At 39.6% G+C, this 288,358-nt stretch overlaps 1 protein-coding gene across 2 annotated transcripts; it reads left to right on the forward strand.

Annotated features, from left to right (window-relative positions):
* The first annotated feature begins 2,981 nt into the window (after positions 1 to 2,981).
* Positions 2,982 to 215,127, forward strand: ANO6 (anoctamin 6). Of its 2 annotated transcripts, XM_082634721.1 has the most exons (21): positions 2,982 to 3,464; positions 51,346 to 51,405; positions 89,285 to 89,364; positions 122,951 to 123,079; positions 139,298 to 139,363; positions 140,147 to 140,434; positions 140,653 to 140,766; positions 143,691 to 143,806; positions 149,851 to 149,985; positions 160,459 to 160,564; positions 164,851 to 164,911; positions 173,769 to 173,911; positions 176,108 to 176,185; positions 180,503 to 180,728; positions 181,775 to 181,944; positions 182,146 to 182,243; positions 188,693 to 188,823; positions 196,408 to 196,613; positions 200,586 to 200,788; positions 202,258 to 202,363; positions 211,901 to 215,127. In XM_082634721.1, exons 1-21 carry the CDS (start codon positions 3,392 to 3,394, stop codon positions 212,105 to 212,107), a joined length of 2,796 nt encoding a protein of 931 aa, XP_082490847.1. In that variant the 5' UTR covers positions 2,982 to 3,391; the 3' UTR covers positions 212,108 to 215,127. The 2 variants fall into 2 exon arrangements, with proteins under 2 accessions (XP_082490847.1, XP_082490848.1); XM_082634722.1 differs by lacking the exon at positions 51,346 to 51,405 and having other exon boundaries at positions 2,984 to 3,464.
* Positions 215,128 to 288,358: the final 73,231 nt, after the last annotated feature.

The following is a 288,358-nucleotide window of genomic DNA, read 5'->3' on the forward strand; positions in this document are numbered from 1 at the left end:
TAATGTTATTAAGAATTTCAATCTGGCAACCACAGAGTACTGAGACCTCAAGCATTAAGCCCTTCTGAGTGCAGGGCCCTGTGTGAATGAACTGTTAGTATGCCCATGAAACTAGCCCTGCTTGGAAAAGATAATAAAGTTATAAGAATGAATGAGTTAAGTAGGGAAAGATGAGAAGAAAAGAGGCCTATGGGGACTTCCCTGTTGGCGCAGTTGTTAAGAATCCGCCTGCCAGTGCAGGGGAACACGGGTTCGATCCCTGGGCCGGGAAGATCCCACATTCTGCAGAGCAACTAAGCCCATGTGCCACAACTACTGAAGCCCGGGCACCTACAGCCTGTGCTCCTCAACAAGAGAGCCACTGCAAGGAGAAGCCTGTGCACCACAACGCACAGTAGCCCCCACTCGCTGCAACTAGAGAACGCCTGCGCACAGCAACGAAGACCCAACACAGCCAAAAATAAATTAAAAAAAAAAAAAAGACTTCCTCTAAAAAAAAAAAAAAGAAAGAAAAAAAGGAAAGAGGCCTGAGGACGGAAGCCAGAGAAGCACCAACATTTAAGAGATGGGCAGATAAAGATGGGCCATCCTGTGGCCAGACAAGGGTTGCAATTAATCAGAAGACCAATGAAGGAGAAGATACTTTGTCTCTGACCCCTGACTTGGTAAAGCCTTGCAAGCTATCACCTGGCCATAGATTGTTAGGCACATTTTGTTTCATAAACTATTCATGATATAGTTGATAATTTTTCAGAGGCAAGGGTTGGTTCTTACCTAGGCCTATTACCTCAATTATTATTATTATTATTTTTTTTTTTTGGTTCGCCGGCCTCTCACTGTTGTGGCCTCTCCCGCTGTGGAGCACAGGTTCCGGACGCGCAGGCTCAGCGGCCATGGCTCACGGGCCCAGGTGCTCCGCGGCATGTGGGATCTTCCCAGATCGGGGCACGAACCCGTGTCCCCTGCATCGGCAGGCAGACTCTCAACCACTGTGCCACCAGGGAAGCCCATCTCAATTATTTTTGAAGCATATGTTACTCAGTTGAAAAAAAAAAAATAATGCATGAAAGAAGCTGCAGGAAATAAAATAGATTAAATGAAAGAATGGAATTTACTAATAATAGACTTACAGCTAACCAAAGTAAATAATTCATTTCCCTTCTAGCAACAGTCACTTTACATATAAGGCCAGCAATGTTTCTCTGCAACATTTATCAAGCAAGAAAAATGTAAACTCTAAAATCTGTGAAGAATTTCAAATGAGCATTGAAACCTGTTGCAAAATCAATCACAAGAGTTTTCTAACTACTAATTAACCTTGAGCAAAGCCTTAGGCCCTAAGAACCAGACTATTTGATGAAAGAACTGTGGCAGGGAGTTGGTAAGAATTTTAGAGCTTAGAATTGGTGGGGAGAAAAAAAGTGATTTTTAAAAAATGGATTGAGAAATATCTCTGGAAGTGGTTTATAAAGTGGCTAAGAACACAAATTCTGGAATAAGCTGCTTGGGTTTGAATCCCAGCTCAGTCACTTACTCCCTGTGTGATTTTGGACAAGTTATTTAATTGCTCTGCACCTGAAAGAGTGGTAACAACTCGTAGGGTCATTATGAGGATTAAAGGACTGAATGTAAAACATTTAGAACTGTGCCTAGCACATAAAAAGTACCATATGCATTTGTTAAATGAAAATTGTGAATATTAATCATGTAACCAAAATACCTCTGGAATTTCTATTTTAGTAGGTCCCATAAGCATTGGGGAAAGAGTACACTGAAAGAAAACAATCTTTTTTCTCCTTCTCATTTTTTTTTCTTCTTCATCCTCCCATCCTTTTTTCCTACCCTCCTATCTTTAGAGTACTGTATTGGTTTCTCTTTATGTTAGAAATAATTTTTTCCCAAAAGTTTCCTTAAGAAGTAAGTATAATGTTTCCCCAATATTTTCTTAAAAGTAATTTCCTCACGTCTTATCATGCATATTCATAGTTGTTTTCCCACTCCCACTTACAGTTGATCTCAATGTTTTATTTCTTTCATATGAAAACATCAGAAGTAAGCATATAGAATAAAATGCGCAGTAGATTTAGTGTTATCTGAATATTCTAATTATCATAACAATTCTGGATTAAGTGGAAAAAATATAAAAAGTTTCAGTAAGTGTTAGGGGAACAATGAATATAACAAGGATTACAAATACACCTTTTAGCCCTTTTGAGAAGTCAAAATGGACCCATCTGAATTCACCGGCTTCTTTGAAAAAAGTTCTGCGGATGCACAATCCCAGGAAGCCGCAGTTCAAACTACCCCATGTATCTTAAAAGCAGAAATCCCTTTGTATTTGTCTTACTGTTCCCTCTGGCCTCCAGCATTGCGTTCTTATACTCTCTTTATTTCAGTACTTTGTTTCTTCTGGTTCTGATGTTTTTTTCACAGTGCTTTATAAGAGTTTACACCTAACCCATAGTGGAGGTCTTCACTTCTTTTGCCTTTGTGACACCGAGGATGAAGTTTTCAAGGTCCCCATACGCTGCACGCTCGGTGATCATCTTCCGACCAATCCCTGTGCGCGCTCCTGCGGGCGGGGGTAGGTGGCGCTTCTCCAGCCTCCTAACCTCACTTGAGGCGGAAATCCTCCTGCCTTTTGTGAACGTGTTTCTTTAGATCTCGCTCTCTTGGTCTTTTTTCTGTTGTTTCTCATCTACGAGTTTCACCTCCTCTGTAATTGTCCCCTCCCCATTCCCCTACAGAATACACGTTCCCCCACTTGGAGTCAGAGTAATTGATACTCTAACATCCTCCATTGGCCCCCACTTCGTCTTTAAACACCATGCAAACGCGCTCTCCTTCAGGGTCCTGCCTGGGAGCTCCAGCAGCCTTTCCCCCGTCTCTCGTAACAGATGTCAAAGAGAGCGAGGCCCCGGGCGTGCCCATATATGACCTTGGAACAGAAAGCTGCCTCGTTTGGAGGCGACGTTCGGGGGAACCCTGTCCACTCCCACCCTCGCGTGCTCTCGCCTCCCCCTTCGGCGCGTTCAGTCGCGTGCACAACGCGGGCGCCGGCTACTCCCTCTCTTCTCCCGACTTCCTTCTGAGAGCCTCATAAACTGGGGGAAGTTCAATCATTCCTCAGCGAGTCTCGGCGCTCACTGGGCATGCTCAGTGGCCGGGCCCGGCTCCGGTGGCCAGAGGCTGCCCTGGGCGCAGGGCTCGGGTCGGCAGCCGCTTGGGCTCGGCTTCCCCGAGCGCGGGCTGAGCACGGCGGCCCCTGAGCCAGGAGCGAGACGCGCCCCGCTGTTCCCGTCCGGGCGCCGGCCCCGCCCGAGCGCCGTCGTTCCGGACCCCGAAAGCCCCCAACTTCGCGCCAAGTTACGAGCCGCCTCCGGGGGTAGCCATGCAAATGATGACCAGGGACGTTCTGCTAGAAGTGGAGCTGGAGGAGGACGACGACGACGATGGGGATATCGGTGAGCCGCGGGTTCCGGGGGTGGGCCGGCGCGGGGCCCCGCGTCCGCTCCCGAAAGCCCGAGCCAAAGCGGGAGAAGTCGGGGACTGCGCGTGGGCGCCGCGCCCTCGGGAATGGAAGTTGGCGGGGACCCTCGGCCGCTCGGAGGAGCTCGGGTGCGGGGGACCGTGGGGGTGGGGGGGAAGCCCGCGCCGCCCTCCGCGGGCCGCAGTGCGGCTGCCTCGCGCCTCTGACCGGCGGGCGAGCGGGCGGCCCTAGGGAAAGCCGGGGAGGCGCGGGGTACGCGCCGGTCCCCAGGTCAGTTTCCGGACGGGCGAGGGACGCGGCCACTGAATAGTCACGGTAGATACGGGGACGCCCCCGAGCGCGGAAGTCTTGACTCAGAACAACAACTTTTGGGTCATTTTCTCCAGCTCGAACAGGCGTGGGTGGCGAGCCCGTGGGCGGGGTTCGGGGAGCGGGCCGGGGTTGAGAGAGCAGGGGTGTGACCCCCGCCTGAATCCTCCTTAAGGTGAAAGCAGACGCATGGCTCTGGGACGGAGGGTTGGGCCTGGGTGGGGCGGCCCGGGAACTGATTTGTGGCCGCCGGGCGCGGGCCGGGATCCTTTTTCCTTCCGCAGCGCCCGCGGGGGAAGGGATGGGAGGAGGAAACCCTTAGGCTGGGTGGACCGCAAGGCATTTCCTACCCGTCCAGAGGGCCCTGGTGCCCCATTTCTGGTTAAAAGTGCTTAGAAAGAGTGGACAGACGGAGAGCTGTTTAAGAGTTAAACAAACGGAGTGGGAGGAGGTGAGGAAGGCGAAAGCAACTGGAGCAGTGGGGAGAAAATCTGGTCCCTAAAGAGAACACTGCCAGGGAATGATGGCATATTGGGTCCGTCTGGAAGACGGGCAGTTAAATTACCAGGCAGACTCCGACTCAGTTTCCTGGACGCCAAATCAGTTTAAAAAACTTAACAGTTCCTGCTTTTTTCTCTAATATATGCTTCTCTAATACATTCTTCTCTAATAACTTTAGAAGTAATTTTAGGAGATAGATGCGGTCTTTCGTTCACGTTTTAGGTTCTGCTCATTTATTTATTTTTCTGGTTTTTCCAGCTCTATTGAGATATAATTGACATATAACAATGTGTAAGTTTAAGGTGTACAACGTCTTGATTTGATACATTTATAAGTTGCAAAATGATTACCACTATAGAGTTAGCCAACACCTCCGCAACGTCACTTAATCACTATTTGTTTTTTTGTGGCGAGAACATTTAAGATCTTCTCTCAAAGTATAAGCTACAGTATTATGAACTCTAATCACTATGTTGTAAATAGATCCCTGGAACTTATTCATCTTCTAACTGGAAGTGTACCCTTTGACTAGTATCTCCTCACCTCCCCCCCCCTCCCCAGTTCTACTGTTTCTGTGAGTTCACCTTTTTTATATTTCACATATAAGTGATATTATACAGTATTTGTCTTTCTCTGCCTTATTTCACTTAACGTAATGCCCTCAAGTTCCATTTGTGTTGTTGCAAATGACAGGATTTCCTTCTTTCTCATGGCTGAATAATATTCCATTACATACATATATTATATATATATATATATATATATATATATATATATATGACACATCACCTCTGTCCATTCATCTGTAGACAGACAATTAACGTCTTTCCATATCTTGGCTATTGTAGGTACTGCTCATTTAAATCCAAAAACAAATTTAATAGAAGGGATTATACTCCATGGTTTAGCATTACCTTTCATTCACTTGAGAACAGTTTATTAGGTGTCCATTCTTATGGAGGGAGCAAATAGTAGTATTCTTTTTTATAGGAGAGAAAACTGAAGCTCACAGGTTCGTCTGCCTAGCTTCTAACACAGCTTATTAAGATTCAAACCCAGGTTTTCTGACTTGCAAGACCTGTGCATACTGATGCCCTTTTCAGCGGGTCACTCCAGCAGTCAGATAATATATAATGCTACTATTTAGCAGGCTGTGGTAGTAAATCATGATTGCATACAGTATAAATCATAGGAACAAACTTTAAAAAGTTATAATAAAATTAGCACAGTCTGTTTCATAGGAAAACACTCATCTGTTATGGTGAGGTGTCACTGTTTACACTGACAGTTGTAAATAAATAAGGGTAAAACCCCAAATGGAAATTGAAGTAAGCAAGAGTCTCTGAGCTTTGTTCCAACCTGCCATCAGTAGATCTCAATTTAGAAAGAAAACTAACTTGGGCTAGTTTGTATTGACCTGATAGTTGTGTCAATTCAAACAGTGTAGATATATTTCAGAAAAAGTTAAATATCTCTACTCTTTTTGCATCCCACCCTCCATAGTCTACAGAAATTAATACTTTAGTGTATATAGGGGTCAAGTCAGCATACTTTATGTCAACAAATATCATCAGTTCTCAGCAATTTGGGGTTGTTATACAAATTTAATGTGGGTTGCAGTGATTTATATCAAGAGATGTTTACCATGCCAATGGAAAGTTTATGTCATTGAAAAATAATAAGGCTTTTTGGTTGTCACCAGAAGTAGGCTGATGGTATACAGACTTTTATCAAAGAATTATAAAACTATGGAAGGGGAGACTCTGGTGAAATGAAGATTATAATTTTAACCTCTGCCTCTAGTTTTGTAATGCAGGGCTGTGTTCTTGATTGTTACAACTAACAGTTGTATAATAATACAACTAGTACTTGATTGGCACAACTAATAGTTGTATAATAATTTAAAACCCACTCAGGTACTGAAGATTTCTATGAAATATCTCTATAGTTATTAACTTTATAATTCAGAGCAGGAGAGTTATTTTGACATAAGTTCTTGGGTAAGACATCTATGATCAATTAATTTGCAAGAGGCAAAAAGAAAAACTATTTAAGCTAGATGTGGTCCCTGGTTACATCATAGAAATATTTTACATATATAAATGGAAGTGTGCTCTCTAGTAGGCTGGGATTTGGGCTGCTTTTTGTTTTTTGTTTTTTAAACCTGTGGGTTTCTGCTTACTTTTGAAGCACGTTTAGTGCTTTAAGTGTGAGGATTGCTTCCTTGTTTGGCATTAACTAATCTAGAGAATCAAAGATGGTAAATCTCACTATGGTGTCCTTTCCATATTTGCTTTACTCATGACCACTAGAAATTGTGCCCAAAGGTTTGTGAAAGAGGCAGCCTATTGGCATGAGAGCATTTGCGCAAAAGGCCACTTATTTTCTAAATCAGCTCCAGCAACCAACCACAGGTGTTATCTTTTTTTTTTTTTTTTTGCGGTACGCGGGCCTCTCACTGTTGTGGCCTCTCCTGTTGCGGAGCACAGGCTCCGGACGTGCAGGCTCAGCAGCCATGGCTCACGGGCCCAGCCGCCCCGTGGCATGTGGGATCCTCCCAGACTGGAGCACGAACCCATGTCCCCTGCATCGGCAGGCGGACTCTCAACCACTGCGCCACCAGGGAAGCCCCACAGGTGTTACCTTGAGGCAGTGATGGCAGGAAGTATTTGGCTCATGGCCTTTATTGCACTGGTGCTGGTGGAGATCACATGTTGAGGCAGGTTCTGTGCGCCTGGTGTGCAGAAGAGTGTCTTCAGCTGCCTTGCTTCCAGAAACACCTCCCCCCCACACACCCCGCCACCCCATTAATCAGTAAATTGAATTTAATATCTCTTCTTGACGTAGAAATAATTTTTATAGCCAGAATGTAGATATTTAGTATGCTGTTTTGTTTCTTGCATTTCCGTTGTTCAAACTTCACTGAGGGAAGAAAAGTGTTCTCAAAAAAGAAGGGACTTATCAGGAACACTTCCGATAGTTCAGGCAAAAGGTTTTTTGTTTAGATGGTTGGTTGTGTCAACTGAAAAAAAAAAGTACAACCTAAGAGTTGAGGATTATGTTTAGTTTGGGGACCCTACTGAGGCCGATAGCCTGGGATAACAGCCTCTCAGGTAGCTTCGAGGAACCGTCTCAAAGAGGTAAGGGAGAGGCCAGGATATATAGGAGTTTTTTGCTGGGGGAAAAAAAACAAACAAAAACAAAAAACACGTAGTTGAACATCAGAAGATTACTGCTAATCAAAAAACCAGACATCTCAAGTTAAAGATTTTAGTGCTTTTCTATGTGTGGGAAAATGCAAGAGTCTGGGCTTATTGAAGTCATTCCTTTAATATTCATCTTAACTATCTAGGGCCAGTATCCTGTTTTTCTCCATCGCGAATTCCCTTCAGGGGACATCATGGGGTAGCTGCAGTGGTTGATGGGTTTATGGCAGCAACATCTTCATTTACTGAAATGGCCGGTGGCATTTTTTGACCACTTTGGATTCCCCGTCTGTTTATGGTAGAGTTTACTCTATGATCCCCACAGCTAATGGTCCTGTCCTTGGGGTGGGGGATGGGTGGGAAGAGGCCCATTATCTCTAAGGGATAATGATCCAGCTCTACCTCCCAAGTGTCTTTGTTGCTTCCCTTTTCACTGTCACATTCTTATATAGACTTATCTTCCTGCACTATCTGTATCCCCTCACTACAAACTTTATGTTTAATCACTTGCAAATCTGATCCTAGCGTCAGTTTTGCTTTGTCACCATTAATTGAGCAGGCCTGTGCTAGTTGTAGGATTAGGGTGTTGGGAGGCAAAAATTGAGTAAGATACATGCTTTGGCTGTGGAGAGGTGGGTTCCATGGAACCAGCCATTTGCAGTGAGTGCTATTATTGAGGTACATACACAGCCGTGGAGGAGGATGGGAGACCGCTGCGCAGAAGAGATTGTTGGGCCAGGTGCTGAAGAAGCAGGCAGGCATAAAGGGCAGGAGGAGAGTCTGGAGTTTCAAGTATTGCCCGTGGTGGAAGGGAGCGGTCACGAGGCTGGGACGGCAGGGGGGCATGGCACTGTGAAGAATCCTCCAAACGTTTTAAAGGTTTGGGATTTTACCCTGTAGGTGATTTGGAGCTCCAGAAAGGTTATAAGGAAAGGAGTGATAGAATCAAATTTGCTTTTGGAAAGGTCTCCCTGGCAGTGCATTGGGAAATGGGTTGGAGAGGGGAGATGCTTGAGGTAAGCCTTTCTGGTAGTCAGGTTCAGAAATGGCCTGCAGTGGCCATGAGAATAGAGAGGAGTGGGTCTGAGAGCTTTTGGAAGACGCAGCATCTCTAAGGTCTTGGAGACCGAATGTGTCCAGCAAGCAGAGAGGAGCCTGGGATGACTCCTGGACTTGAGAGCAGTAGCAGGTGGAGGAGAACAAATGTGCAGCAAGGGAGAATTTTGTATTTTTCTAACAAGCCTTACATTCTTCTCCGCTTTAGCTCAGACCATTCCCCTTCCCAGTAATACTAGACTCTCCATCTCTTTCTCAGCAGCTCTCTCTCCTTCTAAACCCGTCACAATCCCAGGAAGCTATTGTTGTTCCCTCTAGCCCAAAGCACCCACCAATGAATGCTCACACCCCTTATTTTTCTGTTCCATGCAGTTAGCATTCACCTTGTATTTTTGCTATTCATTATCTTTGCATTAATTAATCCCCCCAACTACAATGTAAATTTCTTGGGGACTGAGACTAGGTCATGCGAAATATCCCAAATGTTGTAGACATTCCATTACTATAATTTAAGAAATTCTCACTTCCTCACCCTCTAAAATGAAAGCTTCTCAAAGGCAGCTGTTTTGTGTACTTTCTGTTCTAAGCTATGTCCCTAGTGTTTGGAATGGTGCTTGATATTCCGTGGAAGCCAAGCAAATCATTGTTGAAAGAAAGAATAAATGAATTACTTTGAATAATTAAACAAATTAATCAATCAATTAATTAAGTAAATTTAATTAATTAAATAAATAAATGAATAATAAACATAATGCTTAGTGGTTTTTATGGCCCTCATGGAGTTCTCTTCTTTGGCACCTGGAGATGCCCACAGTCATCTGCTATAAAAACATTGATTGTACATACTCTTCCAGGAACTCTTCTAGGTTCTGTGGTCCCTGACCTCTGGTACCTCACTATCTAGGAAGGAGGCAGATATATGAATAGATAATTGCAGTCATCTGTGATTAATGCTGTGCTGTACTCAAGATGTGTACCAGGGTCAGTGGTGGTACCAAGGATAAAACGTAACCTTGCTTAGGGGAATCCAGGATGGCTCTACAGAGGCGGTGCCTATGCCAGCCCTGGAGGAATAACCAGATAGGTGAGGGAAGGAGCTAGAACAGTAGAGTGTCCTGAGCATTCCTAAATGTTCCCTGATTTCTCAACAAATCACCCTTGATGCTGCCCTTGCCTTATTTGCTATGACAAGTGGCTCATAGGTATATGGTGTGTGTGTGTGTGTGTGTATGTATATGTATGTATTCTTTACCAGGGTATGACAGCTAAAAAGCAAAACAAAGCAAAGTATTCTTAAAGTCATTCTCTTTGAACATAGTCAGTCTTACCCTGTTGCATAAACCTGTTGTTATTTTCAGTTTCAAGTCCACAGTCACAATTTATCTGCCATGTTCTAACTCTCAAGTCAAATAATTGCTTTCCAGAAGGTTCCCCAGTCTCGTCTTACAAGTCTCATTGTTCTTTGGATCTGACACAAACAGAGCTCTAAAAGAGGAAAAGAGTTCTACACACACGCCCCCCCCACCCCTTTTTTTTTCTCAAGGGGTTGTAACAGTCACGTATGTTGATTGCTGTATATTTGGTTTTTTTCCTCTTAGAAACCAAGAAATTTAGATTGAAAGCTCCTGTGAAGATTTCCTCCAGAGATATTATTTAAATTCTGACATTCTTGGGGGAAGATTACATTATACTGTTAAGAATTCCACAGTCAGACTTTAAGTTAAAGGATGGTCTTGAACTCTCAAAGCGTTATTTGTAGCAAGTTAGATTAAAATCATTGTATTTTATAGAAGTTTCCACTCTAGCTAATACTTTAGGTTTTCTTATGTTATCATACATATCAGTTTGTGTTTTGTATTCCAGTCAATTCAGTAAATCTTAACAAAACATGTAGTCTTAGAGGGAGAAGTGCTATCTTATTTCCCTTTGTATGCTACAGCCTACGTATAGTAACGCTTTTCACATAGTACCAAACATTTGTTAAGGGATTGTTTTTTAGATTGTAACAGGAAGCTTTGTTTGCTATAAGATTTAAGCTGCTTGATCTGCTTTTGATACAAATCATTCAGGGCTGGGTCTGTGCAAAAATCACGATTTTTAGAACAGAAAAACATCATTTCCAACCACCTTCAACCAAGGAAACGTACTTCTTGACTGATTGGTAACTCATATGTAAATGTAGAGGTGAGAATTCAATACAGTCAAGTGATTGTCTTATGCCATTATTGCTTTTCCTTTAGTTTTGTCTTGCTTTTTTAAAGGCAGCTAAAATTATTTAGCAGCCATCCCAAGGAGCAGCCAGTTTAAAGAATACTAGATGAAAATGTCAACAATAGAATATTTGGGACATGTACCAAAGAGCAATCCAAATACTGTTCAGCCCCAAATCAGATAGAACGTTTGCACAGAAGACAAGTTGAAGGGTTAATAGGCAACTTTCTCTGCTGTGGTATTATTACTGCCCTGGCTACATGTCTGAATACTAATTGAAAGAACTTGCTGCAGTAAGTTATTCAGCAGCCAAAAATACAAATGAAAGAAAATATATTCTTTTGTGAAGTCCAGATGTTGCTTTTATATTTAATGCTTTCAATCTAAGACATTGAAACTCTACTATTTCCTACATTATTTAAAAATACAAATACTTGAAATTGGGGGAAGAAAGGATATTAGTCATTAAAATTCTCTTTTCTATAATTTTTATTTTAACTTTGGCAGAACTTTAGCCAAAGGTCAAAGTCATGTAAATAGATGTTCTTTCACAAAGTACAATTATGCAAATTACAGGCTTGTTTATAAAGCTTGTTTTATATAAACTAAGATTGTGTTTGTTTACATAATTGATTTTTTTATGATTCTTCAGACATTCTATCTAGACGTTTGAAAAATAGTCTTTGGCTTTGCACAGACAGGATGATGGTTAGATTTTTCTTGTGGCATCCCATAGACACAGACTTAAGCATTTAAAATTTTTTTTTCTGATTTGTGCCAAGTTTTTAAGAGAAATTATTCCCCACTAAATTTTAAACAAAAATAATACACCCTCCCCACCTATAAAACTCAGACCCTTAACATTATTTTCAGTGTTTTATTATAATTTATATTATGATTTTAAACAAGCATTCATTTGTTGTATCATTTTATTTCCTTCTACTGTTACTTATTAAACAATTCCTGAATGCTCAATCTGTGTAAAACATAAAATACTTTTTTCTAAACAAACAAAAGAAAAACCAACAAATAAAACCCACCTTTGTTTCTAAGTAATACAAATAGTGAAGAAACAGTGTAAACTCACTGATCTTAGATGCTACTTAGGGAAAGTAGATTTTAAAGACTGAGCTTCTTGGTTTCTTTGGGGAAAGTTAATTCCTAAAGAGGACATTAAAAAAAAAAAAAAAGGAAGAAAGAGCCTGTGAAGGCTGTGCTGATGGAGAACCGACAGGAGGGAAGGAGACAGGCCTGCAATCAGAAGACCTCAATTAGTGGTTGGCTTTGGCACCTAGAATCTATCACCTGGGGCAAGTTTCTTGGCTTCTCAGCCTGTCTTTTCAGCCCTGTGGGGTTGCTAGGAGGATGCAAGGAGGCACGTACAATGGGGGCTGTGGGGCCTTTTCACTCACACTACCTGAGTGGCAGTTACAATATCACCATCATAATGAATTTTTTTATTTAAAAGCAGTCATGGGAACTGCTACTCTTTTTTTTTTAACATCTTTATTGGAGTATAATTGCTTTACAATAGTGTGTTAGCTTCTGCTGTATAACAAAGTGAATCAGCTATACATATGGAACTGTTACTCTTAACCTCGGAGAGCTCTAAGTCCTTGCCTGGTTTTGTGTTGCTCTGTGTCATATTATGCATGCAGGAACTGTCCACTAAGTGTCAGGTTAAGGGTGATCATGACTGTGGCTGTGCTGCAGACACATGTACTTAAAGATAAAAGAGTTGAAGAATAGCATGTGGTTTCTGCAAAGAGATAATTACTGAGTGTGCTTTCCTATACTCTTACTGATCTTCTGACAGAATGACAGTGTTATTCAGATTCCAGGAAACCTATTTCAGGGGGAATCTCTTTCAGGGAATCTTAGCAAAAGGTTCCAACAGCTGACACTTGGCTCCCAATAAATGGCTCATAAATGTAGGGATTGTATTTCCATTGGTAGCACATGTGGCTTATCCCATCCTCCCAATTGCTGTCAGGCAGTTCTTACCAAGTATGTATGCCCCCATGTGTCACCATGTAATTGAATGCATAAGAAGTGAGGAAGCAGACTTTTTTTAAGTAAGAAGTGAATAGCTTTTATTACAAATTGAGCCTTTAGAATATCACAGGAGAACTGGGGAGAGAACGGCTGATGATGAGATTCTTCATTGTCACTACTGAATTGTGGAAACATGGAGGATCATTCATTGTGTTCGCCATTCAGTGGAGAGAGGGAAGTCACAAGGCAGTGAAGGGAGATTGTTGACCTGATGTTAAAAACCTTTGACTTGACTTTGACATCCTTCCCACCACCCCTTTCCCCATTTCTGATCATTGTATATATGCAGGCACTGTCAGTCTTGGCCGCTCATCCTCTTAATGTCTTCTAGAATTGGAGATTATCCTGCCTCTCTCAGAGGGGACCTTCTCAGCCCCTTGTTGCCTCGGCATACTCAAACCCCGCTCTCAGAGGGCTGGGGGATGGATGCCTTGGGAATCGACATCCGCTTGGATCTGGAGGGAAGAAGGAGAGGCGAGGCCCCGGGGATCCCCACCCCCACAACAAAGCCCTGGATAAGTGTAGGTATTAGGGATCAGGTGAAAATGATCTTTTCTTGAGGTTTGGATTTGCGGATGAAAACCTGAATTTCATTAGAGGTACTTATACTTGAGGCAAAAGAAAAGGATGACTCTTCCCTATGTTGGAAGATCATTTCCACCGTCTGTTACAGACAGCCTCACCTTGGCCAAGGATGTGGACCTGCGTCCTGTTGGACTACGAATATCTGTGGTGAGGGAGAAAGGGGCCACTCTGCTGGCCTGTGGTCCTTTTTATTTATCCACATCAGCTCCTTCTCCTCAGTTGAGTCTCTTATCTTGCCTCTGTCTCAGTACTTTTGTCAGACACTTAGCCTGGGTCTGCAGAGGTGGAGGGCACCACTACTTAAACTTACGTTTTAGACAGGTATAAGTTCAAATTCTAGTCCAGACATTCACTAATTGTGTGACCTTGAGTGATTAACATAACTTTCTCCTCCTCTGTAAAATGGAGCTAATATTAGAACCTACTTCAAGGGTGATTGTGTTAAAAATGATGATTTTAAAAAGCTTACTTTGCAGGATTGTGGTGCCTGATACACTAAAAGCCCTCCATAATTATGAGCTAATGTTAGTATTATAGATAGCTGCTTTTACCTATATTTTAACTCAGACGTATCTCTTTTGCTTTTTATTAGCGATTTTACCGTTCTTCCACTTATATAGCTGTCATTTTTTGTCCTTTTCATTAAACAGTGAGCATCTTGAGGCTATCATCTCAGTGAGCAGCTTAATGCCTGGCACAGCATAGGTGATCAATACAGTTTTGTTGAATGAATGAGTAGATGAATGAAAGATATTGACTATTGAAGAGCTATGTGGTATGATTGGAAAGGTAGGCCTTTGGATACAGATCAACCCTTGGACAGGTTCATAAAACTTTGGAGCCTTGGTTTCCATATTAGAAAAGTGTAGTAGAGATAATAATACAGAAAGGGTAATGATACTTTACGGAATTGTTATAAAGTTTAAAATTAACATATAAAAGGATGAGGGACAGTTCCAGGCACATAATAGGCCAATAAATAATAGTGACAGTCATGATAAAGCAACTAAAAATGGAGAAATGTAAGTGACTGGCAAAACCTAAGTTGGATTTTCCAGTAGATGGATTTCACAATAGAATTGTATCATCCCTTTGAATATATATAATTTTAGTAAGAAAGGTAAGAGAATATAGGATAAAGATTCATAATGAAATTTAAATGATACTTTGATAGCCTTTACACTAAAGAAAATGTGTGAGAAATAGGAGCATTTCTTAATCTAGCAAATTTAAGATTTTGAAAGTATCTTTTATCAAAGTCTAAAGGGTAAGGTTGATATTGATCATGTGAACTTTTAATGAAATAAACTTTTAATAAAATATGTAGTTTTATATAAATATGAAATTTTGCTTATCATGTGAATGGTCAGTTCTTTTAAATGGGAAAATTCTAAAATATTTAATTTGCCTACAAGACTAAAATGTCTGTTCATTGAGTTTTATTGAAAAGTTTGAAGTCAAGTAAAACCTGTTAAAAGAGACGGATGTGATATGGATCAAAATGATAAAACAGAAGACATGAACACAGAGAAATTGCTACCCTTATGGTTTGAATTATTTTGAATTTAGTGATATAAAAAAATAATCCATACCTAATTTGCAAAATAGGTATATGAAATAATGTTTCTCATTTTGTAAGCTGGAAGTTTGGGAATGATTCAGCCTACATCAGTTTGTTAGAAATTAAACACTGCCAGGCCCCCTCAGACCTAAGAAAAGTTAGACATTCCATTCCATTTGGGTAGGTGAGAGCAAAAGAAAAGGAGGAAGGCTCTTTTTAATCCCCCAGTACAGTAGAGTTTAAGGTTATTTGCTTTATAAGTAAGGCTTTCCTAGAAGTGACTTTTCAATAGAAGGCAGAGTTACATCCTTCAGTTAACTGCACTTAGAGCTGCAGTTCTTGTTGTCCACTGGGTTTCAGCCTATCCTCCATCCACAAGGTGCCAGATTGTCTCATATCTCCTGCCTCCCTTTAAATTTAGGTAGTATTTAGTACTCACTGGGTACATGCTTCTATAACAGGCATATTGCAGCTTACAAATCACAGAGGAGACGTGAACATTTCTAACAGGCCTTGCCATCCACTCTAAGGGTAAGCAACACAGCAAATGGCTTTTGAGCAATGGGGTAATCATGGTTTTCCTGAGGGTTACAGTTGCCTAAACTGTGGCTAGTGGCTTGTTTTATACTCCAAAATACTTACTTTGAAGAGTTCAGTCACCATACTGACTGACTTATTTGGCACACACACAAAAATCCCTTTGCAAGCTGATCATGGAATTGCTAGCAGTGGCCTTCATAAATCAGGTCTATTGCTTTTTTAAAAAGTCATGTACATAGAGATTTCATTTAGCTCAGAACACTGGCTTGGTCTCATCTCACAATCTTTATTAATTCAGTAAATATTTTCTGAAGACCTCCTATAGGTCACGTGCTATTTAAGGTCTGAGGATACAGAACCAAGGGAGAGAAGATCGCATCTTCGGTGGAGCTTGTATTCTAATAAGTGATCAAATAAAACCCAAAAATGCATGTGGAAATCCATTCATTTACCTAATGTCTGTTTAGCACCTTCTCTGTGCCAGGCATTGTGCTGGGCACTAGGAATTCAATACACAAGACAGAAGAAACGGCCTCTGCCCTCGATGAGTAGCCATGCTGGCAGGGAAGACAAACATGCCAACCGATCACCAGCAAATTATATTTAAAGATTGCGAAAAAAGAGACAGAACCAGGATAACACAGCCGAGGACAGGAGTGGGGTGTATCCAAAGCCGGTACAGGGGCTGGGCCCTCCCTGGGGGATGGCTGACAAGTACAGCTGTTTTTCTCATAATTCTAAAAATAGCATGGACTTAGACTGTAATCTTTAAAAAGCAGGTCTACAAGAAGGCTCAAGACGTACATTAGATTAACCTGTAAAACACCACACGTGTTTTCAGGCTCACAACTTCAGCTGTACTGGGGGAATCCTCCCCGCAGGAACTTTGTTTGTATTGATTTCAGTAGCTGTTAACGCACCTTGCAAAGGTGAGCGAGTAGCATTATTGCTTTACTGTCGGTTCTGTCCCTCTTTATTCCTTGGTAGATGGGCTAAAATGTCAGCACTGCATTGGAAAGCAGCAAAACTTAGTGGGTCACTCCCAGTTCCTTTCTGTCTTTCTTTGTAGCTCAGTGTAGCATAATCTTCTAACTGAAGTTGAAGGAGAAGGTGAGGTTGGGTGCAAGCGATTCTGTGCGTTTTCCCTGAGCTGTCCGAGGAGGAGGACGGGGAGATGGGGTAGGTACCTCTTGTTCCTGTGCTCCACCCTTTCCTCTCCTGACTTGAAAGGGGCGGGGAACTCACAAGAATGCCTTTTCTAGATTCTCAGCCAGGAACTGGTTCTCTGGTCTTCCTGCCCAGGTCGCTGTGGGGTGTGACTCATTCCTGTTTGGAAGTGACTGACTTTGGCTGAGAGTCATAACCAAGCCCCTGAAGCATGAATCAGAATTTGTGTGATGGTGGAAAAGCCCCACAGAGACTCTGAGGTGCTCCCTCAGGAATTTCTCCCCTTGGGAAATCCTAATACTAGAGAAACACTCTCTAAACAATAAGGTCCTACTGTATAGCACAGAGAACTGTATTCAGTATCCTATGATAAACCATGGAAAGGAATATAAAAAAAGACTATATACATGTGTAACTGAATCACTTTGCTGTACAGCAGAAATTAATACAACAGGATAAATCGACTACATTTCAATAAAAAATATTGAAAAGAAAATAAATTAAAAAATAGAGAAACACTCTCTAGAATTCCTTCACTGTGAATAGCCAGTACCCTGGTATTAGAGTAATATGGAAGATGCAAATTAAAACTTCTTTTGTTTTCAGTTGATAGGGCAGAAAGAAGCAGATGCAAATTGTTTCCATTTACTCTTAAAAAATCCTGTTAATTTTTCTGTGTTAGGATCTTTTCATACACGACTGAAATCTAGCAGGCAATATGACTGTATTGTTAAACTTATTGTTATATCCATTACACCAATTCCTTTCAAATGGAGCCTGTTTTCCTTATAAATGCCATTGAGATCAAGTATAAGAGAGCCTATCATTAACCCTTTGCCTTGCTTTTATCTGAACCCTCCATTCTAGTAATGTTTATTTAGTCCAGTGGTATTTTTTTTAACATGTAAAAGGCATATTTTACATACTATAAAATGCACAGTTCAATGTTCAGTTTAGTAAATTTTGACAATTCTATAACCGCCCACCCAAAATAAGACAGAGGACATTTTCATAGTCCTTTCATTTCAGTCTGTCACCACCCCCCAATCCAGGCAAACACTTAATGACATCTACTACCATAAATTGGTTTCACCTGTTCTTAAACTTCATATAAATGGAATCATAGAGCGTATAGTCTTTTGTGTAGCTGGCTTCTTTCACTTGGCATAATATTTTTGGAGATTCATCCATGTTGTGGGTATCAATAGCAGTCTAGTATATTTTAACTATAAGAATATCTGGAAAAATACTTTGAATTATGTCTTAACATTACATCTTGGATAAGGAGCAAACTAACAATACTTAACCTTTTAATTCTATTTTTACTCTAAAGTCAAGTACTTTTTGGTCTTAGTTATTTTCGTGCTTTGTAATCTTTTTAGAAGCTCATACAGTGCCTTGCCTGTAATAGGAAATTGGCAAATGTTTTCTTTAAGTTGGAAGGGAATGTATGAGGAAAATTAACTCGTATCTCATTTTATAGAAATTCAGATTTTAATTGCCCTGCTGTGATGTGAAACCAAACAGCGCTTTCATTCTGGGCACTGGTCTGCTGATGATTTTATTGATGAGTATACTCGTCCAGAGCGGACCGTTTGTGGGCTCTTTCCTCCAGTGTAAGGAGTTCAAGTGTAATAATAATTCATTTTTCCAAAAGGTCAGTTCTTACTGATTTTTGTTTTTGTTTTACTGGTAAAAATATCCTAAACAGATATTATTAGCCTCATTTGGTCATTGAAGAGCTCTGGGAACAAAAACAGTAACAGTGACCTATCCAAAATGAAGGAGCGATTCAATGTTGGTGCAAGATACTCGATTCCAAAATATTTGTTCTAGCACATGTGTTGCAAGCTCCCAGAGAAGTTATTGACACTGACATTGGTTTCCGTTAAGAGTGACTCATGATTTCTTGAGTCTGGTTTCCACCATTAATCATCCCCACTGCTTGGGTTAAAGCAGGCTGTTAGACTCTGCCTGGATTCCAGCCTTCACAGTCCCCCCACCTGGCCCCCACCCCCTTGATTTCCACCTCCTGGCTCAGCCACTCAGCAGTCTCTGGAACCAATTCTGACTCCAGGCAAACAGGATTTTATAATTCAGCATTTAGTATCAGTGCAACATCAACCTTGTGTTTGTGTTTCAGTTCAGGTAAGTTGGCTTGTCCTTTCATTCCCAGTTGCCTGAACTCTTTTCTCAGAAACATGCCTAGAACATCAGTATCCCTAGTTCTTCAGGTCCTGTCTTAGTCTCATCAGTGTCTCCTAATAGCTCTCATGCCTGGGAAGTGAAGTCCTTCGTCCCCCTATGTGTTTCCCCCTGTCCCTTGCCAGGAGCAGACCCTAATCATGGCCTGCCTGTGTCCCCAGATTTACTAACATGAGCTGTACCTCTGTTCCCTTCTTTAGCTGTGCTTACCAGTGGTACCTTAAATCTTGGACCCTAAATTGCCATCAAGCTGTATTTCTTTTCACTCCATTTCATTAGTCATGCCGTGCTGGCTGCTATAAGTGGGACTGTGAGTAAGAGTGGGATACAGTTTCCTGCAGTAAGAGATAGGAGACTTAACTTCAGCCCGGCACCTAAGAAAGATCAAGTGTTTACTGGAATGTGGGCAAACCACCTCTTGGCAAAGGAGGAAATCTGTGCCTGGCAGTAAACAGTTCTATTCAAAAGCAGTTCCCCAGTGCTGGGGAGGGACCTAGTTGAGCATCGGGGTAACTGAACCAAGCTGGTACTCAGCTGGGAGTGCTGATGGCTGTGGCTGGAAACCTTCCTTCCCCGTTCTTCAATACGGAAAAAAGATATTTTCCCAATCTTGTGCACATACAGCTTTAAGAAAAGTACCCTGGTCAAAATTTCCAGTATTTGAAAATGTGCTGAGAATCCAAAAAGTAGAGAACCACTCTGAGCTTTTTCCTTCCCTTCCTGATGCCAGTGGCGTTTCTGAATGAGCATGCTGGTCTGCTTCCACATATGCCTTGATTACCACATCCTCTGGCAGGTGGCCTGCTTCTTGGTTCCTGCACTGGGCTTAGTCCAGGCATTTGCTTCCAGGCCTCCTTCCTCCCAGGCCGCCTCTACAGCCCCATCCTGGATCTCCCCTGGGTCAGGCTGACTGTCTTTGGAAATGGCAGAGACTGTATATGATGGGGAGAGGGATCTCAACTGCCTTAGGAGAGGGAAATTAGCTAAGGTGAACGCACAGGCAAGACACGCCTAACCCAGCTGTGACAGAACCTAGAAGACATCAGGTTCACGTTTTAATTATTTCAAAAAAGCAATAAATGGGGCTTTCCTGGTGGCGCAGTGGTTGAGAGTCCGCCTGCCGATGCAGGGGACGTGGGTTCGTGCCCCGGTCCGGGAGGATCCCACGTGCCGCAGAGTGGCTGGGCCTGTGAGCCATGGCCGCTGAGCCTGCGCGTCCGGAGCCTGTGCTCCGCAACGGTAGAGGCCACAACAGTGAGAGGCCCGCGTACTGCCAAAAAAAAAAAAAAAAAAAGCGATAAATGGCGTGAATAGGCAGACTACATAAGGTTCATTGTCAGACTTCTTTTTTTTTGTTGTTGTTCTTTTCGGTACGCGGGCCTCTCACTGTTGTGGCCTCTCCCGTTGCGGAGCACAGGCTCCGGACGCGCAGGCACAGCGGCCATGGCTCACGGGCCCAGCCGCTCCGCGGCACGTGGGATCTTCCCGGACCAGGGCACGAACCCGTGTGCCCTGCATCGGCAGGCGGACTCTTAACCACTGCGCCACCAGGGAAGCCCCAGACTTCTAATAGAGCTAGTGTGTGTCCCTGCCATTTGTTTTATTAAGCTGTATGAGCTTTCACATGTGAAGCTGAAAGGAGATTGAGAAAGGTTTTCTTCAGAATTTTAAATTTTATACAATAAGTAAGGTTACAGTATTTCACAAACCTTTGGAAAAAGCTGATTGTGACTACTGACATTTAATCTGCAACTAGAATAGAAATGTATATATTAATCAATATTTTGCAAACATATGTAGAAAATCCATCATCTGTGACTTCTGTATACTGTGTTAATTTATGTTACTTTATTTGTCCACAAGTAGTAAGAGATTATTTGGATAATAAAATAATTATGGTGACAAATTGCTTTGTAGCTTTCTGAAGTGTAAATGAATTTATTGTACATAGGAGTCACCTTGACCATGCATTCTGAACTTTTAAAAGCACCACTTTCTTAGTATTAATCCAGTCATGACAATCTGGAATAAAGCATTTTATTTTTCTATGTATCTCTCCTCAAATATAAAGCAGTGAATGAATTTACCCGCTTTTTGGTCTTATTAGAGATGTTTATAGATACATATTTTAGTGTAATTCATTACTGCAGATTAAATGGGAGAGATTCAGACGTAGTACAGATTGTCTCTCATTTAATCTCCTGGAAATGTGCAGTGTAGAGAAATACTTAAATAACTTAAATGGAAACTCATTTTCTTGTAGGAGTGGTATATAAAGAAAGAGTAGACTAAGGGTCTTTTGTCCTGTGTTTTTTTTTTTGTTTTTTGTTTTTTTTGTGTGTGGTACGCGGGCCTCTCACTGTTGTGGCCTCTCCTGTTGCGGAGCACAGGCTCTGGACGCGCAGGCTCAGCGGCCATGGCTCACGGGCCCAGCTGCTCCGCGGCATGTGGGATCCTCCCCGACCGGGGCACGAACCCGTGTCCCCTGAATTGGTAGGCAGACTCTCAACCACTGCACCACCAGGGAAGCCCCCTGCTTTTCTTAATATAAAAATTGGAGTCATATTTTCTATTGATCTGTCTTAAACAAAAACTTAAAACTGATTTTTTGGGGGGGCCCTCATTAGAGCCCTCCTCTCTCTCCTTGGGATGGTGGTGTTAGCAGCTCTTCATTGAAAAGATATTTCCGTGGCTTAATCTGCTTTTTCACTGTGTTACTACAAATGTTTTTCGAATATCTCTTCAGTGTAAAGCAGTAGAAAAGGCTTGTTGGGAAGGGTTTTCTGATGTTAGGATGACTGAATTAAAATCTTTAATAATACTTATTGGTTGTGCAAACTTAAGTAAGTTGTTGAATCCCTGAGCCGTTTTCTCTCTTTGTAAAGATAAAATGAGAAAATGTACTGAAAGGACTTTGTACAGTGCCTAGGACTAGTAGCATTTATGTACAGTGCCTGGGACTAGTAGCTGTTTATATTAGCCAAATTATGCCAATTTCATGATTCCAAGTAAAATTATTACAGTGTGTACAAGAACTTAATTATAGGTATTCATGAATGGGCCCATGGCTAATTAGTATGTCTATAGAAAGAATATGTTCATTGTAATTTGCATAGATTCTCTTGGGTAGGACTCCAGAAGTTAGATTGACATTTTAGTCAAAAACACCCAAGAAGATTATTAAGTTGACAGAGATAGCATATGGTACATTAATATTACTAATAAGCATTATTTGTGTTACTGAATTAAGTCTGAAAATATCAAGAGGGAAATTAGCTTAAAGCACTGAATTTCCAAGTCTGTCTGAGTGTGAGTACACAGTACATCTGTAATTGATTTTATTCCTCAGGTGACTTTATTCAGTTTATACTGGGGATCACTTTTCATAATATTATAAAAGGGATGAATAAAAATGAATATATTCATTTACCTTCTATGATAAATAGTTTCGATCAGAATTGTTGAATCAGCGACATTCTTTGCAGCCAATGAGTACAAGACTGAAACCTGTTGAAAGTTTACTTTGTGGCTTTTGGGTTTCTTGCACTTTCCAGTGTAATCCTCTTTGAGTTCTTCAGGATTTTTTTAACCTGGGTCAGTATAGTGCCTGAAGTATTTCTACATTTGGAAATTCAAATAAAAATAAACATTGCTAACCCTGAGGCAAGAGTAATGGGGCTGAGGTTGCTGGGCTTTGAAAAAGTAAGCTGCCCAGTAGCCTATAATAATGTAGAGAGGCCAGCTGCGGAAATGGATATAGAGGGAATCCTAACAGATTTAGGGAATTCATTCCTGTAATTAACCTAATGGTATAGATTGTTAAACATTTACATGGTCCAAATACAGACTTTTCCCTAAGACTGTTTAAAAGTAGACAAAGCAGGGACTGGTCTGATTGTTTTGATATAGCCTTGCTGCCTATGAGGGTAGACCAGATGACTTCACATGGGTTAGTTCCATCCCATTTTCTAATGAAATCTATCAACCCAAGATTTGTTAAGTGTCTGCTCTATGCCTATCAGTGTTAAAAACTAAGAAGGTACATAAAAAGAGTAACATATGTGAAGTGCCATGTATAATTTTTGTTTTGTTTTTTATTGTGCTTTTTGTTTTAAACATCTTTATTGAGAGTATAATTGCTTTACAATGGTGTGTTAGTTTCTGCTGTATAACAAAGTGAATCAGCTGTACCTAAGCATATATCCCCATATCTCCTCCCTCTTGTGTCTCCCTCCCACCCTCCCTATCCCATCCCTCTAGGTGGACATAAAGCGCTGAGCTGATCTCCCTGTGCTATGTGGCTGCTTCCCACTAGCTATCTGTTTTACATTTGATAGTGTATATATGTTCAAAGTGCCATGTATAATTGTAAATACTCTGTATGTAGTACATTTAATGGTTATAATAATGCTATTGTTACCAAATCGGGTCCGGCTGCTCGCTGATTGAAAATCAATATGAGAGAGAGAGAGAAAGAGAAAGAGAGGCAAATGTTGGTAGAAAGGAAAGTCGCTTTTAATCAGAATGCTAGCAATCCAGGGAGACAGTGGACTCAGTGTCACCCCAAAACTACCTCTGAAGCTTGGCCATGAAAGCATTTAAAGGGAAAAAGGGAAGTAATCTCAGTTAATCATTGAGATGGGGGGCAGAGTCATCGCCATTCCCCACTGTGTGCAGGCTTGTGTGCAAATTTGTTGACTCCTTGTGATTTTTCTTTAGATGCTGTCTTGTTCATACAGTTTGTTCTCGAGATTACTGAAGGGGAAGCTAGGGAAGAGATTTGGTCATCTCTTAATTACTTATTCTTCATTTCTACTTCTTTGATCTATGGAAAGAACCAACAAGTTAGGTAAAGTATTGTGTTATCAAAAGATTTGAAAGGTGTGCTAGGGCCAGAGGTGAATAGAGCATGGGGGTGCCTGGTTTAAGGTTAGTGACAAGACAGAGGGGCCTCCTGCAGAGAGCTCTTTCCAGCCAGAAGTTGCTTACAAATCCCCACTTGTCAGAACATCATTCCATTTCTGTGGGATAATGGGTGAAGGTGTGTCTTCTGTAACTTCTTCCTGCTGACATAGGGTGCCATATTCTTAGAGTGGGAGATGTCAACATGGGTCTGTAGCATCTCTTTGCTGACAGTTGTACCTGCCCGTTTAAATATACAGGTAGAACAAGCTACAATGATTTTGATGCCCACAAAGATATAGATTATTTTGAGCAATAGTGTTAATCCCATTCTCTTAAGGCCAGTTCTTGGAATTGTGCTAGTCATAGACTCAATATTGCTCAAGGTGGAGCAGCTTCTGTCATGGCTGCAGTCTGGTCATCATGCAGTCAGCCTTCTTCCTCTGGTGACAGTTACAGTATTTGTAAAACAGCTCAGCAATGTGCATTAGACACTGAATGTGTTATTCTATTGTCTTAATCATTAGCTGCTTGAGCCTGCTCCTTTGTGACTCAGGGAAGCCTGGGAGACTTCAGCTTCTCTGCAAACGAGGCAGGAGACATGAAGGGGCCTTTGTACTTGGGGGTGGGGAACCCACAGAGTTCTGCTCGGTTCCTCTATTAGGTAGGTGCTATTATTATAATACTCTTTTTATGGATGATAAAATTGAGGGTCAAGATAGTCAAGTAATTCACTAAGGTCACACAGCAAGTAAATAGTAAAAGCAGGATTAGAATTTAGGCTCAATCATTATACCGATTCCTGGACAGTCTAGTTATGGATACAAGAATGCAAAATAAAATAAGAACAGATAAATATATGATTAGCTAATGTACTACAGGATTATGGATCTTATTTCATAAGAATCTCATTGCCATTAATTTTGTTTCATCTACACGAAAACCCTGCTTATTTCTCCCTAGGTGGAAGGTTGATCTGGATATGAGAGTGACTCCTTGGAGTTAATGAAGGAAAGAGTTTGATAAATACTGCTGTAAAGTTACTTTTTTTCCCTCTCCTGGCAAGCATATATAATGGTAATAACTTCATTTTGTGTAGCTGTGGCACTTACAGGTAACAAAGCACTTGAGTCTCACTTGATTCTTACAACAATCATGTAGAGTTGGCAGGACATCCATTTTATAGATGAGGAAACTGACCTGCTATGTCACCCTGAACTTTTGCCACTACACTGTTCTGTCATTCAGTTTAGAAACCTTTTGCCAAATGGGATGGCTGCATTTTCTTCTGTGTTTATAGAGAATATACGCGAGGTAGTAAAGAAAATGTGTTTCGTGATAAGTAAACTTTTTAGAAAAAACAAACCAAAGAATTTGGAATCAATTGACCTGAAGGAATATAGAGGAAGACACTGGCAAAAGGCATTTAAATAAAGGGTTGTGGCACTAACTAGTTAGTATGTGTGGGTGCCCACTGAGTCAGTCTTAGAATGTGTTGACTGAAAAAAAAATGCACAGCCTAAAAGTTGAGAATTATGTTTTATTTGGCAGACAAAACTTTACTTAAGCCTGGGACGCAGCCTCTCAGATAGCTCTGAGGGACTGCTCCGAAGAGGTAAGGGGAAAGCCAGGGTATAGAGGAGTTTTTGCAACAAAAACCAGGTAGTTGGAACGTCAAAAGACTACTGTTAATTAAAGAAAACCAGGTATCTCAAGTTAAGGAATTTAGCGCTTTTCTATGTGGGAACATGGAAGAGTCTGGGCTCACTGAAATCATTCCTTTGGTATGCACCTCAGCTATCTGGGGCCTGTACCCTGTGTTTGCTCATCCTGAGTCTCCTCAGGGTGCATCGTTGGGGCGGCTGTAATGTGATGGCTTAATGGCTGCAACATCCTTTGTTTACTGATATGGCAGGCAACATTCTTTCATTGACAACTACTACCCCAATTCAAGGATATCTGATCTGGGCTCATTGGGCCAGCCTTAGCCAAAAGTAACACCTGCTATTTAAATACTTCCTTTTTTGAGGATGAGTCAGCTGTGGAAATGGAAGCTGTACTCTGAGGTCAAGATTGTGAGTCCAGTGATGTAGTTCAACCTCACTGGTCTTCAGGTTGTCTTAAAACTATAATAATACTTATTGGTGGTACCACATAGGACTTTTTGTAGGAATGAAATGATAGAGTAGACGTTAACTGCTTTGAACAATTTTGAATTTCAAGCTAATAGAGAGCATTATCCCAACTGCCTTAATATCCTGGACCTAGAGCACCTTGTAAATAACTGAAGCTGCGATTTCCACATCCAAGAAGCAGAATCACAAAATGCGTGATTAAGAAACTATTATCTGATAATAGGAAAGAGTATATTACACAGGAAATTTATCTAATTTGTATCATGTTCATGAAATGTTCACAATTATTTTTTAAGTTGTGATCAGCATTTCCTCTTGAGTAATTCTTCCAAGATGTTTATTCCTTTGGATTACAGTCTGCCATTTTGAATTTGGTTTATTAAATATTCTGCAAGTTTATAAAGGTTTGCAAAATCAGAAAATTTGTGTTTTTTTTTCCCTCAGGACAAATTCATTGTCAGGTCGAGCCATTCCCATTTTAAGGCATTTTAGTGATCTCTTTTTTTGTGTTGAGGATAGGATGTGGAGGATATAGATTTGTTAAGGGAAGAATTGGCTATCCATCAGATAATAAACTTGATTTTCAAAAATCTGGATAATATTTCATGTAAATTTCTTCTGAAGGAAAATGTTAGACACTGAGGATTCTCCAAATCATTCAGCCATTTATGACCATCTGACTCTTAGATACTTACAATGTGCCAGTTACCTACACGCCAGTATCTTATCTACTTTTCCTTTTAAATGGTTGCCAGAACTTTTCTTTATCTTTGGAATTGGCTTCTTTTCTTTACTAATTAACAGTTTAATGAACACAGCATCCGAAAGACTAAAGTACTTAATGAGAAAGCTTCTGACTGAGCAGATCGTTAATCTGTACTTTCAGGTTCATATGGAGCCTGAAGAACTCATGAAAATGCTTCCTGTGAAGTGTTCACACAAAAGGCCAACCTTGGGAAGCTCAGTGTTGCCTTTTAACATATAGTTCAGCTAACTGAAAAGAAATAAGAAGTAAAGCTCAAGAACTGTTACTAGATCTAATCAAAGGTCATTGAGTTGGAGCAAAACATTGACTGTATAAATATTGAATACTAGAAGAAAGTTTCGACAAAAATAATCAGTCTGTAATAGGATAGAAAAGATTTTTTTTTTTTTTTTTTTTTGCGGTACGCGGGCCTCTCACTGTTGTGGCCTCTCCCACTGCAGAGCACAGGCTCCGGATGCGCAGGCTCAGCGGCCATGGCTCACGGGCCCAGCCGCTCCGCAGCATGTGGGATCTTCCCGGACCGGGGACGAACCCGTGTCCCCTGAATTGGCAGGCGGACTCTCAACCACTGCGCCACCAGGGAAGCCCTAGAAAAGATTTTTATTGGAGCCAAACTGAGGACTAGAGGCTGGAAGACAGCTTCACAGATAACTCTGAGGAACTGCTCTGAAGTAGCATGGTTTTCAGCACCGTTTTATATCTTGTCAGAACAAAGAACGTCAAACAAGTCAGGGATACCTTCCTTCAAGGTTTCAAAGAAAAACCAGATCAGCATGTACACAGTGCATCATTATGGCCTTGGCACCTGGGAAGGAAGTCCTACCATCGAAGGGGTACCAGCTTTGGTGTCCCAGGAAGAGGGGCATTTAATCTTTATTTTTAATGTGGACATTCTTTACTTCTGGTCAGTGCACCCTTTCCTTTAATAATTAGAGCAGATGTACAATGTGTTTGATAGGCCACAAACAGGCTGTTCTAGTTAGCATAAAATTCAAGTTTGCTCATGAATAAGCCAGAATGCCTTCCCTGTACCTCAGTATGTGAAAATTTCTTTTATCAAAAGTAACACCAAGGTCTACCTTGAAGATATTTCATGTGAAACGGGAATAAAGAGGTGAAAACTTAGGCATACTTTTCTTTTTTTTTTTTTTTGCGGTATGCGGGCCTCTCACTGTTGTGGCCTCTCCTGTTGCGGAGCAAGGCTCCGGACGCGCAGGCTCAGCAGCCATGGCTCACGGGCCCAGCCGCTCCACGGCATGTGGGATCTTCCCGGACCGGGGCATGAACCTGTGTCCCCTGCATTGGCAGGCGGACTCTCAACCACTGCGCCACCAGGGAAGCCCAGGCATACTTTTCGAAGCTAATGCTACTGTCCATATTACTGAAGCAAATTTTGGTCAGAAGTTTTATTCCATACTCTCCAAGTAGTAATTCTTCCCAGTTTCACCCAAGGAGAATGTTTAAGATAAAGGCGTGAGAAAGAAAATAGGTCAGATTGTCCTTAACTTTTAATAGAAGATACAAATTCTGAGAATATGCCCAAGTACTACTTTTTGAGTTCCCACAATAACAGAATAAAAAAGTGGAGATGGGATGTGATGAAACCAAGGTGGGTTCTTTGAAAGGACAGACCTGGGAGTCCAAAGGCCTGCTTTCTAGTTTTAACCCGATCGCTAACTAGTGACCTTGGACACTTAACTAGTCTGGATCTGTTTCCTCAAAAGCCAGCAGAATGTTTCACCTGGAGATCTTCAAAGCCCCTTGCAAATTCTGTGATGATCTACATAGTTGCTACATAACAAACTATCCTAAAGCTTAGTGACTTAGAGCAACAGACAGTTTACTACATCTTGTGATTTTACACAGAGATTCAGCCATGGCTCAGTGAGTAGTGCTCAGCTGGCAGACGGTCATGTCCAAGACAGCTTCACTCATGTTTCTCTGACCTTGGCAGGGTGTCTGGAAGGCTGGGCTCAGCTGGAGCTGTCCATCAGCATGGCAGCTTCAGGGTAGTGGGACTTATGACAGGGCAACTCAGGACTCAGAGACCAGTGTTCCTGTGGACAAGACAGGAGCTGCATGGCCTCTCACGGCCTGGCCTTTGAAGTCACAAACACCATTTCTATCAGACTCTGTTGGAGGAAGCAGTCACAAGCCTGCCCAGATTCAAGGGGAGGGGACATAGCTTCCACCATCTAATGAGAAGAGGTTCAAAGAATTAATGGCCATATTTTAAAGTTGCTATAGTCCCATTCACTGTGGATGGTAAACTGTGGTAAAACTTGCTGTTTTAAATTTAGCCTTCTCGAAATCTTGGCAAGATAGAAAATTCATCCTTATGCCCTAGGAGAGAATGCAGATGACCAAAATTAACACCCTGTTCTCCACTCCTTTTTTCTTGCCCATTCTCTCGTAGTGTTTGCTTATTCATTTAATTTTTTAAAAACTTTTATTTGTTCAGCCTACATCTCAAAGTCCCTCAACCACTGCTTAAGTTTTATTGTTATTATTATTATTGTTATACAATATAAAGAATACTAAGATCTTGGAAAGTGGAGCTTGAGAGCATATTCCAAGGGCTTGACATGGGGTGAAGAGCATGGGGTGTTTCCCAACCTTCTCATTTCTTTTCTTTTTTAAAAAAAATTATTTTGTTGAAGTATAGTTGATTTACAATATTGTGTTAATTTCTGCTGTACAGCAAAGTGATTCAGTTATACATATATACATTCTTTTTCATATTCTTTTCCATTATGGTTTATTACAAGATATTGAATATAGTTCCCTGTGCTATACGGTAGGACTTTGTTGTTTATCCAACAATCTATCTAATCCCAAACTCTCAATCCATCCCTCCCCCACCCCCTCCCCTTTGGCAACTACAGGCCTGTTCTCTGTCTGTGAGTCTGTTTCTATTTTGTAGGTAAGGTCATTTGTGTTACATTAGATTCCATATGTAAGTGATATCGTATGCTATTTGTCTTTCTCTTTCTAACTTAGTACGCTTAGCATGACAATCTCTAGATTCATCCATGTAGCTGAAAATGGCATTATTTCATTCTTTTTTATGGCTGAGTAATATTCTATTGTATATATGTACCATATCTTCTTTATCCATTCGTCTGTTGATGAACATTTAGGTTGTTTCCATGTCTTGGCTATTGTAAATAGTGCTGCTGTGAACATAAGGTTGTATGTATCTTTTGGAATTATAGTTTTGTCCGGATATATGCCCAGGAATGGGATTTCCAGATTATATGGTAACTCTATTTTTAGTTTTTTGAGGAACCTCCGTACTGTTTTCCATAGTGGCTACACTAATTTACATTCCCACCAACAGTGTAAGAGGGTTCCTTTTTCTCCACACCCTCTCCAGCATTTATTATTTGTAGACTTTTTAATGATGGCCATCTGACTTGTCTGAGGTGATACCTCACTGTAGTTTTGATTTGCATTTCTCTGATAGTTAATGATACAACCTTCTTATTTCTAATGTGCGGTTGCTTGAAGCAGAGAAGCTGGTGGGAGTGCCGGCTTCACCTGGCTGAGCACACAGTCACAAAGAGATCGTTTCAGCAGTTGCAAAACCGTATTTTATTTTATTTTATTTTATTATTTTTATTTTTTTTTGTGGTACACGGGCCTCTCAATGTTGTGGCCTCTCCCGTTGTGGAGCATGTGGGATCCTCCCAGACCGGGCATGAACCCGTGTCCCCTGCATTGGCAGGTGGACTCTCAACCACTGTGCCACCAGGGAAGCCCGCAAAACTGTATTTTATCGTTAAACAATCAAACCACCTGATCTGATGCATCATGTTTCCGTAATCTTGAAGTTAAGCGTGACACTTTGAACTCATCTCTCCTGGAGATGTGTATTCATCCTGAATATAACAGGTGGTGTTGTAAAGTTTAAAGAAATTATTAAGCAGATATTACAGGGAAGTGGTCAAAAATCTCTAAACACAAACATATCTATGTCTCCAAAGATGCTTAATCATTTTTTTTAAAAGTCTAGGTGATTTTTAAATTTTAATTTTTAATTTTTGGTCATGTCTTAAACTACTGTTTTTATTAGCTATAGTGTATAAGGAATGACATCTCTCCATTGCTTCTTAGATAGGGACACATGCTGAAATTGGGCTGACAGTCGGTGTTCTTATTAAATACTCATTTCACTGCTGTGAGGGTGTTCTGTTGCCCAGGCCCATACAACTCCCACATATTACCGAGGCTCAAAGTGAACTGTAAGGAAGTGGTGGTGGTGGGGATCAGCCTTTATTTTATTTTATTAATAAAAGTTACGTTGTGTTATTTCATTGCATCTTATAGGTGATGGTTTGGTCATTGACACACCTAAATGTAAATATAAATTTGTACTCTGAGGGGACAAATTACAGTAAAGACATGATCTTTATAAATCTTTCTCTAAGTCAGCTTTGGGGATTTGTGGAAACCTTCACACAACAGGGAATTGTCGTGATTCTTGACTCATTCAGGTGTTTATCTTTCTCTTGAGACTAGCTCAGGAAAAAGGCTACCACTGTATTGTTCTTGCTTACTCTCTGCAGATGCTGTTAAATCAACACTTTTATTAGCCTTTTATTTTTTATTTGTTTTTACAACTTTATTGGAGTATAATTGCTTCACAGTGGTGTGTTAGCTTCTGCTCTATAACAAAGTGAATCAGCCATACATATATATCTGTTCCCACATCCCCTCCCTCCTGCGTCTCCCTCCCTCCCTCCCACCCTCCCCATCCCACCCCTCCAGGTGGTCACAAAGCACTGATCTGATCTTCTTGTGCCATGCGGCTGCCTCCCACTAGCTATCTCCCTCACGTTTGGTAGTGTATATATGTCCATGCCTCTCTCTCGCTTTGTCACAGCTTACCCTTCCCCCTCCCCATATCCTCAAGTCCATACTCAAGTAGGACTGTGTCTTTATTCCTGTTTTACCCCTAGGTTCTTCATGACATTTTTTTTTCTTAAATTCCATATATACGTGTTAGCATATGGTATTTGTCTTTCTCTTTCTGTATGACAGACTCTATGTCTATCCACCTCATTACAAATAGCTCAGTTTCGTTTCTTTTTATGGCTGAGTAATATTCCATTGTATATATGTGCCACGTCTTCTTTATCCATTCATCTGATGATGGACACTTAGGTTGTTTCCATCTCCGGGCTATTGTGAATAGAGCTGCAATGAACATTTTGGTACATGTCTCTTTTTGAATTATGGTTTTCTCAGGGTATATGCCCAGTAGTGGGATTGCTGGGTCATATGGTATTTCTATTTGTAGTTTTTTAAGGAACCTCCATACTGTTCTCCATAGTGGCTGTACCAATTCACATTCCCACCAGCAGTGCAAGAGTGTTTGTTCCCTTTTCTCCACACCCTCTCCAGCATTTATAGTTTCTAGATTTTTTGATGATGGCCGTTCTGACCGGTGTGAGATGATATCTCATTGTAGTTTTGATTTGCATTTCTCTAATGATTAATGATGTTGAGCATTCTTTCATGTGTTTGTTGGCAGTCTGTATATCTTCTTTGGAGAAATGTCTATTTAAGTCTTCTGCCCATTTTTGGATTGGGTTGTTTGTTTTTTTGTTATTGAGCTGCATGAGCTGCTTGTAAATTTTGGAGATTAATCCTTTGTCAGTTGCTTCATTTGCAAATATTTTCTCCCATTCTGAGGGTTGTCTTTTGGTCTTGTTTATGGTTTCCTTTACTACCCAAAGCAATCTACAGATGCAATGCAATCCCTATCAAACCACCACTGGCATTTTTCACAGAACTAGAACAAAAAATATCACAATTTGTATGGAAACATAAAAGATCCTGAATAGCCAAAGCAATCTTGAGAACGAAAAACGGAGCTGGAGGAATCAGTCTCCCTGACTTCAGACTATACTACAAAGCTACAGTAATCAAGGCAGTATGGTACTGGCACAAAAACAGAAAGATAGATAAATGGAACAGGATAGAAAGCCCAGAGATAGACCCACGCACATATGGTCACCTTATCTTTGATAAAGGAGGCAGGAATGTACAGTGGAGAAAGGACAGCCTCTTCAGTAAGTGGTGCTGGGAAAACTGGACAGGTACATGTAAAAGTATGAGATTAGATCACTCCCTAACACCATACACAAAAATAAGCTCAAAATGTGTTAAAGACCTAAATGTAAGGCCAGAAACTATTAAACTCTTAGAGGAAAACATAGGCAGAACACTCTATGACATAAATCACAGCAAGATCCTTTTTGACTCACCTCCTAGAGAAATGGAAATAAAAACAAAAATAAACAAATGGGACCTAATGAAACTTAAAAGCTTTTGCACAGCAAAGGAAACTATTAGCCTTTTATTGATTAGCCTTTCATTAAAGACTTATTGTGTCTTTTATTAATTAGCCTTTTATTAAAGGCTTTTTGTGTCTGTTTTTAAAACTGGCCCCCTTTCCTTGTTCCGTCAAAAAAATTTCTTTGCTTTATTGATAGTGAGATGTTCTATAGACCAGCATAACGTAAGTTAAGACCCTTACAGCGAGTAGAGAACATTCTATAGTTCGGGTTATTTAATGTCACATTTGTTTAATCGTGTAAATATTACATTGTCGCTGGAAGAAAGTAAGAATATACAGAGGAAGAAACAAAACGATAGCACCTATAAATGTCCGTTAACATTTTGTTTATGTCAGGAGTTAAGTATTTATGTTTAATAAAATATAAATTAAATTAAAAATATTTAACAGCCGACACGGCGCAGGCACCAGCTAATCAGAATGGACTGGCTTTACACAATATATACTGTCTGGTTAAAATTGGTTTGGGGTTATATCCCTCTGGATATTTCCCCGTGCATATGTAGACATGCTATATATTTTAAACAGTTAGCTTTCTTACCTTGGCCCCTCAAAAGTGTCCGGATGGTTTCATAGTCTGATTGTACCAACTTCAATCTATGTATAAGAAATACAGAATTGAAAAATAAACTTCTGTCTTGTTTATTTGTCTATGAATTTACTTTTGACTTAGCTTGTCAAACATGTAATAATAAACGATTTCCATTTAGTAAATGTAAGGTGACATGTACATCTTGTTAAAGGCAGAGCGTGTCTTAGGAAAAGAAGTGTAGCCTTATAGGATGTTCTCACCCTGCTCTGTCCCACTGGATTTTCTCAGTGGAAATCGGAGGTCCAGACCATGCATCTCATTTACCTCCAAGCCCCTGCCCTGATCCAGCTGCAGAGAGGAGAAGATAGAATGCAGAAATCTTAAACATATAAAGTTATTCATTCTTTGAAAATAATTTTTGAGAAGCATGTTGATGCCATTAGTAATGGCAAAATGTGAAATGGGGTCCATGGAAGAAGCACAGGATTTAGAAAGTTTAAATATTACTCTAAATTTGCATGTGATTAGAAGTTAGAAGGTATACAGTATCATTAACCACCTGGATTTAGATGATTAATCTCTCACAACATTAAAATGTGAAAATGTGTAATTAAGTTGTTCCTTAATGAGTGCCTTAAAAGTTATATGAACACGTTAGGTTACTTTGAATGAGTTGTTATTTTGGTTATAGGTGAGCAGTGTCATGGTTTCCTTATCTGTTAGATAAGGGATTTAGACTAGATTATATCCAATTCCTCCCAGCTTGCTGACTCCATAATTGTATATTAATAACTCCTATAATGAGGCTAGTCATGTTTGGTTTACAATTTAGATTTGCGAAAGCTCTTCAGAATTCTCCATGTAACTATTCCAGTAAAACTCAACAATCTTATACATGAGGGGGTTGATGGATACTGGTTGGTACAGAAAGGAGTCAGTAGAGAAAGACTTACGAGTTACAGTTTGAAGAGCCGGGAAAGCTTCCTCCAAGATTCTGGAAACCCAAATTTGTAACACAGTTGTCCAAACCTCCTGGAGGTGGGCCAAGAAGTAGGGGGAGAGAGAGGATGGGGTGTTGCTGTTAATTGCCTGGGAGGCCCAGTGAAGAGTACTTTTCCTGTCATGTTTTCATGTGGGGAACGCCTGTGGCCAAAGAATTGAGGCCACAGAACTAAACTGTGCAATTGGATGTTTTCAGTATATCTTCTTTGCTTTTACTGTGATCTGTGGGGAAATATATAACTTGGTGGGCTATTTATTTATTTATGGCTTTATTTTTGTGCCTGTTGCTGTAGTTTACTGAAAGCCTACCAAGATTAGAAGTCACCATGAGAAGGAGGAACATCAACAAGAGTCAATACCTCGTCCAGTCCTGTATCTGCCCCTCACTAGCCTTTGACTAATAATGGTCTTAGAGTTCACCAAAAGCATGCACAGATCCTAGATTTTAACTACGCTTTGCTGAAAATACGGTATTCTATGAGAACTGATTATTAGTTAGGCCTGAGCAGTTAGACCTGAATTGATTTTTGTTTCATGGAAAGCCCACAAAATAGATAATAGTTATAATGATGGTGACAATAATTATAATAAAATGTAATAATAAGCCAGTCTTTATTGAGTATGTACTGTGTGCCAAGTGCTCTTCTAAGTTCTTTACATTAATGCATTTACTCCTCACAGCAGCCTTGGTTGGTTAGGTGCTCTTATGATTCCATTTCTACAGGTGAAGAAACTGAGGCACAGAAAGACTAGGTAACTGGTCAAGGTCGTAAAATTAGCAAGTGGCTGAGCTGGGAATTGAACCCAGGCCACCTGGCTCCAGAGTCCACATCCTTGACCACGGTGCAGCCTCTTTCCCAGAAGACAGGGCTACCCAGGACTGGACAAGTTTATTGAAGGCATCAGAATGCTAATAACTGCTTTTACTTAAAGAACCAACACTTTATTGTCACATTTTAAGTTTTTTGGGGAAAATAATGTAAGTGCAGTTTAGTTTCAATAATTTGTTTTGTTTCTTAATTTGACTAATCAAGTGTTTATCCCACTTTTGAGTGAACATAAAATGGTGACATTTAACTTTTTTTCACTAGCTATACTTATGATTAAATGCATTGTGGATATTTCCCAAAATTATAAATATAAAAGACGAGACCCAGTTATCAGTTGAAAATGAAGTAGAAACTGCATTATGGCCAAGTTCTTCTGTAAACAGATAAACTCAGTATATTTGAATGCATAAAAAAAAAGTTTCCTGGTTCTATGATTTTAGTGTATATTTTTATCTTATTGTCATGCCATGAAATAGTCATATTTTAAAATAACCCTGTCAAGATTTGAGTCATCAAATTTTTAACTCCCTTACATATTTTATAGTTTAGAACAAGCTACTTTTTAATTAAAACTTGCCATAAGTAAATATTTCTTACATTGTAGACACTAAAAATTAACTTACTATAGTTTTTGCCTGTCCAGATCATCAAACTTAATGAAACTTTATTCCTGTTTACTAGAGTATTCTTAATGGTATAGCATCTTTTTTTCTATCATTTATTAGTTTATTTCTTTCCTCTCACCTTCCTTCCCTGATATTATTACTCTGGTATTTATTGAGTGTTTTATGTATTGGAAGCCCTTAATCTTGGTCACCTTTGAACACTTAGAGACGATTAGCCGTCATTACTGTATTTTCCCTCTTCCTGGAATTCTTTCCTCCAGTAAAAGAAGAAGTGTTGCTGCAAGAAGTTGTAATGGGCATTATTCCTCAGGGAACCGTCATGGAATCATAGGATTCTGCTCAATTTAGGAAGATCATCCTAAATTATTTTTTAAATTATTTATTTATTTTTAAATTAATTTTTATTGGAGTGTAGTTGATTTATGATGTTGTGTTAGTTTCTGCTGTACAGCACAGTGAGTCAGTTATACATATACATATATCCACTCTTTTTTAGATTCTGTTCCCATATAGGTCATTACAGAGTATTGAGTAGGGTTCCCTGTGCTGTATAGGAGGTTCTTACTAGCTATCTATTTTATATACAGTCGTGTGTATATGTCAATCCCAATCTCCCAGTTTATCCCTCCTCCCCTTACCCCCTTGGTAACCATAAGTTTGTTTTCTACATCTGTGACTCTATTTCTGTTTTGTAAATCAGTTCATTTGTACAAGTCATTTTCATTTTATTGTTTTGGTCTCTACTAGTTGTGACTCCCAGTTCCAGGTGGTTATCAAGAGGGGAAATTATGACTCCATCAGTTCCTGGATGGATAGATCCTGCATCTCCTTCCGGCCCCACATCTCTCCACTATAATCTTGAAGTTATTGCCTCTCTTTTTATGATTAGGCTGCCATCAAATCAAGTGTGCATATGCTGTGTACACATACATACGCACACATACTGTTGACAAAGATGACAAAAGATGAAGAATTCACAGTATTTGGCCTTTCCTGGCTTTATCGAATACTGCCCCAGTAATCATTTCAGATTCTGGTGCCTTCCTGGCTTTCTAAGCCTTTCCAGCCTTTACCTAAGGCAGTGAATGTAATTTATTTTCATATCTGTCTGTTTGTCGTTGGATTGGTACCTTGGAAGGGCTAGTGTTTTCCATTTAATTTGAATGTTCCTACTGTTAATCATTACAAAATCATATTATTACTGTCCATATATAAATCAGAAAAAACATATTTGATTTCTAGCATTCTAATGTGGTAAAAAATTGATGAGTAGAGGAAACTTCTTATGCAAATGTAAGCGACTGACAGAGAATAAATATGGGCACAAACTCTTGCTGTTATAATCATCTTTTGACCTCAGCCACCCTTTGTATAGCCCAAGTAATGACTGTTTGATATTTATTATAAAGCATATTAAATTCCATGATTAACTGAACCTTTAATTCCTCTTTTTTCACATAGCGGTGAAAATAGATTGTTCTATTATCATTCTTGCCAGGAAATTTACAAAATGTATAAAATTATTCATAAATGTATTTTAAACAGAAGATATATTAATGTATTTATTATTGGGTGTACTGAGCAGAAAACATTTCACATTTGAATGGCAGGCACATGGTTATAAATTCACTTCCTGCTGAATATTAATCATCAACTCCATATGGCTGGTGGATAAACCTCTGAGAGATGACCAGGAGATGTAAATTCTTACCCTCGTCATGGATTTTTTATCTGATTTTGTTTAATGTTTAAGATAGACTGAATGACCTTTGAATTAAAGAAAAAAGTCATCCTTCCTGAGAAGTCCAAGGGCAGGATGGTCTCAAGATGGGTTATTATTCCTTCTGCTCCCCTCTTGGCTTGTGGGATCTGGGCTCTCTTGGCCCCTCCTGTGTCTGACTGTTTCTTCCTTCTTGGTCTCCTGCTTCCTCTGCTTGACTTAAAATCTTGGTGTTACTCAGAGCACCAACCTGGATTCACTTCTGTTCTCGCTCTGTTGTCCTTTCTTCCTCCTTCCCTCCCTCCCTCCCTCTCTCCCTCCCTCTCTTCCCTCCTTCCCTTCTCTCCCTCCCTCCCTCCCTTCCACCACACAGCTCACGGGATCTCAGTTCCCCAGCAAGGGATTGAACCTGGGCCATGGCAGTGCAAGCCCAGAATCCTAATCACTAGGCCACCAGGGAGATCCCTGTTATTGCTCGCTCTATTATATGTGTTTTCTGAGGGCGTTCTATTCACGCTTGCAGTTTATAGGGTCTGGCCTGCCTTTGGACTTCAGACCTCCCTCCAGACCATCTCCACTGGGATGTACCCACCTCTGTGCTTCCTTGTTTTCGTACTCTATTGCCCCCACTCCACCTGTCCTGTGACCTCCTCAGTCTGGTTCACCACTGACCCCAGCATTCGGCAAGGCACCTGGCGTGTCGTAGGCACTCAGAATGTGTTCAGTGATTTAGTGTGCACAGTCGAACTCCTTATTCCCCAACCCCCACCTAAAAATGCACACACTGAAAAATGCATCTCTTCCTGTGTTCCCTCTCCCAGTGAATGGCATCCCCTATCCACTTTCCCCACCTCCTCTCTCTCCCCACACCACCCTGCTGCTGCTTTTTCTCCATACCCAGTCCTTTAAATTCTGTCTCCTGTGTTTTCTGAGTCCATTCTCTCGCCTCCATCCGAAATATCACCGCCTTGGTCCTAGGCTTCTGTGTCTCTCACCGGGACTGTGGCCTTATCTCTCAGTTTGTATTGCAGCTTTCCAATCTTGTCTTCTCAAATCCACATTTTTGTACCATTGCCAGATCAATTTGTCTACAGTACATGTCTCAGCATGTCACCCTCCTAAACTTACAAGGCTTCAGTGAAGAAAACTGTAAGCCTTACCAAGATTGCAACATATTTAAGTAAATGACAGGGGGTTTTGGTGCTCCCTGTCTGGGGAGACGGTAGTACAGTCCTCATGCTTTTCAGGTCTGTTTTTTTTTAGTTTACTACAGTGCTAATCAGGATTCCAAATGGAGTTTTTTGAGAAGACTGGATATGGTGATTCACTCATCTTATAAATTAAATGAGTGAGAATAAATTTTAAAAATTGAAGTGTAAGAGAGTGGTCTTTACAGGAAGAAAATCTGGTGTTGAATCTTAGCTCTGCTACATATTAGCTGGGTGGCCTTGTACCTCTCCCTCTCCCCCTCACCACTCAGCCCTTCACTGTGTCTTCCTCTTTAAAATGGGATTACTATGGGAACTACCTCTAAGAATTTTTGTTAGCATTAAATGACATAATGACAGAATACATGTAGTATATTTAGCACAATGTCTGGTAGCTAGCAAATGCTTCATAAACGTTAGCAGGATCAAAAGTACATGAAAACCATAGTCACATATGCATACGTACGTGTTTATGTAATACATAAAGATGGTAATAGTGTTTGTCTCGATATGGTGGGGTTGTAAATGTTTATGACTTTTCTCCATTTTCTACAACTATCATCTGTCACTTTTCAGGTAGGAAAGAAAAAAATGTCTTTCAGTGACTTCTTACCTTTACGAAATAAATTTAAGCTTCCTTCCACCTCATTCAGTGCCCTCCATAATCTCATCCCCTCTGTACTGCTCTCTCCTCATCTCTGATAGCTTCCTCCTGCCTACATTTTCAGTCACCCTGAATCCTGAATTACTTTGTTCCCCGTACACACTGTTTCCTGCCCGCATGCCCCCCTGCTGTAATGTCCACTCCTAACTTTTCTCATTTACTGCTGTTGCTCCTTGAAGATTTAGCTTAAAATCACTCATCCCATCAGGTTGACCATTAGGATCCCAGTGTTAAAATTATCTGAATTTGTTTCCCCTCAATGGACTGTTTTTCTCCAGAATAAGGACTTTACTAGAAGCTGGAAATAAAAGATGATTAAGTTACAGTCCATGCCCTTAGGTTGCTTATCATCTGGCAGGAGAAGAAAGGCATGTAAATACACGAAGGTAGTAAATGTTGCAGGATCTCTGACACAGGACCTGCTGAGTATAGTCACGCAGCAATAAGGTGCGATAAGACCCTCTTGGGGGCAGTGGGGGAATTAGGGTGAAGGGCTCAGAATGTTTTCATTCAAGAGTGATGCTTAAGGGCTTCCCTGGTAGTGCAGTGGTTAAGAATCCGCCTGCCAATGCAGGGGACACGGGTTAGAGCCCTGGTCTGGGAAGGTCCCACATGCCGCGGAGCAACTAAGCCCGTGCGCCACAACTACTGAGCCTGCGACCTAGAGCCCGTGCTCCGAAACGAGAAGCCACTGCAGTGAGAAGCCCGCGCACTGCAACTAGAGAAGGCCTGCAGGCAGCAACGAAGGCCCAACGCAGACAAAAATAAATAAATAAATTTATTTTTTTTAAAAAAAGAATGATGATTAAGCAGCTGAATAGGAGTTTCCTGGGCAGATAACATGGGGCCTGTGTTCCAGGCTGGGCATGGGAAAACAGTTCGACACAGAGAATGGTGACAAATTGAGTTTGAGGTGGGGTCTCCAAAGTGCTTGGCACGTGATAGAAGCTCAAAAACATTCAAACCGAACAGTATGCCCCTCCTAGTATTCCAGGTATGGGCTTTAGGAGTTTGCGAATCCTTAGAAGTTGTATATAATATTTTATGTTTATGTGCCTCTGAGAAATTTTCTGGGGAGAGGATCCTTGAATTTCACTATTTTCCCAAAGAGTTGCATGGCCTATGAAAGGTTAAAAACCACTCTTGACAAATATTCTGCCACTAGAAATGGGTGAGGTGAGGGGCGGAGGACAGACAATGATTCGAAGATAAACTGTCCCCTGCAGCTGACAGGGATGCACCAGGGCATTCACGGGGCAGTCACTCACCTGCTAGGGCCGCTGAGGGCCTGGTCACAGTGGGCACTTCAGGCAATGGTTCCACGCACACTTTTCTGGCTCCTTTCAGCAAGCAGGCTCATTCCTGCTTTCTGTTTGCTCCATCTAAGCCATTACAGTGTTCTTTCCCTGATAGTCAAAGCAACTCTCCAGGGCAGGAAACATTATGGGGTTGAAAGACTGGGGAGAGAATGGAAGCACCATATGTTTTATTCCGAAAATAAAGTAAGGAGGTGAACGTGTTAGGGGAACAAGAAAGCAAATGCAGTAACCAAAGCAATTCAGTGGCAATGGTGTTAAAGAGACTGCATTAAAAGACTGCAACAGCATTAACCCCCCAGGGACACTGTGGGGTCAGCTCATTCATTCCTCAGTGGCTGGTAAAGAGATGTGTGAATTACCTGACTCCTAGCAAACCTAATGTCCTCCTCTGCCCCTCTGTGCAGCTATATACGTTTGTTTAGAACATATTGCACTATGGTGTCCTTGTTAGTACTCTTTTCTTCCATAAGGCAAGACTGGCTTATTTTGGAATACCCAGCATTTGCCGCTCGGCTCGGGACATGTTTATTGAAAGAACACACTCGAGCTTTCTAGCTTCAAAGTAGTGGAGTTCATAGTTCAGTCTGCACAGAGGAAACCCCAAACAGCTGAAGACTTGCATCATCCTTTGCTTGGTTCTTTTCCTCCTTTGCCCAGTGAGGCACTCAAGTAAAAGAGCTAATCAAGGAAGGGAGCATATCTTCTGCAAAGATACAGGCTGCTCTTTTGAAGGGAGACATTTGGTGCAATGTTGAATCCGATGCAATTTCAGAAGCTATAGGCTTGCTAAACAGTGTTGATGATGACAAAGCAAGGGACAAAGGTTACGGAAGCAGACGGAGGGCACTACTGGTCACACTTGGATCTGTCTTGGGCGCGCCCACACACCCCCATCAGTCGCCCCAAGTCAAGTAACCTTCAGAAGCATAATGATTAGTTGTATTTTCCAAAGCTCAACATTGGGATGCATGGATCAGTCACTTGCTTGCCTTACGCGAAGCTCAGCCCTGCTCACAGGGATTTGGAGGATCCCTTACAGTGTTGGGGGGAACTTGCAGAGGGCTCAGAGCTTGTTTAAAGGAATGAAAAATTTTAAGATGGGAACACTGAAGAAGGAAGTGAAGGGTGGCTTCATGGTCTCCGGTGTGTGAAGTACACAGAGAATAGTGATTAATATTTTCTTTCCTATTACTAAGGAGCAAAGAATAGGAATATTGATTTGAACTATATGAGAACTGAATTGATGGGATAAATTAAAATATTATTGAAAATATCTTCCTTTACTCCTATCATATTAACTTTATTACTTATAGACAGTTGGTCATTCCTAGCATTCAAGTCATTTACACTGTTGCTTTCCTGGGTTAGACACTCGATCGAAAGAAGGAAAGGAAACCAGTGATGCTGATTGAGCACCTACTGACTGCAGGCTCTGCTCTGGGTTTTCTTGCGTCTCAGATTTGCAAACATCATCCCATTTAATACCCAAGGGGCAGGTATTATTATCCCCATTTATTTGTGGGGAAACTGAGGCCAGGAGCACTCAAGATGACAATTATAGGTGGCAGTCCTAGGTCTTTTTTATATGTTACTTCAATCCTGAGTCTGTGCAACTCCAAAGGCCTTGCTTCTAATTTATCCTTAAATGTGGTGATTCTCATGTTTACTGAGTCTGTCTGGATGCCTCATTCTCTATGAGGCATTCCATACTGGCCCATCCCAGGTCCGGAAAGCCTTCACCTCTGAGAACAACTGTGCATTTGATGCAGTTTGGCACTTACATGTCCAAAACAATCATCTATTCCTATTTCTCAGCCTGGACAAAGCATACTTACAGAGCAGCAAATTTGTAATGCATGCTTTCCAGCATTGCAAAAAGAAAAAGAAGAGAAAGACATTTCAGTATAATAAAGTTAAAATTTTAACCCTAATGGCATGCCTTTGGGTTGTCTCCACAGTGTGGGCAAGCACAGATGGTATGCAGTATCAAGGCTCATAGCAAGGTGAATGATTCTCATCCAAACTAAACCTGTTGGTAACCAAACCTTCCTATCCCTGACGTCTGCTGTGCCACATATTTTTCTGATTGTAGTGTTACACAGTCAGCTCTCTGTATCCGCAGGTTCTGCATCCACAAATTCAACCAACCGTGGATCAAAAATATTCTCCCCAAAAATTTCCAGAAAGTTCCAAAAAGCAAAACTTGAATTTGCCACAAGCCAGCAACTATTTACATAGCATCTACGTTGCATTAGGTATTACAAGTAATCTAGAGATGACTTAAAGTATACAGGAGGATATGCTTAGGTTATATGCAAATACTATACCAGTTTATATAAGGGACTTGAGCATCCAGGGTTTGGGTAACTGCAGGGGTGCTGGAACCAATCACCCACAGATACCAAGTTATGACTGTAAGTGGTCCACTGTAGATATTTTGGAAAAAAACAGAAAATTGCAAATAAAACAGAAATCACCCCTAATGCTACTGCTCAAAGATAAACCAAACATGAATACCTTAGTGTGCTTCTTTCCAGCCTTCTAAAAACGCAGAATTTTATATAGTTTAGAAATACAGTATCCTGTCTTTCCACCTAACTTGCCTCATAAGCATTCCGTAATATTTATTTTTCATTGTGGTAAAATATACAGAACATAAAATTGACCATTTTACCCAATTTCAAATGTACAATTCAGTGGCATTATATACATTCACCACTTTTCGTCTCCAGGACCTTTTCATCATCAGCATTGCTTATATTTAAAAATGCTTCACAAACCACATTTAATAGCTGCATAATATTCCACCAGACAGAATTGACGTGGAAGCCTCTGCTAGCAAACATTTCACAGATATTTATTTTGTCTTCACTGTGAGGTAGACTTTGTGGCTGAGTCCATGAACAAAACATGGATTTTGCCTCCAGGATCTTAAGTCTGGTGAAGAGGTTGTTCATCAGCAGGCAATTTGATTCCCATGGAGGGTGAGCACAGGGGCTGTGGAGGAGAGTTTAAGTCGAGGTACCATTTACATAATCATCCCTTGATTGTTGCAGATCTAACGTGTAGCAGATTATTTTGCTGTTATAAATAATACTGTGAGATTGTTGTAGGTATAAATATTTTTTTCACATTTCAGATTACTTTATGAAGATTTTGAAAAGGGGACTTACTGGACTACTCATTGTAACAGGGCAATAAGTGGAACTGGTTATTGTCATTTCTCAAGGTCAGGGGCAGCCACCAAACGTTTTCATTTCCTGTTACACCTGATGAGCTCTACCAACTTTTTCATAAATGTGTGTCTTACTTGCATTTGGTAGGATTGTGTGAAGCATTGGGATTGGGTAAAGAGTGTATCCGACGAGGAAGAGCTAGGAAGGGCAGAGGCAAAGGGATTGTGGCCGAGGTCAACATTGTAGCACAGGGAACGTTCAAACTGTCCAGCTGTTTGTACTCATTTCAGAGGCCTTGGTTTGGCTCAGGCTTCAGGGCTGTGCTCCACGGGGCTCCTTTCTGTGAAATTCCAGACTTGTGCACTTGAAGCCCACTGTGCAATAAAAGTAGCCTATTAAAAAAAAAAAAGTAACTTTATCATCTAAACAGAAACTTCTGGTCTTTTATCCAAGCTGCAAGAGACTTTTGGATATCGTACAATACTTCCCTGTTCAGACAACAGATGAAGATTCTGAGGCTTAGAAAAGTTAAGAAACATTCTGAAGAAAACCAGTTGGGTGGACAAAGAAGAGAGATTCAAACTCATTTCTCTTGATTTATCTGGCGGTCACCCCATTACCTGTCCCATGTTGTCTTAGCCTTTGTTATTCTCTTTACAGGAATCCTTTTCTTCTTCCCACTTCTAAATTCCTTATTTTGTTCTCTGCTGTTTTCTTCTAAGATGTTACTCATTTTCAGTATTGAATATGTATATGTGCTGGCTAATATCTATCTACAGTTGTCATATTATGCTGGTGTGTTTGAGTTCCTTTAGTTGACTGATTTGTTTGACTGCTAACTCTCTCTTCATCTGGGCCTTGTTGTTTATTGGAAAGTTTCTCTTGGCTCTGGCAAAACTAATCAGTTATGCCTTATTTTTCTCCCTTTGTGTTATTCCCTTTGGGTAATTCTGTGGGTTCTGTTTTTTTTGTTTTGTTTTGTTTTTGAATTAACTTTAAGAAGTAATATACCCTTCAATGAGATAGTAAATGTGGAAACCTGGTTCAGGGCCAAAGAGTAAGCAGTTTTTAAATAGATCATGTATGTTGAGAATAGGAATATTAACACGGATCTCTGATGTATTAATTTCATGATGTTTGATACATAAAGGTTAGTTGGTAAACCTTCTACCATGGGTACACGTGTATGTATTTATGTAAATGTGCATGTATTTTTTTTTATGTGTAGTACCTCTTCCTTCTAAGGTCAAGTTGACAAAAAGAAATAAAGTTAGCATTGCTTCCTGTTAGACAAAATGCCATTACCTTCAGTAGAGCTTCAGATGTATCTAATGACTCTAAATATAGTGCTGTGGGCCCTCTGATAATAACCAGAAAAAGGAACTTAAAAAGCCAGAGCGCCAAATGTGGTCTGAGGCTCTCAGCCCCAATATGAGGTGATTATTATGCAGTTGGAAAATCCTGTAGCTTAGATTCTAAACAATTTCTGGTAATCAATATCTCAAAATAATTCACAGAGTTATCAGGTCCTTTCATTTATGAGAGAAAGGAACAATTCCTCATTTATCTGAAGTCTTTTACGTTGGCAATTCCATCCTTAATTAAAAAGGCATTGGCATTTGCATTATGAAAATTGTTCTTCTGGATTTATATCTGAGTCTATTAATTTAGTGTTTCAAAACTGATTAGCCTTAACCCATATAGTTACTTTTAAACAAAGGCAACTTAAAAATTGATTTTGGAGTATCTTGATTTTAAAGATCATTTCAGACATCTGATTTGCCTGTGTTGGTTCTCCTGTATTGATGTATTAAGTTCTGGAGAACTGAGGAATAAATGCAGTACATTCCACTCCAAAAAAAGCCATTATCATCCTCTCTTAATTTAAAGGACTTGAGAGCCCAAGGAGACATACCCTGCTTCTGCACCTCACACTTGTTCTCTCACTCATTTCCTTCTCTATTTTTCAGTGTGGAATAGTCATTATGATAGTAATAGCAATTATATTTTCTTAAGTGCTTACTGTCAGGCCATGTGTTACATCCAACTTTAGTATTCATAATAGCCCTATGAAGATAGGTAGTATGATGCTCATTTTATAGATTAGGAAGCTGAGACTCTTCCCAGTAGATTACATGATTAACCTCCTTTGATTAACCGTTTGATTGATTGATTCCCTGTTATTTCCCTGTCATTTCTCTGGTCCATTCTGCACGTCACTGCTGGTCCCATCTGTGTTCTATAATATTCCCTGCAGAAACACCTTTAAAGACTCCCCAGACTTCAGTCAGTCTACAGGTTGGCCCCAATTGCTTTAACTTTATATCCCACAACCTCCTTACAAGAACCTGCACCACAGACCCCAAGGTGAGCATACTGTGTACTTTCCCCCACTGTTCCCCCGACCCAGCTCTGGCAGATGCCTACTATGTGCCAGGCACTCTGTTAGGATCTTAGGTACATAGTTCTTGCCTTTAAAACTTTATACTCAGTGGCAAGGCAGACCTGGATATATTACCTCTCCTTAGCCTTTATGTGTCTAATACCAGGTTGGTTTAGAGCTCTTGCCCTTGTTGAAACTTTCCCTAACCATTCAAGGCAAAAGTGAGTCTGCCCTCCTCAGAACGTGGCCTGAACTGACTGTAGCAAATGCTTAGCTTCAAGTTTTGATCTTCTTTTCATGTGCCTGGATCTTAGCCCACTTCTGGTTATAGAATCTGTAGGTAAAGTCTGTGGCTTTAATATCTCTTTTATCACTAAACTCTTAATTTTTTTTTTGGCGGTACGCGGGCCTCTTACTGTTGTGGCCTCCCCCGTTGTGGAGCACAGGCTCCAGACGCGCAGGCTCAGCGGCCATGGCTCACGGGCCCAGCCGCTCCGCGGCATGTGGGATCTTCCCAGACCGGGGCACGAACCCGTGTCCCCTGGATCGGCAGGCGGACTCTCAACCACTGCTCCACCGGGGAAGCCCAACTCTAATTTTTAAAGGGAGGATTGATTAATTTATTAAAATCTGTATAATTTCATAAAGATATTTTAGCCTAGGAATATCATACTTTTAATATATTGCACTGTGACCTGAGACCACATGTATTAAGCTATAAAAAAAATTAGGTGGGTGCAGAAATATGGCATTTTGTTTTGTTTTTTGAATTTTTTACAAACCCCGGTACCAAATCTTTTATTTTTTAAATTGATTAATAATATTACAGTTACACCTTCTTTTTCATTAGCTATCAGCACAAGAAGAAAGCCTTTTGAATATAAGCCAAGCCTTTAAAGGACACTAATAACATATCTTGAGCTCTATTCCTTTGAGTTATGGGATTTGCTAAGTAAAAGGTAAGTGGCATAAGCAGACTGAGTCCTGACTGAGATAGGAAACCTGTTCTAGTGCTGGCCCAAGTCACTAAATTGGGTTACCCTGATCTAGTCAGAAGCATCATGTGCCCCAACTTATTCACATGCCAGATGAGGCCATCTTCATCACAGCAGACATAGCGGGGTTTTGACCCACTGAAGACTTTTGGGCACCTGTCTCCATGTTATGTTAGTTTGAATTTCACCCATCTATTTATGTATATACAGGCATCCCTGGGAGATACTGTGGGTTTGACTCCAGACCACCATGATGAAGCAAATATCGCAACAAAGCAAACACTGCAGTAAAGCGAGTCACAAATTTTTTGGTTTCCCAGTGCATATAAAAGTTAAGTTTACATTATACTGTAGTCTATTAAGTGTATAATAGCATTATGTCTAAAAAAACAAGGTACATACCTTCATTTGAAAATATTTTATTGCTAAAAAATGCTATAACCATTATCTGAGCCTTCAGCAAGTCTTCATCTTTTTGCTGATGGAAGGTCTTGATGTTGACGGCTGCTGACTGATCAGGGTGGTGGCTGCTGTGGCATTTTCTTACCATAACAGCAATGACATTTGCCACATTGCTTGACTCTTCCTTTTACTTACTAACTGGCCTAGTTTCAATATTGTGGTGTCTCAGGGAACAGGGAGGCCCGGGGAGAAGGAACAGCTGGTTGATGGAGCAGTCAGAGCACACCCAATATTTATCAGTTAGGTTTGCTGTCTTATGTGGGTGCAGTTCGTGGCACCCCAAAGCAATTACAATGATAACACTAAAGATGACTGATCACAGATCACTGTAGCAAATATAACAATAATGAAATAGTTTAAAATATTGTGAGAATTACCAAAATGTGACACAGAGACATGAAGTGACCAAATGCTGTTGGAAAAGTGGTGCCAATAGACTTGCTCGATGCAGAGTTGCCATAAGCCTTCAATTTGTAAAAAACACGGTACCCACAAAGTGCAGTAGAAGTGCAATAAAATGAGGAATGCCTGTACTGTGTTAGTGTACTAGGGCTTCCATATAAAATACCAGACTGGGAGGGTTAAACGACAGAATTTATTTTCTCACCGTTCTGCAGCCTGGAAGTCCAAGGTCAGGGTGTCAACAGATTTGGTTTCTTCTGAGGCCTCTCTCCTTGGCTTGTGGACACCACCTTCCTGCTGCATCCTCACATGGTCTTTCCTCTGTGTGTGAACATCCTGAGGTCTCTCTGTGTGTCCATACTTCCTCCTCTTCTAAGGGCTCCAATCAGATTGGATTAGGGCCCACTCTAACAGCCTCATTTTAACTCATCAGCTCTTCAGAGGCCCGTCTCCAAATATAGTCACATTCTGAGGTACCAGGAGTTAGGGCTACTCCATATGAATTTTGAGGAGACATAGTTCAGCCCATAATATCTATTTAAAATAACATTCATTTGTTTTAAATTATATGTAGAGAGACTAGTACAAAGAAGAAACCAAAAATAGCCTTCCTAGTTAATGCCTATTATTTAACAGCAGTGGGGTGGTACGTACTTGAAAAGATAATTCAGACTGTATTGAGGGTATAAAAGGAAGAATGACACTCTCCTAGTCCCCTTCTCCTACACTAAGGCAGCTTCTTTAAATACATTTACATGCATGTTTACATACTCTGTTTAGCTCTAAACAGAGTCCAGGAGCCTTTTTTCCTCCTGTCTTCATGTATTCTACGAAATACATATCTCTGGGTCTGCACATGCTCTGGATTGGCCTTCTTTTAAATGGCTACATAGTATTCCATTGTGTATGTACGAGATTTTAATTTAACTAGTCACTTATTAATGGGCATTTAGATTGTTTCCAGCCTCCTCAGCCCCCCACCAGCATTATAAACTATGGAGATGCATTTCTTTTTAATACCCATTATGGAAAGAATAGTAATGGGCCACCTAATAAAAATAACTGGCGTCCGATTTTGGTGACGACAGCCGTTGTTTTTCACCTTCCTGTCTCTTGGTTTGTGCTGGAGTTGTTGTTGTGAAAGGTGTTTGTCTTTCTTGCCCTCCAGTCCCTGACCGTATGTCAGAACCTCTCCTTCCTGCATAATGTGAAGGAAGGGCCTCCCTGGGCGGCCTTAGGTCAGTCATCTCTGTACAGCGGTCCTTCCTCCTCAGGAAGAAAGGCTCTCCAAATCAGCAGGCATAGACTATTTTTAGTTAAGCAAAATCATTTTTCTTGTAAGCATTGCTGTTTCTTTGTCCACACCGACATATGCATCATTTCTGGCTGCTTCGACCCTTCGGAGAGGGGCAAGCTTTCTAATGGCATGCGAGCATTCTTACCACTAATCAAGATTTACAGCTGAGACCAGGACGCCCAGCCGCTCATTGGATTTTCAGACCCTCTAAGCTAACAGCAGCAGCTCCAAGATTAAGTGCAGTGCAGGGGCCCCAGCCCTGTTGTCCAGGCTGTTTCTCCTTCCCCAGGCCCAGCCTCTTAGTCACAGGTATCATCTGGCGTTGTTTTATAAGCTGCGTCACCATGCAGATGTTCTTTTCTGAAGAATTACTTTCATTTCTGACTCATTTCAGGAAATGAGGCAGTCGATCAGAGGTGTTCTTTGTTTCCAGACCTCCGGAGAGTTCATTTTCTCCTGGGATTTCTAACCACATGTGGGCAGTGCTTTATTTACCCAGATGTGAGAAATAACAGTAATGAACAGCCCTCATCTTAAGGAGCCCTTACTTCCCTGAAGAATCCCATGTGAGGGCCCAGAGGTGGCTTATGCTCTTATTAACGTCAATATTTCTGAGGCTTTGGTTTCATGATGCTTGTAGACATGCTGTGTGAGACATGAGTTTGGTGCAGGCAAAATATAATTTAGCAACAGATTTAAAAGGTAGTCTGGAGTGTTTCTAATTACTGTTTGTTTAGTTCACCATTGCCTAATAGGGATTTAAGTAACCTTGGGGGTAGGGAATATAATGTTCATATTACAGTCAACCATGCAAATCATATTCTAAGTATTGCAGAGAACACACCATGGAGTCACTTTATAGATGTAGTCCTTGGAATTTTGAATTTAGAACTGAGAGCATTTTGGAGTGGACATTTTCTACCTGTCATGCATCAACATGAATTATGCACATGTCCAAAATCAACCCTACTGTGTGTTACAACTCTATATAAAATCCATTGGGGGCTTTTGGCACTCAGTTCTCTTTTTAATTTGACATAAGAATTCTCATTCTTATGGGAGAAACTGGCTTCTCTTTCCTTCCTTTTCCCATCTTTCATTGGCCATATAGGAAACTGAAGTTGTGAGAGGGCCTAGAACAGTGGTTCTCAATCTGGCCTGCACCACAGAATCAGCCTGGGAACTTTCAGAAATACCGATGCCTGGGTCCCACCTCCCCAGAGAGTCTCGCCTAATTGTTGGGAATGCAGCCTGCACTGGGAGGATGTTATTGTGACTAAGGGTTGAGAACCATAGGCTTGAGAGCTCATCTCAGCCTGTGGTTCTCAGCCTGGGCTGCAGGCTAGCATCACCTAGGAAGCTCTTGCCCAAAACACTGCTGCCCCACCAATTAAAACCACATTCTGGGGGGAAGGATCCAGGATTTTTAGAAAGATCCCAGGTGATTTCTGATGCACAGCAAGGGTTAAGGTCAACTGACATAATCTAACCATTGCATATCATAGATAAGGAAAAGGAGAACTAGAAAGGTCAAATGGCTTGCTCAAGGTCAGATCCTGGTTGTTGCAAAAGCAGGTCTGGGACTCAGGTCTGATGTCTCTGACTGGTCTTTCTGCTGCCTACCTGGCCCCCTTATATTTGTTTGTTATATTTATTGATGCCTCCTCATCCTTCAGGTGATGTTCCTGCCTCCAAGAGGCCTTTAATGGCTCCTGCCACTCTCCCATCCGGCCTGGGTAAGATGTCCTTCCTTTATATTTGAACCACCCTCCTTCCCCTTCCCCTTGGACTGTCCGCTCTAGAAGGACAAGGTCCATATTCTTTCAGTAACTTGCTGGCATGTAATGGGGACCTAGATAATGTTTGTTGAATTGAAATTCCCTAACTTTTTATTCACCAATTAGCCCACATGGATTGCTAAAAATAATCCACTCCTTTTGAAAGTAGCTTCTGAGAGCAAATGTTATTGTTACCTGTTGACCGCCCACTGTGCTGTGGGTCAAGATCTCATACACAAGGAATTCCCACCCTTGCCTTCCAGGAGAGAGAGTTGAGGGGGGGAAAAAACGTTTGTCAAGGGGATTTTGATGACAAAATAATGAAAGCAAGATTTCTGTGACTTTACACGTTGCTCAGGGTATTTATAATATCCAGGGACTTCCGAATAACATACTTACAAGTGTATGTGGCGTCAGTGAAAGGGGGCATATGGCATTATCTTAAGACAAAATGAAAATGCTCTTTCATAAAAATGTTTTAAGGACTAAATTATTTCCTTTATCATAATGCATATATAACTGAGCAACCACATCCACTAGCATAGCTGAATTAAATCCTTTGGCTTCTCAGGATTAATATGTTAACGTCTTTTCAACTGAGTAAAAAACTATTGGGGAGATCAAGATGGCAGAGTAGGAGGATGTAGAACTCACCTCCCCCTGTAAGCACATCAAAAATTACATCTACACATAGGACAACTCACAAAAAACCAGCCAGACAGTGGCAGAAGATCTCTTAAATGACCAAAGCTGAAAGAAAGATCCCATGTAACTGAGTAGGACCAAAAAAAAAAAAAAAAAAAAGGCATCAGAATGGGACCAGCACCCCTGGGGGGATCTGTAAAGGAGGGTGTGTCCACACAGGCAGGCCCTTGCTGTATGAAACTCCCCTGTCTGCTGGGAGGCCCACTGGGACAGATAGGGAGCTGGAGGGGCCTGGACTCTGCTCATGAGGCATGTGTACATGCTGGCTTGCTAGCAATCAGAGTAGAGAGAGACCAGCCCTGATGCTGACTACCACCACCTTGCTGCACTTCCAAGCCTGAAATGCACGCCGGGCAGGGCTGCTAGTATGTGCTAAAGTGCTGAAGCTGCAGCGAAGGGACCTTGGGAGAGGACTTGGTCTAGCTGCTTGGAGACAGGCTGGAGGGCCTGAAGTGTGGTCCATTGTTAGTGCATGTAGGGTGGGACGTGGGTCCACCAACGGAACCCCACTGTCAGCTTGCTAACAGCAGGGCGCGGCTCCGGTGGTGCAGGCTTTGTGAGCATGTACAGAGTTGGGGTGGGGCTGACATCTGAGCTCATTATCAGCCCTCCAACAGTGGGGCCAGATCTGGGCAGCAGTGGACTTTGTTGGCGTGCACACGTGGTGGTTGGTGGCATCACAGAGTCCCATGTCCTCAGTGGACAGCCCCTGGATAGGAGTATGCAGCAGTTCCTTTCTCAGCAGGAGTGCTGTAGTTAAGCCCACCTCACACCACAGCTTGGAGCTGGATCTGGGGTGGACAGGTCCAGGAAGAGGCTGCCACAGAGGCAGCACAGGTCCCAGGCCACAGCACAACCACAATTCCTGCAGCTACGATGCTCCAGCCTCCTCCACCAGCTTAGTACTAGGTCTGGGATGAATACAACAGAGAAAGGAATGTGGCCTTGGGCTGCTTCTGGGCAAAACCTTGGACACCTGCATGGGTAGCACGTAGGTTTGCCGTGACCACAATGGGTCTCACTTGCTTCAGGGCTCGCCTCCTTGGGGGCAGAGCATATACTTAAGTACAATGGAGCTTTATTGAACCTGACCCTCAGGACTTCTACTGCAACAAGTGGGGAGCAGGCCTCACCACTGACAGGGCTGTGACAGCCATGGAGCAAATAGGAGGCGTCACCCAACACCCAGTGCAGGATCTGGACACCAGAACAGCAGTCAACCCCCTATCAAGGGGATAATGTCCAGCACACTCTGAGGAAAGATGTGGCAGGCATTCATACCAAAAACAGCCCTAGCACCAAAAATATTGGACTCATAGCCTGCACAGGAATGCTCCCACATAAAAACAGCCCTTCAAGAACAAAGTAGATAACTATTTCTCCTAAATTCATAGAGACAGAGAAATGTATGTAATGTAAATATAAGAAGTGTAAGTAAATGAAAAAGCAAAGGAATTACTCACAATTAAAAGAACAAGAGAAATCCCCTGAAAGAACAAACTCAGTGTACTTGACCCTGAGTTCAAAAAGGAGGTAATGAAAATGCTAAAGGAATTAAGAAAGAAATGCAGGTCACTGTAACAAGAAACTAGAAACTAGAATTAGGAAGCAATCAAAATTAGACAATTCAATTGCCAAGATAAAAACTGATCTAAAAGCAATGAATAGCAGACTAAATAACACAGAAGAATGAATAAGTGATCTGGTAGATAGAATAATGGAAATCACCCAACAGAACAGCAGACAGAAAGAAAAATGAAAAAAAAAAAAAAGCAACAGGGGCTTCCCTGGTGGCGCAGTGGTTGAGAGTCCGCCTGCCGAGGCAGGGGACACGGGTTCGTGCCCCGGTCCGGGAGGATCCCACGTGCCGCGGAGCGGCTGGGCCCATGAGCCATGGCCTCTGGGCCTGCGTGTCCGGAGCCTGTGCTCTGCAACGGGAGAGGCCACAACAGTGAGAGGCGCGCGTACTGCAAAAGGGAAAAAAAAAAGCAACATACGAGATTTATAGGATAATATAAAGCACGCCAACCTATGCGTAATAGAGGTTCCAGAGATAAAGAAAGAGAGAAGGGGATTGAAAATGTATTTGAAGGGCTTCCCTGGTGGCGCAGTGGTTGGGAGTCCACCTGCTGATGCAGGGGACATGGGTTCATGCCCCAGTCCGGGAAGATCCCACATGCTGCGGAGTGGCTGGGCCTGTGAGCCACAACTACTGAGCCTGCGTGTCCGGAGCTTGTGCTCCACAACGGGAGAGGCCACAACAGTGAGAGGCCCGCACACCGCGATGAAGAGTGGCCCCCGCTCACTGCAACTGGAGAAAGCCCTCGCACAGAAACGAAGACCTAACACAGCCAAATAAATAAATAATTAATTTAATAATTAATTTAAAAAAAAACCATGAAGAAAATGATCACATGGAGACTAAATAACATGCTCCAAAAAAGCAGTGGGTCAACAAGGCAATTAAAGAGGGAATCAGAAAATACTTCAAGAGAAATGGCAATGAAAACGCAGCCTTACAAAATCTATACGATGCAGCAAAAGCAGTTCTAAGAGTGACATTCATTAGCAATACAGGCCTTCCTTAAGAAACAAGAAAAATCTCAAACAGCCTAACCTACCACCTAAAAGAACTAGAAAAAGAAGGTCAAACAAAACCCAAGGTTAGCAGAAGGAAGGAAATAATAAAGATCAGAGAGGAAATAAATAAAACAGAGATCAAGGAAACAATAGAAAAATCAATAAAACCAAGAGCTGTTTTTTTGAAAAATAAACAAAATCAACAAACCTCTAGCCAGGATCACCAAGAAGAAAAGAGAGAGGACCCAAATAAACAAAATAAGAAATGAAAGAGGAGAAGTAAAAACCAATACCACAGAAATACAAAAAATAATAAGAAAATACTATGAACAAGTTGGACAACCTAGAAGAAAGGGACAAGTTTCTAGAAATATATAGCCTGTCAAAATTGAGTCAAGAAGAAACACATAATTTGAACAGACCAATCACTAGAAGTGAAATAGAATCTGTAATTTAAAAAAACCCCCAAACTCCCTGCAAACAAAAGTATAGGACTGAAAGCCTTCACTGAGGAATTCTGCCAAACATACAAAGAAGAACTTATCCCAGTCCTTCTCAAACTATTCCAAAAGATTAAAGAGGAGAGAACACTCCCAAATTCATCTATGAAACCACTATCACCCTGATACCAAAGCCAGACAAAGACATTACAAAAAAAGAAAATTACAGGACAATATCTTTGATGAATATAGATGTAAAAATCCCCAACAAAATATTACCAAACTGAATGCAGTAATGCATAAAAAGGATCATACATCATGATCAAATTGGATTCATTCCAGGGTAGCCTGGATGGTTCAACATACACGAATCAATCAATGTGGTATACCACATTAACAAAAGAAAAGACAAAAATCATATGATCATCTCAATAGATGCAAGAAAAGCATTTGATAAAATTCAACATCGCTTCATGATAAAAACTCTTACCAAAGTGGGTACAGAGGGAACATATCTCAACATAGTAAAAGTCATTTATGACAAACCCACAGCCAACATAATACATAATAGTGAAAGCTGAAAGCCTTTCTCCCAAATTCAGGAACAAGACAAGGATGCCCACTCTCACCCTTTCTATTTAACATAGTATTGGAAGTTCTAGCCACAGCAATCAGACAAGCAAAAGAAATAAAAGGTATCCAGATTGGAAGAGAAGAGGTAAAATCGTTACTTGCAGATGACGTGATACTCTATATAGAGAAGCCTAAAGATGCCACACAAAACCTATTAGAACTGATAAATGAATTCAGCAAGGTAGCAGGATTCAAGATTAATATACAGAAGTCTGTTGCATTTCTTTACACTTACAAAATATCAGAAAGAGAAAGTGAAAAAATGATCCCATTTAAAATCACACTGGGGAAAAAAACAAAAACAACAAAAAACTATGAATAAACTTAACTAAGGAGGTGAAAGACCTATATGCTGAAAACTATGAAACGTTGATAAAGGAAGTTGAAGGTGATTTAAAGAAATAGAAAGGTATCCCATGCTCTTGGATTGGAAGATTTAACATTGTTAAAATGGCCATACTACCCTCAGCAATCTACAGATTTAATGTGATTCCTATTAAAATCCATGACATTTTTCACAGACCTAGAACAAATAATTCTAAAATTTATATGGAACCACAAATGACCCAGAATTGCCAAAGCAATACTGAAGAAAAAGAACAAAGCTGGAGGCATAACATGCTCCCCCCACCAGACTTTAGACAGTACTACAAAGCTACAGTAATCAAAACAGGGTGGTATTGGCACAGAAACACACATGAGAACCAATGGAACAGAATAGAGAGCCCATAAATAAACCCGCACGCCCACAGTCAATTAATCTACACCAAAGGTGGCAAGGATATACGTTGGAGAAAAGACAATCTCTTCAGCAAGTGGTGTTGGGAAAGCTGGACAGCTACATGCAAATTAGTAAAATTAGAGCACTCCCTCACTCCATATTACAAAAATAAACTCAAAATGGCTTAAAGACCTAAATATAAGACATGACACCACAAAACTCCTAGAAGAGAACATAGGTGAAACATTCTTGGATATAAATCATAGCAATATTTTCTTAGATCAGTCTCCCAAGACAAAAGAAGAGCAAAAATCAACAGATGTGACCTAATCAAACTTAAAAAGCTTTTGCATAGCAAAGGAAACCATCAACAAAACAAAAAGACAACCTCTGAAATGGGAGAAAATATTTGCAAAGGATGTGACCAACAAGGGATTAATATTTAAAATATACAAACAGCTCATATAACTAAATACAAAACAAACAAACAAACGCTAACCCAATCAAAAAATTGGCAGAAGACCTACATAGACATTTCTCCAAAGAAGATACACAGATGACCAACAGGCATATGAAAAGATGCTCAGCATCACTATTTATGAGAGAAGTGCAAATCAGAACCACAGTGAGGTATCACCTCACACCAGTCAGAATGGCTATCATCAAAAAGTCTACAAATGATAAATGCTGGAGAGAGGGTGGAGAAAAGAGAACCCTCTTACACTGTTAGTGGGAATGTAGATTGGTACAGCCACTATGGAGAACAGTATGGAATTTCCTTAAAAAACTAAAAATAGAGCTACCATGTGATCCAGAAATCCCACTCCTGGGCATATATCCAGAAAAGGTGAAAACTCTAATTTGAAAAGATACTTGCACCCCAATGTTCATCGCAGCACTATTTACAGTAGCCAGGACATGGAAACAATCCAAGTGCCCTCAACAGATGATTGGCTTAAGAAGATGTGGTGTATATATATATATATATATACACACACACACATATATGTATACACACACACACTGTAATATTACTCAACCATAAAAAGAATAAAATATTGCTATTTGCAGCAACATGGATAGACCTAGAGAATATCATACTAAGCAAAGTAAGTAGGCAGAGAAAGCAAATATTATATATTACTTATATGTCAATCTAAAAAATAATACAAATGAATCTATATACAAAATAGAAAAAGACTCACAGACATAGAAAACAAACTTACGGTTACCAACAGGGAAAGGGAGTGGGGAGGGATAAATTAAGAGTATGGGATTAACAGATACATACTACTATACATAAAATAGATAAGCAAGAAGGATTTCCTGTATAACACAGGGAACTATATTCAATATCTTATAATAACCCATAATGGAAAATAATCTGAAAAAAAATATGTAACTGAACAATAAAAAACAACAACAACAAAAAACTATCACTCCTCTGTCATCTCAGTTTACTTAAGGTCATGCTTGTCCCGTGTCTTCTTGTTATTTGAAATAAGTTTCCAGATTTGCAGTATTTATGTTTACTGTTGTAGCTGTTACAGAGATTTGTCTCAGAAAGCAGATTACAACCAGGATCTGTTTACCTTACAGGTAGCCAGGAGGCTGCACAAAGTGGTAACAGAAAGTAGCTGTTTTTCTCATTTGGAGAATTCAGAGTTATAAGTTTTTGGAGCCAAGACTGCAAACTGGGCTGTATTGTAGGATAGATGTTAAAATGACGTAAAGAGATTGCAGACAGTAGCCAATAATGACCCAAGTGCGTGAAATCTTTTTGAAGTCTTAGTAAGACTTCGTGGGTTCATGCTTTATAATTGGGAGTCTTCACATCCCAGGTAAGTGGCAGTGTGGCAGCGTGTAAATAAAGCCGCCATTTATCAGGGGAAATCTTCCCAAAACAAATATCCTTAAAATTTTCCAGAGAAAGCTAAGTGACTTAGCTGGAGGTAAATATACAACATTTTTATATTAAAATAATTTCATTATATCGTGAAATAAAATGCAAAGTTTGCATAACTTTTTTTTTAAGATGAGAAATTTTAAAGAACCACTTTCCAGTCTCTCCTTTGCTGCTACTTGGATGAAAAGTTAAACCAATAAAGGTTTTTGCTACGTAACCAACTTCTATCTCACTAATTTCGGAGGCTCAACAGTACATTCTGGAAGAGACGAGGAAGGAGGGAAAGGAAGGGTTTATTAAATATGTAAGACACCATGTTCAGTGTCTTCACCCATGTTGTGCTGTCGAATCTTTATGGCTGTGCTGCAAATTAGGAATTATTCACAGCAATTTTTGCTTGTGAGGAGGTCTGTACGCACCTGTCCACTAGGAAGCAGAGCTGAAATTTGAAAACAGATCTATCTGATTCCAGAGTCCTTGTATTTTTCCCCTGACATGGCCTTTCATGTCATGAGGGTGGAGACGTCTCCAAAAGAGCCTTGTTACTAACTCTGAGTATTTGCCATGCTGGTGAAAGAGGAGGGCTGACTTTAGCTTCTCCTAGAGTTTTTTTTAAAATAGATTTAATTAATTAATTAATTAATTAATTAATTTTTGGCTGCGTTGGGTCTTCGTTGCTATGCGCAGGCTTTCTCTAGTTGCGGCGAGTGGGGGCTACTCTTCGTTGTGGTGTGCAGGCTTCTCATTGTGGTGGCTTCTTGTTGCGCCGCACAGATTCTAGGCGCACGGGCTTCAGTTGTTGTGACATGTGGGCTTCAGTAGTTGTGGCTTGCGGGCTCTAGAGCGCAGGCTCAGTAGTCGTGGCACAGGGGTTTAGTTGCTCCCTGGCATGTGGTATCTTCGCGGACCAGGGCTCGAATCCGTGTCCCCTGCATTGGCAGGTGGATTCTTAACCACTGCGCCACCCGGGAAGCCCCCTAGAGTTGTTATTAAACACCAGTAAGTTAATATATACAAACTTCTGTGACACAGTTAAAAGCATTTCCCAACATTATCCTATAAAGTTCTGACTTTAAAATGACATGTTGTTATTACAGTGACCCTCAGAGTTCCAGTGTATTCATTGTCATGATTTTAAAGGGAGGAAAGGAATTGTCAGCAGTGGCTATGTTTGGCCGCAAGCCATATAGTGTCAGAATTTTGTGATCTCTCTCAGACATCATGCCTTTGACTTGAGGGAGGCAGCAAAGCAAAATAGTTGATAGTTTGTGCTTTGCCCTGCAATTCCTGAATTTGAGAATCCTGGCTCTGCTACACACTAGCTGTGTGATGGTGGGCAAGTGACCTAACCTCTTTGTGCCTTAGTTTCCTCCTAAGTAAAACAAGAACAGTAATAACTTGATTGCTGTTTTAAGAACTGTATAACTATCAGGCCTGTTAAGAGCTTAGAACTTTGCATGTTGCAAAGTAAGTGCTCAGGAAGTATTTAGCTATTCTTAGTAAAAGCTAGGTGCTACCTGGCCCAGCAATCCCACTTCTGGGTACTGACCCAAGAGAAAATGAAAACCTGTGTCCACATAAGACATTTTAACAAAAGTTTGTAGAAAGTTTTATTCATAATAGCTAAAATCTGGAAACAAATGTCCATCAACTGGTGAATGGATAAACTGTGGTACATCCACTCTGTGGAATACTATTCAGAAGCAAAAAAGAACAAATTTCTGATAGGGGCAACAACATGGCTAAGTTTCAAAAGCATTGTGCCAGGTGAAAAATCCAGACATAAAAGCCTGCATCCTTTTTGATTCCAATTATGTGACGTTCTATAAAGGCAAAACTGTAAATTACAGAAATTAGATCCTTGCTTGCTGAGGACAGATCATTGAAGAGCAGAGGAGACTGACTGCAGAAGGGCAAAAGGAAACTTTCTGAGGTGATGGAAATGGTCTATGTGTTTATTGTGGCAGAGGTTATGTGATTGTTTATGTTCGTCAAAATGCATCCAGCTTAGAAAGGGTCCATTTTTACTGTATATAAGTTACACTTCAATAAATCTGATTTTCAAAGTCAGGGACTACAACATGAGCAAAGCATAGTGGGGAAAAAAAGGGGTTAGAAACAATAAATCAGAATTGCCGAAAATGCAGCTATTCTAGTTTCAGTTAGCATGTGAGATGGGAGGAATAATTTTGTTAATTTTCCTCTTACAGGCTGTGAGTTAGAAAAATGTAGAAACCTGTAGAAGAGTTCTGTCCTGCTCTAGCATATCTGATTCTCTTGGTTCTGAGCACTGTCTGCTTCCCCATTTTTGAGCTGTTGCCATTTCACAGACACAGGGATCTCCTGGGTTGCTGGCTGGGAGAATCCTGAAGGAGGGCTTGCCATGTGATGAGGCATTCATGGAGACAGAGCCTTGGTGTTCTAGATGAACTGAAGGTTCCTATTCCAGATAACTACGTAGTCTGAGTACACTTATGGGGAAGGAATGTTATCTCAGAGCATTTTTCATTCATCATGAGTCACTGAAGCCCCTGCACTTTCTTTTGGAGCCGGCGCTTATCTCAGCAGCCCAGGACATGGTCGACCACTCCCTCCTTCCTGAAATTCTTTCTTTCCTTGGCTTCTGTGATGTTCCTGCATCTTGATTCTGTTCACAACTCGCTTGTTTTTTCTGTCTCCTCTGCTAGATCCGTCTCTCCCCATTCCTGGCCCCTAAACTTTGCAGCGCCAAGGCCTTTGTTCTCTGACCTCTTCCCCATCTTAATGTACTCCATAGGTGCTCTCCTTCATTTCCAGGGCCTTAAATACCTTAAATCTACATGTTGATGATCTCATATGCTTACCTCTAGTGCCCGGTCTCTCCCTTGCTTTCCAGCTAGCTGCCTGTTTTATCTCATTACTTGGTTGTCTAATAGACATCTCAAACTTAACAGGCCCAAAACCCAAGTCTTGATTTCTTTTCTAACCCTGCACTTCTTCCACTGTTTCTCATCTCAGCAACGACTCTACCCAGTTGCTCAGCCACGAACCTGGAGTCATCCTTGATCCCTGTCTTTCTCTCCCACCTCATATTCGAGCCGTTAGCATCCATCCTAAATCCAAGTGCTCCTCATCTCCCACCCCCATGCCTAAATCCAAGCCCAGGTCACCACCAAAGTCTTCTGGGACTTCTGCAGCTACTTCCTAAGTGAGCCTCTGTTATGTACCTCTTGCTCCAAGTTCACGCAACAGTCACAGTGATCCTCTATGTTAGACTTTTTTTTTTTTTTTTTTTTTTTTTGCGGTACATGGGCCTCTCACTGCTGCGGCCCCTCCTGCTGCGGAGCACAGGCTCCGGACGCACAGGCTCAGCGGCCATGGCTCACGGGCCCAGCCGCTCCGCGGCATGTGGGATCTTCCCGGACCGGGGCATGAACCCGCGTCCCCTGCATCGGCAGGTGGACTCCCAACCACTGCGCCACCAGGGAAGCCCTGTGTTAGACTTTTATACGACCTGCATTGGATTCCCTACAAACAGTATACAGTTTGAACTCTCAGCCCTGTTGTATTTAAGGCCCTTGCTAACTCTCTGTCCCCATCTCTTCCCACCCTGCCTGTCTCTTGAGGTGCCCCAGACATACTGTCCTCTCTCTGTGCCCTGACATGCTACCCCCCACTGCCAAGAATATTGTCCATATCTTCCTGTCCATCTCTTCTCACCTCCCCACCCCTTCCTGTCTAGGATTCCTGCTCCTGCACTTCATTTAGTTCTCCCTCAAATGCCACCCCCTCTGAGCCGGCCCCCCGACTCATCTAAAATATCACTGTTACTCTGTATCCCCTTCATGTGCTTTATTTGTTTTCAATGCATTTCTCCCCACCTGAAATTAGTATATGAGTATTTGTTTATTGCCTCTGTCCCCTGGTAGACTGTAAGCTCCCTAAGGGTGTTGTGCTGGTGTTTAATACGTATTTTCTGAACGACTGAAGGAATAAGGGAATTAATGTTCTGGTACCCCTATATTAAAAATTAAAGAGCCAAATATCTTCCTATACCCTAATATCCCTGTCTGTCTCTCACCCCATTTCTCTGCTCTGCTTTTAGGCAGAATTTCTAAATCGTCTAGATGTACTGTAGCTTTTCATTACTCATTTTCTCTTCACTCTGACAGTCTGATATCTTTTCCCATCACTCTTGTGCAGTTTCTCAGGGTCATTCAAGTCCTATGTGTTGCCGTCTCCAATGGATGCATTCCTATCCTGTCTTACTAGGTCTCTGAGTAGCTTTAGCACAGTTTTCCATTCTGCTCTTGAAATTCCCTCCTAACTTGGCTTCCGCCATCCCTACTGGCCGTTCCTTATTCCTTTGCGGGCGTCTTCTTCTTTTGGGGACCTCTGAATGTGGAGAGTTCTTCAGGATGTGGCTTAGGCCCTCTTCTTCCTCTACATGGTCATCTGTTCCCAGGGCTTTACATGCTGTCAATGAGCTGATGACTCCCCAGTGTATGTATGTGTCCAACAGTGACCTGTTCTGACCTCCAGACTCCACATCTGACTGCCTCCTTGACGTCTCTTTGGATGTCTCATGCTCAAGGAGGAAGTCTTGTTTCGCTTCTGTATCCCATCTCCCTGAATCTGCCTTTCCACATCCCATCTTGGCCATCTTAGTAAATGGCACCACCATCTTGCCAGTTTCCAAAGTCAGAAACTTGGGTGTCATCCTGTGTTTCTCCTTCATTGTCCCCCTTTGCCCCAGTACTTTTAGTTCTATCTTTAAAATATATTTTGAATTTGTCTTCTCTATCTCTACTACTACTGTCGTAGGCCAACTCTTTTTTTTTTTTTTTTTTTTGCATAGCTAAATTATATAGATTTGGGGGGAGGGGAAGTGGGGGGTGGATTCAGTGATCTGAGAAGCCTCCTGAGAAGACTTGTCCTCTTGTTTGATCGTCACAATATGATGAGGAAATGGAGGTTCAGAGAGTTTGCACATGTGCCCAAGGTCACACAGCGTGAGGGGAAGGCAGGACTTGTACCTGCTCTGCCACACTCTGAGCCCTCACAAGCATCACCTCTCAGGTCTTTGCACCAACACTGGGTTTGCCAAGTGAAAAGCCTCTTGCCCTCCATGAGACGCCACTTGAAAGGAAGCCACACGGGCCCCAAGGTGGGGTCTCAGGCAGCCCTGTGGGAGCTGTTTGGGGCACAAGCCCTTCTTGGGACCTCTGCTCACTGCCAATCCAGGGAGCAAGTGCCATCTTCAGGAAACGGGGTGGGGGGCTGCTGCTGATGACAGCATGACTCATTGTTAGTAGGTTTTCAATGAGGGATCTCAACAGTATCTAGTAACTGGTCTGTTGTTTCTGCTCTTGCCACAGCAGAGTGCTCTAAAATGCTGTGATGCCACATACTGCCTACCTGGCAGTGTGTGTGTCATATCCCCCTGCCTCCTCTTCAGCCTCATTTTATTCCCCAGCCTCTAACTTCTTCAACTCTTCAGTTACACTGATGGCCTTTAACCGTGTCCTTCAACACACCAAGGGTTCAGAACCCTTGGCCTGCTCTCCCTGCCACCCCTTCCCCCTCGCAATGTTCTTCTTTAGTCCTGCACGGCCAAGTCTGTCTCATCCTTCAGGTCTCAACTTAAATATCACCCGCCAGGGAGCCTCCTCTGACCACACTGCCCAAAATACTTCCTTCTCTTATTCTGTATCATAACCACCTTATTTCGTTATCACTAAGCAGAATCAATTATTTTAAAAGGATTTATGCTTAGTTGTTATTATAGAATATAAGTTCCCTGAAAAGAGACTTTTTCTGCTTTATTAGCTGTGTGTCTTCTGCATCTAGCACGACGCTGACACATAGTAGGTGCTGGAACAGGGATTCTTTTTTTAAATTTTATTTTATTTTAATTTAATTTAATTTTTTTAACATCCTTATTGGAGTATAATTGCTTTACAATGGTGTGAGTTTCTGCTTTATAACAAAGTGAATCAGCTATACATACACATGTGTCCCCATATCTCTTCCCTCTTGCATCTCCCTGCCTCCCACCCTCCCTATCCCACCCCTCTAAGTGGTCACAAAGCACTGAGCTGATCTCCCTGTCCTATGTGGCAGCTTCCCACTAGCTATCTATTTTACATTTGGTAGTGTATATATGTCCATGCCACTCTCTCACTTTGTCCCAGCTTACCCTTCCCCCTCCCCGTATCCTCAAGTCCATTCTCTAGTAGGTTTTGTGTCTTTATTCCTATCTTGCTCCTAGGTTCTTCGTGACCATTTTTTTTCTTATATTCCATATATATGTGTTAGCATACGGTATTTGTTTTTCTCTTTCTGACTTACTTCACTCTGTACGACAGACTCTGGGTCCATCCACCTCACTAAAAATAACTCAATTTCGTTTCTTTTTATGGCTGAGTAATATTCCATTGTATATATGTGCCACATCTTCTTTATCCATTCATCTGTTGATGGACACTTCAGTTGCTTCTATGTCCTGGCTATTGTAAATAGAGATGCAATGAACATTGTTTCGTATGACTCTTTTTTTGAGTCATGTTTCACATGTCTCTTTTTGAATTATGGTTTTCTCAGGGTATATGCCCAGTAGTGGGATTGCTGGGTTGTATGGTAGTTCTATTTGTAGTTTTTTAAGGAACCTCCATACTGTTCTCCATAGTGGCTGTATCAATTTACATTCCCACCAACAGTACAAGAGTGTTCCCTTTTCTCCACACCCTCTCCAGCATTTATTGTTTCTAGATTTTTTGATGATGGCCACTCTGACCCGTGTGAGGTGATACCTCATTGTAGTTTTTTTTTTTTTCATTGTAGTTTAGATTTGCATTTCTCTAATGATTAGTGATGTTGAGCATCCTTTCATGTGTTTGTTGGCAATCTGTATCTCTTCTTTGGAGAAATGTCTATTTAGATCTTCTGCCCATTTTTGGATTGGGTTGTTTGTTTTTTTGATATTGAGCTGCATGAGCTGCTTGTAAATTTTGGTGATTAATCCTTTGTCAGATGCTTCATTTGCAAATATTTTCTCCCATTCTGAGGGTCGTCTTTTCGTCTTGTTTATGGTTTCCTTTGCTGTGCAAAAGCTTTTAAGTTTCATTAAGTCCCATTTGTTTATTTTTGTTTATATTTCCATTTCTCTAGGAGGCGGGTCAAAAAGGATCTTGCTGTGATTTATGTCACAGTGTGTGGAACAGGGATTCTTAATGTTGATAAGTGTCATGTCATATCATGAGGGTTTTTTTTGTGTTTTTTTTTTGTGGTACGCGGGCCTCTCACTCTTTTGGCCTCTCCTGTTGCAGAGCACAGGCTCCGGACGCGCAGGCCCAGAGGCCATGGCTCACAGGCCTAGCTGCTCTGCGGCATGTGGGATCCTCCCGGACCGGGACACGAATACGTGTCCCCTGCATTGGCAGGTGGACTCTCAACAACTGTGCCACCAGGGAAGCCCATGAGATGTTTAACATGAGTTCACGCCCACATTTTTTTTAAAAAGGGAAAAAATTAAGCTTTTATTTTTGTCAGAGTTGTGTATAATTTTAGCATTTTATCTAATTAGAAAATTATTACTTCGAGATTCGTTATGAAAAACAGCAGCATCTCCCCTTTCATTTTCTGTTCTCCAGAGGCATGTGTTTTCAACTTTAGCTGATTATTTTAGTAATTACTTCTATATCTTTAATTAAGATACTGTGTTGTTACTTATCAATTTTTTTTTTTTAGTTTGAGGAGTTACCTGTTGCTGAAAAAGTGAGTATTTAGCTCCCTTTCATCTACCACTGCCCCTCTCCCCTCCTCACACAAACTCTTCCACCCACTCCGCTCTCAACTGTAATTGTATTGTAATTTTGGTGAGATCAATATGCAGTGTTTTCTTCATTATGACTGTATAATACTATCTACAGGAGAGCCCTGTAATATCGTTTGATTGCTTTTCCTCTCAAGACTACCCAGCAGATATTGATTTTTTTTTAATCTCTTAATTCTTGATGTACTTATGAATAGTCAACCTCAGACTCTACCCCAGCTGTAAATCTTCTCTCTAAATTACTCAACCATATAGAGAATCTACCAGATTCATATTTTGGGGCAAATTTCTCCAGAGCCTTCTGATCTCTCTGTCTCAGTTGCTTTTTCAGCCCCAAAACAGCTAGGGCTTCCCCTTCGCTGCCCTTCTGAGGTCTCCTTTTGCCTACCCTGTTTTGGAGCCGTCAGTCTCTGGAACTATGACTTATTCTTTGTTGGTTTACTTCTTCATTTTGGTGGAGCACATTCTCCAGTTTCTTATGAAAAATGGGTGTGAGAGGTAATTTTTTGAGACTTGCAGGTCTGACATTGCCTTTGTTCTCCACTGGCTTTTAATTGATGGCTTAACTAAGTTTATAATTCTAAGGTAGAAGTCACCTATTCTCAGAATTTTGAAACTTCTGCCATCCATAGTTGCTCTTGAGAAGTTCCTGTCATTCTGACTTAAAATTCTTCATGTGAGAAACCTTTCTCTGGAAGTTCCATATTGATGTACCTTTGTGTAAGGTCTATCTGCATTTTATATGCTGGAAACTCAGTTGGCCTTTTTACTATGGAAACCCCATTCTCCCGCATCCCCACTCCTGTCCTTTCTTTATTTTTTTTTTTTTTTTTTTTTTTTTTTTTTTTTTTTGCTGTACGCGGGCCTCTCACTGCTGTGGCCTCTCCCGTTGCGGAGCACAGGCTCCGGACACACAGGCTCCGCGGCCATGGCTCGCGGGCCCAGCCGCTCCGCGGCACGTGGGATCTTCCGGGATCGGGGCACGAACCCGTGTCCCCTGCATCGGCAGGCGGACTCTCAACCACTGCGCCACCAGGGAAGCCCCTCCTGTCCTTTCTTTAAAGGGAAAACAATGTCCTTTAGTTCTGGGGGAAAGATGTCCTTTGATTCTGGAAATTACGTCTTCCCCTCCATTTTCTTTGACCATGAACACTCTGTTATTTGATATTTGCTGTCCTGAATTGGCCCTCAATCTCTCGGTCTTTCCTGTTTTCCATCTTTGTCATCTATTCAACTTTCTTGGACATTCCTGAATTGTATCTTTCAAGCCACTTATTGAATTTTTAATCTGCCTTCATTTTAATTTCTATGAGCTCTTTTATTCTCTATTTCTCTCTCTCTTTAATAACATCTTGTCCTTATTTCATGGATGTGCTTTTCTCGGATCTCTGAAGATGCTAGATTTTTTATTTTTGTTTTTTTAAATTTCTTCCTGTGATATTTTTCTCTTCTCTAAGTTGTTTTGCTGTTTCTCTGTTAGGCGCTTACCTTAATATCTGGAAAGTCTTGCTGTTCCCTCCTGTTTTAGATTAGCTTTGATAGTGGATGGGGTTTGGCAATTCTGGGCTTCACTCTAGGGAGACCTGGCTGGGCTGTTTTTGTTTTGTTTAGGAAATCCTGTTGTTAGTATCTTTAGGTCTTTTTTTTTTTTTTTTTTTTTTTTTTTTTTTTAATCTGATTCCCCAGAGAAAATACGACTAGTCTGAAAGCTAAGTAGAAGACTGGGGGCCTCTCCATTCAGCAGTAATTTTCTGTGTAATCTCTTCAGTATGGAATCCCCTTCCCCAACTATGCCTGGACTCCTTCAGTCCAAAGATCCTTTATTGGCTCTTTTCAGTGAATACATTTCCAGTCTTCTTGTAGATGGGGCCTGGGGGTTTGGAGGCAATCACTTGTCTTCAAGGAGTGAGGGAGAGTACTGTGGGTTCTTAAACTTCTTTTTTTTTTTTTTTAAAGTTTTTTTTTTTTTTTAATGTGGACCATTTTTAAAGTCTTTATGAAATTTGTTACAATATTGCTTCTGTTTTATGTTTTGGTTTTTTGGCCGCGAGGCATGTGGCATCTTAGCTCCCCGACCAGGGATTCAGCGTGCACCCCCTGCATTGGAAGGCGAAATCTTAACCACCGGACCGCCAGGGAAGTCCCATGGGGGGTCTTAAACTTCTTAAACAGACTTTCAGCCATTTCTCCACCCCACCTTCCCCAGCATTTCCAGAGGAACCTGTTGCCACCACCCTCAGCCTCTTGGGGGTTTATAATTTAAATGGAGTTGCTTCTATGTGGTCCTAGTTTGGGATTGAGCTTTCTCCAGTCTGTTCAGCCATTTGCCATTGGTCTATTTGCTCTCCATCTTCTAAAATTGTGTTACTATCTCTAATTCTATTCTCTTTGTCTTTATCTCTTTATGTTCTTGGATTTGAGGAGGGAGCAGAACTAAATGCATGTGTCTAGTACTTCTTTAAATAATTGTTGTTTATGATGCATTTGATCACACTTGTGAAACAGATTTCTACATAAGCTCTGAATCTCCATTTTCACCAAATTCATTTCTTTCCTTATCTACAGTCAGGGTGGGGTAGAGTGTGGTAGAAAGTTCTCTGGACCCGGAGTTAGGAGACTTGGGGTCTATTCCCACATTTGCTGCAAACCACTTAATCCTGAGTATTCTCATCATGATTTCCTCATCTAGAGGGCCAGGGAAGTGAAATAGACAATTTTAAGGTCTCTTTGTATCCATAAATTGGTTTTATTTCTAAATAAATAATCATGTGTAACTGAACACCAAATTTGGAAACAAAATTTCAGCAGCCATCTGAAGAAATGCAAAATGTAAGCATCTTCTTGTATTTGTCAGTCAGTTTCTGTAACTGACACCTTTAAAGTCTCAAGTAAAATTGCAGCCCATATTCCATGAACAAGAAACTGTTAAACAGTTAAAAATTCTGATTCCCTCCCCCCCCCCCCGGGCTATTTTCATCTGTTAGCAGTTCAGCTCCAAAGCATGCTTGGATTCATGTTCTCATAACTACACAAAGTGTTCATTTTGAGCCAGAAAGACAGGAAAGATAATATAGAAAGAGGTCTATTTTTTCCCTTCTACCCTCTGGCAGGGATGGCTATCTAGGTTGTACCCCACCGGGAAATGTGTCCTTCCCATCCAAGCCATGTGTGAGTAGATAATAGCCCATCTATGTTTCCTCTCTCCTCCATGTTGCTGTTCCTCAGTTAGATGGATAGACGGAGTGGATGTTGCATGCCACTGTGGTTTTGACTGGCGGGTGTGATCACTCACCCAGTGTGCTCAGCAGTGGTCAGTACAGTGACTAAGGAGAAAATGTGATCTGTGAGGCCAGTGACTTGTGGCTCAGAGACAAAGGTGAGGTTTCTTAGAGCAATGAGAGCCACCCCTCCCCCAGTTACTAGGACAGAATGTCCTGGGGTAGGGCGTAGGAGTCATTTTGTCAAAGTTCTCTAGGTTATTGTGAAACACTTGATTCTACTACTGGCTCTGGGGAACTATTGTCTTAGAAGCAGGAGGCCAGAAAGAAAAGCAGAGTCTCAAGCATTTGCAGAGCTCAGGAAAAAAATCATCAGAACAGAAACTGAACCCCACACAGCTAGCCAGCTCTTATCAATCACAGAAATGATTTTCAACTCTCACTGCTTTCCTCATGTTCTTATTTCACACCCTTTTCCCTCATCTTAGTAGGTCATCTTCTTAAACCAGAGAGGAAATGGAAACCTTCGGGTGTTACTGCCTCAACTTCTTTTCTCTCCTTTTCTAAAAAAAAAAAAAAAAATAGGGACTTCCCTGGTGCGCAGTGGTTGAGAGTCCGCCTGCCGATGCAGGGGAGGCGGGTTCGTGCCCCGGTCCGGGAAGATCCCACATGCTGCGGAACGGCTGGGCCCGTGAGCCATGGCCGCTGAGCCTGCGCGTCCGGAGCCTGTGCTCCGCAATGGGAGAGGCCACAACAGTGAGAGGCCCGCGTACTGTAAAAAAATATGTGTGTGTGTGTGTGTGTGTGTTTATAGACACATATGTGTGTGTGTGTAATGCACATGTAAATTTTTGTTTACACTCATCTTTGCTTTTCTGTAAATTTATTTATTTGGGTGGGCTTCTCATTGCGGTGGCTTCTCTTGTTGTGGAGCACAGGCTCTAGGCGCGAGGGCTTCAGCAGTTGTGGCTCGCGGGCTCTAGAGCGCAGGCCCAGTAGGTGTGGCACACGGGCTAAGTTGTTCCACGGCATGTGGGATCTTCCTGGACCAGGGATCGAACCCGTGTCCCCTGCATTGGCAGGTGGATTCCTAACCACTGCACCACCAAGGAAGTCCCCATCTTTGCTTTTCTGATTGAGGTTAACCCCTCTACCTATGCCTCTCTCCATCAGTGATCCCTCCTCTGTATTTTTCTTTCACCCTTGTCCATCAATATGCGCATGTGTGTATGAATATGTAATATACATCATGTGAATACATATTTAATCTTACAAAAGAAAGCACAACAAACAAAAATATACCTTCCTCAACTCTATGGCCATCCTAGGTTCTGCTGTATCTAGTTCATTCATTCATTATCCAGTCGGTCAGTATTTATTAGGGTCAACTGTGTGCAGAGACCTTGGCTGGGCACTGAGGGTCTACACATCAGACTAAATAGACATAACCCCTGCTCTCATCATGCTTCAGTCTCTTTTTAACTGGACTTCTTTAAAAGTTATTGTTCTTATTTTGCGCCACTACAGAAACAACACATGCTTGTTGTCATAAATTTGAAAGTTGATTCTTAATAGAAAGCCACTAAAGGGTTTAAATCAGAAAAGTACTGGGTCAGAATTGCATTTTCAGAGGTCACTTTGGCTGCTGAAGGGAGAAAAGATTGAGGGGGGGAGGGGTGAAAGTTGCTGGCAGGTCAGGAGATGAGTGCTATGGTCCAGATAAGGGCCGCTGGGGGCTTGGCAGTGTAAGGTGAGAGAGGAGGACAGAATCAAGAAGTACAGAGCCCTGTAGGATGGTGAGTGTCGGCTGTGGGGATGAGGGGGAGACGGGAGTCCAGGAGAACACCCAGGTTTCTGGCTTGATGAGCTGAATAGACGGTGGTGCCATTTACTGAAATAGGAAATAATGGAGAAAGAATAGAGGTGTGTGTGTGTGTGTGTGTGTGTGTGTGTACACATGTGTTCATGTGTAAACATAAGCCCTATATGAACACTGCATTTGAGATGGCTGTGAGGTTTCCAAGTGGAAGCATCACATAGGCAGTTGGGTGTATAAATCTGGTGTTCAAAAAAGATATCTGAAATAGAATGATGCACTTGGAAGCTTTAGCCTAAAGGTGTTAGCAGATGCCATGGGGTAGATTACAGAGGGGTGGGCCTCGGGTAGAGCCCTGAATATTTTTAGAAGTAAAGGTTCAGTTAGGGAGGAGGAGACCAGCAAGATGGAAGAACCTCCAAGAAAGGAAAGCAAGGGAAGAGAGTCTTCACAAGAAGTCATGGTCACATGTGTCTATAATTGTTGAGATGTCAAATAAGGCAAAAAAACCCCACAGACATTAGATTTATCTGTGTGCAAGTCATGCATGACCTTAGCTGGAGCTGGGTGCTGGGTAATAGAGGCTGAATCCCTGTTGGAGGGGTGTCAGCTCACCTAGAGCCCTGGCAGTAGTAGCAAGGATTTTGGACTATGTTATAATGCAGTAGATGCAGTGGAAAAGGCTGGTAAACTTGTGTTTCCTTTTATGAAAGCTTCTTACCTATATTATTTTATTCTGATTACCAAAGCAATATGTACTCACTATACAAATTTTAAACATTAAAAAATATGACTGAGAGGGCTTCCCTGGTGGCGCAGTGGTTGAGTCCGCCTGCCGATGCAGGGGACACGGGTTCGTGCCCTGGTCCGGGAAGATCCCACATGCCGCGGAGCGGCTGGGCCCGTGAGCCGTGGCCGCTGAGCCTGTGCGTCCGGAGCCTGTGCTCCGCAATGGGAGAGGCCACAACAGTGAGAGGCCCGCGTACCGCAAAAAAAAAAAAAAAAAAAAAAAAAAGACTGAGAATAACCTCCATAATCACATTCCCTCATTTATCACCACTGTTAATAGGTTGAGGCACATCCTTCAAGGTTTTTCTGTGCATGTGCTACCACATACACACACTTTTACACATTTGCTTTTAAAAAACTGGCCTTATTGCTATATAGTCTGCTAAAGCTTGTATTCTTATCTGTATATTTTAGACATCTGGCTATATACAGCCGATGTCCAGTATTCTATTATGCTGCAGTATTCTCTGGATGTTTGAGTTTTATTTAGACATTTTTGCTCTCTCCCATAATGCTACTCTGAACATACTTGTTCATATTACTTGCATATTTCTTTCATATGTGTACAGGAATTTCTGTGGAATAAGTTCCTAAAGTGGAATTGTGGGGACAAAGGGTGTGCACATTTGACATTTTGATCCTGCTTACATTGTCCAAGGAGAGGGGCTTTTTTTTTTTTTTAAGATGGAAGAATTTTGAGCATGAAAAGTGTCAATAAGGGGCAAATAGTCGATTGAAGTTGTGGGGAAAAATGCTGAATGTTCAATCATGAGAAGGCCACTGAGAATGGAAACCAAGGCATGGGAGGGGGCTCTAGTCTGAGCAGGGTGGACAGGGTAAAGGAGTCGGGGGAGGGCAAGGTCTTCAGCGACTCTGCATCCCCAGAGCCTTGCCCTGTGCCAGCACATGGCAGGTACTGAAAAATACTTGTTGGTTGAATGAATAAATGAATGTAGTTTGGTTGATTTGGCAGTGGAACTTAGTGATTTTTCCATCTGAAAGCATCTAGTTTTCCACTTTCTCTACAAAATAGAGTGTTAAGGTTTCCTACTGAAATTGGTGAAGGAGGAGCTGGAGATTTGAAAGCCCCTTCTAGCTTAGTGACCCCAGATGCCCAGGTCAGACAGGACTCCTGGTCTAGGCATCTCTTACCTTCCTCTCCAATCAGCCTGTTGAGTCTAAGGCCTTAATATCACTGGACTTCATCTAATTCTGTTCATCCCCACTACTACCGTCATTATGTTAGTTCCAGTCTGGATTTTCCTGTCAGAGCTGCCTCTTAGATGGTCTCCTGTTTCTTCAGGGCTTGTATTAGAGGCAGCCTCCTCCAAACCCAGCCAGCCTGGCTCAGGAATCTCTTCTTCTCCCCAGCACCGTGCAGGCATCTGTTTTCACTGGACGTCACGTGTATGTTTATTTACCTAAAGCCTTTACATGCCAATGTCTTCATGGCTATTTTTATATCTCCAAGACCAGCTGTAGTGCTTAGCTCACGTTGCATGCTAAATAAATGATAGGTATTATTATTTTTTTAAAAAAATTGTTTATTTATTTATTTATTTATTTATTTATTTTAGGCTGCGCTGGGTCTTTGTTGCTGCGCGCGGGCTTTCTCTAGTTGCGGCGATCGGGGGCTCCTCTTCATTGCGGTGCATGGGCTTCTCATTGCAGTGGTTTCTTTTGTTGTGGAGCACGGGCTCTAGGCCTGCGGGCTTCAGTAGCTGTGGCACGCAGGCTTAGTAGTTGTGGCTCGCAGGCTCTAGAGCACAGGCCCAGTAGTTGTGGCACACGGGCTTAGCTGCTCCACTCATGTGGGATCTTCCCGGACCAGGGCTCGAACCCGTGGCAGGAGGATTCTTGACCACTGCGCCACCAGGGAAGTCCCAATGATAGGTGTTATTTTGTGTGAAATAATTAACTTATATAAACTTATATTTACCTAAACTTGGTACAGGGACAGGAAGGACCAGGACAAAAGCAGGCATGAGATAAACTCACAAAGGACCAGTAACCTAAGACATCTGATCCTGGAACAAGTCTCAGGATTATTATTCACTGTTTAGGGAGAGGCAGTCATTTGTACTATGATTTCTACAATTAGCACATTAAATTTTTTTAATATTTTGAGAACATTTAAATACTTTGCATCTCTAACGTGATTTCGCTAGGTTCAGATGATCTGTTTATTTTGGAAATCTCAATTTAAGAAGTACTTTGTGGTATTTTCTAGAGGAGAAATGCCTGAACTGCCTTAGCTGCCTCTGGCCAGCTGGAGGATAATCACATGACTGAAGTCCCTGATGGAATTCCAAAAGAAATGGCTTTCTAACCCATTGAAAGAGCTCCCAAATTGGGATGGGATGTTCCTGTTTGGATCTGCCTGCCTCCTCTGTCACCGTGCCCCCCCCCCCGCCCCCCGCCATCTGCTGGGGAGAGTAGTAGGAGGTCCTTACTAGCTGGCAACTGAACTAGTATTTCAAGTTACACAATCAGAGCGTAGTGAAAGATGAGACCTGAAGAGATGGTTATTTTTCTGTGGAGCGAATAACATGGGTTCAAACCTTCTAAAGCATTATATTCACAGCTAAGAAACTCTGTGCTCAGAAGACTAAGAATAATGGTTTGGAGTTATCCACATCCCTGGGACCATCTTAGAGGGACACTTGTTACGAGGGCTGCAGTCCTGTAGAAAGAGATCAGCACCCTGGGGCACAGGGCCAGATGTTTCATGCTGTGATTCCCCCCTTCACATCCAAAATCTGAGCTTCCCTCAAACAGCCACCTATTAATAGCACATGACCCTTGCCACTCTTTTAGCAGAAGGGAATGACTGGGACTGGGGACACGGTCTGGGTGCCACACTTCTGAGCAGTCCCCCAAGGCTACTGGGCTATTGAAAGGTGAAGGAGGAGGAGGAGGAGGCTTGTGTTGCTGGGATTGCCCTTTATTTTCTCATCCGGTTTTCCCATTTTCTCATCCCACAGTTGCAGCACTATGGGCTGTTGGAATGGGAATTTAAATCACTTTCACGGTGTAGGCATTCAGTTCTCTGTAGCCTAAGATAATAATATCCTGAACCATTTAAAACTGATTCATTTGGAAGGGATTTTTGTAGTCTCAGTCCGTTATTTAACTGATGGCTTGAAAAATGTATCCACACATTCAAAATTTAAGTAATGGGCATGAGTTAGAAATATCTAAATATTAATACAGTAGAGGCTGCATAAAAATGGGATTTACATTTCTTGAGTTTTCTTCATTTTCAGTATTAGACTGAATTTACATACACTTTCCTAATTTTTGATACAACGGAACATTTAATAGACTGCTGTCAGCATTTTTATTTCTTGACATACTCCAAAGGCTATACTCCTTTTTAGAAATTGAAAAGAGCTTCAGGAAGGTTCAAAAATAACATTTTTTTCCCCTCTCACTCTGTAATGCTTATGGCTAATACTTATCTTGTGTTTACTATGTTTAGGTACCATGCTGAACACTTTACATGCCACAGACCGTCTCTTCTTGCAAACAACCCTGAGAGGAAGTACAATCAGCCCCATTTTTCAGTGCAGACTCTGAGGCAGAGAAAGGTTGAATAAGCTGCCTAAGGTCACAGTTAGGAAGTGATGGGTCTGGGCTCTGAATTCAGGTCTGTCCGACTCCAGCAGCCAGCCTTTGAGAAGTCAGGCATCCGTTTGGCCATTCAGCAGAGAATTGCAGAGTGCCTGCCTTGGCCCAGGAACTATCCTAGGTGTTTGGGATTCAGCTACAAACAAGGCAAAATCTCTGCCCACATAGAACTCACATAATATATGAGTAAGTAATTATTAGTTAAATGCTAAAGGAAGGTACAGCGGGGCAAGGTGACAGAGAACAGGGGCTCTGCTCTGGGACTGTGTAAGTTAGGATTTCAGGGGCAGCATCTCCGAGGCTGGGATATTGAACAGAGACTTGAATATTGCAGGAGAGCAAGCTACCCAAGGCCAGTGTAATATAGTAGGTACACGCATAGCCTATGGGCTCCTGGGTTCAAATGAGGATTCTCCTGTTCGTGAGCTGTGTGATCTTGGGCAAAATACTTGGCTTCTCTATGTCTCTTCATCAGTGATATAAAGGCAACTACAGTACTTATCTTTACCTTATAGGGCAGTTGTGAGGATGTGATGGGTTCATATATAAAAAGAATTTAGCTATGAAACAGGCACTGGAGCATATTAAGTACTGTAATTATTATCTGTTATTATCTAGGCCCTATGGGAATGGTGAGAAGTAGCTGGTTTCTGGGTAGATTTTGAAAATTCAACTGATGGGATTTATTGAGGAACTGAATGTGGAGGTATGAGGGAAAGGGGTCAGGGACAATCCCAACAATTTTGGTCTGATTGATTTGGTGGATTTGGGGGCCACTTACCCAGATGGGGGAGACCTGGGGCATAGCAAGTCTTTTTGGAGGGGAGAACGCAGAGTGCAGGGGAGAAGTCAAGAACTTTGGTTTGAGCATGTTAAGACTGAGATGTTTCTTGACATGTTCATGTTTTGTATATGTTCACTGTAGAAAATTTTAAAAACATAGACAAGCATTAAAATAAAAACACTTGATATTCTGCCACCCATTATCTTTTGCTTAAGTTTATTTTTACCTCCACACAAATTTTCAATCATGCAGTATATATAGGGTTTTTTGGTTTGTTTTATATCCTCTTCAGTTTATTGGAAAATGGCTCATGGCAAAGGGGAGAGTTAAAATACAGGCAAGGTGATAAAAGCCCAAGTGCCACAAGAGCCCTCCACACTCACCAGCACCAACGGGGGTTATGGACTTTAGAGAGGTTTCTACTAAGGAGGGTAGAGCATGACACAGACCTTGTTTCTGCTCATCTAAGAACCCCCAGCCCCTGCTGCCTGGTACTGCCTTATCCACAATTGTTAGCAGACTTTTTTAAACTACCCTTTCTTTCTCATTGTGGTAAAAGACACATAACCTAAAGTTTACCATTTTGTAAACATTTTTAAGTGTACGGTTCAGTGGCATAAAATACACTTACATTGTTGTGCAACTATCATCCCCATCCATCTCCAGAACTTGTTCATCTTGCAAAACTGAAACTCTGCACCCATTAAACAATGACTCCCCATTCCTCCCTCCCCCAGCCTCCAGCAGCCACCATTTTACTTTCTGTCTCTCTGAATTTGACTACGCAGGGACCTCATGTAAGTGGACTCATATAGTATTTGGCCTTTTATGACTGGCTGATTTCACTTAGCCTAATGTCCTTAGGATTCACCCATGTTGTCAGGTGTCAGAATTTGCTTTCTAAGGCTAAATGATATTCCACTGTATGTTTTGTTTATCCATTCATCTGTAGATGAACACTTGTATGGCTCCTACCTCTTGGCTATTGTGAATAATGCTGCTGTGAACATAGGTGGACAAATATTTGAGTTCCTGTTTTCAATTATTTTGGGTATATACTATAATCTAGTTTTATAATCTACTTTTTCACATTAAAACACATTGTTAAAATTTTCCTTGTCATGAACATTCCCTACAAAATTAATTTAAATAATTGCATTATGTGCTATCATATAGCTGTATCCTAGTTGATTTAAGAAAGCAAGTATTGTTTCCTAGAAATAGAATTATGAATTCAAAGGGTATGACTAATATTAAAACTTTTGCTGCGTTTGTCAAATTGCTACCCAGAAACTTACACAACCTGACACTGGCAATATCTGTACGTGTTCCCTGCATCTTTGCTAATATTAGGTATTAATAACTATTTTCTGTCTATTTGATAATTAAAAATGATATATCAATTCTGGTTTTCCTTTTATGCAAATTTAGGGTTCACTTTCTAGGTTAGAGTTTATTTGTAGTTGATTACTGGTTTGCTAAACACTCAGCTTGTGAGATATTGAGAAGGGATAGAAGTCTAGGGGTCCCTCCTTCTTAGTCTTGCATTCTAAGGCAGTCTCAAGCTTTTTGCTCTGTGTATATATGACAAGCTGCTGTAATAGAGTTTTCCTGTTATTGTGTGCAAAATACATTCTTAGTAGTTAAACTTTCACGAATCCTTACAACTCAGAAATCCAAAAAGTGCTAGAAAAAAATTTTTTTGGTAATTCATGTTACAAAATGGGACAGATCTGATGAAAAAAACATGACCTCAAACATCATGAGACTACTTATATTTTTTATTCATCCCACTTAGAGTGTTCACATTTTTGGCTGCAAAACATGACCATGGTTGAGTAAGAGGTACTGTCCCAGACCCCACTGAGGATGCATAGTAATATACAATATATACAGATAAGAATTATTTTCTTTTTGAATCCTGGAAAGTTCTGAATTCTGAAACACAAACATTTTGGCATCAAAGGTTTTGGATAAGGGAATGTGGATCTATAGTGGTTTTTTCCTTGTATTTCTATGTTCCCATCCCTCCTAGGCTTTAAAAACTGATTGTGAAATCAGGCCTACTCTGGCCTTGAGTTTAAAGACAATAGAAATTTAAGTGTGGTGTCTTCTTTCATCCCCAGTACATGTATAATCACTATAATCTGGAAACTGACAGATCAGTGACTAGGACCAAGTTTCAGCTGAGCCATAGCCAACTTCAGACTCAGGGTGGTGTTCCACTAGGAACTCTGGGGGTCTTAAGAGACTTGAACCAATTGGACTGCTGAGTGATAGTGATAGCATTGCAAGATGTTGATGGAACATACTTCTATAACTAATACCATTTGTCCTTTATAGAACATCAACTCTTAGCCAAGTTTTTAAAAAACAATACCAAATTGGTAAAATTAAATAAAAATTAGACTTCAGTTTTAAGATTATTGTTCATGTTATTAAATCTAAAATTTTAAAAATATGTTTGTTAAAATGGTAAAGGTTGCAGAATTGAAAAAGCTGACTCAAATTCATGTGGAATTGCAGGGGGCCCCGAATAGCCAAAACAATTTTGAAAAAGAACAAAATTGGAGGATTTACATTTACTGATTTCCAAACTTACCAGAGAGCTACTACAGTAATCAAAAGTGTGTGATACTAGCACATGGATAAACATATAGACCAACAGAATAGAACTAAGAGTTCAGAAACTGGCCAGAAATGGCCAATTGATTTTTGAAAAAGGTGCCAAGTACACTCAATGTGGAAAGAAGAGGCTTTTTAACAAATGTTGTTTTGACGGCTGGATTTCCATATGCCAAAAGAATGCAGTTGGACCCCAACCTCACATCACATATAAAACTTAACTCAGAATGGGTCAAAACCCTAGATAATGAGAGCCAAAACGATAAAACTGTTAGGAGAACATAGAGGTAAACCTTTATGACCTTGGATTTGGCAGTGGATTCTTAGATATAACACCAAAAGTATGGACAACAAAAACAAAATAGATAAATTGGACTTTATCAAAATAAAAACTTTAGTGCAACAAAGGATATTATTAAGAAAGTGAAAAGAATAACAGTGGAAGAAACATTAGGAAATAATATATCTGATAAGGCTTTAATATCCAGAATAATAAAGAACTCCTACAACTCAACAAAAAGACAAAGGATCCAGGTAAAAAATGAGCAAAGGACTTAAGTAGACCTTTCTCCAAAGAAGATCTGCAAATGGTCAGTAGCACATGCTCAACGTCATTTGTCATTAGGGAGATGCAAATCAAAACCACAACATCATTTCACACCTACTAGGATGGCTAGAATTTTTTAAAAGCAGAAAATTACAAGCATTGGTGAAGATATGGAGAAATTGACACACTCATACATTGCCTATGGGAGTGTAAAATGGTGCAGCCACTGCGGAAAACAGTTTGGTGGTTCCTCAAAAGGCTAAACGTCAAAATCCTGCATGACTCAGCAATTCCACTACTAGGTATATACGCAGAAGCATTGAAAACAGAGACTCTAAAACAGTTACGTATACACCATTGTTCACTGCAGTATTATTCACAATAGCCGAAAGGTAGAAACAATCCAAGTGTTCATCAACAGAGGAATGGATAAACAAAATGTGGTATATCCATACAATGGAGTGTTATTCAGCCAGAAAAAGGAATGAAGTTCTGATACACAATACAACATGGCTGAACCTTGACATCATTATGCCAAGTGAAGCAAAAGGACAAATAGTATGTGACTCCATTTATATGAAATATCTAGAATAGGCAAATTCATAGTGACCAGAAGTAGATTAGAGGTTACTATGAATTAGCAGGAGGAGGAAATGAGGAGTTATTGCTTAATGGTTACAGAGTCTCTGGGGTGATTTAAAAAAAAAAATTTTGGAAACAGTGGTTATGGTTATACAACATTGTGAACAGAGTTAATGCCACCAAATTGTACACTTAAGAATGATTTAAATGGCAACTTTTATGATTTATATATGTTACTATAATAAAAACTTTTGTAGATGAAAAGGAACTAATGAATTCAGTTAGAATCTGGTAGGTTTGTGATATATATTGTGCTTTTCACAGTTCAGTGTTTGGACACCTTTCGTAGTGATATGACAGGTTTTACTAGACCTGCAAAGTGCTATAAGAATGTGAGGTTGAGGCAACTAACTTAACCTGGTACATAAATGGTGACATTGAAAAAAAAAAAATTAAAGGGTAAAATGGTGGTGAGGGGAGGTGCATTCCAGATAGAATGTACTAAGGATAAGATTGAATATAAAAAGGATAAAGCTTGGTGACTGACCAAATATCAAGAGTGGGAGAAAAGAGAAAAGTCAAAAATGGCCCCAGCTGTAGTTTAGGTGGTTGAATCAATGCTAATACATTAATCAAGAAGGCAGATACAACAGGGGGCACCTTTGAAACAAGACAGTTTTTACCATAATGTAGGGAAAATATTTATATTCTAAATTACTTGAAGGGTAGTACTGGGTCCTAGTCATGAGTCCAAAAAAAAAAAAAGAAAGAAAATGTTCTTACCCTAACAAATTTGACATATTCATGAGTGCTTTTTTCCTTCTTCCCACTTTAGCTATTTTTTTCACTTCCAGAAATATGAGAGAGAGAGCATACTTTTGTATTTCTGAAGATGAGAAAAACAGAGAACTCTAAAAGAAACCATCAAATTCAGTTTGGAATTTGCATTCCCGGAATGATTAGAGGAGAATGCCACAGTTTAGTTTATATGTCAGTAGCAAGCTGTGGTAAGAGACTGATCCATCCAGATTCAGAAAAGTGAGGAAACATTTCCTGATTCACATTTCTTTTCATTGAAAGTAGTAGCCAGCAGTGCTTAGGCCACTGAGGTCATTCAAAAATATTTGCTGAATTAATGTTATCTTTTTCTATGTTTAAGTTCATTTTCTTATAAAAGGAATGAATGGTAGGGATAGTCAAGGTAAAAAGTCAGAGGGAAAAATGGGTGCCTAACAAGGTAAAGGATGCCAAAATTTATTAAAGAATGAAGTTTAAAAAAAAGTACCCTTGGGACTTCCCTGGTGGCGCAGTGGTTGAGAGTCCGCCTGCCGATGCAGGGGACACGGGTTCGTGGCCCTGTCCGGGAGGATCCCATATGCTGCAGAGCGGCTAGGCCCATGAGCCATGGCCGCTGAGCCTGCGCGTCCGGGGCCTGTGCTCCGCAATGGGAGAGGCCACAACAGTGAGAGGCCCGCATACCGCAAAAAAAAAAAAAAAGAAAAAAGTACCCAATAGTTATACAGTACTTAACAGTCATCGAGTCACTTTTATATATGTGTCAGTTAATTTATTCTCCACTTTCTGATGTAGGTATTATAATCCACATTTTAATGATGAGGAAACTGAGGGTTTAATGATGAGGAAACTTAGGGTTGAGTGATGTTCCTGAAGCCACAGGGTTATACTACGTAGAGGTCTTATGAATCAAGTCCACTGCCCTGGGTAGTAAAACACAGCTGTCTTAACCTTGAAAGGAACTCTCCTGTCTTTGTGTTTTATATTTCATTATTAACTTTATTTTCATTAATAATGACTCTTTGGACCCATTTTAGAATCATATTTAATATTACAGGGCCTATAATCTTTAAGTTTACAGCCTTTGGATAATAGGGAAAATCGATTTTTCCCTTCCCGTCACCAAACTACAGTGGATCCTGTAAAACTGAAGCCAGAGAAAGAGACACTGGAACCTGGAGACCAAATATGATATCATAGGATGATGCGACATGTGGGGTATAGGCTTAGCCTTAGGTGGTGTGGGGAGTGAGACTGGGCAGGCCCACATGATATCTGGAAATTACGGAGTGACAGTAAATGGTGGTCCAAATGTGTGGTTGCTTTAAAAATAGTGGCTGGTGAGTGCTGATATTCAGGTTAAACATTAGATATATGCTGAGATCCAGTTTTCAGAGACTTCTAGTCCAGTGGGAGAAGAGAGGTATAGGTATAGGTATAGGATGCTTGGCAGATCACTAGACATCCTGCCCAATCTGGATATGTGAACATATCTTCATTACTAAGGCAATATGGGCCATTCTTTTAACACTTCTTTAATTGTACATTCACTAGATCATGGGATTCCCGAGGACAGTTTCTATACCCTCTTCATCTTGGTATTTGTACTCATATCACCTAGCTCCATCCTTGACATGTGAATATCTTTAGCCACTTGTCAGAATATTGTATTTGTTTGTTTATTTTGTGGAGCTTTTCCATTAATTCTTCTAACTGTGAGTACTATACCAATAAATTTCACTGCTTTTTTTTCATTATTTGTTTTTCAAGATGTGTTAGTCTATTGTTAATACTTTTCTGACTTTGCTATTTTAATTCCTTACCAAGTTATATTTAGCATCAGGGGACCCCTTGGAATTATTTAGAGCAGCTTAGGAGACATTAGTGAATTCAAAAAGATGTCCAGTTTTGGAGTTAGACAGATTCAGCTTGCCATTGTATCACTTCTAGTGGTTGACTTCAGGCAGCTGATGATATCCAATTTTTCATCATCTGTGAAAACAAGGATACAAAGAAGATTAAGTAAGATCAGACCTTTAGAAGTGCCAGGCATGTTATAACACCCTCAGGAAATTTCTGTTTACATTTCTCCATGTCACTATATGATATGATTATGTTCTATGTACGTGAACTTAATTTGTATTTAGATAGTGTTTTATTTTTTTCAACATGATTTTGAATTATCATTTGTATTCTTTGCACAACCTGTAAGATAACCAGGGAAAGTAATTTTATAACTAGTTTCAGATAAACTGAGAATAGGTCATTGCTCAGGATCATGCAACTAAGTTGCAGATCAGCCCAATCAATCCCCTTAATCCATGCACAGTGCCCTTTGCACCAGGCCATGGTCTCTTTTTACCTGCTGTCTCTCATATACTTGCTATGTCTCTGACCATTTCATTCACAGCCAGTCACCATAAAGAAGATGTCATTTGGATCCAATGACCTGCCATTACTGATGCTGTAAGTTAGATATAGTGTGGATGCCTAATTCTGATTACTTTTATTACTGGGCACTGCTTATCAGGCAGTCTTTGGGCCTTACCCATGACGTTCCCGAGAGGTCATTTTGTGTTTTCTGATGGATAATAGATTATCTAAGTTATAAAATGTAGATAATGGCTCTTTTTATTGCCCATTTTAGGTAAATCTCAATCATCTTTGCTGTAGAACTTATCTCTCCATTTTGCAGTTGGGATGATTTCCATTTCTAATTGATAGACAAGTAATCATGTGAACTGCAACTTTCTGGTGAGGTTTCTGCTGTTCTCTTATTAACCCATTAATGTGACTGGACTTCTAGACATTTCTATTGGGGCCTTCATGTATGTCAGAACTAGTACCACCAGTGACTTTATTCCTTTAATCTTACTATAGTAACTGCCTTGATAAAGTTTTAAAAATATTTTTTCTCTTTCTTTCATTTTAAACTAATTGTTATATGATTAATTACTGTTCAATTTAGGAAAAGTAAATAGTGAGTTTCTTTTGACCAAAGCCTCAATTATTTGAGTTTTGCCTGTAGTAAACCAGTTGATGTATGTGTATACAGTGTTTTCTTTGGTATTCCTACAATATACTCCATTAGTCTGTCTAGCCTAGCACTTACTAATTATCCTCAAAATAGGATTTATCATGTCTCAAATTCCTTTCCTCAAGAAGAGGGAACTTTGTCTGGTTCTTCTTGGTATTCCCAGGGCCTAAGAACACAATGACTGTGCAAAATATGTATAAACTAGGCAATGAATGTTTGTTGAACCTGACTTCCAATTGAACTTTCACATTGCATCCACAAAATTATATCAACATGTCAGGACCAAAGATTTTTCATTGAATAAACAGTTTTCAGTTCTCTCAGCAGCTTTGTGATGAACAAGATAACATAGAGGTACCCACATGCTTTTTATATTCCAAGTGCCAAAATTAAATGAGCTAATCATGGTGTCATTCAAGGTGGTACTTCTGTAGTATAAAGTGAGGTATTATGGCAATACTAAAAATGCATTTCAAAATATTACATTTTAAAATGACTTATATAAAGAAGAAAATTAAATGGACATTTTTGCCTTTTTAGAATCTTTTTCCTGATTCTGCAGCTATTTTATTAAAAAGCCCTCAAAGTGTCACCTATATTTTGACTATTTTATTTTTGCTGAGAAATGAATTTTTTCAACTGTGTTAGATTACCAGAAATGAGCATATCAAACAGTAGCTGGAGCCCCTCAGTAGGGAAGTATAATTATCATATTAGCATCATAAATCGTTTGCTTCTCAGTACTGTGTTAGGTAATGAGAGCAACAGCTGCAGCTTTGTTCTACCTGGATGATGTTTCAATTAAGCCATTTCTGTTTTATTCACTCAAATTTACAGTTTCTACTTTGTGTTGACATTAACCAGTGAATCTATTAGTTTCCATTACCAACAGAATAAGTAAAATTATAAATTGTTCTATATTTTCTCTCACAAATCCTGTCAAGCTGTATAGATGCCTTTAATTTGATAGAACATCTGGGCAATACACCTTCTTTCTCCTCTGTTTAGGCAAAATTTCTTAAGCTTATCCTTTCATTAAAAAAAAAAAAAATCAACAACAGCAGCTCTGTCCCATCTGTTGACCCCAGATACATAATAGGTAAACTGGCATCTTTTTTTTTTTTTTTTTTTTTTGCAGTACACAGGCCTCTCACTGTTGTGGCCTCTCCTGTTGCGGAGCACAGGTTCCCGACGCGCAGGCTCAGCGGCCATGGCTCACGGGCCCAGTCCCTTCGTGGCATGTGGGATCTTCCCAGACCGGGGCACGAACCCGCGTCCCCTGCATCGGCAGGCGGACTCTCAACCACTGAGCCACCAGGGAAGCCCTGGGCATCTCTTTATAAAGGAATCCAGATAAGATGCAAAAGTCAAGTCACTCCATCAGATTTACAGTACTCATTTAAAAAAATAGCTGCAGTATTATGTTTCACTGACTTGCTAGTTCTGCCAGGAAAAAAAAAGTGAATCGTAAGCACCACAGATACAACTTCTTCAATATCTATCTTACTGCTATAAAAAGGTCTTTTCTTCTTACTTGGAAACCAAGCTGCAAAACACCAATTTAAAACCCACCCTCACAGCCACTAGTATAAACACATTTTAGCAAGTTTTAAAGGTGGCTTGCAAGAATGTAATTATCTTGGACAACTTGTTCTGATGTTGGAATAAACAGTTTATTACAATTCCCTGAGTGTAACAGACTGTGCAGTACTTGCTGAATGTAACAGACTGTGTAGTACTTGCTGTCACCCCCTGGCCCCTGGAGTTCTCAGGGGCAAGCACCTTAATTTCGGCTCTGGTTGCAGCTCTGCAAGCCATGGCTCACCTCATCTCTTTCCTGTTTCTGCTTTGGTTCACATTTAGGGGTCCTCTGATGAACTCAGTTTTTCAGAAGCATTAGAATCACTTGTCTGTGTTCTTTTCTACTGCCATTTTCTTGCAGTTCATAGGCTTACAGTGATATGAGTTTAGTGGGCAAGATTCTGAGTGAACCTAAAGTCTAGTCCAGGTACTGGGATGTTTCTTAGTGATGTGCCAAACCTAAATAGCTGAGTCGTTGGCTGATCGTTTGTTTTTGTTAAACAATCACTTAGAGATCTCATAACTCTCACCTATACATACCCAGCTTTCTTTTGGGCCACTGAAGGGAATTTTTCTGTATTGATAGGAACCTAGTCTCTTCTTTCATGAAAGCCTCTAATGGATTAAAAAAATTAATATGCAATTAAAAAGTCACTACAAAGCTAACATCACACTTCATAAAATTAAAAGTAATTTACCATAACTTAATGCTTATTCCATACTCAGTCTACCTAGTTTTGATAAATACAAACAAACCTTCTATCCCTAGTTTTGATAAAAGCAAACCTTTATAGCTGGTTTGTTCAAGTTAGGATCCAGCTGAGTACCACATATAGCTAATGGTTGTTGTGATATTGTGATTTGTAATAAGAAATATATATTTGTTCTTCCTTGGTTCATGTCACAGAGCTCCTTTTTTATTTATTTATTTTATTATTATTATTATTTTTTGGCTGTACCTCGCAGCTCGTGGGGTTTTAGTTCTCCAAACAGGGATTGGAGCAGTGAGAGTGTGGAGCCTTAACCACCGGACCACCAGGGAATTCCCACAGAGCTCCTTTCTTAAAACTCTTGGGATTTCCAACATGATGAGAGGGATAAAGATGCCCTTTGTTATGTTAATGAGGTGCTTGGACAGCCCCTAGGTAACCAAAGGAGGGGGGCTGGCTGCCCAGGGAACCCACCAAGTGATTAGAGGGTAGAAATTTTCAGTCCCACCCCCCTGACCCCCGGGGTAGGGGAGAGGGGCAAGTTGAATCAATTACCAGTGGCCACTGATCATCAATCAGTCATGCCTCTGTAATGAAGCCTCCATAAAACCCCAAAAGGACAGGGTTTGGAGAGCTTCAGGTTGGTGAACGCGTGGAGTTGTGGGGAGAGCAGGGCGCCTGGAGAGGGCATGGAAGCTCTGCACCTCTCCCCACACACCTTGCCCCTGTACCTCCTCATCTGGCTGTGCATCTGTATCCTCTATAACAGAGAACCCCAACCTTTTTGGCACCGGGGACCGGTTTCGTGGAAGACAGTTTTTCCACAGATGGGGGAGGGGCGGGGGATGGTTTCAGGATGATTCAAGGGCATTACATTTATTGTGCGCTTTATTTCTATTATTATTACATTGTAATATATAATGAAATAATTATACAACTCGCCATAATGCAGAATCAGTGGGAGCCCTGAGCTTGTTTTCCTGCAACTAGATGGTCCCATCTGGGGGTGATGGGAGACAGTGACACCCAAAGTGTGTTGCTTATGTCCAGTCTACTCCGTAAGATGCAGCTTAATCGTCACTTGCCACTCACTGATAGAATTTTGATATGAGTCTGCAAGCAATTGATTATGGTCTCTGTGCAGTCAAACCTCTCTGCTAATGATAATCTGTATTGGCAGCCGCTCCCCAGTGCTAACATCACCGCCTCAGCTCCACCTCAGATCATCAGGCATTAGATTCTCATAAGGAGCGCACAACCTAGATCCCTCGCGTGCACAGTTCACGGTAGGGTTTGCACTCCTATGAGAATCTAATGCCGCCGCTGATCTGACAGGAGGCGGAGCTCAGGCGGTAATGTGAGCGATGGGGAGTGGCTGTAAATACAGATGAAGCTTGGCTTGCTCACCTGCCAGCCACTCACCTCCTGCTGTGCGGCCAGGTTCCTAACAGGCCAGGCACCGGTACCAGTCCGTGGTCCGGGGGTTGGGGACCCCTGCTTTATAACATCCTTTATACTAAACCAGTAAATGTAATAAATGTTTCTCTGAGTTCTGTGAGCCACTCTAACAAATTAATTGAGCCTGAGGAGAGGGTGGTGGGAACCTCCGATTTATAGCCAGTTGGTCAGAAGCACAGGTGACAGCATGGACTTCCAATTGGCATCTGAAATGGGGGCAGTCTTGAGCCCATAAACTGTGGAATCTGATGCTACCTTCAGGTAGATCGTGTCAGAACTGAATTAATTGTTCAGTGGTGTAGGAAAAAACACACACTGGAGTTCTGTTCCGTAGGGCTCTTTAAATCTCTAACAGTCTACCTTTTTCATGTCATTGATTTGTTGAAGAGGCTGGACCTGTTGATAAATGAGAATATTTATTTAAATTTATTTAAATGCTTAATAATATTTGACTATTTATGTAAATTTATTTAACTAAGAACATTTTTCTACATGGCCAAAATTACATGGTTATACTTATCGATATTAATATAACCCAACACTTAATCAGTATTCAAATTTTTGCAGTTTGTTTTTAAGTCTTTTACATCTGGATTGTTTAAACCAGGATCCAGCCCAGAACCACACACTGCAAATTGTTGTTTTGTTCTCTTAGTGTCTTTTAATCTGGAACAGTCCCTTTTATTCACATCAGGAACATGTTTACAAGAGGAGACTAGTGTCTTGCAGAACACCCCACCTTCTACATTTGGCTCCTTTATCCCTCTAATACTGTGCTGTCCAGTGTAGTAACCACTAGTCCCATGATGTTATTGAGCTTTTGAAATGTGGCTAGTCCAAACTGAGATGTGTTGTGAGTATAAGAGTACCCCCCAAATGTAAAATAGTTCACTAATAATTTTTTATATTTAATACACACATGTTGAAATGATAATCTGGGTATATCAGGTTAAATAAATCTTACTACTAAAAATAATTTTACCTATTTCTCTTTCTTAATGTAGCTACTAGAATATTTTGTTTGGCTCCCAGTATATTTCTGTTAGATAGTGCTAGGCAACAGATTTTAAAACAGAAGATTACTACCCTAAAATGACTCCACATCAGTTCCCTGACATGTGGAAGAAAAAAGAACATCAATAGGCTAAAGTGTTCCTGAGCTGGAATTTTATAACATTTAGTTGCCATGTCCTTCCATGTGGAAGCTAAGTGATTTTCCATGGTAGATCTAGCCTTAGAGCATTTTAGGACCTAATATCCTACAAGTGTGGCATTGTCCAGTAGATGAAATAGCTGCTGAAGATTTTGAGTGTCCTTATAGCCAAAAGCCTTACATAATGTCAACCTGTAAGTGTGCCACAGATGCTAAAAATAGTTAAGCCAATGCTGACTTAAAAGCAAAAAAATCTATGTGAGCCAACGGAAGTTCATGCTCATTTATTTATTCGTTGTTTTGTTTCTTTTCAGTCTTGGAAAACCTTGAACAGACAATTGTCTCCGGTTTTGGATCACTGGAAAGTCAGCAGGATTTCCGAACCCCGGAGTTTGTGAGTACTACCACTCTATCTTAAATTTGTATCAGTTAGCTAGAGGTTTCTCACAAAGTGGAGAAAGGGGTTTTTTGTTTTGTTTTGTTTTGTTTTTAAATGAGTTCTTGCCTTCAGTGGCTCTAGATCTGGCACAGGCCTCGCTGTTAGGACTCTCTGTGCAAAGTCTCGTCCTCTGGGGAGCAGGTTCCTGAACTACAGCGTCTTGGCATCATGCACTGTAAGCTCGCTCTTCACGCTGCTTGTAATAGCAAATGGGAACTTGTTCTGCAGTAAAATAGCACTGTGTGTCTGAAACTCCCCCTTTATTCATTGATACCCTTGCTACCTGTTTCTGCTCTCAAAAACTCTGGAAACCAGTCTTTACTGAGCACATCCAGGTACACTGACCAGTCCAATTCCTTTTTCATTTTGGAGCCTCAGTAACACAACCTATATGGATACATCTTGTAGGGCTAGGAATATTCTATTGGTTGTTTCTGCTAAGAAGGGAACTAAGTGCTCTCACTAAATTAGACTCATTAAAGATTAGCCATGATTCCTACCCTCAAGGAATCAAAAATCTTATTAGATGCTACTGTGATTTTATTAATGCCTTGTTTAAAGGAAATTAAGCACATACGATGCCTGGTGGAGAATGTCCTTACTAAATAGATTTTATATTAGGCTTATTTGAAGAGGATGATGGGAAGAAGTGTGTCTCTAATTCCTATACCATGTTATTGCACCAGATGTGTAAGGAAAGCATGCCAGGATCCACCTAGATTTACTGATTTTTGCCCCCTGCTGCAAATGGCTTGTCTACCAACTTAACAATGGAAAAATCTTTTTTTTTATTTTCAAAATATGATGTATAGTCGCCACTCCAGTAATCGGCAGAGCACAATTATATTATTGATAGCGGAAAAAAACAACAACAAAAAACCACCTCATTATGTGCTTTCCCTCTTCTCACACACTCTTTATGGATTGTCCCCTCAAGTCAGCCAAGAGTAAGGAAACTAGGCACGTCTCTGGACTGAAAAGGGATCGCACATGAGATTCTATCCACAATGCCATTTTATTTCAAAGTGTGGGACTCCTGTGGTGTACTAGCAGATTGCCTACTGTGAAAATCACTTGGATATAATGGAAAGACATAGTATTCAATGACTTCCCTATTATATTCAGTGAGATTTTCAGCGAAGCAAAATTGTGAATGCTAACCAATATTCCTGCATCTTAAAGTAACAGAGCAGCTTTGTGTTTTTTCTGACTTCTGCCGTTACAGCCCCAAAGTAGAATTGACACAGATATTTCACGTTTGAGTATGATATTGGTACAGACTCATGGAGCTGACCTTTTTCTGTTTTGTTATTTTCTAAAAAAAAAATAGCTTTATTTATTTATTTATTTTGGCTGCGTTGGGTCTTTGTTGCTGTGCGGGGGCTGCTCTTTGTTGTGGTGCACAGGCTTCTCACTGTGGTGGCTTCTCTTGTTGTGGAGCAGGGCCTCTAGCTGCGTGGGCTTCAGTAGTTGTGGCACGCGGGCTCCAGAGTGCAGGCTTAGTAGTTGTGGCGCACGGGCTTAGTTGCTCTGCGGCATGTGGGATCTTCCTGGACCAGGGCTCAAACCCGTGTCCCTTGCACTCGCAGGTGGATTCTTAACCACTGCGCCACCAGGGAAGCCCCGATGCTGAAATTGTTCATCACAGTTTCCTTATTTGTGTGGTTGATATCAGATCTCTATATCCTGGTTATTATCCTTCTCTAATTGTGTGTTCATATCAAATTCAGGGAGGAATCTGTGATTTTCTTGTGCTTTATAAATTTTCACACATCTGATGATCATTGCCTGCCACATCTTTGTGTAGCACATACATATCTGCTTGTGTTTTCTCGTCAGCATCACTGTAGCCCATGTACTCCCAGTTCCATAGTAAACATGTGTTTCCTGAGCTGTCTCCATGGTAAACAAACAGGAGGTATAGAAGCCGCCTTGAGAATAGGGTACTCAGGGAACTCAGGCCTGATATTTAAGGGAAGCCTCTTTTGTAGGCAGAAAGTTACAGCATCGGTCAGAATGGGTGGCTGCAGTTGGGGAGGAGGCGGATTGGGCACATGCCAGGACAAAGTCAGCTAAGTTGATCCAAACCAGAATCTTAAATTAGAAACAGGGACAACAGTACAAAACTGGGAGCAAAAGGAGCCCCCAAAAATAAAAAATAAAAAATAAATTAAGTATGTATATGCCCCCCACCCCCCCAAAAAAAAAGAGCCCAAAGGCAAAGCAAAATTGGAAACAGAAAAGAGAGAGAAGAATAAAAGGAACTGGATAATCAGTCTTCTGTTCTTCTCCGGGTGGCATTTCGGAAGGTCCAGCCGCAGTTTGCTGAGTTGAACTGAAATAAAGCAAGGCATAGACCATGTTTACTCAGGCCTTATCCTCAAATAGTTCAGATTTTAGAAGGATGAAGAGCCCAGTGTTTTTGTACAACAGAATGTATTTATATAGTTTGGCCAAGAGGGAGGACAAAATCCTTATCATTATTCGTTTGTTTCCTTCAGAATTTGTTTTTCTTTCGTTTGAAACAAGGCCTGAGAGCGGTGCTCGTTATGGCATGATAAGTACATTAAAGGTTTCCTTCCCAGTTCAGGTGTGTAGTATGACTAGTCAGACAAAATATTGCCGTGTAGTCTACATAAATCACGGATAAAGAAATGCTGTTGTGAATCCCTCATGTGCCTGCAGACAGCGGCCACCTTGCAGGGCAGAGTTTGTCCCGTGATCACATGTTGCCCCTCCCCACTGTCTGCTCCACTCTGTGGACTGAAGTGGGTGAGTTTAGCCAAACCATGCTGACATGTTAAAAGGTGAATGAAGACGTGAACATAGGTGCATGTGTTGTTGCCACCCCAAAGCTTGTGAGGAGCTGGGAACATGTTGAAACTAGACATAGACCCACTCCGAGGTGAGGTGCATGTGTGGGTGAGGGTCAAGGTGAAAGGGACCTGGCTAAGGGCTGACCTTACCGAGAGTCCCTTGGTTATCTCACTATGGTGGGAAACCACCTCTGTCGTGGTTCAGTTTTTTGTTTAAGCACAATGAAAATCTGTTTTATAACCTGCTTTGTTAACTTAATGCTTTACTCTGAACATTTTCCCATGCCGTTTTTTCCCCAGTTTTATTGAGATATAATTGACATATAGCACAGTGTAAGTTTAAGGTGTACAGCGCCATGCTGGTTATTTCCTCTGACATTGATATCGTCTCTGACATTTTCTGTTCCCTTGTGCCAATGAACTGTAATTCATTACATTAGAATTTTCAAAGCAGTTAGTTCAAGAGGGAACTTGTCGAGGAAATGGTGGCATGGTCGGATGCTCAGGACCATGTGATTGGTGACCATCATTTTGGGACACGGACCCTGAAAGTAGATGGGGTGTGTGAGGACAGGTATCAGACTCTGAGGAAAGGGATTGACCAAAGTGAGGCTGGGAACTGAGTACCAGAGACCCAGGTAAACTTGTAGGAGTTCAGACTAGAAGTAGAGACTGCAGTACTAGCCAAGCTGGTTAAAACCAAGGATGGGGAGCCATCCACATGGTGATGGAGCATATAGAGATGGTCCTGCAGAATGGCAGCACAGATGTAGGGCATCCCAGGCTTCCACCAGTGCTCCCAGTCCCAGATGTAGTTAAGAGCAAAGGTGATCTAGGCGTCACTGCAGGGACCCAGCCGGCGTGACTGCCCCAGCAGACCCCAGGTTGATCCAAGCCCCAGGGAGTAGAAAAAAACCTGGGGATTGAGGGGTTAGTAGGGGGAAATGTTGGGTAGTGGTCAAGGCTCTTTCTAGAAACCCTGCCTCTGTTGGCACTGACCCAGGAACTCACATGGGTCTGATTGCCTGAGTATACATAGGGTGAGGGATGGGGTATGGGGAGGAATTCTGATCTAGCAACGGTGAATCTGCTTGCAGCAAGCTGGATAGAAACCAGGCTGCAGTCAACATGAGAACACGTGGAAGGAAAGAGAAGGCTAAGGAATTACATTTTATGATCTAAGTCTCGATAATAATACCCTCTCTTTTGGCCTTTCCAGAACTTGAGGTTTATTTATGACTCCCTGGGCTTTTTAGAGACAGGAGGATTCTTATAGCCTCTTGTCTCATGCCAGTTGATGATGTTTCCCTTTGTTTACCTTCTACCAAATTTGGTGTAAGTAATAAGATAGAGTTTGGGCTGGCAAAAGAATATTAGGATTACGACAGGGTAAACCAGGGAAGATGATGAGAAACCTCAGGATTTAGAAAAGGAAAAGAGACTCGGGAAGATGAGGATTAAAGTGGAGCAAATATGTTCCCTTCGTTCAGCACTCATGGTTATGCAGAGAGAAGGAGGTCGGAAGAGTTCTTATGCCATTTGGAATTTTGTGTAACTGGCTCCCTTTTTGAGAGAAGATACTGCTTAATAGAGAATACAGTTGATTTCCTGAAATTCAAATTTGATTGTCTTTAACTAGATGAAAATATATGTGACCTTGAAGAAAGAGCTAAAATCTTAATTCAGTCAACAAATATTTATTTGATGTCTACTATTTTAAGCACTATAGTGGACAAACAGAAAACATCCCTGCACGTGTGGAGCTTACATTTTGGTAGGGGAGACATAAAACACAAAATAAATAAAACACAACATGTCAGAGGATGGTAAATCCTTCAGAGAAGAATAAAGGAAGGATTATATGTGTGTGTTGCAGAGGGAGTTGCTTACAGTTTTCAACAAGGTGTACAGGGCAAATCTCACTGAGAAGGTGATCAGTGGAAAGGCCTGAAGCAGGGATGCTGGAGCAAACTCTTTGGAAAACTAGATGAAGAGCATTCCAGGCAGAGGGAACAACAGGAACAAAGGTCTTGAGGTGGGAGTTTGTGGAAGGTTTGGGGAAAGGAGACCAATGTGACTGGAGTAGAATGAAGGGCGGTGAGAATAGTAGCTAGTGGGGACTTTATAGGCGATTGTAAACACTTTGGTTTTACTCTGAGTGAGCTGGGAAGTTATTTGAGGGTGTTGTCTGAAAAAAATGCACAACCTAAAAGTTGAGAGTTATGTTTTATTTGGTGGACTTTCTTAGGACTTCAAGCCTGGGAGACAACATCTCAAATAACTCTGAGAGACTGCTCCGAAGAAGCAAGGAGGGAGGCCAGGATATATAGAAGTTTTTGCAACAAAAGACCAAGTAGTCAGAACATCAAAGGATTACTGTTAAGAAAAGAAAACCAGACATCTCAAGTTAAGGAATTTAGTGCTTTTCTATGTATGGGAAGGTGCGAGAGTCTGGGCTCACTGAAATCACTCCTTTGAGATGCACCTTAGCTATCTGGGGGCCAGTCTCCTCAGGTGCATTGTATGGGGGTGGCTGCAGCAGCTGACTGCTAGATGAGCTTGGCAGTGGGCAGCCTGTTTGTCTCCATCCTGAGTTCCCTCAGCGCTCACCGTCCAGGCGGCTGCAATGTGAAGCAACAACCTTTGTTTACTGATATGGCAGGCAATATTTTAGTTCTCAAGGGTAACCCTTGGGAAGATAAACTGGGGGGTTTTGAGTAGAAGGGTGACTTTACCTGACCTCACCTAATTTTAGCAGGATCACTTTGGCTATTGTGAGAACAGTATGGTGGAACAGAGCAGAAGCAGGAAGGTCTATTGGGCTTTTCAGGAATCCATGCGAGAGATGGTGGTGGCTTGGTCCTGAGTGTTAACTATGGCAGCAGTGAGATATACTCAAATTCTCGGTATGTTTTGAAGGTAGAACCAACAGGATTTTTTGACAGATCAGCTGTGAGGTGTACGAGAAAGAGCAATCAAGGATGACTCCCAAGATTTTTGACCTGGAAGATTATGGAAGGAACAGCTGGAAGGGAGACTACTCAGAGGAAAACCAAAATTCTGTTCTGGGTATGTCAAGCTTGAGACATTCAGTCCAAGTTCAAGAGAAGGATCTAGCTAGAGATCTGGGAGTTGTCAGCACACGAACAGTATTTAAAGCTATGGGACTGGAGATGAGCAGCAAGGGAGAGGGTGAGATGAATCAGGAAGAAAGCCTGGCCTGAGCTCTGGGGGGTTCAAGTGTTTACAGGTCAGGGAGAGAGGAGGAAGCATCAGCAGAGGAGACTGAGAAGGAGGAACCAGTGAGGTGGTGAAAAACAAGGAGAGTACTGGAAGCCAAAGGAAGAAAGTATAAAGTAGGAAGGAATGCCCAAATGCTGCTGATGAGGATGGGAGGTTGCAGTTAGCAATATGGCAGAGACCTTGACAAGAGAGGTCTCAGCTGAGTGCTGGGACCCAAAACCTCATTAGAGAGGATTCAAAATGGAATGGGAGAAGAGGAATGGGATACTGGCATTTAGATAACACTTTCAAAAATTCTTGCCGAACAAGAATACAGAGAAGGGGGGTATTATCTGCAAGGGCGTTAGGTTGAAAAGAGTTTTAAAATTTATCTAGTTAGTTTTAAGATGGCAGGAATGGTTGTTGGTAAAGTGATGGAAATAATCCAGTAGAGAGAGAAACTTGAGAAACTTTGAAAATGCAGGAGTGTGAGGGGGAAGAATTTCTGGAGTGATGACCTTGAGAGGGCAAGAAGGGGATGGAATCTCCTCCTTATGGGAGGAGAAGTGGGCATCCACCTAGAGCTTTAGAGACAGTTCATTCTTAGAAGTAGGAGGGAAGCCAGTGTATTAGGACCCAGGTGGAATTAGATCAATAGATCTGCTAGTAGGAGCTTGTTGAAGTTTTTTCTTGGCTGCTTCTCATTTATCAATGAAATGGGAAACAAGCCATTAGCTAAGATTGAGGAAGGAAGAGAGATGAAGAGATCTGAAGAGAGAGAAGGTATGAGACAGTCATCTGAGAGTGAATGCACTGGGTAATGGAACATGATTGCCTGGCAGCCCTAAGAGCCCACTTGAGGTTAGTTGCTTTTCCCATTTAAGTCCAGCTTGGGGGAGTAGGTGTGGAGCAGGCAGAGTTTGATTTACTTGTTTTGGGGTTTCTCCAGGTCAGTTCAGCAAAGCAAGACAAGGGTAAGGGAGTTGTAGGGTGTTTGCAAGAGTAGAGGACCACAGACATGAGGAAGGTGGGGCAATAGGATCAATAGATTTCTACCCTAGTGGGGTTTGGTAATTTTGGGAGTTTGGGGTATTGAAGAGCATGAGCTGGAGAAATAGGAGGTGGTAGTGGAGAGTCAGATGTTTATAACTGAGGGAGGAGTAGTAAGTGGTACAGACCAGGTCTGGGCTATGAACACTGGAATTCTGGGCTGAGGCAGGGTGGATTTGCACAGACAGGGTGTGGGAAGGATTATATATGTGGATAAGGAAAGCCCCGAGGATTATGTCAGGAGTAGTGTGTTGGAGAAGTAACAGTGAACCAAGGCTTAAATCTCCAAGGAATAAGGGGCAATGACTCAAGAATCAATAGATGGCTGCAGAAAGAGAACACCAGAGAGGTAGGAGGAAAATCTGGAGAGTGAGAGGATAGAAGCTGAGAAACAGATGAAGTGATGAGTAGTTTCAGGTGTTGCATAGGGATCATCATCTCAGGATTTCTCAACCTCAGCACCACTGACATTTTGGCCTGGATTTCTCTTTGTTGTAGGAGGCTATCCTATGCATTGTAGGATATTTAGCAGCATCCCTGGCCTCTACCCATGAGATGCAAAGGACCCTCTCCCCAGGTGTGATCACCAAATATCTCCAGACATCACCAAAATTGTCCCCATTTGACAATCACTGAGTGAGGTGAATAAAGAAAAGGCATTGAGGTCACTGGTGTCCTCTGAGAGGGCTGCTTCTCAGGAGTGTTGAGGATGCTACTTTAATCCAGATTAGAGTGGATTATGGAATGAGAAGGAGAAAGGGAAGTAGAAAATACTGACCTCTCTATCAAGGGAGGAGATTGAAGGGCTAGTGAATGAGAGAAAACTGGAGGAGAATATGAGGGCCAGGGATGATTACCTTCTGTCAAGTGGAGAGACTTGCACACATGTACATGTTGATAGGAAGGATCCATGTGAGAGGAACAGGTGACTCTAGAGCAGCGGTCCCCAACCTTTTCGGCGCCAGGGACTGGTTTCTTGGAAGACCATTTTTCCACAGACGGGGTGGGGGGCGATGGTTCAGGTGGTAACGTGAGCAGTGGGGAGCAGTGGGGAGCGATGGGGAGCGGCAGATGAAGCTTCCCTGGCTCGCCCGCCGCTCACCTCCTGCTGTGCGGCCCCGTTCCTCATGGGCCAAGGACTGGCACTGGTCCATGGCCCGGGGGTCGGGGACCCCTGTTCTAGAGGAGAGAGCTGCCTTGCAAAAGGCCGTGGAATGGTTTGTAGATATGGAGGAGTCCTCATTAGGTAGGAGGAGCAGCGTCTCAGGCAGGCACAGGTGAGGAGGGCAGATGCTCTTGGTTTATGGACTTGATGGAGAGAAGCTGAGGGAGTTCCCAACTGACAGCTTCAATTCTCAGCGACCAGGTCAGGGACCCGGTCAGCGGGGACCAAGCTGACCTGGAGAAACCTAGAAAAAGTGCTAGGCTTTCTGGGCAGTGGTGAGGGCCCGTGTAGGGCTGAGGAGCCTGAATTTGCAATGATACCAAGCTGCCCTGCTGTGGCTTTCTCCGGCATCACTCAGACACCGAGAAAGGGCATAGCGGGCTGCAGCCAGAGGCATGGCTTTGCTCGATGGCCATGATGGAAAGAGTTCTGGCGAGAGTGTTACTGAAAGGCTGAACTGGGAAGTGTAACCTTAAAAAAGGAGGGGAGGGAAGAAAAAGAGCATCTGCAGATTGATTAGAAAAAGTCATGGGGCCTCTGAGGGCACTGTAAAATGAGAAGATGCTGGTGTTCTCAGAAAGAGGGATTCTTGAGTAAGTGACTTTGAAATGGAAGATTTTCAAGTGATAACAAGGTCCAGGACGGGACCATGGCAGTTAATGCATGAAAGGGAGACCGTTGGAGATAAGGGGTCAATTTACTGAGGGACCAAGGTGCACTGGTCATGTCTGTGGATGCAGATGTGCTTCTTGTCTGATGGAGGACTTGGAACAGAGAGGGAAATGTGAACCAGGGCTGGATTTTCAATGAACCAGGAGCAGCAGCTGGGAAATAAGAGATGCTAGGCTCTGCGAAACTCTAAGGGTATATTCTACTTGCATGGACCTACATGGAACTGTCTTTTTTCTTCCAAGAACATTGGAGAGTAATACTCTGGAAGTGGCACATAGAACCAGGAGAACGTCAATCTTACTTCTTTTCCCTGACATGGAAATGGTCTGAGAGAAAAATCAGAGCCCACTGCCTATGGGTCTGCAGATTTTTGTTTTCATGTTTTGATTCAAAGTGGTTGGTCAAGTTTTCTTTCAAAGTAGGCTCAAGGATCCATTTTCATGTTTGTTCCCCCGCCCCCCCCCCCCCCACAAATCCAGACTTCATTTTGGTTATTTCTGGTCTAAACGTCCCTGAGGCAACTGAATTGGTGCTGGGGCTATTGAGAGAGAATAAGGTTTGTTTTATGGTCAGTCCAAGGTCTTCCTTGCGAATCCCAAGAAACCCAACTTAAGTCCCAAAGTCTGCCTCAAACTCCAACGATCTTCAGGATACAGAAAACTGGGGATAAAGCAGGACTTTTCCGTTCAAGTATTTCTATACTTGGACTTACACTCTTGTGCCTTCTATAAACAGAGAAGTAGGGTGGCTTTGCCTTGTAACTTCATGGCACTAACTTCACTAAACTAAAACGGAAAAGAAACACAACTAAAAAAGGAAACATTTCTCCAAAGAAGACATAAAGATGGCCAAAAAGCACATGAAAAGATGTTCAGCATCACTAATTATTAGAGAAATGCAAATCAAAACTGCAGTGTGGTAACACCTCACACGGGTCAGAATGGCCATCGTCAGAAAGTCTACAAACAGTAAATGCTGGAGAGGGTGTGGAGAAAAGGGAACCCTCCTTACGCTGTCGGTGGGAATGTAAATTGATACAACCATTATGGAGAACAGTATGGAGGTTCCTTAAAAAACTAAACATAGAACTACCATATGATCCCGCAATCCCACTCCTGGGCATATATCCGGAGAAAACCATAATTTGAAAAGATACATGCAACCCAGTGTTCACTGCAGCACTATTTACAATAGCCAGGTCATGGAAGCAACCTAAATGTCCATTGACAGGAGAATGAATAAAGAAGATGTGGTACATATATACAGTGGACTATTATTCAGCTATAAAAAAAGAATGAAATAATGCTATTTGCAGCAACATGGATGGACCTAGAGATTATCATACTAAGTGAAGTAAGTCAGTCAGAGAAAACAAATAGCATATGATATCACTTATGTGTGGAATCTAATAAAAGTGATACAAATGAACTTATTTACAAAACAGACACAGACTCACAGATTTTGAAAACAAATTTATGGTTACCAAAGGGAAAGGGATGGGGGAGACTGACAAATTAGGAGATTGGGATTAACATATACACACTATTATACATAAAATAGATAACTAATAAGGACCTACTGTATAGCACAGGGAACTCTGCTCACTATTCTGTAATAATCTATATGAGAAAAGAAACTGAAAAATTATGTATAGCTGATTCGCTTTGCTGTACACCTGAAACTAACACAACATTGTACATCAACGATGCTCCAATAAAAATTTTTTTAAAAGGTGGTGGGGAGAACCAAACAAAAGAACATTAATTTAGCAAAAGGAGGCTCAAAAAGAGAAATGATATCAAAGATAAACTGGATAGTTAGCATTGCTAAATTGGCCCATTTTTTGTGGTAAGAATTCACAGGGCATTTCAGCGTTGAAAGCTTTTTGTGCATTCAGGAGAAAAAGGTGATGGTGCTTTTGCCTGAATATGGGAAAGGGGGACCTACTCATCTGTTTTATGTGGCTGATTCAGAAGCTACATTTGTGGATTTGTTAGGATTCGAGGGTAGGAGCGAAAATAGGCAGTCCAAGACGCAAAGATCTCAGAAATTTCTTTCCGAGTCACTTTTTTGGAATGTAGGATGTGTTTTCCCAGAGAAACAGTCATAAATGGTGAGTAGGCTTCTAGGCCCAGCCAGGCCAGACTAGCTAAAGCCAGTTGAACGCAGAGTGCTAACAAATTATCATTCTGTGCATTAGCACTAATCCTTTGGAACACTCCAATCTTATTTTTTTCCATTATTACTAAAAAAGTGTGAATAAAACTAAAGTACAGAGTGAGTGAGTGAGTTGAGGCTTGTGAACAAATGCTTAGCGTCATAAGTGAAAGAGAAAAGGACTGATTCTGAGTTATGCTAGGCCTTAAAGAAGCAGTAATGGGTCCCAAACCTGAGGAAAACAATTTAATGGTACAAGATGACAGAGAAGAAAAAGGCTTATCAGCTTCTATATTACAACTTTTGTCTTTTCTGCTAATGAAGGTGATCTTTAGATTGAAATGGTTCAAGTCCTGGTAAGGGGCTATAGAGGTCCATGCTGCACGAGACAGTTTTGGAAAGGAATAAAATTATTCCAAAGGAATTAAATTTCCTGACTAGAACAATTGTGTATCCAGTAGGGTATTAAAAGAGCATATAAATTTGCTCATGGGACCACAGTTGGTCATCTTGAGGTGATGTGGGGACCAGGACAGGTGCCAGAAGAGTAGCGGGAGGGACAAATGTGACAGTTTTCAAAAGGGGTGGTGTTAGAGTGGAAGCTGGGCATAGACTGAATTCTGATAAATGGAGACATTGAAGCTGGAGCATTAATCTCCAGGGATATTACAGCTGATATATTTTTTTAAAAAGCAGATGGACTGTGAATGTTAAAAAAAAAAAGAAAACGTCATCAGGAACCAATATAAGTTCAGTAAAAATAAGTCACGTCAAACTGAGAGCACGTTACCTTTTTTTTTTTTTAATGGGCATGATTAGGCTTGTAGAACAGGAGAAAGCCACAGATACTTTATGTTTTGAGTTTAGCAAGATGTGTGGAAAAAAATCGCATTTAAGTACAGAATGAAGAAATGTGTGCCTAGTGAGAGTGTGCTTATCTGGGTAACTGATCTTACCAAGACTCTGGAATAATGGATGGAAATGAATTTCTAGAGGAGACAAAAATCAATATGAATTAAAGTCAGCTCTTGCTCCTAATTCATAAAGATCATCCGCCTAAGGAAAGATCATAAGAGCTGAGGCTAATGACTGATCACATGAAGAGGTTAGGTATTTGGTTAATTCAACTCAGTATGAACCGAGCATGTAATAACAGTATCTGAAAGTTTATGCAAATCTGGGTTGCATTCGTACCTATGTGTTCAGAACCAAGACAGTACTGGGCTTCTCCTGTTGAATATTGGTAAAGCCACCTGCCAGTCTGGGTGCTCCATTTTAAGGGGAAGCATACTGAGAGGAGAAAGATGAGCATGGTGGTGGATCCTGACACAGGCAAGAACATGACAACAACTTTAAATATTCGACAATGGTAATAGGTGGATGAAGGTGCAAAATATGGTATTAAGACCCATGGATATGAGGTATATGTAGGCAGACAGATTTCATTTCAGTGGAAAGACGTTCTCATAATTAAACTACCTTAGTTCCTTGGAGTAGTTCACATACAGACGTACTGGATAACAACAGTCTAGGCAGGAGATGATGAATGGTTGAACAAGCCAGTGGGGGAGGAAAGGAAGAGCATGCATGTTTCATGTGCAGCAGGACCGAATGTAGTTCAGTCATAGTAGTTGATGGAAAGCGAGGAAGGAGGGAAAGAGAGGATGTTTCTGGGAACGTACTACTTCAGTCAGGTATACGTGGCTCACAGATGAAGTTGAGTTGCTTTCATTTTATTTTATATTTCCTTCATTCAACCTGTTATCATCAGCAGCCAAATTATGTAATTGATTAAAACCCTTTCCTCCATAGCAGTGTTCATTCTACCTGGTTTTATTCCCCTATTTTCAGAAACCCTTGACTGTAAAATGCTTTGTGAATTCCTGCCCCACAATGCATCCCATTTGAAATTCAGCGAGCTATCTGTTATCTGGGGAATGTCAAAGTTAATTTGACAAAAACATTCATGAGGAAAGCAGGGAGCCCTGGGCATTCTGAGGGCATTCTGAGCAAAGATGTGATATCAGTATTTACTGTGGAACTCATTTGATTATAAGTCATCTAGAAGCATATCACAGTTATGGCCAAAAAAGCCCACAGAAGCAAAAGAATTGAGTTAAAGCTGAGAGTCTGCTGGTAAATGACCTGACCATGCCATGACCTAAAAGCAGCGTTAATAAAAAGTTGAAATAAAAATTTAAAGAGAAACACAGAACTTGGTGGAAATGTTTACACAATATGAATTCACAGTATTCCTAGAAAATTGAAAAGGGGGAGCCCAGTGAGATTTCAACTGCAGCTCTTCCTCCCAACTCTTCATTAATTTGGAAGGCTTAGGGGCTTTGGAAAAATGATTTAAAATTCTTTTATTCCTGAAGTCCCAATAGTTAACTGTAGTTTTCCTTATTTCAACAATAATAATAAAAAGTGCATTTTTACTATAAGTTTCAAATGTATTAAGTCTGTCTCTGGTTAAAACAAAAACAAAAACAAAAAATTATAAATATGCTTTTACCCTGAAAACCCTAATGGCTCCTTCAAAGAGAAAGTGCATTTATGGTTCCTTCTTCCAAGTCACTTTTCGAAATGTAGATTAATGTGATCTGACAGATTGTAATAACTACCAAAGAGCATTTTCATTAATTATAATGGGCAAACCAATAATACGGATCTTTGCCATGTTAGTATGAATTAGAATATATCCAGTCAGGGCCATACTTCTAGCTGGAGCAAAATTTGACTGCAGAGTCCAAATCCCTTAGAATGAAAACACATAATGAAAATTTTGACAGATCATTTAGTGATGCTAATGGTATCACCACCCTTTCATGCACTTTCATTAGCCTTAAGTGTTTTTAAAAAGTAAACTGTCTTGTGAAAGAGGAAGAAGAGAGGCGAACGAGAGGAGGCACTTCTGTGACTTTGAAAAGCGTTTTTACTCTAAAAAAAAAAAAAATTTCTTCTTTGTGAGGGAAAGTTCTAGAAGTTCCCGCAGGAAGCTGAGCTTGGATAGAGTTCCAGGGGGTCAGAGCCCTCTGTCCCTACTCGACTCTGCTCTCAGTCCCTTGGGAAAAAAGTCGATTTTCCTTTTAAGACCTCAGTCTTCTCATGAATAAAAAGCAGAAAAATCAGCAGTAGATTTCCTCACAGGAGTGTTATTCAGTGACTACACAGAGATTGAAAAGCATTTTAGCTATCTGAAAAGCGTGTTCATAGAATAATAATACAGTGAGAATTCTTACCTAACATTTATGGATTGGCTTATAGTTGGCAAAGCACATTGCAGGCACAGGGCTAGCTAGCCATGAAATGGCCACGACCCCACATTGTGCAGCCCAGCCAAACCCTTCTTGTTCCCTTGCACATGAAATCAGACTGTGTTTGCATCAGGAATTAGTTCTGCTCTCCTTAGAAGAGCGCACAGGAGCATTTGTGACTTAGGCTCCTGAGAAAGTAGTTACAGGCACTTAGGTACCTACCAAATTATCAATGGGTTGAGAATTAATCATACCCGGCATTATTACAAAATATCAATGGTACGGTCTGTTAATAAATATGTAAAGCACTTACTAACCCTTGCTGATAGAATTTCCAATTGAACTAGAAATAAGAGCTATTTATGCACTGTTTTGAATAAACCACTATCAGCTTCACTCAATTTTTACAGTAAAATTTTTGTTTATTCCATCACATAATATTCATTTATCAGTGTGCTTCAAGGAATAATACCAAGCAGCATATCTCAGTGTTTAGCCTCAAGACCAAGAGTGGGTATTACTGATGCCTCTGTCCCCTGCACATTGTATTGTTATCTGACAGATGTTAGTCATGCAACTGATGCTGGTTGGTTGGTTGAAAGAATGTAAGACAGTGTGCTGTGTTTGATGATTTCCAGGGGCACTTACAGCAGAGATGCCAGAGGGGTTCAGTTTGGACTGTAGTTCTCAACCCGGCTGTGCATTAGAATTACCAGAGAAACTCTTTTAAAACATGAAGGCCCAAGCTCCACCTTCATGTACTAATCTGGCTCTTGCATATGTTTATATAAAGAACCTGAATATGTTTATAAAAGTTTACAGAGGTGACTCAAATGTGCAGCCAGGTCAAAAATCATTGTCTTTGAAAAATCAGGTTTGTATTTTTGAAGAAGGTGGTATATATTGCAACCTTGAAGGGTACATTTCATTAAGTACTGAAATCTGTACCAGTCGAGGTTTTACCAGAAAACAGAACCTGTAGGATCACGCACATAAACACACATGTGTACACATGTGTATATATGTATGTGTATAAATATATCTATACAGGTGTGTACACATATGTACACACATATATATCTATATTAATACACACATGCAGAGAAATATTTATTAAATAGATTTATCTCAAGGAACCTGCTTCCACAAATGTAGATTCTAATCTGTGGGGCACCGTGGCCGGAAGGGCAGGCTGGAAACTCTCGGGCAGGGGTTGACCCTGCAGTCCAGAGGGGGAATTTCTTTTTCTCAGAGAAGCCTTAGTTTTTCTCTTAAGGCCAGTCAACTGATTGGATGAGTCCCACTCAGATCATTTCTTTTATTTAAAGTCATCTGATTGCAGATGTTAACCACACCTACAGAATACGTTCATAGCAACTCTTAGATTCGTGTTTCATTGCATAACTGGGAATTAAAGCCCAGGCAAACCGCTGCATAAATCTAACCATCCCGGTGGATACACTACAGGAAGGTATCCTGATAGCATGACCTACGCCAGTAAATGAAAGTGGAAAAGAGTGAGGTGTGCCCAGTTTGTATCGAGCACAGAGTTGATCTAGGGGAGTGGGAGGAGATGAAGTTTAAAAAACAGTTTAGGGTAGAATGTAGCAGTCTCCAACTAAGGGTTTGGACCCTTGAACTGAAAAGACAAAGCAAATCTGTAGCGGTGGCACTTTCTCTGACCATGTTTTCGTCTGTTCTGTGTCTTTGCTGTCCACTTAGCTACACCTGGTTGTGGAGGCACTTGAAATGTGGCTAGTGAGACAGAAGAACTGCATTTGTAATTCTGTTTCATTTTAATTCATGTAAATTAAATAGCCCCACGCGGCTAGTAGCTACTATATTGGACAGTGCCGCCAGAGAGAGATCACTCTGGCAGGAGGGTCCAGGAGGCATCCGAAGGAGAAACAACGCAAGCTGTCTAGTTAGTAACCTACTCTGGTAGTCCTGCTGCAGGGTGGGTGGAGGCTGGGAAAGTGGGAAGGGAGAGAGAAAGACAGATGTGAGGGAGGAGATCAAAGTTTACCCTGTGCTTGGCCACTTCACCATCTTTCCAGCTACTTTTCTGTCTACCTTCCTGCCGTCCCTTCCTCTTACACCCAAGCCCCTCCTATCTGTCACATGTCCTCAGAGCTCGCCCCAGCTTCTCTCTGCTCACCAGCTCCTCTCACACTCACTTCCTCAGCTTCAATTGCAAGCTCTGTGTTAACAGCTCCCAAGTTTATACTTGTAGCCTTAGATCTCTCCTCTCAACCCCAGCCCCCTAGTGTCGACACTTGAAAATCTAACAGATTCTTAGTCTTCCCCTCCTAATCATATTTCCCTTCCAGTTTTCTGAATTTTGGTAAATATAATCTCCATCCTGTCAGCTGCTCAAGCTGGAAACCTGAGAATCCTCCCGATCCCTTATTTCCGACCTGCTGATTCCCTGGACTCTCCCATCTCCCCATTCCCACTGTGCCACCCATGATCTACTCTCTGAGCAGTTCCTTTAAAAACAGAAATCACACCAATTCGTTTCTTCTATGATGTGTAATGGAATTTCCCCTGTGTTGCTTTAGCTATCATATTACTAAATGTCATAGGATAAAGGGTTAATTAATTTCAGTTGATTTATTTAATAATATTTATCTAGCTAATATTTCTATAACCCTGTTAAGTAGGTACAATTGAGAAATTTCATTGAAATATCCCTTGGGGCATATAGTCTAGTGAGATAGACATTAATCAAATAATTACATAAATAATTAGACAGTTAAAATTGTAAGAGGTGACATTTAAAGACGAGTATAAGGTGCTCTGAGAGAATGTGAGGGGGGGACCTAAGCTACCGGGAAGGTCAGGAGATGGTAAAGAGGTCACGCCTCTTTTTTCTTTCTTTTTTTTTTTTTTTTTTTTTTTTTCGGTATGCGGGCCTCTCACTGTTGTGGCCTCTCCCATTGCGGAGCACAGGCTCCGGACGCACAGGCTCAGCGGCCATGGCTCACGGGCCCAGCCGCTCCGTGGCATGTGGGATCTTCCCGGACCCGGGCAGGAACCCGTGTCCCCTGCATTGGCAGACAGACTCCCAACCACTGTGCCACCTGGGAAGCCCAACTTTTTATATTCTTACACTTTATATCCTTAATAAAGTATTGACTCCAAAGAGCATTTTTATGTGGATATACCTATCAATATTAGATATTGATAGTATTATAACTTAAAACTGAAAAAACTATTAATTCATTTAAACATAACCAACAACAAACTCAGTATACATTAAAATAAATATTTTATGAAAAGTGACTTTTCTAAAACAAAAACATTAGTAAGAGGGTGGCATTATTTTATGTATTTTACAGATCTCTTTAAGAGAAGACAGCTGATTCTTCTATTTGCTTCTTTTAACTTCAATTAAAAGTTGCAATATTTTGTTTTGGTTGAAGTATATGAAATAGATACAGCCTTACACAGATAGGTAGGTAGAAAAGAGGGGAGTATTTTAAAGCCTTTTCAGGTAATTGTCGATATTCTTCTTTGAAACCACATTAAAACTCAACAACTGGTAGTTTCTTAAAGATTGCTTGTGACGTGGAATGCAAAACTGTTTCAGTGAACTTTTATGTATTAAAAACCTGTCTTGCATCTTTTACGTGCTGTTGGTCTTCTGCATTTCCTCTTTGGAAAAATATCTATTCAGTTCTTATGCCTACTTTTTAATTGGATTGTTTGTTTTTAGATGTTGAGTTGTATGAGCTCTATATATATGTTGGATAATAACCCCTTACTGGTCATGTCATTTGCAAAGACCTTCTCCATTCAGTAGGTTGTCCTTGCAAAAGCTTTTTTTTTTTTTTTTTTTTTTTTTTTGCGGTATGCGGGCCTCTCACTGTTGTGGCCTCTCCCGTTGCGGAGCACAGGCTCCGGATGCACAGGCCCAGCGGCCATGGCTCACGGGCCCAGCCTCTCCGCGGCATATGGGATCCTCCCAGACCGGGGCACGAACCCGTATCCCCTGCATCGGCAGGCGGACTCTCAACCACTGCGCCACCAGGGAGGCCCCTTTGCAAAAGCTTTTTAAAGTTTAACTAGGCCCCATTTGTTTATTTTTGCTTTTGTTTCCTTTGCTTTAGCAGATGGATCCAAAAAGATATTGCTGCGATTTATGTCAAAAAGTGTTCTGCCTATGTTTTCCTCTAGGAGTTTTATAGTATCCAGTCTTACATCTAGGTCTTTAATACATTTTGAGTTTATTTTTGTATGTGGTGTTAGAGAATGTTCTAAGTTCATTCTTTTACAAATAGCTGCCCAGGCACATGAAAAAATGCTCAACATTGCTAATCATCAGGGAAATGCAAATCAAAACCACAATGAGAGATCATCTCACACTTGTCAGAATGGCTGTCATCATAAAGAACACAAATAGGGCTTCCCTGGTGGCGCAGTGGTTGAGAGTCCGCCTGCCGATGCAGGGGACACGGGTTCGTGCCCCAGTCCAGGAAGATCCCACATGCCACAGAGCGGCTAGGCCCGTGAGCCGTGGCCGCTGAGCCTGTGCGTCCGGACGGGACGCACTTCCTGTGCTCCACAATGGGAGAGGCCACAACAGTGAGAGGCCCGCATACCACACACACACACACAAAAACACAAATAACAAATGTTGGCTAGGATGTGGAGAAAGGGACCCTCCTGCACTGTTGGTGGGAATATAACTTGGTGCAGCCACTGTGGAAAACAGTGTGGAGGGTCCTCAACAAACTTCCATGTAACCCAGCAATTCCACTCCTGGGTATAAATCCGAAAGAAACAAAAACAGTAATTCGGAAAGATACATGCACCCCAGTGTTCATAGCAGCGTTGTTTACAATTGCCAGGGTGTGGAAGCAACATGGATGGCATTACACTAAGTGAAATAAGTCAGACAAAAAAAGACAAATACTGTATGCTATCACTTATATGTGGAATCTAAAACATACAACAAACTAGTGAATAAAACAAAAAAGAAGCAGACTCACAGATATAGAGAACAGACTAGTGGTTACCAGTGGGGAGAGGGAAGGAGGGAGGGGCAGTATAGGGTGGCGGGGGGCAGGGAATCTGTCTTGCATTTTGATTGAATCTTTACCCAAGCATGATTTTTATCACCATGCATAGGGCAGTTGGAAAATATTGGTTCATTGAGTTAAGTAGCTCTTACAAATGTTGACCCATTTCATTACACAATATGAAAAAAATACATTTGTTAACACACCTCCAATCTCCATTTCATCAATCTCATCAGAAAAGCCACTGAATATTGGGAAGCTCTCAAGTTCCCAGGGGCAAACACAAGTTGTCTTAAATTCTGATATATACTTGCTTGAAAGCTCGAATTTTATCATTAGCAATAAATATTGTTAGTTGTTTTCCTTGAAACGACAGTTTCACTTTGTTCATTTTCGGGAAAATATCTGCCAAATACTCAAGCTTATATAACTGAATTTTGTGTCAGTTGTCTGTCAAGTAAAAGTGGTGTCTGTGAAAAAAATTGGCAACTCAAGAATTGCACGGCACTTTTCCTAAAGACCACCATCATACTTTGATGTGCAGCAGAAGTACTTTATGGATACTTCCATTTCTTCACACAGAATATTAAAAATCCAGGTACTCAAGGGTCAAGATTTAATAAAGTTAGTAATTGTTACAGCTTCATCAAGAACATTCCTAAGTGAAGTGACTTTTTTACTGTGAGTAGATGGTGGTGAACAATGCGATGATGACTCATATAGTTTGGTGCCACTACTGAGTTGTGCTAAGATGCTGGAAGTTTTTACCTACTGTGGCTTCTGTACCATCACTGCAGATGTTAACACAATGAGAAAAAGGAATAACATCTAGGTATTATTATAAAAATGTTTGTGACCTCATGGGCCCCCCCTCTGGAATCCCCAGAGGTCCACAGAACACACATCCATTAGTACAGACAGTAGTCTGGTGAGGGAAAAAGAAACACGAACCCAGTTGTTAGGAAGGCTGCATGAGAGAACTGAGCTAGACCTCGGAGGAGAATTAAGATTTGGATAGGTGGGAAAGAGAAAGGGTAGTGGTTTCAGGAGGGGAAATCACGTGAGCAAAGGAGGAGAGGCAGGAAGCAGCATGAAACAGTCAAACGCTGATGAGAAAGCATGGTGGGGTTGGAGGGTTAGGAATGGGGAGTCATAGTAAATAAAATGTGGGATATAATCAGATTATGAAACATCTGAATACCTATCTGAAAAGTTTGCACTTTCTCCAGAAGGCACTCGGAGGAACTGAAGGTTTTTGAATCCTGTGAGTTGAACATGTTGATTTAGGAACATCCAGATGTATATATGTATAAATTGAATTGGCAAACAGGACAACTGGATGCAAGGAGATGGATTGGGATATTAATTGTATTCTAATTAGTGAAGGTCAAGAGCACAGACTAGGGTGATAGCAATAGATGTAACAGTGAAATGCAGACTAATTGCTTCAAAGGTAGAAGCAATATGAGAACTAAAGACTAAAAAGTCAAAGGTTACCAGTATATTATATTTTATAACCCCAGTTCCTTGCCAAGGTCATTGTCTGTTAGGCAAATGGACAAAAACTGAGTGTTTCTGTATAAGATCTCACGTGAAACTTTTTCCTCCCCACAAAATCAGAATGCTTCCTTTTTTCTGAGAACAAGAACTGTATCATTGAACACATTTCCTTTTTGCCCTGCTGCCAGGAGGCCTTGTGCCAATGTCATGTTGAAATCACAACAATTGCAATTGTCCCAATGGTTAGTACATTTCTTCCTCCTACTTTCTCTGGCCCTGATTCTCCATCTCTATTTATTTATTTATTTTTAAATTGAGGTATAGTTGGTGTACAGCATAATATGTTACAGGTGTGCAACACAGGTGATGCACAATTTTTAAAGGCTTTACTCCATTTATAGTTATCGTAAAATATTGGCTATATTCCCTGTTTTGTACAATATACCCTTGTAGTTTATTTATTTTATACATAATAGTTTGTACCTCTTAATCCCCTACCCCTTTCTTGCCCCTCCCTCCTTCTCTCTCCCCAGTGGTAACCACTAGTTTGTTCTCTGTATCTCTGAGTCTGTTTCTTTTTTGTTATATTCACTAGTTTGTTGTATTTTTAGATTTCACATATAAGTGATACCATACAGTGTTGGTCTTTCTCTGTCTGACTTACTTCACTTAGCTTAATACCCTCCAAGTCCATCCGTGTTGTTGCAAGTGGCAAAATTTCATTCTTTTTTTATCTCTGTCTCAATTTATAATTCATTAATCTTATTATTTTCATTCTCTTTGATGCCAGATGTCATAAGACCTCTTTCGGAAGAGATTAGGGTAAGGGAGATAATGTATTCACCCTTACCATATTTTATTCATTTCTGGGATGGGACCCTTTGCTTCAATCACAGTTTACTCAGAACCTGAAGAAAGCTAAAAAGCCTCTTTCATCCAAAACCAAAGCACCAAGGCTTAATTTCAAAGGATCTCAACAGATTCAGTTAATCTGGTTGCCCAATTCAAAGCAGATATAAGCAGTAAATAAAAGGGTAGTGGAATACCTATTAAAGACTGGTAAACTGATAACAAAAGAAGTGTCTCCTCATAATCTGAGTAATGGCAGAGAGAAAAAGCAAGATGCAGGTGAAAGTTCCTAATGATTATAAGTATGTGAATGCACTTAACACAGCTAGTTATCAATGAAGAACTGTTTCATGTTAAAATAGAGAACACCAAAAGCTCACATTTATTGAGCTTTTACTATGTTCTAGGCCCTGTGCTATTCCGTTACATACATCATCTCAATCTTCACAATAATCCTGCATTTCTTTCTATGATTTCCCCCTTTTACAGGTGAATAAATTCAGTTTAAAGAGATGAAATAGATACACAAAGGCACACAGCTACTTATATGTGACAGAGTTGTGATTTGAACCTATAGCTCTGCCAGATACCGAAACCCATGTTCTTTGTTCTTATTTGGGGCTCTCTTCCTTTTTACTTTTTTAATAAGAGCAGTAGTAATACTAGTAGTAATTATGTTCAATATCCTCTCTTTAAGAAATCAAAAAATATTATGTACTATATTTGAGAAAATTTTGAGCACAAAAAGGTTGAAGTAACCTTTAATTAGCATAAAGTTCATCTGAAAACTCATTTCCTCAGAGCATTTTATTTCTTGAAAATTCCCAATAATTGATGGGAGGAGGATTTTTTAAGGCGTTATTTATTATCTGTAGTCAGTTTAACATTTTTGTGCCATTGTTTTAAATGAGTCACTTGGTTTTTTAAATTTTGTTTTGGAAACATCTCTGCATCCTCCCTTTGATACCACAAGGAACAGCCATTCTTGTAAACTGCTTCTTGAGTTTCAAGAGAAAAAATAACATCTTTATAAGGCATTAACCAACTGATAGGAGTTGTCACAATCCTTTGCTTTTCTGGGCACTAGATGCTCTAATTTGTTTTTCTTCTTCTTGCTTTGAATGAGGTTGCAAACATCAATTCCTAGAGAAGTGGTCTGAGAAGATTATGACCAAGGCACATGTGGGGATATAACAGTCCGACAGGGGAGTCACAGTTGATGACGGGACACTTGTGCTGCAAACCCTGAGCAGCTGAAAATAACTCAGGGCAGTTCTTAGATGGCAAATGGAAACCTCCTGTGAAAGATGAAGAGCTCTCTGGGAATGATGGATTGTAACTCTGAAGGAGTCTGCAGAAGAAGAATTACACAGGAACCCAGTAAGGAGCTGAACACTTGTTGCCTTAGTTACGCCCTCAGTTATACTTTATGTGTCTTCTTCAGCTCAACAGTCTGAAGAGCAATATCTTGAAACTCCGTTTTCTGTTTATTCTCAGATCATAATCACATTTTGTGAGATTGGCTTTCATTCAAAGTATGAAATCTCAGGGACTGGTAACCCAGGCCCCATGCAACTCAGGTGACTAAGAAAAAGGGGCATTTCACAGTTATGGATTTGGCGAATGGGAACTACCAGTTAATAATTTTGAGTCATAACCATTTAATTTTCCAAAAACTGAAAATAAATATGCTATTGAAATAAGATTAATTAAAAGGAACAAGAGGGTAGGTGGAGGGAAACCTATGGTTATGAAGTCAAGCTAAAATTATTGTTCCTTAAGTCTAAGGAGCTTGTGTAGATGGAATAGTGTGAAAGTCCATTAAGTCATGCAGGATTTGGTTGTAGCAATATTATTTTGGTTCTAACTGATTCCAGAATATGACATTGGGAACTATTTCTTAAAGATCGAAAAATGTCATTTAGGACAACCATCTTGCCTGCGTGGAAAACCTACTGCATATTCTTCCTCAGGAGGTGATACAAACTGAAAATGCTAATAGGTTCAAAAAAGTTTAAGGTAAATGGATTGATGTTAAATAATTCGATATTAAAACAAAGCAAGACACTTTGGGGATATCGAAACCTTAAGAGGTCAGCCTCCAGGAGGATAACCATTCTCAAACAAATGTCCTCTTGCACCACTTGTCTTGTTTCATCACATCCATCACTTTATCATTCCTGACTTTATTGGGAATGTCTTACAGCTTAATCTCACCCACATTTCTTTCACCAGTGTTACCACTGCCAGATGAGAACAGTGCAAGCAGGTGATGGCTTCTTCTAGAAAAGGGAAAGTAAGAAAACAGCCACTATAGGCCTTTTCACATTTTTCCTTTTCTTTTCCTTTACTTGTTCATCTTCTTTTCTGCAGACCACCTTTAAGGAAAGCTAAACAAAAGTTTTAAAAATAGTGTACCACCTGTGGGAAAACAGGAAAGCAAAACAAGTTTGAAGTCATGCTAATGCAAATCCCAATCCCAGCTAAGTGGATTTAAGGAGAAGTTCACTCGGAGTCCATCCTCTCTGAGAAGGCTCCAAGCTAAGAATCTTCCCGCAATAGAAAGCTTATTATCTTCCCTGGTTACTTAACTCCTTTTAAGGAAGCTTTATTTTAAAGGTCATTTCAAAGTTCTATTTTCATATTTCCTCTAGCCTCGTTCATAAATTTTAAGAATATAATATTTAAAAACATATGAGAACTCTGTTTGCTAAAACTACTGCTTCCTTGGCACAGGCTAGAGGGAAATATTTAACAATAATTATGCCTGAGGCATTATGCCTCCACCCTCACCCTGTGTTTGAAACGTGATGTTCTAATGATAGAACTCTAGAGTTTATTTAACACAGGCAAAGGGAAACAAAGGCAAAATGCATATACCAAATCAGGAAGCCGTTGGTATGTGAACATTCCCTCATTAGTATTAAAAAAAAAAAAAGAAAAAAAGAAAGACGAAGAAGCAGCAGCAACATTTTCATGGCACAATCTAATACTATTTATAAATGAACTACATCTATTTTTGATGGGAAATGACTGAAAATAGCCAGTTCCACGACTTGGAAACTACTTATAGCCATTTACAAATATAAATTAGCAAGATGATTTTTTTTTCAGTTTTAATTTCTTTTTCTTTAACATCTTTATTGAGTATAATTGCTTTACAATGGTGTGTTAGTTTCTGCTTTATAACAAAGTGAATCAGCTATACACATACATATATCCCCATATCTTCTCCCTCAGCAAGACGATTTTTTTAGGAATTGTACATCATGGCTTCCCTGGTGGCACAGTGGTTAAGAATCCGTCTGCCAATGTAGGGAACACAGGTTTGAGCCCTGGTCCAGGAAAATCCCACATGCCACAGAGCAACTAAGCCTGTGCACCATAACTACTGAGCCCATGCGCCTAGAGCCCGTGCTCTGCAACAAGAGAAGCCACCAAACCACAATGAGAGGCCCGAGCACTGCTAGAGAAAGCCTGTGCAACAATGAAGACTCAATGCAGCCAAAAATAAATTAAAAAAAAAAAAAAGAATTTGTACATCAGTTTTAAACTTGCAACAGAAATCATTTATAAACTAAATCAGCAGTAAGTTCTATATTCTAAAAAATTATGAGTCAAAATATATACTGATACTTGGTAGTTACACAGGAAGCATGTAAACTGTATTGGAAAGTCTGTCCAGGGGGCAGTGACCTTCTCAAACTAGTATCACACATTCCAGTTAAATGTCTACATTTCCAAAAACACGTCAGCACTGTTGAGCCTAGGGCTGGTAGACAGTGCCCTAGAGTATTTCTCTCTTTTCCTTTTGGGAAGTAACCGTATGGGCTGCTTCTGTATCATCATTCACCCACTTGCTCCTTTGCCAGCGTGGTCTTTAGAACCTCATGAGTAAAACCCAGGAGAATCTACTGAGGAGGGATTAAATAATAAGATAGTTCAGTTAGGTCAAGAATAGTAATTGGGATTTCAGAGAAGCATTAATTCAGTTGGGCAGTACCCATAAAAATGTTAGTGCTCTCTAATTAAAAGGTGCAAATGAAAAAAAAAAAAGGTATTTTAACTCTCATGGGAAAAGTAAAAAGAGTGAAATCCAGTGAGGGAAAGGCACTTTCATACTCTGCTGTTGGAAGCGTTCATTTTTATAAATATTTTGGATGACAGTTTAGCAACATATATATCAAAAAACCTCTAAAAGGCTGGGGTCCCTTAAAATCTGCTTCTAGAAGTCAGCCTAAGAAAATAGTAATTGAACATGTGCGCAGATACATATGTGTAAAGATGCTCCTTGCAGCAGTGTTTATAAAAGCAACAAATTGGAAAGAACTTATATGTTCATGAGTGGAGGAGCTGTTTAACTAAATGGTATTGCAACTACTAAACATGATGGTGCAGAGCTTTTTTTCAAGCTAGAAAAATGGCCGTGATGGGTGTTTTTAGAACAGTACGTATAGTATGGTATCATTTTAGTGAATGTGCATGTGTGTTTGTGTGTGCGTGAGAGAGAGAGATCCAAAATATTAAGAAGCTCGGCTTATCTCTGGGAGATGGGGTTACATATGACTTTTATTCATTCCTTTATACTTCCCTGTATCTTCAGAATTTTTTTTTTGTATTGAGTATATATTACTTTTATCATCAGAAAAAAAAAAAAGGTATATTTTCCTAAGAAAAAAGCAAACCAAGCTCCTGCTAAATGCAAAGGCTCAGCAGAGAACTCAGGGTGAACAAGACCCGGCCATTGGCCTTCAGAAGCTGGTAGTGTGTTTAACAGAGTGGGGAAGGAGACAGTGTAATTTGTACAAATATTATTCTGGGTCACTCCTAAGTTTACCCTGATTGCCACAGAGTCACCAACAGGGATGTTCTTGGACTCTCTAACAGACTTGGAATCCTCACTTCTAGATACACCTCCTCCTTGAATGAGCAGCTTTTCCACTGCACTTCTTTCCTGCCAACACATTCTTGAATGCCCCGTCCAAAACATTCTCACACATATCCCCCAACACGCGACTGACTGAGCTGACTTCCTGTGTGGCTCCCTTGTGCATCCAGGTACTTCTCCTTATCCCTGGTACTAACGTGTTACTTCCTTTTCTCCCACCCCTGCTTCTCATAATACTAATCTTTCTACCTTCAGCATTCAGCCTTCCATGCCTGCAGTTCTTGGCATTTTTCTTTGTACTTTGCATCTTCTCACTATCAAGTGTTCTTACAGGCCGAGGAGGTGATCTGAATAAAAGGAATAAAAATTGATGTAGTCTCTGCTATCCCTTGCAGTAATTTTGCACACTTTATAAAGAAAAAAGTGTTCCACTATCTCTTACGCCTTGAACCTGCCTGGACTCTGCCACAGTTAGGGAAAACACCAGAATATATCTCATTTATAACTGCATGGCATATAAATAAGTTTTCATTATGTTCTATATTTCATGGGATCTAAATATTTACATAAAGGCTCTTGCTTCTAAACTTTTGTTTCCCTAAAACTTGCCATATACAGGGATTCAAGGTTTACTGAAAAATAGAAAATCCTATATTTTCACTTTAGTTTTTTGCTATAATTAAAGTTTTTTTTTTCCCTGTTGTGTTCTTCCTGAAATTAACTACTTTTTTTTGCTAGTCTTAAAGACCGCAGAGAGCCACATGTGTTTTCCACATTCACATATCAGTTGCTCTTAATTATGTGAGTGTTTTTTTTTTTTTTTTTTTTTTTTTTTTTCTGTACGCGGGCCTCTCACTGTTGTGGCCTCTCCCGTTGCGGAGCACAGGCTCCGGACGCACAGGCTCAGCGGCCATGGCTCACGGGCCCAGCCGCTCCGCGGCATATGGGATCCTCCCAGACCAGGGCACGAACCCGTATCCCCTGCATCGGCAGGCGGACTCTCAACCACTGCGCCACCAGGGAGGCCCTATGTGAGTGTTTTAATATTGTTTATTTTTCATAGTGTAATTCCTCAACTATCATTGTTAGACAATAAGACTTTTTGTGTCCTGCTTTCTGTAGAGGTTGAGACCATTAATCCAAATAAGCCTGGAATACTCTCTAATCTCATAGTAAATGAGAGCCCTAACAGGGCAGGAATAAACTGTTTGGAAATTCTCTAGAATTTTTTAATCTGATACAATCAGATAATATCACTTGCTGTCCAAGGCAAGTTTCCAACATCCTTACACATAAATGAGAGTTTGAGCAGAGATCCCAAGCTGATTGCTTTGTATCCAGATCTTGGACAAATCATTTAAAATTTGCATTTTAAACTCTAGGAGTTTAAACTCTATTGTGAAATGGGACTTCCAGTCTTGATTTTGCAGGGTTTATTTGAGGACACATTTTGTTTATTTGAGGACACTTGAGAAGTGTGAGTTTGGACACATGTTGAGCAGCAAGTTCTTTCCTGGACTCACCAAGTGCTGACGCCAGGGATTCCAGGAGGGAGCTTAGTGAGATGGGCTACTCATCTCTAACTGACCTAAATGCCATGGAGCAGTTACACCCAGGCAGCTGTTTCCCCAGATCCTCTCCTTCCCTAGCCCTTCTTTCTCCACCCGGAAGACAAGCCTCACCATTATGTAATCATCATGTGACCCTTCATGTACCCAAAGCTCCTGTTCAAGGAAAATCCAGATAACTTATGAGAAGTTTTCCTACCAAGTAATTTCAGTCATCCCTTGGTATTCACAGGGCGGTTACCAAAATCTTTGGATGCTCAAGTCCCTTATATAAGATGGTGTAGTATTTGCATATAATGTATACACATCCTCCCATGTCCTTTGATCATCTCTAGTTTACTTATACTACCTAGTACAATGTAAAGGCTATGTAAATTGTTGTGAATACAATGTAAATGTCATGTGAATAGTTGTCGGCACATGGCAGATTCAAGCTTTGCTTTTTGGAACTTTCTGTAATATTTTTTTTTTTTTTTTTTTTTTTTTTTAGTCTGACGTTGGTTGAATCCACAAATTCTGGCAGCGTAATTTTGCTGCTTGCATTTTTATCCTGATTTGGTTAAAAGAGCCCTTTGGGCTGTTTTGTTGAAGGAGATGCCCTACAAATAGAAGGAGGAAAGAAGCCAGCTGAGAGCAGGGAGACCTGGAAAACATCACTTGGGTACATTACACCCAACCTTTCTCATTCCTTCTCTCCTACACCACTCTGCCAGGAGCTTATTTCTCAGACCTCCCCTTGCTCAGACCAAGCATGTCTGTCTTCCCAAGTGTGAAATGTCAAAGCCAACAGTTAAAGACAGAGGTGGTCAAGTCACTCTTCTGCAATGGTTGGCAGCATTGTTTTTGTTTATTTTGATATAATGACAAATGAACATGGATAGTCTTTTTAACCACTGCAGTCTTTAAGTACAGCTTTGGGTCAGATTGCTGCAAATGAGTAAAATGGATGCTAAATTGGTGGAATCTAGTGTCCTCGGAACCAGAGAGGGCAATGGCTATGAACAAATAAAACATATTATAGACTCTAAACTGTAATTAGAAATTTACTTGATATTTTTTTCAGGAAGAAAGAAGTATTAACAGCTAGAGACTCTGCTTACTTCCTTGGCATTAAAGACATTTGCCTAAGACCCTCAGGGTAACAATAAGTTACTCTGATGAGTATAAGAGTTAGTAAGTTTCCTAGTGGGGAAGTCAGTAACCATACGTAAGCTCCAATCCCTAAAATGATTTGACCTGATAAATTTTAAACCATCTCTTAAAGTGTTTTTAAACTTAAGCTGCTGAACAGGAAAGATTGGGTTTCAGGTGTTTTTTGTATTTCATCTTGGTGCCGTTTGACTTGGTAGAAAAGACTAAAGATGAAATTTTGAGTAGATTTTGAGAGGTCAGAACTATAATAATCCATCTCTGAATAATCAGTCATTTTGAAGAAGATTATCAATATTTATCCTAGGTAACTATTAAAACTTTACTTCAAAACTTTAGAAGAGGATTTAAAAAAATTTTTTTTAAGTTTTTTTGTCATTTCAATACCTGTTGGATGAATCAGGCCTATAGTGGAACTTATAACTGAAAAATCCAGCCTTTTTTTTTTTTTTTCCAAGCAGTACTGTTTTGTTCATAGTTGAGTCTTTTCTATTTGGGCTAGTTCCCTTGTTTGTTAGATATTCTTTCTAGCCCAGTGTTTTGTTTCTCCCTTCTCTTCCCGGTCACCTAGTGGAATGTTTTCTGCCAAGAGATGGGAAACGTGGATTTCACAGCCGTACGAAGTTGGCACTCTTTCCCCCGGCACTGCATTCTAATAATACCATATGAGAGTCTGACCTAGTTATTTCATACAAACAGCTCTTGCCAAGCCAGTGGCGTTTTCCTCCAACAAAGGGCCATGGTCTTCTATCATACAGGAGAGACATGCATACAGACCAGATTATTTTGGAGCTTGCTGCCAACTCGTGTGGCTGAGCAAGGACTGTGTGGGGAGGAATGTCTGGATGTATGTGCAGATGTGGTTCTCATTCCAGGCCTCATTCTTCAGAACGTGACTTCAGTGAGCTCCTGTCGGACGCCACCAAAGAAAGGCAGCAGAATGTGGGCTCCAGAGAGCAAGCTGCTTTGTACACGTTTCAGACGTCTGTAACAATGACCAGGTTTTCGTGACTATATTCCACCTTACTCCACTTCCCCTCAGCATCATAGTTTTTTCCTCTACATACGGTTTTCCTCTAGCAACTGCCCAGGTTGTCACCAATAGTAACACCTTCACTGAAAGGAAGAGAAATTGAAGAGAGGGGCCTCAAGAACTCCATGGCTGAAATGAAAACGACAGGCCTTAGCATTTTTGTATAGCTTTTTAAAAAAATGTATTTTAAAATTAATTAATTATTATTATTATTATTTTTTTACATCTTTATTGGAGTACATTTGCTTTACAATGGTGTGTTAGTTTCTGCTTTATAACAAAGTGAATCAGTTATACATATACATATGTTCCCATATCTCTTCCCTCTTGCATCTCCCTCCCTCCCACCCTCCCTGTCCCACCCCTCCAGGCGGTCACAAAGCACCGAGCTGATCTCCCTGTGCTATGCGGCTGCTTCCCACTAGCTATCTATTTTACGTTTGGTAGTGTATATATGTCCATGCCTCTCTCTCGCTTTGTCACAGCTTACCCTTCCCCCTCCCCATATCCTCAAGTCCATTCTCTAGTAGGAGAATTCTAGGAGGATTCTCTGTGTCTTTATTCCTGTCTTACCCCTAGGTTCTTCATGACATTTTTTTCCTTAAATTCCATATATATGTGTTAGCATACGGTATTTGTCTTTCTCTTTCTGACTTACTTCACTCTGTATGACAGACTCTAGGTCCATCCACCTCATTACAAATAGCTCAATTTCGTTTCTTTTTATGGCTGAGTAATATTCCATTGTATATATGTGCCACATCTTCTTTATCCATTCATCCGATGATGGACACTTAGGTTGTTTCCATCTCCGGGCTATTGTAAATAGAGCTGCAATGAACTCACAGGCGAATTCTATCAAACATTTAGAGAAGAGCTAACACCTATCCTTCTCAAACTCTTCCAAAATATAGCAGAGGGAGGAACACTCCCAAACTCATTCCACGAGGCCACCATCACCCTGATACCAAAACCAGACAAGGATGTCACAAAGAAAGAAAACTACAGGCCAATATCACTAATGAACATAGATGAAAAAATCCTCAACAAAATACTAGCAAACAAAATCCAACAGCACATTAAAAGGATCATACACCATGATCAAGTGGGGTTTATTCCAGGAATGCAAGGATTCTTCAATATACGCAAGTCAATCAGTGTGATAAACCATATTAGCAAATTGAAGGAGAAAAACCATATGATCATCTCAGTAGATGCAGAGAAAGCTTTTGACAAAATTCAACACCCATTTATGATAAAAACCCTGCAGAAAATAGGCATAGAGGGAACTTTACTCAACATAATTAATTATTTTTAATTGAAATATAGTTGACTTACCGTGTTGTGTTATTTTCAGATGTACAGCACAGTGATTCAGTGATATATCTATATATATGTTCTTTTTCAGATTCTTTTCCTTTATAGGTTGTTATAAAATACTGAGTAGAGTTCCCTGTGCTGTACAGTAGGTCCTTGTTGGTTATCTATTTTATACATAGTAGTGTGTATATGTTACTCCCAAAGTCCAAATTTATCGCCCCCACCCTTTCTCCTCTGGTAACCATAAGCCTGTTTTCTGTGTCTTATATAGCTTTAAATACTCTTAAAGTTTACTGTTTGTTTGTTTTTTTTAATTTTATTTATTTTTATTTATGGCTGTGTTGGCTCTTCGTTTTTGTGTGAGGGCTTTCTCTAGTTGCGGCAAGTGGGGGCCACTCCTCATCGCAGTGCGCAGGCCTCTCACTATCGCGGCCTCTCGTTGCGGAGCACAGGCTCCAGATGTGCAGGCTCAGTAATTGTGGCTCACGGGGCTAGTTGCTCCACGGCATGTGGGATCTTCCCGGACCGGGGCACGAACCCGTGTCCCCTGCATTGGCAGGCAGATTCTCAACCACTGCGCCACCAGGGAAGCCCAGTTAACTGGTTTTAAAGAGCTGAAATTGGAAATAAAAGAATTAGGTGGTAGCCTCAGTCTGGGACACTGATGTGTCTGTTTTTCTGGCCCCTCAGCGTCCTGTCTGGGGAAGGTCTCAGGACAAGTCACACTGTTTAGCTGCTCTGTGGTAGAAAAGAGGAAAGGAGGGACAAGTATCAGTTTGTATATGTTTAGCAAAAAAAAATACATCTTCTCCAAAGTGTGAAGAAAAGGGGAAACTGGTGGCAGTAAAATAAGGTGATGTGTGTAGTACTAACTGATGCTGAATGAAGAGAAGAATTAATCACATTTAATGATTAAGGGGTTCCACCAAATGCCTGCAAAATGCAACCTCCCCATGACTTTTAATGGAAAAAAAATGAAAAATTGAAAAGTATTACTTGTCAGTTAAAAAAATATTCTGATTCTTAAACAACATTCACATAAGCAGTCTGACCAGCTGTTTGAGAAACACAAACTCAAGCCTTTCCTTAGAGCAAATTAAAACAATTCTATCCAAATCCATAAGGTAATAGAGATCGTTTTAAACTGTATTAGGTCTGTGTTCTGCCGTTATGACTTTGTTTTTACACCATAAGGCTTTTAAGCTCTAAATTAAAGGCTCATTTATTTGTTCTTGTTGCTAGGATTTTTGTTTGTTTGCTTGTTTTTTGCTTGGAGTGAGGGGGTATCTTGTGTGGATTTGGGGACAAATACCAATGACCAGTGTATCTTTTGTGTGTATCAAAGCATTTTCTGGCATTTGTTTAAGGTTATAAAATGATACTTTCTATAAAGTGATGAGATTCAGAGAGAAGTCATGAAAATTGATGAAAAGGTTAGAAAATATGGCAAAGGTAGGATGAGATTTTCATAAACAGTGCTTTGTCTTAGATTTTTTTTCTCTTGTTAAATGAACTTTGGTCCTTCAGATAGTCATCTCTGGTTACTGTGTTCATTTCCAAACTTGATACTTCTTTTGCTCATCCAGGTGAGAATAATTCTGGGATAACTGTGTTACATTCATAATGCTGGTATTTTCCCATACATTTGTAGAATAATGCTAACCTGCTCAATTCAAGGACTTCTTTCACCAAGAACAGACTATGCTTGCAAAGATCATGTGACCATGCCCTCTTGGTCAAGTAACTAGTTATGGATTTATTTCTCTTTCTCTGTAAACATACTGATATATCTATTAAAGCTAGGAAATAAACACTTATAAATTGGCACTTTTCAAAAAACTATATTAAAATTTATTTTTCTATCCACACAGGAAGAATTTAATGGAAAACCTGACTCCCTCTTTTTTAATGATGGTCAGCGAAGAATTGACTTTGTTCTAGTGTATGAAGATGAAAGTAGAAAAGAGACCAATAAAAAGGGTTCAAATGAGAAACAAAGGGTAAGTTTTTTATCCTATTTTCTTTTTATTCCTTATAATATTGTGAAATGAAAAAATAAAGTGCTATTTTTATGTAAGCAATAAAGTGAAACTGGTGTTTGAAATATCATACAACAAACATACCTTCATATTTTCTCTGTTCATCGTTCCCTCAAGGCATGGTAACAGAAAAAAAATGTTTTTTAACTTCTTAAAGTTTGGAACAGAAACTTCCTCAGGCTCTTAAGCCGAAGGCGGACTTTCTTCAGAGGAATGGCACTTTCCATCTGTAGAAGAGATTTACATTAAAAGCACACTTGGCGATTTGCAACTAGGTATGAAAGGAAGCTAATGATTAACAATGACAGCAAGTGTAATAACAACCAGCATTCAGAGAGTGCTAACACATGGATGATCCATGCATTTTGCATGCATTTTCTCATTTAATCCTGAGAACAGTCTATGAGGTGCCTTTTATTTTCATACCATTCTGGATGACAAACTTGATCCATAGGTTAAATGACTGCCCAAGTTCATGGACTCTAGTGTAAGAACTGGTGGAGCTATGGTTCAAACTCTTGTCTTGAATCTCGAACCTGTGCTCTTGGAACCTGACATTCAAATTCGAATTCTGCCACTGTAGTATATGAAATAATTCCAGTTGAGGTAACACTAGCCTCGGATTACAGTGGCCTGATAAAAGTTTACTTATTGCTCGTGTCAAACAAATGTGGCATCCCTATCTGGCACAATGGTTTGGGGGTACAGGCAGGGCTTTGTTCCTTGCAGTCATTCAGGAACCCAGACTGACACAGAGGCTTTGCCATTTTCAACAGGTAGTTTCTAAGATCATCCTGAGCATCAATAAATGGTAGATGGAATGAGAGAGAGAATGAAGAAAGTACTCGTGCTTCTTTACCTCTTTGGACTGGAACTGACTCTGTCAGTTGTGTTCACATTCTGTTGGTCAGAATTCTGGAAGGTGGAAAGCATAGTTTCTGGCCGGAGAGCCATTTCTCAGTAGGAACTCCATGCTGTGGACAGGGAACATGAGTTTTTGGTGGACAGCGGCTTGTCTTTGCCACAGCTACCAACTGGCTGTGTGACTTGGATGAATTTTCTTATCAGAATCGTATTTTTTTATTATTTTTGAGATGCCTGTTATTTTTACATTTTGACATCTCTGAAATCAAGGTACATCTTAAAAAAGGTGTATCATAATTTCATTGGCTGCATTTTTTCTTATTGGTAGATAAAATATTGGCTCACTATACAACCAATGACACCTTAGATTTAGGAAAATGGGAATCCCAGTACCTAGTCCAGAGGATTATGGTTAGGATTAAATAAAACAATTAAATTAAATAGATGTTAATTCTTATACCTTACCTTTTATTTGGGGTTTTCTTAAATGCACTGGTATGAAAAGGCATCACTCTCCTGTTTTTATATAATTTTATCACTAGAGGAAACTAGCTTACAGTATTTTATCATTTTCCTGTGGACACTAAGATATCTTCTGTTCAGTCATGGTCACCATCATCAAATATTAATTAGGCATCCATATGCCAATGGAACAGAATTGAGCACTATATAAAGTAAGTTAAACAAACGTAATCCACTAAAGTATAGAGGAAACAGTTCTGGTTTTAGACAAGAGCTTCTCTGCCATGGTAAAGGAGTCCTAGAGCCTCTTACATCATTAATAAGGTCTGCATTTGCTTTACACAGAAACGTAGGTCCTGGAGTAACTCTCATAAATCAAGAGAAAAAAATCATCATTAATTTTGGCAATTCCTGAACTCATGGCTTGATACACCACGATGTTGGCTTTTATAAGCTGTGCTTTGAAGTGTTTTGAGTCTCTGTTTATACATATTACTTAATTTAGAATTCGAAGCTCAGCTTTGGAATCACATTTTTATTAATTGAAAAATCATTTGTGCGTTCCATCATACTCCCTGTCAGGACATATTCAGGATTTAACATAACGCCAAGGAAAGGCAATTTCAAAACTCTTCTTTCTTTGAGAGGGAATAAAAAAGTATGTCTAAATCATATTGATTTCCTAAAACAACACCAAGGTTGACTTTGCCAGGGGCTGATCTAAAAAGTATTGTTAAGTTCTTGCTTAGAGGTGGAGAAAGGTAGAACTGATAGGGCTATGAGTATTCAAAACATAGAAGAGCAAAAGGCTGCATCTGCACATGAGCAAAATAGAAATTATTTTTCTACACCAAACCTCCAAATATCATGCAACTTTGTCCCTTATATTAGTGAAAATACCTCAGAACTTCAAACCTCCCTTTAAAAAGCATAAACCATTTACGTTTAGATTACACATGAGGATGATCATAAGTTGTTCCAATAATAAGTGTTCGCTTAGCTAGTACTGCTGTCCGTGGCACAGAATCAGTTTGAATGTTTTTTGTTTTTTTTTTTTACTGCAAGTAACAGGAAAACCAAACTCAAAATGGCTTAAACGCTAAAAGGAAATAATAATTCTCTCATTTAAGAAATAGCCCGGACATAGGAGCATTTCTGAGTTAGTTAATTTATTGGCTTAATGAGGACATCAGGATATGAGGTTCATTTCACCCTTCCACCCTGCCATCCTCAAATGTTGGCTGTTCTTAAACTGTCTTCACTTTGTTACATGATGTTTGCTGCATTTCCAGACATCCAGAGGCAGAAAGAGGGAATGCCCTTTCTCATGGTCCTTTTGAAGGGGGAAGAAAGCTCCCCTCTTCCTTTTACTGTTGACTGTCTATCACAGGTCTATTCCTAAACCAACTACTGGCAAGATGAATGGAATTACCATCATTAACATAGATTAATCAAGACTAGTCTTTCCTCTCTTGAATCACCTGATCACCCAGTATCTGACAAACCATCAGGCTTTTCTTAGTAATGAAGAAGGGAGAAAAAAAAAAAAAAAAAAGAAGAAGGGAGAATGGCTGTTGAATAGGCAGCCAGCAATGCCTGGCACAGCACATGATTAAATATATATAAATAGGTTTGCTCTATGTTGTGAAGAGCAAAAATGTTTTAAATAAAACAAATTCCCATGTATTTCTCGAACTCTTCCTGCTCAGTTTTGTTAGTCACGCTCTCTTCCATTTCCTTTATCCAAGACTGCTAACCAGTGGCAGAACTGATCAATTCTGAATTTCATTTTGTCTGACACTTGGCCTCCCTTCAAACAGATGTGTTTATGACCAAGTAATGGTATAATGCAGATGATGGTAAAGAGGGTAGAAAGGTCTAGATAGCACAATAACAGTATAAGAAATCCTGAATGTGTTATTATTTATCGATATTTACTTTTTTTATCAGCAGAATCCATTCCTAAAAGTTGATGGAAAGTTTATTTCCTTGAAGGTGGTGAAAAGTTTATATATGGAAGTATAAGTTTGTATTGTATATCTGACCTTAAGAATTCTTTAGTGAATCTGGCCAGTGGAGACTACAGAATAAGAAATTTTCCAAAAAATGAGTGTTGAATTAAATTATATCCAAACTTTCAAATTATATGAGACAACTGACTAATTGGTTACAGATCCTTTGAGCTTTTTTTTTTTTTTTTAATTATTATTTTTGGCTGCATTGGGTCTTCCTTGCTGCGTGTGAGCTTTCTCTAGTTGCAGTGAGTGGGGGCTGCTCTTCGCTGTGGTGCACAGGCTTCTCATTGCAGTGGCTTCTCTTGTTGCGGAGCACGGGCTCTAGGCGTGTGGGCTTCAGTGTGGCTGGTGAGCTGTAGAGTACAGGCTCAGTAGTTGTGGCGCACGGGCCTAGTTGCTCTGCGGCATGTGGGATCTTCCCGGACCAGGGCTTGAACCCCTGTACCCTGCCGTGGCAGGCGGATTCTTAACCACTGTGCCACCAGGGAAGCCCCCTTTGAGCTTTTAAAGCTGTTATCCATTGTTTTAGATGACTTATCATGAGGCTGGAACTCTACCCAGAAGCTAAATGAGATCTCTTTGCAAATGGTTAAAATTTCATCAAAAAGTTCTAATTTGTTGAACACAGTATGTCACTCCATTTATTGAGGTTTTACATACTTTAGTAAAGTTTTATAATAATATCTATGAGGATCTTATACATTTTATTAGCTATTATATTAAATTTTTGTTGCTGTTGTCAGACATATTTTATTTTATTTTATTTTTTTTTTTTTTTTTTTTTTTTGCGGTATGCGGGCCTCTCACTGTTGTGGCCTCCCCCGTTGCGGAGCACAGGCTCCGGACGCGCAGGCCCAGCGGCCATGGCTCACGGGCCCAGCCGCTCCGCGGCATATGGGATCCTCCCAGACCGGGGCACGAACCCGTATCCCCTGCATCGGCAGGCAGACTCTCAACCACTGCGCCACCAGGGAGGCCCTAGACATATTTTAAATTGCAGTTTGTGATTGATTATTGTGTGTGTTAAAAGTCTTGGTTTTTTATAAGTTGTATCTAGTTACCTTGATAAACTTTTTAGTTCTAATAGTTTCTAATGCTTGTTTTAAGTTTTCTCAGAAGAAGACCATATTGTCTACAAGTGACAGTTTGCTGTACCTTTCTTTATACTTCATTCTTTTTCTTATCCAAGTGATATGGCTAAGACCTCTTGAATAAAACCAGTAACACATAGTAGTCACCACTGTATTCCTGATTTTGATGCAAATGATTCTAAATTTTCACCATTAAATATCACATTTACTATAAATTTTTGGTAGTTTTCTTTTAAAAAGTTAAAGGAGTTCCCTTTTAGTCCTAGGTTGCTGTGAGTTTTTATAATTGGGTTTTAAAATTTATCAAATGCTTTTTTTTTTGTATCAAGGTGATCACATTGCTTTATTTATCAGTAAGTCTTATGTGCATTAAGTATATGATTATTTGTGGTTAATAAGATGATAACTAACAGTATAGATAACTCAAACATCATTCACTATTGGCTTTAACATGCAATGTATAATTTTTATAGTCATTAGCTTCCTGCTTATGCTAATACTGCATTAACATAGTTTATTTATAATTCATTAAAAAGTATTTGAGGTCACTTACAGAATATACCAAAAATATAGATGAGGAAATCAAGGTGACAGAAATGTAAAAGCCAGAAAAATAAAATGAAGCCATGTGTCGAAGTAATAAACAAAATGATTTATTATTAACCATAAGGTCCTATTCAGAAGTTAAGAGTTCATCTGCAAATTTGCCTCTGAGTTTCCTAGTAGCCAAAGAAAATAGAGGATGTGGTCAATAGCATGGTTTAAAGTTTCAACACAATAAAAACAAAACTGGTTGTTCAAAAGAAATACAATCTTTCTGGTCTAAAGATCCCCCAGAAAGAAATTTGTCCCATGGAGCCCCTTAAAGGGGGAGGCATGATTGAGTCGACTTAATGTTGCCATACACTCTCCACATTGAAAAAATAAAGGGATGGCAGAAGGGGATTATGAAGAATCAGAATGATATTTTAAAATTCTTGGTAATGACATATTTGCTACAAATAGTCCATGAAAAATATTAGGCTAGATTAAGTGATGATGGCAACCAGTGTTGGGTGGTCTCACCTTCTCAGATAACTTTTGGTAGGTGTTCTGTCTTTTGTTTTCAGGTATGAAATCAAGTTTAGCTTTAAGTCCTTAAAATTTTAGACTAAAGCAGGGAGCTCTTTATATTTTTATCTCCTTCCTTTACACCCTACTTGCTTAAACTAAGATTGTAGGTTAAAAGGAATAAATTAAATTAGAATCAGCAGTTTCAAATTACAGCTACAAGATGTGTTGCTGGTATAAGCATATTCGGTTTTATTTTTGAGTACTCAGCACAAGAGCAGTGAATCTGAATCTTGATTCTTATTTCCAAAATAGGAAGTGTCCTTGGGCTCAATCCTTAAAGACAGACAAACAAGACAGTGAAATCCTGAAAAGTAAAATCTGATTATTCCATTTCATCCCAGAAAGATGTGGAGAAGAGAAAATCCTTTTCCCGATTAGTCCTTCTGAGTCAGTTTTGAATGAAGCTGTCATTTGCCCTGGTCCCAACAGCCACCTGTGTCTCACTTTTTTAAAGGGTCGTCTGTAAAAGGGTGAAGGGTTGGGAAAAATCAACTATACCAAATTCTCAGGCTTGAAGGGGATAAATAATCATAAAAGAAAGCTGCTTATATGCACAGAAAAGATGTGTCCTAAAAAAATAGTATAAACTTGTCTGATGATAAGAGTCATCTGCTTTGCCTGTTAAAACTAATTTATCCAGGCCCCAGGCCCCGTCCTGTGGGTACTGAGCCAGAATCTCCAGGAGAGGGGACTTAGAATCTGCATTTTAAGCAAGCACTCCAGGTTGTTCATATAAACAGGTAGGTTAGTTTGGAAAACTTTGCCCTGAAGTGTTTACAGTAGTTACCTTAGTGGATTGATGACAGATGATTTTTTTCCTTCTCAGAAAATGTCTGTTTTCTAAGTTACCATGTGTTTATTTTTGTAATGACACCAAAAATGTTAATTTAAAAAGAAGAGTTGGAAATAAGCTTCAGGTAAATATTCACTTCCTTTCTTTTTTTTTTTTTTTTTTTTTTCTCCCGTACGCGGGCCTCTCACTGTTGTGGCCTCTCCCGTTGCGGAGCACAGGCTCCGGATGCGCAGGCTCAGCGGCCATGGCTCACGGGCCCAGCCGCTCCGCGGCATATGGGATCCTCCCAGACCGGGGCACGAACCCGTATCCCCTGCATCGGCAGGCGGACTCTCAACCACTGCGCCACCAGGGAGGCCCTCACTTCCTTTCTATGCTTACCATTTAGGATGCTCATCTGTTTTCTGTCCCTCGCGAACACACTGTCACCTACTTGAGTAAATCCCTCATCAGGTCCGTCCACTAACGTTCAATGTTTTATCACCAACACGTGAATTTAAATTAAGTCCCGATTAAATAATTTATTCCTGCTTACCAAACCTTCTTGCGCACATGATATATAAGTAATAAGAAGCACTCTGAGTAATGAGAGTAGTTTTTTTGCACAGATTAAGTACCTTTGGCTTATTTCTCATCCATCTTCATAGGCGTAACAAAGATTGGCAGGTTCAAAAATACAGTGATGGCGCCATCAGTATTTTTCCTAACAACGCTGGAAGAATATTTGAAATTAATCTATTCATATATTTCATTAATCCCTACTGGTTTATGCTGATTTATTATCGTCACAGTGTATTAGTAATCTTACTTCTTAGACATTGCAACCCCTGCTTTTTATGCATAAAAGCTAGGTGACATAAAGCAAATGATAAAAATTGGTGTTTAAAATCAGTATTATTACTGTATAATTCAAAAGCAAGTCCTTCCCAACAATGACTCTACTAAGCCAAATGAGATGTGTAATCTCAGGTGCTTAGGGGACAGAAAGCTGCCTTAATTATGCCAGTCTGTCCTTTGTGATTTTGATTGCTTTATTCTTTATTTCTCTGACAGCTTTATTAACATCCCAAAAGAGGTATGAATAAAATTCCAGTTTCTGGGGTGGGATAAGTGCTCTTGTCCTTCTCTACTTAAAACCCCCAGTACCATTCTCCACTGACAGTAGAAGAATCATATGCATCTTTTTGTGATGTCCATAAGTCCTCAATGATTACAGTCACTTTGGATTTGCTAGAAGTAGGTTAAAAAAAAAAAAAAAAATCCAGGTTACAGTCCCAGTGAATTTGCTCCCCTAGAGATAGAGGAACTTACAGCACCATCTAGTATATGGCTGGGCTTTTCTCAGAGCCAGTGAGTCTGGTTTAGTCATTTTGTGCTGCCAAACACATATCATAGACTATAAACATAGGTTTAGGTTCTTACATGTAAGGGTTCCAATAAGGCACATAGATAATTTTTAGCTAAAAATTGTGTGGCCTCAGATATTCATTTATTCAACAAATATTTATTGAGCAATGGCTATGTCAGGCAATATGCAATATTACTTTTCTTTCATTTTTAACATGGAAGACAGCTCTACCCTAATTTTTTTTAAATGTCAAGAACACTGTTACACTTTTTGACATAAACCACAGCAAGATCTTTTTTGACCCATCTCCTAGATTAATGGAAATAAAAACAAAAATAAACAAATGGGACCTAATTAAACTTCAAAGCTTTTGCACAGCAAAGGAGACCATAAACAAGACGAAAAGACAATCCTCAGAATGGGAGAAAATATTTGCAGATGAAACAATGGACAAAGGATTAGTCTCCAAAATATACAAACAGCTCATGGAGCTCAATATCAGAAAACCAAACAATTCAATTAAAAAATGGGTGGAAAACCTAAATAGACATTTCACCAAAGAAGACATACAGATGGCCAAGAGGCACATGAAAAGCTTCAGCATCACTAATTGTTAGAAAAATGCAAATCAAAACCACAATGAGGTATCACCTCACACCAGTCAGAATGGCCATTATCAAAAAATCTAGAAACAATAAATGCTGGAAAGGGTGTGGTGAAAAAGGAACCCTCCTGCACTGTTGGTGAGAATGTAAATTGATACAACCACTATGGAGAACAGTATGGAGGTTCCTTAAAAAACTAAAAATTGAACTACCATATGACCCAGCAATCCCACTACTGGGCATATACCCTGAGAAAAACATAATTCAAAAAGAGACATGTACCACAATTTTCATTGCAGCACTGTTTACAATAGCCAGGACATGAAAGCAACCTAAGTGTCCATTGACAGATGAATGGGTAAAGAAGATGTGTCACATATATACAATGGACTATTACTCAGCCATAAAAAGAAACGAAATTGAGTTATTTGTAGTGAGGTGGATGGACCTAGAGTCTGTCATACAGAGTGAAGTAAGTTAGAAAGAGAAAATAAATACCGTATGCTAACGCATATATATGGAATCTAAAAAGAAAAATGGTACTGATGAACCTAGTGGCAGGGCAGAAATAAAGATGTAGATGTAGAGAACGGACTTGGGGACATGGTGGGGGAAGGGAAGCTGGGACAAAGTGGGAGAGTAGCACTGACATATATACACTACCAAATGTAAAACAGCTAGTGCGAAGCAGCAGCATAGCACAGGGAGATCAGCTCTGTGCTTTGTGATGACCTAGGGGGTGGGATAGGGAGGATGGTAGGGAGGCTCAAGAGGGAGGGGATATGGGGATATATGTATGCATATGGCTGATTCAGTTTGTTGTACAACAGAAACTAACACAGTATTATGAAGCAATTATACTCCAATAAAGATCTATTTAAAGAAAAAGAAAAAAACACTGTGACTTATCCAAGTGTAAATTCTACAGAGCAGTAAAGCTGATGATTTCATATTAAATAAATTTAAGCAACCTTTTCTTAAGTAAGCAGTCTTCTCCTGATATGTGCCTGTTTGACAAATAGCACATATGCTAATTTACTTTAGCTACCTGACAAACCAAGAAAAATTTTTTGATCAATTTTTAAAATATTCCACTAGTTTTTTGTGAATTGCCATGCCAAAGGGAAATAACAAGAACTGTCTTATCAAAGTAACACCAAGGTGATATATTAACATGTTTAAGCAAATAAAAATGTTCTATCCTTGATTCAGCTATTTAAGTATTTATAGTTAGTGGTAAAATAGAGGGCATTATAAACCAACTCCAAGGTCTACCAATTATCGAGAGATATCAGGTAAATTTCACAAGAGTTCTTTGTAAAGAACCAAATAAGAACTAAGGATAAATTAGTACAACTTTTCTCTATGGCAGTATAGCAGTACATATTAAAGAAATTAAAATTACATGCACCTTCATAATTGTGAAAAATTAGAAACAACCTAAATATCCAACAATTAGAAATAAAATAATCTGTTTCTGTTTTGTATATACATTCATTTGTATTATATTTTAGATTCCACATATAAATGCTATCATATAGTATTTGTCTTTCTCTGTGTGTCTTATTTCACTAAGCCTAATAATCTTTAGGTCCATCCATGTTGCTGCAAATGGCAGTACTTCATTCCTTTTATGGTTGAGTAATATTCCATCGTGTGTGTGTGCATGCATCTGTGTATGTATCACATCTTCTTTAAGCCAGTTGTTGGGTTGCTTCCATGTCTTGGCTATTATAAACAGTGCTGCTATGAACATTAGGGTGCATGTATCTTTTCAGAGTTTTTGTTTTTTCCCAGTCTATACCCAGGAGTGGAATTGCTGGATAATATAGCAGTTGTATTTTTAGTTTTTTGAGGAAACTCCATATTGGCTTCCCTAGTGGCTGCACCAATTTACATTCCTACCAGCAGTGTACAAGGGTTTCCTTTTCTCCACATCCTTGCCAGCATTTGTTATTTGTTGACTTTTTAATGATAGCCATTCTGACAGGTGTGAGATAATATCTCATGGTGGTTTTGGTGTGCATTTCTCTAATAATTAGTGATGTTGAGCATCTTTTCACGTGCCTGTTAGCCATCTGTATGTCTTCTTTGCAAAAATGTCTGTTCAGGTCTTCTGTCCATTTTTAAATCAGGTTGTTTGTTTTTTTCTTTTTTTGATATTGAGTTGTATGAACTGTTTATATATTTTGGATATTAGTCCCTTGTTTGTCTCATTGTTTGCAAATATTTCCTCCCATTCCATAGGTTGTCTTCTCCTTTCATTGATGTGTCCTTTGCTGTACAAAAGCTTTAAATTTGATTAGGTCCCATTTGTTTATTTTTGCTTTCATTTCTTTTGCCTTGGCAGACTGATCTAAGAAGATATTGCTGTGATTTATGTCCAAGAATGTTTTGCCTATATTCACTTATAGGAGTGTTATGGTGTCATATCTTATATTTAGGTCTTTAAACCATTTTGAGTTTATTTTTGTATATGGTATGAGGGGATGTTATAATTTCATTGTTTTACATGTAGCTGTCCAGCTTTCCCAGCAAGAGTTGTTGAAGACACTGTCTTCTCCATTGTATATTCTTGCCTTCTTTGTCATCGATTAATTGACCATAAGTGCATGGGTTTATTTCTGGGCTCTCTATTCTGTTCCCTTGATCTATGTGTCTGTTTCTGAGCCAATACCTTGTTGTGTTGATTACTGTAGCTTTGTAGCATAGTGTGAAGTCTGGAAGGGTTATACCTCCAGCTTCATTCTTTTTTCTCAGGATTGCTTTGGCAATTCTGGGTCTTTTGTGGTTCCATATAAATTTCAGGATTATTTGTTCTAGTTCTGTGAAAAATGTCATGGGTATTTTGATAGGGATTGCCTTAAGTCCGTAGATTGCTTTGAGTAGTATGACCATTTTAACAATATTAATTCTTTCTTCAGAGAATGAAAATGATATACATCCATCAGATATCAAAGAAAGTAGTCTGAGGACCAGGACAATGTAGTGGTATAAAGAGTCAAGAAGAGGGAGGGCTAAATGACTCATATTTAAGATCCATTTCCTGGAGTTCTGGTAAAATGGTGTCATTGGTATCCCATTAGAGGGATTAAGATGTCACTGGGCGCACATTGTGGAAGCCAAGTGATTGGGGTTGCTTATTTTTGTTCTGATGTTTGATATTAAATAAAAGAGGTGAGCCTCTAAGGCTTACAAGGTAGAGAGGATTTTTTTTTTTTTTTTAAGGAATAAAGGAGGTTGAGCATATTTGAAAGCAGAGAAAGAAGGTAATTTGGCTGACATGTCTACAGAGCTTGTGTGTCAAGCCTCATGCTGAGGACTTTATACCCATGATCACATTTAATCCTTAAAAAGAAAAAACACCTCGAGATGAAGCTATTTCCTTTACCACCTTTGAGATGAAGCCACTGATACTTGCAGAGTTTATTTGCCCAACATCACAGAGCTAGCAAATGGCAGAACCAGGATTTGAATTTTCGCTCGGAATCTTAACCATTATGCCCAGGAGTAAAAGGAAGACCAATACTACAAGAGCTAAGGGGCAATTGGTAGACTAAAATCGAGATGATAGAGTCCTATGAAGGTGATAAGAAGTCATGACCTCAACTAGAAATCCCACAGAGGGGGAACTATGTCTAACTCGCACTATGTGGCTTGTCACGGTCATGGTTGATGCAGCTGATACAACCGAGACAGGAGTAGTTTGTGTTTGGTATGTGTGATGACAGAACTGACCTCTCATGGGGCCGCTTCCTTCCAGGTTCTCTGAACTGGCCCCCTTTTGTCATCTCATCATTCAGACTCCTAGGGGTCAGGAAGCCTCTTCCTGTTCTGGATGCCCCAGAGGTACCTGGTGCTAGCACATTCCAGAATTAAACTGTGTCTGTCCTTCTCTGCCATGTCCTGTAATGCCCGTAAGTAAAAGTTCATGGAGCACTTGGGGGTGGGGGGCCCCTCAGGGAAGAGGAGCCCAGTTGCTGCACTGCAGTGATTTGTATTCCTCAGTCAATCCCCACATAACAGGCAACCATCCACCCACCGTCCACTCAACTTATTCATTCTTTCACCAGACATTTATTGCCTGTTTATTCTACGTTAGGCCCGTTCTAAGTGCCAAGGATATCGAAATTAAAAGACAAGCATCTCTAGGGGCGGCAACAGTAACTGAAGAGCAGCCAGGACTGAGGCAGGATTTCATATTCTTAAAGATGGGAAACATTTTTAAGGTGTTTGTTGGCTAAGAGCAATGAAGATAAAGGACTGAAGAGAAGAAAAGATATTGCCGAAGCAAGCTCAGGAAAGATAGGAAAAGGGAGTAATCTCCTGACACCGGAAGAGAGATGGTGTCTACCTATGAGAGGTAGAGAGAAAGGCATGTGCAGGACTTTGCGTGAGTGGCTGCATTTGTCTGAGGAAGGAGGCTACGGCACTTGCGGAGTCTGGGAGTGAGGTGTGGAATGCGACGAGCTCCTTCAAAGTTTGGAACCGCTCCCCAGTGGGGGAGGGGGGCAAGGAAGGAGACAGCTGTGCCTCATGGCGGCCTGTGATGGGAACCATGGAATTCCAGTAAAGCCAGTTAACACAGTTTTGTGGTTTCTCGCTACCAGCACTTCATTGTTCACACACCCATTAAACCACAGGAGAAGCCCCTCTTTTGAATGATTCTCCTAGTCTTCTAACTAGAAGGACGTCTGTTCATAAGAGCTAAAATCCTTGGGTCTGAGCCCCCATGTCCTAACTGAAATTATTCCTGACTCCTAGAGGATACAGAAGACAGTTGGATTCTGCTTATGACCTGCTAGTGAGATGATCTGGGTTGCCCCTTGTACAGCCTCAGGCTGAGTCATCTCCCTGGAAAGAGAGGAAGTCAGAGTGTCCGGTCTACACAGAACACCCCTCCCTCCACTGCACAGTGATTTCGGTTTTAGGCTAACAAGTTTTCCCTAGTTCGTGGTTACTCCTTTAGGATTCTTACTGGCAACAGAAATGAGCTCTAATTCAAGCGGACAAAGAGTTTATCAGAAGAATGTTAGGGGGCTCACAGGTTCATCGGAAGGCTTGGACAAACAAGCCTGGAGATGAGACTGCCAGAGGCAATGCCCCAAATCCCACTTACACAGCTGGTCTGGGAGAAAGCGTGGCTGCTCCCCGGGGCCCAGAGCTGCTTCTGGCGCCACTGACCAGCAGTGCTCCCCAAAAGCTCCTGCCAAAACTTCTGTCACTGCTGTCTCTGGAACAGATATCTGCTCTCCCAGCTACCCCAGAACGGGTTCTGTGTGGCCTGACTTCTTTGCATCTCTAGCTTCTGACTCAGAGTCTAGAGTGGGTGGTCTGATTAATAGTGCCTAGCTCATGTGCCAGTAGCTGAACTTCATGGGAGACAAAGGACGGGAGTGTTTCTGTTTTTATCTGCTGTAGGGGACGTGGGCTCTGGTGGGAGTTAAAATGTTGAGTGGCCAAAAAGAATGACAGATGTCCATTACAGTGCCGTAGACTCATGAATGAATGTTCCAGTCCTTCTGTATTGGAGAAAATTCTAGGTCACTGAACGCTGAGTTTCTCTGTAGTTCCTCTACAGCAGACTATTTCAAATTCTTCTTTGAATCTTAGCACTTTGAACGATACTCTCAGGAAATGTTTGTAGAACAAATTAATACGTGTTTGTTGAGTATATTCTTTCAACAAACACATATTGGGCATATACTTGTGCCAAGCACTTTGTCAAGCGTTGTTTGAAGGATCAGAAGAGCTTTTACACAGTAGTAAAGAAAGAAGCCATCAGGAACAAGGACTGGGCTGCCATGCAGGAATCACAATATAAGGATTCGGGTCTAAGGTGAAGAAATACTGCTTGGGTACAAAGCAGGGTGGGTCTGAACCAGCTTCCCAGTTGACGTTGGGGGTATGGTGGATGTGGGGTGGAGAGGGCTGAGAAACATAGCAGGGTGGATTGCAGAGATGGGGGATGGGAGACTGGCAGAGTGGACGGCCACCTGCTGGGAACAGAATGGGAAAGTGGCACCTCCAGGCCCCCTGGCTCTCATCTCACTGAGTTTTTCTAGTCAAGTTTGGCTTGTTCATTTATAGCACTTGCTGGTTTTTCTCTAAGTGACTATTCTATGCTCAAGTTGTAACAAATAATTAAGTGTGTTATATTTGTAAAGCTCTTAAAACAGTGTCTGGCACAGTAAGTACTATATAACTATTCATTAAATATATGAAAATAAAGCAATATTCTGTTTCTAATACTTCCACAAAATATGTTAGGGATTCATTCCACTGGGACTCACATTTAGTCAAATGCTAGATGTATTTTTTCACCTTTGACCTTCTACATGCAGCCCCTACTCTACATTTATTAGGTGCTTCTCATGGTCTAGGCACTGTCTGTAGCACAGCAGCTCAGCACCCCCTCTGCCCATTCACACTTGGCAAACCTTGAGTGTTGCTCCCTGGGCAGAGTGCCCTGACTGTCTGACCCACTGGATTACCTAGACATTGACCCAGTAATTCCTCTCTATCTTGTTAAACGCTGAAGTTAAAAACTGAAATTAATGCAGCTTTTTCAGTTGTCGTCAGTGGGAGAATTGGTCCAATTCACCTCTTGTGATTATTAAAGATAAAAATTCTAGTTTATGTGGTTTAAATCATATAATCCTCATGAGAACCCCAGAAGGAAGCCAGTGAAATTTTCTTCATTCTACAGATGAGGAAAATGAGGCAAGGGAGTTTAGGTTTCCTGCCAAGGGTCAAAGAACTAATGGGTAATGGCATCAGATTTGAACCCAGGCAGGCTGGTTTCAGACCCTGTGTGGTTAACTTCTGTGTCCACTCATTTTCTTCTTTTCATAAAGCAGCATAACTCCTTCATCATCAAAAGCATTCTTTTCAAAGGTCAAATGAGTCTCTACCTTTACATGCTTCCCTTACAAGTTAGGACACAGCTTAGCAAAAGCCTAGCCAGATAGAACTTAATATCAATAAATAAGGTGTATCCTGTATCTTTTTAAATGGTCATGCAATATGGACAGATATATTATCGATTAATTAGTTTTATAGATTTCGGTGTTTTTTATAGCTTCAGAAACATTTCATTCTTGCAGAGAGAAAAATTTATTTGTATTTTGCCAAAATTGTCTGTTTTTAAAATTGAATTTGGTCAAGGCATGCAAAGATGAAATATACACATCCAAAACTGAACTATTTGAATGTCTGGTATAGAAACAAAATTTTAATAATGTAGACTGTCAGATCTGGACTATAACTCTGGTAAATGACATCAGTGAATGGGACGCCAAAAGCTCTATTTGTGTGCAAAACCTCTCATTAGCCAAAAAAGGTCCTTGGAATTGTGCCAGAGCCAGAGACTTTTATGCACCTCAAATGGCCATAAACTCACAGGGACAACCAAGGGTCTTCCAGAGTGCCAAGAGAATCTAGTTATTCTCCACAGCATTCCATCTGAGGAATCCAAACCCACAAGTCACCAATAGCCAGAACACCTTCATTGCTTCTGTGTTCTTTTGAGCAAATATGTCTCTTCATCGGGTTCAAATTGGTTTGTTGTTTATTTATTTTATTTATTTATTTATTTATTTTTGCGGTACGCGGGCCTCTCACTCTTGTGGCCTCTCCCATTGCGGAGCACAGGCTCCAGACACGCAGGCTCAACAGCCATGGCTCACGGGCCCAGCCGCTCCGCAGCATGTGGGATCTTCCCAGACTGGGGCACGAACCCGTGTCCCCAGCATCGGCAGGTGGACTCTCAACCACTGCGCCACCAGGGAAGCCCTGTTGTTTATTTTTTATAAAAAAACAAACAAACAACTTTTTGTTCCCTTGGTAAAACTGAAGGCCTAACGTATTTTCCAATTTCTTTTGACAGAGGAAAAGACGAGCATATGAATCTAACCTCATCTGTGACGGCCTGCAGCTAGAAGCAACCAGATCAGTAAGTGTCAGACCCTTCCCAGCCACTGGCTGCCCATTGCTGCTGGGAACCCCCATGGCACTCGGGATGCTGAGATGGCATTTGAAACATGTAACCCCAGCCATACCTTAGCTGTAAGCTGGGAACGGAGTCGATCAAAATCTGCATTATAGAATATACATTTGTTTCTCATAAAAGCCAGCAGATCTTTTTTAATAGCCAAAGAATGTAATAATAAATCCATATAAATGTATTTATTCAAGAACCTTTTTGAAGATTTTTTCATTATACAAACAGTTTACCAAAAAAAAAAAAAAAAAAAAAGAAAATGTAGGAACAGTGGAATCTGTACCTTAATTATCCATAAATAATCTTACAGTTCTTCTAAACATTTTTTTGCTCAGATGTATTATACATTTTTTCCCTTCCAGAAAGGAAAATTATTATTTCACAATTTTTAAATTTGCTTTTTCCCCTTTATTATATAGTAAATGCATTTCTATATCGATAAATATAATTCTTTTAAATGGCCATGTAACATGACATTGAACAGATATATAATAAATTAAACAATCTTCTTCTAGGTTTAAGAAATTTAAAAAAATTATTATAATAACACTGCAGTGACTAGTGTTTTTATGTTTAGTTACTAATTTGGACTAAAAATTAACATGTTTGCTTTTTTTATCTAAAATATTGGTAATTTTATGAAAGAACTATGCAACATAATAATAATCTGTGTTTTAAAACTGTGAAAATAGTTGGTTTGGTTTTCTGGTTTGTGTTTTCATTCTTCCAATATAGCTTTTGGATGACAAGCTTGTATTTGTAAAAGTACATGCCCCATGGGAAGTGCTATGTACATATGCTGAGATAATGCACATCAAATTGCCTCTGAAACCCAATGATCTGAAAACCCGGTCCTCAGCCTTCGATAATTTCAATTGGTTTACCAAAGTCCTCCAAGTGGATGAAAGTATCATCAAGCCAGAGCAAGAGTTTTTCACTGCCCCATTTGAGAAGAACCGCATGAATGACTTTTACATTCAAGATAGAGATACATTCTTCAATCCAGCCACCAGAAGCCGCATTGTAAGTCTAAACCCAATTTAGCTGCTGTCGTTGGGTGATTTAGAACCTACTGTTGGATGATTAGTGGTTTAGTTTGGCTGGTTTGGTTTGGTTTTTAAAAGCTGCCCAAAAAAATGGAAAGAAAAGAAAAGAAATAAGCCTACAAATTCCTGTTAGGATAGTAAACAATGATTGGTTAGTTACACTAAAACACACACTCTATTTTGGAATCTTTTTAGGTTTACTTCATTCTTTCTCGGATCAAGTATCAAGTAAGGGACAACGTTAAAAAGTTTGGGATTAACAAACTTGTAAGCTCTGGGATCTACAAGGCAGCTTTCCCTCTCCATGATGTAAGTCAAACAGCAAAAATGAAATAAAATATCTAATGTGTACTCCAGTGTTAGTAGGGAAGGGCTAACTTCTTGACCTTGTTTCTTCCTTGATAAAATGAAGACAATGTATTGCAAGACTACAAGCTCATTTAGGGCAGGCACCATGTTGTATTGTTTAATGCTGAATCCCAGGCACAGGGAGGCCCCTCAGTTTAAATGAGTGAATGAATGAGTCAATGAATGAATGAATGAACAAAGGAATGAACAGTAGCTTACCCATAGTTAATGTGTGGAGTGTGTAGATTAGTAGTTAAGAGCATACACTCAGGCTGAACTACCTGCTGTGCCACGTCCTAGCTGGATGATCTTGTGAATGTCATTTAACCTCTCTGTTCGTCAATTTCCTCAACAATAAAATGGGGGTAATAATGGTACCTACCTCATAGAGTTGTTATGAGTAGCGGTCCCCCACCTTTTTGGCACCAGGGACCGGTTTCATGGAAGACAATATTTACACGCGTGGGGGGGCGGGGATGGTTTAGGGATGATTCAAGGGCATTACATTTATTGTGCACTTTATTTTTACTATTATTACATTGTAATACATAATAAAATAATTATACAAGTCACCATAATACAGAATCAGTGGGAACCCTGAGCTTGTTTTCACTTGCCACTCACTGATAGGGTTTTGTGAGTCTGCAAGCAATTGATTATGGTCTCCGTGCAGTCAAACCTCTCTGCTAATGACGATCTGTATTTGCAGCCGCTCCCCAGCGCTAGCATCACCGCCTCAGCTCCACCTCAGATCGTCAGGCGTTAGATTCTCATAAGGAGCGTGCAACCTAGATCCCTCACATGTGCAGTTCACAGTAGGGTTTGCACTCCTATGAGAATCTAATGCCGCCGCTGATCTGACAGGAGGCGGAGCTCAGGCGGTAATGTGAGCGATGGGGAGTGGCTGTAAATACAGATGAAGCTTGGCTCGCTCACCTGCCAGCCACTCACCTCATGCTGTGCGGCCAGGTTCCTAACAGGCCATGGACTGATACCAGTCCGTGGCTCAGGGGTTGGATACCCCTGGTTATGAGGGTCAATTAACCCACGTCAATGTTAGAACAGTTCCTGGCATATAATAAGTACTATTTATCTGTCAGCTATTTTCATAATTACTGACAGATATTATTATCAACCAGAAAAGTATTGGTTCTCGGTAAGAAAAATACATGTTAGACCATTTCATTTATCATTTTCTGTAATACAGGCCTTTTCCCCTCTGAAATACCATTTTCAAACTGTGCCCTGGAATATCACAGGGCTTTTAAACAGGCGTCTTGTCAGGGTTCTTGTCACGATGGCGATACAGCAGAGTGTTGACATTTTTTAAGGACTATGTACTGAGATGACAGCAACTCCTCAAATTCAGGAGCACTTCTCTAGCTGGTAACATCACTCATGAAATGAAATTTTTAAAATGTGACTGCTTTAGACCCTCAATGATTCCATAAATGCAAGGATATTATATCAAAGCTTTTAAAATAAATTCTGTCATTGAAATAAAATACTATATTATATTGCACTGTTACTCTGTTACATTCGCTGTCAGTTTATCTGAATCTCTAAGACCAAAGAAAGCAAAGACTGAGACTGATAATTGCTACTGTGTAATATATGTATTTGTAGATAAAGACAATATTGAAATGTACTGTATAAGATAATAAAACTAGGACAATAAATAGCTTCTTCATACACATGCATAAATAGAGAACGGGGAGCTGGGTGGAGAAGCAGAAGCTGAGCTGCCTGGCTAAGAGACCCAACACAGAAGTCCAGCCCTACAGTCCATGTGCTTTATATTTGTGCCCGAGCAGAATTAACAATGAGAGCATGACATGAACTTTGGGGACACTTGCAAATAGCCATCATGATTATTAATATGGGATGCCAAGGTTCTATAATATTCAGTTGACATCTACCCCAGTTCTTTTCCCCTAAAGCCTCTTGTAACTGCACTAGTCCCATGTCCAGGCTAAGGAATGATCTTGTGTGGTATTTGGAAAGGAAGTAAGAGGATGTCAGGACCCATGTTAAGGCTTTAATACTAATACTTTTCTGGTTGATAATAACATCTGTCAGTAATTATGAAAATAGCTGACAGATATATAGTACTTATTATATGCCAGGGAGTATTGTAACATTGACATGGATTAATTGATCCTCTTAACAGCTCTATGAGGTAGCTGTTATTATGATCCCCATTTTATCGATGAGGAAATTGATGAACGGAGAGGCTAAATGACTCACGAGGTCATCCAACTAGAAAGTGGCGGAGCAAGTGTTTCTGGTTCTAGTACAGGTGGAAGGAACGTGAGTCAGGTTGAATTTAAGCAGAAGCAGGAAGTTTGGTTTCTTGAACAAGCTAAATGTATAACATCATGTCAGGCTTTTTTGTTGTTTATATTCTATGTGTGGTCACAGAATAACTGCTGAATTGCGGGGCAAAAAGCCTGGGTTTTAGAATTGACCCTGCCACTAACCAGCCAAGGCCCTGGTTTCCCAGGTGTCCAAGGAGGGGCTGGACTCTCAGGTGTTCCTCCAGTGTAGCAGTTTGGGCCCTTAAGCAGCCCAGTTTTTCATTGTTTAGGACTGGCCCACTTACAGGACATTAAGCATCTTCAGGTCTCTCACCAAGTACTAGTGGTGGTCCCCAGGATTCTAACAACCAAGCATTCCTTTCCACCCACATTCGCAAATGGTCCTCCAGGGGTAAGTATCACCCCTGGTTGAGACTTAACTAAAAATTACATGGTATTTTCATCCCTTCCAGCAAATAAGGACCCCTTATTTACAAATGACTGTGAAGTGTTAGTACCACATTGAATCAACAGAACACATGAACATGTGGTGATTGTGATGCTCATTTGTTTGCTTCTGCTTCCCAGTGCAACTTCAGCAGTCCGTCAGAGGACCTCAGCTGCCCCAACGAACGCTACCTTCTGTACAGAGAATGGGCTCATCCTCGGAGCATATACAAAAAGCAGCCCTTGGATCTTATCAGGTGAGTTGTAGTGAGCACTCCAGTGAGAAGGGCTCAGGGTTCCCCTCGTGGCTTCTAAATGTGACAGTCCTCCAAGGGTACTGCTAGCCAGTGGAATTCACCTGCAGCCCTGAGCTTCATTGCCCAGAGTTTCTATAGAGGCTTCATTACCTAGGCATGATTGATCGAGTCATTGCCCACATGGCTCAATCTCCAGCCCCTTCTTCTCCTGTTGGTCCTGCAATATCACATGGCTCCAATCACATGGTTGGTCTTTCTGGCATGGCCAGTCTCCATCCTGAGTCATCTCATTAGCACAAACCATCTAGGGTTCACCATGAATAACAAAGTCATTCCTGTCTTAGGAAATTCCAAGGCATTTGAGGTTACCTCTGAGGAACTGGGACCAAATACCCACCAAATTCTTCATTAAACAGGAGTAAATATTAGATTTAGCTTAAATTGTATGATAAGAGATACCAGTTTTCACTGCTTTCCTGTATCTGCTGTTAGGAACCATTTCCATCAGCATATGAATTTAATGTCTAGTTCAGCATTTGTGTTCTGAAAGCACTGATGTCGGCTACTTTCCAGAAGCTTATGTTGTTTGGGCAAGGCTACTGGAGAGAGATAGATCAAGAACAACTAAACAAACAAAAACAAGCAAATAAGTGAACAAAATTTCTGATTGAAATGAAGAAAATAACACAGTGATAAGATGGGGAGGGGTGGAGTGAAGTGAGTCTAGAAAGTTATCTTTGAGTAGGTGGCATGCGAGCTGAGATTTGTCTAGTGAAAAGGAGCCAGTACTTTGAGGATCCGGAAAAAGTCATTCTAGGAAGAGAGGCAGCTGGTACAGTGGCCCTGAGGCACAAAAACACTTGGCAAGTTTGAGGAAATTGTGAAAACCATTGCTAAGGAGAAAGAGAAAGATGAGACACAAGGTTAGAAGGGTATCAGGAGCATGGAAAGGAGTGTAGGCAAGTGCAGTGAGAAGCTGTTGTAATATTTTAAGCATTCGAGTAATTTTATCTCGCTTACATTTTGCAAAGATAGTGTAGAGAATGGGTTACAGGGGGCACAGGAAGCAGGGCGAGCCGGTAGGAGGCTAGTAGCATGAGCCAGATGAGAGATCGTGGGAGCAGATGTAGAAGCGTTTGGGGATTCGGGTTGACAGGATGTGGTTATGGGTTGGGTGTGGAGGGTGAGGAGAAGAGGAGGGTCAAGGTGGCCCCCGGTGGCCCTGGAGCCAGGTGCCTGTTCTTTCTATGAAATCTCAGTGCCCGTCCACCTGAACTTGGGGAAAGCCTCTTAACCTTAAAAGTGAGAGTTTTAAAACACTGAAGAATTTTCGTTTTGTTTTACATTTTATTAAGGGAAATTTCAAACATATACAAAAGCAGAGAGAATAGTACAGCAAGTCTGCCTACTATGTCTGTCACCCAGCTCCAAACATTATAAACTCCTAGTCACTGTTATTTCTTGTTTATCTCTACCTCCTACTGGGTCATTTTGAAGAAAATTCCAAATAGTGTAACATTTCATTAGTAAAATGACAAGGTCTCTTAAATACAACCAGAATACTCCTTTTGTTTAAAGTCATGAAATAATCAGTATTCACGTTTTCCTGATTATCACAAAAATATGTTTTTTTAACAGTTTTTTAGTTGTAATCAGGATCCAAACAAGGTCCAGATGTTGCAACTAATAAACCTCTCAAGTGGCTTCTAATCTATAATTTTCCCGTTTCCTTTTTGTTTTCCTTGCAGTTGTTGAGGGGCTTCTCTGTTCTCTGTTTGGCTGATTTCATTCTCCCCTGTGGTGTTAGACTTGTTTTTCTGTCCTGTGTATTTGCTTTAGTTAAGTCATTTGATCCTCATCTAAAAGCTTGATCTGATTGAGGTTTGACTTTGTGCAAGAATACTTGCGTGAGTTTTGTACTTCTGTCAAAAGGTACATAGTGTCCAGTTGTCTGTCTCGTGACGATAGCAGCCATTAATGAATGTTGCGTGTTTCATTTGGTCATACCCTAATTTCTTCCTTCATTTATTAGCTGGATCAGAATTATGAAGAGGCACTTTCTCTCATTAACTCGAGTTATCCTGTAGAATAAAATTTTGAAAGAGGATGTTTGTACACATGTCAGTATTTGAAGTTGATATTTATATGAGGGTTCCCTTCCATTATTTTTGTTTTATGTTAAACCTATAGCCTGTGTGATGGCAGGGTGATAGGTTTGATGGCTTTTTAATCATTCTTTATGGGTTTTTGTTTGGGAGCAGGGCTTCTGTAAAGAAAACGATTTCCCCATGATTTTAAGTATCTTTTGCTAAAATACATTTAACTATTCCCTGTCCCTGGTCCACATGTTCCCTTTGTTGCTTCCCATTAGTAACCCCTTGAGCGCTCAGGCTGTTAAACCTTCATCGCTGGTTCCCAGGGGTTAGCAGAGGGAAAATGAACTCTTTCCCAAACAGCAAACCAAACAAACCAGAAAGAACAACCTGCAGGAAACAGACTTTGCCCTGGAAAAAAAAAGCAAAGTTTCCCTCAACACTCTGTCTGAGTGCTAAGATGTGGTATCCACAGTACAAGGACAGGATTCTATTTTTTAAAAAAGAAAGAACGAAAGGATTATTCTGAGAATAAAATGCAGCTCTTAGGAATTAAAAATGAACAGAACAGAAAAAACCCCAACAGCAGTGTTAAAAAATGAAGTTGAAGTAATTGTGCAGAACATAGAGCAAAAGTATAAAGGAATAGCAGGAAAATGGGGGAAAAGATAAAAATTTAAAAATCAGTCCAGGATGTGCAATGAACAAATAATAGGAATGCTAAAAATAAGGACAGAGGAAATGTGAGGAGGAAATCAGATAAATATTTCATGACAAGTACCTGTAGAACTGTATTGAAGAACTGAGTGCGAGTCTCTGGATGGTCAGAGAGTACTCAGAGCCCAGCCCGGAGGATGAACATGGAGCCATTAAGCCACTGCAACGTGACCTCTCAAATACTGCAGACAGACAGAAGGTCCTACAAGCCTCCAGAAAGAAAAACAGGTTTCATATGAAGGAGCAAGACTCATAATAACATTGAATTTCTCAACAACAACACTGCAACGTACAAGAAAAGAGAGCAATAATTTCATATTTCTGAGGAAGGTGCTTTTTTTTTTTTTTTTTTTTTCTCGGTACGCAGGCCTCTCACTGCTGTGGCCTTTCCCTTTGCGGAGCACAGGCTCCGGACGCACAGGCTCAGTGGCCGTGGCTCACGGGCCTAGCTGCTCTGCGGCATGTGGGATCCTCCCGGACCGGGGCACGAACCCACGTCCCCCGCATCGGCAGGTGGACTCTCAACCACTGCGCCACCAGGGAAGCCCAGGAAGGTGCTTTTTTTAACTCACGGTCCAAATGCAGTATGGCCAAACTGTTCATTAGGTGTGAGGAATTTTCACAATTTAAATGTGCAAAGTAATGGAGGAGGTACTCCACCAAGAAAAAGATGTGGATTCAGTAAATGGGGATTCCCAACCCGAGAGAGGGACAGGGTGATCCTAGGTGACAGCTCTGTGGCAGGACTAGCAAGTCATTAATCCAGGTGGCAGGAGCTCTGAAGAGATTGAGTCAAGGACATGAAATTGATAGGCTACCTCATGTGTTAGAAAGTAGTGAGAAAATTACACATTAAAGGAAAGTCTGGGGTTGAATCGTTCATAAGTACACAGAAAACTAAGCAATGAACCACCAAGACAGTTATTAATTCCAGAGAAAACAAAATATTGGGCAGGAGAGAAAAAGTAAGCATAGCAGATGACTTGAAGCAGCTGTGAGCAGTCTTTACAGAGTCTTACTATTTATAGAGCAAGGATATTGCTGTAATCAAAATTATATTGTAACTATGTCGAGAAGATGGAAGAGTGGAGGTGTGGGTGTGTAGATGAGACGGGGATTGAAAGAGAGCTTGGGGCTTCCCTGGTGGCGCAGTGGTTGAGAGTCCGCCTGCTGATGCAGGGGACACGGGTTCGTGCCCTGGTCCGGGAAGATCCCACATGCCGCGGAGCGGCTGGGTCTGTGAGCCATGGCCGCTAAGCCTGCGCGTCCGGAGCCTGTGCTCCGCAATGGGAGAGGCCACAAGAGTGAGAGGCCCGCGTACTGCAAAAAAAAAAAGAAAAAAAAGAGAGCTTAAACCTCATCTTCCAAAGTAGAGTATCAGTAGGTGATACATAAAACTGAAAAGTAAATAAACTGCACTACATGTATATTATTTAGAGAGACGGAGGTAAATATTCCAGGAATCAGCTGTAAGAGTCAAAAGTGCTTGCTTTTGGCCAGGACATGGGAGGAGTTGTTGGGGACTGCTTCTTTTTATAATCAGTGTTCTATCAATAGAAATGTTTGACTCTTTAATGAATGTATAGGTATAACTTTGATTAAAAAAATCAAAGCTGAAGTTTTAGAAATTGGTGTTAAGAATTGGGATGTTTGGGGCAGAGAGAGATAATAATCAGAGAATATCCCATTTGAAGGGCTCCTCATTTTCCCCAGCCTTTCAGCAAGAACCAGGAGGCAGGCTTTCTGTTTAAGATTTAAAAAATTCTTTCTGACCTTCTTGCCTGCAGTGTGACGGGGGTACCTTCGGAAGTAATGAGCCCCCGTCACTGTAAATATCCAAGCAAAGACTGCCTGACCAGCTCTCCAAATGTAGCAGGATATTTTTACTATTGGGCAGTTGGAGCAGGCGACTTCTAACATTCTTTCCAGTTTTAAATGTGGTATCTCCAGGGCACATGATTGATAAGAACATATTCAGAAAGCCTAACAGCAAAGAGCCCAAGACGTCTCAAACCCACTGCCAGGGTTTTCTCTCCCAAACACCATCCTGAGCCTGCCATTTACCTGTCATCCATGAGCCGGACCACAAAGCCCCAGTCGCATGAGAACGGACACACTGTGTTCCCCCTGGTTCCTGATTCCACATCAGTCTCAGCGCTTCCTTTTCCCCATGGATGTGACCCACACCAAGGCCTATGACCAGGGAGCTCTCCTCTCAGCTGCCCTGTGAGTGCTGGTCCAGCCCAGGGATGTTCCTGTGTGAAGTCTTCTAGGACTCCAGGCTGTTTCTCAGGGCTGAGTCCCCGCTAGGCTAAGCCTACAGAGCTCAGCCCAGCTCCAAACTGAGCCAGAAGCCTCATAGAGGCCTCAGAGCTAAGTAAACCTACAGGTTTTACCACCCACTACTGAGCCAGAAGTGAAAAGTGAGTTGAGGAAAAGTATCAGCAAGAGTCACCTAAACAAGTGTCTCATTGCTTTCTCCTCACCCCTAAACCCTTTGTCTCTGCCTGTGTGTATTTATCTCCCTTTCAGGAACAATCTGGCCCTGCTTCATGCTCTGCCTCCTTTCTTATCTCGCCCACCTGGCCTCTTCCATTTACCCCAGATTAATTTAAAAACATTGAAGAGTTTGTAAAACTTAGGAAAAATAGAAGTGCTACATACAAAGAATACAGAGCAGTAGATTCCTCAGTTGTATCCGTCCTGCCCTCTCCCATTCTCATGAGTTTTATAAGTATTTTGGTCAGAGAGCCATTCCACTCCTAGTTAATGGTTATCAGCATTTTCTTATTATTTGTGGTTTACGTTACATTTGCTCCAAGGAAGTTCCCGAGATAAAGCAAAAACAGGTAACTGAGCAAATTGTTCCTGTTCATTTGTTTCATGCATGTTAAGAACAATCTGGGGGAATTGATCAAATCTGCCAGTCTTTACAAAGAGTGATGATAATATTCTCTATCTGCTCCATATTCAGCATTTTCCCCTCCTTTGCTGTATTCTAATTTACTTCTCTTCAGCAGGTTAATCCGTGATCAGTACTTCCATGATATGTAAAATACTTCTTGTTTCACAGTAGAATTTGGGGCCTGCTATGAAAATGGATGTTTTTAAGTGTGAATTGAGTCAGAGGTTTAATTTTAAAGCCCCCTTTATTTAGAATCAGAAATTAATATTAGGATAAAGCTGCAGAGTGATCATATGTCTCTTCTGAAAATAACTTCTGTCTTTCTTCAGGAAATACTATGGAGAGAAGATTGGAATCTATTTTGCCTGGCTGGGCTATTACACTCAGATGCTTCTCCTGGCAGCAGTTGTGGGAGTGGCTTGCTTTCTCTACGGATATTTTAATCAGAATAACTGTACATGGAGGTAACCGTTACCGTGCTGAAAAGTTGATTAGACATAAAATTATTTTCAGGAACTTAGACTGTTTTAGTAAAAGAAGACTCATCGCAGAACACTTACTGCTTTAGATGATATATCCCTTTTGTCCTGAGCACAATAACTAAGTGAACTGGAAGAAAATTTTTCTTAGATAACACAGCCCAGCCTCTGACAGGAATATTACCGTTAGGAAACACGCCAGTATTTTAAGACAATACTTTGTTTGAAAAAGAAATGAGGTCTGGAGGGAGGATCAACTTTGAACTTCTGCCTCCCAGAGGAATGCTTCACTCAGCCCCACAGATGTGGGCCAGGAGCAGCTCTGATTGCTTCAGGGTTTCAATGGCAAAACTGGTAAAATTGGTGTTTTTATGTTTTTAGAAATGACTTCTTAACATATATTAAGGAATACATGTTTAAAAACTCAAGTAAATGATACTTTCTTTTGTTTGTTTTACTTAAAAAAAAAAAAAGCCCTAACAGTGTTAGGGGGAAAAAAAAAGTAGTAAAGAATGAGTTTGTGCTTGATGTTGAAATTAAAATACCAGCTGCACTGTCTAGAGGGAAATACATGGGTGCCAGAACACTGAATTTCACCATCACTGTTCTGAAATGTATTATTAATCCTTTGCTTTTGGTGATCTCAACCTCCAGAAGGGGTGCAACACTGAACCAGGCATTTTCTCTTGTTCCTCTGGCCTCTATCCAGGTGTGACAGCCAGATCAAAATTTCTGGGCAACAGTGACAAACCAATGACTAAATTTTTCTAGCCCAGGGCATATGAGCCTGGCTCTGGAGGCAGGAAGCTTACATGGCAGCTCTGATGTATAGGCATAATTATCCATTCTGTTAACAGAGGATTCTGAGTGTTTGTGCCCGTTATGATTCTTAGCTAGAAAGCTGCAGATGGTCTTTGAAGTACTCTCCTCTCTTCACTGGAAAAGAGTTTAGGGCCAAAGGATGAATGTTGATATCTTTTGCCTAAATTTGTCCTTGGCCTCTCCATTGTTTCGCATATTGTTCCGGCCAAAAAAAGGTATCTCAAAAATACACTTTCAAAGTGAAAAAGTAGCATATTTTTTCTTTTTTTTCCTCGGTACGCGGGCCTCTCACTGCTGTGACCTCTCCCGTTGCAGAGCACAGGCTCTGGACGCGCAGGCTCAGCAGCCATGGCTCATGGGCCCAGCCGCTCCGCGGCCCGTGGGATCTTCCCGGACCGGGGCACGAACCTGTGTCCCCTGCATCGGCAGGCGGACTCTCAACCACTGCGCCACCAGGGAAGCCCAAAAGTAGCATTTTTATACGGTTCTTGCATGGTGGTGGTTCTCATTATAATTTATTTTATAAAATCACCATAACAGGCACACCACATATTTCCTACTCTTTCACACAAATTAATTTACAGAGAAGGGTGTGGAGGGGGGGATAGAGTCTTGAGGATATACTCCCTGTGCTCAAAACTATTGCGAGTTTATTTACTTAATTTTTAAATAGTTTTAAAATATTTAAAATATATGTATTTACAGTTAATTTTATTACATACTGAGTAGAGTCACAAGAATAGAAAATGTATTCAAGATGTAAGGAATAATGATTCATTACCCAGTTTAAGAAAAAGAACATAACTGTTACCCATGAAGTGCTTTGCTCAATTGCATCCCCTTACTTTGGAAATGACAACTATACTAAGTTTTATTTTTATCACTCCTTAACACACACTGTATATTCTTTTTCACATGTACTTGTACCCCTACAAAATATAATTTATTTTGTGTGCTTTTGAAAATATCTATGGATAGGCAGAGGATACTATAGGTGTTTCCTCTTCTATAAAAGGCCTGTTTAAAGCTTATGCACACTTTAAAGTAACAGCTTTATTGAGATATAATTCATATACCATAAAATGCTCCTTTTGAAAGAGTACAATTAGTGGTTTTAAGTACATTCACAGAGTTTTACAACCCTCACCACGATCTAATTTTAGAACATTTTCATCACCCTACAAGGAACGTTTAGTACCTTTAGTAGTCACTCCCTAACCTCCCTTTCCCTTAGCCCCTGGCAACTACTAATCTACTTTCTGTCTCTACGTATTTGCCTATTCTGGACATTTCCTAAAGGGAACCATATAGTATGTGCAGCATGTGGTGTTTTGTGATTGTCATCTTTCACTTAGCATAATGTTTTCATGGTGCATCCATGGTATAGCATGGACCAGTACTCCATTCCGTTTTGTGGTTAAATAATATGCCATTATATGGATACACAACATTGTTTATCCATCCATCAGTCGACATTTGGGTTGTTTCCACTTTTTAGCTATGGTGAATAATTCTGCTGTGATCATTCATGTACAAGTTTTTGTGTGGACATATGTTTTCAATTCTCTTGAGAATATATCAAAAAATGGAATTGCTGGGATGTATGGTAACTGTAGATTTAACATTTTGAGGAACTGCCAAGTATTTTTTTAAAAGTGACGGTACCATTTTACATTCCCAGTAGCTATGTATGAGGATTCCAGTTTCTCCACATCCTCATCAACACTTGTTATTACTGGGTTATAAATAAACAAACAAATAAACAAATAAACAAATAAATATTAGCCATCCTAGTTGGTATGAAGTGGTATGTCATTCTGGCTTTGATTTGTATTTCCCTAAGGCCCACTGATGTTGAGTGTCTTTTCATGTGCTTATTTTTCATTTGTATATCTTCTTTAGAGAAACAACTGTTCAAATTCTTTGCCCATTTTAATTGTGTCATTTGTATTGTCTAGTTTTAAGTGTTCTTCATATATTTTGGATAAAAGCCCCTTATCAAATATTTATATTGCAAATATTTTCTCCCCTTCTGTGAATTGTCTTTTCACTTTCTTTTTTTTTTTTTTTTTTTTTTTTTTTGCTGTACGCGGGCCTCTCACTGCTGTGGCCTCTCCCGTTGCGGAGCACAGGCTCCGGACACACAGGCTCCGCGGCCATGGCTCGCGGGCCCAGCCGCTCCGCGGCATATGGGATCTTCCGGGACCGGGGCACGAACCCGTGTCCCCTGCATCGGCAGGCGGACTCTCAACCACTGCGCCACCAGGGAAGCCCTCTTTTCACTTTCTTGATGGTGTCCTTTGAAACACAAAGGTTTTTAATTTTTTTTTTTTTTTTTTTTGCGGTACGCGGGCCTCTCACTGTTGTGGCCTCTCCCCTTGCGGAGCACGGGCTCTGGACGCGCAGGCTCAGCGGCCATGGCTCACGGGCCCAGCCGCTCCGCGGCATGTGGGATCTTCCCAGACCGGGGCACGAACCCGTGTCCCCTGCATCGGCAGGCGGACTCTCAACCACTGCGCCACCAGGGAAGCCCCAAGGTTTTTAATTTTAATGAAGTGCAGTTTACCTGATTTTTTACTTTTGTTGTTTGTGCTTTTGGTGTCATGTCTTAGAAAGCATTTGTAATCCAAAGTCATGAAGACTTTCTCAATGTTTATCTTCTAAAAGTTTTATAGTCTTAAGTCTATGAGCTCATTTTTGTAAATGGTATAAGGTAAAGGTTCAACTTTCTTTCTTGCCAGGTATATATTCAGGTGTCCCAGCACCATTTTGTAAAGATTATTTTCTCCCCATTGGATTATCTTGGCACCCTTGTCAAAAAATATTTGGCCATAAATATAAGAGTTTGTTATGGACTGTCAGTTCGTTTCTATCAATCTATATGTCTGTCCTTTATGCAAGTACCACACTATATTGATTGCTATAGTTTTTTAGTAAGTTTTGAAATTGGAAACTTTGTTTTTCAGGATTGTTTTGATTATTCTGGGTACCTTGCATTTCCATATTAATTTTAGTATCAGCTTGTTTATTTCTACAAAAAAGCCAGAATTGCATTGAATCTGTAGGTCACTTTAAGGACTACTGCCATCTTAACAATATTAAGGCTTCTTATCCATAAACACAGAATAGCTTTCCATTTATTTAGGTCATCTTTAATTTCTATCAATATTTTGTAGTTTTCAGTATACACGTTTCACACTTCTTTTCTCAGATTTATTCTAAGTATTTTATTATTTTTGATGCTATTGTAAATGAAATTGTTTCCTTCATTTTATTTTTAGATTATTCATTCATGTTGTATAGAAATATAATTACTTTTTATATACTGATTTGTGTATTATAACCTTGATGGACTGGCTTCTTACTTCTAATAGTTTTTGGTGGGTTCCTTAGGATTTTAATATACTATATCATATCATCTGGAATAGAAATGGTTTTACTTATTTCTTTCTAATCTAGAGGTTTTTAATTTATTTTCCTTGTCTAGTTGCCCTAACTAGAACCTCTAGTACAGTGCTGATCTTGGGAGGAAAGTATTCAGTCTTTCACCGTTAACTATGATCTTTGCTCTGGTTTTTCCGTAGATGTTCTTTATCAAGTTGATGACATTCTCTTCTATTCCTAGTTTTTAATCCATTCTATTAATATGACATATTACATGAATTGATTTTTGTACAGTTGAATGGTCCTTGCATCCCTGGATACATCCCACTTGATTTGATTTGATTTACTGGATTTAATTTGCTAATATTTTGTTGAAGATTTTTGCATTTATATTCATAAGAGATAGTAGTCTGTAGTTTTCTTGTGATGCCTTTGTCTGGTTTCAGTATTGGTGTAATACTGGTTTCATAGAATGAATTGGGAAATGTTTCTACCTCTTTATTTTTAGGAGAGTTCGTGAAGCATTGGCATCAGTTTTTCTTTCAATGGCTGTAGAATTCACCAGTGAAGCCACATGGGCTTAGGCATTTCTTTGATTACTAATTCAGTCTCTTAACTCACTGTAGGTCTATGCAGGTTTTCTATTTCTTCTTGAGTCAACTTCAGTCATTTATGTTTTTCTAGGAATTTATCTATTTCATCTAGATTATTCCATTTGTTGGCATATAATTATTGACAGTATTCCCTTATAGGCCTTCTTTATTTCTGTAAGGTCAACAGTAATGTTCCTCCTTTCATTTTTAAGTTTAGTAATTTGCGTCTTCTCTCTTTCTTTTCTTGACTAGTCTAGCTAAAAACTTGTCAATTCTATTGATCTTTTCAAAGAACCAACTGTCGATTTTTCTCTGTTGCATATCTATTCTCTATTCCATTTATTTCTGCCTTTTGTCTTTTGATTGGAATATTTAATTCATTTACATTAGTGTAATTTCTGATAAGCTTGGAATTACATCTGCCATTTTTCTCTTTGTTTTCTATATTATGTCTTTTTTTTCATTCCTCCATTACTACATTTTTGTATAAAATATTTTCTAGTATACCATTTTAATTCTATTTTAATTTGTTGTTTCTTTTACTTTTTTTTTTTTTTTTTTGGTATTTTCTTAAGTGGTTGCCCTGGAGATTATAATTAACATCTTGTTTTAAAACAATCTAGTTCATATTAATCCCAACTTAATTTCAGTAGTATATAAAAACTCTGCTTTGGTATCAGTCTGTTCCCCCTCCCTCCTTTGTGCTATTATTGTCAAACAAATTACATTTTTATGCATTTATAAGCCCATCAACACAGTTTCATAAGTATTGTTTTATGCAGTTATCTTTTACATCAGATAGAAGAAAATAATTGCATGCAAAAATATATTTATATTTTCTTCTTTTTTTTTAACCTATGTAGTTACCTCTACCATTGCTCTTTAGTTTTTCAGCTGAGTTTGACTTACTGTCTAGTGTCCTTTCATTTAAGCCTGAAGGACTCTCCTTAGTATTTCTTGTAGAGCAGGTCTGCTAGCAGTGGAATCTTTCAGATAATTCTCCTTCATTATAAAAATCTATTATATAAATATAAATCTTTCAAATAATGTCTCCTTCATTTCTTTTTAAACTTTTTATTTTATATTGGAGTATAGCCAATTAGCAATGTTGTGATAGTTTCAGGTGCATGGCAAAGCGACTCAGACATACGTATACATATACATATACATATACATATACATGTATCCATTCTCCCCCAACCTCCCCTCCCATCCAGGCTGCCACATAACGTTGAGCAGAGTTCCTTGTGCTATACAGTAGGTCCTTGTTGGTTATCCATTTTAAATATAGCAGTGTATATATATCGATCCCAAACTCCCTAACTATCCCTTCCCCTCACCCTTCCCCCCGGTAACCATAAGTTCCTTCTCTAGGTCCGTGAGTCTGTTTCTGTTTTGTAAATAAGTTCATTTGTATCATTTCTTTTTAGATACCATATATAAGGGGTATCATACGACATTTCTCTTTCTCTGACTTACTTTACTCAGCATGACAATCTCTAGGTCCATCCATGTTGCTGCAAATGGCATTATTTCATTCTTTTTAATGGCTGAGTAATATTCCATTGTGTGTATGCACCCACATCTTCTTCATCCATTCCTCTGTCAGTGGACATTTAGGTTGCTTCCATGTCTTGGCTATCGTAAACAGTGCTGCAATGAACACTGGGGTGCATGTATCCTTCTGGACCATGTTTTTCTCTGGATATATGCCCCAAAGACCCCAAATAGCCAAGACAATCTTGAGAAAGAAAAACGGAGCTGGAGGAATCAGGCTCCCTGGCTTCACACTGTACTACAAAGCTATAGTCATCAAACCAGTATGGTACTGGCACAAAAATAGAAATATAGATCAATGGAACAGGATGGAAAGCCCAGAAATAAACCCACACACCTGTGGTCAATTAATCTATGACAAAGGAGGCAAAGGAGGCAAAACATAATGGTGGAAAGACAGTCTCTTCAACAAATGGTGCTGGGAAAACTGGACAGCTACATGTTAAAAAAAAATGAAATTAGATCATTCTTTAACACCATACACAAAAATAAAATGGAATAAAGACCTAAATGTGAGACAAGACACTATAAAACTCCTAGAGGAAAATATAGGCAGAACACTCTCTGATGTAAATCGCAGCAATATCTTTTTTGATCTGTCTCCCAGAATAATGGAAATAAAAACAAAAATAAACAAATGGGACCTAATTAAACTATCCTTCATTTTTTGAAGAATAGTTCTGCTGGATATAGAATTCTTGATTGACAGTCTTTTCCTTTAGCACTTTAGTGATATCATCCCACTCCCTTCTGGCTTTCATGGTTTCTGATTAGAAATCAACTGCTTATCTTACTGAGGAGTCTTAGTATATGTTGAGTCATTTTTCTCTTTCTGCTGTCAAAATTCTCTCTTCTTGTCTTTTGACACACTGAGTCTGATGTGCCTATGTTTGGATATCTCTAAGTTTATACTACTTGGAGGTTGTTGAGCTTCTTGGATGTACAAATTAATGTTTTCATCAAATTTGGGAAGTTTTTCAGCCATTATTTCTTCATATATTGTTTCCGCCCCTTTCTTTCCCTCCTTCCTTCTGGCACTCCTATTATGTGTATTGTTGATGGTGTCCCACCCATCTCTTGAGTCTGTGTTCATTTTTTGTCGTTCCTTTTTCTTTGTGTTTCTCAGACTTGATAATCTCAATAGACCTAGTTTTAAATTAGCTGACTTTCTCTTCAGCCAGTTCATATCTGCAGAGAAACCTCTCTGGTGAATTTTTCATTTTAGTCATTATGTTTGTATCTCCAAAATTTCGAGTTGGTCTTTTAAATAATTTTTATCTATTGATATTCTCTGTACAATGAGATGTTCACATACTTCAATTCTTTAAGCATGGTTTCTATTAGTTCTTTAACATATGTATAATTGCTTATTTATGTCTTTGTCTAGTAATTCCAATGTCTGGACATCCTCAGGGAGGTTCTATTGACTTCTTTTTTACCCTGTGTTATGGCCAAACTTTTCTGTTTCTTTGTGTATCTTGTAATTTTCTGTTGAAAACCGGGCATTTAACATATTGTGGCAGATCTGGAAACCAGATTTTTCCCCTCCTCAGGGTTTGTTGTTGCTTCTGTTGTCATTGCTGTGCTGCTGCTATTTATTTAGTTATTTTCCTGAGCAAATTCTGTAAAGTCTGTATTCTTTATTGTGCATGGCCATGAGATCTGTGTACAAAAGCTTAGTTGTCAGCTAATGATTGGACAGTGATTTCTTTAAATACTTGGAACCAATCATTTTTTTGAGCCTTTGCCAAGTGGCTCTGTGTTTGTGTGTTGAGGAATGCCTTCAGCACTCCAGCAGGCAGTTTGCAGCTCTTCCTTAGCCTTTACTTCTTGCTTATGCAGAACCTCAAGGTCAGCCAAAGTTGAGAGATTAAGGTTTTCTCAGGTCTTTGCTGGTCATATGCACTGTCCACAATTCTAGGAATTTGTTGGAGCTTTGTAACCCTACCCCCACCCCCAGAACATCTCATTACCCAATTTTTCCTTCTAAGTTTTCTAATCAGCATCTTGTTAGTCTCTGTTGGTGTCACTGCCTCAGGCAACTGTAATGTTAAATAATTCCTGCTAATTACTTTCAACAGACACTCTGGGGATAGGACGATTTGCACAGCATGAGCTTGAGATAGGTCAAATAGTGACAACTCTCTGGGGATGGGTGTTTTGGTAACTTCAAACCACTTCTGCTCCTTTAGTGGCTGCTAGGCTACCTTGGTTGTGAGACTGTTGATTTTTAAGGCCACCATGAAGCTGAGGTTATGGGGATGGCAATAAGTCAAGTTAAAATGCCCCAAATTTTATGGAAAAGATTCAGCTATTTTTCCTCAAATAAGCACCCCTCAGACTGCTGGAAGACTTTGTTTAATTTCCACAGTTCTGCAGAGGTTAATTTTGACAGGTTTTGCCAGTGTCTTTGCTTTATAGAGGAGCAAGTTTTCCAAGATCTTTACTCAGATATTCTAGAAGTGTTTCTCATGCCCAGTTATTTTTTACTGAGTTATTTGCAGGGCCAACTAATTCCGCAACTCCAGTCCCATTCACGTAAGAGTCCATCTGCATGGCTTCTCCTAGAGCGAGCAGTGTGTAACCTGTTGTTAGTTTGTTGGTTTTTTCTTATTAATTTGTAGTAGTTTTAAAAATACTGTTGTGAGTAGTCCTTTGTCATTTTTACGTGTTGCAAAACTTCTACCAGTCTGTGACTATTTTTTTTTTCCTCTCTTTATGGTGTTTTAATGAAGTTCTTAGTTTTAAAAGATTTTGAATGTATTAATATTTTCCTTTATGATTTAAGCTTTTTTGTTTTTCATTAGTAGAATTTTTCCTTACCCCAAGGTTATCTAGATAGTCTTTTAAATTTAATTTTCATTTTTTTAAATAAGTTGGTACTATTGCCTTTTTATTTTCCACCTGGAGTTGATTTGTATATGATAGGATTTTGTGGTTTAATTTCACCTTTTTCTGTGATATTCCAATGCAGCAGCCCTATTTATTCAAACATCAGTTCTTACCTTACTAATTTGCTGGGCCTACCCTGCGTGTTATACATCAGTTTTGGTGTATACAGAGGTCTCTTTCTGAGCTCTTTATTTTGTTCTCTTGCTCAGTTTTTCTTAACCTATCCCAGTAGCACCTTGTTCTTTAGGAGATGTCTTGAGTGTTCTGAGGCTTTGCTCTTCTGTTGAATTTATAGCTCATATAAGGGAGAAATGACATCTTCAAGTATTGATTCTTCCAAATTATGAACATGATAATGTGCCCAATTTATATAGGTTCTTTACTCTTCCAGAACAGTTTTATCATTTTCTCCATATACATTTCATACATTTTGAATTATATTTTTATACCTAGGCTCTTCTTCTTTTTTTTTTTTTTTTTTTTTGCGGTACGCAGACCTCTCACTGTTGTGGCCTCTCCCATTGCGGAGCACAGGCTCCGGACGCGCAGGCTCAGCAGCCATGGCACACAGGTCCAGCCACTCCGCGGCATGTGGGATCTTCTCAGACTGGGGCACGAACCCGTGTCCCCTGCATTGGCAGGTGGACTCTCAACCACTGCGCCACCAGGGAAGCCCCATATTTTTTAAGCTATTGGAAAACGGTGTTTTAAAAAATTGTTGCAGGTCTTTAGAGACACAGTTTCTTTTTGTGACCCTATATATATTATGTATACTGATTTTGTGTCCAGCAAACTTACTAAACTCATTTATTCTCACAATTTATCTGCAAGTTTTATTGAGTTGTCCATATAAACAATTATGTAATCTGTTAGTGATAGGAGTTTTCTTCCCTTGCCATTCCTCCTATCTTTTTTTTTTTTACTTACTGTGCTGGCAAGGACCTCCACTGAAAAGAAGCGATGATAGTGGGACACATCATCTTGTTTCTGATGCAGAGGAAATACTTTCACCATGTTACTGTTAAGTAGAATGTTTTTTTATATAGCAAGATTTTATCGGGTTAATGAAGTTCATTTCCATTCCTAGTTTTATAAGAATTTAGTTTAGTTTTCTTATCATGAATGGATGTTGGATTTTATCATGCTGGTAAAAAGAAAGTCCCGTTCATTAAATTTTTTTAATTAAATTTTATTTTTCTCTTTTCTTTAGCAAAGAAGTTTGTGATCCTGATATTGGCGGCAAGATCATAATGTGCCCTCAATGTGATAAGCTTTGTCCATTCTGGAAACTCAATATTACTTGCGAGTCCTCAAAGGTATTTTTTTCCCCAAACATTTACAAGTAATGAAAGATTTTTTTTCTTCTAAAAATTTTAGTACAACATAGTGATTATAATTTTTTCCTCTGAGGAATTTAGAAAGGTAATTGTCAACTAAATCTTCATTTTGAAAGATAGATATTAAATGCATGTGTTTATTCCTTGTTTACAAATAATAAATTGAAATTAAAAGCTTTATCTAAAATCTCCTGAAGGGTCAGTGAGGAACTGTGGAATTGAAACTAATTTAAGTATTTCAGGTAATCAAAGCAGAAATCTCAAACCTGGCTTATCTCATAAATACTACTTAATAGGTTTACTGTTCTAAGTATTTTCCTTAATTCAAGTGAATGGAAACCTGAAATCTGTACTTGTGTTTTCCCACTTTGAAAGTGTGCTGAAACTCTGCTTGGATTTTTAAAGACCTTGCTGGTCAGATTTAGACTGTATTTATTAAAATGCATAAGAAAGGTTTTGTCTGCAGATGGTAACAGCTATTCACTTTGTCTCAAAACATTCCCACAAAACACATCTGGTTCCCCTTATACATGCAGATGATCTTGAGCTATATGACTTCTTAAAATCCAGGAGGTTTAGGAAAAGCACTGAGACTGGAGAGAGCTTACTGAAAGGCACGCCAGAAACGCCAGACGGGAAGAAAGATGGTCGGCTTGCTTCAGAGAGTTTTCCTGACAACTTTGATGTTTGTAGTAGTCTCCGTTGTCTTGATCTTTCCTCTGTCCCCTAGTTCTGCCATGAAAGTTTAGGAATCTTTATATGACCTCAGAATATTCTGATCTACTCCGTGTAAGTCTTATTTTAACTGAATACACTGCTAAGATAGTGATGCCACTTTATAGTTTATACTTTGCAAAGTTCTTGTAACTATATCATTACTTGACACACAAAACAGCACTGTGAGACAGGCAGAACAGGTGTTACCTCCATTTTACAGATTTAAACACTGAGAATCTGAGAGATTAAATGATTTGCTCAAGATCACCTGCCTAGTAACTGACAAAGCCAGAAAATGATAGCAAATCTGCCTTCCTTGCTATTACCGTGTTCTTCAGTGGCTGACTGTAGTACCAGGCACTCCTCTCTCAAACTGAACTCTATGTTTGGAAAACTGTTCCACCCCTTAATTAAGGTGATTGCAGGGTATTGTCAACACATGGATTTCTACACTTAATTTATGAATTAAAATACATTTCATTGCCCAAGCCCCCCAACCAACACAAGTTCTAGACTATAAATATCTATCATAGATCACTCAAAGTAAAAGACTTGGAGCTAGTAAGAGAGAAGCTGCCTTCCAGTGATGTTGACTCATAAACGTCACTAGTTAGTGATGTAATCCCCAGGCACTGGATTTAAGGCAAGTGCCAACGATAAAACCAGAGGCAAACTGTACTCCACAAAGTACAAATGGAAATTCCATTTTCCTTAAGAAATTAATTTTCACACACCCAATCCCCATCTCTTTTCTCATATCTTCTGCTCCACCTAGCCATCCTTAAGCACATGACTTTCAAATATGTCCCTGTGTACTTTTTTTTTTCATTGTTTTGGAAAAAAATGAATCATTCTCTTCCAGTTTCCAAAAAAAATCCCTTGAGTCTTGTCAGAGTGATTCACAAAGGGAGGGAAGCATATAAAAGAATATGAGTAAAAGAATGAAATGAAAAAATAAGGTAAAAGAGGAGAAAAAGAGAAGCACCTTTTCATGCTTTTCTGCTTATTGGTTAATTCAATCATTTCTCTAATTATACATTTTTATATTCATTTCTTTCCTTTTGGAAAGAGATAGAGTATTCACTAATTAACATGTATGCCAGAATTGTTAACAAATTAGAAATAGAAATAGAAAATCAGGATCAAGGAAATGAAGAAACAATTATGGAGTTAATCAGGATTAATACTGTTTTTATGACTGAGCATTAAATAAAGTTCTCAGCTTTTTAGCTGGCAAGATAAAGAGGAAACATGGTTAAGGTATAATATTTAGTTCTTTGAAATACACTGTTATAAAATTTTGATTTTGTTCCTTTGCAGGAAGAAAGCATAGCAAATGGTCACTTTCCTAGATTCCAACTGGTTCCTCTGCTTAAAATCATCATGCCTGCGTATACAGCTCTCTCTTATTTCCTGCTCCACCTGACTAAAGCAGTATGCTGACTTGGGGCCGCTGTTAACACAGCTGGCTTTCCCTCTCTGTGCCATCCCGCCAAGCAAGCTAAGCTAAACTTCTTACCAAGAAAGCTCTTTGCTTATCTTCTTCCCTACTTCCTGCTTCCATGTTGCTCCTGGGGCACGGAGAGCAGAGAGGCCAGCCAGCCATCTTCTTCTTTCTCTCAGTTCCTTGATCCTTACACAAGTGGCAAAAATGGTAACTTCCTCCAAGCCACCTAACTCCTTCTCATAAGAGTGCAAGGCACATCTCTTGTCTTGAGCTTGGCATTAGCAGTAAACTTGCATTTTCTTGCTGCTCCTTTTTTTCCCCCCTCTAACATTGACAGATGTGCTTCCAGTGGCTTTTTCTCAGCATAATAGGATTTTCTCTTTCTGGAGTGAGGGGGAGGTGTCAGGGCAGATAGGGAGGTATCAAAGAGCGAGAGGTTTGCATTGATTCCTAGAAGAGACGTAACATTGGATAGAATCTTCAATAACATTATAACACGCAGAAATGTTTCTCTTAGGACTTTTCCTGCAATAATTTTCAATAAGGGATAAGGTATGACATTAAAAGACAGCTTGGAAAAGATGGTTCCATAAGAGTCAAAGCTAAAGGACTTGAAATCATGTTCCATAGAATCCCAGGAGTAGAGGAATAAATAGGTGGGGAGCATTGTTCCCCAGATGGATCACTCATTTATTAATTTTGTCTTCCTTGAGCTGGATTTTTGAGAGGAGTAATTGAATGACAGACAGTTCGGGACTGTGCTTTCTGCCCAGGGTATATATGGATGATTGAGGGCATCTATATGCTTTGGAAAAAGGATATATAAGAAGATGGGTGGGTGGATATTATTTTACAAAAATAACATAACATATTTTTATGTAGATGAAAGTTTACTCATTTTATATCAGTATAAAAGGCAACACAGAAAGAACCTTTAAAAAAGTTGAGTTTTTCTGAGAAGCAGATTTGAATTTTCTTTGGCACTGGAAAGTTTACTATTCATTTATTTATTTTTAGCCTGTAGCTTCCTTTTCTGCCATGTCTTCTTTACTTTTCATAAGATCTGTCATAAAGTTGATATTATGTTTGCCACTTTTTCCACTAACTTAATAGACCTTTTTAAGAGATATAAAAATGCTCACTAATAAAAATCGGTAACTAGTTGGAAGATCTTCCAGGAATTCATAGAGGGAGATAGACTATTTTTATACTAGCAAAAAGGGGAAACTTAGCAGAACTAGTAAATAGAGTATGTCATGTATTCCTTCATGATCATTGTACCCTTTGTAACGTCAGCAAAAGCATCTGTGCCTCCTTATCCTAAAGGAATCTTTCATCAGTGATGGTAGAAAAGTCATCATCGGATTTGAGGAAACAGAGGTGTCTCCTGGGGGAGAGCCATCTCAAAGTAAACCCCAGCTTTGTGCTTCTCTCTTTTTTTCTTTTTTAATTTTTATTGAAGTATAGTTGATTTACATGTTAATTTCTGCTGTACAGCAAAATGATTCATATATATATATGTATATATGTATGTATGTGTGTGTGTGTGTGTATATATATATATATATATATATATATATATATATATATATATATATATATACTTTTTGTTTTTTGGGTTTTTTTGCCCGCGCCACGCAGCTTAACAAGAAATGCAGGAATTCAGGAACTTGCCCTCTGACGAGGGTTGGATAATCAGATGCAAATCATAAATCTAAAAGTTGTTTGGAGTTCATTGTATTCTTAGGGCCATTCTGTTTCCTCAAATTCACTATCATAGTCCATAAAAAGAGGCTATTATTCAAAAGTATGTTAGAAGCTTTCAACAGCGTGGGATCTTAGCAGCTGAGCCTATTTCTTTATCATGATATGGGAAGATTCCATTGGAAAATGTACTCTGGTAAATACAGCAGAGGCTGCTTGCTTTCAAGAGAATGAGAAATCTCATCTGTGAGTATGTAGTAGATACAGTGATTGTCAAACTAGGTAACAGCTTTAAAAGAAATTCCCAAACTGTAGCATATACAAAGCAGTTCATATTTGCTGAATCCTGGTAAGTGAAGAACATGATTCATGTATATGTTATTATTGTATTTTCCAGAAATTGTGCCTCTTTGACAGTTTTGGAACCCTAGTCTTTGCAGTATTTATGGGGGTATGGGGTAAGTTATGTCCATTTTTTTCAGTTTCCTTTTGCCTCTTAACTAAAAACAAACAAACAAACAAAAACCTTAAGATGATACAAGTACCGAACTAAATAGCATTATATGGTTTTACGTAGGCGATTAAGGTAACCCACTTTCAGTCCCTTGGATTGCCCAAACTTCATCTCCCCCCAGACTCCATTTATAATTCTTAAGGCCACTGTATCAATTACTGCATAAAAAACTACCTGAAAATGTAGTGGCTTAAAACACAGGTTTAGTGTTTCTCATGATTCTCTGTGTCAGCTGGGAGATTCTCCAGGCATAGTTCGCCAGGAGGGGTTGGTCTGTAGGGCTCAGCTGGGCTACCTCCTCTGGGTCTACATCCTCCAGTGGGCTGGCTCAGGATTCTTCACATGGAAGTTTAAGGTTCCAAAGAGAAGCAAGACAGGAGAAACGCACTCCAGGCATTTTTTAAGCCTGTGTTTGCATCAAGTTTGCAAATGTTCCATCAACCAAAGCAAGTCATGGTCAACCCAGCAACAATGTGAGGAGGTGGGAGGACTGCTCAAGGGCTGGATACACAGGGGCGTGATTCACTGGGAGCCATTATTGTAATAACCCTCATAGCTGTGATCCAACCTGACTTTCAAGGGTTTGGGGTTCGGGAAAAGCAGCAACACGAGGATTACAGGTAAGCTTTCTTCTTTATACACTTCTATATGAGTATGTGCTGCTACCCTTGTAATAGTAACATTCTGTTTAATAAATAGAACAAATATCCTAAAGAATATAATTTGTATATAGAAGCTTTAATACTATATATTATTTATTTTGAATAGCCTCATTAATGTAATGAGGCAATTATCATTTATTTAAATACAGACTTTCACATGTTTAATTGATGTAACTGTTCTACTGTAGAAGAAAAAATGTCCACTTTCCAAGATAAATGCATTTCCAATTTCATTGTGTATAAGTCAAGGGGAAAATAGTGTTCAGGGTGTAGATAGTTGGGGGAAGAAACAGAACCAAGTCGTTTATTTTGGAGAAGACAACACATCAACACATGCAATTCACGTACAGATACAGCTGTTTACAGGTGTCCTCGGTGGTATTTCTCTTTTGCAGTGGTTGTGCCTATGAAGGGTCCCCAAATGAATCACAGAACAGACAGGCCAATTATTTTGGACACTTTTAAGAGATATTAGTTGCCACTCCTGCATAAACTCTAAGAAGGCCAAACTTACCTAGTAAGTCACACTGTCATTCAGACATTTAGCATGTTTTGGCTGGAGACCAAACACTAGCTAATATTTGACACATGGGAGACTAAAGATCAAGGTCATATATTAAGATTCTCTGTACTCCTCCACTGTAAAATAATCTTTTTTTTTTTTTAATCCCTGGTAAGAGGGTGGCTGCCGAACACTTGGGTGGGGTCGCTTTTAACTATTGCCTAAACCTCAGTCTCAGCACTGGTTCATAATCTATAAAATTCTAACACATCTATTGAATGCCATATACTAATGGAGGCTGATAGCCCTAATTAAAAGAGACTTTTAAAATAAAGCAAAAAATACTAACTTTGACACTGGAAAGAAAAACTTCAAGGTCCCTAGCCCACCCCGCTTTCTGTGATCATTAACTACACCATGTTTATAGAACTGACAGGCATATTGAGCTGCTGCTTTTATTTCATCAGATTGTAGAATGCAGAAAACATTTCGGCCCTGCTCGTAGCACCATATATGTATCTTTAAGGATATGTATGTATGATGAAGTCTTTATTTTAAATGCCTGATATTGCTTTTCTTGTTACCTCTGCCTTATGAGAACTACTGCTGTGAACCTCATTACAGAAAGCCTACAATTGCAGAACTGAAGTTTTTCATATCACCATCACCATATTCCTGTAGCATCTCCTTTGTGCCCAGATGTATGTGGCAGAGTATTTTTCTGCTCCCTAGAAATTATAAACGTTGAGGGTAGAAAACCTTTTATAATAAATGTAGCACAAATCATGGACTTACTTGAAAAATATCCCCTCTTGTAGGCCAAACCATTCCATCTACTCATACTGACTCCTAAAGTCCTAAACACCAACTAACCACGATTGAAGTAAAGGCTCTGAACGTATCCTCCCTCCCCATTCCTTGTTGTTTCTTACCTACTTCTGTCTAATGCTCCCTGCCAGCCTTTTGGCTGCATGACTGCAATTTTTAATTTTCACCTTTGAGTTCTAGGCTGGGCCTAGAGATTTACAGAAAAACCCAGACCCCTGGCTCATAAGGAGGGGTGGGGGGATTTCAGGAAGCCTTCACCCTAACTAGCTGCACTTGGAGATCAGAAAATGACTCTTGCGACTGTTAGTTTGAGGTCTCTGCTTCTCCAGCTGCATCCATACCAGCAAAATAACACAGTGTCTATAACCACCCTTGCTTCCATTCAGCTGCATTTCTGATTTGTGACACACAGATGCATCTGATGGGCATTTTTAAAACCACATCTGGAACCCTAACTGCAAGAGAGTTTAAGAAATGTATTTTCTTTTTCTTTTTTAAGGATTATAATTTTTTAAATTTATTTTATTCAAGTATAGTTGATTTACAATGTTATGCTACTTTCTGCTGTACAGCAAAGTGATTTAATTATACATATATATGCATTTTTTTAATATTCTTTTCCATTATGGTTCATCACAGGGTACTGAATACAGTTCCCTGTGCTATACAGTACAACCTTGTCGTTTTTCCTGAGAAATGTCTTTTCAATCTCGTAGTCTTTCAGTTAGGAAGCTAGAATACAGGCTGAGCAAGCTCATCTGCCTTGTCTGCCTTTGTGAGTGAAGAGGTCTGACTAGTTTCAAGGCCCAATAAAATGTCTCAGCCCTTCAGCAGCAAACTCTTAAGGCAGCCAGAATGCTCGCATCTACCAGAGTGTGCCTTGCCCTAGACATGGCTGGATACAACCACCAACGCTGTGTGTTGGGAACCTTCTTCATCTGATGCATATTTTCTTCAGCTGTTTAATGTCCTGATTAAGAGAACAAGCTGGTTTTGATTCCCAAGGTCCTAGGCAGCCTTCTCTTATTATATATTCGTATAAGAGTCCTGTCTCTCACCAGTCAACTAGAGCTGCCTGGTGTGTGGTTTGCCAGAGAACATAAGTGCAGAGTTCCCCACTGGAGTCCTACCAGTTGTTTTATTGCAGGGAGAGAGAGAGAGAGCAAAGGTACAGAACAGGAAATTCCTGTCCGGCATCATGCACAGTCACCCCAGGTCCCGGTGCTCTCACTCTGGGGCACACAGCACTGTGACTCAGCAGCCATGTAGCCCAGGAGAACTCCAGAACATTGGGTGGTTACACTAGGCTCTCAGGGTCTTTCACGGACCCTGCAAAGTTCTTGGCTCTGTGAAATGAGGAACTGAGCGACTCCCACCCATTCCTACAGCTCCCAGGGCTTGTGCCCTTCAAGGTTTCGAGGATTTGCTGCCCAATCATTATTTTTCACCAGGCCATTTCTTCGTTGCATGGCAGTTATATCACTTCCCACTCAGAACTCCTCAATTTCAGGATTTGGTCAAAGCAGTCATTTTACCCTTTATGTTCAAGTTCAGGGAGGAAGGGGAAGGGTACCACTGTTCCTCCCTTATAGCACTGATTAGAATTGTTTCTGTTGCTTTTTGTGAGAAGAGTAGTTTGATTTTCATAAATCATCTCCTGTTGATACTGTTGCTAGATAGATACTGAACAAATAAATGGCTGTTACACTCCCATTTTAAAGATGTGGAAAATGACACTCAGATTAGGCAACTTACCTGAGGTCCCCAGAGACAAAAAGTGACAAGCACAGAATAAGAGTTCTGCAAATAATTTGGTTGTCATCAGTGTTTAGATCAATGACAAAATGCAATGTATAGTAATAAAGTTGTAGCAAACTTTTAGAAGGATGCAGAATTATTTATTTGATATAATTGCACTGCCTTATGTGGGGTTTTGAAAAATGGGTTAGAAAATGATGGTTCCACATCCTTGGTCCTCACCTACACAGGTACAGACTCTTCTTTCCGTAACAGGAATAAGAAAGTCCCAGCCTTCCAGCCTCATGAGATCAGTCCTGTTGCCTACCTGTAGGTGCCAAAACATAGATGGACTTTCGTGTCTTGCATCACAGATTCTTTTAAAAATAGATACGTTTGAAGATACAAATTCGTGAAAGTAAGCTGCTTTTTTTTAATAAAGTGAAAAGTAATTTTCTTTACTTAGCAGAGGAGGAAATTGAGGATTTTCTTCATTGAAAATCAATAAATATTTCAAAAACATCTGTATGTCTAATATTTCGATTAAAATGACAAAATTTAGAGGGATTACAAAAACAAAAGGAAGGTATCCAAAGTGGCTTTAGAAAGCTTTTTCCAGGCTGGGCTCGTAAAGAGGCTATTAATGGAAAGACACCCTCTTCTCACCCACAGTCCCTTTCTTTAGGTTGGAAAGGGCCAGTGGTTTCCTCTGATGTGCAGTCCTAGTGCTTTGAGTGAGTTGTGGGGTAGGACGGCATGCATGATGATTCCTCAGTCTGTCTATCCTGAATAACTCCCAGCAGTCAAGGGGCTAGAGCTGCCGCAGCCCTACCCATCAACACTTCCATTCTCCTCTCAGCTCATCCAGGCCCACGTGACTGGCGGAGCAGAGTGTGGTGGACAGTGGATGGTCAGGCACAGCAGAGAGCAGTGGGAATCAGCTGGGCCCTCCGGGTGGATGATTGCATCCTTCAGGTGTCCCAGGTGATGGAGGTCCTCCAGTTCCTGGGATGACTTCCCACAGTACATTCATTTAGCTAATACTTATCCAGTGCCTGCTGTGTGCTAGTGCTTACCCTGTGAACAAAACCAAACCCCTGCCCTCAAGAAGGTGACATTCTAGTGGGCACGATAAACAATAAACGCGGAAGCAACTATAGGTCAGGGTGCATGAGTACTATCCATTTTGAAGCGCCCAAGTTGAGGTCAGCATAGGGAATAAAGTGTGTCCTTTTGGACAGAATGTAGACTAGCATTGGACTGATTTCATGGCTGCAGAGGGGGACACAGAATGGAAAGAACTTCATGGATGGAAGGGGTAAGGCCATGTTGGCAGTAGAATTCTCAAGTAAATTAAAAAGTAGGGGTCTTCTGTTTGATGGGGATGCATGGTATTTATCAAGGAGATGTGAGCTTAGGGGACTTTGGTAAGTGGGTGGCTTCCTATGTATACTGGGCCGCTTCATATGCAGCCCAAGTAGAGTTGGATCATTCCCCAAAGCAGGGGTCTCTTTTCAGAGTATCCACCCATGCAGCCAGCATGAGTCAGGTGGGGAGCAAGAACAGCCAGATGCAGCTTGGTCCATAGTTACCTGGTGCCCTCAAGGCTTTCCTTCCATGGATGCTTCATTTCCCCCTGGATAGAGGCAAGGGCGTGAATGGCTGGGCAGATTTTCAGTGGTGCAGGCATCGCTGTCCATACTGAACACTCACCAGCAGGGGCCCCTTGCGTTGGCTGTGGTCTTGGCTAGATGAGGCTGTAGGGTAGCTGAGCTGTGGCACCACGCTTCCTTTCCCACAGAGAGGTCTATTTATGAAGGTTCTGGTCAGGAGTCACACATGCTCTCTTACCCATAAATGAGGAACAGGCTCTTTCATTCTGGGACGGGCCCACAGAAGGAGAAAGAGGCCCGTCCTGAAAGCAGGAGCAGCCAAATCAGTCCTGCTGTCAGAGGTCTGACAGATGAGTCAGTTCGGTTTCTCTTAAAAGTTGTTTACTTAGGGCTTCCCTGGTGGCGCAGGGAGGGTCCGCCTGCCGATGCAGGGGACATGGGTTCCTGCCCTGGTCCAGGAAGATCCCACATGTTGCGGAGTGGCTGGGCCCCGTGAGCCACGGCCGCTGAGCCAGCGCGCCCGGAGCCTGTGCTCCGCAATGGGAGAGGCCACAAAAGTTGTTTACTTAGAGGATTTGGAACATTTGGGTGACCTGAGAGTGTCAGGAAATAATACCCAAGGGCTTTGTAGCCTTCAGTCTCCCGGGTTAATTCATCCCCCTGTAGCTGTCATGCAAGGAGATGGAACTTGGTGGACTATATAGGCCATCACCTCCACTCCCTGATGGGGCCAGTGGATTGCAGTGTCAACTACAACTTGGGGGGCTCTTTGGGGAGTGGACATCATTCCTATGTAAAGAGGCCAGGAAGCCTCACATAGCTCCCACACTGGGTTTCAAAGTTACACAGGGGGACTAGCTGCCTTCCAGTTCCCCAGCCAAGTAGGAGACAAGAAGTGGCCTCCCCCACTAACTGTGTGCTCTTTGCATCCATTGACAGTAGCGTCTATGGCAGAAAGCTGAGCTGCCACCTGTACTTGCTTGTGAACAGCAGGTAGTCACAGCAGTGGCATCGTGAGGGTTAGTGTACCCACAGAGGCAGTGGTGGGATGGAGGACAGGTACTAGCATTGTGTCCTGGAGGAGCAGTGCTGGAATCAGACACTGGGCAGGCATGCAGTGATGACATCTCAGCAGAGGGGGTACCACGGGGCAGAGCCAAAGGAAGGCAAGTTATGGAGCAGGTGACTTGGGCAGTACCGCATTGTAAGAAGGGCTCGGGCTCTGGAGCCAAGGTTGCCTTGGTTTGATACCTCAATCCTTATCTCAGGCAAGTATTTGAAGCTTTCTGTGCCTCTGTTTCTTGGTGTCCAAAATGGGGATAGTAATAATAGTTACCTCAGAGGGTCATGAGGGCCTTTACAGATGTTGTGTCATTAAGCTCACAACAGCCTACGAGGTAGGTTCTATTTCCCCCATTTTCCATGGTGGGTGCGGGGGTGGGCAGGCAACAGGGGCTCGGGAAGTTGAAGCACTTTAACCAGTAGTCATACATCTAATGATTGTCAGAACCAGAATTTGAACTTGATTCCAAAGTCCAGATTATCTCTGGGAAGTGGGTGCTTTGAGCATTTCCATTGTCCTTGCCATCGGGGAGCTTTGCGTTCATGTTCCTCAGGGCCCATCCCGAGGTTTCCCCCATGTCTCCGGCTGCCTGCAGCGGGGTCTGCAGGATTTCAGGGCAGCTGGTCTTTGCTCCGCACTCAAAGGCTCCCTCTTCTCTACAGGTTGATTCACAACCCTGACTGCTCAGTAGAGCTTTCCAAAAACAAAAAACTATGCACAGGCCCAGTCCAGACCAATAAAATCAGAATCTCGGGGGTGGTGCCTGGGCTCAGTATTTTTCAAAAGCTCTCGATGCTTCACGTGCAGGCAGGGTGAGAACTACCCCTCCGTAGCTCCTTTAGTGAGCTCATCCACTCATGCCCCAGTTACCACTGGAAACAGGAAAAAGTCTCGGCTCAGCCTAGATCTTTCTCTGGAGTTCTAGACTTTGACCTGCCTACCAGGTATCTCCCCTGTGGCCCACAGGCAGCTGATCAGAACCAAATCAGTAATCTTCTCTCTCAGACTTGTTCCTTTCCCTGCCCTTCTTATTTCAGAATTTAGGACATCGCCAAAGCCAGAAAGCTGGCGGGCATCCTTGACCTCTTTCTTCCCCTTCCATCACACCTGCATGCAATCTGTCAACCTGCTAAAACGCGGTCTTCTCTCACCTCCCGGCTGAAGCAGGCCTCATCGCAGACCTGCCAGTAGGTCTCCCTGCCTCTAGTCTCTTTCTCGACTTCCTTCAATGTCTCCCCCACCTTTAAGGCACACAGAGTCCTTCGTGATGTGCCCCTGCCATCTCTCCACCTGGCTGTCCCACCCGCCTCACCACACCCTGTGCTCCCTTCCAGTCTGTTTGCAGCTCTTGGAAAGTACCTGGGTCTCTTTGGTCTCTTGCCTTTGCACGCACGGCTCCCTAAGGGGAAATGGCCTTCCACCTTCACCTGATCAGCTCTAAGCCATCTCAGAACTCACCCCAGTGGCTCCCTCCTCTGAGACAGCCTTGTTACATTGTGGCTCTGTGTCCCAGAGCACCTGTGCTTCCTTTGATCACAGCTGTCTTAAAAGTCCACTGTAACTATCACTTCACTGTAATTCCTATACACCTAGGAGCTCCTTGAAGCAGGGACCATATCTTTTTTTCTCTTTATTCTCAGCACATAGTAGAGACCAAAAATATTTGTGGATGGAACAGTGTTTATTCCAGAATTTCTATATAGGAAGGGCTTAGGGGTATCAGTCTGATTGGAAGAAGAGCCTAGGGGATTTACTCTGAAACCACATTTTCAATGAACATTTAATGTTGTTTTTGTCTAGTATTTGAAGTTACAAATCTTTGATTTCTAAAAATTGTTTTATTCATACTTTACACAAGTTGAGAAAAATATCAGTTTCCCACATTTAAGAATGTTGTTTTAATTGGGGTGACTTGGGTGGTGGAAAATAAAGGTTTGGGGACCACTGAAGCATTCTCATCCCTGCACCCCCAAGCCCTTTGGAAGGAAGAGAGGGAGAGGGATGCAAGGAGGAGCAGACTAAAGGATGGACCATGAACTGCTTTGAATTATAACAGCAATTTGAATTGCTTGTGTTTTTTTGTTGGCAGTAATGTGCTAGGAGCAGATGCTTTAGCAGTAGACACAATCAGATGCCTTCTGACCATCCCATTGCCACCCTTCCCATGACCTATAGTCTATTTTCACAAGTTGAATAAATTATCAATATTTTCCTTTTAAAAAAAGCATTAACTCATTTTTCTCTCTTTTAAATATTAGTATCGCCTATAAATAAGTAAAATTAGATTTTATTGACCGTATACAAAAGTGTTGTAGATAATTAATAGTATTCAGTACAGATTTCTGAAGCATCAGTCATCACTGAAGATCCACATGATGCTGTTCTCTCTTTGGTAGTTACCTTGTTTTTGGAGTTTTGGAAGCGGCGCCAAGCAGAACTTGAGTACGAATGGGACACTGTCGAGTTACAGCAGGAAGAACAAGCCCGGCCAGAATATGAGGCACGGTGTACTCATGTGGTGATAAATGAGATCACTCAGGTAAAGAGTATGTCATCTAGATTCAATTCAGTCTATTTATTGCAGGGGTTCTCAACCTTGACTGCACATTGGAATCACGGAGTAGGGGCGGGTGCTTAAAAAATATTGATGCCCGGCTTCTGTTGCTATATACTCTGATGGTACTCAGTGGCCTGGGGTGCATTCTGGCACAGGATTTTTTTTTTTTTTTTAAGCTGCTCTGGTGATTTTTAATGTACAGCCAAAGTGAAGGAGCACTGCTAAGAACAGTAGGCACAGGAGATAAATGTGGTACCTTCTTTCATAATAACAATAAAAATGAAAAAAATAAAAAACCTCTGACATAAATGTATAAGAAAAGATGCGTTGATTTGTGTCCTTTCATAGTACCAATAAAAATTAGACTCTATGACATAGATGTAGAAGGAAAGACACATTGGTTTTCATAGTTGATTCTCAGTTTTTCACATGGTCCTTCATTATTACAGCCACCTTTTCATCGTAGACTAGCTCCTTTGTCTTGCACGACGCCTTGGTCACTGCTCCCCCTTCTGGTTGGTATGTGCACAGAGTGGGGTGACTCTTATCCTAAAATCAGAGAAAGGATGGAGGAAGAAGGGAAACATCTGTTGAGGCCAAACTATATTCAGGCCCCGTGCTAGGCATTTTATCTAATTGGAAAGGTAAATTTGCCGCTGTTACCGCTGCTGCAGAATTAAAAAATAAAACTATATAATCTCTTTGTATAAACATTCCAAAGCCAGTGAAAGATAATTTTTTTGAATCATCTGCATTATTGCCTCTTTCCATCAACACAAAATCTGGAGCTAATTGTACTTGTAGTCATCAGCATAAGGACAGTAGGTTTTGAATATGAATAACTCTTGGAAAGAAAATGCTTTTATCAAAAGCATCTGAAAATGTCTCCAACCATAGACTTTATAAATTGACTCACAGATTTACAGAATGTTGGCAGTAAAAGGGTCTGGAGGGAGCAGTTCAACCTCCTCATTTTATAAATGGAAAAAAATGAGGTTCAGTTACCCAACAGAAAGTGACATTTGTCTTTTACAATATAACAAGCTTTAAATCATCCCCATTATGAATAGTTCCCATTGTTTATGATGAAAGATGGGGGTCAAAGCATGTGTTGGTGAAAGATTGTACATAATGAAAGCTGAAACTTAGACAAAATCAGATGTTCATAACGTTTTTGAATACTGAAAAACAAAAGCTTATGTTATTGGCAACATACAAAACATACTGAAGAAAAGACATTTTGGAAATTTAAATCTGTCCATTTTAAATTAAAAATTGCCAACTAATAAGTTAAATTTCCATTGTAACCTTGCTTGTTAAAAAATTGAAGATGAAGGTTCATTTCTCCTTATTGTTCCTTCTCATTTTACCTTGATTGAGAACACATCCTCAGTGTCTAGAGAGGCCAGCGGTGTGGTGGTGAGGCCTTGGGAACAAAACTGCCTGAATTCATATCTGAACACAGCAAGTTACTAGCTGAGTGATCTTGGACAACTTGTTAGGTTCTCTGTGCTGTAGTTTCCCCAGCTATAACACAGGGATAAGAAAGTTGCTTCCTCATTGATTGTGGTAAGGATTGATTGAGTTAACGGATAGAACCTACTTAGAATAGCACCTGGCACAGAGTAAATGCCATGTACCTGTTTGCAGCTATAATCACACTGTTGATTTTATTTCTAGAAAAATCTACATATATTCATATAAACTATAAAATGGAAACTCTAAAACTTCATAGTTATACCTAATTAATACATAAAGCTCAACCAGAAAACACACATTGGCTCCCTAGTACTTGCAGACATCTGTGAAACTTTCTGTCCTGCACAGACTCTGCGTTATCACTGCAGTCATTTCTACAATCTAAGACAAGCTCAGGAATGGTATTGTCAGATATCCAGACTCCTGAACTCAGATCATGGCAGATAAACAGTTTATTATTCACATTTGCATTTTCAAAAACTACTATTAAAATGAACACTGAACACGTTTTGCTGTATGTATGTCTGAAATTGTTAACAAGCAAACATGCAAGTATGAGTAAGGAGTATGTGTCTGAAAACTAATTTTTAAAAAAAATTAAGCCTAGGATTCAGTGACCAATTAGGAGAAAAATCATTTCGTTGGAGGAATCGCTTGATTGACTAAACTTCTTTTTTTTTTTTTTTTTTTTTAAATTAGGAAGAAGAGCGTATTCCCTTTACCACCTGGGGAAAGTGTATACGTATAACCCTCTGTGCCAGTGCTGTCTTTTTCTGGGTAAGAATCTGCCACAGATTTTTCTACTATCTAATTTTAAATGTTGAGAAAACTGAAAGTCGAGCTGGAAACTGTGTAGTTTCATAGAGAAGATTGTTTCCAGAGAACAGCTCAGCCACCACATGGAGCAACTCTCAAGGTTTCACAATATCTTCTGCTGCCCATGGCTCTTCGAGCTCCTTTCACCTCGTTTGTTTAAATCAGATCTGTGGTTCAGGATTTTCAAGTTTCTGATGAAGAGACCAGATGGGAGGCATCAAGAATTCTAAAATTCTCCAAGAGTAACAACTAATATAAAATGTCTAGGAATAGCCTTAACAAAAAGATAATAGGAACTATTAAAAAAAACATAAAAACTACTGAAAGACATAAAAGAGGCCTTAAACAAATGATTCTAGATAAAAAGACAATGTTTCTAAAATATCAGAACTTACTAAATTAGTTTTGGGTTTATTATGAATAAAATTATATTAGTAATATAATAATAAGTAATGTAATGAGAGTTTTATTAGCTCAAGAACAGCCACCTTAGAGAACAGGACATGAAGCCCAGATATGGGCTCACTAATAATTTAATATATGAAAAGGAAGGCATTACAAATCAGATAAGTAAAGATCATTCAATAAATGGTAATGGAACATTCGTTAGCTATTTGGGAAAAAAGAAAAGATTGAAATCATGCTATGAACCACATACTGTGATAAATTCCAGAAACATTAAAAAACATTTTAAAAAGTAATACCATAAAAAACTAGAAATAAATTTTGATGAATATACAATCTCTAGATGTGGAAGAAGTTTCAGAGGAAAGTATTTAAAGATTTCCATACCCCAAAAGTGTCCTAAGTTTAAACAAAACACCAGAGGAAATATTTGTTAACAAATAGGGCAAAGGGCTAATTCCTTCAATACATAAAGACTTCAGAGCACTTCTAAGACAACACCAAAAATCTCAGGAGCTGAGAAGGCAGAGAAGATGAATACACATTCAGAAAGGGAAAAAATATTGTGGCAGATGTCAAACCTCAATGGTAATTAAATCAGTGCACATTAAAGTGAAATACAATTTTTCACCTGTCAAGTGATAAGACTCTGTGTTTGTAAGGCTGAAGTGCCATAGTACTCTCATACCTGTGCTATTGGATTTTTACACTGCTCCAGCCTTCTTAGAAAGCAGTTTGGCAGTCCATGTCAAAAGTCAAAAATATTCATATACTTTAATCCACTAATTCAGCTTTTAAAAACTTTTAATCAGGAAGTATTTCAAAATGGCAAATAAAAGTCAGACATATATACACACATATATAATACATATATAATATTTTTGTTTATATATAAATGTTTTATAAATATTAATTATACATATTATATATATATAAAACCTCAGCCAAAATGTCCTCCTTCCAACCCTTCATACAGTAGAATATTGTGCAGCCATGAAAAAGTATGTCCACGAAAATATTTTATGACATGTAAAAATGTCATGATTATGATAGGCTTAAGAATAAAATTAATATGTAAAATATTTTTATATGAAAATAATACATAGTTCTGAAGGAATTACACCTATGTATAGATACATTTTTTTTTGCCTATTTTTATTTTTTATTCTTCATTTTGATAGTTGGAGTCTTTCAACTGTAGGTGACAGAAAATCAATCTCCAATTGGTCTAAACAACAACCAAAAAATGGGGATGGGTGAGATTTCTTGGTTCCTGTAACTGAAAATCTCATGTCTGAGGTATGACTTCAGTCAAGAATAGATACTGTAGCCCAGATGATGTCAAGGCTGTTTTTGTTCTGTCTTCACTCTGTGTCCAGTGGTGTCCCAGCATGGTGCTTCTAGGCATCCCTCATGGGTGCAAGATGGCTGCAGCTTTCCAGATCTCACATCACATCCAAGTCAAGAAAGGTCTCTTTTAGCAGCATCCCCTGTTGACAGAGGAAGCTCGTCTTTCTCACAGGCACTAGCACGTATCTCCTCACATCTTGGTGGCTCTTAGTAGGTTGTTTGCCAATCCTTGAATCAGATGCTTAGGCCAGTAGGATGAGACACCTGTTTGTCTCAAACCAATTGGGATCTACATCTGGAGCCCTGGTGAGGGTGGGGCAGTCGAGCCCAAACCACTAGACTAAAAATAGAAGGGAGATTATTTACCCTAAAGCAAAATCTAGGTCCTCTTCTAAGACAGGGGACAGATCCATGGCAGCAAAAGCAACCAGTGTCCACTACCAGGTACTTTCATACTTTCTCTAATGAGCGTATATTAAAGTTATGATCAGAAAAGAGGATATGTAAGCAACTTGAGGAAGGAGAATGAAAAGTTTTCCTGTCTCCTAAGAAATATTGAACCCATTAAGTGCTCTGAAGAAAAATGGAAACACGTCAAGTTTGTAAAAGTTCTGAAATGAATTAGACTTCATTTCATAAGCCATGTAGGGGGCAGTGCCATATAAAGGTTTGTGTATATTTGGACTCGGAGTATCTCAGTTCTCTCACTTACTAGTTGCTTAATTTGGGACAAATAGCTTCATCTCTATGTGGCTGTATTTCCTCATCTGTAAAAAGAGAATACTACCTACCTCACAGGACGGTTGTGAGGATTTAAAAAATATATGTGTGCTGAAGCAATAGTAAGCATTAAAGAATCTTACCTATTATGATTACTTAATATGTAATTTAAAAAATTACTAGCAGAGTTTTAAAATATATATATACTATCAATATTTAAATGGCCTGTATGTGTTATGCTGAGAGGAAGACTTGATATACCTTCTCTAATACATTTTTCTCAGCCTTAATTAATTTTCACATCTAATCACACACACACACACACAGTGTCATTCCTTTCACAAGTATGAAGCCTTAACTGTGAAGAAAAGGAGATAATGAGAGAGATTAAAGGAGGAAATATAATGCTTTCTCTACAAACTGATAGCTTAAAAAGTAAGAAAGACATCTTTTTAACACTTTGGTCACCATAATCATAGCTAATATTTAGATAGTACTTTTCATGTGCCAGGGCTTAATGCCCTAATTGTTTTTACCTGTAGTGACTCATTGAAGCCTCACAATAATCCTATAAATCAGTTGCTTTTACTATCCCCTCATTATATGGGTGAGGAAATTGAAACCCCCAAAGGCTAAGTAATTTGCACAAGGTCCCCCCAGCTAGTGGTGGAGCCGAGATTCGAACGCGGGAGTCCGGCCATGCTTGTGGGTCACTCCCTCTACTGCCCTCCACAGGTGGCAACCAGCCTCCCTCTGTGACTGTAAACAGCATGACGTGGTTTGCTTGGTACTGAAATTCATATTCTTTGTAGCTTTCTCTATCACGGCAGTCATCACGAGCCATCGGAGACATTGAATACATGCTTCTGGAGTGTGTCCAAGAAGGTAGATGTAAGGAAAGCAGTTTAAAAATGGGACCTTTGATGTACTTTGTTCAGTGGCCAGAGAAAACCTGCCTAGTAAGGAAGTGAAACCCTACCAACCACACGCAGATTATGTTTCAGACACCCCCACTGACCTTGGGTCTATGCAGTCAAAACTACAATGGACTAGGAAAATGAATCCTGTGCAAGTGCAGGTATAAATAACTGCCAGTTTAAGGTCTCAAGATCCGAGTATGAAAAGTGTGTGAAGCGTTTATCATCAGAGACCTGCCTGCTGCCATTTCCAGTAGTGACCTTGGGGCATCTCTGCAGCTTCACTGGTCCTGTTCAGAATCTCCTCAGCTACAGGAACAAAGACAACAGCCAGCACCTGCTGACCCCTGAGCCAGTAATAGGTTCTCTGTTGGAAGGAAACATATCCTCTTAATGGATTACAAATGAGTAAAACCCACTCATTCATAACCTAAATAATTCCATAATTATTGTTCTACAAAGGGATGTTTTCACTGGTTCTGCTATCACAGACTTTTTTCTTCTACCAGAACATGCTACCAGTTACTCCATTTTTACCCCATCTGAAGATTCTCTCTCTCTCTCTCTCTCCCTCTTTTTATTAGGCCTTCTTTTTTAGAGCAGTTTTGGGTTTACAGTAAAATTCACAGGAAGTACAGAGTTCCCACAGACCCCCTCATTCCATGCTCACAGCTGCCCCTGCTGTTAACATCTTCCAATAGTGGGTGCACTGCCATCATTTCTTCTCCTTTCTTTGAAATTTAACGTGCCTGATTTTCACCTCTCTTGTGGCATTTATGTGAGATTTACATCACTTCACAATGCATGTTGTCCATTTGAGCATTCGGCCAGTTTTTAAGTGTAAAAATTTGTGAGTCTCATGCTGCTGTGTTTATTGTATTTTCAGATCCTTTTGATCATTGCTTCAGTTATCGGGATCATTGTCTACAGGCTCTCAGTGTTCATTGTATTTTCTGCAAAACTTCCCAAAAACCTTAATGGAACAGACCCAATCCAGAAGTATCTGACTCCACAGATGGCCACGTCCATCACCGCTTCCCTCATCAGCTTTATCATCATCATGATCCTGAACATCATATATGAGAAAGTGGCAATCATGATTACTAACTTTGGTAAGGTCCTGCTATATATATAGCGTGATTTCTAAGCCATTTTTAGAATCAGGTAAAAATAGAGACTGTATGTTTTAGGCATTTCAATTCCAGTATGTTACAATTTTTAGAAAATTTCAAGTGTAAACATATTTTCTCCAGCCTGTACGAGAAATGAATTATCTCCAGCTTTGCATTAGTAAAAGGGACAAAGCAAAGACGATCATTATAATGCCCAAGCTCTATGTAAACAGATCAGTGCTGAATAATATTTTCAGTTACATTAGATCATGTACCCTATTGTTGAAAATAAATGGTCTCTTTATTGCAAACAAGTGGAAGAGGGTCATGGTTCCAGTGGCAGACCTGCTCCTGCATTGCTGAGGGGACAAGCAATCACAGTGTTACGTGTCTTCCCCCCACACTGTTCATATTAATATAGCTCCATTCTCATCAGCTCTGGCTTTTATAATAAAGGTTTCTTCTCTCTGGCTTGTATCCCAGGCAGCTGCTTAGTAGCCAAAGTTAAGTGCTTCCCACACGCTGCATTTGGCTGGGTCGTTCTCCAAATGGTCATCTTTGGAGTGGTCATCTTCTGAAAACGATAAGACCGATTGAAATTCTAAACTAGAAGGATGACCTGTTTTGTCTTCCCCAAATGCTTCTAGCAAGTTGCCCCGTGTTTTGTTTGTCTTCTTCAACAGGCCTACCTTATTGCAGTTCAGGAAGACAAGAGAATATCATTTAGCAGGCTGTTCAACTTTAATTTTCTGTCTTACATTGAAAGAAGACAGTTCTTGCCTATTTGATATCATTGTGCTTATAAGTTTTAAGGAAAAGTTGACTGTTTTCTGCCTTGTGGGATATTGTGTTCATGGGGGAGAAACTCTTACAACAATGTGTAAACTTGGAATTAACATAGTAGCTATATTAAGAAATTCAAAACAGCTGAAATGGAAACTGTGAATTGTATTTTTTTAATCATGTTAACTCATGTATCAGTGTCTTTGATTACCATCTCAAAGCTGTTCACAATTTCAAAATCTTAACATTTCTTTTAACTACAGAACTCCCAAGGACCCAGACTGATTATGAGAACAGCCTAACCATGAAGATGTTCTTATTCCAGTTTGTCAACTACTACTCTTCGTGTTTCTACATCGCATTCTTTAAGGGCAAATTTGTGGGTTATCCAGGAGACCCAGTTTATTGGCTCGGAAAATACAGAAATGAAGAGGTGTGACTGTAGAATTTTGTTCTCTTGACAATTTAAGCTGTTCCATGTTTTCTCTCAGTTGCTCAATGAAGAGTTTCTTCATTGTACATTCCTTAGATTTTTTTTTAGCCTAAACAAGAATATCAGAAAAAATAAAAGTAATGACTTTTTCATGTTAGACACATCTAAAATTTAAATAGGACTTTCTTTTTAATATTTCAGTGTGACCCGGGTGGCTGTCTCCTTGAGCTGACAACGCAGCTGATAATCATCATGGGAGGAAAAGCAATCTGGAATAACATACAAGAGGTGTTACTTCCGTGAGTACCGAGTTGTGTGATCTTAGGGATAGAACGGCCCACCCATCCAAGTCATTTCCCTGCGTGTCTAGCTGCATGCAGCCACCTCTAAAATGGAGTAGACCCTCTGCTTATTAAAGGTCTCCAGATAAGATGATCCAACCAACAGTGTACATGTATCCAGTGTTTAATAATTATATTTAAAAACCTCCTTCTTTATATTTAACAAAAATCCCCATCTGCTGTAGTTTTTGCCTATTAGCGCATTGTTGGTGGCTATTGGATCATAGCCCTTTGAGAGATGGCCCTTGTTGGAGCTTTGAACTAAGTCTTTCCACAACTTCTTACAACTTTCTCCTCCTTTTATACGTGCATTTAAGAATCAGTAATAGTAACTTGTTGAGTTCTAGTACGTGCCAGTCACTGTATTAAGTGCTTTATTTATCCGTGTCATTTTATCATCCAAACAATCCTTATTTTTACCTCCCTTTTGCAAATGAAGAATCTGTGTTTTAACGAGGTTAAATGATTTGCCCAAGTTCATGTAGCCAATAAGAGGCTACTGTGGGGTTCAAATGTAAAACCCCATGGCTCCAAACCCATGCGCTTTTAAGAACAGAGGTTCTCTTATGGTCCTAAGGCACCAGGTTACATAGCATGTTAAGAGACGGTTGTCTAAAATAACTACAAAAGTTTTGACATACTGTTCTTTTCCTAGAAATGAGAAGAACAGATGTTAGCTGAGGTCACCCTGTCCTTTTAATTTTCACATAAGTCCGATCCCATATCAGAGTGAACAAGTCCAGTGCCATCAGCAATTTCTGCATATTTCAAGGAGCTTATTGTATTAGTGTTCTGTTGCTGCTTCAACAAGTATCCCCAGACTTGATGGCAATGGGAAGAAAATAGGGGGAAGAAGCCCCACAAAACAGCAACGAAATTACTATCTTGTGGTTCTGGAACTCAGAAGTCTGCAGAGGTCTTATTGGGCTAAAGTCAAGGTGCTGGCAGGGCTGTTTCCTTCAGGCTCTATGGTAATCTGTATCTTTGCCTTTTCTAGCTCCTAGAGGCCACCCGCATCCCTTGGTCCGTGACCTCCTTTCTCCATCTCACAGCCAGCAAGATTGCAGGTCTGTGACTCTTTTCTGTGGTCACATCTCCCTCCATCACTCCTCCCTTCTCTTCTGCCTCTGTCTTCCACTTTTAATGACCCTTTGATTACACTGGGCCCACCTGGATAATCCAGGCTCGTCTCTGTTAGAGTCAGCTGATTAGCAACCTTAACTGCATCTGCAACCATAATTCGTATGTTCTGGGTATTAGGATATGGACATCTTTGGGGGGGACCGTTTTTCTGCCTACTACATTAACCTTTTCAAGATAATTTCTGGCTCTGAGTTTCTGTTCTCACGAAACTGTTGATCTCTCTTCTGTCTTGCCTCCCTCTCCTGTACTTTCTGCTTCTGCCAGCCTGAACCAGAGTGCAGCCTTCTCAGTGACCTGCAAAACCACTCACACGAGCAGGACTTACTGATGTTTTGGGGCATGGAGGAGAAAGTCAAACAACTTGAATTTCGAAATGCAGAACCTCCATCTTTTTAGTCCCTTATCCTACTATACACCTGGGAATTTTCCTGCTGTTGTTGTTTACTTATCACCCTTCTCTGTAGGCTCCAGGATCCTGCCGTTCTGCCGTCTTCCTCCCATCACGTCCAACTTCCTTCTCATTCTTTCTTCTCTCTCCCTCATTACCAAGTTTCTGTTCTTTCTCTTTGTAGAGCAGTTAAATTCTTTTTTTTTTTTTTTTTTTTTTTTGTCTTTCTGTTTTTGTAGAACAAAACCCTCTGGGTTTCAGTGTGTCCTTCCACATTTCTTCACCAGGGCTTTATCCTCCATCTTCAGTGAGAATTATCAGTGTCTGTCTGTAAACAAAGACGTCTCCCTTTTCCCCACTTCAAACCGTCCCCCTCAAAAAAAGATTCTGATCTTAGCTGTGAAATGAATATTTTTTTTGCCCCACTGTGCAAGAGACAGCCCTTACCTTGGGCTCACAGTTAGATTTTTCCCAATGAGTAAAAGTAGGTCATGTGCAAATAATACTATGTTTCTATGTGAAAATAAATATATCAAGTAGAGGAAAGGCTTATTAGCTCACTACCAAAAAAAAAAAAGCATTTTCTGAAGGAAATAGGTTAACTATTTAACACTAAATTTTTATGAATAATTTGTTTTCAGTGAGCTATTTTCTGATTTAAACAATCAAGGGGAAGAGTATATTTCCTAAACGGGTACTCACTGAGAAATTCATACAAAATGATACTTGTTCACATGAAATATTTAAAAACAAAGGATGTATTATGGTATCTGTGGTCTGGTTATACCTTCACTTCAAGTAAGCACATTGTTGCAAGTTCCAGTGAGCTGAACTTCGCCTTCAGATATTTCTACTACTAGCCTTGTTTGAAAACTAGGAGCACTAAATCAGCACTCCAGTACCAGTCCATGGCCCGGGGGTTGGGGACACCTGCGCTAAATGTTAGGCAAATTAGAGAGTGGGTTGGGTTCTTCCCATCACTGCTTCTGCTCTTTGTAAAGGTGCCAGTTTCCTTCCTACTTTTTCATACAAACTTTTAACATACTAAAGATATATCAGTTACTTTTGCTACCCAAAACTACACCCATCCCAATAATACATAGGAAGGGAAGAGAAAACTTATAAAATTTAGTAGCTATTTTCACACCATTTAAACATGTCAAAAGGAACATAGTGAAATGAATTTCACCATATACTCACCTGCCTCCACCCCCAACTCCACTTGGGGTCCTTGACTAGGATTCTCAGAGCAAATGAAGGCCACGTGGCACTGTGATCCAGGCTCCATCTGGGGGTGGGGGTGGGGGTGGAGGTCTCTCCAGCACCTGGGTCAGCACCTGGCATTTAGTAGGTCTTCAGTAAGAGCCAACTGAGTGAATGAGCGACTCATATACTTCAAATACAAACATCAGTAAATGAATAGAATTGTTTGTTGGACCCTGAGAAGAAGCTTAGAGCCCTTTGGCCTTCCTAGCCTCACTTTTTTGATAGTTGGGGCATGCCTGGGAATTTTATTCTGTACTTGACAAAAAAGCTAGTACAACTCCTGTATTAAGCTACTTGCTCTGGAGAAATTTTTTGATAAAATGTTAAGAAAAATAGAGTTAAATATCCAAAATGCCTTAGCATTGTCCTTTGCTGTTTAGATAATGGATGGCTGTAATTTTCTTCTTTGTATGTTTTCTATATTTTCCTCAGTGAGTATTCGCTATTCAGATAATAAGAAAAAGCAAACTCTTAACAAGAGGAAATGTCTCTTCTCAAGATATGATTTGGCTAGAGAATGAATCAGAGACATACAATAAGAGAATCGTAAATGCAGGGATCCCTCACTCTACACACTCGGTCTTAAAATTCAGGAACAGTAAACTCAGGAGCAAAATAGATTCAGATGGTGAAGGATGCCTGTATTCAAAATTAGCAAGTGGCAATGTCCTAAACAGAAATGGTGATTAGTATGTGGATTAAATATGATAATGAAGAGACAAAGACAAAATGGGGTGTAAAGTGCTTCACACCATGCTTAACACATAAGAAGTACTCAGTAAAGGGCAATTTGTTATGATACACTAATATGCATGGGCAATTACTAAGAAAATTATTTTGTAACCCCTGGTAGAGGTAGGAAACTTCCAGCCTTGGCCAAGGGAAGAAGTATCCAGTGTCTGTACTTTTTTAAAGTTCTGTATGTGATTCTCATGTGCAGTCAGACTGATTTCCCTGTACTAGAGTCATAACCCAATAGAATATCCAAAAGACCAAGGGCAGTGGTGAATGGACTGCAACCTAAGATTTCCTGCTACAGATGAGTGGTTCAACTCAGACTGAACAAGAGGTTCAGAGTCGAAGATCAGAAAAGGAAGCTAGTCATTTCTACTCATTTGACCTAATATGATTAGTGTGGGAGAGGCAGTACGGTACAAGAAACAAGTACCAGATGAGTTAGTCATGCAAGTGGCTGCCAGGAGAGAAGTTTCATCCTGAATCCAAGTCATTATGGGTTTGGGTCCCCGATAGTAAAAGACCTACTTCTCCGGGGCATGGAGAGGATTCCGCAAGAGGCTGAGGCTGGAAGTGTGAGGCAGAGTGAAAAGTAAACCAGTAGAAACCAGTGATCTTGAGTTTGGGTGTCATGATGAGTGATGGATGTGTGCGGTCCTTGGTGCCACGTGCGCGACAAGGCCCCTGGAATGTCTGTAAAACTGCGGATTCCTGGCCAAACCTCAGACTTGACTGATCACAGAGCTCTGGATTGTGGCCTAGGAAGTAGCGCCAGCAACAAGCATTCCACATCATTCTTATATGTGCTGGAGTGAGATCCGAGTCAAGATTCTAAGTAACTTAGGCTGCATTTACTGTTGGCCTCAGCCAGTTAGCCTGTATTGGTCAAAAGATAATCCCACACAGGGGATTTTGATGTGTTAGGAAGTTTGCTAAATACCTCACCTGTTCTGAATCATTTAATCCTGATAACAACTCTGGACAGTGTAGGTTTTATCACCCCATTTTATGTGAACTTGACTGAAGTTAAATAACGAATAAGCAATGAAGTGTGGATTCCGATTCAGGGGTGTCTGAGTCCATATCCCCTCCACTTCCACAGCCTCCTGCTATTCCCCTAATGTCATAGAAGAAAGAAGTGGGGAAAGATTGTGAAGCCAGGGCAATGTTTCATTGTAGAGAGATCTCCCCTTAGCAAACCTTGGGGGAGTGGTCAGTGAACAGTTAACACTGAGATCAATAGCAACGGGCAACCCATCATGGTCAGCTATTTTATTTTATTTTTTTTTTTGCGGTACGTGGGCCCCTCACTGCTGCGGCCCTTCCCACTACGGAGCACAGGCTCCGGACGCGCAGGCTCAGTGGCCACGGCTCACGGGCCCCGCCGCTCCACGGCATGCGGGACCCTCCTGGACTGGGGCATGAACCTGCGTCCCCTGCATCGGCAGGCGGACCCCCAACCACTGCGCCACCAGGGAAGCCCATGGTCAGCTATTTTTAATTCACCTTTTACACTGTGTGTGTGTATGTGTGTGTGTACACGCATGTTCACGTGCAATGTATACAATGGTCTTTACAGTGAAATCCACACAAACGTGCTGTGTCATCAGCTGGAGCTTAGCCAGATGCTAAGTTGTTTGTTGTTGTCGTGCGTCTTCTGATGAAGTCCACAAGTAAACCATAAGCCAGCTGTTGCTTCAGGGGACAACAGCCCTGTAGGCTACAGGTACACACCTTGTTTCACTGCCAACTGTTTCCGATTTCTTTTCAGTTCAAATTGCCATTAAAAAAGTGGGGACGGGGCTTCCCTGGTGGCGCAGTGGTTGAGAATCTGCCTGCTAATGCAGGGCACACGGGTTCGAGCCCTGGTCTGGGAGGATCCCACATGCCGCGGAGCAACTAGGCCCGTGAGCCACAGCTACTGAGCCTGCGCGTCTGGAGCTTGTGCTCCGCAACAAGAGAGGTCGCGATAGTGAGAGGCCTGCGCACCGCGATGAAAAGTGGCCCCCTCTTGCCACAACTAGAGAAAAAGCCCTCGCACAGAAACGAAGACCCAACACAGCCACAAATAAATAAATTTTAAAAAAAGAGGTATCTCTAAACATTAAAAAAAAAAAAAAAAGTGGGGACGCGTTCATTTGGCTCACAAGCGTCTAAGAAAGAAAAACGCATAACCCAAGAGGAGATACCAGACTGCTCTGCGGGGCTGCGTCCAGTAGGGAGCAGAGTACTGGGCCACCAGTTGGGGCTGTGTTTCCTGCAAGCCCTGCACTGACTTTGAGGAAGCATGTCACTTCTTTGGTCTTTAATTTGTTCAGCCGAAAATAGGGTCTTGGACCTGTTTTATCCGGTGTCAAAGTATGTCCCTTTTCTGCTCCGTGCCTCTCAATGGCTCCCCACTTCCTTCAGAGTGAAAAACGGCCCAAATCCTCACCGTGGTCTCTTAGGCTCCACACCCCGCAACCAACAGACTTATTTTCCTCTTAGTGCTGGACCACACTGGCCTCCATGCTTTGTTTATTTTCTCTGGTGATTTTCAGTCTGGAAAGACCATCTTCGATAATAGCAGGGAAATGGAAAAACAAAACTAAAGTTAATCAAATGAGGGAAAGTATCTTTTAAAAATTAAAATGCCCACATGAAAAGGAGGTAGGAAGAAAAATCGTAGTAGTTACAATTTGGATAAACCCAGGTATGTAGTCAATACTATTTTTCAAAATATTTTGGGGTAGGGAGGCAGAAAAAAAAAGAAATTTAGCATGAAAATAAGAAATTAAATTCTTGGGAAGATGATGTGTTCAGCTCGTAATATCAGTAATACTTTTATGCCCTTGGTCTGACAATATTCTGATTGACAATTTGATCTTTTTGGCAGCTGGGTCATGAATCTAATTGGACGGTGTCGCACAGTTTCAGGAGCAGAAAAGAAAACCCCACGATGGGAACAGGACTACCATCTGCAGCCCATGGGCAAACTGGGATTATTTTATGAATACCTTGAAATGAGTAAGTCGCTAATGAGATTTTGGGTGATATGAATTATATTGGAACATGTTTTGGATCCCCAAAGCATCGATTATAGAGCCAGATAATTATCTAGCCTATTGAAATGAAGAGGAGTCCGTTTTTCTCCACTAGATAAAATTATACAATCAGGCTTTCAAATAAGGTGACTGTGTGTATCTTTGTCAACATTTATGTTGTACAAAGCTGAAGATTTATTACCCAGCAATGAAATGGAATATTCATCAAGGTATGTCTTCACCATTGATTGTTGGAGGATTCTAACTGTGTTGTCTAAGAATGAACTCAGAGCTATTATTAGATGTGACTCAGCCTGGGCTGGAGTCCATGCAGCACAGCTGCTGGCCAATACCCTTCTGAACAGTCATACAAGCAAGCCTGTACAGAAAGCCCGTGGGAACAAGGGTCACAGGGTTCCCCCCCTCCACATCTCACACTTGCCTTTGACATTATATCTATGCCTTCTGGCCGGTTGTTTCTGCCCGGTTCCTTGAATGACCTCAGGGCAAATCACTGGCTTGAATTCGGAGCTATTTTGCTGGCCTGGAATTAAGATTTAGCACAGGTCCCCTCCTTCTCGAATGTCTTTGTCCATTTCTGTAGTATTTGCTTGGGCTCTGTTTCTCTTCAGTTGAACTTGATTTTGAGCTCTCAGTTGCCTTTCAATGGATGCATCTCAAAATAGATTTCCATAGGAAACACCATCTTTTCTATTATGCATGACACACTTTTATCTAATAGAAGGCTAACAATAGACATGTTTTGTATCTGTGCCCTTTCAGCTCACCACTGTGTTGAATTACAGTTTTTTAAGCTTAGGAGAACAGGAAAGGATTTTGACAGGCTTTGCATTTATGCATGGGGGTTTGTGTATTTGTAGAGACACCCCTTTGTGGTTCCCGTTTGTCAGTCTGCCGATAGAGGGAGGTTTTTATTAAATCACATTCTATATATAAAATAATTGCTTTTAAAAATATACATTATACATGGAAACGCACCTGCTTCCTTCAGTGAGTGAAAGGTTCATCTTGTAGCTTCTTCAGTCAACAATGCTTTGCGGCCGGGAGTCTGATTTGAATTTCATTTTTGCTTTTGTTATGTTTCATGACCAGGTTCCATTAAGGGTGTAGCTGCAGTAAATAATGTAGAAGCTATGTTTATTTATTTATTCTGTTTATTTTTAAAAGAACTACAAGACAATTACCTGTTATTCCAAAATGAGACATAATTGTAAATATTTCTTACTGGAGCTATTATCAGCATTAATAATAACAGCATTCTGGGGCAGAATATCATTTGTTATTTTAACACACACAAAAAAACTTGGAAAAGTTATTTTTTCTGTAGTTAGTCAAATAAATGGTATTGAAAGGAAAAGTTATATGGTCATGCTTTGGGGAGAAATTGATAGGACTTGTAGAATTTCATAGTCTCATTAAAATAATTACCAACTGAATAATTTGGCCTCACATGGATGGACCTAGAGATTATCAGACTAAGTGAAATAAGTCAGACGGAGAAAGACAAATATCATGTGATATCACTTATATGTAGAATCTAGAAAGATGGTGCAAGTGAACTTACTTACAACACAGAAACAGACTCACAGACATAGAAAACAAAATTATTGTTACCAAAGAGGAAAGAGGGGGGAAGGATAAATTAGGAGTTTGGGATTAGCAGATCCATACTATTGATACTTTATATAAAGTAAACAACAAGGTCCTACTCTTTAGCACAGGGAACTATATTTTAAAATAATAATAATAAAATAATAATTCAGCCTCACACTACCCTATAAGAAAGGATGGAATAACAGTGGTTATAGAGAGATTAAAAAAATTTTTTTTCTTTTCCATTATGGTTTATTACAGGATATTGAATATAGTTCTTGTGCTATACAGTAGGACCTTGTTGTTTATCTATTTTATATGTAATAGTTTTTATCTGCTAATCCCAAACTCCTAATTTATCCCTCCCCCAGTTTTTGAGATTTATTAAATTGTTTTCCTATTATCCAAATAATCCTTAATGAATTAGAAAAATTAATCAGTTTCTGAGAGTAGGCAGTCTGTTATTCTGTATTCAACACCAGAGTGAAATCTATGTTTTGTTCTTTTGGTTTGTGGGAGATAGAATTTCCAAATGCCTTTTGAATTATTTTTGTTCCTCTAAAATAAGCATAGAGTGCTTTGGGGGTGAGCTCATCCCCACAGTTTCCTCCTTCCAATTTTCCCTGTATTCATTAATGACAGCACCATCTACCTTTTTAATTATGCATCTTGGCTACTGAAGGGAGACATCTTCTGACAGACAGCACTGGAGCCCTCCACCCTTGCTTAGTTAGGCCTTGCGCCCAGCCACCAGCTCTGGTCCCCTCTGCCCCGTGGAGGGAACTCCAACTCCCCTCTGCCTGAAAACCCTTTCCCTTCTTTTCTTTCTTTTTTTTAATGGTAATTATATGACCATTTCTCTTTGTCTTTTTTTATTATTATTTTTTTTTAATTTATTTTTGCTGTGTTGGGTCTTCGTTTCTGTGCGAGGGCTCTCTCTAGTTGTGGCAAGCAGGGGCCTCTCACCATCTCAGCCTCTCTTGTTGCGGAGCACAGGCTCCAGACTCGCAGGCTCAGCAGTTGTGGCTCACGGGCCCAGTTGCTCCATGGCATGTGGGATCCTCCCAGACCAGGGCTCAAACCATGTCCCCTGCATTAGCAGGCAGATTCTCAACTGCTGCGCCACCAGGGAAGCCCCCTTTCCCTTCTTTTCTACCTGGAAGAGTTCCTACCTAGCCTCAGCAGGAACCCTCAACTTTTCACACAGAGTTTCTGCTCTCTTCTCTAGGCATCAATAGCACTTGACTCTTGTCTTGATGGTATGTGATTGTTTGCATGCCTCTCTCCCTGGCTAGACTGGTCCTGTTGGAGGTTAGCGCTCAGGCCTTTACACCTTTCAGTCCTCTGCTGGGACACCACTGCCTGGACCCTCATGAATATTTAAGTGACTTGAGCTTGGAGTCCCAACACACCCAAATACAACTGTTAGTTGAGTTGACAGTGGCATCGCCCCAGCGGCCCCCGCCAGGTTCTGTAGGGGCATATGTGTTTTGAGTGAAATTTCTTTATTTTGTTTAGTGAATTCCCCACCATCCTTTGAGATTATTAGAGTAAGCCTGGGTTGTTAACCAAAATCGCCTCCCCAGGTGTATGGTCCTGACTTCTGAGAACTTAGACTTGGGACCTAAGAGAAATAGTCTGTCAGTCTTAAAATCTGAAAAGCCACAGGATACCGTTTTGTACTTAGAGCACCGTACAGCACAAACACCAGTCTCTCGAGAACTTGATGATGCCTTCCCAGTGGGCGGGTGCTACAAATGAAATGCAGTGAAGTGATGAAGTGGGCCCTGCTTGTCTCTGGTACTGCCTCTGTCACCCTTGCATGTTCACTTGATCTTACCTTCACATATAATTTTCTCCATTTAATTTACTGTAATTAATACCACTTGTTCTTCAACATCTCCTTGCACCTACCCCTCTCTTTCCCTCTCTCTCCAGTGCTACACCCTCCCAGGCCTCCTCTGCACTCTCCAGGACCAGGCCTGTCTTCCCCCACTCCCCCATCTCTGCTCTGTTTCTTCCCACCACCTGCGTTGACACTTGCTCATCTTTGCAGGACGAACTTTCCAAAATGGCAACTAGGTGACTGGCGAGGATTTGTAGGCCTCTCATCTCTTTACTCTTTACTCTTTATTCATTCATCCATCCATCCATCTCACAACGATTGAGTGACTGCTTTGCCAAACATTGTATCAGTTGCTGGGGATACCAAGAAAAGTTAAGACTTGGTATCTGGCCTCCCAGGGCCAAGCAATGGATGGTGAGTACTTGGTGGATGGCTAAGCAGGTGAACACAAATCAGACTTCCTAGAGCAGGTGATATTTAAACTGGATTTTGAAGGGTGAATGGAAGGTAGCTATCTAAAGTGTGATAGAGGTAATGGACATTTCACGCAGAGAGATGGGTGCAGTTTCAAGTACAAGGGCATGAAACAGCTTAGCCAGTTCAGAGAATGGCAAGTAAACAAAGTATGGCTAGAACAAAGGATCCGTAGGGGGGAATATCAGGTAAGCAAGGGCTGTATCATGATGGGTCTTGTGTGCTTAACCAGGAGACTTGAACTTATCCTTAAAGAAATAGGGATACTTTGGAAGATTTGTAAGCAAGAGAATTGCAGAGTGTTTCTGTCAAAGATCAGATTATTCTGGCAGCAGAATGAAGATAATATTTTGGGTGGGGCCTGCATTTGGTGGGGAGAGGGTATTTCAGGGGGCTACACCAGGTAACCCACACAACAAGTGGTAAGCACCTACATAGAGGCTATGGGCTGAGGAAAAGGAGACAGATTTGATAGGTGTTCAAGAGATGACTAGCATGGCAGGTGAGGAATAGAATTGTTAAGATAACATCCAGGAGAGTGAATATGCAGGGTGGAATATAAGGAGAGGAGTTGGTTTTGAAAAAATGGTTCTGTGATGGATATTTTGAGTGTGAGGTGTCTATGAGACATCTGAGAGGCGATGTCTGTTATTAAGTTGGATCTGCCAGTCAGAAACTCAGAGGAGCTGCGGGTGAGACCATGGGGGTGATTCGGGCATGCCAGACAGAGAGTTGATGATGAAGCCCTGGGGAAAGGGGCGTTTAAAGGTTAAGTGGGAGAAGAAAAATCCCCAAAGAGAAAGAAGAATAGCAGAACAGTTGGGAGGAAACTAGCAGAGAAGGCTATCACCTTGCTTGAAAGGGATTTGAATATTGACTAAAGGAGCATAATGCAAAGGGGTGGGGGGTGGGGGGCAAAAAAGCAAGAGCTAATAAATAAAGTCCCCTTAACGGCCGGGACTGTGGGAAAAAATACAAGAAGCACTATAGTTAGATATCTTGAAAAAATTATATCTCTGTGTGTGTGTGTGTGTGTACACACACACTTCTACCTTGGCTTTTTAAAACTATTTAAGTAAACAGAAATCAAGGGGGAAAAACATTCCACAGAGAGGAAAATATTTGGCTGTATCAAAAGCAGCCGGGAGGGGGCAGGGGGCGGGGTGGGGGCACTGCGGGGGTGGGGGGAAGCTGCCTAGTAATCACATAAACAAGGACTGAAAACGTACATTGGCTTTGGCATGCGCAGCCACCAACAGAGTTAGCAAGACGAGTTTCAGTGCAGTCGTGAGGGCCACAGAGGATGCAGAGCTTTGAGTGATGGAGAAATACCCAGCGCAGGCAGTGCTTCAAGAAACTTGACTTTAAAGTGAAGAAGAAAGCATAGAAAGTATCAGAGAGCAATTCAGGGTCATGAGAAAGTTTCAGGCAAGGGTTGTTTTTGTTTTCACAATGGATGTTTTCTGCCTTGCTGAGTTGATAGGCCTTTGTTTTTGTTCTTGGTTTCAAAAGTTGTTTAGAAAGTTCTTCTCACTTGAATATCAGAGCAGATTATACCATGCTGGTTTTTTTCTGGTGCTTTATTTTTTAATTAAAAATGTTTAATCCATTGAATTTATTTTGATATCAAAAGTGAGGACTCCATACCAGTTCTTCTAATGATTTAGCTAATTACTCCAATACTTGAATCCACTGATTTGAAACATCATTTTTATAATATACTAAAATCCCATGAATATCTGCATCTGTTCTTGAAATCTATTTAATCCATACTATCTATTAATGCACTAGTTCTGAACTGTTACCATAGCAATATAATACACATTAATATCTCTTAGAGCTGGTCTCATTTTATCCTTTTTCAGAAATATCCCTAACACTGTCACTTTAAACATCCCTCCTCATTATTTCACTTGTGTACTTGTATATATTTCTTGATGAACTTTAGCATCACCTCTCAGCTTTTTTTCTTAAGTCCATTTGGGATTATTAACTAAATTTGCATTCAACTTCTAAACTTTATTTTGGAGAAAAAAAATCTGATATGTCCCCAAACTTGAGTCTTCCCAATTAACAGTATGGTGCATCCATTCATTCATCATTATTTGTTTTTCTTTATTTTTTTCAGTCAACTATCATAACCATCTTAACATTTCTCACTAGTTTATTTCTAAATAGTCTGTGCCTTTGTTGTCTTTATGAATGGTATCTTTTCTCCTCTGGATTTTTAACTGGATTTACTGCTAATAAAGTCCTAATTTCTGGCTTTTCTCTTCAGTAGTAAGGAGATCTGGCAGCATTGGGCCCTCGTTCCAATATGGTGCCTCTGAGCAGTTCCTTCCATTAAGGACATCCACTTGCCAGTTTGCCAGTTACTGTACCCATTCCACACATTTCTGTTACTTGCCTGGCCCCTGGAGGTGGAGTACTTCATTTAGGGTTGGGTGAATCATGGACACAGATGTTGACATCACTGCTCGGTGACATGCTGCTGACTCTATAACGTCACGAACTCTGGTCCTTGCCTGTGTGATTTCCCTGAATACAGCGGCTCCTGCCTGGCCTGTAGACTGGCCAGATCTTTCCAACCCTGACTGCTTTTCTGTGACACTTTCTGGCCTCTCATATCAGAAGCAATTGCCAGCTCCTCCTACCCAACCACTGCCTCCAGAGTCTTGCCCTTCCTGGCCAGAGTGATCCCTGCCCCTTGGCTGAGCAATAGCCCTAAAGGGCCTGTAAATTTTCCTCTGATCCACTGTCTTAGTTACGTCCCTATGCTAGTTCACTTGAAAGGTCTGCCAATTAGGAGAGAAGGGTGTGAAACTTTTTTAGATCTCTGGCCTTATCATAGCTAACCCTACCTTCCCGTGGTACAGCTTCCCCCAGATCTCTGCTGCCCCATCTATAGCGAAGCCATGTAAATTACAGACAAAGGGAAAGAACTTCTAAGCCACCACCCCAATTTTGACTTAACTGTGACCATATAGACTGCAACAATATCGAAATAAAAGTTCCTGAAAAAGGATTATATTTTGACTTATTAAGACACTTACTGCATACATTCCCATGATTTGTAATAATATACCAAATTCTCTGAATGTGCTGCACTTGCATTCACAGACTCAGGGGAGCTTGTTCATTTGCTTATTTTCAGCATATTTCCTCCAGCATTCTCCAAACATAGGCTTCCCAAATTTACATTCAGTACATTTCTTATTTCTTTTTAGCTTGTTAGGTATTTCCACAATATTCCTTTTCTTTTTTTTTAACCCTAAATCACAAATCCTCTTCCAACATTCTATTATTTCTACACTGAGAATGAGTAATATGCTTAGAGTGTCCCAAGTTTATTACTAGCAAATAACTATGGTTGATTAAAGATTTTTAAATATGTTATTCCTATTAAGTGTATATATGTGAAAGAAACAGGCTATAATTAGTCTTCTTTCCAGAGGTTTTATATTTGTCTTTTGTTTGGATTCTTTCACTGTTGAACATTATTATTACCACGAATGTCTTTTATCTATGGTATTTAGTTCAGTTTGTCTTTCTCTTTCTTAATAAGAGTAAAGGAATATGTGTTGTCCTTCCATCCATCCACCACTCCATGATGTATGTCCATTCCATTGACAGTTATTCAGTTTGGGTTCGTCACCTTATTTGTGGCCTCTTTTCCACTGGCCCCTCTGTTGGCTCTGGTGAACAATATACTGGAAATAAGAGTGGACGCGTGGAAACTGACTACCCAGTATAGACGCATGGTGCCAGTAAAAGCCCAGGACATCGGAGCATGGCAGCCCATCATGCAAGGAATAGCAATTCTGGCTGTGGTGACCAATGTGAGTAAATAGGCTTCACAGGGTAAAGACCTTGAAAAGTCCAAAAATGCATTAGGGTTGCTTCCTAAGGAATCCAGTGTTTGGTATTTCATAATATGGGAGAAAGATGCTAATACTGTCATTCATATAAACAACATAGTTGCTATAACTGTAATTGTTATTTTTTAATGTATTTTGTTTATTGTACATTATGTATTATTATTGGTGAATTACAAGACCTCTTACAGAGGCAGTTGCTAAGAATAGTGACCATTAAGCTATTGTTGCTCATTTGGTAGTTTTTATTCAATAGAAACGTGGGGTAATAGTATTAACAGTAAGTACTAACTCTTTTAATCCTCACATGACTATAAAAGGAGTTACCCAATAGTGCTTTTATAATGGAGATAGAAATCTATCCATTCAGAGTTTGAAGACCCTAAAATAATAACAATCATGCCACCATATTTTACTGTATATTCCAGATGATGAATTTAAAATAGGAACTATTTGATGATGAAGTATAAACGCTTTGTGCATTCCCAGCCATTCCTTGCCTTCCTCGTGCCCAGGGGCAGAGGTTCCTTGAGGAAGCAGATTCAGGGCACGTCTCATCTCTCCTCACGCCACCCGTGGTCTTTCCTACCCACTGTTGGTCATAGGTTAAGCATCCTCACACCCTGGGTGTGTCTGAGTGATGAGGGAATAGAACGCAGTTGTTTACAACCTGTACTGATTATGGACCAGTCTGAACAGTCTCTCTCCTTCCCCACCCCTGCCCTCACCGGCCAACAGGGAGCGGGCAAGCAGAGCAATTCCCATGCCAGCCCATCAGGGAACCGCCTTCCCTAGAAATACCCGTACAACCAGGGCTATTTCCTCCCTTATTTCACTGCCAATTTCACTCCCAGGTTACAGTCCCCAACGAAGTGATATCCCAGTTTTAACAACTTCTTAATCAAGTCACACTTACCCTGCATCTGCCACCTTTTCCCACGAGCACTTGTAGAAACAGAACAGAGTCGGGCAGTGCCTGAGCCACGGCTCCCAGCACTGCAGCTTCCCAACTGCACGATCTTGGGCCAAGCCTTAACCCTTCAGAGCTTCATTTTATCATTTATAAATCGAGTAATTCCCTATCACATATTTTCAGACTATTACATACCACAAAGGGGGCTTACGGAATTCAGTGAGTTAATGCATGGAATGCACAGAGCCTGGTCCTCATGGAATGTTAGCAGCTTTGTTATCATCTTCATTACACATCATCATTCACAGTGACAACGTAGACCTTGCCAGGTGTCAAAACTAGAGGCACAAGAATTTTACAGTGTGTCACTGTCTGGAACATGGTCACAGTTTTACACAATAAGACAAGTTATCTGGAACCCAGCTGTCACCCCCCCAAGAACGCTCAATTTATCTGAATTGCATGCTGTCCCTCCTTTTTGGAGAAAGTTGGCAAATCATACGCAAAACAACCGCTAGATTATGTCGGTTTCCACACACCCAGCTAGTCCCCACCTTCAGCATCCACTGCGCTGCGAAACGTAGGCTGATGTTCAGAAATATGACAGCGAGGCCTTTCAAGCTCCATAGTCATAAAAGTATGAATCTGTCATGTTCAATATGCTATACGACATGAAGCCAGGCAGGAACGTGGACTTGTGTGCTTGAAATTTTTAGCAACAAGGTTTGAAACTAAAAGCATTTTTGTTTGACCTTCAGCAAACCAGAAAATTCAATTGACTTCTACTCCCCATTACTCAAGCGTCCTGGTCTGATCATATGAGGCACCTTTTCCTCGTGCCCCCAGCATGGCTCCACGCCGTTAGCGCAGATGGAGTATTGGCTGTGTCTCTAAGACGTGTGCACACACAGGCACACGCACGCCCACTAATTGGTGCTACTGTTCTCACCCAGTAGGTGTTTTTTCTTATAACTCGGGCATTGTTTTATTATACCCTAGAAAAATTGCTTATTCGATCATCTGTTAAACTATGGACAATCCTTTTTTCCATATTAAAATTTGTTACAGCTTCTAAGATGCAGCTCCTCTTCACGTTTGCGTATAATTCTGTAAGAATGAAACATGTATATTATCCCCTCACATACCTAATTTGTGCCTTCCCAATCTCATGTGCACAACAATAGCTAGCTTCCCATAATAGGAGAACTTTTAGGAAGCAGGAAGAAGAGAACAGCCACCAGGGATATGAAAGGGCATCAGGCAGGAGTCCGGTATAAAATTATTCATTCTAAAGCTGCTGGTTCAATAAATAAGCTGAATTGACATTGTTGTATCATGCCAGAGCATCTGCTATTGAAGACCTATTTTAATTTATTTTGATATAAATGGAAAATTGTGTTTGGGACAGCATGGGAAATGAAGCACACTGCATTTATTTGTACTCTTGCAGTGTGTCTCAAAGCAGCTCAATTCAGGAGGAAAAAGTATCTTGTCAGAAGTCAATAGAATTATCTTCCTTGTTGGAATTTTTGTAGCTTCTTGAAGCACATCTGCAGGTGATTCTATAAAAAGCTAAAGTTGAGTTAAATGATAACAGGAAATTTTAATCTATTGAAATCTAGGAAGAGTAAAATATTCTTGTCTTTCACCACCACCACTACCACCACCGAGAGGCAAGCCTACACACACCCAGAGAGACTCCACGTCAGAGGAAATGACAAAGCTGGTTCTAGTCGGGGGGAGGGAGTTTTGCAGTAGAAAAGCCCCTCAGTTGTTTTTCTTGCTTTACCTGAGACCTTGTTTTTTGGCCTGTGGTCTCACTGTGTCTAAATCATATGTTCAGATGAATACTATTAAAATCGTGCTGTGCAAAAAACATGTCTTTTCTTCTGCTTCAGTAAATGACTGAAACACTTACCTTTGTTTATTCACATAGAATTTGGATTGAAGAATATTCTTCACTTTCTCCTTCCTTCAAACCAGTTTTACACATTGAGAGATTAAAGCCCAAATTAAAGAATTTTGGAGAAAATTCATGTAATTCATAATAGCTTTAGATCCTAATAAATGTCTGCCTGGCATGGACTCTGGTTTAAGACTGACCCATATTTATTTCTTTAATCTGGGAACACACTAAACTGTCTTTGTGTTATTTGATAATTTACAGTGTTTTTAACTCTTATCTATTTAACCTTTTGGAAGTTTAGAGGCTTAGACACTAGGTCTAACAAAATAGATATCATTGCTTGACTGTATGAATAGAACAATCCCAATACAATTTCTTGTTACTACATTTTATTAAAGTAACAGAGCTCTTGCTGTCTAATAAAGCAACAGACATAAGTATATACTGAGAGTTTAAATCAGACTATGGTTTGACTTGTTTAAACAAGTCAAGATACTATAGGGAAAAAGTATGAATTTGAAGGAAAATAGATATTATGCAGTTAGTATTCTATTTTTAAGAGGTAAGTGATAAAAAAGTAGCTTTTTCCCAATTATTTATCTACAAAGGAATCATATAAAGCCAACCTATTTTCATAATATTGACCTTAGTATGATGCATATAAAAGGGACTTCTAAATCATAAAAGATTCAATTATATCAAATAGTGCTCCAAGGTTGATTGAATTTCGTTATATTCTAATTTTTAAAAATATAATTTACAAATAACATATGCAAGCAGCTCTTGAGTTGTCCACAATACCCTAGTCTACAATTACTCTTACTGTACTTAAGACACATAATAGGCAACTATCAGGCCTTTGCTTTTGAACTGCAGGTAGACTTCTGGACATTCCCTTAAAGACCAAAAGCAAAGGGACTATTTTACTTTAAAGCAGCTGCTCAAAGACTTTAGGATACTCACTACCTATATCCATTTGACAGGAAAGAATTAAGGTTTCTGAGTCTTTAATTTAAAAAAAAATCAACTGATGAAAATGTAATTCTGGCATGTCAGTTAACCTTAGCTATAAAGGCTCTCAATTAATACCCCCTTTACTGTTTTCTTCCCAACATAGGCCATGATCATTGCTTTCACATCAGACATGATCCCCCGCCTGGTGTATTACTGGTCCTTCTCCGTCCCGCCCTATGGGGACCACCCACACTACACCATGGAGGGATACATCAACAACACTCTCTCCTACTTCAACGTTGCCGACTTTAAAAGCAAAAGCAAGGAAAATCCGTACACTGAGCTTGGTGACTATACCGCGTGCAGGCAAGTTCTGCTTATAAGTGTTTAAAAATGCACTTCATCTTTTAAAGGACTTTTATTGTAATATAATTCTATTTGGTATCATTTAAATAAAATTGCTAAAGATGTTTTTTTCCTAGCTTTCTTTTCAATCAGACTTTAAAAAGGATGGGATATAAAAGTTAATACAGACCAGGGTTAGAACTTTCAAGCCAAACCATAAGGAAAGGTTTTTAAATGAGAGTTTCAAATGATTACAGGAAGACTGATCCAGGGGGAAAGTCCTATATCTTAGAACTGAAGAAATTCTAAGAGTTCCAAAAAGCAAGATAATTCAGTTGTTATGACTAATGTGTTATTCAAGCACAACCTGACGATACTGAGTGATGACAAACTAGTATGTACCATCACTTAACAAAGCAACACAAAGACAAAAATGTAAATACCTCACCCTGGCCTAGCAGTGTTCTCTAAAAGTGTTCCAAAGCTCTCTGCACTAATATTAATGACTAGTAAGATCAACTGTGGACAGTGCACACTTAGTTTTGTCAACTAAGTTACTAACTGAAAAGTTTGTTGACTGCATGTCGTAGAGTTGTGCGTGTGTGTGTTTTTTTTCAATCAAAGTCTTAAACCTAAAGGAGGCTTTAAAATTCATTTAGTTCAACTCCTCAAAGCCTTCTCTGATTCACATTCTCAACAACACAACCAAGAAACCAGAGATAAGCCCCAGATAAATGTTTCCAAGTTACACATAGTAAAGCCTCTTCAGAATCCCTCATTGAATCTGGTTACTCTTACTTTACATAGTTCTAAAGAGTAATTAAACTAGGCCTCATAGGTTACAGGCAGAAAATGAGAGATGTGCTACCTGAGGGAAATACACTAACAGCAGTAGTATATGATATCTGACAACAAGGAAATTAAGTAAGAAAATTCTAAAAAGTAGGTTAGTATTCTCTGTAGAGAGAGATAGCCTCATAGCTGAGTGAACCCTGATGACACCATTATATAAATAAATTTATAAGCATGTTTCTGAAAATATGCTAACTTGTTTTAGTTATACTCTTTTGAGGAAGCAGGGATAAAATTTAAGATATTTTTGTTCTTTTTTACAAAGATGGAATCCATCATTACCATCATCTTCCTCTTGTAAGTTAAATGAAGTATTACTGGAGTAGTTATTTCAGGGTTTTGTCATCAAACTAAACTCTTGGAGAAACTTGGGAGTTCCCTGCTGGCCTAGTAGTCAGGATTCCAGGCTCTCACTTCTGTGGTCCCGGGTTCAGTCCCTGGTCAGGGAACTGAGATTCCCACAAGCCATGCCATGTGGCGTGGCCATAAAACAAACAAGTAAACACTCTTAGAGAAAATTTATATGATGTCCAATTTAAAAGAGTGTTGCATGAAGTATGACCTTTTTTAACGGGCCCTTGTTTACAGCATTTGATCAAAAAGAATTATCTCCTGAAATGTCTCCATCTCATTTCCAGGTATCGTGATTTCCGGTACCCTCCTGGACACCCACAAGAGTATAAACACAACATTTATTATTGGCATGTGATCGCAGCCAAGCTGGCTTTTATCATTGTCATGGAGGTAAGAAAAGTATACTCTGAAATAGTTTATGAAGCAGTATATTTGCAGGCTTTGTGTTGCCTCTTCTGACTTAAAAGGTACAGTATGTTATCTCTTGCTAATAATTATTTTATAACATTTATTAATAAAATTTGACCTGAGAACAGTAATTAAATGAAGTTGGTTGGGCTTCCCTGGTGGTGCAGTGGTTAAGAATCCGCCTGCCAATGCAGGGGACATGGGTTCGATCCCTGGTCTGGGAAGATCCCACATGCCGCGGAGCAACTAAGCCTATGCGCCACAACTACTGAGCCTGAGTTCTGGAGCCCGCGAGCCACAACTACTGAAGCCCGTGTGTCTAGAGCCCATGCTCTGCAACGGGAGAAGCCACCGCAATGAGAAGCCCGTGCACCGCAGCGAAGAGTGGCCCCCACTCATCACAACTAGAGAAAGCCTGCGCACAGCAACGAAAGCCCAATGCAGCCAAAAATAAATAAATAAATAAATAAATAAATTTTTTTTTAAATAAATAAATTTGGTTAACTCCTTTAAAAGTTAAAGGCATGTTGTATGCTAGGGGAATTCAATTCCTTTCAGTTCAGTATTAATTGAAGGCCTTTTTATTTGGGGCACTGGGCTCCATATTAGGCTATGAAGGGGCTTATTCAAGACAAATAAGATATCATATTTTCCCTGGAGAAACTTTTATTGCTATAATATTTTTATTTGTATTATTTTAATTGAATTTTCACAGTATACCTTCTTCCTATAGTTTTTTACATCCCTGAAATTTACCAGCTATGAAAAATTACTAAGGCAGCTATAAATTTGAAATTGATCTAACCAACTTTACTTCTTACACCGAGTGAATAACTACTACTTAATTCCAAAGATTTGAAAGTTACTTCATTGGTGTGGTCAGTTAGGATTATATTTAGCTGCAAGAAACAGAAAGCCCATCGATAGTGGCTTAAACAAATAGGAGTTGATTTTTCTTACATAACAAATTTCACTAGGAGTAGGTGGGTGCTCCTGAATCAACACCAGCTCACTGATGTAAGGACTGTATCTGATTCTCTAGGTTTTCTCTCATTGCATGTCACTCTGTGGTTGTAATATGACTACTGCAACTCCAGGTAACACATTTATGTTCTAGGCAGGAGGAAGGAGAAGGGTGATGCTAGCCAAATCTTTTCCTATTTGTTAGGAAAGAAAATGCTTTGCCAGAAGCCCCCAGAGCAGACTGTCACCTGCATCTCATTGGCTAGAACTACAGCAAATGGCTCCTCATAGCAGCTAAGTAGGCTTAGACAGGAGGTGTTTGGTTTGCTCTGAGTAGAATCAAAATTTGTTAGCAAGAAAAAAGTGGGACAGGCTACCTGGCTTTGATAATTTTTCTAGTATTTTTTTAAGTAGTTACCAAAAATTAACAGAAGAAAATAGTCCATCTTTAGTCCACCATCATAAGTGGATTCCTGAAGTACAGTATCTGATATATCAGCAAGTCACTAGTTTATATTCAAATATGTAGTTGCCAAAGTGTTTTGATTTCTACTTTTGATATCATGGTGGACTAGATGCTGTGAGGGGCCATCTCACTACAGAACATTTAGAATCAGTTAAAAACATAATTTCCTTTGCAGTTTTGTGCTTACTAGAAGGAAAGAGAATATACAAAGAGGAAAACACCATGATTGCCTGAAATAGAGCAGTGAGCACCTCTGAAGTTCAGGACTGCTCTGAGAACAAGTGCTGTTATTAGTGTCTCCACCTAAAAGCCCAAGGAGACCAAGCCTTGGGTCAGCAGTGCAGTAGAAAAGCTGAACTTGAGACTCTTGGATTCAGCCAGGGACCCCACAAAAGGCTAAATATGTCTCCAAGCAGAGGGAAATGCATATCTTCTCTGAATGAAAGTATCCTTAATTTAGACCCCAGTTTTTTCCCAGATTGAGATAAGCAAATATGAGCTATCAAAGATCAACAATGACAAAGGGGAAATTAAAAAAAAAAAATAGAACGAAAAACCAAGAATGAGATTTAGCCAAAAAAGTTAAAAAATAAAAACCTGAATTGGACCATCAATAACTTTTTTTTCTTTTTTTTTTTTCTTTTTGCGGTACACGAGCCTCTCACTGTTGTGGCCTCTTCTGTTGCGGAGCACAGGCTCCGGAGGCGCAGGCTCAGCAGCCATGGCTCACGGGCCCAGCCGCTCCGCGGCATGTGGGATCTTCCCGGACCAGGGCACGAACCCGTGTCCCCTGCATCGGCAGGCAGACTCTCAGCCACTGCGCCACCAGGGAAGCTCCATCAATAACTTTTAAGAGTTTGAATTATCAGATAAGGAATATAAATTAACCATATATGAAAATATTTAAACAAGTAAATGACAGAGCCAAAAATGAACAAACAATAAGAAACTGTAAAAAAATTATAAGGCAATTTTGAAAAATAATTAAAAAGAACTTTTAGAAATAAAAATAGTTGTTGAAATGAAGACATTAACATCTGGATAAAACAAGTTTAGGCAAATCTGAAGAGAGAATTCGTGAACTGGGAGACAAATCTGAAAAAATTACCACTAGCACATCACAAAGAGAGAAGAAAATGGAAAAATGTTTTTAAAAAGAGGTTAGATATGGAAGACAGAATGAGAAGGACTAACTTTCCCAAAAAATCATAGAAGAAAAAAAATGGATAACTGAGGAGATGCAAATCTGAAGAGTCAGTGGATAAAATTTTTGCAGCATAAGTGACAGACATCTGTTCACAAAGAAGAAAGCAAAACAAATATCAAGCAGAATAGATAACAAAGAAGTCAATATTTACATGCACTGTAAGGAAAATGCAGCACACTGAATATAAGATCTTAAAAGTAACCTGAGAAAAAAGACAGATGACTGACAAAGAAAATTAAGATTAGAATGAGAGTAGATGTTTGTTTTTAATTGTTGTATAGTTGTTTCACAATCTTGTGTTAGTTTCTCCTGTACAGCAAAGTGAAGTACAGTTCCCTGTGCTATACAGCATGTTCTTATTAGTTATCTATTTTGTACATATTACTGTATATATTTCAATCCCAATCCATGTGTTTGTTCTCTACATCTGTGTCTCTATTTCTGCCTTGCAAACTGGTTCATCTGTACCATTTTTCTAGATCCCACATATATGCGTTAATATAGGATATTTGTTTTACTCTTTCTGCCTTACTTCACTCTCTATGACAGTCTCTAGGTCCATCCATGTCTCTGCAACTGGCCCAGTTTCATTCCTTTTTGTGGCTGAGTAATATTCCATTCTATACATGTACCACATCTTCTTTATCCATTCATCTGTCAATGGACATTTAGGTTGTTTCCATGACCTGGCTATTGTAAATGGTGCTGCAAAGACTATTGGGGTGCATGTGTCTTTTTGAATTATGGCTTTCTCTGGGTATATACGCCCAGTAGTGGAATTGCTGGGTCGTATGGTAGTTCTATTTTTAGTTTTTTAAAGGAATCTCCATACTGTTCTCCATGTGGCTCTGTCAGTTAACATTGCCACCAACAGTGCAAGAGGGTTCCCTTTTCTCCACACTCTCTCCAGCATTTGTTGTTTGTAGATTTTCTGATGATGCCCATTCTAACCAGTGTGAGGTGATACCTCACTGTAGTTTTGATTTGCATTTCTCTAATAATTACTGATATTGAGCAGCTTTTCATGTGCCTCTTGGCCATCTGCATGTCTTCTCTGGAGAAATTTCTGTTTAAGTCTTCCACCCAATTTTTGTTAGGTTGTTTGTTTGTTTTTTATATTGAGCTTCATGTGCTGTTTATATATTTTGGAGATTAATCCTTTGTCCATTGATCCGTTTGCAAATATTTTCTCCCATTCTGAGGGTTGTCTTTTCGTCTTGTTTGTAGTTTCCTTTGCTGTGCAAAAGCTTTTAAGTTTCATTAGGTCCCATGTGTTTATTTTTGTTTTTATTTCCATTACTCTAGGAGGTGGGTCAAAAAAGATCTTGCTGTGATTTATGTCATAGAGTGTTCTTCCTATGTTTTCCTCTAAGAGTTTTATAGTGTTCGGTCTTACATTTAGGACTTTAATCCATTTTGAGTTTATTTTTATGTATGGTGTTAGGGAGTGTTCTAATTTCATTCTTTTCCATGTAGCTGTCCAGTTTTCCCAACACCAAGACTGCCTTTTCTCCATTGTATATCCTTGCCTCCTTTATCATAGATTAGTTGACCATAGGTGCGTAGGTTTATCTCTGGGCTTTCAATCCTGTTCCGTTGATCTATGTTTCTGTTTTTGTGCCAGTGCCATATTGTCTTGATTACTGTAGCTTTGTAGTATAGTCTGAAGTCAGGGAGCCTGATTTCTCCAGCTCCGTTTTCTTTCTCAAGATTGTTTTGGCTCTCTGGGGTATTTTGTTCCTCTCTACAAATTTTAAGATTTTTTGTTCTAGTTCTGTAAAAATTGCCATTGGTAATTTGATAGGGATTGCATTCAATCTGTAGATTGCTTTGGGTAGTACAGTCATTTTCACAATATTGATTCTTCCAATCCAAGAACATGGTATATCTCTCCGTCTGTTTGTGTCATCTTTGATTTCTCTCATCAGGGTCTTATAATTTTCTGCATACAGGTCTTTTACCTCCTTAGGTAGGTTTATTCCTAGGTATTTTATTCTTTTTGTTGCAGTGGTTAATGGGATTGTTTCCTCAATTTCTCTTCCTGATCTTTCATTGTTAGTGTATAGGAATGCAAGAGATTTCTGTGCATTAATTTTGTATCCTGAAACCTTACCAAATTCATTGATTAGTTCTAGTAGTTTTCTGGTGGTATCTTTAGGGTTTTCTATGTATAGTATCATGTCGTCTGCAAACAGTGACAGTTTTACTTCTTCTTTTTCAAGTTGTATTCCTTTTATTTTTCTTCTCTGATTACCATGGCTAGGACTTCCAAAACTGTGTTGAGTAATGGTGGCAAGAGTGGACATCCCTGTCTTGTTCCTGATCTTAGAGGAAGTGCTTTCAGTTTTTCACCATTGAGGATGATGTTTGCTGTGGGTTTGTCGTATGTGGCCTTTATTATCTTGAGGTAGTTTCCCTCTCTGCCCACTTTCTGGAGAGTTTTTATCATAAATCAGTGTTGAATTTTGTCCAAAGCTTTTTCTGCATCTATAGAGATGATCATATGGTTTTTATTCTTTAATTTGTTAATATGGTGTATCACATTGATTGATTTGCCTATATTGAAGAATCCTTGCATCCCTGGGATAAATCCCACTTGATCATGCTGTATGATCCTTTTAATGTGTTGTTGGATTCTGTTTGCTAGTATTTTGTTGAGAATTTTTGCATCTATAGTCATCAGTGATATTGGTCTGTAATTTTCTTTTTTTTGTAGTATCTCTGTCTGGTTTTGGTATCAGGGTGATGGTGGCCTCATAGAGTGAGTTTGGGAGTGTTCCTTCCTCTGAAATTTTTTGAGAAGGTTGGGTGTTAGATCTTCTAAATGTTTGATAGAATTCACCTGTGAAGCCATCTGGTCCTGGACTTCTGTTTGTTGGAAGATTTTTAATCACAGTTTCAATTTCATTACTTGTGATTGGTCTTTTCATATTTTCTATTTCTTGCTGGTTCAATCCTGGAAGATTATACCTTTCTAAGAATTTGTCCATTTCTTCCAGGTTTTCCATTTGATTGGCATAGAGTTGCTTGTAGTAGTCTCTTGTGATACTATGTATTCCTCTGGTGTCCATTGTAACTTCTCCTTATTCATTTCTAATTTTATTGATTTGAGTCCTCTCTCTTTTTCTCTTGATGAGTCTGGCTAAAGGTTTATCACTTTTGTTTATCTTCTTAAAGAACCAGCTTTTAGTTTTATTGATCTTTGCCATTGTTTTCTTTGTTTCTATTTCATTTATTTCTGCTCTGATCTTTATGATTTCTTTCTTTCTACTAACTTTGGGTTTTGTTTTTCTTTCTCTAGTTCCTTTAGGTGTAACATTACATTGTTTATTTTTCTTGTTTCTTGAGGTAGGATTGTATTGCTATAAATTTCCCTCTTAGAACTGATTTTGCTGCATCCCATACATTTTGGATTGTCGTGTTTTCGTTGTCATTTGTCTCTAGGTATTTTTTTATTTCCTCTTTGATTTCTTCAGTGATCTTCTGGTTATTTAGTAGTGTATTGTTTAGCCTCCATGTGTTTGTGTTTTTTACATTGTTTGTTTTTCCCTGTAATTTATATCTAGTCTCATAGAATTGTGGTCGGAAAAAATGCTTGGTATGATTTCAATTTTCTTAAATTTACTGAGGCTTGATTTGTGACCCAAGATGTGATCTATCCTGGAGAATGTTCCGTGTGCATTTCAGAAGAAAGTGTAATCTGCTGTTTTCGGATGGAATGTCCTATAAATATCAATTAAATCTATCTGGTCTGTTGTGTCATTTAAAGCTTGTGTTTCCTTACTAATTTTCTGTCTGGATGATCTGTCCATTGGTGCCATTAAGGTGTTAATGTCCCCCACCATTATTGTGTTACTGTCGATTTCCTCTTTTATAGCTGTTAGCATTTGCCTTATAATGAGGTGCTCCTCTGTTGGGTGCATATATAGTTACAATTGTTATATCTTCTTCTTGGATTGATCCCTTGATCATTATGTAGTATCCTTCCTTGTCTCTTGTAACATTCTTTATTTATAGTGTGTTTTATCTGATATGAGTATTGCTACTCCAGCTTTCTTTTGATTTCCATTTGCATGGAATATCTTTTTCCATCCCCTCACTTTCAGTCTGTATGTGTCCCTAGGTCTGAGGTAGGTCTCTTGTAGACAGCATATATATGGGTCCTGTTTTTGTATCTATTCAGCCAGTCTGTGTCTTGAGAGTAGACTTTTTAACATCAATCTGAAAGCCAGAAGAGAAGAGTCTAATATCTTTAAAATGCTAAAGAAGGTAACTGTAAACCTCAAATTATAGCAGAACTTTGAGTAATTGAAAAATCTGTCCCTATTGAAAACACCAAGCCATATGGCTTTCTAGGAGAGTGAAACCAAACTTTCTAGAACAGATCATTTCAATATTATACACACTCCTCCAGAGCTCAGGAAAAGGAAATACTCTCCAACCCCTTTTAGTTCCTAAAATCAGACAAGATTAGAAAGGGAAGGGGAAATTATGTCAGTCTTACTCAATGCATAGAGGCAAAGATCTTTTTAAGATGTGTGACTGAATCTAGCAATCTATTTTCAAAAGGTGACATCATACCACATTGGCTTTATACCAGAAATGCAAGGGTGGTATAACATAGAAAATCTTCATATCTGTAAATATTACCTACCTCAGAAATGGATGGGAAAAAAAAGAAAAAAAACCTCTTTCCTACATCAACTTTTGCCTCTTTACTATGTAATTCTATCATTTGAACTCACTAATATCTCTCTCAGCTCAAAATATTCTCCACTGTCACACTACCTGACTTACAAGAAATATTTGACACAGCTGATCACTCTTCCTTGAAACTCTTCCTCACTTGGCTCCCAGGGAAACACATATTTTGCCTTTCTTCCTACCTCTCTATGCAGTCCTGTCTTAACTTCTTTGCCCCTCCCTTCCTTCTCTTCTTAATGATCCATGGCTCATTCCTTGGTTATCTTTTCTCTCTACCCACAGCATTGGTGATCTCATGCAGTCCGGAGACTTTAAGTGCTATCTATATGCCAGTGACTCACTAATGGATATCCCCAGAAAACCTCTCTTCTGAACTCAACCCATCAATCCAACTGCATACTTGACCTTTCTGCTTGGATATCTAACAGTTACCTCAGATCTACTGCCCTAAATTCCCATATTTTCTTAAGTCCACTTTCAATGTTCTTCTCCCTACCATGCACTAAATCTGTTCTGTCCACAGTTTTACCCCCTCTCAATTATGGCAGTTCCATCTCAACAGTTGCTTGGGCCAGAATTCTTGGAGTCCTCCTTGTTTTCTCTCCCCCACTTATTCCACATCCAGTCCTGTTGAGTTTTCCTTTGAAAATGTATCACAAATCTGACCACTTCTTATCAGCTCTGTTGCTGCCGCCCAAGTTAGAGCCACCATCATTTCTTGCCCAAATTAGGGCAACAGTCTCCTAACTGGACTCCCTATTGTCTTCACATCTCACTCTGAGTAAAAGCCCAAGTCCTTATAATGACATACGAGGCCAAACACAATCTAGCCATGCTCTGTTACCTCCGTGATGTCACTTCACTCCAGCCTTCCTGGAATGCACCCTTCAGGCTTCTACCAGATGGACTGTGTTGGCTGTTCCCTTTGCCTAGAATGTCTTTCTTCCTGATGTCTGCATGGCTAATTTCCTCACCTCCTTAAAATCTTTGCTCAATGAGGCATGTCCAGACTGATCTATATAAAATCTATATAAATTTTACCTCCCACCATAACACTCATGATAACTGTTACTCTGCTTTACTTAGCTCATGTCACTTTTTTCCCCATAGCTCTTATCACTTTTTAACACTATGTGTAATTTATGTGTTTTTAATTATGTTTATTCTATATTATCTCTATCTTCTTGCTAGGTTAGGGATTTTTGAACAGTGAATAAATAAAAAGGTTTTCAAGCTCATTAGTCATCAGGGAAATGCAAAGTAAGACCAAAGTGAAAGTGCATTTCATAATCACCATGTTGGTTTAAAAAAAAAAAGTGATGGTAACAAGTGCAGACAAGGATGTAGAGCAACTGAAATCATCACACACTGCTGGTGGGAGTGTCAGCTGGTATAGTTGGTACGATCTTGTAAAATTGAACATTCATGTAACAGAGGGTCTCAGCAGTTCCACCCCTAGGTGCACGCTTTTGAGAAACTCACAGGTATTCTCCAGAATCCAAGTGCAAGAATGTTTCTACCATCATTGTTTCTAATCCAAAAACTAGACACAAACCCAATTCCTTTTGATAGGGGAACAAATAAATTACAGTGTGTTTGCACAATGGAATATTGTATAGAAGTGAAAATGGATTACAGTTATGCACAATAACATTGATGAATCTTAGAAACTAATTTTGAATGGAAAGAAAGCTATTTTCAAAAGACTGTACCATACTGACAGTATCATACTGTTTTTATAAAGCTTAAAGCAAGCAAAACTAAACAAGATACTATTTGGGGATATATACATACCTTGTTAAACTATTCAAAAATAAAAGAAAATTATATACATATACTCACACAGATAGTTTAGTGTTTACCTTTGGGGAAGAGGCCTGGGAACAAGATAGGAAAGGAACACACATAAAAATATCGTAGCATCATCAGTGTCATGGTGAGTGTTCTAGATATTAGATGTATTCTGTTCTACATATCAAATAGTATTCTTGAAATTTATGAAGTAACAAAATGTAGCACCTTGGCAGAGCCATGCTGTGGTGGGAGAGATTGGGTATACATGATGAATGCCCGCCACCTTGTCCTGATACACTGCTATAATGACTAGCAAAAATAAATGGAAGAAACTCTGTGTTCCCCTACTTCTCTTTGTGATTGACATTTTTCTTCTCTCCCTTAGCATATCATCTATTCTGTGAAATTTTTCATTTCGTATGCAATTCCAGACGTATCGAAAATCACAGAGAGCAAGATCAGGAGAGAAAAATACCTAACCCAGAAGCTTCTTCATGAGAATCACCTCAAAGACATGACCAAAAATATGGGAGTCATAGCTGAGAGGATGATAGCAGTAGTAGATAACAATTTACGACCAAAATCAGATTAAGAGCTTTTTGTTCTGAGAAGCACTTTAAAGAATTCAGCTTTATCAAAATATATCACGAATCACTAATGAGAATAAGTTAAATCACTTTGGCAAATATGAGTCTTAACTGTCACCATTTTCATGCAGATTTTTCAGTTTCGGCTAGCGATGTAGGAACTGGAAAATGTAAAATTGAGATCAAGAAGGGCATAAAACTAATCACCAGGAAAACCAAAAATGTTACTTTTTTTGATAATTTGGAATTTTAGTAACACAGAAGAGGTGTCTTTGTATGATTAAAAACAACCCCTATCAAAGTAAAATGGATTTTTTTCCTCCATTTGATTATTTTCATTCCTTCTGTTCTCAAGCACATGACCTTTTTTTATTTTTAGGCACTGTTTCATTTCTTCACTTTTTGCCAGATCTGTTCCAGAGTTATCTTTCCCTTACAAATACCATCATTAAAGATTAGACATGCTAGCAGTTGTGTGATTAAAAATATCTAATGCAGAATTCAGTTTGAATGCTGTATTAAGTGGCAGATAGACCCAAGACTTCACAATATTTAGGTGCATCATCACATTCCTACAGAAAAAGAAATCTCAGGTAATAAGAGGAAATAGCTTCAGTCTTCATCTTGGCCTATCTTTCCATCTCAGAGAAATACTCTTAATGGATTGCAATGAAGATAGCAAGGTTCTGAGCATATTTGTGCTAATTCACAGTGACACCTTTCATCTTCCAGGAGCACTCCTAGAATGTTCTGTGCCTAATCAATGTTGACTGCTTTGCAAATCTCAAGGGAATAAGATGGCAAAAACAGGGAAAGTTACAGATTGAAACAGAATTGTGACTTGTATTGATCAGGATAATTTACCTCTTCTGAAGATATGTCATTTCTTGAAAAAAAAATGAAATCAAGTGATTAAAATTACATATTTATCAACATAATGGTTTGGAAAAGATGAGTGCATCAGGTTCCCACCAGTTGCCCTTTATCCATGATATCCCAGGAAGTACAGTATTACAAGCAACCTTATGATTGTCTCACAGCCATTGTGACAGGCCAGTGCTGCACATGTCAAGAGAACAGCAAGTGCCCTCAGCGTGACTGCACCGTGTTCCTGCGAGGGGTTCTGCACGTCCAAGTGATAGCCTACCAAAGCATCTGCCACAGAGAAGGTAGCTCAGCGCATCCTCCCTTCTCTTACTCCCAGCCCAGTAACTTGTTTGCACCTGGGGAGCATTTTTTAGGGAGGGAGAGGGAGAGACAGGAGAATACCTAGATTATTCCCAAAAAAGAAAAGAGACGGGATTTGATTTGAATTTCCAGCCTCCCCTCAAGCCAATCTGGCAATTAAGGGTCAGAAAACAAATTAGTTTGGTCACAAACTCTGCCGTCAGATGGAGGTAACTTCCTGCTGAACTTCTGCCCCACCGTGCACATCTTGACCTCGATTTATTCAGCTCCACAGTCTCTACTGTGCTTTACTGTTTTTCGGGTGCCAGGCCCTCTTGTAGGCTCTGGAAAAGACACAGGGCCCGTACCTCTCACCTGTGACTGGTGACAAGGCAGGGCTGGGTGCAGGAGAGGGTGTCTGGCACTGGATTCTTGCTAGATGGGCCGCCACCCACTGGGATGCTGCTAAATGCCCAGGTGCCACAGGAGCCAAGACACTCAGAGTCCCAGCAGCAAAGGAAAAGGAAACACTGCTCAGTGAGCAGATTTACAGGCTTGTTATAATACAGTAGCTTCACTCCAGTTCACAATTCTAAATGCCTGCCGTGAATGTTAAGAACAAAACAGTATTTCTGTAGGATTCAGCAAAACAGTATTCTGGACTTTTGAATTGTCCCAGTGGATCCGGACCATTTCACTAGCTTTCTTGATAATGTTAATGGTGTGATCAGAGAGTGCTCACAACAGGCCATGTGAGATCTGGCCACACTGGGAGAAAGAAATGAATTTCTTCCCAGTGGGGACGTTCTCATCCCTTTCCCCGCTCACCCGGGACACTGCTCCTGGAAGTGGTGCCGATTCCTCTCAATTACCTCTTCTCTTCTCTGAAGTGTAGGAGTAACTCCTAGTGTTGGATATGGCAATTACTCACTGCTTATGGAGTCATAGAAAAGGAAATGTTTTTGCCTTATCTCCTTGTATATAAAATAGAACTTGAAAAGAATTGTTCATTTATGTTTTCATAAACGATCTTTCATAAATCGTCTTCACAGTTTAAAATTTACTTCTGTGGACAGGAGGGAAAAAACCTCTACCCTTTTAAGGCGGTGAATGTGATGTATGACACTGCCAATATTCCCCAAACGGCCAGGTTGTAGTGGAGACCCAGGTTAACCTGTGACACTGACAGTGTTCATGTAAGTCTAGTGCTGACTAGTGGGTAGGGAAGAAAATGTGGGGCTGTGTCTGCAGGCACTCGTGGGCTACATCTGTAAATGTGAGCAGAGGCAGCACCTTGGAAAAATGGATGGGTGTGGCAGTGGACCTATGAAGGGGAAATCTGGGCCTAGACCTGCCTGGTGTTAACCACTAGAGAAATTTTACTTTGTATACTTTTGTGATGCCTGTGAATTTTAGCAAATCAAAGCATTAGACCAAAATACTCAGGAGATTTTTCTTTAAATATCCCTCAGATACTTTAGTTATGTCAATAGGAAGGGAAAGCTTTCATTTTTGTTTGAAAACTAAACAAGATCATTTTGCAAACTTTATCACCAAAAGCCTTCCCTTATAATTGCACGTGCATCTTGAATTTCAGAAAACATTAATTCATAATAGGGGGGCAGAATACGCTCTGTTGTTGAAACACTTCTTGTACCATTTTCTTGTGTCCATATTATATTTTAAGATGTTTGAAAAGTTAAAATGTATGAACAGCTTAAGTAAAACTGAAATATTCATGATGCTTTTCATACACTGTGGCATAAGATGTAAAGTTTGTAATATTTTGCAAATTTCTGTGCACTTTAATCTTTTATAATTATAAGCAATTTAATAAATTCATTTTTAAAAACAATAATGTGATCTACTCTGTATGCAACTGTCACAGTGTTTTTAAGAAAGAGAGATGTATATCTATTTACCAATTATGTATCACTCAGATAACAGATGTGCACTTTTATGTGGATTATATCTAAAATTGTATTTTTCATAACCTGCACTTACTTTAAAACATGTTTTTTCTGAGAAAAATTGGGGCCGGGGTTTCAGCCAGGGCTGCTGCAGACAGTTGGGATTGAGGCCTGTACAGGGCACCAAGCCTAGAGACCAGGTGTGCCAGTGTCGGGCTGCAACCACTAGTAGGGAGAGGTGCTTCCTGCTAATTGCATGAAGATGCCTCTGCATTCTAAACATGGGGCATGTCACCTGACATGGGGCAATGACTCCGAGAGAGGGCATGTCTCTAATAAGGCTCAGAAAGGCTCTGTTTGGATCTGCCATGGCCTTGGGTACAGAAAGGGGAAATTATGGAGAAGAACATAAAGGAAAAATCTCATTACAAAAACCAACTTTTTTTTTTTTTTATCCTGGACAACATAAAATCCAGATATTAACTCATTCCATCCTTTGATTTCTCTTCCTTTTTTGACGAGCTTAAATCTCATTAGGCTTGCAGTAAAACTAAGTCAAAAATAGTCCATAACTGGACCAATAGAAAGAAGCATTTTCTCTGATTCTTAAATGATGCTCTTGGTATGGGTATGGATGATGTTATTCTTCCCTTCAAGCATTTTAAGTCCAGCAAAGGAGCAACTAGAACTTCTTTAGCAAAGTACCCCCTTCTCATTTGGGGGAAATGATGAAATCTTAAATAACTGGTATTTATCTGACCCCACCAGGTACAGTGCCAGTTGTTTACTTACACATGATCTCACTGCCAACATGATTTTGTTGCAAGGAAATTTTAAGTAACCCTTTATAAAATGAAAGTATATGATTAAAAAAGAAGTGCAACATATTAAAAATCTCAAGTTATACAAGAAAGCTGTGCTGGAAACCTAAGTCCTGCTATCTCCCTAGCTCAGCCTTGCCCAGCCCACTCCCCAGAGGTCCCAGGAAGCCTGAGCTAGGGCCATTGGATCAGTCTTTTTGCCCAAAAGAGACTTCAAAGATGTTCTTTGGTTTTCAAAAATCATATTCAGAAGTGTGTGGAGGAGCTTCAAGATGGCGGTAGAGTAAAACGCGGAGATCACCTTCCTCCCCACAGATACATCAGAAATACATCTACACGTGGAACAACTCCTACAGAACACCTATTGAACGCTGGCAGAAGACTTCAGACCACCCAAAAGGCAAGAAACTCCCCACGTACCTGGGTAGGGCAAAAGAAAAAAGAATAAACAGAGACAAAAGGATAGGGACGGGACCTGCACCAATGAGAGGGAGCCGTGAAGGAGGAAAGGTTTCCACACACTAGGAAGCCCCTTAGCAGGCGGAGACTGCGGGTGGCGGAGGGAGGAAGCTTAGGAGCGACGGAGGAGAGCGCAGCAACAGGGGTGCAGAGGGCAAAGCGGAGAGATTCCACACAGGATTGGTGGCAACCAGCACTCAAGAGCCCGAGAGGCTTGTCTGCTCACCGCCGGGGCGGGCGGGGCTGGGAGCAGAGGCTCGGGTTTCAGTCGGAGCGCAGGGAGAGGACTGGGGTTGGCGGCGTGAACACAGCCTGAAGGGGGCTAATGCGCCACAGCTAGCTGGGAGGGAGTCCGGGAAAAAGTCTGGAGCTGCCGAAGAGACAAGAGACTTTTTCCTGCCTCTTTGATTTGCTGTGCACGAGGAGAGGGGATTAAGAGTGCTGCCAAAAGGGGCTCCAGAGACGGGCGTGAGCCGGGGCTGATTATCAGAGCGGAACTCAAAGACAGGCATGAGACGCTAAGGCTGCTGCTGCTGCCACTAAGAAGCCTGTGTGCGAGCACAGGTCACTCTCCACACCTCCCCTCCTGGGAGGCTGTGCAGCCCACCACTGCCAGGGTCCCGTGATGCAGGAACAACTTCCCCAGGAGAACGCACAGTGCGCCTCAGGCTGGTGCAACGTCATGCCGGCCTCTGCCGCCACAGGCTCGCCCAGCACCCGTGCCCCTCCCTCCCCCCAGCCTGAGTGAGCCAGAGCCCCTGAATCAGCTGCTCCTTTAACCCCGTCCTGTCTGAGCAAAGAACAGATGCCCTCAGGTGACCTACACACAGAGGCGGGTCCAAATCCAAAGCTGAACCCCAGAAGCTGTGGGAACAAAGAAGAGAAAGGGAAATCTCTCCCAGCAGCCTCAGGAACAGTGGATTAAATCTCCACAATCAACTTGATGTACCCTGCATCTGAGGAACACCTGAAGAGACAATGAATTGAGGAGGTGGACTATGGGAGCAATGATATATATATATATTTTTTTTTTTCCCTTGTTCTCTTTTCATGAGTGTGTATGTTTATCCTTCTGTGTGAGATTTTTTCTGTATAGCTTTACTTTAACCATTTATCCTAGGGTTTTGTCTGTCCGTTTTTTTTTAATTACTTAAAAATTTTTTTTCTTAATAATTATTTTTTATTTTAATAACTTAATTTTATTTTATTTTACTTTATTTTATTTTATTTTCTCTACTTCTTTCTTTCTTTTTTTCCTCCCTTTTATTCTGAGCCATGGGGAGGACAGGCTCTTGGTGCTCCAGCCAGGTGTCAGGGCTGTGCCACTGAGGTGGAAGAGCCACGTTCAGGACACTGGTCCACAAAAGACCTCCCAGCTCCACGTAATATAAGACAGTGAAAATCTCTCAGAGATCTCTATCTCAATGCAAAAACCCAGCTCCACTCAACGACCAGCAAGCTACAGTGCTAGACACCCTATGCCAAACAACTAGCAAGACAGGAACACAACCCCATCCATTAGCACAGAGGCTGCCTAAAATCATAGTAAGGGCAGAGACACCCCAAAACACACCACCAGACATGGACCTGCCCACCAGAAAGACAAGATTCAGCCTCATCCACCAGAACACAGGCATTAGTCCACTCCACCAGGAAGCCTACACAACCCACTGAACCAACCTAGCCACTGGAGACAGACACCAAAAACAATGGGAACTATGAACCTGCAGCCTGCAAAAAGGAGACCCCAAACACAGTAAGTTAAGCAAAATGAGAAGACAAAGAAACACACAGCAGATGAAGGAGTAAGGCAAAAACCCACCAGACCTAACAAATGAAGAGAAAATAGGCAGTCTACCTGAAAAAGAACTCAGAATAATGATAGTAAAGATGATCCAAAATCTCGGAAATAGAATGGAGAGAATACAAGAAAGGATTTAGAAGGACTAAAGAGCAAACAAACAAGGATGAACAACACAATAAATGAAATTTAAAATTCTCTAGAAGGGATCAATAGCAGAATAACTGAGGCAGAAGAATGGATAAGTGACCTGGAAGATAATATAGTGGAAATAACTACTGAAGAGCACAATAAAGAAAAAAGAATGAAAAGAACTGAGGACAGTCTCAGAGACCCCTGGGACAACATTAAACGCACCAACATTCGAATTATAGCAGTCCCAGAAGAAGATAAAAAGAAAGGGACTGAGAAAATATTTAAAGACATTATAGTCGAAAACATCCCTAATATGGGAAAGGAAATAGCTAAACAAGTCTAGGAAGCACAGAGAGTCCCATACAGGATAAATCCAAGGAGAAACATGCCAAGTCACATATTAATCAAATTATAAAAAATTAAATACAAAGAACATATATTAAAAGGAGCAAGGGAAAAACAACAAATAACACATAAGGGAATCCCTATAAGGTTAACAGCTGATCTTTCAGCAGAAACTCTGCAAGCCAGAAGGGAGTGGCAGGACATATTTAAAGTGATGAAGGAGAAAAGACTACAAGCAAGATTACCAAACAAGGATCTCATTCAGATTTGATGGAGAAATTAAAACCTTTACAAACAAGCAAAAGCTAAGAGAATTCAGCACCACAAAACCAGGTTTACCACAAATGCTAAAGAAACTTCTCTAGACAGGAAACACAAGAGAAGGAAAAGACCTACAATAATGAACCCAAAACAATTAATAAAATGGTAATAGGAACATACATATCGATAATTACCTTAAATGTAAATGGATTAAAAGCTCCAGCCAAAAACATAGACTGGCGGAATGGATGCAAAAACAAGACCCGTATATATGCTGTCTACAAGAGACCCATTTCATACCTGGGGACTCATGCAAACTGAAAGTGAGGGGATGGAAAAAGATATTCCATGCAAATGGAAATCAAAAGAAAGCTGGAGTACCAATTCTCATATCAGACAAAAGAGACTTTAAAACAAAGACTGTTATAAGCGACTAAGGGCAGTACATAATGATCAAATGATCAATCCAAGAAGAAGATATAACAATTTTAAATATTTATGCATCAAACATAGGAGCACCTCAATACATAAGGCAAATACTAACAGCCATAAAACGGGAAATCAACAGTAACACAATCATAGTAGGGGACTTTAACACCCCACTTTCACCAATGAACAGATTATCCAAAATGAAAATAAATAAGGAAACACAAGCTTTGAATGATCCATTAAACAAGATGGACCTAATTGATACTTATAGGACATACCATCCAAACAACAGAATACACATTCTTCTCAAGTGCTCATGGAACATTCTCCAGGATAGACCATATCTTGGGTCACAAATCAACCCTTGGTAAATTTGAGAATATTGAAATCATGTCAAGTATCTTTTCCGACCACAATGCCATGAGACTACATATCAATTACAGGAAAAAAAATCTGTAAGAAATACAAACGCATGGAGGCTAAACAACACACTATTTATTAAAAAAGAGATCACTGAGGAAATCAAAAAATACGTAGAAACAAATGAAAATCAAAACACGATGAACCAAAACCTATGGGATGCAGCAAAAGCAGTTCTAAGAGGGAAGTTTATAGCAAAACACTCCTACCTTAAGAAACAAGAAACATCTAAAAAAAACAACCTAAACTTACACCTAAAGCAATTAGAGAAAAAAGAACAAAAAACCCCAAAGTTGGCAGAAGGGAATAAATCATAAAGATCAGATTAGAAATAAATGAAAAAGAAATGAAGGAAACGATAGCAAACATCAGTAAAACTAAAAGCTTTATCAGAAGATAAACAAAATTGATAAACCATTAGCCAGACTTATCAAGAAAAAAGGGGAGAAGACTCAAATCAATAGAATTAGAAATGAAAAAGGAGAAGTAATAACTGACACTGCAGAAATACAAAAGATCATGAGAGATTACTACAAGCAACTCTATGCCAATAAAATGGGCAATCTGGAAAAAATGGACAAATTCTTAGAAATGGACAACCTTCCGAGACTGAACCAGGAAGAAATAGAAAATATGAACAGACCAGACACAAGCGCTGAAATTGAAACTGTGATTAAAAATCTTCCAACAAACAAAAGCCCAGGACTAGATGGCTTCACAGGCGAATTCTATCAAACATCTAGAGAAGAGTTAATACCTATTCTTCTCAAACCCTTCCACAATATAGCAGAGGGAGGAACACTCCCAAACTCATTCTACAAGGCCACCATCACTCTGATACCAAAACCAGACAAGGATATCACAAAGAAAGAAAACTACAGGCCAATATCACTGATGAACATAGATGCAAAAATCCTCAACAAAATACTAGCAAAGAGAATCCAACAAGACATTAAAAGGATCACACACCATGATCAAGTGGGATTTATCCCAGGGATGCAAGGATTCTTCAATATATGCAAATCAATCAATGTGATACACCATATTAACATACTGAAGAATAAAAACCATATGATCATCTCAATAGATGCAGAAAAAGCTTTTGACAAAATTCCACACCCATTTATGATAAAAACTCTCCAGAAAGTGGGCATAGAGGGAACCTACCTCAACATAATAAAGGCCATATACGACAAACCCACAGCAAACATCATTCTCAATTGTGAAAAACTGAAAGCATTTCCTCTAAGATCAGGCACAAGATAAGGATGTCCACTCTCACCACTATTATTCAACATTATTTTGGAAGTCCTAGCCATGGTAATCAGAGAAGAAAAAGAAATAAAAGGAATACAAATTGGAAAATAAGAAGTAAAACCGTCACTGTTTGCAGATGATATGATACTATACACAGAGAATCCTAAAAATGCCACCAGAAAACTACTAGAGCTAATCAATGAATTTGGTAAAGTTTCAGGATACAAAATTAATGCACAGAAATCTCTTGCATTCCTATACACTAATGATGAAAAATCTGAAAGAGAAATTATGGAAACACTCCCATTTAGCATTGCAACAAAAAGAATAAAATACCTAGGAATAAACCTACCTAAGGAGGAAAAAGACCTTTATGCAGAAAACTATAAGACACTTATGAAATAAATTAAAAATGATACCAACAAATGGAGAGATATACTATGTTCTTGGATTGGAAGAATCAATATTGTGAAAATGACTACACTACCCAAAGCAATCTACAGATTCAATGCAATCCCTATCAAACTACCAATGGCATTTTTTACAGAACTAGAACAAATCATCCTAAAATTTGGATGGAGACACAAAAGACCCCGAATAGCCAAAGTAGTCTTGAAGGAAAAAAGCGGAGATGGAGGAATCAGAGTCCCTGACTTCAGACTATACTACAAAGCTACAGTAATCAAGACAATATTGTACTGGCACAAAAACAAGAAACATAGATCAATGGAACAAGATAGAAAGCCCAGAGATAAACCCACGCACCTATGGTCAACTAATCTATGACAAAGGAGGCAAAGATACACAATGGAGTAAAGACAGTCTCTTCAATAAGTGGTGCTGGGAAAACTGGACAGCTACATGTAAAAGAATGAAATTAGAACACTCCCTAACACCATACACAAAAATAAACTCAAAATTGATAGGAGACCTAAATGTAAAACCAGACACTATAAAACTCTTAGAGGAAAACATAGGAAGATCACTCTGACATAAATCAAAGCAATGTCTTTTTTGATCCACCTCCTAGAGTAATGGAAATAAAAACAAAAATAAACAAATGGGACCTAATGAAACTTAAAAGCTTTTGCACAGGAAAGGAAACTATAAACAAGATGAAAAGACAACCCTCAGAATGGGAGTAAATATTTGCAAATGAATCAACGGACGAAGGATTAATCTCCAAAATATATAAACAGCTCATGCAGCTCAATATTAAAAAAACAAACAACCCAATGCAAAAAAGGCAGAAGACCTAAATAGACATTTCTCCAAAGAAGAGATACAGATGGCCAAGAAGCACATGAAAAGCTGCTCAACATCACTAATTATTAGAGAAATGCAAATCAAAACTAAAATGAGGTATCACTTGACACCAGTTAGAATGGGCATCATCAGAAAATCTACAAACAACAAATGCTGGAGAGGGTGTGGAGAAAAGGGAACCCTCTTGCACTGTTGGTGGGAATGTAAATTGATACAGTCTCTATGGAGAACAGTATGGACATTCTTTAAAAAACTAAAAATACAACTACCATATGACCCAGCAATCCCACTACTAGGCATATACCATGAGAAAACCATAATTCAGAAAGAGTCATGTACCAAAATGTTCATTGCAGCTCTGTTTACAATAGCCAGGACATGGAAGCAACCTAAGTCTCCATCAACAGATGAATGGATAAAGAAGATGTGGCGCATATATGCAATGGAATATTACTCAGCCATAAAAGGAATGAAACTGAGTTATTTGTAGTGAGGTGGATGGACCTAGAGACTGTCATACAGAGTGAAGTAAGTCAGAAAGAGAAAAACAAATATCATAGATTAGCTCATGTATGTGGAGCCTAGAAAAATGGTACAGATGAACCAGTTTGCAGGGCACAAGTTCAGACACAGATGTAGAGAACAAACGTATGGGAACCAAGGTGGGAAAACCACAGTGGGGTGGGGATGTTGGTGTGCTGAAATGGGCGATTGGGATTGACAGGTATTCACTGATGTGTATAAAACTGATGACTAATAAGAACCTGCAGTATAAAAAAACAAACAGACAAACAAAAAAACAACTAATACTAAACTTTCTTTGGGTTATTTGTATGGAAATATGTTAATATAAATGTTTCAGACATTACATGAAATTTCTAAATCTTATATGTTGTGGTATAATGTTATAAGTCATAATTCTAGTTATTATTTTAAAATGTATATCTCAGAAATAACTAAATTTCCTTGTCAATTGCATTAGTATGAACTTTCACTAAATCTTTAAGCATGGTCATTTTTAAGTCTTTTGTCATTTACAGACAGTTCTTGGTGTACTCTGATGCTTTTGCAAAAATGTTCCTATAAGTGTTTCATCTTCAAGGAATTCATGGGAAAGACTCTGACAGGTACATGTTTCTGGTAACTGACTATACTGCTGAACTGAATGAATAAGCATTTTCAGAACTCTAATGGAAAACCGATGAATTCATAAAAGTGCTAACAAATATCAAGATGAAAAAAAATTAATTACATGGGAGTGAGTGAACTGATGAGGATGATTATAATTTTTGTGACTTTCTGTTTGAATAAAAAAAAATCCCACAAGGACTCAGAGGCAAAAAATATACAAATCAATTTTCACTTCAAAGTAAAGGAGCTGTTACAGTGGAGGTCTACTGGACTGAATGTCAATATTATGATATAGTATGAGTGTGTTTCATGTTTGGTAATTGCAATCATTGTTGCTTTTGTTGTGGTCATCCATTTACAATGCTTGGTGTCAGTTTATTTATCTCTTGTAAAAATAAAATACAATGTGTGTGTGTGAAAAAAATAATAAAAATTGTGACATAGTTAAAAAAAAAAAAGAAGCAAGGGAAAAGCAACAAATAACATAGAAAGGAACTTCCATAAGGCTATCAACTGATTTTTCAGCAGAAACTCTGCAGGCCAGAAGAGAGTGGCATGATATATTTAACGTGATGAAAGGGAGAAACCTACAACCAAGAATACTCTACCCAGCAAGTCTCTCATTCAGATTTGATGGAGAAATCAATAGCTTTACAGACAAGCAAAAGCTAAAAGAATTCAGCACCACCTAACCAACTTTACAAAAAATGTTAAAGGAATTTCTCTAGGTGAAAAAGAAAAGTCCACAACTAGAAACAAGAAAATTACAAAATGAAAAAGTAAAGGCACACAAATAGTAAATATAATAAATCATCCACACACAAAACTACAAGGGAGGTTAAAAGACAGAAGTGCTAAAATCATCTATACCCACAATAAGCAGTTAAGGGGTACACAAAACAAATAGGTGTAAAATATGATATCTAAAACAGTAATTATGAGGGGAGGAGAATATAAATGTAGGGTTTTTAAAATTCATTTGAAAATAAGAGATAAGCAAAATAAAACAATCATATATATATGATTGTCTGATAGACTGCTATACAAAAGCCTCCTGGTAACTGCAAGACAAAAATCAATAATACATATACCCACAAAAAGTAAAAGGAATTCAAACATAACATTAAAGATAGTCATCAAATCACAAGAGAAGAGAATAAAAGGAGTGGAAAAAAGGAAAGGACAAAAATAAATCCAAAACAATTAACAAGATAGCAATAAGAATATACACATCATTAATTACCTTAAATGTAAACGGACTAAATGCTTCAACCAGAAGACACAGAGTAGCTGAATGTAAACAAAACAAGACACCTACATAGGCTGCCTGCAAAAGATTGATTTCAGGCCTAGAGACACATAAAGACTGAAAGTGAGGGGATGGAAAAAGGTATTCCATGCAAATGGAAATCAAAAGAAAGCCAGAGTAGTAATACTTATATCAGACAAAATAGACTTTAGAATAAAGACTGTTATAAAAGACAAAGAAGGACACTACATAGTAATCAAGGGATCAATCCAAGAAGAAGATATAACAATTGTAAATATATATGCACCCAACATAGGAGCACCTCAATATATGAGGCAAATATTAACAGACATAAAATGAGAAATTGTCAGTAACACAATAATAGTAGGGTACTTTAACACCCTGCTTACATCAATGGACAGATCATTCAGACTGAAAATCCATAAGAAAACATAGGCCTTAAATAACACATTAGACCAAATGGACTTAATTGATAAATAGAACGCATTCCATCTGAAAGCAACAGAATACACATTCTTTGCAAATGCACATGGAACATTCTCCAGGATAGATCACATGCTAGGCCACAAAATAAGCCTCGGTAAATTTTTAAAAATTGAAATCATATCAAAGCATCTTTTCCAACCACAATGCTATAAGATTAGAAATTAACTACAAGAAAAAAAAACCTGCAAAAAACACAAACACGTGGAGGATAAACAATATGCTAACAAACAACTAATGGGTCAGTGAAGAAAAGAGGAAATGAAAAATACGTAGAGACAAATAAAAACAAAAACATGACAATCCAAAACCTATGGGATGCATCAAAAGCAGTTCTAGGAGGGAAGTTTATAGTGATAAAAGCCTACTTCAGGAAACAATAAAAATCTCAAATAAACAAACTAACCTCACATGTAAAGGAACCAGAGAAAGCAGAACAAAAAAACCCCAAGTTAGTAGAAGGAAAGAAATCATAAAGATCAGAGTAGGAATAAATGAAATAGAGACTAAAATAAATAGAAAAGAACAATGAAATTAAAAGCTGGTTCTTTGAAAAGGTGGACAAACTTGACACATTTTTAGCCAGATTCATCAAGAAAAAAAGGAGAGGGCCCAAATCAATAAAATCAGAAAGGAAAAAGGAGAAGTTACAACCAACACCACAGAAATACAAAGGATCATAAGAGACTACTATGAGCAACTATACACCAATAAAATGGACAACCTAGAAGAAATGGACAAATTCTTAGAAAGGTACAATCTCCTAAGACTGAACCAGGAAGAAAGAGAAAATATGAACAGACCAATTACCAGTACTGAAACTGAATCAGTAATTTAAACATGCCCAACAAACAGAAGTCCAGGATCAGATGGCCTCACAGGGGAATTCTACCAAACATTTAGAGAAGAGTTAACACCTATCCTTCTGAAACTATTATAAAAAATTGCAGAGGGAGGAACACTTCTGAACTCTTTCTATGGGACCACCATCACCCTGATACCAAAACCAGACAAAGATATTAGAAAGAAAGAAAGGAAGGAATAAAGAAAGGAAGGAAGGAAGGAAGGAGGGAAGGAAGAAAGGAAGGAAGAGAGGAAGAGAGGAAGAAAGGGAAACAAAATTACAGGCCAATATCACTGATGAACATAGATGTAAAAATCCTCAACAAAATACTAGTAAACCAAATCCACCAATACCTTAAAAGGATCATACACCATGATCAAACAGGATTTATCCCAGGGATGCAAGGATTTTTCAATATTTGCAAATCAATCAATGTGATACACCATATTAACAAATTGAAGAAAACCACGTGATAATCTCAATAGATGCAGAAAAAGTGATAAAATTCGGCATCCATTTATGATAAAAATTCTCCAGAAATACGGCATAGAGAGAACCTACCTCAACATAATAGAGGCTATAAATGACAAACCCACAGCTAACATCCTACTCAACAGTGAAAGGGTGAACGCATTCCCTCTATGATCAAGAACAAGACAACAATGCCCACTCTCACCACTTTTATTCAACATAGTTTTGGAAGTCCTAGCCACAGCAATCAGAGCAGAAAAACAAATAAAAGGAATCCAGATTGGAAAGGAAGAAGTAAAACTGTCACTGTTTGCAGATGACAAGTTACTATACATAGAAAATCTTAAAGACACCACCAGAAAACTACTAGAGCTCATCAACAAATTTGGTAATGTTGTAGGTTACAAAATTAATACACAGAAATCTGTTGCATTGTTATACACTAACAATGAAATATCAGAAAGAGAAATTAAGAAAAAAAATCTCACTTACCATCACACCAAAAAGAATAAAATACCTAGGAATAAACCTACCCAAGGATGCAAAAACACATGTACTCCAAAAACTGTAAGACACTGATGAAAGAAATAAGATGACACAAACAGGTGGAAAGATATACTGTGTTCTTGGATTGGAAAAAAAATCAATATCATTAAAATGACCCAACTACTCAAGACAATCTACAGATTCAATGCAACTCTATCAAAATACCAATGACAATTTTCACAGAACTAGAACAAATAATTTTAAAATTTGTATGGAAACACAAAAGACCCTGAATAGCCAAAATAATCTTGACAAAGAAAAACAGAGCTGGAGGAATCATGTTCCACTTTAGAGTATATTATGAAGTTACAGTAATCAAAACAGTGTGGTACTGGCACAAAAACAAACACATAGATCAGTGGAACAGGACAGAAAGCCCAGAACTAAACCCACACACTTATGGTTAATTAATGTATGACAAAGGACGAAAGAATATACAATAGAGGAAAGACAGTTTCTTCGATAAGTGGTGTTGGGAAAAATGGACAGCTATATGTAAAAGAATAAAATTAGAACATTCTCTAACACCATGTACGAAAATAACAAAAATGAATTAAAGACCTAAACATAAGCCCAGATACTATAAAACTACTAAAGGAAAACTTAGGACACTCTTTGACATAAAATGTAGCAACAATTTTTTGGACCCATCTTCTGGATTAATGGATATAAAAGCAAAAATAAATAAATGGGACCTAATTAAACTTAAAAGTTTTTGCATAGCAAAAGTAACCATGAACAAAACCAAAGGCAACTTATGGAATGGGAGAAAATATTTGCAAGTGATGCAAACAACAAGGAATGAATTTCCCAAATACATGAACAATATCAAAAAAACAACTCAATCAAAAAGTAGCTTGGGATTGACATATACACACCATTATATATAAAATAGGTAACTAATAAGAACCTACTGTATAACACCAGGAACTCTACTCAACACTCTGTAATGGCCTATATGAGAAAGAATCTAAAAAAAGAGTGGATATATGTATATGTATAACTGAATCATTCTGCTGTACAACTGAAACTAACTCAACATTGTAAATCAACTATAATCCAATAAAAACTTTTAAATATATATAAAATACAAAGGAGGGGAGTAGAAAAAAACAAAAACAAACAAAAGAAAATCATCAAAAATGGGCAGAAGGCTTAATAGACATTTCTCCAAAGAAGATATACAGATGCCCAACAGGCACAGGAAAAGATGCTCAACATTAATAATTATTAGAGAAATGCAAGTCAAAACTAAAATGATGTATCATGTCACACCTCACACCAGTCAGAATGGCCACCATCAAATAGTCTACAGATTATAAATGCTGGAGAGTGTGTGGAGAAAAGGGAACCCTTCCACCCTATTGGTGTGAATGTAAATAGGTACAACCACTATGGAGAACAGTACGGATGTTCCTTAAAAAACTAAAAATAGAGTTACCAGATGATCCTGAAATCCCACTCCTGGGCATATATCTGAAAAAGATGAAAACTTTAATTCAAAAAGATACATGCACCCCAATGTTCATAGCAGCACTACAATAGCCAAGGCTTGGAAGCAACCTAAATGTCCATTGACAAATGAATGGATAAAGAAAATGTGGTATAGATATTATATGTATGTATGTATATATATATATATATATATATATATATATATATATATATATATATAATGGAATATTACTCAGCCATAAAAAAAGAATGAAATAATGCCATTTGCAGCAAAATGGATGGAACTAGAGATTATCATACTAAGTGAAGTAAGTCACACAGAGAAAGACAAATATCATATGATATCACTTATATGTGGAATCCAAAAAACAATGATACAAATGAACTTATTTACAAAATGGAAACAGACTGACAGATATATAAAACAAACTTATGGTTACCCAGGGGGAAAGGAAGAGGAGGAATAAGTTAGGAGTTGGGGATTAACAGATACACACCACTATATATAAAATTTATAAACAACAAGGGCCTACTGCATAGCACAGGGAACGATATCCAGTATTTTGTAATAACCTATAATGGAAAAGAATTCTAAAAGAACATGTGTGTGTGTATATATATATATATATATATATATATATATATATTCATACACACACACACTAACTGAATCAATTTGTGTACACCAGAAACTAACACAACATTGTAAATCAACTATACTTCAATTTTTAAAAATGGGCAAAGGATCTAAATAGACATGTTTTCCTAGAAGACATACAAATGGCCAACAGGTACATGAAAAGGTGCTCAATATCACTAATCATCATGGAAATGTAAATCAAAACCAAATGAGATATTACCTCACACTTGTTAGAATGGCTCTCATCAAGAAAGAAAGAAAGAAAAGAAAGAAAGAAAGAAGAAAAAGAAAGTAAGTTAGTTGGCAAGAATATGGAGAAAAGGGGACCCTCATGTACTGTTGGTGGGAAGGTAATCTGGTGCATCTATTCTATGGGAAACCATATAGATATTCCTCAAAAAATTAAAAAAAGGACTATCATATGATCCAGCAACCCAACTTCTGGGTATATATCCCAAAGAAATTAAAAAGGGATCTCAAAGAGATATCTGCCTTCTCATGTAGCATTATGCACAATAGCCAAGACATGGGAAAAACCTAAGTGTCTTTCTTCAGATTAAAGAATAAAGAAGATGTGGTGTATAGATACAATGGAATATTATTTAGCAATGAGAGGAAAGGAAATACTATAATTTGTGACAACTTAGATGAAACTTGAGGGCATTAAGCCAAGTAAAATAAGTCAGACAGAGAAAGATAAATACTGTATGATATCAGTTATCTATGGAATCTAAAAAATATCAAACTCATAGAACCTGAAAGTTAGAATGGTGGTGACTGGGACTGGGGGTGGGTGAAGTAGAAAGATGTTGGTCCAAGAGTACAAACTTCCTGTTATAAGTTGAATAAATTCTGGGGATCTAATGTACAGTATGGTGATTATAGTTAATAATACTGTATTATATACTTGAAAGTTGCTAAGAAAATAGATCTTAAATGTTCTCATTGCAAAAAAAGAAAGAAATGGTAATCATATGACATGATGGAGGTGCTAATGAACACTCTGGTGGTAATCATTTTGCAATATATTAGCATATCAAATCAACATGTTGTATACCTTATGCTTACACGATGTTATTGTCAATTATATCTCAATAAAGCTGAAAAAACTAAAATAAGAAAGATGTTCTAGGAGTGCTATTTGCTTTGCATGTTTATATAATTTCTCTGAATGAATGTGCTGACTATTATATAAATCATGTAGAGAAGTGATTAAAGAGAGATGTAATAAGGGGAAAAAAACAGAGAAACAGGTTAACATGGGCCATTCAAGGGAACAACATAAATCTCCAGAAACCAAGCTAAAGAAAAAGAGCTTTGGATTTACTAAACAAAGACTTTAAAACTACCATCTTAAGTATGCTCAGAACCTAAAGGAGAACACGAACAAAATACTAAAGGAAATCTGGAAAATTATATTTGAACAAAATGTGCATATCAACAAAGATATAGAAATTATATAAAAGAAAACAATTCTGGGGCTCAAAATAAAAAATAAAATTGAAAAATTTATTAAAGAGATTCAATAGTGGACCCAAACCACTAGACAGAAAACAGCAACCTTGAAAATAGATCATTTAAGTTTGAGGAGTGAAAAGAAAAACAAATGAAAAAAAGTGAACAGAGCCTAAGGGACTTATGAGAAACCACCAAGGAGACCATATATACAGAATGCAAAACCCAGAAGGAAAGAGAGAAAGAAAGTCAGATAGCTTATTGAAGAAATAAGAGCCAAAAATTTCCCAAATTTGAGGAAAAACATAGAGATACAAATACAAGAAACTCAATGAACTCTAAGTAGAGCAAGCCAGAAGATACTCACACTGAGACACATTATAATCAAGTTCTCTAAAGTCAAATATAAAGAGAGAATCTTGAGGAGAGCAAAAGAAAAATGACATCTATACAATGGATCCTCCAGATTACCAGCAGACTTCTCAGCAGAAACCTTACAGGCCAGAGGGCATTAAGATGATATATTTAAAGTACAATGAGAGGGCTTTCCTGGTGGTGCAGTGGTTAAGAATCTGCCTGCCAATGCAGGGGACGTGGGTTCAAGCCCTGATGCAGGAGGATCCCACATGCCGTGGAGCAACTGAGCCCATGTGCCACAACTACTGAGCCTGTGCTCTAGAGCCCATGAGCCACAACTGAGGTCCACATGCCTAGAGCCTGTGCTCTGCAACGGGAGAAGCCACCGTGATGAGGAGCATGCACGCCACAACGGAGAGTAGCCCCCACTCGCCACAACTAGAGAAAGCCTGCGTGCAGCAATGAAGACCCAACTCAGCCAAAAATAAAGTGTTATGAGAGAAAAACTGTCAATACATAATTCTATATCTGGCAAAATTATCCTTCAAAAATGAGGGAGAAATTAGGACATTCCTAGATAAACAAAAACTGAGGTAATTCATTACAACTAGGCCTTCCCTACAAGGAATGCTAAAAGGAGCTCTTCAAGTTCAAACAAAAAGACATCAGACAGTTACTCAGAGCCACACAAAAATATAAAGTTTTCTGCTAAAGGTAAATACATGGACAAATATAAAAAGCAGTATTATCGTAATCTGGTTTTATAACTCCACTTTTTATTATTCTACAGACTTAAAAGAAAATGCACAAAAAGTAATCATAAATCTATGTTAATAGGCACATTACATAAAGATTTAACATAAAATAAATTTATGTATTTATACATATAATATGTATACATTATAGGTACATATAATATGCATACATATTATACATATAATATATTTATACATAATATACATATATATATAAACACATGATATAACAGTTTAGTTTGTGAGAAATAAAGGGAACAGAGAGATAAAGGAGTAGGTTTTGTATGCACCTGAATTTAAGTTGGTAACAGTTTCAAATAGTTATATGATTATTTAATAGTATACAAAAATATCAAATCACAGTGTTATACACGTGAAACTAATATATTGTATGTTAACTATAATTCAATTAAAAATGAAATAAATTGTTATATCTTTAGGATGTTATATATAACCCCATGGTAACCATAAAGAGAATATCTAGGACTTCCCTGGTGATCCAGTGGTTAAGACTCCACGCTCCACTGCAGGGGGCACAGGTTTGATCCCTGGTCAGGGAATTAAGATCCTGCATGCCACATGGTGCAGCCAAAATATATATATATATAGAATATACACAAAAGAAAATGAGAAGAGAATCAAAATGTGTCACCACCAAAAATACCATATAACACAAAGGAAGGTAATAAGGGACAAAAAAAATAAAGCTATAACACATTCAGAAAACAAATAACAAAATGGCAGTAGTAAGTCCTTTACTATCAGTAGCTACTTGAAACCAAAATGGATTGAATTCCCCAAAGACATAGATAGGCAGAATGGATTTAAAGGCAGGACCCAACTATGTGATGTCTATAAGAGACCAACTTTAGATTGAAGAACTCACACAGGCTGAAAGTGAGAGGACGGAAAAGATATTCCATGCAAATACCAACCAAAAGAGAGCAGGGGACGCTATTCTAATATCAGACAAAATAACCTTAAAGTCAAAAACTTATAAGAAGCAAAGAAAGACATTGTACAATGACAAAAGTGTCAATTCACCAAGAAGATGTAACAATTATAAGCATATTCGCAGGAAACATCAGAGCTGCAAAATATATGAAGCAAAAAGTGACAGAATAGAAAGGAGAAATAGCTCTACAATAATAGGAGGAAATTTCAATATCCCACTTTGAATAATAGATAGAACAACCAGACAGAAGATCAATAAAGAAACAGAGGACTTGAACAACATTATAGACTAACTGGACCTAAAAGACATATAGAGAACACTTTATCCAACAGTTGTATTATATACATTTTCCTCAAGTGTACATGGAACTTTTAGGAGTTTGGGATTAACATATACACATTACTACATATAAAATAGATAATCGGGGCTTCCCTGGTGGTGCAGTGGTTGAGAGTCCGCCTGCCGATGCAGGGGACACGGGTTCGTGCCCTGGTCTGGGAAGATCCCACATGCCGCGGAGCAGCTAGGCCCGTGAGCCATGGCCGCTGAGCCTGTGCGTCCGGAGCCTGTGCTCCGCAACGGGCGAGGCCACAACAGTGAGAGGCCCGCGTATCGCAAAAAAAACAAAACAAAAACAAGATAAAATAGATAATCAAGAAGGACCTACTGTATATCACAGGAACCATACTCAATATCTTGTAATAACCTATAATGAAAGAGAATGTAAAAAAGAATATATATATATATCTGAATCACTTTGCTGTACACCTGAAACTACATGACATTATAAATCAACTTTATTTCAATATATGTTTTTAAATGTATGTGGAACAATCTCTAGGATAGATCATATATCGGGTCAAAAAAAGTCTTTATGAATTTTGAAAGATTGAAATATACTAAGTATCTTTTCTGATAACAAAGGAATGAAATTTGAAATCAATAGCAAAAGGAAAATGGAAAATCCAAAAGTATGTAGAAATTAAACAACACAGTTTTAACCTTTGGGTTAATGGAGAAATCACAAGGAAAATTAGGAAATATCCTGAGAAAAATGGAAATGAAAACACAATGTACCAAAACTTATAGGATTCAGTGAAGGCAGTGCTAAGCAGGAAATTCATAGCAGTAAATGCTTATATTAAAAAAGCATTTTTAAATAAGCAGTAAAAAGCATATTTAAAAACGCAGTAAATGCTTATATTAAAAAATGCTATATTAAAAAAGGACAATATCAAACCAAAGCTAATTTTACACCTTAAAGAACTAAAAAATGAAGAAAAATGCAAACCCAAAGCTAGCAAAAGGAAAGAAACAATGAAGATGAGAACAGAAGTAAACGAAATAGAGAATTAAAAAAATTAATAGAGAAAATCAGTGAAACCAAGAGTTGGTTGTTCAAAAAGATCAACAAAATTGACAAAACTTTAGCTAAAGTGATGAAAAAAGGGAAAGAACTCAAACAATTAGTATCAGAAATGAAAGAGGGGACATTATAATAGATTTACATAAACAAAAAGTATTATAAGAGAGTACCATGAACAATTGTACATCAAATTAGATACCTCAGGTGAAATGGAAAAATTACTAGAAACACACACACAAAAATTAACACCAATCCTCCTCAAACTTTTCCAAAAAATTGAAGAGGAGGGAATATTTCCTAACTCATTGTGTGAGATCAGCATTACACTGATACCAAATCCTGACAAAGACACAAGAAAATTGCAGACCAATATCCCTGATAAATATCGCTGCTAAAATCCTAAAGAAAGTACTAGCAGACAGAATTGGCAGCACATTAAATGGATTATGCACCGTGGCCAAGTGGGATTTTTTTCTGGAACACAAGGATGGTTCAACACACAAATATTAATCATCATAATACACCACATTAGCAGAATAAGGGAGAGTGGGGGACCCATGATCATCTCAATCAATGGAGTAAAAAAGCATTGACAAAATTTAACACCTTTTCAGTATATAAACACTCAACAAACTAGGAATGAAAGGTAACTACCTCAACGTAATAAATGACACGTATGAAAAGCCCACAGCTAACATCATACTCAATGGTGAAAGACTGAAAGCTTTCTCTCTAAGATCAGGAACAAGATAAGAGTACCTACTTTCCTCACTTCCATTCAACATAATAAATACTGCAAGTCCTAGCCAGAGCAATTAGGCAAGAAAAAGAAACAAAAGCCATCGAAATTAGAAAGGAAGAAGTAAAATTATCTCTGGTTGCAGATGACATGACCTTGTATGGAGAAAACTCTAAAGACTCTACAAAGAAACTATTAAAACTAATAAATTAATTCAGCAAAGTTACAGGATACAAAATTAACACACAAAAATCAATTGCCTTTCTATGCATTAACAATGAAACATCAGAAAAAAATTAAGAAAATAATTCCATTTATAATAGCATCAAAACAAAATACTCAGGACCAAACTTAACTAAGGAGATGAAAAACTTGTACACTGAAAACCAAAAATTATTGCTGAATGAAATTAAAGAAGACATCAATAAAGGGAAAGATGTCCCATGCTCATGAATTCAAAGACTTAATATTGTTAAAATGTCAATACTACCCAAAGTTATCCACAGAGTCAGTATAATACCTATCAAAATCCCAATAACATTTTTTGCAGAATTAGGAAAATCGATCTTAAAATTCATATGGAATCTCAGGGGACTCCAAATAGTCATAACAATCTCAAAAAAAGAAGAACAAAGTTAGAGGTTTCATATTTCTTGATTCCAAAACTTAACTATAAAGGTACAGTAATCAGTGTACCTGTACTGGCAAAAGAACATATCTACTTAGTTGATATCTTGTATCTGATCATTCAACATCAGAAGGTCGTGGGTATCTAATTTGCTTTGTGCTGTTTTCTGCTAATGTTTCCACACATAATGGTTCATTTCCTATGTGTTTTGAAATTTTGAACTGTGAAATCATATTTGAGTTTAATCTATAAGAATCCTGCAGAGCCTGAGTAAGGAGACAAACCCCCTTGGGGGACGTGCATTTGCTTTTGCTAGGTGTTCCAGGGTCCTCTCAAACAAGAACCACTTTAATTCCTCAGTCTAGAGTTTCCTAGTCATTCAGGTAGTATAAATTCAAATCCCAAGCCCTCATATGGGATGGCCTCGATTATATCGGAAAAAATGTTTTTTTCAACCTGGAGCTTAGGCCATGATAAGCAAGTGTCCTTGTCATTTCTCTTTGCCAGCAGGTGAATTTTTTTCTAGTCCATTCTTTCATTCAGAATATATTCCCTGAGGTTTTGATTGTGAAGGAGTCTCTAAGCTCCAATTCTCCATCCAGCATGGGTCTAAAGCTTCATCTTTTATCTCCTGTTCAACTGTTGAAATGAAAGCCTTTGGTTATTAGAATTGACAAATGTTCCCCGGGAAGCCAGTGCTTCAGAATGAACTTGCCACACAGGTTTCCAGCTCCTTCTTTGTTTTTGGCCCCTGGAGATTTCTCTCATTTTCTTATGATTTTAGCTCTGTGTTTAAAGGATGTTTGTTATATTTTATCTAGCATTCCTAGGAGTTTTGTATGGGGTGGCTCTTTAGGATATTTAGTCTACCATATTGCCAGAATTATAGGCCCACATGTTACTGTTGTAATAGGAAAAAATGAAGGGTTTTTTTTGCCTTAGAATAAGAGAATGAGAACATGGAGGAGTCTTAGATCAGGGTCCACTAGTGTAAGATCTTTATCAGACATCTAACTCCCATGTTCACTTCTGTTATTTCTTCTCTGTTCCCCAGGTTGCTTTAGTGGTAAACTACTTAAAATGAGATGGGCATGGGTCCTTAAGGACACTGCTACTGGGGGTTGGAGGGTAAGGTAAATGGAAAGTTCATCTTGCTCTGAGTCTAGATCTGAAAAATGAAGAACTCTAAAGACTAGAGTGGGGCAGGGTAGATTGTGAGAAGAGGGAAAAAATCAGGCTAACAAGGGGCACAGGGACTCATAAGTTCAAAACATAAATATTCAGATGACAGGGGAGAATTCTTCAGTATCCCTAAATCAGGATATTCTTACCCTGCTTATTTATCAAGTATGTTTATCCAGATCACCTTTAAAGTCATCCTTAGATAAGTAAGATTTGTTTTCTGATCTCATCAAGAAAGAAAACAATTTGCAGTGAATTGAAATAACTGCCACCCAAGCCACATGTTCATCCATCCCTCTGCCAGGAATGAAACTCAGGATTGATAGGCTTTGTACCTCTGTCCTTTGATCTCTCCTCTGTCCCCACAGCTCTCCTCCACCACCACTGAGGAAATAAGTTCCCACTGTGACAGGAGGTGATGAAGAATTTCCCAGAGGAGAGAACATTTGTGGACTCTTTGAGTGTCCCTCTCAGGTTTTGTATGGTTTAGTATAACTTTCTCTAAAAGACAGAAGCAAGTGCTGGGCATCTCAAAGACACAGTTTTTCTAAATTAACAAAATTAATTTACTTTGGGAAAACAAAAGGAAAGAAAATCAAGTGAAAATTTCCTTAACCAAGGCTTTAGCAAACTATGGCCCATAGGCCAAATCTGGCTAGCCACTGGCTTTTGTAAATAAAGTTTTATTAGAACACAACCACAACCATTTGTTAATGTGTTATCTATGGCTGCTTCATACTACAATGGCAGAATGGCTATGACAGAAACCATGTGACTTAGAAGCCTAAAATATGTACTTTACAGAAACAAGTTTGCTGACCCCCATATAAACTTTCAATTTCAGTCTCCTCATTTACTCAGGATCCAATGCAAACAGCCAAAGGTAATGAAGAGGTCTCAAAGGATGCTTCCTCAGTATTTTGCTGGAGACAACCCAGCCTTCGTTTTCTTCCTTGCCTCCACTCTCCTGCCATACCACTCACTATCTCTTACTATGGTTTTTACATTTCTAAAAGAACACATATAGTACCCCCTTCATTGGATCACTGTGCAAGTTAAAGAAGATAGAATAAAGCACTTCATGTAGCACTTGGCACATTGCAAACATTCAGCAAATGATGGCTATGATTAAAATCCACCCATTCAGCAGATATTTATTGAGTTTGTAATTTGCCCTCTCCCCAAATGTCTATGTTGAATTGCTGACCCCCAGTGCCTCAGAATATGACTTTATTTGGAGATAGGGTCTTTACAGTTAAAATGCAGTCATTAGAGTCAACCCTAATCCAACATGACTGATGTCCTTATAAGAATGGGAAATTTGGATACAGACATTTACAAAGGGAGGATGAATTAAAGACCCAGGGAGAAGACAGCTGTCTACAAACCAAGGAGAGAGACCTGTGACAGCTCTTTCACTCACAGCCCTCAGAAGGTACCACCCTGCCAACACTTTAATCTCAGACTTCCAGCCTCCAGAACTATGAAACAATAAATTTCTGTTAAGTGCTATGGACTGAATGTCCCCCCAGATTCCTACAGTGAAACTCTAGTCCCCAGAGTGATGGCATTTGGAGGTGGGGCCTTTGGGAGGTAATTAGGTCATGAGAGTAGAGCCTTCATGATAGAATTTCTGTCTTTATAAAGAGATACAAGTGAGTTTTCTTCCTCTCTCTCTCCCTGCCATGTGAGGGCATAGCAAGAAGGTGTCCATCTGCAAACCAGGATGAGGAGATTGGTTCAAGATGGGGAGTAGAAGGATGTGTGCTCACCCCCTCTTGTGAGAGCACTGGAATGACAACTGCTGAACAATCATCGACAGGAAGACACTGGAACTCAACAAAAAAAGATACCCTACATCCAAAGACAGGAAAAGCCACAGTGAGACTGTAGGAGGGGTGCAATCACAATAAAATCAAATCCCATAACCACTGGGTGGGTGACTCACAAACTGGAGAACAATTATACCACAGAAGTCCACGCACTGGAATGAAGGTTCTGAGCCCCATGTCAGGCTTCCCAACCTGGGGGTCTGGCAATGGGAGGAGGAATTCCCAGAAAATCAGACTTTGAACACTAGCGGGATTTGACTGCAGGACTTTGACAGGACTGGGGAAAACATAGACTCCACTCTTGGAGGGAACACACAAAGTAGTGTGCCCATCAGGACCCAGGGGGAAGGAGCAGTGACCCCATAGGAGACTGCACCAGACCTACCTGCTAGTGTTGGAGGGCCTCATGCAGAGGTGGGGGGAGGCTATGGCTCACTGCGTGGACAGGGACACTGGCAGCAGAAGTCCTGGGAAGTACTCCTTGGCATGAGCCCTTCTGGCGTCCACCATTATCGCCACCAAAGAGCCTGTGGCCTCCAGTGCTGGGTCGCCTTAGGCCAAACAACCAACAGGGAGGGAACTCAGCCCCACCCATCAGAAGATAAGTGGATTAAAGTTTACCTGAGCTCTGCCTACCAGAACAACAGTCAGCTCTACCCACCACTAGTCCATCCCATCAGGAATCTTGCACAAGTTTCTTAGATAGCCTCATCCACCAGAGGACAGACAACAGAAGCAAGAAAAACTATAATCCTGCAGCTTGTGAAACAAAAACCACATTCACAGAAAGATACACAAGATGAAAAGGCAGAGGACTAGGACTATGTAACAGATGAGGGAACAAGATAAAACCCCAGAAAAACAACTAAATGAAGTGGAGATAGGCAACCTTCCAGAAAAAGGATTCAGAATAATGATAGTGAAGATGATCCAGGACCTCGGAAAAAGAATGGAGGCAAAGACCGAGAAGATACAAGAAATGTTTAACAAAGACCTAGAAGAATTAAAGAACAAAAACTTAGACGAATTAAAGAACAAACAGAGATGAACAATACAATAACTGAAATGAAAAATACACTAGAAGGAATTACTAATACAATAACTGAGGCAGAAGAACAGATAAGTGACCTGGAAGACAGAATGGTGGAATTCACTGTCATGGAACTGAATAAAGAATAAAGAATGAAAAGAAATGAAGACAGCCTAAGAGACCTCTGAGACAGTATTAAATGCACCAACATTTGCATTATAGGGGTCCCAGAAGGAAAGAGAGAGAGAGAAAGGACCCAAGAAAATATTTGAAGAGATTATAGTCGAAAATTTCCCTAACATGGGAAAGGAAATAGCCACTCAAGTCCAGGAAGCTCAGAGAGTCTCAGGCAGGATAAACCCAAGGAGAAACATGCCGAGACACACAGTAATCAAACTGACAAAAATTAAAGACAAAGAAAAATTATTAAAAGCAACAAGGGAAAAATGACAAATGACATACAAGGGAACTCCCATAAGGTTAACAGCTGATTTCTCAGCAGAAACTCTACAAGCCAGAAGGGAGTGGCATGATATACTTAAAGTGATGAAAGGGAAGAACCTACAACCAAGATTACTCTACCCAGCAAGGATCTCATTCAGATTTGTGGAGAAATCAAAAGCTTTACAGACAACCAAAGCTAAGAGAATTCAGCACCATCAAACCAGATCTACAACAAATGCTAAAGGAACTTCTTTAAGTGGGAAACACAAGAGAAGAAAAGGACCTACAAAAACAAACCCTTTAAGAAACCCTTTAAGAAAAAACCCTTTTAAGAAAAGGGTAATAGGAACATACATATAAATCATCACCTCAAATGTGAATGGATTAGATGCTCCAACCAAAAGACACAGGCTCGCTGAATAGATACAAAAGCAAGACCCATATATATTCTGTCTACAGGAGACCCCCTTCAGACCTAGGGACACATACAGAGAGTGAGGGGATGGAAAAAGATATTCCATGCAAATTGAAATTTTAAAAAAGCTGGAATAGCAATACTCATATCAGATAAAATAGACTTTAAAATAAAGAATGTTACAAGAGACAAGGAAGGACGCTACATAATGATCAAGGGATCAATCCAAGAAGAGGATATAACAATTATAAATATTTATGCACCCAACATAGGAGCACCTCAATACATAAGGCAAATGCTAACAGCTATAAAAGAGGAAATCAACAGTAACACAATAATGGTGGGGTACTGTAAAACCTCACTTACACAATGGACAGATTATCCGGACAGAAAATTAATAAGGAAACACAGCTTTAAATGACATAATAGACCAAATAGATTTAATTGCTATTTATAGGACATTCCATCTGAAAAGAGCAGATTACACTTTTCTCGAGTGCACATGGAACATTCTCCAGGATAGATCACATCTTGGGTCCCAAATCAAGCCTCAGTAAATTTAAGAAAACTGAAATCATATCAAGCATTTTTTCCAACCACAATGCTGTGAGATTAGAAATCAATTACAGTGAAAAAACGTAAAAAACACAAACACATGGACGTGAAACAATAAATTACTAAATAACCAAGAGACAGCTAAAGAAATCAAAGAGGAAATCAAAAAATACCTGGAGACAGGGCTTCCCTGGTGGCGCAGTGGTTGAGAGTCCGCCTGCCGATGCAGGGGACACGGGTTCGTGCCCCGGTCCGGGAAGATCCCACATGCCGCGGAGCGGCTGGGCCTGTGAGCCGTGGCCACTGAGCCTGTGCGTCTGGAGCCTGTGCTCCACAGCGGGAGAGGCCACAACAGTGAGAGGCGTGCGTACCGCAAAAAAAAATATAAATAAATAAATAAATAAATAAATAAAACCCTGGAGACAAACGACAATGAAAACACGATGATCCAAAACCTATGGGATGCAGTCAAAGCAGTTCTAAGAGGGAAGTTGATAGCAATACAAGCCTACCTCAAGAAACAAGAAAAATCACAAATAAACAAGCTAACCTTACACCTAAAGGAACTAGAGAAAGAAGAACAAACAAAACCCAAAGTTAGTAGAAGGAAAGAAATCATAAAGATCAGAGCAGAAATAAATGAAATAGAAACAAAGAAAACAATAGCAAAGATCAATAAAATAAAAGCTGGTTCTTTGAGAAGATAAACAAAATTGATAAACCTTTAGCCAGACCCATAAAGAAAAAGAGGCAGAGGGCTCAAATCAATAAAATTAGAAATGAAAAAGTAGTTACAATGGACACCACAGAAATAAAAAGCATCTTAACAGACTACTACAAACAACCCCATGCCAATAAAATGGAAAACCTGGGAGAAATAGACAGTTTTGTAGAAAGGTATAACCTTCCAAGACTGAGCCAGGAAGAAATGGAAAATATGAACAGATGAATCACAAGTAATGAAATTGAAACTGTGATTAAAAATCTTCCAACAAACACAAGTCCAGGACCAGGTGGCTTCACAGGTAAATTCTATCAAACATTTAGAGAAGAACTAACACCTATTCTTCTCAAACTTTTCAAAAATATAGCAGAGGAAGGAACACTCCCAAACTCATTCTATGAGGCCACCATCACCCTGATACCAAAACCAGACAGAGATACTACAAAAAAAGAAAATTACAGACCAATATCACTGATGAATATAGATGCAAAATCCTCAACAAAATAGTAGCAAACTGAATCCAACAACACATTAAAAGGATAATATACCATGATCAAGTGGGATTTATCCCAGGGATGCAAGGATTCTTCAGTATAGGCAAATCAACCAATGTGATACACCATATTAACAAATTGAAGAACAAAAACCATATGATCATCTCAATAGATGCAGAAAAAGCTTTTGACAAAATTCAACACCCATTTATGATAAAATCTCTCCAGAGAGTGGGCATAGAGGGAACCTACCTCAACATAATAAAGGCCATATATGACAAACCCACAGCAAACATCATCTCAATGGTGAAAACCTGAAAGCACTTCGTCTAAGATCAGGAGCAAGACAAGGATATCCACTCTCGCCACTATTATCCCACACACTTTTGGAAGTCCTAGCCATGGAAATCAGAGAAGAAAAAAATAAAAGGAATACAAACTGGAAAAGAAGTAAAACAGTCACTCTTTGCAGATGACATGATACTATACATAGATAATCCTAAAAATGCCACCAGAAAACTACTAGAGCTAATCAATGAATTTGGTAATGTTGCAGGATACAAAATTAATGCACAGAAATCTCTTCCATTCCTACACACTAGCAACGAAAGGTTAGAAAGAGAAATTAAGGAAACAATCCCATTCACCATTGCAACAAAAAGAATAAAATACCTAGGAATAAACATACCTAAGGAAGTGAAAGACCTGTACTCAGAAAACTATGACACTGATGAAAGAATTCAAAGATGACACAAACAGATGGAGATATATACCATGTTCTTCGATTGGAAGAATCAATATTGTGAAAATGACTATGCTACCCAAAGCAATCTACAGATTCAATGCAATCCCTATCAAATTACTAATGGCATTTTCTACAGAACTAGAACAAAAAATCTTAAAATTTGTATGGAGACACAAAAGACCCCAGATAGCTAAAGCAATCTTGAGGAAAAAACACGGAGCTGGAGGAATCAGACTCACTGGCTTCAGAGTATACTACAACACTACAGTAATCAAGACAATATGTTACTGGCACAAAAACAGAAATATAGATCAATGGAACAGGATAGAAAGCCCAGAGATAAACCCACACATGTATGGTCAACTAATCTATGACAAAGTAGGCAAGGATATACAATGGAGAAAAGATAGTCTCTTCAATAAGTGGTGCTGGGAAAACTGGCCACCTACATGTATAAGAATGAAATTAGAACACTCCTTAATACCATAAACAAAAGTAAACTCAAAATGGTTTAAAGACCTAGATGTAAGACCGGGCACTATAAAACTCTTAGAGGAAAACATAAGAGGAACACTCTTTGACATAAATCACAGCAAGATCTTCTTTGACCCCCCTCCTAGAGGTAATGGAAATAAAAATAAACAAATGGGACCTAATGAAACTTCAAAGATGTTGCACAGCAAAGGAAAGTATAAACAAGATAAAAAGACAACCCTCAGAATGGGAGAAAATATTTGCAAAAGAATAAATGGGCAAAAGGTTAATCTCCAATATATATAAACAGCTCATGCGGCTCAATATTAAAAAAACAAACAACCTAATCAAAAAATGGGCAGAAGGCCTTCCCTGGTGGTGCAGTGGTTGAGAGTCCGCCTGCAGATGCAGGGGATACGGGTCCGTGCCCCGGTCCGGGAAGGTCCCACATGCCACGGGGCGGCTGGGCCCATGAGCTGCATCCAGAGCCCGTGTTCCACAACGGGAGAGGCCACAACAGTGAAAGGCCCACATACTGCAAAAAAAAAAAAAAAAAGGGCAGAAGACCTAAAAGGACATTTCTCCAGAGAAGACATACAGATTGCCAACAAACACTTGAAAGGATGTTCAACATCACTAATCATTAGAGAAATGCAAATCAAAACTACAATAAGGTATCCCCTCACACCCGTTAGAATGGACATCATCAGAAAATCTACACAACAGATGCTGGAGAGGGTGTGGATAAACGGGAACCCTCTTGCACTGTTGGTGAGAATGTAAATTGATACAGCCACTATGGAGAACAGTATGAGGTTCCTTAAAAAACTAAAAATCGAACTACCAGCAATCCCACTACTGGGCATATACCCAGAGAAAACCATAATTCATAAAGACACATGCACCCCAATATTCACTGCAGCACTATTTACAATTGCCAGGTCATGGAAGCAACCTAAATGCCCATTGACAGACGAATGGATAAAGAAGATGTGGTATATATATACAGTGGAATACTACTCAGCCATAGAAAGGAATGAAATTGGGTCATTTGTAGAGATGTGGATGGACCTAGAGACTGTCATACAGAGTAAAGTAAGTCAGAAAGAGAAAAACAAATATCGTATATTAAGGCATATATGTGGAATCTAGAAGAATGGTACTGATGAACCAGTTTACAAGGCAGAAATAGAGACACAGATGTGGAGAACAAATGTATGGGCACCAAGGGGGGAAGGCGGGGGGCGGGGTGGTGGTGGCATGAGTTGGGAAATTGGGATTGACATATATACACTAATATGTATAAAATAGATAACTAATAAGAACCTGCTGTAGAAAAAAATAAAATAAAATGAAATTTAAAAAAAAACCAGGATGAGTGTCCTCACCAGGAATCAAATCAGCAGGCACATTGATTTGGACTTCCCAGACTCCAAAACTATGAGAAACAAATTTCTGTAGGAAAAGTACCAAGTCTATGGCATTTTTGGTTGTAGCAGCCTGAACTAAGACATTAGCAGCCTGAACCACCCAGTCTGTGATACTTTGTTACAGCAGCTCTAGCAAACTAATGCAGATGTCAATATGAAAACAAACAGGTAGTTATGGTGAAATATCAGGGGGTGCTACTCTGGATTAATAGCTCATCTCTCTGAAATGACATTTGTGTTGCAACCTGAAGAGTTATAAGGTGCAAACCGTATGAAAATCTGGGCAAAACTCATTCCAACTGGAATAAATAATAAGTGCAAAGGCCCTGGAACAGGAATGAGTTTGCTGGTACTGCTCCTATCTCTCCTAACCTTTTTCTTACCTTGAACATGGATGTGATACAAGTGATGTCTGAAGCTGTAAGAGCCATCTAGAGTTCATGAGGCAGTAGGCATTAGGTCAAATGCTAACAGACTAAGGATGGCAGAGGGAAAAAGAAGAGAGTTTGAGTACTTCATGGAACCATTAAACAGCTGCATCAATAGCACCAACTGCCTACTCAGGTCTTCTTGTTCTGTGAGAAAAATTAATTCTTTTTTAAAGCAGCATTAATCAGTTTTTCCATTACTGGGAGCCAAAAATGTTCTTAACAGACATAACATTGTACAATGTGGCAAGGATTGCTAGACTTTGAAGGTTCTTAATCTGGGGAATGACAAAATCTGATTTAAGTTTTTCAAAGAACATTCTGTGAAATTAAGAATTGTAGAAAATGTAGTCATTGAATTCAGAAATAGATCTTCCAAGGCTTTGTATGCTTCGATAAGCTCAGATTTTATTCTAAATGTAATAGGAAACTACTATAGGAAATGTCAAAGCTTATTTGTATTTTTAGAGGAATACAAAAATACAGAATTTGGTTGCAGAGTTTGGAGATCAGTTAAAAGGCAAAATACACCAGCCAGGAAAAAAATATGATGGTGGATTGACAAGGACCATATCCAAAAAGATACAGAAAATTTGGGGAAAAGAACATTCTGGCAACAGCTAGAAACCTGTTAGACAACTTCCATAGTCATCAGAGTGAAGGATAATGGAGGCTGGTGGTTTTGGGAAACATTTTGGTGGTTGTCTTGAATGGACTTGCTAATGAATTAGATGTGGGATGAAAAGAGGGAGAAACAGGAGTTGCGTAAAACTCTTACATTTTTTGCTGGAGCAACTAGGTAGATGAAGAAGATATTGTTTAGAGAGGTCAATATAAAATTAAGAGTTCTGTTTTCCCCAGGTTTTAAGTTTCAGACCTTAATAAGACTTCTGAGACAGGATATCAAGTAAGCATTGGATATATAAATGTGTGGTTTGGGGATGCCTTTCAACTTAGATATATATGTCTGGATTCATCTACATGCCTGTGTAAGACCAGATATGACCTCCTAGAAAGAGAAAAGAAGACCATTACAAACCAAACTCTGGCACTTGTCAGTCATTTAACACTGATTATGGAAGGAGGAGGAGGAGATTTGGAAGTATCATGAGGAAAACTAGAATTGTGTTTAGTGTGGAAGGCAAGAGAAGATGTTTCAGGTAGGAGGCAGGGGTCATCCACTTCACATGCTGACAGGTCAAGAAAGGTAAGAAACAAGGGACATTTGGATTTGACAAGTTGATAAATCTTGAAACAGTTTCAGTGGGTTGATGTGGTCAGAAGCCCCATTCAAGTAGGTTGTAGAAATCATTAACCATAAAAGAAAGAAGACACAGCAACCATAGACAATTACAACGGGAGAGCTGGGAAAAACACCTGTACTTCCCCTGAAGATGATATTCTTTCCACTTGCCCTTTTTTTCTTACTGTATTTCCCTACTGCTTCCCTTTGTACTATGGGGTCCTCTGGGCTAGTGCCCAAAGCCCAGTGAGGAGTAAGTGGTCTGGGAGCCAGGCATGGTGGTCCCAGGCAGCAGGGAGACATTCTCCTTCCTTCTACTGCTTTTCTCACTGCACACCAGCATTGAAAGTTATTTGATCCTGGTCAAAGAATGTTGAATTTCCTGACTCTATTGTATGTCACATCTTAAGCCTAGCATCATCGTCATTTCGTTCTTTCATTTAATTTACTTAGTTTCTCAAAAGCAGCAGAGAACGAGTTCTGTTTGTGTCAGTTTATTTTAATGTATAATGAGCGATTCAAATGATTGCACATCACACATTCAAATTTTGTTGAATGTGTAATCATTTAAATGAACACAGGTGCCATGCGCCTGTGTATGCCTGGAAAAACCACCCTCTGTGCTTCACGTGGAAGATGATGATGTACTTGGCTGTATACAGCTCATATCTTAATTTCTTTTTAATTTCGCTCTTTCTGCACCACTTTAGTTTTTCCATCCAATAAAGCACGCTGAACCCTGGGTGTTTTAAGGTAGATATTTAGCCCAACAGCAAGCCTGAAACCACACATGAAGCAGCAAGCCTGCAAATGTGAAGTGTATTTTTAACTTTGGGAATGAAAAATTATAAATCTGTGCTCTTCAAAATTAGCATTTTCAGGAAGGTATGAAACACTAGAAAAAAGAATGAGACATATTAAATTATCCTTTCTGATGATGCTCCTGTGAGGTTGGAATAATGGCACTACCACTTCTCTCATGTCACTCTTGACAGTTTAGTATCAATCCTCCCAAACTAACAAAATCAACTCTGATATGTTTCACTGTAGCATTGACTGGAATGGCACTGTTAATATGACCATGTAATTTCATAATTAATGTATCTTTTATTTTACAGGCAGGAACAACATCTAGTAAAATGAAAGCACTTGGGGTTTCTTTGACTAGGACCCTGAACTGTTTATATACCCACATCACTAAGTCCCAGTTGAAGCTTAGATGTATGGTGCAATTCATTCTCGTTACCTAACCTGTTACAGTCATTAGGAGGGGGTCAGAATTTCTTGTGCCGTACCATAACTGTCAAAGAAATCCTTCATCACTATCACTGTTACACCTGAACACATGTTAAGAATCACCTGAGGGCTTCCCTGGTGGCGCAGTGGTTGAGAGTCCGCCTGCCGATGCAGGGGACACGGGTTCGTGCCCCGGTCCGGGAAGATCCCACATGCCGCGGAGTGGCTAGGCCCCTGAGCCATGGCCGCTGAGCCTGTGCGTCCGGAGCCTGTGCGTCCGGAGCCTGTGCTCCGCAACGGGAGAGGCCACAACGGTGAGAGGCCCGCGTACCGAAAAAAAAAAAAAAAAAAAAAAAAAAGAATCACCTGAGAAACCAGTGTTCCTCAAAATGAGGTATGTGGACCGCTTTCAGCAGATTCACCTGAAGGGCTTATGAAAAAGTGCTGATACTTGTTTGCCACCTCACTCAGTCAGGATCTCTAAAGGGAGCCCTGGCATCTGCATTTTTAATAGGCCCTCCAAGTGTATGTATGCCCTCTAATGTGTAAAAACCATTGAGCTCAAGTATTTTGTATTAGCTATATTTCACACGTGATAACAATTGTCATTAAGCCATTTCCTCTGTGTGTGTGTGTGTGTGAGAGAGAGAGGAGAGAGAGAGAGAGAGAGAGAGAGAGAGAGAGAGAGAGAGAGAGAGAGAGAGAGGAACAGTGGATCCTACTATATCACAATTGGGATGGATGCCTAGATGCCCAGCCAATGCACTCTTGTTTAGCAATGCTGCCCTCATAGATTCTGCAAAAGTCAGCAATGTATTTAGTGGTCATGGTGCCACCGCACCCATCAAAACTGATTTGGCATGGACTGGACAAATTAGGGCCTCTCTTAATAACTTAAATTGAGATAGCAAAACTGTAGTAATTAGTGGTAGTCACTGCAAGTGGAGAGTCACTTCAGCAGAAGTGGAGACCCTCAAGGCTGGGAGTTTGGGGACAGTGTGGATGGATGAGCAAACCAAGAGAACCAGACACAGGAAGAAGCAGAGGGCAAGCAGATATCCTAGAAGAGGGGAATGAAATACACCTTGGAAAGAAAGAGAAGCAAAGCATGGGCATGAGAGAGAGATGAAACGAACAGGAGTCTTGTTTCCTGAAGGCCTTCTAGCTTCCAATTCCAAACTCTCATTAGGCTCAGCTGTCCTTCCAGGTCTCAGATTCCATTTGCTTACTGGTATTCATTGGTTTCTGCTTCTTGCAACTGAATGGCCCCTGAATTAAACAGGGATTCTTTGCTTTTCAATGTTCATGATAAGCTAAGAGAGTTCCTAGTCTACTACCAGGACCTTCATGGTAAACTAGTAAGAAAACAAAAATAGGTAAACTGTCCTGGTTTTTCTTTTTTTTTAACTGCTCTTTTATACTCATAGACAGAGTACAATTAAACTCACAAAGCAGGGAATTCCCTGGCAGTCCAGTGGTTACGACTCCGCGCTTCCACTGCTGGGGGCTCAGGTTCAATCCCTGGTCAGGGAACTAAGATCCTGCAAGCCACGTGACACAGCCAAAAAAACAACAAACAAACAAACAAAAACTCATAAAGCAGAAATGTCGAATATTTGGGTTGCAAGGCCACTAGCCAGAGTAACTGTGTTATTGTTCCCTGCCTTCCCCTTGAAGGACAAGCTGGCAGGAAAAAGTCCAATTGCCTTTAAGGGTCATCTATGTGCTTCTAAGCCAACAAGTACAGCCCTATCTGAATACCCGCAGCTGAGCTTAATGAAAAACAAACAAACCAAAAACAACAACAAAAAAAGCAAACCAAAAAACCCCTGAAATCTTTGCTTAAAAAATAATAAATAGGGACTTCCCTGGTGGCTCAGTGGTTAAGAATCCACCTGCCAATGCAGGGGACATGGGTTTGAGCCCTGGTCCGGGAATATCCCACATGCCATGGAGCAACTAAGCCTGTGCACCACAATTACTGAGCCTGCTCTCTAGAGCCCGTGAGCCACGATGACTGAGCCCTCACTCCACAGCTACTGAAGCCCGTGCGCCTAGAGACCGTGCTCTGCAATGAGAAGCCACCGCAATGAGAAGCCTGCACACCACAAGGAAGAGTAACCCCCACTTGCCACAACTAGAGAAAGCCCACGCACAGCAACGAAGACCCAACGCAGCCAAAAATAAATAAATATCTTTTTAAAAATAATAATAATCATAAACAAAGGGGAAAAGTGCAGAGGCCAAAACCTGGCCTTCTTGCTAATGGAGTGTTAGGAAGCCGGACCTCCGTCTACTCACTGTGTTCATTAGGCAGAGAAGAATGTTCATTTCCCCTACAGACAGGTTCCAGCGATTGGAGGGAAAGCTCTGAGAAAAGGATGGCATTCCACGCTCCCCCATCCATCTCCCTTTCACTCCCCTCTCTTCCACTCCTCACTCCGCTCCCCCTGGCAGCTGTTCCAAGAAAAGGAGCCTGGAGCTGGTGGGGGCTCCCAGGCTGGTCTGTGGAAGAATAGGCTGTGCCAGGTTTTCAGCTGCAATTAATTTTCCAGATAAGCCCTAAACCTCTGAAACGCATTTGAAATTGAAATGCTGATACAGTCGTCAACCACTGCAGTACATGACCACAAATCTTGAGTACAGATAGTTGTTTTTTGGTAATAAGGAAGTACAGTATACATTTAATTAGTGTGAGATTTAGGAAATGTGCAGTGTAATAAAACAATATTCTAATTAGGGTTGGGGAAACATCTGAATATGATTTGTGCAGCATTGTCAATGGAGTTTTTATAAAATACGCAGAAATGTGCTCTCACTAAGTCAAGAAAAACCACCTAGTAGAGACAAAGTCTTTATGCCACTGAATATTAGTCCCAGGGACAGCATGAGGTTAGAAACAAATGCTTGGTGGAAGTGGAGTGGTCAGCCCAGGTGAAAAAATTGAACTGGTTTGAAAGTCCTGGCTTGATTGTTAGTGAAAGTCCAGGCTGTTCTTACACCTTAGTTTATTTTCCTGTGAATTTAATGCTCTAAACTTCCTAACTTCCTGTTCAAAAGCCACCATCTGTTCCTGGAAATGCCACTTGTGCCCCTGTGATTATTAAGGATGCATTTCCTAAGAGTCTCTAAGTCCTGCAAAGGAGTTGGGAATCTAAACTGACTGGGAAAGAACAGCCTAATAGAATAAATCATCTGGGCCAGAAAACTTAGATCCTAATCCTAGCCTTGATTGTAATTCTCTCTGTGATCTTGAGAAAGTCAGTTAACACCTCTGTGCTTCAATCTCTTTATCCGAAAACTGAGGATAGCAGGTTTCACCTAGGCAAAGATTTATAGGTCTCAGATAATTCCTATGTTATAATGACCCTGAGTAAAAAGTGATGGGAGATTATGTTAACCTCTTCCTCTCTGTGACATATACATACACGCAGATGTAATAGCAACTGGAAAAAAACCAAGGAGTAGTATCTTAGCTTATTGAATTGGTTTTTGCTTATCTTTTAAGGGGAAGATGCAAAGACTTTTTAAAGTCAAGACTCTTAGTATTTAGAAATAGTTTAATTGTAAATCAGAAAATTTCCCCCAGATCTAATAATCCATTGAAAAATGTAAAAATAATTTTGATATCTGCCCAAAGTAAAATCTAGATAATGGGCATTTTTTGGAGCTGCTCTTCGGGAAAAATAGATCTATATATATTTCAAAGTTCTAGATTCAAAAGACCAAGTATAAAGTTTTTTTGTGTGATTTTGGGCACGTTGATTAACCCTTTTGTGGCTCTGTTTCTTCATTTGCAAAAACATTGCCTTACCAAGAAAGTGGTGAGGAATAACTTGGCCAAACTTACCTCATTTTTTCTCTTCATTTGGAGATGTTATTATACGGATGTAAAACAATATCACAGAATTTCATATCTGGTAAAGTCCTTAAAAACCACCTAATGTAAACCCTTCCTTTTGTAGATAAATAAAATGAGGCCCAGAGAGCTTCAATGACATGTCCAAGGACACAGAGGTGGCTAGGTGTTGCCTGTCTCTGTGTGCTGGGCCTCTGCCACACCATGGCTGCCTCCTGGCTTTGAAGGAGTTCATGCCCCTCCAAAAAATAAACAGGGGAATCTATTCATAGCCAACTGGTACAATGTGTCTCAATTCTGCCGTACTGCATATTAGTGAGGATGTTGCCAATTTTTTTTTAATATTGAAAATATATCAGGTTATATTACCGTTTTTTTGACAGTCAGCTAGAAAGCCCAGAAAGAGGAATTAACAGCTTATCATTTTAGAGCACTTCATAACACTAACTATTAGAAAGAGTGATTTTGACACTTTTATATGATTAGCTATGGTTTATTGTAAATGCTGCATTTGCTTAGCTAAAATCTATTTATCTCTCCTTGATTTCTGCAGAGAAGCCTCACCAACTTAAGATCATAAGATGAAGTTCACACACACACAAATGATAAAATATGTCCCTAAGTGATAGCAATCAATTAGTATGGGTTTCTTTTAGGGCATATTTTGCTTGTCCCATCAGCTACTCAGAGGAATCCTTGACTACAGATTGGCTTAATCCTCTGCTTCCATTTGATTTATCCACACTGAGTGAAGATGATAGTTTGTAAAGGTGTTCCCTAGCTTTTGTATTCACATACCATGAAAAGTCCGCACTGACCCCTGCACCCCACCAACATTTTCAGCTTTCAGTTTCCAACATCTTATTTTGCTAAGTAAGAAAAAATAGCTAACTAACCATCACCATCATTTCATAAAAGAAACAACAATTTAAACAAAAAAAATCACATTCTCAAAATAAAGAAATCTTGACATTGAGTACTTAGACTTTATGAAACCCTAACCACCATGTCCTTACTTTACAATTAAACACAATGAGAGGGAATTCCCTGGTGGTGCAGTGGTTAAGAATCCCCTTGTCATTGCAAGGGGACGTGGGTTCCATCCCTGGTCCGGGAAGATCCCACATGCCGCAGAGCAACTAAGCCCATGCACCACAACTACTGAGCCTGTGCTCTAGAGCCCGTGAGCCACAACGACTAAAGCCCGTGTGCCTAGAGCCTGTGCTCCGCAACAAGAGAAGCCACTGCAGTGAGAAGCCCGCGCACCACAATGAAGAGTAGCCCCTGCTCACCACAACTAGAGAAAGCCTGTGCGCAGCAACAAAGACCCAACACAGCCAAAAAATAAAATAAAATAAACAAAGATAAATAAATAAAGAAAGAAACACAATGACAACTTCATCACAGAAATCATCAGATCAGGTGTATTTCAGATGTTTAGTGGATTAGAGATCTTAAGTGTATTGGGCAGAATGCACCTACATCATCTGTTTTACTTTCTAGTCCTTTAAACCCAGAGGTCAGTGAATTACCTGTGTGTACTATTTAATAAATGCAGATGTCTGAGCTGTACCCCAGATCTTTGGGGGGTCAATCAGAACCTCTGCTATCCTAGGTGTGATCTTCTTGCTGAATGGCGGCAGTACAAGAAGCCAAACAAAACCACTCAAGAACAATTAAAGTCTCTGTGTTGTGACATTCCACTGGTCCAGCCCGGCATCAGTGAGACAAGAAATAGGCTCTCCCTGCCCCTGTGGGAGGCACTGCACAGTCACAAAGCAAGGGCATGGATGTCTTGTAATTCTGTAACAAGGGAGGGAATGAAGAATTGGAGCATAATCCAATCACTAAAGCTGAATATCTGAAAACGTGCCACCCTACACAAATAATGATGGCCTGCCTCATCATCCAGGCAAGTAAGCAATAATTCTATTCTTCCAAATAACAATTTCCTTAGGGGTGCTTGCAGAGAAACGGGCACATATTAACAGGTCTAAGCTTGGGTTTTCACCTTAAGAAGTAGGTGGTCGATCACATTTTACAGCAAAAGCAATGTTTGCCTTTTACTTTTCCTTTGAATAATTTTAATGTTAAGTCCTTCTTAATATGCATTGTACCATCTTATCAGTTAGAAAAACTTCTCAAGGGCAGACTTGTCATAGATCTGCTGTGTAGAACAAAGCAGAAATTTATGCATCTGTTTTACTTCATTGTCTAGGGCAGTGGTTCATTACATCTGGCTCTCAGAGAGTAGAGCCTACGCACTGGTGTTTTTTTAAAAGCACCTCCAGGTGAGTCAAAAGTGCAGCTATGGTTGAGAACCATTGGCTGGGGCCTTTGACCCATGATTGATTAAAAAATACAACAAAGAAGTTGTACCACACACTAAACCTCCCTTTGCCAGAAGAAGCTACAAAGCCAGTCTGCAAGAAGATAGTTTGTAAAATTTCCGCTGGGGTCCACTCAGACCAGCAGCAGCAGCATCACCTGGGAACTTGTGAGAAATGCAGACTCTCAGGCCTCTCCACAGACCTACTAAATCAGGAAATTATAGTTTAAAAGATTCCCAGGTGATTCATATTCACATTAAAGTCTGAGAAGCACTGCTGAAAATCTTAAATCCTAATTAGGCAAGACAGTCTCCCCTTAGAACAATTTCCTCTTATCAGGTTCTTGAAATTCAAGTCCAGGATTCATCATCAAGAATGTTACAGGTAAATGAATTGCTCTAGTGAGATATGTATGTAATATAGCATACTGTAATGTAATGTGTGATAATTAATATAATATAATATAATGTAATATAATTTCTCTTCCTTTCCAAATAAATTTATTTGCAGAGGAGGAAACCCTAGATTGTGTTAGGAATAGAAGGACTCTTCAACTACCCAGCACAGTAGTACTTTATTGCCATTTTATTTCATTGTGGTGGAGATAAAATAGATAAGATCTGGTTCTTGTCTTCTGGCTGCTTATTCTAGTAAGGGATGCTGACAAGTAAACAACTAACCAGAACTTAATGTGGTCTAAAATTCTAAACTAAATGGAGTCTGATCCCCTGGGTTAAAATTCTGTTCCTAGCTGAGCAATTTTAGGGAAAAGTACCAAACTTTTCTGAGTCTCAATTTTCTTATCTACGAAATAAAAATAAATAAAATTCTAAACTAGAAATATAGCAATATGTTTAGGACAGTGACTCTCAAATGTTAATGGACATTAGAATCACTTGGAAGGCTTGTTTAACCACAGATTGCCCCAACCCCAGAGTTTTCCAGTAAGTCTGTGGTGTGACCTGAGAATTTCCATATCTAACAAGTTTTCTGCTGTTCAAGGGCCACACTTTGAGAACCACTGGGTTATAGAAACAGAGCCAAAAGAACAGAATGCTAGGCTTCAGATGGGTGGCAAAGGATGAGCTAAATATTGACAGAGAAGAGAAAGAAGGGCATTCCTGGTTGGGACAATAATCAGAGTGGAGCATATCTGAGGGTCTGTGGGAAGTCTGCTATGATTGGAGCTCAGTATACGTGAAATGAGGAATAGATGAGACTGGAAAGATGGGTCAGGTCCCATTCATGGAGGGTCTAAGACAGCAGCAAAGGAGTTTAAAGTTTATTCTGTGGGCACTGAGGAGTGATGGAAGATGTTTGAGGATAAAAAATTTTTCATTTAAAAAAGACATGGTCCACATTTTTCTCTAGGATAGTAGTTTGGGTAGTAGTGAGGAGGATGGACTGGAGAGACAAGAGGATGGAAATCAGGAGAGCAGGAGAGAGGCTAATCCCAATGATGAAGGAGAATGATCCACAAATAGGGCCGCTACCAGCACAGCTGGTAACCTTCATACTTCTGGGAAGCACTAGGAGAGCCCACGATGGCACAATGACAGAAAAGAAGGAGGGTCATTCATTCAACATGTATATATTGAGCTCCTATTATATTCCAAGCACTGTGCTAGGGACAGAGGAAACAGTGATGAAGGAGACAGACAAGGTTCTTACCCTCATGGAGCTCTTGGACTAGCAGGGGAAACAAGACAAGGCAATAGGACCAGCAAAGAAGAGAAACTATGGAACAATGTGTGTGATGTCAGAGCTGGGGATGGGGCTGGGTTCCTCACCTAGATTGGAGAGTGAATGAAAGTTTCTGGGGAAGGGATATTTAAGCCTAAATTCCTCAATGGCCAAAATGCCTATCAGGGCCTAAAAGACACTGGATGATCTGGGCCCTCCCTTTATTTTCAACTTATTATAAGTCATTGTTTCTCTTACTCTTTGTGCTCTGGAACTGGACCTCTATCAATTCTTTTCAGCTTCAGGATCGTTGTACATGCTTTTCTCCTGGCTTGGAATTTTCTTATCTCTCTTACCTCAGGAATTGTTACTCATCCTATGAGGTTCAGCTTAAATATCACTTCCACAAAGGTTTCTCTGTGCCCCCAAGATTAGATCAATACCCATTTTATTCTCTGGAGTCTTCCTATATTTCAGCTCCCTAACATTATCACACTAGTAATTAATTCATTATTTGAGAATAATTTGCTTCATGTCTGTATCCCCTATTAGATTATAAGATCTGTGGGACACTTGTGTCTTCTCCATACCTATTCTCTGAGTTCTTAACACAGTTTCTGGAACATAATAAGTACTCAGTATTTCACTTCATAAATGAAAACCAAGAACTAAAAGATAAAATGGAATAGTTAGGCAAAGGGAATGAGAAGGCAAGGAATAGAAGGTATGGAGGCCCTGAGGTAGAACAGAGCGCTACTCAATAAAGGAGCTACACGGAGAACAGTGGGGTTGGGTTCTAGGCAGAGAGAGGTAAGAGATGGGGCTGAAGGGGCAGTCAATGGGAAAACACTGAAGGATATGAAACCAGGTAATCTTGCACCAGATTTTCTCCAGGTCTGGTGGGAGGGAGTGAATAATGATATCATTGGGAGGATTTTCCAGGAGTCCAGGTGCTAGTAACCCTGGGTAAGGAGGTAGCAGTGCGAAGGGAAAGATAAGGACACTTGAGCAAGACATTTAGGAGATGGTGCTGATAGAACCTGGTGGTGGATTGAATGTGTGGATAAAGGAGAAAAAAGGTGGTCACAGTTGATATGGAGGTTTTTGGTTTGTAGGATGATTTACTAAGATGGGAACAATGAACCTTCTGGGTGATGGAGAGCTCCTCCTAGCAATGACACAGGGCCCTACCTAGGAGCATAGACACATAGATGGTAAGAGGCTGAGATTCAGGCAAACATAGAGTTACAGAACTTAGAGGTCACCTGAGGGACCTTAGAGACCATTCCAGAAAAAACAGTTCTGCTGCTAAAAACGTTTGATCACCACTGTGCTGTGCCATGGTGCCAGTGCCCTACACCTGGTAGACTGACAGGTGATATACAATCCCAATTTGCTTAGTGAAATATATTAGTGTGATTATGGATTTCTTCTCTATATGCAGAGGTGGAAATTTTTCTTCTAACTCAGAGGTTGGCAAAATTTTCCTATCAAGGGCCAAATCCGAAACATTATATACTTTGCAAATGATACAGTCTCTGTTCCAACTCTTCAGCTCTGCCATTGTACCTCAAAAGCAGCCATAGACAATGTATAAAAAAATGAACGTGGCTGTGTTTCAATATGAGTTTATTTGTGGACGCAGAATTTTGAATTTTACATAATTTTCATATATCACCAAAAAATCCTCCTTTTGAGTTTTTTCAACTATTTAAAAATACAAAACTATTCTTGGCTCACAGGATATACAACTACAGTATTTGTCCCATGGGCTGGAGTTCATGGACTTCTATTCTAAATGAAGGACTTTTCTAGAGAGACACAGAGTCACAAAGTATTGGTAAAGGACAGCAAGCTTTAATGCCTTGTTCTGATCTCATGTAATCCAGTGGGGCAAAGGGGAAAAGATTCCTCGCCAAGAAGAGGAATTAAAGTTTCTCATGATTCCAGGCAGTTGTGAGTTGCTGAAAGCAGGGAAGGGAAGGGGGAACCATTCTATACCGTCTGTTTGGGAGCAGCAGATCTCAGTGGCCCTAAAAGGGAGTGCCTCAGGCTGCCAGGTGTAGTTCTGACTTGTATTCTTTTTCTTACTCAGAACCCAGGCACATCAAGTGAACCAGGCATAGTAACTCACCAAGTCTTTTAAGATAGAAGGCTAAATACCAATCACATTCTTAGTTTTCAAGTATAGCATTGGTACCTAAATTAAAACCTCTGTATTATCATCAAGTTGGGTAAGCTTATTAAAGACCTACAGACTTCAGTGACTTCAGGGACAATACAAAGATTAAAGAAAAGTAATGTCATTACAAAATGACATTTGCTTAAGGAAATTTGAGTTAGCTCTAAACCGAGCTCCCTGGATCTCTTAGCAAAACTGTCAAACTCAAAAGATTGTCCACAGACTAAAAATATGTTATCACCAGAGCTGGATATACATATTATCATATATGATCATCAATGTTCTTTTTATAAATAAATTATAATTGTATGTATATAATTGTCTACACCAAAGTGTTTTAACTTCTGGACTATGAACTACTTGAGGCTATGGATCTTATTTTATTCACCTCTGAATTATCAGTATCCACCATAATTACTATCACATAGATGATGCCTAATAAATGTTGGTTGAATAATATTATGACCATAAAAAGGTCATAATATAATTAAAATTGTTAGTAGGGGAAAATAGTAATATATGCTTTTGTTCCAAATTTAAAAATCTTATCTTAAAATAGACACTGAGGAATACTTTGTGAATGCATCTCTCTATAAGAGTACTCTGGAGATTAAGGAAGTCTGTGATAAAATAAAGACATAGAACTTCTTGCTTCTTTACCAGAGGACCAAGTGGGATTTTACTCATTAAGTGCCCCTGGGGAAACACTGCTGGTTCTGCTTACCGAGCAGCCATTCCCCACCCCCACCCCCCGCCTTCTCTCTTGTCATCTTTCACAACACAGCCTGAAAAATGTAAAAACTCACTTTTTCAGTATCCTCTGTAGCAAAGAAGGCCATACGACCATGTTGTGGCCAATGAGCTGTAACCTGAAGTCTCCCAGGTGTTCCTGGGAAATATGTGCATTCTTGATAGAGTCTGATAACTGGCACTAACTTTTCCTCCTCTTCCTGCTTTGAATGTGGGGCAGTGGGAACTTATTTGCAACCATGAGTTTAAGATTAGAAGAATGTCAACACATATTCTGATATCACTGAGCTGCTGAACAAAAGCCTGAATCTTTCTATCTCCAGGCTTCCTATGTTAGAAAAAGTAACCAAATTTATTAAACCACTGATGGTTAATATTTTTTTCTTGCAAATGAACTTACTCTTAACTGATTCAAAGCCTATTTTGCAAAAAAAACCTCTTAAGCACCAATTAAGTAATCTCCAGATGTTACAACACCGTCACTAAATAGTCTTATTACTTTCTATTTAACTGAAGATTATTTGGAGGTCCTTTTTAAACTTCTGGCCCCCCAGATCTATAGCTATTTAAACCCTGCCATTTACTGTTTTTTGTTTGTTTTTGGCACCACTTTGCACTTACTCTGAACACTAGACTCTCAAGAAAATTTTAGATTTTCCTACTCAACAACCTGAAACACAAATACATTAATATTCTATAATTTGTTTCCCTCTTAAATGATGTGAATTTAACCTTATTTATTCAATTTATTTATGACATATTTCCAAAAAAGATATGAGTACTTATTTTTTCAAAATATTCAATATTTATACAGGAGAGTGACATCAGTAAGATGGCTGGATAGTAAGCTCTATACCCTCAATCTCCCACAAAAACACCAAATAAACAACAACTTACAAACCAAAGCAGCTTTGCAAGAATTCTAGAAATCAGTTAAAAAGTTGCAACAAGCAAATGCCTAATCAAGAAAAAGTCACACTCTAAAGGGCAGGAAATTTCATGGCATTTCTGCTCACTCTTGCCCCACCTCCTCCCCAGTGAGGTGTGGTTGGAGTGAAGTTAACCAATTCCTGGTTCCTCCCTTGGGACAGCAAGGAAAGAGTGGAACTTGCTTGCAATGTTCTGGCTTGTCTGGGGAATGCCTGGAGCTCTGGTTTCTGTCTCATATTACTTGGGCCACAGGCGAGAATGGTGGCTTAATTTGGATGTCAGGTTGGAGACCTCTGGAAGCAGTGGTGGACACTGGGACATAAAAGCTGCAGAAAGACTGCAGAACTGTGGACTCAACTAATATCGTAAATGAAAGAAGGAATATTACAATAAATTTTACAAAAATAAAAAGTATTATAAGAGTATTATTTACACCAACAAATTGGATATCCCAGATGAAATGGACAAATTCTTAGATGCACAAAACCTACCAAGAGTGAATCATGAAGAAATAGAAAATCTGAACACTCAAAACTAGTTAGGAGGTTGAATCAGTAATCAAAAAACTTCCAACAAAGAAAAGCCCGGGCCCAGAAGAATTCACTTGTGACATCTACCAAACATTTAAAGAAGAATTAACACAAATTCTCCCCAAACTCTTCCTAAAACTTGAAGAGGAGTGAACAGTTCCACACTTATTTTATGATGCCAGCATTACATTGATAGCAAATCCTAACAAAGACACTATGAGAAAAGAAAGTTGCAGACCAATATCTCTTATGAATAGTGCTGCTAAAATCCTCAAGAAAATATCAGCAGACAGAATTTAACAGCAAAATTTTAAGCCTTATACACTATGACCAAGTGGGATTTATTCCTGGAATGCGAGAATGGTTCAACATACAAATATTGATCAACTTAATATACCACATTAACAAAATAAAGGGGGGATGAACCCATGATCGTCTCAATTAATGCAGAAAAAGCATTTGAGAAAAGTTAACACCTTTTCAGGATATAAAGATGTAACAAACTAGGAATAAAAGGTAACATAATAAATGCCATATATGAAAAGCCCACATCTAATATACTTATTGGTGAAAGACTGAGAGGTTTCCCTCTAAGATCTGAAACAAGAAAAGAGTGTTTACTTTTATCACTTTCATTCAACATAGTACTGGAAGTCTTAGCCAGAGCAATTAGGCAAGAAAAAGAAATTAAAAGCATCCAAATTGAAAAGATAGAAGTGAAATTATCTCTGTTCACAAATAATATAATTTTATATGTAGAAAACCCTACAGATTATGCACACACACACATACACACACAAACTTGTTAAAACTAATAATGAATTTAGCAAAGTCACAGGATATAAAATCAACATGCAAAAATCAGTTGTGTGTCTATGCACCACCAATGACTAATTTAAATAGGAAATTAAGAGAATAATTCTATTTATGATGGTATTAAAAAGAATAAAATACTTAGGAATAAATTTAACCAAGCAGGCAAAAGACTTGTACAATAAAAACTACAAAATGTTGCTGAAAGAAATTACAGGAGACACTGATAAATGGAAGACATACTCATGAGTTGGAAGACATATTGTAAATATGTCATACTATCCAAAGGGATCTATAAATTCAATAAAATCACTATCAAAATCCCAATAACATTTTTTCACAAATAGAAAATTCAATCCTAAAATTCAAATAGAAGGGGGACCTTCAAGATGGCAGAGGAGTAAGACATGGTGATCACCTTCTTCCCCACAAATACATCAAAAATACATCTACAAGTGGAACAACTCCTACAGAACACCCACTGAACGCTGGCAGAAGACCTCAGACTTCCCAAAAGGCAAGAAAATCCCCACTTACTTGGGTAGAGCAAAAGAAAAAAGAAAAAAACAGAGACAAAAGAATAGGGATGGACCTGCACCTCTGGGAGGGAGCTGTGAAGGAGGAAAAGTTTCCACACACTAGGAAGACCCTTCACTGGTGGAGACCAGGGGTGCAGGTGGGAAGCTTCAGAGGCATGGAGGAGAGTGTAGCAACAGGGGTACAGAGGGCAAAGCAGAGAGATTCCTGCACAGAGGATCACTGCTGACCAGCACTCACCAGACTGAGAGGCTCATCTGCTCACCTGTGGGTTGGGTGGGGGCTGAGAGCTGAGGCTCAGGTTTTGGAGGTCAGATCCCAGGGAGAGGACTGGGGTTGGTGGCGTGAACACAGCCTGAAGGGGACTAGTGCTCCACAGCTAGCAGGAGGGAGTCCAGGAAAAAGTTTGGACCTGGCTAAGAGGCAAGAGACCATTGGAATGCGCGAGGAGAGGGGACTCAGAACATTGCCTAAATGAGATCCAGAGATGGGTGTGAGCCACGGATAACAGCACGGACACCAGAGACAGGCATGAGATGCTAAGTCTGCTGCTGCAGCCACCAAGAAGCATGTGTGCAAGCACAGGTCACTATCCACACTTCCCCTCCCTGGAGACTGTGCAGCCCGTCACTGCCAGGGTCCTGTGATCCGGGGACAACTTCCCAGGGAGAACACATGGCGCACCTCAGGCTGTTGCAACATCATGCCAGCCTCTGCCACTGCAGGTTCACCCCGCATTCTGTACCACTCGCAGCCCCCCTGGCCTGAGTAAGCCAGAGCCCCCAAATCAGACATTCCTTTAACTCTCTCCTGTATGGGCAGGGAACAGACGCCCTCAGGCGACATACACACAGAGGCCAAAATTTAAATTTGGGGCCAAATCCAAATCTGAACACCAGGAGTTGTGCAAACAAAGAAGAGAGAGGGAAATTTCTCCCAACAGCCTCAAGAGCAGCAGATTAAATCTCCACAGTCAACTTGATGTACCCTGCATCTCTGGAAAACCTGAATAGACAATGAATCATCCCAAAATTGAGTCAGTGGACTTTGGGAGCAACTGTAGACTTGGGGTTTGCTTTCTGCATCTAATTCTGTTCTGGTTTTATGTTTATCTTAGTTTAGTATTTAGAGCTAATTAACACTGCTAGATTTATTTATTGATTTTGTTGTTCTCTTCCTTTTTAATATATATATATATATTTTTTTCCTTTTTCTCTTTTTAGAGTGTGTATGTGTGTGCTTCATTGTGTGATTTTGTCTGTACAGCTTTGCCTTTACTATTTGTCTTAGGATTCTGTTTGTCAGGGTTTTTTTTGTTTGTTTGTTTTGGTTGCTCTCTTCTTTGTTGTTTTATCTTTTTAAATTACTTTTTAATTTTTAATAATATTTTTTATTTTAATAAATTTATTTTATTTATTTATTTATCTTTTTTTTTCTCCCTTTTCTTCTGAGCTGTGTGGCTGACAGGGTCTCGGTGCCAGGCTGGGTATCAGAACTGAGCCTCCGAGGTGGGAGAGCTGAGTTCAGGAGATTGGTCCACCAGAGTCCTCCCAGCCCCATGTAATATCAAATGGCAAAAGCTCACAAAGAGATCTCCATCTCAACATTAAGATCAAGCCCCATTCAATGACCAGCAAGCTACAGTGCTGGACACCCTATGCCAAACAGCTAGCAAAACAGGAACACAATTCCACCCATTAGCAGAGAGCCTGCCTAAAATCATAATAAGTTCACAGGCACCCCAAAATGCACCCCTGGACTCAGTCCAGCCGACCAGAAAGACAAGAACCAGCCTCATCCATCAGAACACAACACCAGTGCCCTTAACCAGGAAGCCTATACAACCCACTGAACCAAACTTACCTACTGGGGGCAGACACCCAAAACAAGATGAATTACAAACCTGCAGCCTGCAAAAAGGAGACCCTAAACACAGTAAGTTAAGCAAAATGAGAAGACAGAGAAATAAACAGCAGATAAAGGAGCAAGGTAAAAACCCACCAGACCAAACAAATGAAGAGGAAATAGGCAGTCTACCTGAAAAAGAATTCAGAATAATGATAGTGAAGATGAACCAAAATCTTGGAAATGGAAAAGAGAAAATACAGCAAACATTTAACAAGGACCTAGAAGAACTAAAGAGCAAACAAACAATGATGAACAACACAATAAATGAAATTTAAAATTCTCTAGAAGGAATCAATAGCAGAATAACTGAGGCAGAAGAACGGATAAGTGACCTGGAAGATAAAAGAGTGGAAATAACTACTGCAGAGCAGAATAAAGAAAAAAGAATGAAAAGAATTGAGGACTGTCTCAGAGACCCTTGGAACAACATTAAATGCACCACCATTCGAATTATAGGGGTCCCAGAAGAAGAAGAGAAAAAAAAGGGACTGAGAAAATATTTAAAGAGATTATAGTTGAAAACTTCCCTAATGTGGGAAAGGAAATAGTCAGTCAGGTCCAGAAAGCACAAAGAGTCCAATACAGGATAAATCCAAGGAGAAACACAACAACACACATATTAATCAAATGATCAAAAATTAAATACACTGAAAAAATATTAAAAGCAGCAAGGGAAAAGCAACAAATAACATACAAGGGAATCCCCATAAGGTTAACAGCTAATCTCTCAGCAGAAACTCTACAAGCCAGAAGGGAGTGGCAGGACATATTTAAAGTGATGAAAGGGAAAAACCTAAAACCAAGATTACTTTACCCAGCAAGGATCTCATTCAGATTCAACATAGAAATTAAAACCTTTACAGACAAGCAAAAGCTAAGGGAACTCAGCACCACCAAACCAGCTTTACAACAAATGCTAAGGGAACTTCTCTAGGAAGGAAATACAAGAGAAGGAAAAGACCTACAATAACAAACCCAAAATAATTAAGAAATTGGTAATAGGAACATACATAATGACAACTACCTTAAATGTAAATGGATTAAATGCTCCAACCAAAAGACATAGATTGGCTGAATGGATACAAAAACAAGATCCATATATATACTGTCTACAAGAGACCCACTTCAGACCTAGGGACACATACGGACTGAAAGTGAGGGGATGGAAAAAGATATTCCATGCAAATGGAAATCAAAAGAAAGTTGGAGTAGCAATTCTCATATCAGACAAAATAGACTTTAAAATAAAGACTGGTTACAAGAAACAAAGAAGGGCACTACATAATGACCAAGGGATCAACCCAAGAAGAAGATATAACAATTGTAAATATTTATGCACCCAACATAGGAGCTCCTCAATACCTAAGGCAAATGTTAACAGCTATAAAAGGGGAAATCAACAATAACACAACACTAGTAGGGGACTTTAACACCCCACTTTCACCAATGGATAGATCATCCAAAATGAAAATAAATAAGGAAACACAAGCTTTAAATGATACATTAAACAAGATGGACTTAATTGATATTTATATGACATTCCATCCAAAAACAACAAAATACACTTCCTTCTCAAGTGCTCATGGAACATTCTCCAGGATAGACCTTATCTTGGGTCACAAATCAAGCCTTAGTAAATTTAAGGAAATTGAAATTTTATCAAGTATCTTTACCGACCACAACGCTATGAGACTAGATATCAATTACAGGAAAATGTTGGTAAAAAATACAAGCACATGGAGGCCTAATAATACACTACTAAATAACCAAGAGATCACTGAAGAAATCAAAGAGGAAATCAAAAATACCTAGAAACAAATAACAATAAAAATACAATGACACAAAAGCTATGGGATGCAGCAAAAGCAGTTTTAAGAGGGTAGATTATAGCAATACAATCCTACCTCAAGAAACATGAAACATCTCAAATAAACAACCTAATCTTACACCAAAAGCAATTAGACAAAGAAGAACAAGAAAAACCCAAAGTAGCAGAAGGAAAGAAATCATAAAGATCAGATCAGAAATAAATGAAAAAGAAATGAAGGAAATGATAGCAAAGATCAATAAAACTAAAAGCTGGTTCTTTGAGAAGATAAACAAAATTGATAAACCATTAGCCAGACTCATCAAGAAAAAAAGGAAAACTCAAATCAACAGAATTAGAAATTAAAAAAAGGAGAAGTAACAACTGACACTGCAGAAATACAAAGGATCATGAGAGATTACTACAAGCAACTCTATGCAAATAAAATGGACAACCTGGAAGAAATAGACAAATTCTTAGAAAAGCAGAGCCTTCAAAGACTGAACCAGGAAGAAACAGAAGATATAAACAGACCAATCACAAGCACTGAAATTGAAACTGTGATAAAAAATCTTCAAACAAACAAAAGCCCAGAACCAGATGGCTTCACAGACAAATTCTATCAAACTTTTAGAGGAGAGCTAACAGCTATCCCTCTCAAACTCTTCCAAATTTAGCAGAGAGAGGAACACTCTCAAACTCATTCTACGAGGCCACCATCACCCTGATACCAAAACCACACAAAGATGTCACAAAAAAAGAAAACTACAGGCCAATATCACTGATGAATATAGATGCAAAAATCCTCAACAAAATACTACCAAACAGAATCCAACAGTACATTGAAAGGATCATACACTATGATCAAGAGGGCTTAATCCCAGGAATGCAAGGATTCATTAATATACACAAATCAATCAATTTGATACACCACATTAAAAAATTGAAGGAGAAAAACCATATGATCATCTCAATAAATTCATAAAAAGCTTTTGACAATATTCAATAACATTTATGATAAAAACCCTCCAGAAAGCGGGCATAGAGGGAACTTACCTCAACATAATAAAAGTCATATATGACAAACTCACAGCCAACATAGTTCTCAATGGTGAAAACCTGAAACCATTTCCACTAAAATCAGGAAAAACACAAGGTTGCCCACTCTCACCGCTCTTATTCAACATAGTTTTGGAAGTTCTAGCCACAGCAATCAGAGAAGAAAAAGAAATAAAAGGAATCCAAACCGGAAAAGAAGAAGTAAAGGTGTCACTGTTTGCAGATGACATGATACTATATGTAGAGAATCCTAAAGATGCTGCCAGAAAACTACTAGAGCTAATCAATGAATTTGGTAAAGTAGCAGGATACACAATTAATGCACAGAAATCTCTTGCATTCCTATACATTAATGATGAAAACTCTGAAAGAGAAATTAAGGAAACACTCCCATTTACCACTGCAACAAAAAGAATAAAATACATAGGAACAAACCTACCTAAGGAGACAAAAGACCAACATGCAGAAAATTATAAGACACTGATGAAAGAAAATAAAGATGATACAAACAGATGGAGAGATATACCCTGTTCTTGGATTGGAAGAATCAACACTGTGAAAATGACTCTACTACCGAAAGTAATCTATAGATTCAATGCAATCCCTATCAAACTACCAATCGCATTTTTCACAGAACTAGAACAAAAGATTTCACAGTTTGTATGGAAACACAAAAGACTCCGAATAGCCAAAGCAATCTTGAGGATGAAAAATGGAGCTGGAGGAATCAGGCTCCCTGACTTCAGACTATACTACAAAGCTACAGTAACCAAGACAGTATGGTACTGGCACAAAAACAGAAAGATAGACCAATGGAACAGGATAGAAAGCCCAGAGATGAACCCACGCACATATGGTCACCTTAACTTTGATAAAGGAGGCAAGAATATACAGTGGAGAAAAGACAGTCTCTTCAATAAGTGGTGCTGGGAAAACTGGATAGGTACATGTAAAAGTATGAAATTAGAACACTCCCTAACACCATACACAAAAATAAACTCAAAATGGATTAAAGACCTAAATGTAAGGCCAGACACTATCAAACTCTTAGAGGAAAACATAGGCAGAACACTCTATGACATAAGTCACAGCAAGATCCTTTTTGACCCACCTCCTAGAGAAATGGAAATAAAAACAATAATAAGGACTTCCCTGGTGGCGCAGTGGTTGAGAGTCCACCTGCCGATGCAGGGGACACGGGTTTTTGCCCTGGTCCGGGAAGATCCCAATGCTGCGGAGCAGCTAGGCCCGTGAGCCATGGCCGCTGAGCCTGCGCGTCCGAAGCCTGTGCTCCGCAATGGGAGAGACTACAACAGTGAGAGGCCCGTGTACCACTAAAAAATAAAAAAAGTAAGAAAACCAAAACACAACAAAACAAAAATAGACAAATGAGACCTAATGAAACTTAAAAGCTTTTGCACAGTCAAGGAAACCATAAACAAGACCAAAAGACAACCCTCAGAATGGGAGAAAATATTTTCAAATGCAGCAACTGACAAAGGATTAATCTCCAAAATTTACAAGCAGCTCATGCAGCTCAGTAACAAAAAAACAACGCAATCCAACAATGGGCAGAAGACCTAAATAGACATTTCTTCAAAGAAGATATACAGATTGCCAACAAACACATGAAGGAATGCTCAACATCATTAATCATTAGAGAAATGCAAATCAAAACTACAATGAGATATCGTCTCACACCAGTCAGAATGGCCATCATCAAAAAATCTAGAAACAATAAATGCTGGAGAGGGTGTGGAGAAAAGGGAATGCTCTTGCACTGTCAGTGGGAATGTAAATTGATACAGCCACTATGGAGAACAATATGGAGGTTTCTTAAAAAACTACAAATAGAACAACCATACGACCCAGCAATCCCACTACTGGGCATATACCCTGAGAAAACCATAATTCAAAAAGAGTCATGTACCAAAATGTTCATGGCAGCTCTATTTACAATAGCCAGGACATGGAAGCAAACTAAGTGTCCATCAACAGATGAATGTATAAAGAAGATGTGGCACATATATACAATGGAACATTACTCAGCCATAAAAAGAAACGAAATTGAGTTATTTGTGGTGAGGTGGATGGACCTAGAGTCTGTCATACAGAGCAAAGTAATTCAGAAAGAGAAAAACAAATACCGTATGCTAACACATATATATGGAACCTAAGGGGAAAAAAAAAGGTCATGAAGAACCTAGGGGTAAGATGGGAATAAGGACATAGACCTACCAGAGCATGGACTTGAGGATATGGGGAGGGGGAGGCTGTGACGAGGTGAGACAGTGGCATGGACATATATACACTACCAAGCATAAAGTGGATAGCTAGTGGGAAGCAGCTGCATAGCACAGGGAGATCAGCTTGGTGCTTTGTGACCACCTAGCGGGGTGGGATAGGGAGAGTGGGAGGGAGGGAGATGAAGGAGGGAAGAGATATGGGAACATGTGTATATGTATAACTGATTCACTTTGTTATAAAGCAGAAACTAACACACCATTGTAACACACCATTGTGAATGATGTGTAAACTAACACACCATTGCGTGTGTAAACTAACACACAATTATACTCCAATAAAGATGTTAAAAAAAATGGCAGAAGATTCAATTTGACATTTCTCCAAAGAAGACATACAAATGGCCAAGAAGAATATGAGAACATGCTCAACATCCCTAATTGTTAGAGAAATATAAATCAAAACCCCAAAGAGATACAATCTCATAACCAAAAGGATGGTTACTAGCAAAGAAACATAAAATTTTGGTGAGGATGTGGTGAAATTGAAACCGTTGTATACCTTTGGTAGGAATCTAAAATGGTTTAGCACTATGGGAAACAGTATGGCAGTTCCTCAAAAATTTTAAACAGAATTTCCATATGATCCAACAATCCAAATTCTGGATATATACCCCAAAGAATTGAAAGCAAGGTCTTGGAGAGAGAGTTGTATAGTCAGGTTCATAGCAGAATTATTCACAGTAGCCAAAATATTGAAGCAACGCAAGTTTTTGAGAGATGAATGGTTAAACAATATGTGGTATATGCATAGAACAGAATATTATTCAACCTTAAAAAGCAAGGAAATTCTGACACAGTAAAATATGCATGAACCTTGAAGACATTATGATAAGCAAAATAAGTCAGTCATGGAAAGTACAAATACTGTGTGAATTTATGTATGTGAGGTACCTAGAGTATTCAAAAGCATAGGGACAGTAAGTAGAACAGTGGTTACTAGAGACTGCGGGGAGACGGAATGGAGGGAGTTCGTTTTTTATGGGTACACAGTTTCAGTTTTTTAAGATGAAATGAATTCTTTAGATTGGTTGCACAACAATGTGAATGTACTTAACACAACTGAACTGTACACTTAAATTGCTAAGATGGTAATTTTATGTATTTATGTATTTCACAATTAAAAACAATTTTAAGACATAAAAAAAGCTTAGTAAAATAGACAAAGTAATTGACAACCAGAAACAAATAAAAGAGAAAGTTAAAATATTCTAGCATATTAGGGCAACATGGCTCCAGTGCTTAATCACTACAGTTTTCTGTCATCCAGGGCAAAAAGGCAAATAATATGATAGATTTCATAACTCTTTTACTGAAGGGGAAAAATTTAGTTCTCTGGATAAGGTATAGTTTTCTTTGGCATAACATCCTGATTCTCATTCCTTTATAGATAACCTGATATTTTGTTTATTTGGTTTTGTTTTCACTATTCATTGAAAACTTTTACGATTTCCTCTTTATCTTTGATATGTAAAATTTTACTATGATATGTCATTTGCCCAGCCTCTGGTGAACACCATCAATCTGAAGATTTCTCTCTTGGTGGAGAATTTTCTACTATTATTCTTTTGCTTAGTTCCTCTCCTTGATTCTTTATGTTCTCCTCTTCTGTAACACCTGCTATTCTGCAACATGTACCATGTTGATATTGGAGTTTCTGGAGCTATTTTCCATGTCCCTATTTTTCTCTCATGTTTTATCTTTACTCTTATGTTTTATAATCTGGGAGAATCCCTTAATAATTTTCAATAGTCCCACTTTCTAATTGGTTCTTTAGTCTTCTCGATCTTCTACTGACAATTTATACATTATTTACTTATTTATCTTGGTGACTTAATTTTTGTATTTTTATCTGTAGAATCCCCAATTTGTTCTTTTTAATAGTAGAGCCTTCTCATTTTGTGGATATAATATCTTCTCTTACCCCTCTGAAGATATTAAACATGACATTTTAAAATATATTTATGTATCCTATTAAGTCTGTTTGCTCAGGTATTGACTTTTAAGTTTATTTGCTGCATATCTTTCATGGTGCTGCTTTCCTTACGTGGTTAATGATTCTTAGTTGAGTGTTCATCTTTGTGGTTGAGACTCCCTTCTCCCCTCTCTGTGGCTACTACTTCTACTTACTGCCTCTTGGTAATGGCAAACATGGGCGAAGCTCTCAAACTCCATGTCCTCATGTCTTAAGTAGTTTGGGCATTAATTTTCCTAGTGAAATGACACTGCAATAGTTTAAATAAGTAAAGTTCTGCAGACAGACCTCAAGGTACAGTACCTAATACAGGCCAACTTTGTTGGAGAGTATTCATATTTCTGGAATTTCTGTATTCTTGTATATAATGAATACCTAAATTATATGCCTATTACCTTTGAAAAAATTCAATCTTATCTAGATTTACTTTTTAAATAAGCCTGGATTAATCCCGTAAGGAAACTCACAGCGTGGGAAATTAGGAGTGGATTCATGGAAGAGAATAACATTTTTGGTTAAATTTGGTAGTTCTGTAGCTACTCATGAAAGGTCGAGGGATGAAGGTGTTTGGGTTAGGTTTTGGTGGAGGTGGTTTTTTTCCCACATGTTACTCTGATGGTGAGGAGATCCAGAGGCAGAGTAAGACCTGTTATTTTAAAGCTTCAAGGTATTTTTCTGTTTCCCTGCTGGCCAAGATTTGATTTAACTTTGTACTTCTTTTCTTTTTTTTGGAGAGGGGTGGGACCTTTTAATAGGACTTTTGATTATAAAAAGGTAAAGTTGATATTCCAGAGTAGACAGGGTTTCTGATCCGTATAAAAATTTAAAATGTCATTTTCTTTGTGGGTAGAGTTGATTCCCATCAGCTGTTTCCTTTAGGAAGATTGGTGCATTCTAAATACAAATTTAGACTATGAGCTCTGAAATTTTCTTGGGAATGTTTGTGTGTCTTGTATAAACAAAACAAGACATGAAGTCTCATCTTTACCTCTTGTTTATGAAGGAACCCTAAAGAGCGCTGGACTGCCAAAAGAGCAAGAACTGCCAAAACTTAACTCAAGCTATTCTCTAATGTGTTTTTGAGACATATTCTGATGTTATCATGATATCCAGATCAGTCTCAGCAGGATGGACCTGCATCCAAAATTTGGTTTGAGTGTCAAGATTGATGATGTCACACGAATACCAAGAGGGTATGAAGAGATTTATTATTACATAATGGAGGCTTTCTGGGGCAAGCAGGGCAGGCCTCCCAAGCAGGCCCAAAATGACTCAAGAGAGCAAGAAATGAGACTGGCTTTGCGTATTTACTGTGGTTAGGGGATGGAGCCGGGGGTGAGGCTTTTCCTGCACAGGCAAAGGCTTGCATGGCTTGAACCACCTACCATCCCGAAGGAGGGAGCATCTGGACTTGCTCCATCATTTTCCCAGATGTGGGACATGAGAAGAAGAGGGAAGAATGAGGCTAAAGGCGACGTACAGCCAAACATTAACCATTGGAGTCAGACTCCTTATTATACATGCTAAACTACAGTTCTTGTGGGACCTCTAGGGCCAACTCCTTTGAATAAGAAGTAAGTTCCCCTTATAAAAATAAGTTGTTTTGGACTTCCCTGGTGATGCAGTGGATAGGAATCCGCCTGCCAAAGCAGGGGACATAGGTTCAATCCCTGATCCGGGAAGATTCCACATGCCGTGGAGCAACTAAGCCCGTGTGCCACAGCTGCTGAGCCTGTGCTCTGGAGCCCACGTGCCTAGAGCCCATGCTCCACGACGAGAAGCCACCTCAAGGAGAAGCCTGCACACCACAGTGAAGAGTAGCCCTGCTCGCCACAACTAGAGAAAGCGCGCACACAGCAATGAAGACCCAATGCAACCAAAAATAAATAAAATTAAATCTTAAAAAAAAAAAAAAAAAAAAGGTTGTTTCAAGATGTTAACCTGGTCCAGTAAAAAGGAATTCTTGGAGGTGGGCCTTAAACTGTGCTATACAATAAAGAGTTTCTTTTCTGGAGCCTCAAGGAGTTTGGAAGCTTGAGATACAGAAGGGGAGATGCCCAAGGGCACCTCTCTTGGGGTAAGAGCAGCGAGCCTTCACAACTTCAGGGCAGGCCAGGGACTGGTGAGAGAGTGTCTGGTAGGGGACCTGTGGAGGGGCTCCAGCCTGACCCTGAAATCATTTTCATGTGTGTTTCAAATTGTCTATGTCACAATCCTCTGCATTACACTCAAGTTTTTAGTAAAGTCTTGTTAAATAGGCAGCCTGGTCCCAGCTATTATGTTGGGAAATTTAGGGACTGGCCTGGACATCTGTGCCCATACCTGAAGCAAAGCAGTACAGAGAGAACTACAGCAGCAGCTGGCAGAAGACCCACGTCAAGGCAGCGAGAGGGGCCTGCAGAAAAGCTAAGCAGAGGTCAAGACCAGATGGCCAGCTAAAGTGACAGCCATCTGGGATACATTGGTGAAACATGTAAGCATGAGAGAGTATTCTCAGAGACCTGAGAGAAAGAATCAAATTTCTACAGGCAAATGGAAAGGGGATTCATGTTGTTGAAAGTTAGGCACTAAAGAGAAATGAATGTGGGACATTTGTTTTACATAAACATCAAATAAGAAATGACATGAAGATAGACTCGAAATTTTCCCGTTCTTGATAATTAAAAAAATTTTTTAATAAAGAGACTAGGTGTTTTCACAAGGAAATTCACACAGTACCATTAGAACAGAATAATATTCAAGATTCTCTGTATTTTCTTCACAGACCAAAAAACTTATTCTAGGAACACAATTAAGAGTCCCTGATTGAGAGCAGCAATGAACTGTAGTGGGCAGGTGCCTAGGGTGTATACTAGGAAATATTTAGAAACATTACATAAAATTTATATTAATCAATTGACACATAGATCAATGGAACAAAACAGAAAAGTCAGAAGTAACCCCACACAAGAACAGCCAACTGATTTTTGACAAAGATGCAAAAAGCAATTTGTGAAAAGGTAGTCTTTTCAATCAGTGGTACTGGGGCAATTGAATATGCATAGAAAAAGTGAACTTTGAATTAAGTCTCATATCTTATGCAAAAATTAACTCAAAAAGAGTCATAGACCTTAATGCAAAACATAAAACTATAGAACTTTTAGATGATAACATCGGAGAAACCCTGGCAATCTAAGGCTTAGTGATGACTTCTTAGACTTGACACCAAAAGCATATGCATATTAGACTTCATCAAAATGAAAAACTTTTGCTATGTGAAAGAGTCTGTTAAGAGGATAAAAAGACAAGCTAGAGGATAGGAGACAATATTTGCAAACCATACATCTTACAAAGGACTCATATCTTAAGATATAAAGAACACTCAAAACTCCACAGCAAAACAAAGAAACAAACAAAAAGACAATTCAATTTGAAAATGGGCAAAAGACATTGAGACATTTCACTAAGGATATATGAATGGAAAATATGCACATGAAAAGCTATTTGATATTACTTGTCATTTATGGAGGAACTGAGCCTTAAGCCTGACCTCAGAGAGTAGAACTTTATAAATTAATAGAAGGGGTGTAAAACATAAGCTGAAAAGTCCCAATGGATCCCAACAACATTCTTTGATCTATAATTTATTTTTAGAGTTTAAATTTTTTTCTGCAGAAACATAGCACTATGTCTAGTATAGTTCTGTTACATATTTATATACATATATATAGTTATATATATTTTCAAATATTTAGGAACATTTGAACAGTATTTCATGTTATTTAAGAGTTAATCATTTAGAAAATTTTAGGTGTGGTAATTATTTTAAAAAGTCCTTAGTATTTACTAATAAAATATTATGACTTCGATTTGCTTACAAATAACCCAGTGAAGGATGGAAGAAAGTAGGTGGGAAATGGATAAAGCAAGATTGACAGAAAATTGAAAACAGTTGAAGTTGGGTGATAGGTATATATTGGCTCATTATAATATTCTAATTTCTTCAACTTTGAAATTTTTCAAAATAAAGATGAAAGACAATTAAAATGTATTTACATATATGTTTCTATGTGAATAGGAAAACAAAATCTGAAAAGATACATGTCAAACTATTAACCATGGATATGTCTGGAATGTAGAATTGGAGTAGAAGGAAGAGAAATTTCTATTTTTTTCTTTATAAACTTTGAGATTTTACAATGAACATACATATTTTTAAATTAGAAACAATGAAAATTTGAAATTTATAAGATTGCTTTTTATAATTAATCCTTTTAATTAGTTGATTATACATTCTAGAAAGTTTTCAAACGTATAAACCTTTAAGGAGTCTCAAATATTACTAGAAACTTACAGAAGAAAAAGAATATAAAATGTATTGTGAAGCCAAACTTGAAGAACTTCTTGTCTACAACTTGATCCAGATATTATGCCTTTTTTAAAGCAAATAAAATGATCCAATTGCACTGGCTCATCCATTAGATTTACATTTATTTCTTTAAGGCACAAGAATAGAGTTGGGCCAATTACCTACCAGAAATATTAAACAATGGTCTGGAAGAATGAATTTACCTCAGCCTCAGTTCTTGAAGTTTGAGTCTTTGAAAATACACCTAATTCTATTCGTAACCACTAGGGCTCAGTGTCTTCTTTGAAATGTGAAATTAATGCATTTTAGAAAACAAAAAGATCACAAAACTTTTTGTAAGTTGGTGCTGAGGAGAAAAACTGTATCTGTGATAGTCTCTGGTCTTCTTTAAAACAAAATTCCAGGGAAATTTGTGAAAGATGGGGGTGGGTCCTCACTAAGATGCTTCTTTTATTTCCCCTCCTCCTGAGATGATTGAGAAGAATGTTGTTCATGAATTAAAAAGAAAACAACATTGCCCCTAGTGATGGATTTATATTTTTAATCATTATTAGAATGTCTTCTTCTAGAATGTTTTCCTATATTGTGGTGAGTGAACTCATTGATAAGAGCGGAGCAGAACTGAGCCCCATGCTGTATGACAGTAGGTAATGAGGCATGCAGTTTGGGGCTCTGCATTTGGATGGCTGGCACTTCTGTTTCCTTACTGATGAGTAGCTTTTCAACACAGAACTTCTTATTTGTAGATTTCCAAAGGACTTCAAGGTAAACACAACTATTGGAGTATGCTTTGGGGGATGTTCTGACCTTTCTGTTACCCAGTGGAAACCTTTTGGTTCTCAGGGAGTCTCTTATTTTAGCAGGCTTAAAGACTGGTCGCATCCATCAGTAATACTGACAACCTAGTCTTGTAAATACCTCCTTTCCTTGAGGCAGCATTTTAGGGAGTAATATTTATGTTCCTCTTTTCATATGCCTGCCTTGACCCAAAGGGAAGGGAGTATCCAAGTATACTTTCTCTGTGACAAGGAGGTGTTAGAGAGGGAGTGTCCACCCCATCTTACTCCTGACTACCTCCCTCCCCCATGGGAAGAGGTTGGCTTATCAGACCTGATGGTTATCAGGCCACACTCTCTATTGAGTGGACCTGGCATGTTGAGAGCCACTGCACTCATGATGCGTGTTCTCTGCTCTCATGGCACAGGGTTGTTCCTCTGGTCTCTCTGGGTCAGTACAGCCAGCAGGGCCTGCCCCTGCCAAGGATGCCAGGTCTCCACTCTCCCTCTCATCCTGGACTGAGTGGGTGCATGCATCCTATTACTTGCCATCAACTGCAACTTTATTCCCCAGGATCCTGGCTGATAGACAAAATATGGATTGCAGGCTTAAGGCTCACTTCCTCCATAAATGACAAGTAATATCAAATAGCTTTTCATGTGCATATTTTCCATTCATATATCCTTAGTGAAATGTCTCAATGTCTTTTGCCCATTTTCAAATTGAATTGTCTTTTTGTTTGTTTCTTTGTTTTACTGTGGAGTTTTGAGTGTTCTTTATATCTTAAGACATGAGTCCTTTGTCAGATGTATGGTTTGTAAATATTTTCTCCCATCCTCTAGCTTTTCTTTTTATCCTAACAGGCTCTTTCACATAGCAAAATTTTTTCATTTTGATGAAGTCTAGTAAGCATCATGCTTTTGGTGTCAAGATCTACTCTGTAGAATCAATCTATACCCAGTTCTGGAGCTACCCATGCAGATTCACATGTGAAACCATCAGGGCTTTCCTCTAGCAGAGTGGGTGACTTCCTTTCCCTGAGTGATGTGAGTAAACAAGCACAACTTCTTTAGTTTTCCTTCAAAGAGAAAAGGATAAACTTATTGATATGTGTGTAGTTCCAAGATTTTGATGAATAATTGCATGAGACAAGATTTTCAAGGGAAGAGTTTTTGTTTGTTTGTTTGTTGTTGTTGTTTTTTAATCCCTTCATCTTCTGACAGTCTCTGTCTATGACAGACTATAGTGGTTTACAGATAGGGTTGCCATGGGTAGTAAAAATAAGACAAACAAAATAAGATGCCCAGCTAAATTTGAATTTTGAATTTGAATAATTTTTAGCACAAGTATGTCCCATGCAGTATCTGGTAGGACATACTTATACTGAAATTATTTATGTTTATCTGAAATTCCTACTTAACTGAGTGCCTTGTATTTTATTTATAGGATTGTATATAGGCAACCCTATCTAGTAGAAGACATTCACCATAGTAGCCAAAATTTTTTTGAAAGCCCAGATGTTTATTATATAACATTTTCTTTATCACCAAGCAATTAGTAATGTTCTTTCCTCTTTTCTTCCTTCCTTTAACAAATATTTAATAAGCAGGTATTACATGCCAGATACTGTTTTATGCACTGGAATGAGATAATAAGCCACTCAAAGAAAAAATAAATATAAATAATTTCTAAACAATGATGAAGAAAATAAAACAGGTGATGTGATAAAGAATGTCTCAGTGGGGCGGACTACCTTAGCTCGAACGGTCAGGGAAGTCCTCCCTGAAGAGCTGGTATTTCAACTGCGTCCTCAGGAGCAAGAGAGAGGCAGAAGGTTTCATAGGATAAGTTGCAGGCAGAAGGAACCGTAAAAGCCCTAAGATGGTGTATTAGTTTCTACAGCTGTTGTAAAAACCTAACACAAACTTGGTGGTTTGAAACAGCAGAAATTTATTCTCTCACAGTTCTAGAGGCCAGAAGTCTGAAAACAAGGTGTTTGCAGGGCCATGCTTTCTCTGGAGGTGCTGGGGAGAATCTGTTCCTTGCCTCTCCCAACTTCTGGTGGCTACCAGCATTTCTTGGCTTGTGTCCGAATGACTCTAATCTTCGAGGCCAGCATCTTCCAATTTTCTCCTCTGTGTGTGTCTGACTAATCTCCCTCTTAAAAGGACATTATGATGGCATTTAGGACCCACCAGATAATTCAGAATAATCAGTCTCTCCAGCTCAAGACACCTAATTTAATCACAACTGCAAAAAAAATTACATCCCCTTTTTTGCCATGTAAGGTCACATTCACAGTTTTCACGGATTAGGACATAGATACATTTTCTGGGGGAGCATTTTTCAGCCTACCACAGATAGGAGGGGCTCAGCACGTTCTAACAGCGTGTGGAGGCAGCACAGAGAGAGGTGTGGGGGCCGTGAGGGCTGACGGGTAGGCAGGGCCTGGCAGTCAAGGTAAGGGATTCAGGTTCCAGTTCATTGTCAATGGGTAGCCAGTGAAATATTTTAAACAGGAGACAGGGAGTGACAAGATTTACATTTTTAAAAGCACTTCTCTGGTCCCTCTGTGGAGGCTGGACATTAAAAGGGCCAAGGGTGAAAGGAGAAGGAATCATTAGAGCCATGGCACCTGCCAGAGAAGGGCAGCCTGAGGCCTTGGTAGCTTGAATTCAAGGGGTCGCAAGGGAGAGGAGGGGACAAGGTTGGACAGAGGGGATAGGTTTTGGAGAAAAAGCCATGAGGACTTACTGATGGATTAGATCAGGTAGTAAAAACAAAACAAACAAACAGAAAACAAAATAAAGAGAGAGTATGATAGAGTTCTCCTAGGTTTGGGGTTAAATGTTAATAAGAAGCCAAATGTTGACATTTGCTCTCTTCTCTTCTCTGCCATCCTATGTGTGGTTGAATTTGCTCCTCGCCAGGTCTTCTCACAAGACTTTCAGGATCAAGCTATTCCTGACCAAGAAACAAAAGCAGAATCATCCCATTCCCCAATGTATTTGAATGAAAACTGGTAATAAAATCAGATACAGCTCCAAGAGAAGACACTGGAGAAGAACCAAGCTGTGTCTATAAGGAGGCTCAAATATGAAGTGGCACACATTTCTGCTGTGTCAAGGTCACTTGCACCTTACCATATCACAGTAGTGGGAACATCACTACTCTCTGAAAAGCCACATGTGTTTTATGGGAGAAATGGAATGGTTGGTTTTTCTTTTGTTGTCAGTGTTTCTGCACTAGTGCTTTGGCTTAGTAATAAATATGTGAAATCTTTTGTTGGAAAAAAAATGTTGACATTTGATGTACTTGGTTAAGACTCTGCAGTCTGCTCTAGGGAGAGGATTTCACACAAAGTAAAGGGAGGAGTAGGTTTTGTCCTGTCCTAAAATGCATTTGATAAAGTGAGCTTGGTCTTCAGGAGAGAGAGATTCTTTTTCTTCCATCCAAAATCAAGTCTTAAAGGCATCATGCTTCAGAGGAAGGTTAAAAGAACCAGAGCGGTGCCGTGACCGTGATTGATGATGACGTGACAAGCACCTGTTAATGCTGCAAACCTCTCACCTTCCGGGTCAGTTCCACTTGGCAGGCAGCATCTTTCACGTCCAGGGTGAAGAGTGGCTCAGCCACTAGGATATCCTGTGTCAGTGATGTTTTCCACCACATGGTGTTCATCAATAAAGAGTGGATGGCAACAAATCAATTGCTGTGATGCAAGTTGGGCAGAGATAAGTGTGACAGCGAGAAAGTGTGCAAACTTCAGTCTCCTCAACTCTGAGGGGTAAGAGTTGTTGAGAAAGTCAAATGGGATAATGAATGTGCCAGTACTTTGGAAACAATGAAGACCTAACAGCAACTTGTCATGATTATATCAAACCCTATTATATATTTTATTATATTTGATTCTTCCACAGCACCTTGCACTTAATATAGACTCCATAAATTTTCTGTCAAATTTAATTAAGTAAGTACAACAAACATGGCCATAAACCAGGTAGATTTGTTTGGCAAGTACTGATGGACTGATCATTAGAGATTGGTACCATGGTTCCCCGACTTATATTCAGATATCCTTTATCAGGAAGAGAAAATGGCCAGCTGCAGCTGCCCTCAGTCTGACACAAAGTATTCTGGTCTAAAACATGACACATCAGGGCCTTTCAACCTCAAATATGTTGCAGGTAACTTCATTACACTATCAGATTATTAATGATGCTCACTCATACTCCAGAATTAGGGCTTCAAATGGTAGTCATTATGTCCAAAGGCAAGTTTTTGGGTGGGTCTGTCTGACTGAAAGAATAAAAATTTTCATATCATTCTTAAAGGTTTTATTTATGTAAAATAACTTATTACTTCAGGTTTCTATCAGGTAGATTTGGGGAGATAACTGACCTACTGGATCTATCCCTCAGCCATGTCTGTGGCTACCCTGAGATCCTATCAGTTTCATGTTGGAGAGAAAATAGTGGAATTCTTTGTCCTCTCATACACAGCATTGTCTAAAGATAATGAAACTCATATGATAAATTATAAATGCAATTTGATTTTCTCCATAACCTGTCTCATCAACTAAAATTGTTCACAAAATTTAAAAGTTAGATTTGTAAGCTAATTTTCTAAAAGATATGGCATCTAAATTCACTATTTGTTGAATGGGTTACTTTTTAAATACCACCCAGTTTTACCTAAGAGCTACTATCACATCTTTTTCATTTCTTTTCTAAAGTTCAATCTCTATCTCCCTTTTGTCTTCATATGGTCTTTTGATTTGATAGAAAGATTAAATGTCAAACTTAACTTAAAATCAATATTTTCTGAGGCTGAGCTGCAGACAGATCTAGACCTGGACTTAAAGAGTACAGTATTTAACAATAGAACATCCCTCCAAATATACATCTTCAAAAATAACTTATCATAACCATACCTATCGTAACAGTTTTATTAGCATCTGTGAATATTACATGTCAAAGTCCATCAATTTTATTAGCCAAGCCAGGATAGAATGTTATTGAAGAACTGATGAAGATGTTTATAATAATTGTAACTGGTAGAAATGGCAAAGCTCTGATTCACTTTGATCTTCATGGAATCATACAAAGTAGGATGTCTTTGGGTCATCTTGTTTATTTCCATGGTATTAAGGGTAACTGGACATTATCCAGTGTCCTTTGTATTTGTTTTGGGAGTAAGGTAGATCAGGAAATACAGGTAGAGAACAGCAGTGACCCAGAGCTTTTTAAAAATTCTGTCAAGTAGCCTGGCTTCAAAGGAGAGTGCCCAGCCTGGTTCATAGATATCATCACATTCTACTTAATAAACTCGTGCAGATAAAAAAATATCTACCCTGGGCATGAAACAATTATTTAATCTACATATTCCAAGGCCCTCAGAGAAAATCAGAAAGATCTTTATAATAATCATCCACTATAAAAAGAAATGTAGCCTTACTTTCTACACCTTTCATAAGAATTCGTGTTGGGGAAGAAACTCTTGAGCATTTGCTACAGTTGGCAAACCCTGCTGGGGGCTCCCAGAGAACGTTATCTTGTATGTGCAGTATCCATAAGATCTGTGTCTATAGGTCTATGAACCCCTGAGCCATGTCCTTGATCCTACACAGGTGGGCGTGACTGGAGGACATCATTATCTCTGACCTTGTGAGTCAGTTCAGATTTTCCTGGGGTAGAAAGAAAGAGGTGCTTTTCCAGAAGCTTCTCTTTTTCCAGAAGCTCCGCCCCTTATTTATACTGACGTCCCCCTAAGGGTAAATAGGCTTCGCTTTACAAATCCTGGATGACACTTTTAAATTGTTATTTGCTCCAAAGATCTCTGTCTCCTCAAGCCCCAGAACTAACGCACTCACATCCCTCCCAGGCTATTTTCTCCCCCATCTTTTATGAAGCCTTCCATCAGGTAGGGAAGACTCTATCCTCTAAGCCAGCACTTCTCAAACTTGAGTGCACACCCAAATCACCTAGAGAATCAGTCTCTCACCACCAGAGATTTTGATTCATTAGGTTGAGCTTTATGACTGAGAATGTGCATTTCCATCCAGCTCACACACTTGAGTAGCATTGCTTTAAGTCACATTAAGAGCATCTGAATTGCCCAGTCTCAAATTTCCATCCCATTAATCACTATTGATTTTGCTACAGCAGAGGAGACTTTCCTCTATCCACAGTGATTCTCACTTCTTCTGGGTGCTAATGGTCTGACTTGCCATGATGCTGCCATCATTCATCACCTCGATTTGATTATAGCTCTGTCTGCCACTAATGAATGGAGGCCTTGTCCAAACTTAGATTGTTGTGTTCTTGAATTGCATTGCTCCTCAAGCCCCATACAGGGCTAAATGAGCGATGTTGTCCATCAGTTATATTCCTGGAGGGGCTTATGTCCTTTAGCTACAGCTAGATTCAGAGTGGTCCCCTTGCTCAAACTTTCACCTATACAGTTTGCTATGGTCTGAATATTACTGTCTCCCCAAAATTCATATGTTGAAACCTAACCCCCAAAGTGATGGCGTCAGGAGGTGGGTCATTTGGGGATGATTAGGTCATGAGGCAGAGACTTCTTGAATGAGATTAATGCTCTTAAAGAGACACCACAGATTTCCCTACCCCCTTCTGCCATTTAAGGATACAACGAGAAGTTTGCAACCCAGAAGATTGCCCTCATCCAACTGTGCTGACACCCTGATCTCTGACCGCCAGCCTCCAGAACTGTGAGAATTAAATTTATATTGTTTAGAAGCAACCTAGTCTCTGGTAGTTTGCTGTAGTAGCCCAGACAGAATATGACACCATTATATCCTGCTTTATCCATAACTCCTGCTAAATAGTGGGTTCCATAAATCTTCCCATTACAGTTGATTGGGTAAGAAGTGAATATCTGACCCGAAAAAAGAGATATCCACAGAGAAATCTGAGCCAATTAGATCCCTTCTTTGTTGGGATCTAATGTTTTAATGTTTTAATGTTGGGATCTTTGTTTTGTTGTCATTTTAAAAGATTTTTTTAGAACAGTTTTAGATTCACAGTGAAACTGAGAGGAAGGTACAGAGATTTTCAATGTATCCCCTGTTCTCAGACATACATAGCCTCCTCCATTTTCAATGTGCCCCATCAGAGTGGTATATTTGTTACAACTGATGAACCTACATTGACATATCATAATCATCTGAAGTCCATAGTTTACTTTAGGGTTCACTCACAGTGTTGTGCATTCTGTGGATATTGTTGATTCTTTTGGATTTTCTATAAAATGATTATGTCATCTGTGAACAAAGACAGTTTTATTTCCTCCTTCCCAATCTGTCTCACCTTTTTTTTTTCTTGTCTTATGGCATAAGCAAGGACTTCCAGTATGATGTTGAAAAGGAGTGGACATCCTTGCCTTGTACCTGATCTGAGTGGGAGAGCTTTGCAGTTATCACTATTGTTTGATGTTAGCTCTAGGTTTTCTGTAGATAGTCTTTATCAACTTGAGGAAGTCCCCCTCTATTCTTACATTACTGAAAGTTTTTTTCATGGATGGGCGTTGCATTTTGTGAAATACTTTTTCTGCATCTACTGATATGATCATGTGTTTTTTTCTTTTTAGCCTGTTAATGTGATGGATTATATTTATTGATTTTCAAATGTTGAATCGGCCTTGCATACATGGGATAGACCCACTGGTCATAGTGTACTATAATTATTTTTATACATTTTGGATTCAATCTGCTAATATTTTGTTGAGGATTTTGCATCTCTATTCATGAGAGATATTGGTCTATAGTTTTCTTTTCTTTTAATGTCTTTCCTTATGGTATTAGTGTAATGCTGGCCTCATACGATGAGTCAGGAAGTATCCCCTCTGTTTGTCCTCTGAGAGAGATTTTAGAGAACCAATATAATTTCTTCCTTCAATATTTGGTAGAATTCACCACTGAACACATCTGAGCTTGGTGCTTTCTGTTTGTTAATTAAATTTCTTTAATAGATATAAGCCCCGAATTGGTATAATTTCTTCCTTACATATTTGTTAGAATTCACAACTGAACACATCTGGGCTTTGTGTTTTCTGTTTGTCCATTATGTTTCTGTAATAGACATAGGCCTATTCAAATTGTCTATTTCTTCTTCTGTAAGTTTTAGCAGATTGTCCTTTAAAAATTGGCCCATTTCATCTAGATTATCTTATTTGTGGGTATAGTTCATAGTATTTTTTTATTATTCTTTTAATGTCCATGGGATCTGCAGTGATGGCCCCTCTTTCATTTCTGATATTAGTAATTTATATCTCCTCTCTCCCTCTCTTTAGCTATCCTGGCTAGAGGCTTATCAGTTTTATTGATCTTCTTAAGAACTAGCTTTTGGTTTAATTGATTTTCTCTACTGATTCCCTGTTTTCAATTTTACTGTGTTCTCCTATGATTCTTATTATTCACTTTCTTCTGCTTACTTTGGATTTAATTTGCTTTTCTTTTTTTAGTGTCCTAAAATGGAAGCTTAGATGACTGATTTTAGGTCTTTCTTCTTTTCTAATATATACATTCACTGCTGTTAAGTTCCCTCTAACCACTGCTTTTGTTGCATCCTATAAATTTTGATAAGTTGTGTTTTCATCTTCATTTACCAATATATTTCAAAATTTCTCTTGGAATTTCTTATTTGACTCCTTTGTTACTTAAAAGTATCTTGTTTAACCTCAACTTATTTGGGGACTTTCCAGTTATCTTTCTATTATTGATTTCTGGGTTAATTCCATTGTGATCTGAGAGCAGATGTTATATAATTTTTATTATTTTAAACTTGTTAAGGTATATTTTATCTCCCAGAATGTGGTCTATCTTGGTGATGTTCCATGTGAGCTTAATGTGTATTCTGCTGTTGTTGGAAGAAGTAGTCTATAGTTGTCAATTTTATTGTGCTGATTAATGGTACTGTTGAGTTCAGCTATGTCCTTACTGATTTTCTGCCTGCTGTATTCGTCCATTTCTGATAGAGAAGTAGTGAAGTCTTCAACTATGATAGTGGATTCATCTATTTCTTCTTGCAGTTCTATCAGTTTTTTCCTCACATAGTTTGACACTCTGTTTTATGTGCATACATGTTAAGAATTGTCAGAGCATTAACCCCTTTATCCCTGATAACTCTTCTTGCTTTGAAGTCTGCTTTGTTTGAAATTAATATGGCTATGCTTGTTTCCTTTTGATTAGTGTTAGCATGGCATATTTTTCTCCATCCATTTGCTCTTAATCTATATGAGTCTTTATATTTAAAGGTAGTTTCTTGTGGACAACATATAGCTAGATGTTATTTTTTTGATACACTCTGACAATCACTGCCTTTTAATTGATGCATTTAGAACATTGCTGTTCAAAGTGATTATTAATATAGTTTGCTTAATAGCTACCAATTACAGTGTAGGTTTTCTTACTCCAGCACTGGTTCCTGTATCAGTTTCTGCTTGTGAGTCTCTGCTCCACTGAGCCATGTCTCTCTATATATGCCTGTCTGTCTCTCTAAATTTGGAGGCAGCAGTTTACTCTGTGTCCTGTTTTTTCTTAAGGATCCTAGAAGAGTTGTTGATTTTTCAATCTGTTAAGTTTTTTACTTGTTGTTAGAATGAAGCAGTGATTTCCAATCTCCTTACATGTGGAATTCAAAACTAGAAGTCTTTGTTATGTTTTTGAACAAAGAAACTCACAAGAAAGTTCAAGTCTGTGGTAGACACCTGAGCAAAGTGCTGGTCAATAGGAGTAGAGGAAGGTGATCAGTGAGAAGGATGGATCAGATGATGAGGTTCCCTGCAACCACCCAGACACTAGATTTCAAGCTCTCTTGGCCATGGTCTTGTTGTGCAAGACCCAACCAAATTAGCAGCCCTGCACATGAGTTTTTTGTTGACATTATTATTGGAGTAGGCTGAGAATAGTTTGCCAGTAAACAAATATTGAGATAAAAGATACTACTGAATGCAGAGTAATGTTCTAAGGTTGAAAGTAAAGAATGGCACAAGAAGAAGAGATGCTTTTCCACAGAACCATGGGTCCATGGATGAGGGTAGGTAGATGTACATTTTGGGAGCCTAAGAGTTTTGGGACACACACTGAGCCCATTTATCCCATTATTAAATTCAGAGTTTTAAAGTTTTCTAAGCTACCTCTAAGTTTACCTCTAAGTACCTCTAAGTTTACTTCAGTAATCTTGAACTGTCCTTCACAAAAATGATTATAACTCACTTGCGTGTGTATATGTTTGTATTGAATGCTTATTATGTGCTAGTTTGTCCATGCTAAAGATACAATGGAAAATAATCTAATTTCCAATCTCATGAATTCAACTTCTTATCACTATGTAAATAAGTAAGAGGAGTAGGGACACACTAACATTAGAAAGGTTTCATCCCATGGAATACAATCTGCAAATATGGTGTGTTTCTTGATTTATTTATATATATTTTCTCCTGATCCATATTTTGGCTCTACTTCCCTGTCATTCTACATTGCCTAATTAATCTAATTTTATGCCACTTATTTGAAAAGTAAAGCAAATAGTGAAAAGTAAAGCAAATAGTCACAAACTACCTTCTAGGTAAGCGTCTTGCCCATTTGCGAATTTTCTTGTAAGAGTCTTAGGGTATTGACAAGCTAAGCTACTTAGGGTATTCAAAAAATAAGGTAATGGTCCACTGACATTATAAATAGTCATTGCATGCCATCTTTTAGATCTTAGGAATGAAATAGCCCAGTAATTTTTCTTCTTTTGCCATAAATATGAAGAGAAACATCTGACAGTTTTGTAAGTTTCTTTAAATCTTTACGACAATACGATCTAAGGGAATTATATATTTAAAGTTTCACATAGAAGTGATCCACAAGCTAAGTCACTGCACTCTGCTCACTGCAAATTGTGCATCTTCTGGATTTCAGAAAGGAGCTCTTTACATGAATTCGTCTGTAAAAAGACCCTCTCTGCAGTCAGAGCAAATGGAGAAATAATGTAATTGCTTGTATCGTATATTTTAAGAATCACAAAGTCAAATGCCTGCAGGGGCCAGACAGTTAATACAAAAATGTGACAAGGGCCATGTAGGGATACTGGCACACTGGCGAGCATGTGTCCTGGTTAAGGGCTCCACTCAGCAAGGGCAACAGGGTTGTGCAGAGACGTAGGCTCAGGACTCCCAGGGTGTCCCATTTTTTCAATTAAAGTATGAATGTTAACGTGTAGTCTCTTAACTTCAAGTGTTGAAAAATATTCACAAAACTTCACACCCTTTGCAGGACACACCAAAGTATTATGCAGATCAAATATACACCACAGCCACCATGACCATCCAGTTGCAACATCCAATCTGGTATATTACATTAATTCTCTGCTTCATCTGATCAAATTTTTGTATTACTTCCTCTATGCGAAGAGAAGATAAGCCCTGGAGAAGAAAAAGTGGATAAGTGGGGAACTGGAGAGTAGTACTATAAAAAAAAAAAGATTTTAAAACTCCATCGTGCCTTCTGAAATTATATAAAAGAAAGAGCTTTGACATCTCCCGTTAGGGTAGCAGAGCCACCGTGACAGGGAATTGTCTGCTCTGTTCTGTGGCACTTTAGTTATTCTAGCTTACACATTTGACAACCTCTATGTTTTTTAAAAATTGAAATCCTATCACTCTTTTCAGAGTACCCAGAGCTCAAGTCTAATTTTAACTAATCCAGTGTATAGATGCTTGTTTTTTTAGGATTCTTTCCTCATAATAAACATCTGGGAAGTGGTTAACATTATGCAGTGTTTATATACATTTTTATAAAGCATGAGTAAAAGAAAAGCAAGTCAAAATTTCCCTTTCTATATACAGTCTAAAAAGATCTTCCCACAGACCACCTTTTCTTATCTTCCCTTAAGAGTCAGCCATAAAACATGCCACTGGCCACTAAGAGCAATTTTCAGGTGATCCTCATGAGAAGGGAAAAACCTTCCATATATTTATGACTTTTCACAATCTATTTTCTTCATGTTCCAAATCATGTCAGATATCTTATTGCCATGACACACAATGCCCAGTAGAGACAGTCGGTATGGCTCCCATCACTTCGGTAACACATCACTCAGAGCAATTATGTATCAGCTTCAAGTGCTTTTTAAAAAGCAGTCTCAGGAAGACCATTTCTGTTTTGCCAACTCAGTCTTTAAGTTGAATATATTGTCTACATCCTAAACCAAAACTGGCGTTTATTCAGTCATTCAACACATATTTATGGAAGGCTTCTATATTTATGGAGGCACTCTGCTAGGAATCAGGAACATAATGGGAATCAAATGGACACAGTTCTGCCTTCATGGATCCAAGGGATCAGAAATTAATCAAACAAATCAGCATATAATCACAAGCTTTGATAAGTACAAGTACGCTGAAGGAGGATCATGAAATGCAATGAGAGTCTGAAACAGGGAATGTGTCATAACCTGGTCTGGGGATGGAGGGGAAGTCTTCACTAAGGAAGCGATGCTCAAACTGATAGCTCCAGAGTGCTTAGGTAGCAACATAGGGAAGAGGAAGTAAGTTAGAATGTTCCACTCAGAGAGGACTGTACATGTCACAGTCCAGAGAGGGAATATGGCACATTTAAAGAGCTGAAAGCAAGCTAGCATGGCTGGGGTTCATAAAGGGAAGAAGGTGCAAAATGAAGCCTGACAGGTAAGTAGGGACCATATCATTCATGACTCCTAGGAAGAGCAATGGGGAGCTACTGATGGATTTGGGACTAAGGAGTAAATGTTTTCATACACGTATTTTTAAAGGATCTCTCACTCTGGTGGGGGAGAGGAGATATAAGGAAACTAGTTACAAGGTATATTAACCAGGTGTTTC

Source organism: Mesoplodon mirus (genome assembly GCF_964341445.2).
Source record: "Mesoplodon mirus genome assembly, chromosome: 11".
Classification (NCBI taxonomy): Eukaryota; Metazoa; Chordata; class Mammalia; order Artiodactyla; family Ziphiidae; genus Mesoplodon; species Mesoplodon mirus.

Coding starts and splice junctions, on each gene's coding strand:
- ANO6 (XM_082634721.1), top strand. CDS start 3,392: ATGCAAATGATGACCAGGGACGTTCTGCTAGAAGTGGAGCTGGAGGAG. Junction 51,406..89,284: donor CACTCTCCCATCCGGCCTGG/GTAAGATGTCCT, acceptor GTTTCTTTTCAG/TCTTGGAAAACCTTGAACAG. Junction 140,767..143,690: donor CAGCTTTCCCTCTCCATGAT/GTAAGTCAAACA, acceptor TCTGCTTCCCAG/TGCAACTTCAGCAGTCCGTC.